Raw genomic sequence first — 285466 nt, forward strand, 5'->3', positions numbered from 1 at the left:
AATTGTGTTGATAAACGTCAGGAGTACACTCGGACTGACATCAAGACAAATCATAGATAATATCCATTTATACCAATCAAAGTTCAGTAATCTGAAGAACACAGAAGGAAGTCAGTAGAGTTGAGTGTACACAGCAGAGAGATCAGCAATATATATAAAATGATAAGTAGCATGCAGCCTTCCAAGTCCCTTAAAGTCCTGACCTGGAGAATGCACGATGGCCAGTAATAAGTCGAAGTGAGCATCTTATCAGGATCCTAAAGGCCCACCCTCAAACTATATATGCATAAATACATTCTGTATGTGGCTAACATGGACGATTTTCCATTTCCATTGCCTCCACCGTGGTCCAAGCTACCATGATCTCTCATATGAACTGCTCAATGGCCTCCTAACCCATTTCTCTACTTCTAATCTTTTCTCCCATAATACATTCTCCATACAGCCACAAGAATGATCCTGTTAAAGTGTAAATTAGATCATTCCACTCCACTACTTAAAACACTTCACTGGCTTCCCAGTGCAACTGCACAAAATATAAACTCCTCATAGTATACTGTATACTGAGAATCTCTTCTAAATATCCTTCTGCACGCAACAGAATTCAAGATAAATTTTATATCACATGGTCTGCGTTAAGGAACAGGTTTTACTGGAGTAAGAGAAAACTTCTATATCCACAACAGAAATGGAAGCATGGTTCCTCCTCACCCTCCTATGACTGCATAGAGGGACCTGGGCACTGTTAGGTTAGCAGTATACATCTGTATGCCAATGGAGATACCTCATCCTCTCTATTGGTCTCACTTCTTGTAACAAAAGCGTGAAAGCAATTTTGTCAGTAGGAAAATAAACAGTCTGCCTAATGCCAGAAAATCTGGATTTGGGAAGCCAGCTATTACAGGAGCTGTCTAGGAAGGCCACCTGACCAACACCTGGGGACCTTAGATGTTCTAGTTCCCAGTGTTAGAAGGAGAAAGTCATCAATTCTGTGGGAATTGAGCTTATGTGAAACACATAAGTGCTTCACAGAAGTGAAAGAAGTGAAGGAAAGATAAACAGGTTATCTTTTCCCAGATAACCTGTTGTCCAGGCAACCTAGATTGAACTCCTAGGGTTATTTTTGGATGACTTTCATCTTTGCAGTATAAATTTCCTATAAGGAGAATGTTCAAATTTCCCAGTTTGTCCGGGACAATTATGGTTAGGTGGCTGTTGCTCCGAGTAATTTGTTAATAATGCACCCTTTTGGTGTTTTACTCACTGAATACCATCTGGCCCTAAGCTCAGTCCTTGGAACACAGTAGAACCTCAATAAATACATATGGAATAAATAAATTTTCCAGAAGTTTTATTTTTGCTTTTATCTCAAGTTTTAGATTCATTTTCTAATATCGTTGGATTTCAGGAAAAATAATGGAAAATAAATGAACTAGAAATTAAATCTTATTTCTGTACTGCCACTCATTCATCTAACATTTCTTGAGCATCTACTATGTGACAGGAAGTGTACCAGGTACAGGAAATCATGGACTAGAAAGCAAGAGAGACATATCTACAAAAAAAATTACATAACGATGTGACCAATGCTTTAAGAGATAGATACAAAATATACATGTTTGCACAGAGAAGGGACCAAATTCTGCCTGGAATAGTCACAGGCTTGAAAGAGGAGATAACATTTGAGATATGTTTTTTAAAATAAATGGGAGTTCACCTGGCAGGCAAGGTAAAGAAATGGGAATTCCATGCACTACCGAAATAGATGATGATTTATCCACCAACATACCCACAGACTATCCAAGCAAGAAAATAATAAACATACATAATACTTAATTACAGGCTATGCACTGTTTTAAGGTAGCTAGAGTAAGTCACTTAATTTTCAACGCATGAGGCGAGTTCTATTATTGTCCCCATTTTTAAGGAGGAGGAAACTAAGGCTCAGAGATTCTCATAGAGCTAGTAATCAGTACAGCGAGGATTCTGACCCAGGCACTCTGGCTTCAGAATCCATTGCCTTAACTAAAGACCTCAAAGATCACCTATTGATGACACCTCAATAAATACAAGAAAAAAATGGGGCCTTGAGCAGTAATGTTATGTCAGAGACAAGATCTTAGATGCCCTCTCTTTTAGATCACACTGCATCATCTGTTCTGGTTCTTCATGATCCCTATAAACTCTCAAACCATGGGCTGCACCGCAAACCAACAGGTGTTTTATTGAGAACCCTCTGGGTCCCATTCTCTTCCTTTAACATTACTCCTCATTTATCTATATAACACATTTTATCAATTAGGGATCTGCTACTATGGTAAAATGGAAAAAATCCCAGAAGATAGTAACCTAGGTTTCTTGCATCCTTCCCATAGAAATGCTTTAAGCTAATTATGTGACATTGGGCAAGTGTCTTGATCCTTCTGATCCTCAGGTTGGAAATAAATAAAGAGGAGGTACCAGATAGTCAATATGAATGAATGCTTTAAGGACCTGGGTTCTGGAATCAGGCCTAGATTTGAATCTGAGTGTCACTGCTCATTAGCTATGTGACCTTAGGCAAGCTAATCTTCCTAAACTTAAATTTGCTCATTTGTGAAATAGGCATAATAATAGTACCTATTTCACAGAATTGTTAGTGATTAAATAAGATAGTGACTATAAAAATGTAAAATGCACAATTATACTCCAATAAAGATGTAAAAAGAAAAATGTAAAATGCAGGAGTGTTTTTTAAACGTTAGCTATTAATAGGGTCACTGCCCTACACATTACCCATACCTAGGATATTTTTATGAAAACTGCTATTCTTTTAATGTAATATTTAATACATATAAAAATACATGTAACATATAGGTAAATTATAAAGCAAACAAAATAAGTACCCATAATCCCACCACCCAACTTAAGTAAAACATCACCAGTGGTACCATGGCACACGTGTGCTTCTTCTCTGTCCTACCCCTTGTTCCGTCCCTCAGCTTCCTATGGTAACTCATCTTGAATTCTGTATTTATCATTCCTTTTTGAATAGTTCTATCATATAGGTATCTACCCATTAAAATACTGTATACTTGATTTTAACCTTTATAAAAATAACATGCTGTAACAAATATCCTCTGCAACCAGAGGAACATTCTGTTTATAAAAGCTATTCCTGTTACAGGATAACTGTAATTCATTCACCCAGCTGTATGATAATCTACTGTGTGAGCATTTATCCATTCTCTGTGGATGAACCTTGGGGTTGTTTGCAGTTTTGTACTATTAGGTACATTATTGCTATGGACACCTTTGGACCTGTTTCTTGGGCCACATGGGTAAGGGTTTCCTATAGAGTGTACCTTAAAAGGTTGAATAACTAGGTGAAATTTCAACAATATCAAAATGATTTCTCAGACAAGGCAAGTTAATCTCCCTCAAAAAGAGGTGCCAATTCACACTCCCCCCACTAGTTTCCATTGGTCGACAACATCCTCCTTCACACTTTGTTCTTTCAAATGTGTTGAAATTCGCTAGCATGGAGGTCTTGAAAGTTCATTGCAGTTTCTGGTTTTCATTTCCTGGATTAATGAGGTTGACCACTTTTTCATATATTAATGGATTATATTTCCTTCTCTGTGAAATGCCTGTGTCTTTGACCATTTTTGCACTAAGCTGTCATTTTCTTATTTCTCCATAGGTTTTCATATATTCTAGATCATATTCTTTTTGCTTTGTAGGTCTTTATATGTTCCAGATTGTATTTCAGTTATATTATTTCAAATATCTTCTCTGCCAGTTTGTGACTTGTCATTTTGCTTTCTTTATGGTGATTTTTGGTTTAAAAAAAGGTTATTTTTAACAGTTAAATTTATCACTCTTTTCTAAATTCAAGTTATTTTAAAAAAAACAAAACTCCACACCCCCAAATTATAAAGCCATTGTCCTATATTTTCTTCCCAAAAAATTGTTTTCTAAAGAAGGGGGAAAGTTCCCCCTTAATTTTTACCTCCTATTGTTTATTTATTTAGGCCACCCCACACGACTTGCAGGATCCTAGTTCCCTGACCAGGGATCAAACCCAGGCCCCCAGCAGTGGAAACACCGAGTCCTAACCACTGGACCGCCAGGGAATTCACCTCTTCCAAAATTTTTGTTTTTCCTTTTACTCTTTAAATAACCAAGAATTGACTTTTGCATAAGGTGTAAGGTAGAGATCCAATTTCACTTTTTTCTATTGACTTATGGATGACAAATTTTCCTAGCATCATTTATTGAATAACTTATACTTTACCCAATTATCTAGAATGCCACTTTTGTCATATATACTTTCCATATATGCATGGTCTGTTTGTGGGTTCTCTATTCTACACCACTGTTCTATTTGTTTATTCCTGCATCCATAGTATACTTATCACTGTAACGTTACTCTCAAAAAAGAAAACTGTCTTGCCAACTGGCAGAGCAAGCCCCCCATCTCACTCTTCCTCTTCAGGAACATGCTGCCTGGTCTTAGATCTCTGCTCAACAATACATCTTTAGAATCAACTTGTCCAGTTGCCCCAAAACACTTCTGGGAATTTTTGATCTGTAAACATCAACTTGGGGAAGGTTGACATCTTTACCTTGTGATGCTTCCAATAAATAAAAATGGTGTACCAATGTGTTTAAGTCTTCTTTTAATGTATTTCAATAAGTTTTATGTCCTCCATAGGAACCACACACCTGGAGACATCTTTCATCTTCTGATGCTCTTGTATACGGCATCTTTTTAAAACTACATTTTCTCTGCTGTTGTTTGCGATTGACTTTGGTATACTGATCTTATTTCCAGCAACACTTAATTACTCATCCATAGATTCTTTTGTATCTTCTATGTAATCACAGCCTTGTAACTTTCTTCCTTTCCTGTCTTAAAACTTTTTCTTTCCCTTCCTAACTGTGCCCTGATACAACAGATTAGTTCCTCCAAAGAGATACCAGAGAGCTCTCATTCTCTCTCTCTGCCAACACTCACAAATAAGAGGTCATGTGAGCACACAGTGAGATGGTGGTCACCTATAAGCCAGGAACACAGGCCTCACAAGAAACCATGCTGGTACCCTGACCTTGGGGCTTCTAGCCTCCAGAATAGTGAGAAAATAAATGCCTCTTGTTTACATCTCCTAGCCTATGGTATTTTGTTATAGCAGCCCCAACTAAGACATCCAATGATGCAAATAAAAACTATGTTATACTTAGGATCCGGTTATTTTCCTGTGGGAAATCTCCTCACTCCAGATTATCTAGTCTGCTATACTGCCAGGAGAAGCATAAGGGCAGTACTTCTGTTCTTAAGTGTTCCTTTATTTAACAGGGGGCTGTTAACTAAGGGTCCTCATTAGGGACTTCAAGCAAAATTAAACAATATTTATTTGATGAGTGTGTGCTCATATTCATGCTTTTTAAGGCTAGTTGCTAAGGTTTTGTGTGTCTTTGTTCCAATCCCCTCCTCAAATTTAGAATGAGACATAAGTTAAAAGCCCGAAGGACTGTGGGAGCAGAGGTGAGATTTTACTTCTACTTACAGTGGAAGTCGTCCAAGAGAAAGGCAAGAGTAATGAGTTGATCACGTATATGGAGATAAAGGTAAGAATGTGTAAATTTGTAAGGATTAGGTTTAACTGCAAAGCACAAATCAGTGGCTTAAACAAGGTAGAGATTTATTTGTGTCTCCAAAAGAAGTCCAGAAGTAGACTGTCCAGGACTGGTATGGTGGTTCCATGGTCATCACAGATCCCAACTTCTTCTGTCTTCCATCCTGAAGATAGTATCATGCTCCAAGACCACTAGTGGAGATTCAGCCACAGAGTCCACATTTCAGACAAGAAAAAGCCAAATGAGGGTTTAGAGAAGCACACAGGATAAGCCTCCCAACAGAGTTAGTTCACTGAAGGAACTTCCCCGGAAACACCATCAAATAACTTCTGCTTATAGCCCCTTAGCAATCCTTAACTGCAACGGAGAATAGAAATACAATATTTTAGCTGTTCACACGTCATCCCCAATAAAATATGGGTCCTGTAAATGTACAAGGAGTAATAGATATTGGGTATCATATTAACGTTTGTTTTTTGTTTTTTAATGACGTTTCTCATTTTCTGTATTTTACGATGCTTTGACATCTTGGGGCCTGGCAGACCCTGGGAGGGACTTTCCCCACTCCACCCCCAAATGATAGCTGATTCCTAGAAATAGTAAAGGACTTGCCCACGAGCATGCCTCTGATATGCACACCAAGCAACCCTGCGTTCATAGCCCTCATTAGCCTTTCATCAGGCTCCTGAAGTCCAGGACACTACTCCTCTGCCTGAAATCACCCCAGGGCAAAAAGGTACCTGACAACTAGGGACCACCCCTATTACCCACTGCCTGCTGAAATGTATTCAAACTGTCCAATCCTAAACTTGCTCAGCGCTCCTATCCTGTCTCACCCATTCTTTCCCCATGAAAACAACAATAAAAGCTCTGACCCATGCTTTTCCCTCGCTCCTTTTGCCTCCTGACCTACCCTGGTACCTCTCCCTGTGGTCCTGGCATGGTGTTTTGCACGCCCTCCTCTTGAGAACTGTTAAATAATCAACTCTTCGTTCAAAGGCAGTTGTCTCTGTGTCTGTCATCATACCATTCCCGATTAGAACAAATCCCATGTACATCGTAAAACAGGTAGGCAACTGGAAATCCTTCCCACAATATGGTTTTCCACAACAGGAAGCTGGAATCCTGGCATCATCCGAAAGTCATCTCACAAAAATCTGCTTACAATGTGTCTGGCAGAAGAAAAATAAAGTCACTCTTGCCTCAGCATCTCTTCTGAGTGCCAGACTCGTTAACCTTCACCCTCCCAAATATAAGCTAGAAAGTCTACAGTTAAACTATTTTCAAAACTAAACTCATTATCTTCGCTCTTCTCAAATCTGCTGCCACATCCATGTTCCTTAGTCTCTAATAAAATGTCATCATCTACACAGCTGCCCAAGCAGAAGTTTCAAAAGTATCTTCTGGAGTCCCACGAAGTGGCCTCTGGGGTGCTTTCAGGTACCCGGGTAGACCCACGCAGTCCACCAGGGGGGTCACTAGAGGCCACAGAGCTCTAAATTGCGGCCGGACAGCGTGACCAGGAGTAAGTGTAACACACACCGGACGCCAAGACTGAGGACGGATGGGAGGGGAGTGTATGATATTCCCTTGATGACTTTTTATATTGACATGTTGGGATATTCTGTATACATTGGGTTAAGTAAAAGTATTAAAATTTAGAAAAAAAAATTATCTTCTGATTGCCTTTTCTCTTACCACCAACACCTGTTCTGTCACCACTAGATGCTGCACAGGAGCTACGCGTCCTCGGTTGTCTCCAACCCAGAGCCTAGCACAGGACCTGGCACGTAGTTGGTACGCGACGAATGAGTCGATGTGAATCCTAAACATCCCTCGTGTCACCTCTCATCCCCACTTTACTAACCTTTCCAGGCTTATTCAGTAGCTTCCTAACTACCGCCAGGCTTTGCTCCTTCTAATCCTTCAACTGTCTTCACAGTTCTTTCTAAAGCACAATTCTGATAAGATGTCGCTGTTTTAAAACCTTCTATGGATCCCCATTGCCAAAGTCCTCTGCAAGCTTTCAACGCCCTTTACAATCTAGCCTCAAATACCTTTCGTGTTTTATCTTCGAATGCTTCGTATACTTTTAAGTTTCTGGACCTTCGTTCGTGCCGTTTCCTCTGCTGAAAACTAACCTAACTATTGTCTTCTGCGCCCCACTGGACTCTGTTTCTACCGTAACTAGAGTGTCTCTCCCATCGTATCACACTTGCCTACACAACTCCTGCTTTTACCTCCCCCATCCAACCCGCACCACCCTACACTGCGAGTCCCTTCAGTGCAGGAGTCCTGTTATATTCACCGCTACATCCACGCTGTACGGCTGCATGGCATATAGCAGGTGCCCACATGGCCTCTGAGTGTAAAAAAGATGCCCAGGTTAATAGTAAACAGCCATAGAAGATTAACAACAAACCAAAGAAAAACAATGACCTAAGTGGAATACGTGCTCAGTAATCCATGGACATTAATAACTCAACAAAAAAAGGTCGAGTACAATAAACTGAAATTAAAATGCTCTCCTAAGTATCTCCTGAGACTTGGTGAGATGGGCGTGGTGACTGAGAGATACACCTTGTTTAAAATAACTGCAACAACAGGGATAATAGCCAGCATGTATTGAGCACTTGATTCAGTTACTATGTGCTAAGTAAGTTACATGTATTACTTACTGTGTTCTTCACAGTAGGCCTATAAAAGTTCGATTACTATTATCCCTGTTTTATTCACAGGAAAACAAAACAACAAAAATCAAAGGCATGGAAAGTTAAGAAACTCACCAGAGTTCACCCAGCTGCTCTGAGTAAAGCAAAAATTCAAATGCAGGCTTTCTGACTGCACAGCCTTAAGTGAACTATTATGACAGACCACCTTTTTCCCAAATGACTGGTACAGCAGGAAAACTAAAAAATGTCAAGATGTACACTTATTTGGACAAATAGGACCCTAAGGTCCAAAGCATGGCAGAGAGCTAATGGATGAAGGGTCAAGAGAGAAAAAGAAAAATTTCAATATTGTGGATGCATGACTCTTGACAGCCGAAAAAGCTACACATCATCCTATCACAGACTGTGGGACTAGCACAGGGGCCAAGTATAGTAGTTTTGAGAGGGGACTTCAATGCTGTTGGTGCCTACCAAAAGTCTCACTCTCTAAAAAGTGAGTCTGACAAATTCTTGAACAATCTTCCTGACAATTTCAATGCTCAGTAGGAAGGAAACCATTGTAGGCAACAATAAAAGGAGCAGACACTCTGAACTTATTTTAACCAGTAAAGAGACACTGCTTGATAAAAAGGAAGCAAGAGGAATATGTAAAGATAACCTGGTAGAGAAATTAAGTGTGACTTATCTTCCTGTGGGATCATCGGACTGAAAATGAGAAAGAATAAAGAGGCAGAGGTATTTCTCCCTCACTCGTAATTCTCCCCCCCAACAAAAACCTAGTATGTACTGAACTCCTGGTGTGATCCAGATGCACCTTGCATAGGGCGCTGGTCACAAGTCAGCAGTGGGGTTCTGGTTATGCAGGGCCAATGTGAGCGGGAAAGCAGCAGGAAGGAGACCGTAAGGCAGAAAGCAAAATGCAAACTTCACGTACCCAAGTTCAAACCCCAGATGTGCCTCTTACAGGCTGTGTGACTTTGACGTCTCTCAACCTCTCCATTTCAAGTTTCCTCACCTGTAAAACGGGGATAATACTACCTTCTTCTCAGGGTAACAGTTAAATGAGACAATGATAAAAAGCACTTAACTCAGGGCCTTGCGTGCAGGTGGTAAGCACACAATAAATGTCAGCCGTTAATATGATTATTGTTACCTTGTAAGATATTTCTCTGTAGCGCATTAACCTTGGGATCATCTCTCATTTTCTACAATGATCTGCTTGCCGTTACTCCCACCAAATCTTCAGGGCACATAATGCAAGCCCTGACAGCAAAATAAGTAAAGTGATCCTGCCCTCATTTTCATGTTGATGTTTCAGGGCAATCCAACTGAACAACACACATTTACAAAGCCCTAAAATGTCACTGTGCTCGGCCGAGCTGGACAAGGGCAAAAGGGTAGTCTGAGTAAAAGACAACACTGCCTTCAAGAATTACACGATATCTTTCGGGAACAATGAGAAACTACCACTAATTTCCCCTAAATGAGCTGCAAAGGTTAGACTGAAACGCAGTTGGCAATGACAAGTAATCCCCAAAACAGCCACAGAACCGTGTCTTTGGTGTTTTCAGATGTCTTTGGACAGATCAATCTGTCCGATTTTCAAGAAATGGATGACTCTCTGAGAACTGCACCTCGCAGCAAATAGTGGATCTTATCTGGGCTGGTCTTTAAAGTCAGCCATTCTGGGTTGTGTACGTTTATTAAGAGAATACAAGAAAAAAAAAAAAAGAAGTGTTTAAGCATGAGATGTTACGATACAGATAATGCGGGAAAAACTGCATGAAAGAATATCTTGTTCACCTCTAGCACATGAAGTGGTACTAGCTTAACATGAATGAGGAGAGCAAGCCTGGCTTGGAAATAATGGAAAGATTTTTTTCCCCAAAAATGTAAAGAGCTTTGGCTTCCCTGGTGGCGCAGTGGTTGAGAGTCCGCCTGCCGATGCAGGGGACACGGGTTCGTGCCCTGGTCCGGGAAGATCCCACATGCCATGGAGCGGCCGGGCCCGTGAGCCATGGCCACTGAACCTGCGTGTCCGGAGCCTGTGCTCCGCCAACGGGAGAGGCCACAACAGTGAGAGGCCCGCGTACCGCAAAAAAAAAAAAACAAACAAAAATGTAAAGAGCTTTATTTACTTCTTCTTCTTATAAAGATAATACATACTCAATGCTTAAAAAAAAAAAAAAAATTACAAAATTGTAAAAAATAAGGAAAATCATAATCTTCTCAGAGATCATCAGAGCATTTTGATTTTTCTCCTTCCAGACTCTTCTAAGTATATATTTATATCAATTACTTTTTTTCAAATACGGGAATAACACCACACATGCTGTTTGATACTTTTGCTCCCACACTTCCATGTATCATACGCATCTTTCTACCTAACCCAGAATCCCAAAATCAAAGTCACAGGGCAGTTTTCTGCAGGTACATTCCCTGACACCGTAAGAACATGAAAAAAGGAAATGCAGGACACAAAACTTGGACTAGAAGACCCCTACGGTCTGTTACTGCTATCAGATTCCACAGGTCTACTCCGAGACTAGGCTCGGAACAGTAGAAAGTTTCTCAGGAGACGGGGCTGCCTGCGGGGGGAGGGCAGAGTTTATGCTCCCACAGCCTGCCTGGTTGTGGACCCCGGGTCTGCAGTATCACACGTACGCTGAGGCCTCTGCACTGAACACCTGACTCTGAAAGCCCTGCTGCCCAGCCTCAGAGCCTCTCAAGCAATCTCCAGTGGGAGTCTGCAGAAGAGCCCCTCGGCTCGCGGGGATCCTGGAGGACACACTCTTCTTCTGCCCCTGCACCCTGGACTCAGAATCGCTTGGGGTTGGTAATTAAGCAGTTTTGTTCACCATGTCACTTTCCCAAAGCACAGAGTCATCACTCAGTTTAAACAGGAATACTAATCCACATTAACTTCTCACAACTTTGAAGGAGCATAAAAGTACCTTTGCTGAGGAAAAAAATTAAAAGTTGCCCAAAAGACAAATCTCACCTACTTTACAATTTTGCTTAAGGAATGTGGCGTAAAGGAGTGAAGACTACATCACCAGTTTTAATGTGGGAACTCAAGAGAGCAGACTTAATGTGCTGACTAATGGTGCCAGCTACAGGAAAAAAAGAAAAAGATGGTTGAAAAAAAATAATTAAAATTTTAAAATAAATAAAGATAGCTGATATGAGGAAACAGTAATTAATTTTCTACTGTTCCTGGGCGAAAGAAAGGATAAAGCTAAGGAACTCCATTTTTCCTTAAACAAGCTGTGAGTACAAAATGCTGCTGATGTGTGCAGAAAATACCTTAAAACAAAAAGTCAAGGGTCCATAAAATAACGTGTGAATTCTGAACCTGTTAAAGTCCAGCAGGGTCTAAGCTACAGTTAGCACCACACTCTCTCAGGCAGAGGGGAGAGGACATGTAGAAGTAAAAGATGCATTAAAAAACTGAGTTTGTTTTATGTAATCTTTACTAGTAAATTACTAGTACTCTGTCAGAATCTTACAATAAAGGTAACTGTGCATACACAATTGTACACAGTATGTACAACAAGAGACCATGTAGAAAAATAAGAGGAAAATGTCATACCTGGGGCGCTAACCTAGAGAGGCAGGGACTCCCCTGAGAGTCTGTATGAGACTAAAAGGACAGAGAATGGGGTTTAGAAAGATAGAAAATAGTGAAACCAGAGCCTATGTCATCACCTGGAGATGGACTACTTCATCCCTAGTTATACTTTAGGACTTTACTGCTAGTAAACTCTGTTTCACAAATGCTACTAGTGAAATTGTCCAAAAACAGAAGACGTGAATAATGTAGGTTCATCTTGAAGCTATTTAGATTAGATATTAACCACTGTTCAGCAAGCCCCTACAATTTAGGCTAAAGCTTAATATCCCATTGGGATCATTCATGTGTCAACATTTATTGCCTATTCTGTGCCAAGCAATGGTTAAGACGCAGGTACATAAAGAAGATACAGTTCTTGCCTTCTAGTCTATAAACCAAACAGATAAGGAAATCAGTATTTACAACCATGGGATAAATGTATGACGTACAGCAATGCTCAATAAACACTGAGTAGCTAAATCAATACTATAATAGAAGTGTGCACAAAAAGGGGGGGGGAGCTTCCGAAAGGACAGTTATCCCTCTGCCATAACACGGATGACCCTAACAGTTCACTATCTTGTATACTTATACACAGAAACTGTCTCTTAAAGAATAAAAAACTAGTGAATGCCATAACATACAGGAGCTACCAAGGTTCATGACACGAAAAGGGGAAGGAGAACAGCAGTCAGGAAAAATATTATCACTCATTTTACATAGAGTATTTTAATTCTTGTCTTCAGAAACTATAAGGACTATCAAGATTTGGAAACGAGACTGTACCAAACAATGGCCAAAGAAGAATCGTCCATTCTATGCCTTCTCTTTCGTCTGGTCACTCAGAAATATAATGTTATCTGTAAAGAAGCCAAAGCATAAATGTTATTTTCAGAATGCTTCCTCCATCTCATTTAATCATTCCCCTCTACCACATACATATTTTAGTGCTATTCACTGAAAAGACTTTAGACAAATTCTCAAAATATTATGTTCTTGCTATATTGCTTGCTATGTCCTTGAGAGGTATATACAATAGGCATAATGGAGCTAAAAGCTGGGCTTCAACCGTTTATCAACAGCTCAGACCTTGTGAGAAAAGGTGGGATACTTCTCATCTTCCCTGAAGATAGCTAAGGTCTTCTCAGTGATAACTTTCTACAGAAGAGCTAGTCACAAATTCTGATGCTTGCAGTGCTCAGACAGATGCCATTAAACCGGGGAGCACATCCTCACAGAGAAAAGGATCCCGGGAACACAGTCCACAGGCTGGAGGGATGGAGGAAGGACAGGGTTCAACAAACGGCCCCATCGCACAGACAGACTTATTTATGTTTTTTAAGCCTGAACACTTATACAGAACACATTTTATTTTTAAATTTTAAAACAGAATGAGTTTTATATATTCACTCTTGAGAAAATTTTTACTATCAGTATTTCACAGAGAACATTTTTATCCAAAAACATCAGACACTGCTCTTAAAATATTGTGCAGAAAGAGTTAGTTTAGGACAAGCAAAGGAAAAGAAGTAGTATCTCCCGTATAACACCGAAAGATCTACATTCTTAAAACTTCAGAATTATTCAAAAACGGTTGTTATATAGTAACTGAATATTTGTTGACGACTGTAGTCTTCTAAAACTAGAATGTTTTGGAACAGAATGGTTAGTATAAGAGATTATCAGAATTGACATCACTGTGTAAAAAAGACAAGCGTGCCACCTGCTGGTGGTTATTTTTAAGCTACATTGATCCAAAGGAGAAAAAAATATGGCCTATAAAACAGATAAGCCAAATTAAAACTCTGTTCTCTTCCATTCTAATGTCACTAAAGACCTGTTCAATTTTACTATTAGCCGTAAACCTATGTTAACTGCTTAATCATTCATGCTAGTGAATACTGGTGACAAGAAAAAAAGAAAAGGCTGATAATTTGAAATGCTTCTGTTTGGCCTGGTTTATAACAATTCACACAATCCAAAATCTGCCCTCACAATAGGTTTACAGTGGAATATGAAAGTGTTGAATGCTTCATAAATACATGATCAATAGATTTTAAACTGTCAATTCTTTTATGAGAAAGCTTGATCTTCCACTGCTGAAATCACAGGGGTAGTTCTATACCATATACAGGTCTAGAAAAAAATTTTTGAATAGGTAGATACATCTGGAGGCTTGACCCAAGGAGGAACAGGGCGGGCAGGAAGTAATTTACTGTCACAACACTCAAGAATTATGAAAGCAAACCAGTCAGAAAAAACCTCATCTAAGTTATCAAGGTCAGTACACTTTCAAAGAAACCGGTAAGAAAATATACGATTATTATTTACAACAAATTATAATTTATCCATATGGCACAGTAGTTAAGACAAACTCTGGAGCAAGTGAAAAGAGAAAGATAAGAGAAAAATCTGTCAGTTAGGAGACTTAAGTTGTCAGACTTTTCGCCTCCAGAATTGTGCGAAAATTCATTTCTGTTGTTTAAAAAAAGAAAATAAGAGACACTTAAGATACATATAAACCATGTAATATGATGTATGGACTGGTATTTATGAAGCAGTCAAAGAAATTTCAATACTACGACATCTGGTAAAAAAAATTTTACAATAATTTCTTAATATTAGGTGTGATAATAGCACTATAGTTATGTTTTAAAAAGGAATCTATCTTTCAGAGATACCTACTGAAATATTTATGGATGATATAATGTCTGAGATTCCCTCAAAATAATCCAGGTGGGGGAAAAGGGGGCTGGGTCATAGATGAAATAATATTGGCCATCTGTTGATAACTGTTAAAGCTGCATGATGGGAGTTTTTGTTTCTTACTATTCTCTCTCCTTTTGTGTATGTTTGACATTTTCCATAATAAAAAAATTAATTTTTAAATGATATCTAATTTGGGCATACCTCAGAAGTTCATAAATATTGAGATACTACTATAATAAAAGTTCTTTTATTCCCATCTACTTATTTATCAAAACAAGGTTTCTCAGTTTTTATATTGATAAAAAACAAGAAAACAGAATGAATGCTTTTTTAGCAATTTATCCAAAAGGCAAAAAATGCATCATCTATCTCATTAAGATACATTTTCAATAAAATTTTAGTTTGTATACATATATACTAAAGTTGTTTTGGTCAATTATGTTCTAAAAACAACTGTAATGATAACCCAATTCAAGGAGAAACCTAACATTTAGAGCTCTACTGTTGCAGAATTTTTTTTAATATTTTTAAATTTCTATTTATGCATGTACTTTTGTTACAGTTAATTGAATGAATGACAAGAGTCTTGACTATACAATATATTAAGGTACACTTCTGAGGAGAAAATGAAATTGAAAAACAAGTTCAGAGAAAAGGGAATAATGTAAAATTTCCAAATGTTGAGGAGTTTGTATCTTTTTTAATGATGATGGATACCAAATAGCTATAATATTTAGATCCATTAATACCTTTAAGAGTAACATAATTTTATATTAAAAAAATTTAATGTCAACTTAAACATGTCCAAAGGGGTATATTATTTTCAAAATTCTTGTAGAATTTTCAGAAAAGTTTGAAAACTCTGCTCTAGAGGATATCTTCTTAACTTCCTGAAGCTTCCATGTGTCCATCTTTTCTATGTTGTTTTGTATTTTGTTTAATGAGAACAAAAGGAATTTAAAACAAAATCATCATGTTAAGTATCAAACAGGTTCTGAACAAATTTGCACAAATGTCTAACGCCACTCACTTTAGTATAACTCTGTCTCGACACATGCTTTTCCCTGTTTAGGCCATGTCCTTCAAAAACACTAAAGGTTTTCTAAGTCCAAATAGTAAGTACTGGCATAGACAGTTCAACTGATAAGTTACTTGTGAACTAAAACTGTGAGTACAGAGATAATTTTCTAAAGGAAGAGATAAATGTAGAAACCTGGAGCAAGCCCACAAACCTCACTTGGAATTCTCCTGGTGAAGTGCCTTACAATCCCATTGGCATCAGTACTAACAGCCTCAGGTAAAGTTACAACATAGCCAAGCTTTCAAAAACGGAAAGGAGAAAAAAAAAAAAAAACAGAATAGCTATTATCACAAGAGCCTTACCAGCTATAATTGTTGTTGCTTGTCGTCTCACATTATTTTTATCCATATATTCACCATAGTCTACTTTCCCTTCCACATAAATTCGAGACCTGATATAAATAAAATTTACAGTTTTTAGTCTGGAGATTCTAATGTACTTTACAGGAGAGAGTCAGGTTAGAGAGGGTAAGTATACATTAAGGATGAAACAGATAATCATACAGAACCTCATTTTTGCTACCTACCACTTCTCAAAATTCAGAATTAAGAGTACTGAAACAGAGAGTTCCCTTGTGGCCTAGTGGATTCCTAAGGAATGCTAGCTCTAGGATTCCAGGCTTTCACTGCCAGGGCCCAGGTTCAATCCCTGGTGAGGGAACTGAGATCCCACAAGCCACGTGGTACAGCCAAAAAGAAAAAGTAGTGAAACAGAATGTGCACAGACTTGCCACACCTAGGGAAAAGGACAATGTTTTCATCCTTGAGCTAACTGTGGTCCTTATGAAAGTTAAAAAAAAAAAAAACAAAAAAAACTGTTCAAAATTTTAAGTCAAAATTAAAAAAAAAAAAAAAAAAAAAAAAAGCAACCTTAAGACCATGAAGAGCAACCTAGTGGCATCCTTTAAATCCCTATGGTTAATTTCCAATGTGTTATTTTCTGTCACCGCTGATTTTGGATTCTCTAACAGATTTGTTGATTTTTTCATTTATTTTTTAGTTAGTTCCTTTCTATATTAAGGTTCATAAACTTACTCTCAAAAGACTTAGATTACTAAAATGCAAAATTTTCAGCTTTAGTATTTCACTCAGAGTTAATTACTAAGACTATGCTGTACTCTCTAGAAAGCTGAACTAGAAGACAACCGTAACTCTGATTTCAAAGAGTAGAAAATGGCCATAATGACACCAATTTTCAGAGTCTAACACCACCAAAAATGTACAATACAGAACATAGACAAGACTGGTAAAATGACTGGGTGCCAAAAGGAACAGTCACACAGATTCACCAATCAGTAGGGGAAATTGCATATAGACATTTTCCTTGAAATTTCCTTGAATTTTCCTGTGTTTATATGCGTATATACGCACATATCATACATACATGACAACGGAGGTATATATGAAGAAAAGGTATGCACTTATTTTAAAAAAATAGAAATTTTAGTTACTGCTGAAATTATTTTACATGAAATGTTTTATTTCTATAAAACAAGTACATTTCTAAACATACTATGACTACAACTGCTGTTAAACACATCCTCTTGTCCTTCTGTGGGTCTGGAAAAGATACTTTTTATACATAATCAATCCAAGCATTCCAAAAGGGAACTACTAAGTTTACATAAAATTATCAAATATGAAATAACTGCTGTGAATATTACCATAATACCTCACTGGGTCAGGCTTCCGACATTCCAGACCCTCTGTTAGGCCATCATGTGATGCCAACAGGCGAGACATCTGCCTTCAGGATCGCTGGCCACGGAGGCACTTGCTCACATGGTACTCGGTACCCATTGCCTTCTCTCTTGCCTCATCAGCTCCATTTAAGTACACATCCTCTTTGCCCTAAATTATAAGTTCTTAAAAGGCTAAACCATGTTAAAACCTTTAAATTAGTCGCATATGGCAATGCGCTATGTTTACAGCATTAAGCATTGCATGAATACCTCTTGGGCTAACACAGAGTAATTAGTGGTACTACATAAATAAAGGAGCTACACAGTCCATAAGAACATGTTACCAGTTTCTTAAACCAGCGGTCCCCAACCTTTCTGGCACCAGGGACCGGTTTCGTGGAGACAATTTTTCCCTGGATGGGGGTGGGGGTGGGGGGGTGGCTCGGGCGGTAACGCGGGCCATGGGCAGCGGCAGGTGAAGCTTCGCTGCTTGCCCACCGCTCACCTCCCGCTGTGCGGCCCAGGGCCTAACAGGCCTTGGACCGGGACCGGTCCGTGGCCCGGAGGTTGGGGACCCCTGTTTTAAACCATTCAATCTGTAAGATCCTTCCTTCCTCAACTTACCCCTTTTTCACATACTGATATGCCACATCTCTCAGGCCTGGTCGGAATACTGAAATTCTGTGCCACGTTGTCTTTTGACTGACATCACCTAAATCACAATAGGGAATGTGGTTACAAATGCAAAAGACAAGTGCCAAAGGACAACATGTCCCAGCAAAACCAATCCACAATTTCCAAAAGAGCAGAAAAGAATTAGAGAAGGTCCTTTCTAAAAGTACCTAATTAGGTAATTCACAATAAATAATGTCTATTTACTGCTGATAAAATTAAGAGCCCGGGCTTTTGTACTCACCCATTTGGTGTGTTTCATTTTCCCCTGATCGCCACATCTCATTTGTTGCTAGAGAAAATATTGTGACTGGGTTTTTTCCTTCCACCTGTCTCATGACAGGGTCCTGACCTACTCGACCAAGTAACTGCACACGATTCAGAGCTGAAAGGCAATGTGTAGATAAAACGAGACTGAGAGAAATGTCCAGGGAGGAACAGCTACAAACACTACTCCAACTTCAGTCTTGGCATTAAGCAAAACCCAAGTTCTAGAAGGTTTGAAAGTAAGTTGAAGGGGAAAATAGACAGAGGTTGGGAGGGAAAAAGAGGATTGGCAAGAAAGGAGAAAATATTCAGAAGAAGTAGCCCCACAAAACAAACGTTAAGCTCTTTATCTAAATTCTTCTTTTAAATACCTGAAGAAACTTCTTTAAACTGTCTGTAGAGTTAAAAGAACAAATCTGAATATCTTTATAAATACAAGGGACTATTTCTGTGAAACAACAGCTTTCACAAACATTCACTTCTTCAGCCAAATAGCACATACCCTTGGAAGACGTAGATAACCAAATAGGACTCAAGGAAATTCTTTGGCAGGAAAGTGACAACAAGAGTGAGTAAAAACTGACTGGTAAAGGAAGAAGGGCCCAATTTACAGGAGCCCTGCAGCCTGGTGGGGCAAGGCCAAGATCTGAGAGGCAAATATGAGTCAAGAGCGTGACGATTAATAGATTATAACCCAACGAATACACCTCTTGTGCAACACTGAGAATATCAGCATACTGCTATAAATAACACGCTTTAAACTTGGGAATCAGCTGCTACTTACATCTTTCGAGAACCAAACTGCCAGCTACTTCAGACTCATGTCTTACAAACTGATGAAGGACCTAAAGCGGCACAAAGAAGTAAAACAGCTTTAATCCGGGGGGAAAGGCAAATACCAACAGAAGACCCATTCACACGTGGTCACCATCTAGTCAGCAGCTCCTATGGCACACATCCACCCAAGACAAGAGGTGTGCCCATCACACAGAGCCAGGAGGACCATGCAAACACTTAAGGGCAGCCTACTGCAGAAGCCCACAGGTACACAGGAGGTACTACACAGTATACCCAAGAGAGTTCATTTACAGTCCTCTCCCGCTTCTTTTGTGGCAATCTTCCTGACTACGGTGCCTCTGTGTTTGTACACAAAAGGTAAATAAATACATGTTGGAAAAAGTCATGCTTTCGACAGACCAAAGAAAAAAGTCTAAGATAAACAAACATGATTCTTTGATAAAGTGCAAAGATATGCCTGCCCAAATCGGTCTGTCAGACAAAGGGAATCACTGCCATGTAACAGCAGCACTCAATAACAACAGCTACCATTGCTGAGTACCCGCTAACTGCTTTACCTCTCATCAATTATTCCTCAGACTAAATCTATAAACTATGTAAAATTACCACCACTTTATAGAAGAGAAAAATGAAGTTCAAAGAGACAGAGTAACTTGCGCAAAATCCTACAGGAAGTAAGTGGCAAGTCACGCCGAGATCCCAGGGCCGTCTGACCCCAAGGCTGCTGCTTTTCCCAGTGCCCTCTGCTGCCTCTTTAAGGACATTCTGTGTAAGGGCTACTGCAAAGATATGAGGACACATCACTGGGAACATCACTGGGTTCAGAGAGCTAAACATTACATCAGAGAAACATGCGTCAAGTGGTGGCACTGTTAATAAGCGACCAATTAAAACAATACCCACTCCAGGGGTGGTACTTCTGGCTATGGAATCCTGGCGCTATGTTTGGGAGCAGAGAGTGGGTAAGAAAATAAAAATGTGAGTTACAACATATTAAAGATCAAACTGCTAACTGCCACCTGTGTCATGATTCCAGAAAGGTGCTAATCTGAGTGCTCAGATGAGGCAGAGCTCCTAAGTTTCATGGAACGACAGTTTGCCTCATTGGGGGCACACAAAAATCAAGACCTACCGGAGGAGCAGAAATGGGGAAAGAATTAATTTAACTGGGATACTTTTTTAAATTAAACATTTAACTCTTTCATACACGGCTTTAAAGATATCGTAACACTGCAGAATCGTGTATTAAGACAGGAATAGCTTTTCCATGCTTCACATTTCAACACATGAAGAAGTATACGTTTCAAAAGTATGTATAAGTTAGTACGGATCCAAGAATATAGGGCCAACTCTACAGCAGGGCGGGGGAAATATGAACAGGTTTCACAGAGGAATTGCTTCTTCCTTATCTTCACAAGATGAGTGCGAGAGGTGTTCTAAAGGAGAATCTATAGCACGTGGTGCCCAGATGAGCTTAAGCGAGCAAAAAGGGGTCTAGGCTGGCTCAAGGCTGGCGAGGCTGACTGAGGAGATCAGGGGAGGAGTCTGACTGGGTGACACGAGAAGCAATCCTGGACCTGGTAAACGTGTGGTGATGCTGAGACCTCACCTGCTCTCCTCAGCACAAGGAGGCAGGGCGGGGTGGGGGGGCAGGCTGACAACACATGAGGCACGTGGTCAGGAAAGAAACCACTTGTCTTATTAAAAATATAGTAATTTTAAAAAGCTGGAACAACGGTTCTCATGGTCTGCAGATCAACGACGACCTTCAATGCTCTCTAACTGATCTACGTGCAAGTAGCACATGTTTTTAAAAGTAATTATTCCCATTATATATGTGAACACACTAGAGAAGTTTCGTTTTGCTTTAGTGAACATTATTTACCCAAGTAAAATCTGTCCCCAGCCCTCGTGTCAAATAAGTACACCAAGGTGTGTGGGCTCAAAGGACTTTTGCCTCTGCAGGCAAAAGCCTAAAGAAATTTGATCACCATGGCTTATAGTAACACACCCCAACACTAATACAAAGAAGTGATTACCTGCACTACAGGTCTTCGAAACATGGCTTCTATTTCCTTTTCTTACAATCTAACCTTTAATCTTTTCCTGAAGAAAAAAGAGATCAATTAAGTCCTACAGCAAGAATATGAATTCACTGAGTCCTAAGTGCCTAACTGCATCCACGACTTTTACGCAACCCACCTTTAGACCGTATCGCATCAACAGTCCTGCACAGGGGACGGGAAAGACTCCCTCCTGCTCCCAGAAAGCTCCTCTCGCACTTTCATGCCTCTTTGATCCCCCTTAACTTCCTCCTCCTCCAACCCACACCAAAAAATCCTGATTCTATCCCCATTTCCGTTCCACTGTCTTCTCAAATTTTATTCAAATGCAAGTTCCCTTCGGGCAGGGACTTCTGTCGGACTTATTCACTGTTACACCCAATACCCCTAAAACAGCTCCTAAGACATACTAAGAGCTCAATAAATATTAAAATGTTAGCACGGGGCTTCAATCTGAAACGTGTGGCCGTAAAAACGACCGCCTCCAGCCCCGTCACCAAAGACCAAGGAGATCCCTGGGCTTCGCCGCCTCACCGCCGAGATGTGCGGGCGCCCCTTCTCCAAGATGACGCTCCCAACCAACAACGTAAAGGAATTGAGAGGGGCGGCGAAACCACGGAGTCCTCTGCGCGAGGGAGAAGACAAGGTCCACACACCGACACAGTACCGCCTCCAAGAACTACGCAAAGCCTTCCGCCCCTTCTCCCTCCCTCACCTGAAGCTCAGGCTCCTACAGCTTCCAGGCAGGAACTCATTTCCGGTTGCTGCTGGGACGCAAGACTCGCGAGAAGAAGGAGGAAACGGAAATCCCGCTGCGTGCGTCGTAGAAATGAGGCCGGCCGGCGCCGCGGGAAACACGCCCCCTTAACGCGGTAGTTCCGAGAGCTTCCTTGTGAGCGGGAGCGAATGAGTCAACGCCGCCAAGTGGTTCAGTTAACCTATTTGCAAGTTTGTAGCGAAATGAAATTACTATCTGAAGAGGTTCCCGGCCTGGGACTCGGCAGGGTGGACCAAACAAAGGCTAGCTGCGCCTCTGGAAAAAACTAGAAAGGTTCAGGCCTCCAAAAGCAAGAAGATAAAAACAAAACAACAACAAAAACAAACAAAAAACGGAAAAAGTAGAGAAAGAGCCGAAAGCGCAAAATTTAAGGGTCACCAAAAAAATGGGAATCAAAATAAATAGTAATGCAATGTTTTCAAAAGTCAGAATTAAGGCAAAAAATTCGTGAATAAAATATGAAAAATGTTATTAAATACAGTATCTGAGCCAGATAGGATCCTAAGGCACCAGGAAAAACGTGTGCCCCTATATACAAGTTTTTATGTATTTAAAAAAAACTTTCCAAGAACATGAAAGTACTTGAAGAAATATTGAACATCTGAAAATTAGGTGTATTAAAACTAACAACGTTGCTTTAAGTTTAAATATTTTGCTTTTACCAAAAACATAATTTTACCTTCCTGGCTTTAATAGAAGTAAACTGACTGATACTATTTTCAAAATCTACTTCTTTGCTTACTTTATTTCCGATTGCAAGAGTTGCCGTGCCTGATCATTCTTCCTGAGGAAGTGGCATTAACTTCAGCTTACTGAACTTGCCTTTATTTAGAATTCTGATATTTTGTTAATTGTGGATTTTTCATTAATTTTAATATCTTAAAATTATTGCATTAAAGTAGCATTAATCTTGAATGCTGGGTTTGTTGGCCCCCCTTAAATTTTGTCTTGTTCCCCCTAATCCTGTCCTTGGTAAGGAAAAGGGGATTAGAGGCCCATAGACTGCAGAATACAGGCCAGAGGGAGCCTCCCCAGGCCTGTTCATCACCTGGTCCTGGCACTGTCCAGCTTCTAGAAAAGGTACCCTCCACATCATTCTAGTAAGCAAATCTCCTCCTCAGGACCCTACTTAAAACCTTTCAATGGCCCATTCTTGCCCCAAAAGGAAAAAACACGAACTACTTCATGTGGTTTCCAACACATACCCTAACTCACTCTTAAGAGTATGACTTACTACTTGGTATATTTATTGACGCTTACCTCTGTTTTACTTCCACCTTCAAGATGTTTAGTCCTGGAAACATACCATGTTATGCTGCCTTCAGGTCTTGCACAGGCATTAATCATCCCACACTCCACTGTGTTACTACTGTAACATACCCTCTGATGCTTTCCTATTTAAAACTCCTATTTCCACTTGAGCTGTTGAGTCAGGTGAAAAACCAAATTCACCCTTTCCTTCAAAGCCAGTTTCCCCCTTCTAAGCTCCTTGTTTGTTTTAATGGTACCAAGATTCTCCCAGACTTGAAGTTTGGAATCATCTTTGACACATCTCACTGATCACCTACATCTGTTCATCCATATCCAATCACTTGGCCCTAAAAGTTCTATCTTCATTAGGCCACAGATCTCTCCCTCTTTCTTTCTGTTCACAAACACTTTGGGGTAAGCAGAAAGCACCATGCAAATTGAAAATAGACACAGCTTTGGCAAACTTTTATAACCTTATGAATAACATCTCAGTGGAGAATCTGGGCTAATCTGAATTCTCTCTCAGACAGGAGTTACCAATACACGTTCTCCTTAGACTGTTGGCTGGAGAAAGTTGCAAGTGCTGTTTTCTTTGACAAAGAAAAACATATTAAGATGTATAATGTCATGGAAGAACAGAGTTAAAACATTTTCTTCTGTCATCAGATAGATCCTCCTTCACAATATGACAAATACTTCAGCATTGCTTTACTCTTCAGCATCAGAAATGTCCTTTCCACATACTTTCAAAATTCTCTACTCAAATCGTCTTTCCTTTGTTCTCCCATTTCACTTTCTTTACACACTCAGTCTATCTTGTATTAGAATTTAAATGCCCATGAAGGTGCCTCCTCTTCCCCATTGATTGTGCGCTCTTAGAGAATAGGGACCTTGTTGTGAATATCCAGTTGGCAATTATGCTTTAAACAAGAACAGGCCACAGGCCAGAACAGAGAAATAGAACCTAGAAGGATACTCAAATAGGCCTGAAATTAGAAAATTAAAAAAAGAAAAAGAATCTAGAAGAGTAGCTGAAATGTATTTTTTAATTAAACATACCACTTTTACAAGAATCTACAATTTGCATTTTGGTGAGGAATTCCTGAAACCTCTTCATGGTGTGCATATACCTGCACACGCTCTAACATAATCATAAGCTTTCTGTAGTTCATCCACAGACCCAGAAAGTACCTTCCCAACGCTGAGAAGTGGTGAAAGCATCATGGCTTTAATCAGTTACAGTTACCCCTGGCAACAGTGGAATAACTCAGGGCTTTCATCCTTTACAAAGCTAGCTGAGAAAGAGACATGTCTATATGCCCAACTCCACAAAGTTATCTTTGGCCTTGCCTTTTTTTTTCCTTATGATAACAGATCAATTTTAATTCTAGGGTGCGCATTATAAACTTCATGGAACTGTTGTACACATTCGATAAAGTGACAACTGTGCGATACCACTTAGTATCTCAAAATCAGGAACATACATTGGAATTGTTTAAACAGAATCCACAGAATTAAAAACAAAATCAGAAGTCGTCCACAGTTATACTCATTGTCAATTAAATGTTTTATCACTTACTACTTGATATAACAGTCAATATCTAGTAGGGGATATTGGAAGTGATTTCAGATTCTCATCCTGTTGTACTCTGTTGGGAAGGTTTCTTGAGTGGCTATGTGACTGGCCAAAGGTGGGTACAACTAGGACCCGAACAGCCTGTAAGGTTCTACCACAGTTTCTGTAGTTTTCACTTTTTTTCCTTTGTCAGTGAAAAGTGAACAGTAAGAATTAAATACTTATCTTTACATATACACACGGTGTGCTGTGAAAGCATATTTGCTAAAAATATGGAACGCTTCACGAATTTGCGTGTCATCCTTGCACAGGGGCCGTGCTAATCTTCTCTGTACCGCTCCAATTTTAGTATATGTGCTGCCAAAGCGAGCACTGGCCTTGCCTTTTTTCCCCCCTAAGTTAAAAAAAGTCTCAGCTATAGGCATCAAGTGGTAGAGACCAGGGTCGGCAATGCTTTCTCACAGATAGGAAGCTTTGGAAAATTTCAGTGCTGTAGAAGAACATTTTTTAGATATTTTAATCAAGTTTTCACTTTGCTTTTAAATCAGTTTTTCCTCAAGCCTCATAACTATTGGAAAATTACAGCACTTATTACTTAAACTGATTACTATCACGTTTTACATTGATTCAAAAGCAATTTTAGCAATACTCCATAGTTACTATGGCTATTTTTTTGTTAAATTTTTTTTGAATTTTATTTTATTTATTTTTTTATACAGCAGGTTCTTATTAGTTATCCATTTTATACACATCAGTGTATACATGTCAATCCCAATCTCCCAATTCATCACACCACCACCACCATCCCCACCATTTTCCCCCTTTGGTGTCCATGTTTGTTCTCTACATCTCTGTCTATTTCTGCCCTGCAAACCAGTTCATCTGTACCATTTTTCTAGGTTCCACATATATGCATTAATATACGATATTTGTTTTTCTCCTTCTGACTTACTTCACTCTGTATGACAGTCTCTAGATCCATCTATGTCTCTACAAATGACCCAATTTCGTTCCTTTTTGGGGCTGAGTAATATTCCATTGTATATATGTACCATACCTTCTTTATCCATTCTTCTGTCAATGGGCATTTAGGTTGCTTCCACGACCTGGCTATTGTAAATAGTGCTGCAATGAACATTGTGGTGCATGTCTCTTTTGGAATTGTGGTTTTCTCAGGGTATATGCCCAGTAGTGGGATTGCTGGGTCATATGGTAGTTCTATTTTTAGTTTTTTAAGGAACCTCCATACTGTTCTCCATAGTGGCTGAATCAGTTTACATTCCCACCAACAGTGCAAGAGAGTTCCCTTTTCTCCACACCCTCTCCAGCATTTGTTGTTTGTAGATTTTCTGATGATACCCATTCTAACTGGTGTGAGGTGATACCTCATTGTAGTTTTGATTTGCATTTTGTTAAATTTTTTAAAAAACTCAACCTGACAGTTTTTATGCAATTCAAGATTGACAGTATGGTTCATACAGAGATTTTTAAGATATCTAACTGTTCAGGCTGAAATGTTGACATTTATCTTTCAGTGTTCATCTTTCTACAGTTTTAGATAAATAGCTTCTATAAATTGGTAGATGTGCTAGAGCTTAGTAAAGCACAGTAGTATTTCTTTATAAGGTTTCTTTAACTCAAGATTGTCTGTTGGCGCCTTAACGTCAGTGTTCATGTTTAAGAAACAGAACTTCATGACTGAGGATGGAGTTTCTCACTGAGGCCAGGGGTCAACTTCCAACTGAAATGGAAAGGAGTAAATTCCGAACCCAGTGAGGATCCAGTCCCTCTCACACTCAGCGTCTGTGCAGCTGCCTGCTCTTTTGGTGACTTCCTGCTACTGTGGAGCCCAGCAGAGAGAAATGGAGAGAAACCAACAGTCTGGCATCGGGTCCATTCAGGTGCTAGAACAATCTTTGAGGAACATGGTAGAGAAGGGGTCGTAGGCCCTAAGAGTAGTTGTCAATGCCTGAGAAGAAAAGTGTAACCACAGAATTGTGGGCTATACATTGCATACTCTTAATAATATACCTGCTTATAAATCGTAAAGTGTGGTTGACCTTGCAGCACTGTCCCGCAAGGGACATGGCTGGTGTCAGGGAGGCAAGAGATAAATTAACTCAGTTTTAAAACCTGAATAATCAACTATACTCCAATATAAAAAATTAAAATTAAAAAAAAATACATAAGAGTACAGGGGAAAAAAAAACCTGAATGAAGACTCATTTTTTAAAATGTCAGTGGGCAATACAGAGCACTATACCCCACTTAATTGCATGGAAGAAATTGCTACTCCAAAACAGAAGAATGATGTGATGATTTGTTCAATGATTTATTCAATTTTATTTTATTTTTTTGCGGTATGCAGGCCTCTCACTGTTGTGGCCTCTCCCGTTGCGGAGCACAGGCTCCAGACGCACAGGCCCAGCGGCCATGGCTCACGGGCCCAGCCGCTCCGCAGCATGTGGGATCCTCCCGGACCAGGGCACGAACCCGTGTCCCCTGCATCGTCAGGCGGACTCCCAGCCACTGCGCCACCAGGGAAGCCCGATTCATTCAATTTTAAAAACTTCTTAATTTGCTTTTAAAAATTAAGGGAAAAGAAGAAAACAAGGCAGCCAAAAAGCCTACAAGCCATGAAGAGGCTAACGTCATCAATATGACACAACTAGGAGTTCTCAAATGCCTTTATGACCAACGTTATTTTGTATCATAGCTTGGCCATTAATAGCTTTTAGGGCCGTGAAGCTGGGCCTTAAAGCCAAGACCTGTTAGTACCAGCCTATTGGATTCTCTCTCCTACTCATGGTTTCCAACATAAATTTCGTATTCTTTGTTAGTTGCATATTTATAAAGACGAGTGCTTTACTCATATTTGGCTTTGGACAAGATAAAAACCTTTATTTACAAACATTCTAGTCCTTTAAAAATATATATACAGAGTAAAGGATTTGGATAAAATAAGTTAAATCACAGGAAGCAAAGCCAACTTCTGTTAAAATCAAGGAGAAATTGGTGACAGCCAAGAATCAAAACCAGTTATAACAGTTACAAGAGGCTCAAAGCAAATAGATTGCGGGACAACAAACCACATCAAATTTCCCCTGAACCCTCTACCCAGTGGCTTTGTTCCACAAGTTCATAGCCAGCTCAGAAATTTGAAGTTATGTAGAGTCTTATTTCTACCCACCTCATATGGTGGTGAAGTCATTAACTTAATAAATACAACATCAGAGAAAGGGGTTGGCTCCATTCAGAGAATGCAGTAGGAAAGCTACTTGCTCAAAGTGGCTGAAAATTCCTTGAGGAATAAATTCATCTAACCTGGGAAATGTTGTTGGAATCCAGGCACACTTTCTTGTAAGCTGTTACCTCAACTCAAAACCAAATTGAATTCCTTTCTGTTTGCCCGGAGAGTCCCTGGGATCCTTGATAGGTAGGTAGGCAGCCTCATAGCCCACAGGCTGCACAAAGGGCTGCTTTCAGTTCAGAGGTCCATGCTTTCCCGTTGCGCACCAACAAATCTGAGAGGTGAATGAACTGTTGACAGGTGGTGTTAGGAATGTAGCAAGAGAGAAGAGAAATGGCTACCAATGATAATACCTATGACCATTGCTGCTAGGAAGTCTTGATAGCTGTAGGATCTTGGCTGAAAATGCTAAATTAGGAGTGGCTTTTGAAATCTTTGGGCACCCAAGGCTGTTAGTTTCTTCCTTTACAAGAGAAAGGTTGACACAGTCGGTATCTATTTGGGGGATAAAAGGTGAGTTGGTGTGAAAGGAGTTCTTACGGGGAAGACTGCCCCCAGGTGAAGCTTGAAGACTTGGCACTCTTTCCTCCCACCAGGCGTTTGGTGCTTCTTGATCCCGTGGGGGTCCCAGAGACCCCAGGGACACTGTGGCATTCCTTGGGGGACTGGGCCTGCTGGGCTTCTTTCAGTTCCCTGGAATTAAAGAGGAAAAATGTACGTTACTTAGTCCTAAATTAGAGATAATATTTATGATCAAAACTGATATAGATATGGCATGGACATATATACACTACCAAACGTAAAATAGATAGCTAGTGGGAAGCAGCCACATAGCACAGGGAGATCAGCTCGGTGCTTTGTGACCACCTAGAGGGGTGGGATAGGGAGGATGGGAGGGAGGGAGACGCAAGAGGGAGGAGATATGGGGATATATGTATGTGTATAGCTGATTCAATTTGTTATAAAGCAGAAACTAACACACCATCGTAAAGCAATTATACTCCAATAAAGATGTTTTTAAAAAAATTAAAATAAAAATTTTCTAAAAAGTGAAAAAAAACTGATAGAGATTTTTCTTTTTATTTCAGTATTTATAGAAACAAGCCTGAATTATACACGGAATAGAAAATTAGCTCCTGTGATTATCTTAAAAAATGGCTACTTCACACATGCCTCGACACACAGCAGGCTTGGCTTACTGAATTCTACTGATTGGGGCATAAATGGTCTTTAAAATTAAAGAAAAATAAGAGAACAACTCTAGAGGCTATATATGAAAGCTCCAGGGGTCCGCGAAGCGCAGCCCATAGGTCAAATCTGGCCTGCCATCTGTTTCTGTAAATAAAGTCTTACTGGAGCTCAGCCAGTCCCATTCATTTGTATATGGTCTATGGCCACTTTCACATCACTCCAGCAGAGTTGAGTCGTTGCAGCTAAGATCATATGGCCCACAAAGGGTGAAATACTATCTTGTTCCTACAGAAAAGTATGCCAACCCCTGGTCTAGACAATTTCAAAAAGCAAAAAATTATTGAGTTGCTTATTAGGAAGGATTACCTGACTAAAGGCTCAGTTAGAGCTTCCACAACTCATTGCCAAGAAATCATTTGGGGGACTTTTCAAACTAATCATTTTAAGATGGGTTGTGCAGCCAAAAGAAACTGGACCTCTAAGTTTATTCTAGACAAGGACCATTTCTCATCTGCTTTTATATTTTCAACAGTTCACAGTATGTAATAATTACTTTAAAATGCCTTCAGAACCGTGCTCAAACATCACTTCCTGACCTTTATAATACCAAGCCCACCCTATCTAATTAATTAATTTGTTAAATGAAGGAATAGGTTAATAAATAAATGCATGCATGAATACAAGTTTACATGCATAAGTAATAGGACTGCTTCCTTTGGCTTGGAAAAATACCTCTTTCTCTAAACATTTGCCAAGACAGAATATCTGCCTGCCCCCAAGATTTAATGGATTTCTAATAGATATCTTCCCACTTTAACTATGGTTATCTTATATCGGGTGATCATCCACCAGTTACTTTAAAACTCCGGTCACTCAGAATCCTGCTAATTTCTTTACCAGTTGTATTTCCTTGTATTCATTTGCATTGACTGGAATTTTCTCTCTCAAGCCGTCTAGTCACGGAGCATCCAGCCCCTTGTTACAAAGGGCCCCATGCTACTAGCCTCCTTGTGGGCAGGGGCCCCTGTGTCATACTGTTGGATTCCACTCGAATCCATAGAGAAGACACATCAGACCAGTCATGTCACTGTGAGTAGTACATCAATAGATTCTTTCTCAACTCCAGCATCCAAAATCTACCTTTCCAGTGTGGCTGTCTTGAACTTTTCCAAGTTCAACTGCTGCTGAAGCTCTTCTGTTTTCCCCAGGGAGGGACAGAGAACTCGACTTTTGGCCAGAGCTGCTGCAGAAGGTCTCTCTGCTGGATCGGGGTGGATCATGTTCTGATGAGGTAGGACCAAAAAGGCGGAAATAGAACCTTCACTGTTGGGAAAAATCTCCCCACCCAAGCCGACTGCAGCCCAGCTTCTGCCGGTGGATTTTGTGAAACTCGCTTCTCCTTTGTGCAAAGGGAAGAAATAAATGAAAACTTAGCTCCACCTGGGACAGGAATATCATCCTTATCTGGTAGCATCAGTCATCCATACCTTTGAGTTGTCCTTAAGTAGCATATTTTAGAGCTGGATGAATGATGAACCAGCTTAACTGCCTTAATTTTAAGCAGGAAGAAACTGAGGTCCTGAGATAGAAAGTGGCTTGTCTAAGTTATTGACAGGCCCAAGACTAAAACTCGGGTTACCCAACTGCTAGTTCAGCTCACTTTCTACCATAATGTGCTCATTTTTCACTTAAAATACTGTCACCATGACAGTATTCCTACAGCATTTATCTTCAGGTAGAGGATGTGTATAGCCTAAAATGACTGGAATACAGTCAAAAATACCTAATATATGGAAATTAGTAGTGTCGAATAATGAAGAAAACACTGACCCTTCCATTTGGGGAGCAACGTTCAGAGCCAGCTCCACCACTTATTATGTAGCCTTGAGCAAATCACGTACCTTTGCTGAAACTCAGTCTCCCTTTCCTATATTTAGGATAGCGATATTCACCTTCTGGGCTATTGTGAGAATTAAATGAATTCACATATGCGTATTACCTAGCACAGGGACAGCGTTGAGGTACTCAGTTAGAATCAACTAAATCTAAGAGCAATTTACACATAGAAATAGGTGATTAGGCTATGAACAGAAGACCACTGTGAGGAAAGGTTTGCCCTCTTTCAGGAAAGCAGAAGTGAGGAAGGACAAGTTTGGAACGAAATTTGAAGTGTTCAGGTAAACTGTGAAACTCAAATTTAATCTCCAAGAGAGTAGATATTTCTAAGGCTCTTTTAGGGATTCTAACCAATCCTGCTCCTTAAGCTATGAAGTAAGTCTTACATATACATTGCTTTTCTAGTATAATTCTAGCTTCTTGACAGTGTAGGTGTTTTTGTACCTCTTTTTGTTTCAACATAATACCTTCCTTTCCTTGTCCCTTCACATACTCAGGTATCATTAAGGACAAGGAACACATAGATTCCTAAATTAACATTACGCCTTTCTTCTGCTCAAATAACTGGTGGGATTGTCAGTTATCCATCAATAAAGTAACTTCTATTTCCTCTATACAAGCAAAATTCAGTTTTTTGAGTAATATCACTGTTACCATTGACTGTAGTTAAAACCCTGATATAGGAGCCTAAGAGCAGATTTGATTTCGGAATTAATCAATTATCGAAAGTGAAATACAAGTCAAGGAACTGCTCTGAGGCTTGGTTTCCTCATCTGCCCACCTCACGGGGTTATTAGGAAGGGTAAATGAAAAATACAATAGGAGTTTTAAACTATAACAAAAGGTTTTCATGATATGCTCTAAGTTTCCTAGAGAACCTTTCAGTCTGTCCTGTTTTTTCTGGGCTTCCTAGTCATGCTTCCTTTCCCTTCTGTCAATGGCACCACCATTTCCCTTTTCCCACCTATTTGCCATTACATTTTTTAAAAAACAGACATTTCTATCCTCTCTTCATTTCATTAGAGACACCACCTTGAGTAGTTGGTGAAATTCTTTGGAGAGCTCCTGAGGAATGTCTGGAAGATTCCCCTCACGGATGTGATGCCACGCAGCCCCATTGGTAGGTAATGACTCTGCTCCCGCAGCCACTGCAATGGTCAATCCCAAGGCAAATATGTCTGCTTTAGGAAGGTGCTGATAATTCTTCAAAACAGAAGACAGGAAGGCCAGTTAGTTCGCCAAGTGAAGGGAGTCTAGACTAAAACACAACTGGTAAGAGAGATTCATTTGAATGCACATGAACTTAAACAGACGCAGTGGGCAAGGTTATATCTGCTGTGGTTAGTGGTCTATCTCTAGGGAAGAGAGGACAGGGCACAAATCCACTTGATTAGCACTGCCCTGCCCCAAAGAGTCTGAGGCAGAACCTCAGTGCCATTTTGCTCTCTCAGGCTCAAAGAGGCTTGAAGCATAGATTGGCTGATCACAGATAGGAAAGACTCCTCTTTTTCTCCCCTGATTATTATCCTGTAGAAACTTATATCCTTCCTCAGCCAGACTCACAGACATCTTAGAAGGTGAGCAATAACTGAAGGTCATTCCAATGACCAAAGCTGGAGGTGCTATCAAAAGGATAGTAGCATGATAAAGATGGGTTCGACCAATAACAGCTTCCTTTCTACTAGGAAATCCGTAAATTTAAGAATTCTAAGAAGTATTAGAAACAGTAAAGGACCTTCACGAAAAACAGTAAAAATTTTGACTAATCCATGTTTGAGCCAGCTTTCCCCACGCTTTTTTTGCAAAAGTTTCTCTCCTATCTTTGGTCTCCATTCTGGATAGAAAAAGGATAATATAAATTTAAATTATAAATATATACTTTTCATTTCCTGCACTGTCAACATTCATTTGAAACTCAAAATGTTCAATGGATTATAAAATACCCTCCATTTCCCTAATCTATACCTCTTGCAAAATCTCATTAGCCAGGAAGCGACTATCTCCCTCTTCCACTTTGGGCTTGCTTATTGATGTCACATGACCCAAGTCACCTAAAAAAAGAAAACAAGAAATCGAGTTCTTTAAAAGCATGTCTTTCTTAAAACTGGAATAAATGGAGTAGTCATCAGCATAAATTTTATAGGATAATATTATACCAATCAGGTTACAAGACAGACTCACCAATTTTATACATCACATTGGCAGAGAGAAACCAATCAGCTTCATTTTCAATCTCTTCTGGGACTACTGGAGAGTCACTTTGCATCTTATGACATATGAAGATGTTACCTGAAAAAATACAGAATTGTCGTTAAGTAATGAATCCTAAACTTTTTCACCCGAGATTCTTTTCTGTAAATAACATTTCAGTCACCCTCCTTTTCTGTGTGCATGTAACAAGACTACCAAGGTTTCTTTTCTTCCATGGAATCTCTCACACTACTTCTGAACAGCTGAGTAATTGATAATACCTATTTCAGTGAAACTTAAACCTCAAACATACTCCATCCTCTGAAGAGGCTGGTGGCCTCAAAACAAAGAAATAATCAAAACCACAAAATAGTAACAACATTTCCTCGCATTTCACATTAATGAGAGCCTAAACCATGCATTTCTGCTCACTTCGATCAGGGCTGAGTTAGAAAGAGTAGAGCACTAGCTGTAAACATTCAGGATGCAGCCAATATGCTGTCACTTATCTATGTGGTAAATTAAACACTTATTTTCATACTTTTGATTCACTATCTGGGAATCTTTACTCTCTGTCCTCTAGGCCCGGGGGGAAATGGTTAAAGCTCTTTAACCGAAATTTGGGCAGGGGAGGCGGAAAGGGAAACTGATGAAAAGGATTCTGCCAGCAAACAGCGTCTTTGACACTTGATAGACACGCAGGCACAGATTCTGACAACAGTGGGAAAAGAACTAAATACGGCCAGGGGAAAGCTGTACTGACTAGGTTTGATGTCCAGGTGCGCCATGCCAGAGTTGTGGATGTACTTAAGCCCAAGGGAAATCTGTAGAAGGATGTCTTTGAGTTTGCACTCTTGGAAATGATTGCCAGACTTTGCGTTTTCAGATATAGCAGCTTGCAAGCTCCCACCTGGGAAAGAAAAACAGAGAGTAGCCCCACAAAATGAGAGAAAAGGTATGAATCTTATAAATGAAAGCATAGTACGTATTCAATAAATTCCTCATGAGTGAACGCAGTCCAGCAAGTATAAACTGCTTCAGTGTCAGTTTGAAACATAAGATCTGATCCCTGTCTATACCATAGACATATTGGAAAGAGGAATTAAGGGCCTTTAAAGAGGAAAAGAAAATGCCATATCCTAGGTATCCAATATGTGGCCCTATTGCTTTGAGTATGCCCCAACTAACATTTTAAAAGTTTTACCTAGTTATTAACCAGAAGGCCAATCAGGCCTAGTCATGTAGCTACTATGGTGTTGATGAATAATTCCATGTTGGTATCAAGGTAGTAATTATAGGCCATTAGTAGTTTTAATGTAATTGGCTTCAAGTTTCATTCCATTAAAATATATATCATGAGGGCTTCCCTCGTGGCGCAGTGGTTGAGAGCCCGCCTGCCGATGCAGGGGACAGGGGTTTGTGACCCGGTCCGGGAAGATCCCACATGCCGCGGAGCAGCTGGGCCCATGAGCCATGGCTGTTGAGCCTGTGCGTCTGGAGCCTGTGCTCCGCAACGGGAGAGGCCACAATGGTGAGAGGCCCACACACCACACACACACACACAATATATATATATATATATATATATATATATATATAATGAAAGAAGAACATGTAATGATTGCTGACCCAAGGAAAATATAAAACCTCCATATACACCTAAACCCTATTTGAGCCACCGTGTTTGTTTATCAACTATTTATCATTGTTATCAATAAAAAGATAAGGCCCCCCAGCTCATCTGACTATCTGATCTTAGATGCTCCTATCCTAAGGTATTAGAATGCTTCTGAACCCTTCGTTTCATTAATTAGCATTTGTTGGCGGCCTCTTCAGTCGAATTAGAGACTCCTGGGACCCCCTGTCAGAAAGCCCACAGCTCCACCCTCCAAGTGTATATGAGAACAGGAGGATCTGAGATGGTAACTGTACTTTTAAGGAAATCGATACTTTAAAGTATCTATGTAAAACTGAATTTAAAGCTTGAGCTGCCATGTTAAAATAAGTTCAGAAAGGAGAATTCAGCCCCTTTCAGAAACACAAAAAGGGCTAAAGTAAAGGTTATTTTTTTCCCCCTGGGAGTCTTCTTAGGAAAGAATTTATGGACTGTCAGAGACATTAATTAGAAAGGAAGAATAAGTAAAGAAAGAGTGCGTTGTGCTTGTTAAAAATGCAGTCACCTCAATACTAAGTTTGCAGATAAGGTTATGAGCTGCGACAAAGCCCCCGGGTCCCCACTAGCCCGGGGGGTTCCTTTAGGACAGGGCCCACAGCTCATTCATCTTCACTGTGCCGAGGTCTGGCATGTAATAAGTATTTTCTGAACTGAATGTCTATTCTGGAAACAGAGGGAAAAGAAAGGCTGAGTCAAGGGCCCTATGAAAGGTATGGAAAGAAAGAAGCATCCTAGGTTACTTAGGATCCACTTAATATGTTCCTTTAGATTATAAGCAGGGGTATTTCTAATCCCCTGAAGAGGTCTGGATATTTAGTAAGGGTAACTAGACCAGTACTAGCAGCACTTTTATTTACTTAGAATCTCTATAGGTCATATTAAAGATAGCCAAGAGGTAATTAGAAGAGTAGAAGTTACTGGAAAGTACTCGTTTATACGACTGTATTAGAATATCCTCATTTTGCTAGAGCTAAAGCTGGTTGTCCACACGCTCTTATAGAAGAGCATAATTAACTGTTCTTTACTAAATAGTATTAACAAGGAAGTATGTGTCTATAGACACAGCAATACTGAATGAACTGTAAACTTAATCCCTCCTAATCTCACCCAGCTGCACTGGAGCCTTAGCTCTGTAACCCAAGGTACCCCCTGGAGTTGGCTCCCGCCAGCATGGTGCCCTAGGAGGAAACAGCCAGTTCCTGGCAGCTCTTTTCAAACCACCTTTGTGAGATGAGTTGCTGAATTCCTTCCTTTAGATAAAATAAAGATACTCACCCTACTTGGCAGGAAAAAAAAAAAAAAACTTAAGAAAAACATATCCATGTTTTCCTGTCTGCTCGTGAGGCCTAACAGATACCGAAACAAATAAATAGCAAATGCCTTCCAACAATGAAATGCAAAAAGCAGGCCAACGACTCAACAGGATATTGTGTTCCTACATTTGTATTCTCACAATCTTGATTTTAAGTTGCCACGAACAACACAAAGCATATTTTTCTGCTGGTAAAGTTGTTCCTTATTTGGTGGAAAAATATAACCAGTATTCATGGTGTTCCACAGAAGACACAGACTTCTGAATGTCACGTCACTTGAGCAAGTATGAGAACCACCATTCTAGGGGAAGATGCCCTGTAAAACTTCCGTGACAGAGACGTCAAAAGAAAATACTGCCTTTAGGGAGAGATTAATCATCCAGTCCTGAATCGGTTAGAATCCTGGTTGTTGCAGAATCAGCCTGCTACCGGAAAACCTTCCGATTTCTGAGGCTGGCCCAGAGGTGGCTTGTAGGGGATCTTGGCTAGGGTGTCAGAGAAGCAGGGAACTTTTGATTAGTTCAGGGTTCAGGAGGGACAGGAGGGGAAATCAGATGACTGTTAGTCTCTAATAGTTAAAATCTAAGTTATCAAAATCATCTAACTTATAATCAGAGTTAACACCATAAGAGTACATGTTCCAGCCGGACTGCTGTGAGAGGCTAGGGGTGAGGGGTAAGGGTGGGCATGGGGAAACAGGGCATAAGGATGAAGAGATGAGAAAGAGGGAGAGGATGCAGTGGGGAGGGAGTGGAAAGAATGAAGCACTGACTACTCTGCTACTTTACATATACTTTGGACTTATTATCCTTTACTTAGAGCCATCAGGCAAAGTCTCAACATGGATTATCCTTAACTACAAACAAGGCATAAGGGCATGCTTTATTTTCCATGATCAGTTCACATATGAAAGGTTCAATGTATGTGAATTACATTTTGCTAAATCACAGTCCCATTTTAATGGGCAAGTGTTGAGTGAAGCTTGTGAACCTCCATGATGAACAAACAATGATTCCCCATAATCTATTCCGTCTAGTCAGACTCACTGCCTGGCTTTCACGGCCCACTGCAGTCTTCCCACCCTTTACCTTGCTGATCTTATTTTCCTCCTGTAGGGTCACCTCAGGCCTGTTAGTCTCCTTACCATCTGCTAGGCCAGACCCTTCCCAGCACGGTGCTCTTAGCCTGCCTGCTGTTCCCCTAACTGGGTGGTCTTCCTTCTCCTTGCCTAAACTCTAGTAATCCTTCTGCAAGGTCTCATTCAAGTCTTACCTCCTTTATGAGATTCTCTCCGGATATGCTAATGACAAGTATTATCAAGTTCTTACTATGTACTGGGACTTGATATTGTGCTAGCATTTGACATATATTGCTGCTAATTTTCAAACTACTCCCTTAGGTAAATATTACTGTCTCTTTACTCATTGAGATTAAATGACAGCCCAGTGATCCTACAACTACTATGTGACAGAGCTGGATTTTGAACCCAGGTCTGCCTGACTTTAAAGCCCAGGCCCATCCCACCACACTGCCTCTTGTTCACATTCCTCCTCTCTGAACGCTTTGTATCCACAGTTGTACCATATGGCTTTGCATCAGATTGTCTCTTTTGTATTCACTTTAACAGAGCAGATGGAACAGAGCTCCTTGAAGATAAGGACTTACTTACCTTATCTCACTCTACAGTATTTCTCACCCTAGAGCTTAATACAGTGTCGAGCCTATAGAAGGTATTGAAATGTTGAAAAGAATTAGAAGATGATTTGTAATAGATCACTTCATCTTATTCTTTTTGAAAATTTGAAACTTTTACATTGCCCCAGTTAAAATTTACATTGCCTGCAGGTTAAAATTAGTTGTGTTTCGCTTTATTAATTTTTTAATTTGATATTCTCTTTGTTAGTAGCTAAATGTCATGGAAATAAAATCAATCTTCTTTATAGAGAGAGGGAAGAGAGAAAAAGAATAGGGAATCTCAGGTTATGATAAGAGGAAATTAAGAAGAGAAGATGATAAGAAAGTCTCAACCTCTCAATCACAAGTATAATGAAAGGGTCCATTTTTTAATCCCAAAGAAACGATCAGAAAAAGGGATCTGGGGTGAGCTTATTAAGGAAAAAAACTCATGAAGTTCACAGGTAAGGCTATGAGAAAATCAGGCTCTAAGGAAACAATAAGGGAAATGCCAAATCATTATTTTATAGGATATGTCTTCTCTACCATTTTCTATGTTTTTAGCAACTCGTAATGTTATTTACTTACCTACTTATAAAATCAATCGTGTATACGGTGATGAAGCTTTATCAGTGATCACTGCCCTCAAAAGCCAGGCTGGACATACATACTCAGGGCTATCCAGTGGTCATCAAACTTACCCAAAGACAGACTGTACTATTAAAGAAGCTCAGGGTGGGTGTACATGTGGTGGGGGGGTTGCCGTTACCCAATATCACTGTGGCTGAAATATGGATTGTAAAATATGGATGCATCCTAAAATGATGGCAAGCTTCTATTCAACTGGTAGCACTTTTCTACTTTACCACGGAACATTTTGATGAAAATGTATTTCCGAGAATAACAATACACAACTACTGTTATGTCACCCCTTAATCATAGATTAGAAATATTAATCATGGATTAGAAATATGTTAATCCAAAGGACCACTCTTTATAATTTAAGTAGCCCAGGAAACAAAAAGGTTTTACTGGTTACGGTGTATATATGGTCCTGAAGGATCTAGGAGAATATATCTGAGGTCACTAAGTTTCAGTCCCAGCACCCCACCCCATGCCCTTCCTCTTCTGAGAATACTTAAAGCTCAAAGGTCAGAAGCAGCAAGAAACATGAACAATCCCCAAACACAGGAATCCACTTCAAAATTAATCAGAAGTTGGCTATATAAGTTTAACACCCTTTCCCCAAAATCGTAGGGACTATGGCTTACATCTTTTAGAATACCTAGTAAATGGTAAAAGGATGATCTACCATTCAAACCACCAGGGTGAAAGTTTTCTCTTTAAGTATTAATTAAAGTGTGAAGGATGTGATAGCTTCTGTGTATTAGCTGTGCCTCAGCTTTGAAAGAAACACATAACAGCATAAGCCTGAAATTCCTTTCCAGCTCAACTCATTTTCTCCAGCTGTCTGTTTCCAAACAAAACAGTAGTACAGACTTTTAGGTATGACTCTAATATACCTGCCATAAACTACAAGAAGGAGGCAGAGATTTTTTTCTGAAGACTTAAAAGTTCATCTCCCTCTCCATAGATATTAGACCACATACTTACCATTGCAGTATTCATTCTGAATGACCATGTGGTCATCTTCTGCCCATGCAGAGTAGTAACGTACCACATGGGGGTGATGCCCAAGCACCGCATGAGCATAAACTTCATGCATAGCCAAATTCCTAAGAGACAGAAAAGCACTGAGAACATTGAATCAAGATAACAGACATACAAAGGCTTTTAAAAGACAAGCTCTGAGGCATTACTAACAACGGCAGAACATTTACTGAGTGTTCACTGCTTGCTTACTATTTTATCACATTTAATGTTTGTAACGCCTCAGTATGATATAGTGGCAAGGATTAAGGCTTTAGCAAATTAAGTGACTGACCCAAAGTCAAGCTGGTGATAGTAGATCTAAGACCAGAACCTTGGTTGTCCTGGACCAAAGTCCATGGTTTTTTGATTGAACATGACATATGTAGAGAGGAATCTTGGGCGGTTATTACCTCAGCAGCAGACCTGCTTTGATTCTTTTTTTAAAAAAATAAATAAATTTATTTATTTATGGCTGTGTTGGGTCTTCATTGTTGTGCACGGGCTTTCTTTAGTTGTGGTGAGCGGGGGCTACTCTTTGTTGCAGTGAGCGGGCTTCTCATTGTCGTGGCTTCTCTTGTTGCGGAGCACGGGCTCTAGGTGCGCGGGCTTCAGTAGTTGTGACACGTGGGCTCATTGGTTATGGTTTGTGGGCTCTAGAGCTCAGGCTCAGTAGTTGTGGTGCACGGGCTTAGTTGCTCCACGGCATGTGGGATCTTCCCAGGCCAGGGCTCGAACATGTGTGCCTGCATTGGCAGGTGGATTCTTAACCACTGCGCCACCAGGGAAGCCCAGAGCTGCTTTGATTCTTATTTTCACTGTTTCACAATCTAAAAACCCTGATGGGCTTAAGAAGAACTGGACTTGATTGTGGATATTGTGATGGGCCCTCTACCTTCCCTATGAAGGCTAAACAATCATTATAGTCAATATTAAACTCAGCCAGTATGACGTAGTCACAGGGACAGTCTTGGGGGCAGATATTCATTATGCAATAGGAAATCCAACACACAAAAAAGCAAAATATAGTACTTGATCAATTTCATTATTCAAATGAAGAATTCCAAAGACTGATGTCAGATTCAGCGTTTTAGTATTATATTCCCCAGAGTTCATAAAAAGCAGTGGTTGAATCTGAAAATATTTGTTTTCCTTGTGGAAAGGAAGAACTTTTGAACATTTAGTTCTGGGAATGAAATTTAAATTTTTGTTACTTTTTCCTTGCTTACAAGGAAGGAGACTTTGAAACTTGACTATTGAATTTATTATTAATGCAAAGTAGAGATAACCAGTGAGTTAATAATAACTTGGTAATATTTCTGATGAACTAAACAGGCACCAGAAGATCATCCATAAATCTATTTGTTAAAAAAAAAAAAACCAGTAAGACCAGTAGTAAAAGCCACAAGAACTACAAAAAACAAAACAAAAACACAACATGATCCCAAATGCTCATGGTATATTTCAGGAAATAACTTATCTCTGATCTTGAAAATTCAGAAAGGTTATGAATGTGAGACAACTTTCAGTGGGTCGGGGGGGGGTGATTAAAAAAAAGTAGCAAATGACATCAGTGCCCTGATTCAAAATGCTTTGGCAAATCCAAGTGTGTATTTCTAGTACATTTTAAAGGTACTCACTCATCTGATGATCCTACCAAAGGTTTCGTGGAACGTTTTATTGCATAAACACATCCATCCAGCCTCTTAATGCACTTGTAGACCGTACCAAATTCCCCAACCCCGATTTTTTCCACCTCCAAGAATTCTTTTTCATAGCGGGAAGCCATGTTGGTTTCTCGTAGAACACATCTCTGAAATATTTCAGTAAAAAAAATAATTCTCCCTAACATATTGTGAGAATAAAATTAAGGCATATTATTCCTAAATTTCTCTAAGTTTTCAAAAAGCCTTTTGAGGCAAATCCATCAATATTCTTGGTAGCAAACGCCTCTGCAACCCTGCCACAATTGCTGACTACCTTCTCTGTGTTCTTTATAACCTGTCATACAACTCTGTACTGACATTTCTCTTTGCTACATTATTACATCTTTTTCTGTATTATTTCCTCTGTCTGGCCATACTCTTCTTCCCTATATGTGCCTAGAGGGGACACCTCACTCACAGCCAGAGCTACTGTCCTTAGCTGAAGGAGCGGGTGGGCTCTTGGAGGAGGATGTTAAACAAAGAGAACACCTCTCTTTGACTCTTGTTTACTTGTCTCACAGTCTGGCTGCTGACGTTTCATCTCAAGTTGAATAAACATACTGTGTTCAGTTTGCTTCCCAAAAAAATCTTAGTCTGGAGAACAAAATTGTCAAATTGATAATTTCAGAATGTGTGCTCAGATAGCAACCACTCCCACTACTGGCCAACTAGCGACATCCCTCATTGCTCTGCTAGTAAATAACTCAAGCAAGTCACTGAACTCCTTTATCGGTTTTCTCATTTGTAAGATGAGGATCATAGCAACTGTGCCTCAGGGTCCTGTCAAACATCACATGAGAATTATATATGTTACAAATATATATATATAAAATTCTCAGTAAATGGTGGCTATGATGACAAAAATATGCAGAGATTTATATGAATCTCAGTCCAAGCTGATTCGTCTCTGTGAACTCATCTTTTCCCAATATCCTCCTTAGCAAGAATTTCTGCCATCCAACTTTAAGTGTTTAAAATATCTTGACTCTTACTAGCTCTTCATTTTCAACATGCAGTCCCAACCAGTCTTCATCAACAAGATCTATAATTTCCCTTGCCCTTAGCCAGTCTCAAGCTCTGTTTCCTCCAAGTCTGGATTTGCTACAGCTACCAGCCCTCTCTCCATCTCCTCTAATAGGAAGATTGCTTTTGCAAAATGATGCTGTAGAATCAGACAAACCTAATTGTTTCCCATGAGGCACCCACACTTTTTTTTTTTAACTATTTTATTTATTTATTTATTTTTAACATCTTTATTGGAGTATAATTGCTTTACAATGGTGTGCTAGTTTCTGCTTTATAACAAAGTGAATCAGTTAGGAACCCACACTTCTGATCAGAGGCCTGAAGGCGCTGGTAGTGCTTACCTGCTACCTTACCAGCCTCATCCCAGACACCAAGTACCACCTTACCATCCATATCACTCCCTCCCCCTCCCCCTTCCCGACCCTCCCCCTCCCACTTACATGCACTGAACATTATAATATCATGAAAACATGCCTATGTTCAAGCATCTTAATGGCAATTTAATATTCCACTGACTTTAAACTACAATTTACTTGGCCATTCTTCTATTATTGGACATTCAGTACTCCCTTTTTTTTTTTTTGCTATTACAGTTAAGGCTGCAACAAACATCTCCGGTGGTAATATTTACAGCATTATTTTCTTAGTTTATATTATCAAATGAGGGATACTAGATCAACATTATAAAAATCAATGGATACTGACACATTTAAGAGCTAAATTTTACGTATAGACCTCTGGCTTTATGCCCTTTTTCTCTGTTTTGTCTTATTCATTTCTGGACCTTAAATATCTTGATTTTTCCCTTCACTTCTTCTGGAGTATATAATTTTTCCCCAGATCAAAGACAGTAGCAGTAGCCTTGAAGAATACTCCAAGGTAATGGTTCAGGAATAGATTTGTTAGACACTGTCTGGTAAGGTAACAACTAGCTAAGAATATAGACCCTGATGAGAGCCCAGATAAATTTAGCTGCAAAACATATTTACTACAAGGTGTGTGGAGGGTTGGAGAGGAGAGAAAGGAGAAAGGAGGGAGTGAGGGAGAAAGAAGGAGACATTAGGATGAAATGACTGTGTTGCGATGGCTGGACCAAAGAACTGTGCTCACCTTGGCAGGCAGCCCTTGTTCTACCTTGCCTTCTCCTGGACCAGCTTCCTCACTTGGGAAAAAAAAAAGTGATATCAGAGTATGATTAGCACTTACTGAGCCTAGTACTATGCTAGGTTTGGGGGCTCTACAAGTAAATAAGACAATTACTTCCCCTCTTCAATCTATATTTGGGCACAGGGATAAACAGAAATTTTCAATACAAGAACTTAGGACAGGATAAAAACAAGATATCAAGGGATACCATAGACAGCACCCAATTCATTATTTGAAGAGTAAAAGCCTTTCCCAAAAAAGAGGACGTGTAAGCTAAGATTCCAAGAATGAGTAGGAACCAGCTAAGACAAAAGAACAGGGTTTTAGGCAAATGGAACAAGGTATGCTGAGATGCGGATCAAGAGAATGCGCAGAACATACCTGAAACTCTAAGGGCTCTTCATCACCAGTATACGTTTCCCCTGCAACACCCGCCTCCCTTAGAACCCGGCCTGTCTTAGGTTCACAAGCCAACTGTAAGTATGGCAGAATGCGCTCTAATCCTGGCTAAGATGTTTTCAATTACTTTTCATTAAGCTGAAGTCTCTGACGGACACCCTCTTTGGCACGAGCAGATGCATCCTGGATCTTTAAGCAAAATTTCAGTTTCTAGATCAGCCAGCTAGGTTCTTCTTCTGGACGAGTACAGGGTAGAAGGGGCAAGTGGAGGACATTACACGCGTGCAAATTAGGTGATGCAGGACACTTGTGAATTACATTTAATACTACATTCTAATACTTTATAAAATAACAACGCCACAGTGAAGAAGAGGGGAAAATACCCTCTCAGCATCACTAAGTTATTGTACTAAAATGTCATCACTTTCAGGGCCAGGAATTCAAATCAGCAGTCTTTTCCTGCTAGCTTCAGTGAGAGGTGAAGCCATTCACTCTGAAGGTTTACAAAGATCCTAAAGAGCTAAAAGCAGTGGCCTAGTAACAAGAATAGACCAGTGTGCTTGTGCTGAAGTTCTGTTTACTTAAGACCCAGGAAATAGTATTGAGAAAAACCTATTCTGGCTACAAGGCTGATTAATATGTAGTCATGGATTCCAAAAGAACACAGCACATTAACTGTTCTACAGGCTTTTAGATTGTTAGCTGTGCGTTTATTTTGCTGAGTACCTCTAAGCATAAATGACCGGCCTGTTTTAGAGGTGCTTCCAGTCTATAAAAAAGCAGCATTCAGGATACGGTAAAGAAATGTCCCTGAGTAATCTGCACTCTCCTTATTTAGGTGATTTCTACCATTCAGTGGCCTTTGTGGAACAGTGCAGCTGGCTTTCCATTTATTAGCACCTCCGAAAGCAGCACTCTCTTTTTCTCTTCAGCCAGCCTTCCATCACCTGCAGAGAAGTTCAAATCCTTGCTCTGTAGCTGTCATCACCAGTCACACCACTAAACTCAAAACAGCAATATACTCTCTGGAACGAGAACTACACCTTCCCCAACTGCTGGACTCGTAGTAACCAGAGGGGAGCCCTTGAGTGCAGTTCCATAGCCCATTCAACTTCCTAATATAAGACAGAGCTATTGCTTACTCTGCCCTGTTCTTTCAAAGAGAAGGCATTTTACGGTACACTTCAGAATGGAAAGGTGTTATGATCTCTGTGACAAAGAAGGTTAAAGCCAGCGCTGACATGTAGAAAGGAGGGAATATATAAACACGATGTCGACTCATTCAGACAGACTTCTTGTTTATTCCTAATGTTTAACACTCCCCCTTCCACTTGGCAATAGTAAGATCAGTTCTCAAAAGTCATAGCAACAGGACACTTACAGGTCGCCTCGGGTTTTCCGCTTGCCATTGGATTTAAGGAATTGTTTCCTATAGGACTCCGGAGTGAAGGGATTAATATTGACCAGAGCCAGTGAGGTCATCGCATCGGTGAAGGGACCAGGTGTGAGCTTCAGATGCTTAGAGCTTCGGGAGGGGAGCTTCCCTGTTGAAGAGATCCCCGGCTGGCTCACCTGGCCCTGAATGAGGATGAGAAGAGGCAAATCAGAATGGAGGTAATTTTTAAAAAATGGTTCTGTATCAGTTAGTTAATTAATATTTGAACCAAAGAAAGCTATTGCTGAAAGATACCCCTTAGAGGGTATCTGGTTCACTGCAAACATTGTAACTGGTCCTCTTATGAAAAATACAGATTCCCAGTCTACCTCTAGATATTTTGATTCCTGGGATCAGCACAGCAATCTGTACTTTTGTTAAGCTCCACCCTCTTCCCCTGGGTGATTCTGATAGTCAGCTCTGAGACCACCAATTCTAGTCCTACCTCCAGCTTTTTAAAGATGACCTTTCAGCTTAGACAAATGAAAATGACTCTAGAAGACCTGGTGCTTATGTTCTCAGACTGTATAGTTAATTTCCCCTCAATTATTCATCCCAATATTTGTTTGGTACCTACTAAGTAGCAGAGGCTGGGTTAGGTGCCGAAGGGACCAGAGGTGAATTCTGGCTCTTAAGGAATGCACAGTCCATTCATCAGCGGTTCATTGATGTTTCAGAAATAATCACTTTCTAAGGGAAAGATTTCATAGGCTATCTAAACATGGAAAAAGAAGTTTCCAAGTCCACTAAAACTGTAGCACAAGTTGAGAAAAGTTCCAGAAAGTGGGGTAAGGAGACTGAAAAGTAATACCCTAAGCCCTTAAGATGCAAGGCTTTGCAGTGGCTACAACTAGCATACCAGTCAATAGGAAAATGTGCAGGGCTTACCACTCCGAGTGGGGTACAGTAAGAGAACATCGGCCTAAAACCTAACCAGAACTAAATCAAACGACAGAGGGGAGAAATCAAAGACAAAGAATTCTGATGAGACGGCAGAATGCTGTAATGACCTAAGTGCCAGGGGCCAGAGGGATAGCTGCGTAATAGATCCTCAAGAGGACAGTAGTAGACACAGGGGCCATGATGTAACCTCATAGTGTAATCATTGTACTGTGAGGCTCTTTGGAAAAGAATTCTGTTTGATATTCTCTGCACATGACTTTCGAGTGTAGAAGCAGAAGCTAGATTACAATATGATTCAGTATATAAAATTGCAATTGAAGAATGTGAGGCTACAAAGAATGGATATTAAACTTACTAATGAATACTCATTATTAGATTAATGATAGAAGCAGAAATAAATACTCATTAAATGATTGATAGAAGCAGAAATGACGGAAGCTATAGAGTACACATAGCAGCCTAACATTTTTTTAAGTGAAGGAAAATTGACACAGTCAAGAGTTTTGCCAAGGGTTTTACATATGTCTTAGAGTTCAGAGGGTCAACAGCCCTGGGGATATTATCAGACAAAGCCATCAATGACAAATAATTTTCCCATAAGTTCATTGTAAGGGTTGAGTATTGGTTCAAAAGAAATAAAACTATACTGTATGATATTTCTCAGTTGTCAATGTGATTCAGGAAATGAATTTAGAATTATAGTAAATATTTATATTATTATATTAAATTAAATTAAATTAAATATAAATAAATATAAATTATTTAATATTATTTAATTATTTAATTTAATATTATTTAATTTATTATATTTAATAAATATTATTAAATATAAATATTTATATTATTATATTAAATTAAATTATAGTAAATCATTTTCTGAAACAGTTTTCTTGTGATGGTGATTATCATATGGAAAATAAAATGCATCTGTCACATATGAAGCAGTGGGGCATCCACACCGGGATCCACACCTGGTATGTTTCACATAGTTCCAGTTGCTACAGTTCAAGGACAACAAAGAGGCCTAGAAACTTTTCAGATAAAAGTAAGGAAAAGTATTCCTATCAAGGAAGACTATCAGAATTCCTAGTCTGGAAATATGAGGGCTGATAGATTTTGGGAATTCCACTTACAATATAGCAAATGATGTTATGTTAATATGGATTTTATTGCCAAAAGGATAGAATTATGAGTAATCCTTTTGAAATCTAAAAGAACACAGCTTGCAACAAGGTTTATGAAAGTGAGTTCTGCCTAGAAGTAAAGTAGACTGAAAATTTCTGGAAAGATGGCCAGGTTGAGGGTATAAGCGTGTTGCAGAGAGCGTAGCTACTTCCATATAACTAACAGCTCTTACTACAGATGGTTAAGAGAAAGGAAATTTGGGGAATAGCTCCTTGACTTCTGAAGATGGTGAGAGGAGAAGGAGGCAACCTCCCACTAAGACACAACATCACAGGGACCGGGAAAGGCTTTAAAGGTCCAGCTGGTACAATTAGTTCCCTGATGCTTGAATCCCTGGTACAGTGTTTTTCTACCAAGTGGTCATCAAAGAGCGTTGAATGCCTTTAGCCACAGGGACCTTACTACCTCCTAAGGAAGCTCTTCTATCTCTAGATAATTGTGCTAGGAAGTCCTTAGGGGGACCTGAAGTCGTTTCCCATGATTTCTGGTCCTATCCCCTGGGCAAGGCTGAACTAAGCCAATCCTCCTTTCCTCTGCATTCCTGTCTTTAGCACAACATTATGAATTATCATCCCCCTGGCCTCTCTCCTCTGACCTTGATCCAAACTATATTTTTTGTAAAGTGTGTACTTTCCCAGTTGCATTTCGAGTTTCCCTCCCAAATGTTGTTTTCTTTCTGTCCCTCAAATCTTGGCACCTCTAGGGTCCCTAACTTGGACCACTCCTCTTCTTACTCTGGCACACAGGCTATGTAAACTTATACACACCCATGGCTTCAACAACTTCCTAAATGCTGATGATCTCCAAATACAGATCTCCAGCTTAGGTGGTTTTCCTGCATTGCAGAACCACTTATCCAACGATTTACACCACATCTCTTTCTCCAAACCTGTACATCCTCTAAGGTCACCTACCTTGATTCAAGGTACCATCTACTCTGTCAAACAAGCAGGAAGCCTCACAACACCCTAGGTCCCTCCTTTTCCCTCAACCCCTACATCAAGTCAGTTAGCCATTCCTAAGCATCTCTCAACTCATCACTGTCTACCACTATCCAAGTTCAGTCCCTTCTTTTTTCTCAGTAGATCTATTATGAATACTGCCCTGCCCGCATGGTCTCTCCCACTCCATTCCATCCCTCACATGAAGGTCACGATTTTTCAAAACTGCCTCTGACCAAAACCATTTAATGGTTCTCTCAACACTTTCAGGATAAAATCTCAGTGTAGCAGCTACCTACCTACTCTGGCCTCACTGCCAGACCCCTGCCACTCTGAATAACAAGCGATTTTCCAGGTGTAGCGTGATCATTCCCCTCCATAGCTTGGTAGATGCTTTTCCCTCAGCCTCGAGCTCTCACTCCCTTCTTTTCCTAGCAAACTGCGAATCATCCTGTAAGACTGCTCTCAAACATTACTTCCTCTGGAAAGGTGGCTTGGATATCTCGAAACTTAATTCCCCACTTTTTCTCATCATGCTCTACAAGTCCTCTAGCACACCTGATCTGAACTTTATTTACCGTTGTTGTTTACCTTTACTCATTCTGTAGGCACTTTTTGAGGTAGTGAAGGGTTTGCCAGCAGAAGGTCTGCTAGCATATCAAGGTGTTCAGTTAAGTTTTCAATGAGTGGATGAAATACACGTACCGTGCCGTGTCTTCTCCTGCTTACTCTGGTTCTGAACTACATGCTCCTAGCCCACTCTCCCCACAATTTCCATGTATGAAAACCATACCAACTTTCATTGCCCTTCACATGCTTCCTTCACCTTCATTTCTTTCCTGACTGCCCACTGAGAAGCGGTCCACCCAGAGAACTCTGACCACTCTTGAATCACCTATCACATAGTATCCGTAGGCACATCTCCCCTGCCAGAGACTGCCTCATGCTCCCAGCCCACAGTGGGTTCTCAGAAAATAAATGGTTAATTGATTGGTTATTGGGACCATTGAAAAACCCACAGGCAGACGCATGAGCGTATTAAAGCAGTTTGTCTACCATTCAAACGAGAAGCTTAGTGTTTGCTGCTAGTTGTGGTGCCCATACTCAGCAGGTACAAAAGAGACCTGCTGAGTGACTGCGCTGCCGTCAGAAGCACAGATGTTATTCTGATGATTTAAGCACCTCAAGCTGAGGCCGCGGGAGCTGATTCCAGGCCTAAGGCTCACACACCACAGCACCGGTCTATTAGAGGAAACCCTGCCCCAGTCCCGGCTTTAATAACATGAATGACATAACAGGAGCTCAATCACAGCAAGGATAAAGGAACATGCTTACTTGGGACCTTTACCTATTTGCCATCCTCAGCTTATAAAGGAGTATCAACCAGTTACCTCTGTGTTCACATATAAGAGCCTGTACCTCACTAGACCAAGGAAGGGAGAGGACTTCTTTCTGGAAAGAGCAGCAGCAAAGAGATAAAAAATATGTTAAATAGTGAATGTGAACATTCTTATATTAGGAAATATTAGTAAATAATCACAGAAGAATAGAGCCAGTTGGCGTAATGGCAGGAACAGTAGACCAGGCCCCAAAGAGCATGTTTCTCAGTCCTTTCTCTGCCGTTGGCTGAGCTACAGGCCACTTTCTCTCCTGAGACCTTGGTTTTCTCATAGGTAGAGTACAGGTCAGGCTGTAGATCTCAATATTTTTTCCAGTTCCAATATTCTTTCACTAGGGACTTTTTCCCCACTGAAGATTTATCTGTGGCCTACACCAATGGTTTTAAGAAGACAGCTGGCAAGACACTTAATTCTGTTTTCTGGTAACTTTAAACTCTTCTTCATTTTCACCAGGAAATACGTAACTGAAGATAGATACAGCCTGTGAAACAGATCTGTCACACATACATAGGACTGGGCCCTCGTTTTCCGTCCGCCGAACTGAAGGAACACAGACCTCAGCGGCCTGGCTCCCTCCTCCCCAGCGATGGACTTACTTTGGGAGTGAAGGGGCTCTCGCAGCGTGGCGGCTTGCCCTTGTCTGGCGGGGCTGGGGTTTCAGGACGTGTGAGAGAGTGTGACACTGGAGTTCTCAGACCCTGACCTGGACTCGCTTGGCCTTTTTCCTGAAATGTGTTGAGGTCACGTACGTCACTAAGGGGAGTTCTGACAGGTGTAAGCTCTGCTGCCTGAACAGATCCTGAATCCTGAGCTCCAGGCTTCTCGGGGGTTTGGCTCTGGGGCTCCTTGCTCTCTTGTGCTTCCTTCTGCCCTTCGTTCTCATGCTCTTCCTCACAAGAGGAAAAGTTTAATTTCTGCTTCAGTTCTTTGTCCTCATCGTTGTCACCCATCTCAGCCAAAGAGCTTTAGAACCTAGGCAAGGAGACCTCTCAGCAGGAAACACTACAGAGCTGCAGAAATAAGGAGGAGAAAAGAAAGTAACCTGGCAAGTTCCCTAACTCTAGCCCGGCTTTCCTTCTGCCAACTAACAGCTACATGGAGACACACCCTTGGTTTACTCACTTAAGTACCACGTATCTGTGTGATCTCAGCTTCTCCTTATTTCCATTCTGATTAAAGAAGGCTCCAGTAACTCTTTGAGCAATTAAATCCAATTATGTATAGAATGCTTCTGGATGTCCCACAGTCTCCCTGAACCCATGTGCAACAAATTACTAGGGAAACAGTTGGATTCTTTAATGTAGCATGGCTTTAAAAATACATATTCGCCCACTGGGAACGAGCTCATTATTGGAAAGAAATTATTTTCACTCTTTTACACCTACCATTTAGAAATATCACCGTCTCCTCTCCCCCAGTTCCCACCTACTCAGTGGCTAGCAGCAGTTCCTTAGAACTCAGTATCACCTGGGTATCATAATGATCCTTAAACAGCCGCTAACATATCTTGGCGGGAGTTCATCTCCCTAATAGAGACACACCTGAGATCTCTGCCAGACACACCTGTCCTAATTCAGGAACCTCCACACCCTCCGCCCACCCCCAGGTATTAGCAGTTAAAGCTTTTAGGGAACCGGACACATTTTCACACTGAAAAAATGAAAGGTAGAAAGATCAGCAAACAGAGAAGCAGATATATGTATCACTTGAAAATAGCAATTACTTGGGCCCCAGACACCTTATTTTGTAAAATATGTTTTCTTACTGTTTAGATATCTTTAACATACATTATTCAATTTCTTTCTCAGAGAGGCCCCTATGGAGAGGGGAAAAAAAAAAAGCTCTCTGAAGAAAAAAAAAGGCCACCAATATCACTTTGTAGGAGAAACCATGTGAAAGGCACTACATGAAAAAGGAAAATGATGTACATGAGCCCCCAGTGCCCTCAGGGGTGACTCTGGAGGGACTGGACATGAGGAATTATTTACATGACAAACGTGGACCCAAAGAGAGGTGCTAAGGATGAGTTTGGTCTTGACTGAAACAAATTCAACGTCCCTTCTCATGATAGTCTTTGGTTACCCATTGCCTGTCACCCATCTTGCACCTTCTCTCTCTTCACCAATCCCTCCGCCCCTTTCTTTTTTCTCCCTCCTTTCCCATTTCCCACCTGAACTCATGAGAAGGTTAATCCAAGTGAAGAGTAACTGGGGTGGGGGTGACTGTGAAAGTGTTTCTGCAGCTAAACGCCTTCTCACGCCCCAGCTTTTTGTAGATGCGCACACCCCCCAATCATTCCTTTGTCCTTCCCCAGTCCCTCTGGCCACGCAAACTTTCCAAATCACTCAACAGGGTAGCTCACTTCTTACCTTTGTCAGACACTTGGCATCCCACAGGGGCCAAGGAAAATAGAGTCATCCACAGGGAGGGGAGGCCGGTAAAGAAATTCCTATTAACTGAGATTCCGGGCTTCGTGGTGAGTTTCTTGTTTACAAACCAGCGGGCCATGTGATATAATTCCTTCACTACAGCCTTGGTGCTGATCAGTTTTCCCCTCTCAAGGCTGTGGCTAGTCACCTCTCCAGGCCAGCTAGAGGCTTGCTCTGCTCTCAGGCAGGATGGGACCAACCTGAAACCCTCTGACTGTATCACGGGCCTGCAGCCAGGGCACAGGGGCTGGTGTATTGGGTGTTATCCAGTAGGCCAGGTTGGTTTTTATCATCACCCCTGCCTTTCCTCTCTGCCTTGCTGGAATTCTCAATTCCCTTTACTTATGACTGCACTGTTTGCCTAGGGAGGCAACTATGCCACCGTGACGACCAATGGTGTATAACTTGCACCATAGTCACCATCCATATATTATCACTCAGCATATGATTGCAGCTAAGGCTCCAGAACAAGAAAGGTATAATAACAAGTACGAAAGAATACTCCCGATTTGGAAAATACAATGAGAATTGGGCAGTTGCCGACCTTGATGGCCCAAGGGAATCCCTGGAGGTGCACATCTGGCCTCTGGCCTGCAGCCCCACTATTTCTGGTGTCATGCTTTACTCTTTTCTCTGTCCTTAGCCTCTTCACATTGTGAAAGATCCCATCTTCCCTCCAGTGCATGTTAATGCCACAGGCATCCATCCCAGGCACAAAGTTTAGCATCACAGTTGAGATGAGGTGTCAAAAGGGGAACCCAAATAGCCTGTGGCAATAAGAGGAAAAGGAGGGAGGATTTTTCCCTTAATGTGGAACACATGTGGGTGTTCCATAAACTATTTTTGAATTTACTTGGGAAAGTAAAACTAATGTATCTCATTTTGTTTAAAATACTCCGTATTTGACTTTTTTGAAGGTGGAATGTTGCTCATATTGTTATAGGGATTTCTGCACAGCAAGAAGGTAATGTTCCCAGGAGTAAGAGGTACAAGGAGGAGGTCAGCTTTGCATCTTAGGGCTGGATTCCCCAAACCGTGTGCTTGGGGGAAACTCTCCTTCTGCAGACGCTGCTGAGTGATGAGAAAGCTCCTAGACTCAGAGCTCCGCTCTGACCAAACTTCAGTTCTGAGGCCTCTGAGACACTGATGGGAAGGACAGAAGCAGGAAAATCCAGCTAATTCAAATCGGATTCGCAAGAGGTAGAAGCTTGTATTCACCTTCGAGGTAGACTGTTCCTTTGCAAAAGTAAAGCTAAGGCCGTGGAAAATGAGATATTTGAGGGTCTGTTGCTCCGAGGAGGGACATGCTAGCCTGATTGTCTCCTCAGTTAGGAGGGAGAAATGTAAAAAATGCTTGAACAAGCCAAAGTGAAGCTCTACCACATTATTTACTGAAGACTGAATTAAGGCTGATTCATTCCAGACTCTGAAAAAATACCGATGCTGGATTATGATGTATTTGATGGGACTGCCCCACTAGGAACCATTGGGAGGTCTGGTTTCCCAGATAAGAACTGGACATTTTTACTGCCAGGCTTAATGGGAAGCTGGCAGATTCCAGGACGGGAAGTGAAGACTTGAAGCAGGCTTAAGCTGAAAGCAACTCTCTGGGCTTTGGACTGTTGGGCCTAGAATCTGAAGACCAGAGACACACTTGAGGGAACTCCAAGGTGGTGGAGGAGAGAAGTTGACTTTTATCCCCAGAACGTGCCCTGTAGAGGCAACAGTGCAGCATCAGTGTTCTCAGACAAGGGCCCATGGACCTCATCAACATATGGAGGAATAATCTCGAGCTCACTGAGGAAAGGGACGAGTAGGCAGTGGTATCTCTCGGGTCCCTCCTACTTCAACCTCATTGTCTTCCTTGCCCTTATCTTGCAATGTTTGCAATACCTTAGTAAAAAGCAGAACATGTTCATCACCGACGTATACTGTTCAGCTCCCTGGACAGATCCATCAGCAGCAGTGACAGTGAGCACGTGCTGGGCCTGGACCCACCCCATCAAGGGTCTCAGGTGCTCCTGACTCCTAGCAGCTCTCTTCCCATGACAAGCGTGGTCAGCAAAGCCAGGAACCGTGAAGCGGACCTTCTCTTGATCTCCTTCCCACACCAGGAGAGAATGCACAGAAGCAGCGGCTGTCAGTCGCAGTCAGTCTAGTGATAATTACGACAATCATTAACGATATTCACTAGCGGTACTTATATTTGGCCACCACATTTCTTCTTTTGAAGTCCTTGTACATCTATGTCTAATGAGTAGCATTCCCAGCAGAACAGAATTCCAAGGAAAGACTGTGGGCCGGGTAAGATAAAGCCTGGAAGTCATCTTAAATCTTATGAGTCTATCATGAATACTTTTCTTCTTGTTGTTTTGCTTTTTCTTGTGGAAATGTTCAAACACACCAAAAGTAGAGGAAATATAGTATAATGAGTCCTGATGTACCAATAACCTAGCTTCAAAAATTGGGGGCAGTTTTACAGTCTTGTTTCGTTTACATCTGCAGCTTCCTTGGGGGTGGGTGCTGGAGTATTTTAGAGCAGATCACTGATAACATGTCCTTTCACCCATGAATACTTTGGTGCCGTTAGTAAAAATCCTTAGATTAATCTATTTATTTGAAATCTACTATATAACTATGTAATAAGTAATCAGATTCTAATGAATTGCTTCTCTTGCCAGAGTTTTCCATTTGCTAGAACTAGAGGATAGTCATCAAAATAGCTGTTATAACAGAGATATACTACTTGTCCACTCACAAGACAGTATTCTTCTTAGAACAGGTACAGAGTTCTAACCTCATATCCCAATAATTTAGAGATGGTTGATGTACGGCCCACACTTTAAGGAGCAAATAGTTTAAAATGATATAGATTCATTAGTCTGATCTTTTCTCTATGGGCCACAGTTAGGAGAATTTAAGTGGCATTTGACCATTCCCAGGTTCTCTAAAATTAGAGCAGGTAGTAGTTGCCTATGTGACTGTGTCCAAAGCCAGCCCTGCAGCCACAGAGGTGAGATCTCTGTCTCCTCTGTCTCTCTCTCTCTCACACACACACACAACATACAAAACACTCGCGTGCATGCACACACACACACACACACACACACACACTCACTGCTTTAATGGGAAGAAATTAGTAGGGATGGAGAAGACACCCTCAGAGCTGGACCTACTGTACCTCAATCTTGACTCATTCTCTCTCTCTGCTCTGAGGGGTGGGACTCAAGAAGTCCCAAGGAATTGGTCAAACATTCTCAGTCATTTCTTCACACTTCTGACCCAATTACAAGATCCCCACACTGAAGTTTTGCCTTCATAAAACTAAGCAAGGCAAGGTTTTAATGATTTTTTTGAAGTGTGATTAGGAATTAAAGCTCTTCCACAGGAGGTGACCAGCAGAAACTCTAAAGACAGAAACTTAAAATATTAGTCTCTCAGAAGAGAGTGTGGGTATAGGGGATTGGAGGAGAAGGAGATTGCTACTCGTTATACGTCCTGCATGCAATTTGATTATTTAATCTTTGCCATGTATATATATGCCAAATATATATTTTATATATATACATATATATATATTTAAACCTGTCCAGAATGTGCTTGAATCACTTTACTCACTCCTCTTCATCTCCTGACCTCTGAACTCTGGAGGTCCCTGAGCTCAGTCCCCCAAACTTTTCTCTGTGTACACTCACTTCCTTGGAACATCATCCAGCCCCATAGCTTTAAACCCCATCTGTAAGCTGGTGACCCTTGAATTGATATCTGCATCACATACCTCTCTGTTGAACTTCAGACTTGCAGCTACCTAATCAAATCTCCCTCTGGTTGTCTAACAGGCATCTCAATCTCAACACGCCCGAAAACACACTCCTGATCTTTCCTACCAAACCTATTCCTCCCGCAAGTTTTTCATTTCCCAGTAAATGGAAACATACCAAAAACCTGCGAGTGATCGTTGACTGCTCTCTTTCTCTGCAACTGTGCATCCAAACCTGTGAGAAATTCTTTCAGTTCTCAGCCTCCTCCTACTGGCATCCCCTGCTTTCCCCCGGCCCCTCTCCACCCAGCAGCCAAAGGGATCCTCCTAAAAGGATCCTGCACTCACATCCTCCAGGGACTCCCATTTCACTCAGAATACGGAGCCAGCCCCTCTACAAGGCCCCCCAGGGCCATAGGATCCACCCAACAACCTGTCTGATTCCTGCTGCCCGCTCTCTGCTCTAGTCTCCTCACTGTTCCTCCAAACGCCAAAACCTTTCCCACGTGTCTCACTCATCCCATCGCTTCCTTCAGTTGTCTGCTCACAGGTCATTTATCAGAGAGGTCTTCCGCATCAACCCCGTCACCCATTCTCTGGTCCCTCACCCTGTTTCACATTTCTTCACAGCACTTACCACTACATCATATATATTCAATGGTTCATTTAAAACATTGTCTCCCTCATCCCACCCCCAACAGAATCTAAATTCCATGAGGATAGGGACTTAACTCTTGCTTGATGCTGTTTTTCCATTACCTGGAGTAAGGTTTGGCACACAGTAGGTGCTGTGAATCAAGGCACACACTATGTGTTCTATGTACCCTTATGATGGACACTACCGCAGAATGGGTACCTTTTACGACGTTTCAGATGTTTAATTTCCAACTCCATCGCAAATTTCAGAGGCCTAAAAGGGAGGGATGTGTGGATTTTAAATAACTTAGTAATTTTGAATATATATTCTATTCTATTAATCCCTACACCATTTATGGCTCAACCGGAGCTCAGCCTCTGTAGTATGTGATTTACTGTGCTTTCAACTTGGATCCTGCCAACAAGTGCCCGAAGCACAGATGATTCAGGGTAGATGGGGCTGACGTTATAGTTGTGTGGCTAATGTATAAAGTAAATGTGTCTCCTCCATTCACATTCTAAATTTCACCCTGTTACACCTCAGCTTGTCCCACAATCTGGACTCCTGTCTGGACCACTGGTATTTGCCCTGGTCCACTAATTATGCAGACTGATCATGGAGGCAGAGCAACCTATTCCTCACATGGATGGAAGACTGCCTGGCCAAATAAAATGGCTTAGTTATATAAAGATGTTGACCCTTCTCCAGTAAATATGTACAGATGACCCTTGAACAGTGCAAGGGCTGGGGCTCAACCTTCAGCATTGTCAAAAATCCGCATGTAACTTACAGTCGGCCCTCTGTATCTGAGACTCCCCTGCATCCGTGGGTCCCCATCTGTGCTTTCAACCAACCACAGATGGTGTAGCACTGTAGTGTCTACTACTGACAACCCACACATAAGTGGACTCGTGCCCTTCAAACCTGTGTTGCTTAGGGGTCAACTGCAATTCTCATGCAATTTCAAATAAACAAAGATCACATTTTTTTGAAACTGGCTAAAATGATTTTAAATTTCACATGGAAAAATCATTGTCAAAGAAATAGCTGAAGATTTTTTAAAAAGAGTAAACAGAGAAGACTACCTCTCCTAGAAATAGAACTTTAAATTGTATGTAGAATAGGCAGGTCAGTGGTGAAGAATATATAGCTTAGTAAATATCAGTAATATTAAATATTTTAGAGTCTCACTTCCTATCACATATCAATATAAACAATGAATAGATGAAGAGATCAAATGTGGAAAATCAATCATAAATAACTAGAAGAAAATAAAAGTGAAGGTCGATCAAATTTCTGGGAGGGGAACAACTTTATAAATGTCAAAGCGACGTGAGAAATCACAAAAAGAATTGATAAGCTTGATGACATAAAATTTAGAACTTCTATATTTCATAAAGCAATTAAGCAGCATTGAAACCATACAGCAAATTGGAAGTAATATTAACAAAAATTATGACAAAAGATTAATATTCTTACTGCATAAAGAACTCATGCAAATTGATAACAATTCTTCAGACCATGTCTTCAGACAGTGCTCTGAAGAGGAAACACAAATCACCAACATATATTTCGAAACCATGATTAGATTCAGTCACAAAACATTAACTAAAACAAAATGCCATGGTCATCTGACAATTGGCCAAAAAAAAAAAGATTTTAAATGGCACTATCTAATTGGGACAAGAGGGAAATGAGACTGATGCCCTTGTTCACTTGGGAATCAACAATTTGGCAGTACAATCAAAACATGGATACACCTTAATCCAGTACGGCCACCTCTGGCAATCTGTCATGTCAGCAGCCTGAAGAGCTGATTGTACTTGCCCTGCCTGTCACCCCCTCATTCTAGATTTCATTTTTTGCCTGATAGCTGCCTCCCCTGCTGGGCTATAAGCTTGATGCAAAGGGATGTCTGTTTTCTTCACAGCTGGACTTGGCATAGAATAGGAACCTAGTGTTAGTTCAGAGTGAAATTTAGGCACAACAAAAAAAGGAAGAGCTTGATTGTCTAACAATGAGAATGGTTAAGTAAATAAATTTTCAAACACACATACAAGAGAAAGAATTAAAATGATGCATATAAAACTTTCTAATAGAACGGCGAACTGTTCACAGTCTGATAGTAAGGGGGAGAAAAGAATACAAAATTGATATACAGTATGATTTCAACATGTAAACACAGAAAAGAAAAACAACTAAATCTATCATTTATTTTAAGATATACCATTATTATACCATTATTTTTATATGCCACTAAGAATAAAAAATGCCCATGATGGGAAGCCTAATATGATACCCCCTACACAACTTTGCCAAGTAAACCTCCCATGCAGAGAGGGCCAGGCAAGGAAGACTTCTTGTCTCAACTTTGTCATTGGGTGCAGAGAAGAAAAAAATCTCACCTAGGAATTAAAAGGCAGGGCTCGCACTAGCTTGTATTTTGAATTCACACTACCAGCGTGGTCCAAGGAACCTCCAGCAGAGAATATAACTCAGAGAAGTCTCTGGTTGGTGGTGCCTCCAGATGGCTGACAAAAGCAAACACAAATCTCCCTGGTGAGACCCGGACCTCAGTGGGGCCAGCAGCAGTTATAAGTCGCCATAGCAATCCTAACAAGTGAGAAATTTTGCATCCTAGAACTGATGAGATAGGATAAGCAAAATCTTCGCAGGGGCCAATTCAGCAGTGAGATGATAGATCAAAAGTACTTTTATATAATGTATTTTATGTACATTGTGTTTTTATTGTAGAGATATTTATATAGAGTAGATGTATTTTATATGTTTTACATAATGTAGATATATTATTTGTAAAAGTGAAATAATTTTATTTTAAAATTTAGACATATGGGATTCTAGGGGAACTCATTAAAAAATTTAACATTACCCGAGGGTCTCTGAATGTGACCGACCTTCATTTCTTATTGCGCTTAACACTAGTTTCCCACCAGATCTATTCTAATAGCTAAGTGCAATTAATTCCCTTCCTATCATCTCATGAAATTCAGTAGACACAGAGATGATGAATCTGATGGTCAGGTACAGGGTCTCTCTCAGTCTGTGAATGTATGTCAAGCAGAGTGTCAACAGCGTCATTAACATTTTTGAACACCCACTATGTGCAAGATACTAGGTTAAGCCTGGCAGGAGGGGGCCGGTTGTGCAGAGGTTTAAGTCTCTACTTTCATTCATTTGCTTAGTTGACAAATATTTGTCGAGCACCCGTTATGCAAGGCACTAGGGTCTGAAGATTGACCTGACTGCTGGTGAGCTAGAACACACACTTAAATGAAGATTGGAGAAGGCGCTAGGTTTAGGGTTTGGACATTTTGGTCTTCTGTTTATACAGAAAATCGATTGGGATGGAGATTATGAGTTTATTTCTTCATATATATATACAGCTTGAGGGTATTAAACTAGGGAATTCGGGGCTGGAGGGAGGCTCACACAAAAGGTCAGGAAAAGAAAGTCCCTTGGAAAATAAAGGAAAGTCAGACTAAAGCTGATGGCTTTGGAAATGGATTAAGGATTTTTTAAGAGTTCCCCGTTTTATATTTAGAAGTAACATTTTGAATGCCTCACCCCTTGGGGTAAATCTGGTGGTTAAGTAATTAGAGGAGGTGGGAAAAAGAAACAGGAATAGCCACTAAAATAGTGAGAAAGAATGAAGTGAGGAGAGAGACTTGTTCAGACACCCAATTCCTCCAAGGTTCAGGAAGGCCTGGGGTTTGCCTGCCCTCAGAAGGACACTAGGCGTTACCCGGGGGGTGTTGATGAAGAGTGATATCTGTGTACCAGACACGCAATGACAAGATGATTTAACCCCCCTTCCCAAGGAGATCATCAATGACTGCCCAAGGCTGCTGCTTCCAGACAAAAATCTATGACACAACAATAAAAGAATCTATGCAGCATTTTACCCTGAAGAATGGAGACTGCTTTCATCTTGGCTATATTTATCAACCTCTCCCCCACGCCCCCCAAGGGCAAGTAAGTGACCGTCGTCCACCCTCTGTAGAGACTAAGTCACTGAAACGGATGGGGAGCCCCAAGCAGGGTCCAGGAAGGCCAGGGTCAGGCACTATCCAGCTCATTCAAGGGCACACCGACGGGGTGCTACATACACTACTCCAGGCCAGACACCAAAGCTTCAGCGGATCAGGCCACGTCCCAAGCGCAAACAACGCGGGCAGCCGGGGCTCCCCGCTTCTGCTTCACTCCCGGCACGGCGGAAGCTCTGAACACACATCCAGGGTTATGTAACACCTATCTGTCACGGTCCATATGGCCAGGGGACTTTCAAAATCATGCTGGCGTAAAACAGTTCACGGTGGTACAGTCATCCCACGGAATCCTAGGTGAGAAGGCGCAGGTAGACAGCTCCAAGTGGCTGCGCGCCCAAGTCACCGCACTTTTCCTATCCCCGGGCGCGCAGATGCATCCGTGAAGTCTCAAACCAGGCACGCAGTTCAGCGAAGCCCGTAGGGAGAACGCGTTCTCGGGCAGGATCGCAACTCCGCCGAGCTGGGTGGGAGGGCGGAGGGCGGAGGGCGCGGCGCGGGGCGGGGCGGCCGGGGCAGGTGAGGGCCTGGGGCTGCGGAGGCGCGGCGTGAGCGCGGAGGCCCGGCCGGCCGGCCGCCCGCCCTCCGGCGAGAGGAGTTCCCGCAGCCCGCCCCTGCGCCCGCCCCTCGCCGCCCGCGGCTCCTCCTCGCCGCCGCGCCGCGCCTCGCCTCGCCTCACCTCGCCATGGTGGAGCGGGGAGACGCGGCGCCGCTGCTGCGTTGGGCCGAGGGCCCCGCCGTCTCCCCGCCGCTGGCCCCGGACCAGCAGGCTGGAGTCCGGGGCTGGGGCGGCGGCGGGGGCGGGCGGGCGGCCACGGAGCCGCCGAGGAGGCGGGAGCCCGAGGAGCTGGGTCCCTCCCAGGTGCTGCTGCAGCCCGGGCGTCTGGAGCTGGGCGACGTGGAGGAGGACCAGGTGGTGGCCGTGTTCGTGGTCACCTTCGACCCCCGCTCCGGTGAGAGCCGCTCCGAGACCGCGACCGGGGAGAGGGTCGCCGCCCACTGGGCTTCGGGGGCGGCGGGGGAGGGGCTCGCTGCGCGCGCACCCGCACACGTGCAACCCGCTCCGCGCCGACCTGGCTGCCTTGGGCGAGCCCGGTGCCCCCGGGAGGTCGGGGTGTGGGGCTTTGTTCCCTGCGCCTCTGACCCCGTCTCCGTTGCGTCCCGCTGCCTCTCAGCGGATCCCCAGCCCGCGCGCCCGTCCCCACAGTCGTGTTTGCGCTTCTCCGGTGACAGAGGATCTCGTTTGTGGCCACAGGCACGCTGGCTTTTGTTTTTGTTTCGGGCTCGGTTAAAAGGTTTCTCCCTTGAAGAGGAGGAACGCCCCCCAGGTGAATTCCGTCCGAAACTGAGCGTCCTCAGCTTCCGTGTTCTCTGCTTCCCGCCCTTGCTCCCCATCCCTCCCTGCACGGTAACTTCGTGAGCGGCCAAGTTCACTCCCTCTGACGGTATTATTTTGAGGAATTGATGCCTGGAGCATTAAGGGGTGGCACTGAGGGATTAAGCTGGAGACCGATGAAAAGAGAAGCCTCCTCAGGTAGGCTTTACCCTGACCATCCAGTAAGGAAGTGTGCATTTTACTGGTGAGAAAATTCATGGGGTTCAAAAGTGGATGAGTAAATACCTCCTTCCGAGAGCCTTAGGTAGTCGGGGAAGGACCCTGCTCTCAGGATTGGAGGGATGAGAGCTGTAGTCTTGGTTCTAGGGTTTAAGAAAGCGCAGGTGTGTCTTTATATCCTAACTCCACTGAGGTTGCTGGAATGTGGAGTGTCTATTAGGGGAAAAAAAAAACAGAACAGTTTCTTTCCGGAGTTCCCTTCCTGGTCTGGCAAGGATGAGGTGTGGAAGCCATTCTGAAAAACTTGATACTGTGCGCTGGAGTGGGAGGAAAAAGGGTGAGGGTCTTGGGATGGCAGAAGATACAATCCAGGGAGGATTATAAACCAGCAAGACCCAGGAAGAAGTAGGAACAGCTGTGGGGAGACTAGGCCTTTCTGACTCCTGCCTATTCCTTGGCCCCATCCCAGTGGGTTTCAAACATTTTTGACTGTGACCCACCATATGAAATTCATTTTACATACCAATCAGTGTGCTCACATACGTAACTGAAACAGAAGTTTCATGAAATGGTATTAACCCCTTTTACATGTAGTGCATACTGGCATTTTCTATTTTTCTTTTTCTTTTTTTTAATGCTCATCACATAGGCTGGTTGACTCATGTATGGTTGGGACTCCCAGACAGAAAACCTGTTCTTTTTTTGACCAGAGTAACCTTTATTGCTAGACAAAAACAGATACTACTTTGTAACTAATAATATTCCTTATGCCCTACCCCATCACCTACATACAGTAAATAGATGTGAGCATGAGATTCATTCTGGAAAGTGTTTAAGAGTAACTAGAAGAAATGGAGAGAAAGCGCTAACAGGGTCTGATTTAGCAGTGGTCGCTCTGGCGGTAGAGCCTAGAGAGGGGAAGAGGAGAAGAAAAAAAAAAAAAAATCCTACACTAACCACAGATGGAGTTAATAACATTGAAAAGCACCACAGAATTGGAACCCTCCCCCTGCCTTGTCAATCACAGCTGGTGAGCATGATTTTGTGGGTATGTGTATATGGAGTATTTGTGTGTACATGTGATGTGCACACATGCACAAGTATGTATTTGTAATGGTTTTCAGATTAAGGTTAGTGTGGAAAGAAGGGATTTAACTGACACTTGGACACTTGCTTTGTGCAGGCGTTTTACTATAATGATTTTTCTTTTCTTTTTTTTTTTTAATTTGTATTATTTATTTTTGGCTGCGTTGGGTTTTCGTTGCTGCACACAGGCTTTCTCCAGTTGCAGCGAGCAGGGGGATACTCTTCGATGCGGTGCGCGGGCTTCTCATTGTGTTGGCCTCTCTTTGTTGCAGAGCACGGGCCCTAGGCACGCGTGGCCTCAGTATTGTGGTATGCGGGCTCAGCAGTTGTAGCTCGCAGGCTCTAGAGCACAGGCTCAGCAGTTGTGGCGCATGGGCCCAGTTGCTCCGTGGCATGTGGGATCTTCCTGGACCAGGGCTCGAACCCGTGTCCCCTGCATTGGCAGGCGGATTCCCAACCACTGCACCACCAGGGAAGTTCCCTATAATGGTTTTTCATCTAATTCTCATCACCATTGTAATTTGATGATCGTTTATAACCAAGGATGATTAAGTAACTTGGAAATATTAACTAGCCAATAAATACTTGACTCCGAGTCTGGTTGTCTTTCTAGAATACAGCACTGCCTGAACCTCTGGCCCCTAACTTTTTATCCTACTGGGTGCAGAGAGGGGAGAGAGTGTGTTTTTAACTTTGGTTGATGGTTTTGTTTTGTTTTTTTTTTTTGGAAAGCTGCTGTTTCCTGCTCATAACTCTCTTGTCATCTTCTCAGTCCCGATTGGCACTTTACTTCCTGTAAAAAATTGTGATAGTACCTATAGCAAGTAAAAATTATATGGTGCAGTATAATTCTAAGAGTAGAAGATGGAATGAATGAATGCTACTGGGGTTCCCAGGGCTGCAAAGGTCTGACGCTAGGACAAGGGCCTCAGAGAGCCCGTGGAGTGTCCCTTGGGTGAAGGTTGAGGAAATCGCGGTCTGGAGAGGGGAGATGGAGGCCCTTGGATGCCCAGTGAGTGGGAGACATCGCTGGGGCCAGACTTACCTCTCCCAGTTTTAATAGTTAAGTGTCTTCCTCATTCTGCTACGGAGGCAGGTCTGCTATGTGTTATTATTTAATCTTGGTCCACCAAGGCTTTTGCCTTCCTTAGCCCGTGATACCCAAAGTAGTAAAGTGAATACTGGCTTCTTTACCCAAATCAGAACATATCACAGAAGTTCTTCCATGGGAGAAACTGTCTAGAGTTTCTGTGCTTACCTGTCTGCTCCCCATGTGTCTCCCAGCTGTGTCCTCAGTGTTCCCCAGGAGCTCCTCCCTTCTCCCCAAACCTCCCCAGTCATCTGCTGCCCAGGCCATGGGTATTTCATTCATCTTCCCACCTGGTATAGGGAACTGTTGGCACATGTGCCTGCTAGAGTACAAGAGGGGATGGGGGAGGAGAGAATCCACAGCCGTGGTTCATCTGTCAGGGTGTGCGTGGTCTGGGTGCTGAGAGAGGTGTGAGAGAGGAGTGGATTCTGGTTACGCACACACTCACACACTCTTGGGCAGGGATGTGCCCAGTGATCCTCAGACCGGTGAATGGGAATAAGAGTAATTCTCCTGTATTTTTGGATACTAATTTTGGGTTGGGCATCTGTAGAAAGAATCAGAGAAGAGGCTGGGGCCATAAAGAATGTTATTTTCATTGGAGTCACGGTTTGAAAATTATGGTTGTTGGATCTACCGATGTTGTGAGGTCTGTAGGAGCTTCAAGGTCAAGTGAGGCAGAGGCTCTCGCTCTCTCACACACACTCTCCTTACCCTGTCTCTCTCTCTCACTCACTCCCTGACACACTCAGTCTTTTTCTGGAGCAGGGAGTCCCTGGGATGGTGGTGGTGCCGGCCATGTGGGCTACAAAGCTACTATTGAAACCAGGCCCAGATGCCGACTATGGGAGCCAAGTGGGAGAGGTTGGCAGCCAGAATCCTGCTTTTTCATTGTGTCCAACCCATTATTTAGAGCTTTGGGTTTTAATTTTGATTCTCTTCTTTGGGTCTCTGGTAAAATTTTCATTCTTTTGTCTGCTTAATTAAGGGAAAAGTCACTGTCACACTTGGAAATCAGCCTGCTTCCCCCATCCCCTCTATGAAGGTGACATAGCTGTCTCACCATGTGACTGAGGGCTTGTGTGTGGGCCTGAGGTAGCTAGAGCTCTGGATCTGCGGTGTATGACGCCTGTGAATCAGCCTCACTGGACTGTTTCTTTATAAGAGATTCACTTTCAACAGCTGCATTTTCCCCAGAGTTATTTTGTGATGGGGGAAATTCCTATGCTGTGCGTGTTTGTGTTGGGATGGCCGAGCAGAGGAAAACCTGCTGCGGTTTGTAAGATGTCTCTTTTTCCTTTGTTCTTCCTGATTAGGGATGAATTACCTGTTCCTCCCTCAACCTCTAGCCAGTGCCTAAATTACAGCTAAGCCCCTATTTAGTGCATCAAAATGCTTCTGTGTTCCCGTTAAATGAGCGTAGTATTTAAAATCACTCACATACGCTAATTTTAACCCCCATACATTCTGCGTATAGTCAGCAGAATACAGGCATTTTCTTTTAAACAATGGCAATGTGGAGGCACAGCGAGACAGGGCCAGGTGTAGCATCTGAGGCATAACTTGGAGGGCTGCCCAGGTCATCTGACTCATGCAATACTAAATGGCTCCAGCCACTGGTGGGAAAGTGACAAAGCAGAATGAGAATGGAAAATTTGGAGCGCCATTTTGAGTCTCAAAGAGCAGTCCTACGAATGACCAGCTCAAAGGGGCCAAGAGAAGGCCGGTTCGAATGATTAAGTCTGCCGCGTCCTTTCTCTGTAGTTTCTATCAGATGTCAGTGGAATACAACTGTGGTGAATTTCAGTAATTCCCACACTGGCAAACTCTTTCTCAGGCTGCTGGTGATTCACCTGCTTGTGGTTTTCAGGGAGAAGTCAATTGATCACCATCTGCAGGGACTTCTGTTTCTCCTCTTGAAAGTGGATGGAAACTAGAGTAGGAGTGGGAATCAAAACAACCACCACTTACTGAGTGCCCACCGTGGACCAGGAGCTAGCTAATCCTTTCAACAGTCTGCTCTGTAATGATGAGAAAAACAGAGGCACGGGGCAGTTAGGTCATATTAAGTCACAGAGCAGAGACGGGCAGAATTCCTGTGCTTCTTCCCACATCACACCACACCACTGCCTGGCGCAAAATGATATGGGGCCCGTGAAATGGAAAGTTTCTTCCATGTAAAATTAATGCATTGGAATTCAGCCATGGGTTGGCATATGGCTGACTTGAAATCACCAGGATTAATTTCTTCCTGCCTCAGGTTTCTTTATACTGACTCTTTCTTCCTTTGGATATACTCTCATCCTAGGTGGTGGTAAGACAATTCAAAACTATTTAAGACCCAGAGTCGTCGACTTTTCTGGCGTTAGAGTCTGAACCATATAAGCTTCTGAGGTTTCTTCCATCTCTGGGATTTGGGGGCCTCCTGCAAAAGTGGGGACCACAAGTACACCTGGATTCTTGCCTTTATTCAGGGCTTGTGTGTATGCCGATGGGCAGAGCTGCTGGAAAGAGTAAAAATCAGCGCACATGTTGGAGAGGGGAGAGCTGGTACAGAGCTCCACTCTTGAGGTCAGAGGAGCTGTAACAGGACCTTGAGCTGAGGCAGCCACTGCTTATGAAATCAAGGGCTCAGGAGGAAATTCTTGATTGGGAACCACCCAACACGGAGGGAGAAAAGGAGGAAGGAAAGCCCCGTATTTCCCACTAGACAGAGATTATTTTGGTTCAAGATCATTGCCTTCTCCATTTAAAATATTCTGAGATTAGCTTTCTTAACAGGCAGCAGCAGTAGCAGCTAATATCTGTTCTCCCTGGAGAGATGGTGGTTGATGAAATCCAAATATGCTTGGGGGTGTGGTCATTTCACATTTCAACAGAAATAGAAGGCAGAGGCAGCCCTGTATGTAGATAGGACAGAGTACATCTCACCTAGCGTTGGGGCTTGTGAAACATCAGCTCTGGGAGGCCCTGGCACACAGGGCCACGAGGTTCAGACCATCTCTGCATCTGCAGCCAGGCTCAGCATTGCCCTGTGGCTTCCCTGGGTACCTGATCCGCCAACTCAGTAATCTGTTAGCCCAAGTTCCTTTGCCTGAGCCCAGAATCTGGCACTGGGCTGCCAAGTTATGTTCCACCAATATTTACTGAATGACTGACTGAATGTACACAAAGCAGATTGCCACGTTTGTTCCTCGTGCGGTCATGTCCATCCCTCCTAGAGGCTAGGCAGGGCCTGTGGGTACCTGTGATGGGCCCAAGGCAAGGGGGGACATGGAGATGGAAGGAGAGCAAGTCAGGAAATAAGGCACTTGTCAGTGTTGACTCCTCTCTTTGATTGCCTACCCCTGGGATGAGCCCTTCTGTTCAGTCTTGCCAGGCCCCAGCTCCCTGGCTGTGTTCCTGAAGTGTGGTGAGGAAATGTGGAAAACCAAATGGCTTTGAGTGTGAAGGCTGAGCCTGAGGTAGGTAGCATTCTGTGTGAGGTTTTTCTGGCCCTAAATGGCTCACGACAAGGATTGTTATTTCTGCCAAATCACTTTCCTTTAAGCCTCTTACAAGTTTCATATATAAACGGGTTTCTAATTTTTGAGACTAGTGTACTATTTCTGTTAAAGGATGACCTTTAGCCATCATGCTGTTTCATCCCCTTAAATATAACACATTGTCTCAATTATTTTTTGCTTTTGCAAAGTGCTTTATGCTTAGCTTATGGTTTTTTGCATCTCTTATTTCAGTTATGTTTCTTAAGTCATATGTTGAAATTTTTTAATTTAATTTTTTTTATATTGGGGTATAGTTGATTTACAGTCTTGTTAGTTTCAGGTGTACAGCAAAGTGATTCTGTTATACATATACCCATTACTTTTCAGATTCTTTTCCCATATAGGTTATTACAGAATATTGAGTAGAGTTCACTGTACTGTACAATAGATCCTTGTTGATTATCTATCTATTTATTTATTTATTTATTTTGCGGTACACAGGCCTCTCACTGCTGTGGCCTCTCCCGTTGCGGAGCACAGGCTCCGGACGCGCAGGCTCAGCGGCCGTGGCTCACGGGCCTAGCCACTCTGCGGCCTGTGGGATCTTCCTGGACTGGGGCACGAACCCATGTCCCCTGCATCGGCAGGCGGACTCTCAACCACTGTGCCACCAGGGAAGCCCGATTGTCTATTTTATATATAGTAGTAATCCCAAACTCCTGATTTACCCACCCCCCCACCTTCCCCCTCTGGTACCATAAATTTGTTTTCAAAGCTTGTGAATCTGTTTCTGTTTTGTAGATAAGTTCATTTGTGTCATATTTTAGATTCTACATATAAGTGATATCATATGGTATGTGTCTTTCCCTTTTTGACTTAATTCACTTAGTATGATAATCTCTAGGTCCATCCATGTTGCTGCAAATGGCATTATTTCATTCTTTTTTATGACTGAATAATATTCCACTGCATATATTGATATGTACCACATCTTTATCCATTCATCTGTCAGTGGACATTTAGGTTGCTTCCATGTCTTGGCTATTGTAAATAGTGCTGCAGTGAACATTGGGGTGCATGTATCTTTTTGAATTATGGTTTCCTCCAGATATATGCCCAGGAGTGGGATTGCTGGATCATATGGTAGTTTTTGAAGGAACCTCCAGGTGGTTCTCCATAGTGGTTGTACCAATTTACCTTCCCACCAACAGTGTAGGAGGGTTGCCTTTTCTACACACTGTGTCCAGCATTTATTGTTTGTAGACTTTTTGATGTTGGCCATTCTGACCGGTGTGAGGTGATATCTCATTGCAGATTTGATTTGCATTTCTCTAATGATTAGCAATGTTGAGCATCTTTGCATGTGCCTATTGCCATCTGTATGTCTTCTTTGGAGAAATGCCTGTTAAGATCTTCTGCCCACTTTTTGATTGGGCTGTTTGCTTTTTTGATATTGAACTGCATGAGCTGTTTGTACATTTTGGAGATTAATCCCTTGTCAGTCACTTTGTTTGCAAATATTTTTTCCCATTCTGTGGGTTGTCTTTTCATTTGGTTTATGGTTTCCTTTGCTGTGAAAAGGTTTTAAGTTTCATTAGGTCCCATTTGTTTATTTTTGTTTTTATTTTCATTAGGTGGATCCAAAAAGATATTGCTGCAGTTTATGTCAAAGAGTATTCTGCCTATGTTTTCCTCTAAGAGTTTTATAGTATCTGGTCTTACATTTAGGTATTTAATCCATTTTGAGTTTATTTTTGTGTATGATGTTAGAGAATGTTCTAATTTCATTCTTTTGCATATAGCTGTCCAGTTTTCCCAGCACCACTTATTGAAGAGACTGTCTTTTCTCCACTGTATATTCTTGCCTCCTTTGTCTTAAATTAATTGGCCATAGGTGCATGGGTTTATTTCTGGGCTTTCTATCCTGTTCCATTGATCTGTATTTCTGTTTTGTGCCAGTACCATACCGTTTTGATTAGTGTAGCTTTGTAGTATAGTTTGAAGTTAGGGTGCCTGATTCCTTCAGCTCTGTTTTTCTTTCTCAAGATTGCTTTGGCTATTTGGGGTCTTTTATATTTCCATACAAATTGAAAATTCTTTTGTTCTAGTTCTGTGAAAAATGCCATTGGTAATTTGATAGGAATTGCATTGAATCTGTAGATTGCCTTGGTTTGTATAGGCATTTTGACAATATTGCGTCTTCCAATCCAAGAACATGGTATATCTTTGCATCTGTTTGTGTCATCTTTGATTTCTTTCATCAGCATCTCATAGTTTTCAGAGTACAGGTCTTTTGCCTCCTTAGAAAGGTTTATTCCTAGGTATTTTATTTTTTTGATGCGATGGTAAGTGGGATTGTTTCCTTAATTTCTCTTTCTGATTTTTCACTGTTAGTTTATAGAAATGCAAGAGATTTCTGTGTATTAATTTTGTATCCTACAACCTTACCAAATTCATTGATGAGCTCTAGTAGTTTTCTGGTAGCATCTTTAGGATTTTCTATGTATAGTATCATATCATCTGCAAACAGTTACAATTTTACTTCTTTTCCAGTTTGGATTCCTTTTATTTCTTCTTCTCTGTTTGCCATGGCTAGGATTTCCAAAACTATGTTGAATAAAAGTGGTGAGAGTGGACATCCTTATCTTGTTCCTGATCTTAGAGGAAATGCTTTCAGCTTTTCACTGTTGAGTATGATGTTAGCTGTGGGTTCGTCATATATGGCCTTATGTTGAGGTAGGTTCTCTCTGTGCCTACTTTCTGTAGCGTTTTTATCATAAATGAGTGTTGAATTTTGTCAAAAGCTTTTCCTGCATCTATTGAGGTGATCATCTAGTTTTTATTCTTCAATTTGTTAACAGGGTGTATCCACTGATTGATTTGCAGATACTGAAAATTCCTTGCATCCCTGGGAAAAATCCCACTTGATCATGGTGTATGATCCTTTTAATGTATTGTTGGATTCGGTTTGCTAGTAGTTTGTTGAGGATTTTTGTGTCTATGTTCATCAGTGATGTTGGCCTGTAATTTTCTTTTTTGTGATATCGTTGTCTTCTTCTGGTACCAGGGTGATGGTGGCCCCATATAATGAGTTTAGGAGTGTTCCTTCCTCTGCAGTTTTTTGGAAGAGTTTCAGAAGGATAGGTGTTAACTCTTCTCTAAATGTCTGATAGAAGAATTCACCTGTGAAGCCATCTGGTCTTGGACTTTTGTTTGTTGGAATTTTTTAAATCACAGTTTCAATTTCAGTACTTGGTGATTGGTCTGTTCATATTTTCTATTTCTTCCTGGTTTGGTCTTGGAAGACTGTACCTTTCTAAGAATTTGTTCATTTCTTCCAGATTGTCCATTTTATTGGCATATAGTTGCTTGTAGTAGTCTCTTATGACTCTCTTTCTGTGGTGTCAATTGTAACTTCTTTTTCATTTCTCATTTTATTGATTTGAGCCCCTTCCCTTTTTTTCTTGATGAGTCTCGCTAAAGGTTTATCAATTTTATCTTTTCAAAGAACCAGCTCTTCAGTTCATTGATCTTTTCTATTGTTTTCTTTGTTTCATTTATTTCTGCTCTGATCTTTTTCCTTCTACTAACTTTGGGTTTTGTTTGTTCTTCTTTCTCTAGTTGCTTTAGGTGCAAGTTTAGGTTGTTTGAGATTTTTCTTGTTTCCTGAGGTAAGATTGCATTGCTGTAAACTTCCCTCTTAGAACTGCTTTTGCTGCCTCCCATAGGTTTTGTATCTTCATGCTTTCATTTTCATTTGTCCCTAGGTATTTTTTAATTTCTTCTTTGATTTCTTCATTGATCCATTGGTTTGTTGTAGCATATTGTTTAGCCTCCATGTGTTTGTGTTTTTGCAATTTTTTCTTGTAGTTGATTTCTAATCTCATAGCATTGTGGTTGGAAAAGATGCTTGGTATGATTTCAGTTTTCTTTAATTTACTGAGGTTTGCTTTGTGGCCCAGCATCTGATCTGTCCTGGAGAATGTTTCATGTGCACTTGAGAAGAATGTGTATTCTGCTGCTTTTGGATGGAATGTCCTATACATATAAATTAAGTCCATCTGGTCTAATGTGTCATTTAAGGCCTGTGTTTCCTTATTGATTTTCTGTCTGGGCGATCTGTCCATTGATGTAAGTGGAGTGTTAAAGTCCCCCACTATTATTGTTTTACTGTCAGTTTCTCCTTGTATGGCTGTTAGCATTCGCCTTAATATATAAGGAGCTCCCATGTTGGGTGCATATATATTTATGATTGTTACGTCTTCTCCTTGGATTGATCCCTTGATCATTATGTAGTGTCCTTCTTTGTCTCTTGTAACAATCTTTATTTTAAAGTCTACTTTGTCTGATAAAAGTATTGCTACTCCAGCTTTCTTTTGATTTCCATTTGCATGGAATACCTTTTTCCATCCCCTCACTTTCAGTCTGTATGTGTCCCTAGATCTGAAGTGGGTCTCTTGTAGACAGCATATATACAGGTCTTGTTTTTGTATCCACTCAGCTAATCAGTGTCTTTTGGTTGGAGCATTTAATCTATTTACATTTAAGGTAATTATCGATATGTATGTTCTTATTGCTGTTTTGTTAATTGTTTATTTGGCTGTGCTGGGTCTTAGTTGCGGCACATGGGATCTTCGTTTTGGCATGTGGGATCTTTTGTTGCAGCATGTGTGTTCTTCGTTGCCCCACGCAGGCTTCTCTCTAGTTGTGGTGCACGGGCTCAGTAGTTGCAGCATGCAGGCTCTCTAGTTGTGGCATGCGGACTCCAGAGTGTGCGGGTCAGTAGTTGTGGCGTGTGGGCTCCAGAGTGCATGGGCTCAGTAGTCGCAACACATGAGCTCTCTAGTTGTGGCACACAGGCTCTAGAGCACATGGGCTTAGTTGCCCTGTGGCATGAGGGATCTTAGTTCCCCTACCAGGGATCGAACCCACATCCCCTGCATTGGAAGGTGGATTCTTAACCACTGGACCACCAGGGAAGTCCTGCCATTTTGTTAATTGTTTAGGATTTGTTTTTGTAGGTCTTTTTTTCTTCCCTTCCTCTTTTGATCTCTTCTCTTGTGATTTGATGACTATCGTTAGAGTTGTTTTTGGATTGATTTTTCTTTTTTTTGTGTGTGTATATATTATGGATTTTTGGTTTGTGGTTACCATGAGGTTTTGATATAGCAGTCTCTCTATATATATATAAATATACATATAAAATATATGTAAATATATATATATATATACACACACATATATATATATCCAAGATTTGTTTTAAGTCTCTGGTCTCTTAATTTCAAATGCATTTCGAATATCCTGCATTTGTACTCACCTCTTTTCACAATTGCTGGTTTTGATACCATATTTGTGGATAATTTCTTATCTTTACTGTATGTTTGCCTTTACCATTTGTAATTTTCTTTTTTCTTATTTCATGAGCTTTCCCATTTGTAATTTTCTTATTTCTAGTTGTGGCTTTTTCTTTTCTGCCTAGAGAAGTTCGTTGAGCATTTTTTGTAAAGCTGATTTGGTGGTGCTGAATTCTCTAAGCTTCTGCTTATCTGTAAAGCTTTTGATTTCTCTGTTGAATCTGAACAAGAGCCTTGCTGGGTAGAGTATACCTGGTTGTAGGTTTTTCCTTTTCACACTTTAAATATATCAGGCCACTCCCTTCCGACCCGCAGTTTCTGCTGAAAAATCAGCTGATAATCGTATGGGGGTTCCCTTTCTCTGAGGTAAGATTGCATGGCTGTAAACTTCCCTCTTAGAACTGCTTTTGCTGCCTCCCATAGGTTTTATATCTTCATGCTTTCATTTTCATTTGTCCCTAGGTATTTTTTAATTTCTTCTTTGATTTCTTCATTGATCCATTGGTTTGTTGTAGCATATTGTTTAGCCTCCACGTGTTTAGCGTCCTCTGCGCTTCCTGGACTGGAGTGTTTCCTTTCCCATGTTAGGGAAATTTTCGGCTATTATCTCCTCAAATATTTTCTCAGACCCTTTCTTTCTGTCTTCTTCTGGGACCCCTATAATGCAAATGTTGGTGTGATGAACATCGTCCTAGAGGTCTCTTAGATTGTCCTCATTTCTTTTCATTCTTTTCTCTTTGTTTTGTTCCATGGCAGTGATTTCCACCATTCTTTCTTCCAGCTCACTTATTCATTCTTCTGCCTCATTTATTCTGCTATTGATTCTGTCTAGTGTATTTCTCATTTCAGTTATTGTATTGTTCATCTCTGTTGGTTTGTTCTTTAAATCTTTTAGCTCTTTGTTAAACATTTCTTGTATCTTCTGAGTCCATGCCTCCATTCTTTTTCCAAGATCTTGGATCATCTTTACTATTATTACTCTGAATTCTTTTTCAGGCAGATTGCCTATCTCCACTTCACTTAGTTGTTCTTCTGGGGTTTTATCTTGTTCCTTCATCTGGAACATATTCCTCTGCCATCTCATTTTGTCTAACTTGCTGTGTTTGTGTTCTCTGTTTCTCAGGCTGCAGGTTTGTAGTTCCTCTTGCTTCTGGTGTCTACTCCCGTTAGGTGAGGTTGGTTCAGAGGCTTGTGCTCCCTGGTGGGAGGCACTGGTGGATGGAGCTGGGTCTTGTCTCTCTGGTGGGCAGGGCCGTGTCAAGGGGTGTGTTTAGAGGTGGCTGTGCACTCAGGATGACTTTAGGCAACCTGTCTGCTGTTGGGTGGGGCCAGGTCTTGGTACCAAAATGGCGACTTCTGGGAGAGCTCATGCCAATGAATATTCCCTGGGGCCTCTTCCACCAGTGTTCTTGCCCCCACAGTGAGCCACAGCCGACCCCTGCATCCCCAGGAGATCCTCCACGACCCCCAGGTGGGTCTTGCCCAGGCTCCTGTGGAGTCACTTGCTTTGTCCTGGGTCCCAGTGCACATGAAACCTTGTGTGCACGCTCCAAGAGTGGAGTCTCTCTTTCCCCTAGTCCTGTTTAGCTCCTGCACTCAAGCCCTGACGGCCTTCAAAGCCAAATGCTCTGGGAGCTCCTCCTCCCAACACCAGACCCCCAGGCTGGGGAACCTGACGTGGAGCTCAGAAGTCTCACTCCTGTGGGAGAACTTCTGTGATACAGTTATTTTCCAATTTGTGGGTCACCCACCTGGTGGGTATGGGTGTTGATTATATCATGAAAACACCCCTCCTACTGTCTCGTTTTGGCTTCTTTGTCTTTGTTTGTAGAATACATTTTTGGTAGTTTCCAGTCTTCTTTGTTGATGGTTGTTCAGCAGTTAGTTGTGATTTTGGTGTTTTCGTGAGAAGGAGGTAAGCTCAAGTCCTTCTATTCTGCCATCTAGTCTCCCTCTCATATGTTGAAATTTTTTAAACCTCAGAAAAGTTGAAAGAATAGTACAGTGAAAATCTGTATATCCCTGACTTAGATATATGTGTCACTCTGCATTTGTTGAGATATATGTGTCACTCTGCATTTGTTGACATTTTGCCATATTTGCTTTATCTAAAGTCAGTTCCACAATAATGTGAAATACGCATTCCTGAAAACCACTGTGCTAAGCAAATCATGCAGTAAAAATCACAGGGCTTGCGGGGAAGGTGGGGTGAGGGGCACAACACTCAAAACCTTTGTCAGTGACACATTGGAGAAAGATAGGAACATAATAAAAGTGGTAGGACGGTTGTACATATGTTAAATAATTAAGAAATGCATCAATACTCAAAATACGGCACTCTACCTTAAAAAAGACCTGCAGTTTGCATATGAAGGTGGGTGTTGGAAGGGTTGAGCTTGTGAATTATAATGAAGCAGAGGAAGAGGGCTTTGTGAAATTGGATGGAAAGTTGTAACACTAGAGGAGATAAGTGTGGCTCAGAACACACACGGTGAACCGAGGTAGCAGGCAGATGTTTGAGTGTTGTGTGGGGATGCGTTTTGTGTAGTGCTACAGCTGGGTGCAGTTTTCTGTGTTCACATTTTGAACCTTGAGATCAAAACCACATATCAGCAAACAAGAAATTCCCTATGAATTGTTAACATATCGATTGCTTTGGAACAAATTCGGCCAGCATTACAGCAGAGCTGAGGATGTATAAATATACTTTTTTTTCTGAACTATTTGAAAGTAACTTTCAGACATCATGACATTGCATTTCTAAATACTTCAGTTTAAATCTCCTAAGAATAAGGCCGTTTTCCTACATAACCACAATATCATTACTACCCCTAGGATAATTAACCTAGGTTAATTAATTTATTACCTTTCTTAATAAATTTTATTTTATTTTTAACAATTTTAGGTTTACAGGAAAACTGAGCAGAAAGTACAGAGTTTCCATGTACCCTCTTCCCCTACCTGCCTGCCCGGCCCCCCCATTACCTCTATTATTGACATCGTGCATTAGCGTGGTATATTTGTTGTAATTGATGAAGCAGTATTTATACACTATTGTTATCTGAAGTTCATAGTTTACATAAGGGTTCACTCTTCGTGTTGTACATTCTCTGGGTTTTGAAAAACGCACGATGTTAGATGTCCACCATAACAGTATCATGCAGAATAGTTTTACTGCCCTAAAAATCCTCTGTGCTCTGCTTGTTCATCCCTGCTTACCGCCTGACCTTTTCTACTATCTATAGTTTTTCCTTTCCAAAATGTCACATTGTTGGGATTTTGCAGAACAGCTTTTTTAGACTGGCTTCTTTCACTTAGCAACATGCATTTAAGTTTCCTCCATGATCTTTTGTGGCTTGGTGGCTCATTTCTTTTTATTGCTGAATGGTATTTTGTTATATGGATATCCCACAGGTTTTTTTTTATCCATTCACCTTTTTGAAGGACATCTTGGTTGCTTCCAGTTTTGGGCAGTTATATTAACAAAGCTGCTATAAACATTAACGTGCAGGCTTTTGTGTGGACCTAAGTTTTCAACTCATTGGATAAATATACAAAGGAGCGTGATTGCTGGATCATGTGGCAGGAATGTGTTTAGTTTCGTAAGCAGCTGCCCAAGTGTCCTGCAAAGCGGCTGCACCGTTTCGCACTCCCGCCAGCAGTGGGTGAGGCTTCCTGTTGCTCCACATCCTTGTCAGCATTTGGTGTTTTCAGCGTTTTGGATTTTGACCATTCTGATAGGTGTGTAGTAGGATCTCGTTGTTTTAATTGACAGTTCCTTGATGATATGTGATATTGAGCATGTTTTCATATGCACGTTTACCGTCTGTATGTCTTCTTTGGTGAGCTATCTGTTCAGATCTTTTGTCCATTTTTTAAATTGAGTTGTTTTTTTTTTTGCGGTACTCGGGCCTCTCACTGCTGTGGCCTCTCCCGTTGCGGAGCACAGGCTCCGGACGCGCAGGCCCAGCGGCCATGGCTCACGGGCCCAGCCGCTCCGTGGCATGTGAGATCTTCCCGGACCGGGACACGAACCCGTTTTCCCCTGCATCGGCAGGCGGACTCTCAACCACTGTGCCAGCAGGGAAGCCCGAGTTGTTTTCTTAATGTTGAGTTTTAAGAGTTCTTATTTTGGATATAAGCCTTTATCGGATATGTTTTTGCAAATATTTTGCCCCATCATTAGCTTGTCTTTTTATTCTCTTAATGGTGTCTTTCACAGGTCAGAAGTTTTTAATTTTAATGAAGTATAACTTACCAAGTTTTTCTTCATGGATGATTCTTTTGGTGTTGTATCTAAAAACTCGTTGCTAAACTCAAAGTCACCTAGATTTTCTCCTGTGTTATCTTCTAGAAGTTTTATAATTTTGCATTTTACATTTAGGTACACTATTCATATTGAGTTAATTTTTGTGCAAAGTGTAAGGCCTGTGTCTAGATTCATTTTTTTCCGTATGGATATCCAGTTGTTCTAACACCACTGTTGAAAAGACTATCTTTTTTCCCATTGTATTACCTTAGCTCCTTTGGCAAAGATCAGTTGACTGTATTTGCGTGGGTCTATTACTGGGCTCTCTAGTCTGTTCCATTGATCTATTTGTCTAATCTTGTGCCAGTACCATACTGTCTTGATTACTTTATAGTGAGTCTTAGAATCAGGCAGTATTAGTTCTCTTCAGTATTGTATTGGCTAACTTCGGCCTTTTGCCTTTCCATGTAAACTTTAGAATTAACTTGTCAATATCCACAAATAGCTTATTGGGATTTTCATTGAGATTGCATTGAATCCATAGCATTAGCAAATGTGAAATTCCCTGGGTGCACACTGTTCTTAATATATCAGTTGTGTTGGCACAAATTCAACAAGCATTGTACTAGAATTGACTGAATACAGATAAAAACATTTTTCCTCAGTCATTTGAAAGTAAATGCAGGGTGCAGTGGTTAAGGACCCGCCTGCCAATGCAGGGGACACGGGTTCGAGCCCTGGTCTGGGAAGAGCCCACATGCCGCGGAGCAACTAAGCCCGTGTGCCACAACTACTGAGCCTGTGCTCTAGAGCCCGCGTGCCACAACTACTGAAGCCTGTGCTCCTAGAGCCCGTGCTCTGCAACAAGAGAAGCCACCACAATGAGAAGCCCGCGCACCACAACAAAGAGTAGCCCCCGCTCACCGCAACTAGAGAAAGCCTGCGCACAGCAACAAAGACCCAATGCAACCGAAAATAAAAAATAGTAAATAAAATAAGTTAATTAAAAAAAAAAGAAAGTAAATGCAGACGTGACTTCACTCCTAAATACTTGAGTATAAACCTCCTAAGAAGAAGGACATTTTTCTACATAACCACAATATCATTACTACTAGCTTTTTAAAAACATGCATATCCTCTATAAAGCTGGGTTTTTGCTTTGTTTTTGTTCTTAATGTCCATCCTGTCTTGTGCTAAGCACTGTGCTATGTTGAGGTGTAAAGATAAACAATCAGAGTTCCTGCCTTTAAGAAGTCCAGTCTCCTGGGGAGACAGACATCTAAGACAATGATTGTATTAGGCTGCGATGAGGGCCATAGTAGCTTTATCTACTTTCCTTTAATTCAACGAGGGTGTCAGCAGAAATGTTCTTCCTGTGGGATAAAGAACTGTTCCCAGAGTGGTGTTCTGGAGTCCATGCTCCATGCTGTGATTCACCAGCCTGACCCTGATGGACCTTTCTTCCCAACCTAGAGGGGCTTGCATCCATCTAGAAGTGAAGGATGTAACTGACAGGGTGTCATTCACTTCGTCTGATTCTTTCAGTTCCTATACAGTGAGGATTGGCCAGGCACAGAGGAATAAGAGAGAAGCTTTGAGGACCAGGCTGAGGAATTGGGGGCTTTATTCTTCAGCTGTGTTAAGTAAGAAGATGTATGTTTGGCCATGAATACCAGAGACCCAAATTAGCAGTGACTTAATCAAGATAAGAGTTTAGTTTTCACTTAACAGTCAGGAGATAGCTGGTCCAGGGCTGGAATGCCGGTTCATACCCATGGGGTCATCCAAGGACCTAGACTCAAGTTGGCTCTCGCTCCATCATCCCCACCTTGATGTGTGGGCTGGTGCCCTCACCTGTATGATTCAAGACGGCTTGTCACCACATCCATATGCCAGGCAGCAGGATGGAAGAAGGGACTACCTACTCCTTCCCTTTAAGGCACATTTTGGAAAGACACACCTCACTTCTGCCTATATCCCACTGGTCAGAATTTACTTGTGTAGCCATACCTATTTGCAAGAAGGTACAGAGAAACATAATCATCATTTGGAAGGCCATATGCCAGGCTAAGAATAGGAGGTCCTATTCCCTATAAGAAAGGAGGAGTGATATGTACTAAGGGTCAACTTGCAGGCCCTAATATACTGGTATTTCTTTTAAAATAAAAAAAAAGCCTTCTATAAAATTTGGCCCTTAAGATGCTCCTTAAAAATAGGTCTATTGGCCAAATAATTTTGGAAACATTTAGCACGGTCTTGATCTCACAGAGATTCGTAATGTAGAGAAACATTAGAGGCTCTGAGAAGTTCTGCAGTAAAGGAACTTGTCTGTCTTTGTTTAACCTAAACAAAGTTTGTTTGGCCAAAATCCCTTTTTACAAATTTTGTGTTTTGCAGAAGCCCTAGTCATCTAAGCTTTGGGAAACACTGCTTTGGGGATTATTAAAGTTTCCTTAGTTTGCAGTGATGCAAACATTTTTACAGCCGTTCCACTCCTAGGGATGTAGTCAACAGAAATGTGTGCATATTGTGTCAGTCAAAGTCAAGGTTTAATCAGAGAAACAGAACCACTGGGAGATAAATAAAGGAATTTATTGCAGGGATTTGATCTTGTGCAATTGTGGGAGCTGGTTAGAAAGTCTGTGTAAAGCTGTTGCCTTGTGTCTGATGGTGGAGCTTGAAGTCTCTTGAGCGGACAGTTAGGAAGGAGAGAGTAAAGTTGAGAAGAAGGAGAACAAGCTGGAACTCATGAGGGTGGGTGGGAACCCAGGTCAGCGTGTCACTGCCTCCTGTTCTAATGCCGTGGTGCCCTGACCTGATGAAGCTGATGCCCTTTATTATGGAACTAAGCACACGCCTGGGGTGGGAGTCCGAGAAGCTGACAGAGGATCCAGGGAAGGTGGATCCATCGGCAGCAGGCCTGGCAGCCACCCCCCAGGTGTGATGAGCCTGCAAGATAAGCAGCAACGCCCATGAGTTACCTGATGCCCTCACACTGGCCTTCCGACATAAACACAACATGGCTACTGCTTCACTTCGCCTCCCCGGTCTCAGACGCAAATGGGGATTCTGAGAAATGTGAATCGGCCCAGCCGGGTCATGCGTTACAAAGCTACCGCACGTGTAGTCACCAGATGACACGTATGGAATTGTTCACAGCAGTGCTCTTTGTGATAGCTTCAAATAAGAAGTAAGCTAAATGTGCACCAACAGTTAAATAGGTAAGTAAGCTGTGTTACATGCATAGGATGGAAGTAGTAAATGAAGAAATTATTGCTACATGCATCAACATGGATGAATCTTGCAAAAAAAAAAAAATTGAGCCAAAGAAGACAGACGCAAACGAATACAAACTATGATTGCATTTCTATAAATTTCAAAAACAGCAAAGCTAATTTATCGTGTTCGGAGTCCGGATAATAGTTAGCCTGGAGAGAGGGGTGATGACTCGGACGGGGCAGGAGAGCGGCTTCTGTTTTGCTATTCATGTCCTGCTGCTTGGTCTGGGCTCTGCTCACCCAGGTATGTTCATGCTGGGAGAACTCATTGTGCTGCAGAGCTATGATCTGTGCGCTTTTCTGAACTTATCCCTCAGCACAAAGTTTAGGTACGTTAAAGTTTTAACAAGTCATTGAGTAGTCATGGACAGGCTGGGTCAGAGGAAAGGAGCTAAGAGCAAGTTGAACCCTGCATGGAGTGGCATGGGGGCGGGGAACAAGGCAGCAGGTACTAGAAGAAGCAGGTAAGCGAGAGGACAGAGTCTGCCAGAGGGTCCGTGGCAGGCTGCCCCTCTCCTACGCTGGCCATCTGTTGCCATCATGAAGGGTTAGGACCGTGTGCACAGGGGGCTCATCAGCGGAAGCACCCGTGCGGCACAGACCATGATGGTGTAGATTTGGGGGGAGGGTCAGCACCTTTGTAAGCTTCCTGGGTGCCCTGTTGCACAACACAGGGTGAGAGCCACTGGACCGAGGAGACCGTAGACAGGGATGCTAGTGGAAAGACAGGAACGTGGGGGAAGTCGGTGTGCGAAACCTTACCTTTCTCCCCACGTTCGCCCCTCTTTCAGCGTGCAGCCTGCTTTTGCTTGTCTTTAACCCTGACAGATACAACATTGTTCTGGCCTCTCTGTTGTGTGAAATCTTAATTCCTTTTTTCATGCTTTCTCTTTTAGCCCATTGATTAGTTATTTGAGTTTATGAGTCCTTTTTTGAAAATAAACTACTTAAAAGTGCCTTAGGCTGCTGAATATAGGATAGGCTGATCCCCTGTGATGCCCACCCCATTCGGAGACTGGGTTGTGTCCAGGTAGACTTGATATGCGGTACCTCTGATGCCCCGAACAATTATCTGAAAGCATTGGTTGTCTGGGATTATTAATGATGTTTCTAATGCTTGGGCAATGAGGGTTTGAGGTGTTGATGAGAAGTTTGTTCTAAAGTGAAATCTTACAAGTATCTTAGTATTTTTATTTGGAAACTTTTTGAATATGCAAGAAAACAGTAGGGCATGTTCTGTAGCATCCTCTCAAGCCTCTAGGAAACACTGCACTTCTGAACTTCTCTGATTCCCTCAGTCTTATGGCTGCTTGTGATTGCTACGTTCTAAAATCCCACGTTGTCCTCTGTCATAGAATTTACCACACACCACCACCCTCAGCCTCCAGAACTGTAATCACTGGTCTCCTTGTTCATCTCCGTATCTGTCCCGGAATCTAGTCCGTTTGAGGTCAGGGACTGTGTCTTATTTGACTTTGTAGCTCCAGCATCTAGCTCAGTAGAAACTCAGTAATTAGGGATAAGTGAATGAGCTCTTAAATTCTTCAGGCAAAGAACTGGTGTCTGGACCTTGGAGAAGAGCCTCATTTTGAGGAGAGAGGAGAAAGAGTTAGGGAAGGAAGCAGAGCTACATTTGATCAGAGAAGAAGGAAAAGAACCGAAATAGTACTTCTGTCACGGGAGTCAAGGGAAAAAGGGGAGACATTTTTGAGGAATTATCAAATGCCACAAAGAGATCAATGAAAATTAAATTAAAAATTAATTTAAAAATTAAAAAGAGTGTGGGGGTTTGCCAGAGTTATTAGTGGCCATAAAAAGGCAAGATGGAAGCAGGATCTCGAGGGGTTAAGGAGAGAGTACGAGATGAGGAAATGGGGGTGGAGGGTCAAAACATGCACTTAGAAGTGAGGCTGCAAAAGGAAGGAGATTTGGAGGTGGCCAAGCAGAATGGGAGAACCAAAGCCAGCAGCCTCGCTAGGAAGAACTGTGTTCATTTGAAGGCAGAGATTGGAGGTGTCTTCAACACCCATCTCCTGGCCCTCGGGATGACTCAGGAACTCTGCTGGCCTGTAGGCGATGGAGGGATGAGCCACCTGAGCATGCTGGTGGTCAAGTCAGTAGTACATTTACTCCGAAGCCGTGTGCACTTAGCCCTGCACTAAACCCTTTGAATGATTTTGTCTCTTTTAAACTTGTATCCTCCCTCCTTCCCCACAGGAAACATGGTGGAATGGTGCTTACCTCAAGATATTGACCTTGAAGGTGTTGAGTTCAAGTCTATGGCCAGTGGGTCCCATAAAATTCAGTCTGATTTCATGTAAGTACTGCTGATTGCAAGTCTTCTCTGTACCATTTCCTCTCACTCAGTGCTTTCCCCCAGAGAATAAGGGCTCTCATTGGGGCATTTTCAGGAAGTGTGTGTAAATATCCTGAAAATATATACTGGTTTGTGTTTTTATATCAGTTTTCTAGCAAGAGGTTCCCAAGCTTTCATGAGGTTCTCGATGAGTTTCATGATCCAAAAATGTTAAGAACTCCTGCCCTAGAGGTTCTCTCTCCTTTCCTAAGAAATGATTGGGCCTTGCTTGAGGTTTGGCTTTAATAAAGGAATAGAGTTTCAGTTGCATTTGGGTTAACTTAAGGCATGTATGTGCTAAAACTTGAAATTCCAGCTTTAAGCAAGGCCAGTTTGTAGTCCTGTGTAATTAAGATTCTTGTGAGGAGCAAATTGAGAGAATGTCAGGGTGATGGAGTAGCTTTCATCTTCTCATTGGGCTGAAACCATGACAGACATAAGTGTGAGAAACGGGAAGGAAACAGAGTGACAGCTGTGGTCAAATGTTCTATTTAAAATATCAGAGACTCGGGAAGCGAGGATAGAATCAACACAGTTTATGCTAATAAAACAGAGGTCCCCCCATCAGGCCAGTTTTTATGCAGGAGGAGAAAGGCTGTATCCATGGTCGTGGGCGACTGAGTAGCAGGCTTTGCAGAGATCAAGTCCTGCCTCCGGCGGGATGACCCTTGGCGGGTTCCACAGTTTCTTTGAGCCTTGGTTGTCCCATCTGTGAGGTTGAGGGGCTTGGGCTGATAGTCCCGCTGAGGTTCTAAAAAAGGTTTTTCTCAGGCTGAGTTTTCTCATGTAGAGCCCTGGACGCAGTTATGTCTTTTGTTCGCGACTGCATCTCAAAGGCAAAACACAGAGTAAAATGAAATTTCTCTCTCTGATTTCGAGCCACGCTACACATTGGGTCTATTTTAGCTATTTCCGAAAGGGGCCCTTCTTTGGCCTGGCCTGCTTCGCCAACATGCCTGTGGAAAGCGAGCTGGAGCGTGGCGCCCGGATGAAATCCGTGGGCATCCTCTCTCCATCCTACACCCTGCTGTACCGGTACATGCACTTCCTGGAGAACCAAGTTCGGTATGTGGCTTACATACGGGGTGGGGTGCAGGGAGGGCAGAGGCAGCAGGGCTCTGCCAGGTGATGTGCTGTGATGAGCCCTCAGCAGTAAAGGCCGTCCATCAGAACAGCAGATTCCTCACCAAGAGCATCCATGGCTGTGTCTCACACCTCGGGTGGTGGTCTTCGTGTTTCAACCAGCGTCCTGCATAAATGATTCTTCATCCTTGAATGAAAGTTGGGGTAGATTTTGCTTTCAGCTTATATTAATATTGTCATCAATTTTTTTTTTTTTTTGCGGTACACGGGCCTCTCACTGTTGTGGCCTCTCCCGTTGCGGAGCACAGGCTCCGGACGCGCAGGCTCAGCGGCCATGGCTCACGGGCCCAGCCGCTCCGCGGCATGTGGGATCCTCCCGGACCGGGGCACGAACCCGTGTCCCCTGCATCGGCAGGCAGACTCTCAACCACTGCGCCACCAGGGAAGCCCTGTCATCAATTTTGTTGAATTAATTTGTTGACACTGACGTGATCTTTGCTTACCTTAAACCACAATAATTATCTCCTTGCCCCAGGCAAGTAGACTCTCAACTTTTTTTTTTTTAAGCCTAATCATTTATTATTGGAGGTAATTATTATCATTGGGGGTAATAGGAAGGGAATTTTTAACAGAAGCTGCAAAACTATTAATTACTTCATATTTTTTTCATCCTGTGAGTAACCTAACTTTATTTCATATTTTGAAGGGAAAATCTACCCCTAAGCCCTGAAGCACTGTTAAAATTTTAGCACATTTGCCTCTCTTCTGGTATGCATGTGTGTGTACTTTATTTATTTATTTTAAAATATTTATTTATTTATTTGGTTGTGTCAGGTCTTAGTTGTGGCAGGCGGGCTCCTTAGTTGTGGCATGTGAACTCTTAGTTGCGGCATGCATGTGGGATCTAGTTCCCTGGCCTGGGATCGAACCCGGGCCCCCTGCATTGGGAGTGTGGAATCTTAACCACTGTGCCACCAGGGAAGTCCCATGTGTGTGTACTTTAATATATACATACTTGGCACCATACGACATACATACTTTTATATCATATGCGTTTAAAAGTTATTGTTATTTTAATTTTTGATATAATCTATCTTGATCATCATCTTTGAAAGAATATGAAATTGTGGGAAAAAAATGTTTATTATTGAAAAATTCATGTGAACGTACAAATGAATTTTAACAATTCTTCCAAATCTTAACACCCAGTGAGATATCCATTGTCAGTATTCAGCGAATGCCATTCTAAAATAGACATAATTTTACAAAAATAGGATTAATATTTTATGAAGATTTAATTTTATCAAATAGGCTAGTTTGAAATATATTTATTTGTAAATATCAGAAAAAGAGTAAGTGAAACTGAAGGAATTGTCAAACTTTAATATTTTTTTCACAGTAAGATATGTTATTTCTTAGAATGTTCTTGCAGAGTTAAGAAAAACTGCAAAACATGAAGATACAGTGTCATTCTTATTGAGAAATAATGTATATATAATAAAGTGCACAAATCTTTGTATAGGTATCATTGGTGCTTTTAGGTTGTGTTTTTTTTAGTTGTAGACAGTCAGGTATCTTATACTTCTTCCCAGAACCCCTCCCCGACTTTACTTCTCAACTTTCATATACTGTGAGATTTATTACATTTAGTTCTGTAATCACAATTCCCATGATTCTTAAGTCTCAGTTATATGTTTACGACCACATCCAAGGCTTAACTGTGGCTTGCTACGTTCCAGAGCTCCTGATTTATTTCTTGGTTGGTTAGATTTTGCCATCAGGCATCTTTTGTTTCTTTTTTTTTTCATGAAAGGATCGTGGGTGCTGCCTTCTCTGAAATCTCGCATGCTTGATCGTATGGGTCTTTTACCTTTACTCTTGGCTGGGTAGAAGATCCTAGAATCTTTTCTTTCTTCCTCTCAGGATGCTGTAAATGTTGTGCAGCAGTATTCTGATATTGGTTGTCTCAGAGAAGTCTCTTTTGTCTAGATCCCTATAGATTCTTTATCTGTGACGTTTCTGAACAGCTTTTCTCTGGGGTAGTTTGTCCCTTTTTATCTATAGATATGACATTTATTTTTAATTTCAGGAACCTTTTTTTCTACAATAAAATACTAAACTTTTCCTCTGCATTTTCCCTTCTTCAGGAACACGAGTTATGTGTATGTTTTCTCCCCATTGTCCTCCATATTTTTCATTTTGATGATTTTTTTTTTCTTCTTTTGTGATACGTGGGCCTCTCACTGTTGTGGCCTCTCCCGTTGCGGAGCACAGGCTCCGGACGCGCAGGCTCAGCGGCCATGGCTCACGGGCCCAGCCGCTCCGCGGCATGTGGGATCCTCCCGGACCGGGGCATGAACCCGTGTCCCCTGCATCGGCAGGCGGACTCTCAACCACTGCGCCACCAGGGAAACCCTTGATGATTATTTTAATAGCTCTATAGTGCTAGAGCTGTCTCATTAGTTTACTCGATTATTCCCTGTGGTTAAGCAGTTAGCATGCTTCTAATTGTTTTAACTGCTCCTCTACATTTTGGAGCTGTGATACATATTTTTCTGTATTTGAAACATTTCCTCAGTTTTGTGTCTCAGAAGTAACATTGAATTTAAAATAAAAAACATTTTTATTGGGATCTTGACACTTTAAAAAAATTATTACTGCTTTTGAAAAATTAATTTCCCAAGGAGGCAATACATACTCGTCGTTCAAAAGCCAAAAGTTATAAGGAGGTATTATATTAGAGTCCTGGCTAAATGGTGATAACGGAGGCCCCAAAATACACTGGCTCAAATAAGACAGAAGATTCTGCCCCATGTAATGTTCTAGAAGTAGGAGGGTGGTCAGGGTGAGCAGCCTCCTGTCCCCACCATTCAGGGCCCACGCTGCTTCTCTTATTATTCTGCCATATCCTAAGAGTGATTTTGTGTTCTAAGGTGTTCTTCTCACCTGTTTGAAGCTGCTCACCACTATTATGTCTGCATTCCAGCCCGTAGGGAGGAATGAAGGGCCCGGAAGTTGCATACATCACTTCTCATATCCCATTGTCAAGTCCTCAATCACAAAGACACACCTGACAGCACAGGGCACTGGGAAAGGTAGTCTCTAGTTGGGTGACCTTGTGACCGGTTAAAATTCGGGGACTCCTGTTGCAAACAGCAAGAAGAGAAGAATGGATTTGGAGGAAATTTTAGCAGCCTCTGCTTCAGTTTGCCCCCCCTGGCGACCTAGGTATCCGTGTGTACTCTTCTTCCCAGACACAGAGGACATTCCTCCCACCCCGAGACATCATAGAGCCTCATGTGGTTAATGTTTCTAGTCTAAAATCCAGGGTTTCTGTGTGATTTGAGGCAATCAGGACATGGTTCTCTTATCCTGGAAAGCTATGAAAGAACAGTCACGTCCTCCATTCCCACTTCCCAAATGCAATATAGAAGTAGAGAAGGAACCACAATACAAGCTCCCACTTGAAAAAGAAGAATCAGAAATAATATGAGGGGTCGTTAGTCCATAATAATAATGAAATTTGCTGAGTAGGGTTGGCAGAGACCCCTTGTCCTCACAGAGCAGTATGCTCCTGGCTACACCTTGGTTCTGCTGACTAGAATCTCCTTGTCCATTTTCCTCCATGGCTCCTGGCTTTGCCTTCTGAGGGTTCTTTATCCATTTTGTGCCATAACCACTTTTGAAACAGGCATTGGTGAACATTGGAGAAAGCTGCATGGCTTTGGAACATGTTTCCTGCTGGTGTGGATTTGGGGGTCTAGTGATTTCTTTAAGGGTTGAGAAGCCAGCTGCTTATATAGGCCAAGAACATGACAATACGGATGAGATCCGGCAATTTCAGGGTGGTATGGCCGTAGACAAGAATATGAAAATACAGATCCCTCAAAAACTGAATAGGCTTCTTGGTCTGTTTGCTTCCACTCAATTCCATGTAAAAATATCCACTGCCAAAGATCTCCTCTGGGTCTTAGTTTTTAAGTCAGTAGATGGTGGCCTAGTTACTGATCACTGTTCTTGGCCTATCTATCTTTCCCTGGTTTTAATGGCAACTACCTTGAGACTGTAGCCTAAATCTGGGCTTTATAAATGGGCAGACTCCCACGTCTGGGAGAGTTTCTTAGAGACTTTGAGAGAAATTCTTATCTCCTGCATTGTTTTTTTTAACATCTTTATTGGAGTATAATTGCTTTACAATGGTGTGTTAGTTTCTGCTGTATAACAAAGTGAATCAGCGATACGTATACATATATCCCCATATCCCCTCCCTCTTGTGTCTCCCTCCCACCCTCCCTATCCCACCCCTCTAGGTGGTCACAAAGCACTAAGCTGATCTCCCTGTGCTATGTGGCTGCTTCCCACTAGCTATCTATTTTCCATTTGGTAGTATGTATAAGTCAGTGCCACTCTCTCACTTCATACCAGCTTACCCTTCCGCCTCCCTGTGTCCTCAAGTCCATTCTGTACATCTGCGTCTTTATTCCTGTCCTGCCGCTAGGTTCTTCAGAACCTGTTTTTTTTTTTTTTAGATTCCATACATATGTCTTAGCATACGGTATTTGTTTTTCTCTTTCTGACTTACTTCACTCTGTATGACAGACTCTGGGTCCATCCACCTCACTACAAATAACTCTATTTCGTTTCTTTTTATGGCTGAGTAATATTCCATTGTATGTATGTGCCACATCTTCTTTATCCATTCATCTGTCCATGGACACTTAGGTTGCTTCCATGTCCTGGCTATTGTAAATAGAGCTGCAGTGAACATTGTGGTACTTGACTCTTTTTGAATTACGGTTTTCTCAGGGCATATGCCCAGTAGTGGGATTGCTGGGTCTTTTAAGGAACCTCCATACTGTTCTCCATAGTGGCTGTATCAATTTACATTCCCACCAACAGTGCAAGAGTGTTCCCTTTTCTCCACACCCTCTCCAGCATTTATTGTTTGTATATTTTTTGATGATGGCCATTCTGACTGGTGTGAGGTGATACCTCATTGTGGATTTGATTTGTATTTCTCTAGTAATTAGTGATGTTGAGCATCTTTTCATGTGTTTGTTGGTAATCTGTATATCTTCTTTGGAGAAATGTCTATTTAGGTCTTCTGCCCATTTTTGGATTGGGGTGTTTGTTTTTTTGATATTGAGTTACATGAGCTGCTTGTATATTTTGGAGATTAATCCTTTGTCAGTTGATTCATTAGCAAATATTTTATCCCATTCTGAGGGTTGTCTTTTTGTCTTGTTTATAGTTTCTTTTGCTGTGCAAAAGCTTTTAAGTTTCATTAGGTCCCATTTGTCTATTTTTGTTTTTATTTCCATTTCTCTAGGTTATCTCCTGCTTTTTGGGTACAGAGGAATTGGTTTTTTCAGTCCCATGGGGTTGCAAATATTTCAAGCCTCAATTAATTTATATTGCAGAACTCAGAATGTACACCCTTACGCTGTATATCCCACCATTTCTGCTTGCAAACTGACCAAGTCTTGCTTATTTTCCTCTTGCTGTTGTAGTAGTAAGATGAAAACTACTAAAAACTAAAAACATCAAGGAGCTATCAGTGCTCTGTTTCTCACTGCTTCCCTTAAAGTTACAAGTTCAGATGATACAAGGCCTGTCTTCCAAGTTATTGAAGTTCTAGCAAAGTTTTGTTTGTTTGTTTGTTTTTTAGCGATCTTCCCTTTCTAGCTACTAAGCCAATGCTACAGTGTGGTTTTTGATACTATGGTAAATCATTCCTAATATCATTTTCTGCTTTAGCTCAAATCCAGGCTAAGTTGCTATAACAAAGAAACCCAAAACACAGTGACTCAAACAAGGTAGAAGTACAGCTTTCTAGCATGACCACCCCAGAGGAAGGGAAGTAGTCCAGTGTGGTAGATGGCTTTGTTCCACTGGGTCATTTCTGGGACCCAAGTCTTTCTGTTTTGTGTCCTGCCATCTGCTAGAGTATTGTCCTCACCCACATGGTAAAAGTTGATTCACCATTACTAGGTCTTGCAGGAACGGGAAACCCGCAGGAATCCCAGAAATTGGACACATCGCTCCGGCCCACGTTTCATTGACTTATTCTTAGTGTCTAGCCACACCTAGCAGCAAGACAGTCTAGGAAGTGGGGTCCTTAACTGGGTGGCCATGTGACCAGCTAAATTTTGGAAGGTTCTGTTACTAAGGGAAGAAGAGAGTGGCAGTCTCAACCACTGGCATAAAATGAAGTCTTCACCCAGTTCCCATATCCATCCAATAATCCCAGTAATCACTGTTGATTTCCCATGTATCTTTCCAAAGTTTGTCTATATACAAATACAAATGTATGTTCTTATTTTCCCTCTTTTCATACAAAAGGTGGCATGTTATACATGTTGTTTGCACCTTGCCTTTTTCATTCAACAATATATCTAGGAGATCTTCTCATATTAGTACATGGAGAGCTTCTTCATTGTTTCTCACAGTTGTGTTACGTGCCCTGTGTAAAAGAACCATGCTTGCTTTATCAAGTTGCTTACTGATAGACATTTGGTTGTTTCCAGTCTTTTGCTGTTATGAGGCTGCACTGAATACCTATGAGCAAGTATAATTTCACACATGAGTAGTATATGTGTACATTAAATTTCTAGAAATGAAATTGGTGATTCAAAGAGCATATGTGTTTGTAATTTTAATAGATATTGTCAAATTGCTTTACATAGAGATTGTACCATTTTACATGCCCAGCAGTAATGCAAGAGAATGCTGTTTCCTCACAGCATTGTCCACACAAAAATACAACTTGTGGATTTTTGGCATTCTGATTGGTAAAACATGGTACGTGAGTATAATTTTAATTCGCAGTTTTCTTAGGAGTGAGGATGAGCACCTTCATACATGCTTGAGTCATATATATTTACTCTTCTGTGAACTGTTCCGAGCCTTTGCTACATTTTTTTTTTTTTTGCGGTACGCGGGCCTCTCACTGATGCGGCCCCTCCCGCTGCGGAGCACAGGCTCCGGACGCGCAGGCTCAGCGGCCATGGCTCACGGGCCCAGCCGCTCCGCGGCATGTGGGATCTTCCCGGACCGGGGCACGAACCCGTGTCCCCTGCATCGGCAGGCGGACTCTCAACCACTGCGCCACCAGGGAAGCCCCTGCTACATTATTATTTTTTTTTTTGCTATATTATTTTTTGATCGTTGTTTTTTTCTTATTAATTTCTAGGAGTTCTTTGTGTAATATGGAGATTTGTTCTTTGTGATATTTTTTCCACTTTGTCGTTTGTCTTTTAACATTACTTTTTGTCATGCAGATGTTTTTCTTCCTTGAGTTCGATGATATTCCTATGGCTTCTAGATTCTGAGTCATAGCTAGAATGGTTTTGGTGATTAAAGAGGGCTCAGGATAACATGAGAGAAGGACTTGCATGAGAAGGTATGAGGAAAAGAAACAAGTGTAGTGATGTAAGCCCAGGTCTAGGCAGGGGTGATACTTGACTGCAGCAATGACTTTTATATAAATTAGCTAGACTTGATTTTTGAAAACACTGAATCCATGTTTTATATTTATTCTTACTTATGATTTCCTAACGTTATTTGTTAGTATTTCATCCATAACTCTTGGCTTCGATATCTCCCTAGTTAGAGAGTCTTTTCTGTGACTATTTCTTATTAATCAGAAGGTATTGGAGAACTACTATATAATTTTAAAGGATTAATTTTAAACCACATTTTTGACCTTGTTTAGATCATGTTCAAACAACCTACTGTAAAATAACATTTCAGAGACAGTTGGTATAATTTGAAAGTGGACTGGGTATTAGTTTGGATTAAGGCACATTATTTTGTTAGGCAAGATAATGCCGTGGTGGTTATGTTATTTTTTAAATAGACTTTGTTAGAGATGTATGCTGACATATTTATGGGTAAAACGTTATAAGGGATTTGCTTTACAACATTTCAGGCAAAAGAGTGGTGGGTGGGCGGGCGGATAGGGTATAGATGTAACCATATTGATAAAATATTGTTGAAACTAAGTGATGGATAATGGGGTCTATTATTCTCTTCTTTCTACTTTATGTTTGAAATTTTCCATATTGAAAAGTTTAAAAAGACTAAATATAAAATTAACATAGAGTTATTGCAGAAAACTGAAAAATGGACAAAGGCTAACGGGAAGAAAAGAACGTTGGGCTTCCCTGGTGGCGCAGTGGTTGAGAGTCCGCCTGCCAATGCAGGGGACGCGGGTTCGTGCCCCAGTCTGGGAAGATCCTACACGCCGCGGAGCGGCTGGGCCCGTGAGCCATGGCCGCTGAGCCTGCGTGTCTGGAGCCTGTGCTCCTCAACGGGAGAGGCCACAACAGTGAGAGGCCCACGTACTGCAAAAAAAAAGAACGTAATCCCACTAGCCAGACATATCTGCTGTTAACATTTATATCCTTCTGGTCTTTTTACCATGTATAAATGTGTACATACACATTAATTAAAAAAAAAAAAAGAATGTTGAGGTCGTTTAGTATCTAAATTTTCTAACCGAAAGGCATGTTAACGTTTCACTGATCATGAATAATGATACTCCTTGTCGTCATTTTGCTGGTTCCATAGCGTCTCAGTATACAGACGGATTACAGGTTATTCAGTTGTTTCACTGTTATTGGGCTTTTAGGCGGTTTCTTATTTTTCACCACCGTGAACATGAGTATCCTTACGGGTAAAATGATTGTTCATATCCATATACAGATCTTTAGGCCTCGTTCCTAGAAATGGAATCATTGGGTTTCAGGGTATATACAGGGTACAATTGGATACAGATTTCAAGTGACCCTTCAGAAAGGTGGTACCATGTTGTACCTGCACCAGCAACAAGTGGGAATGCCTGTTCTTCTGTACTTGCAAGGCCAGAAGACAGACTGGTGCAGAGCAGTAACGAGTACACAGGAGTGATGAAGTGTAATTGCTGTACAGAGGCATCTCTGATACTTACATTGGGTGCATTATTGCCTGGTGTGGTGGGGAAGGGAGGGTTAGTTGCGGTGGGCATCAGCATGGACGCATAGCTTATGTTGTATCAGTGAAGGGGCTGCGGGCTTACGTAGCACCCCAGTGTCTCTGGTCCTTCAGGGGAATCCTTGATCTGGCCCAGAGCCTGTGGCTTCAGGTCAGTAGCACACATTGTGCTGGTTACTCTCTCATTTTTACATTGTCATGTCTCTTGGGCACTTTCCATAGATACTTGGGCTGTGTTCCTTAATCCATGTATCTGTGTAGGTAAGATCACAATGAGAAGCCCGCGCAACGCAAGGAAGAGTAGCCCCTGCTCAACGCAACTAGAGAAAGCTCGTGCGTAGCAACGAAGACCCAACGCAGCCAAAAATAATTAATTTTTTAAAAAAATGTAAATTTGCCCTAAGTTCTCTTCCAGGGCTTGGCCTGAATCTTCCCCATTTACCCACTGTTTCCGAACCCTCCCTGTGCACCTAGCTAGACTCTGCCCCATGTGCTAGGGAGGAAGGAACCTAGTGTTCTGTGAGGGGCTGAGATATGTGAGGCCCATTTTCTGCTTAACTCCATTTACACCTCAAAATGATATCGTGGTGTTACTAGTATCTGTGTTTTTAAGGAGGGGAAAAAAAGCAGATTTTGAAAAGTTCAGTAGCTTGACCAAGATCTCACAGGGAAGAAGTGGCAGCCGTAGCCTTGACACGAGGAGCTGTACGTCCCTCTGGAGCAGAGATGTTTGGGGAGCAGCTGGGTACCGGTTGGACTGTGCAAATCTTGAATCTGAGTTTGTGTCAGTGTTTGGAGGAAGCCGGCAGTGACAGGTTGGGGGCATCATTGCCTTTCAGCCATCATTGTACCAGGGCCAACCGTAATTGGTGATGCCTCCCCTTGCTCAGTAAAGCTATATTTTTATTCTTTTTCAGTGTAAGAGAATAGAAATTATAGGGTTCTAAAGAAATTTAAATGGACTAAAAAGGTTTTAGTGCCTTTTATTTCTCCCTGTATTCGTTTTCTAACGCTGCTCTAACAAAGCACCAAAAACTCGGTGACCGAGAACAACAGAAATGTATTATCTTACAGTTCTGGAGGCTAGAAGTCTAAAATCAAGGTGTCAGCAGGCTTGGTTTCTCCCCAGGGCTCCGAGAGAGAATCTGTTCATTGCCTCTCTCCTGTCTTCTGCAGTCTTTGCTCTACCTTGGCTTGTAGATGCATCACTTTGATCTCTGCCTTCATTTTCACATGGTGTTCTTGTGTGTGTGTGTGTTTGTGTGTGTGTGCGTGCGTCCAAATTTCCCCTTTTCATAAAGACACCAGTGATACTGGATTATGGCCTCATTTAAAATTCAACCCATTGTGCTGTCAGTAATCATAGTGCCAATATGGTACCCACGGTCCTCCTGTGCTTGACCTGAAGACAGGACTGGATTCTCCATTGTCCAGATGCTCCAAGGCCTCAATGTTGCTTTCTTGATTTGGGGGTTAGTTGACAGAACTACCCACAGCCGAGTCTCTGCCACCCGAGCAGCCTAGGTTGGGGAATAAAAGAGATTCTGAGCTTTTTATTACTTGGTGCAAAAATTATAAGCCCTTCGTGACATCCAGTAATTGTTTTCCGTTATTTGAGACGTTGAGGGGTACTCTTCCGTCTTATTCTTTTGTATCGGCAAAGCAAGAACACGAGCATGCTTTCTAAACAAAGAGCAGCTTTCAAGCAGGGAATTTGTGGTCTTCCAAGTTACCCCTTCTCTGGGAAGCATCCTTTGCTCGAGAACAATAGACATTAGTTACAGTCTGTTAATTCCTCCTCTTTCCCAGGAGGAGGAGATTGCGTCCACAGCACTGTTGGGGAGTTTCAGAGCCTACGTTAGAGTTTTTCATAAGGAAGCTTCTGTAACACCAAAGGAGGCGTTCTAGGCGACCTCAAGAAGGGGGTCTTTTAGTTTATCCAGGCCTTTGCCCTCCCCACCCCCCACCAAAGTAGTACTTCCCTTGGGGCCAGGGAGTGAGTGGCAGGTCTGTGGGAAGAGCCATTCTCACTGTGCGTGTGTGTCGTGCAGACACCAGCTGGAGACACCGGGACATTACTCTCGTCTGGCTGCATTCTACGAGGACAAGAAGGGGGTGCTCCGTGCCAGTCCGGGGAGAGGTGGCAGCCTGCCCCCTGTCTACTGGCTGCCTTCCATCCACCGGTACATGTACCCTGAGATGAAGGTAGGTCAGCCCCGGACTTAGGTCAGGGGACAGCAGTTGTTGATTATTGTTTTCATGAATAAGGAAATTGTGTCTTGGGCTGATGCCCAAAGTCTGCTTTTGATAGAATAGGATTGTAACCTAGCATTTGATGCTTTTAAAACATAAGGCAAGTTATCTTAAACTAACATGCTTTCTAATACTTCTGTAATCATGGTGCAGAGCCGTGCCGGCGGTGGTGGACTCCTGGTTCTAGCGATTGCCTCAGGCAGTTTAAAGGCAGACATTTGAACTAAAGATGAAGCGTTTGCGCAGTTAAGATGTTTCTTAGTTACAGTAGTTTCGGTATTCCTTTATTGTGTATTTTTTTCTTTGTAAATACTAGAGTATGTTTATTTACCATTAACGACACACCCAGCCAAGTGTTAGGCGTTGGGAGGGTACAAAGATCACCCCTCCTCCTCCTTTTTCCCCCATGCCCCCTCCTCCATCCTGCACTTCCCCCTTCCCATCTCCCGCCACCTACAGGTGGTCATAAGATACTTCAGTGGAAATTTCAGGCTCCCTGGTAGAGAAATTATGCCATGAGTTCTAGAGAACTCTGGGAAGGCATCTTGCAAGAGGAGTTGGTCCTTGAAGTATTTGTCTGGAGGAAAGTGAGGGGAGCTAATTTCAGACTGCGGGAAGGCATGAGCGACAGTGGGGACCACGATCCATCACTTTGTCAGCACCTTCTGTGAGTTAGACATTCTGCTAGCTATTTATCAGTGACTGGGATTGAATTTCAATGTCAGCTGGCCAGGACAGAAAGGATTGGAAAAATAGGTTGGAATCAGATTGTAGAGATTCTTCAATACTAGGCCATGGAATTTGAACCTGAATAAGTACCAGTTAGGGTCTTGTTAGGAAAACACAAACTATGTCAGATATTTCGAACTAATTCAGTACAGGGAATTGGTAATACAGGAATTGGAAAACCAGAGGCACGGAAAGGTAAGAAGATAACCTAAACACCAGAAATACAGACAGCGGCACCACCCTATATTAGTTACCTGTTGCTGCACCACGGATTGCCCCCACATTAATGGTTTAAAACAGTACATATTTGTTTCTGTGAGTCAGGGATCCAGGCGTGGCTTAGCTGGGTCCCCTCTTCATGGTCTCTCATGAGATTGCAGTCAAGGTTGGGGTCTTATCTGAAGGCTTGACTGGGGAAATAGCCACTTCTGAGCTCACGTGGTTGTTGGGAGGATTGAGTTCCTTGAGGGCTGTTGGACTGAGCGCCTTGCGGACTGTTTGTTGCCCCCAGTGGGTCTCTCCGCGACATGATGGCTTGCTTCATCACAGCCAACAAGTGAAGAAGACTGTTGGCAAGATGGAAGTCATGATCCTTTGTACCTAACCGTGGAAAGTCACAGCCCTGCAATGTTGCCGTATTCTCGTGGTTAAAAGCAAGTTCCTCAAGAGGAAGAGGGGGTTGCATAAGGCCATAAACACCAATAGGTGGGGACGTCCCTGGGGGTTTGGAGGCTGCCTGCCACGTGCTCCCGGGGCTGGAGTAACAAAGAGGGAAAGGTGACGTTATCAAAACCGCAGGAGCTGGAGGAGGGGCGCTGCACAGCTGGCGCTCAGGCCGCTGGCACTGTGCACCTGCGACGTGTTAAGACATTTTAAGTATATAGTTTGGTGAATTTTTTACAAAGTGAACACATACATAAAGAAAAATTTTAAATAAGCTTATAAAGTAGAGGTCAGATTTAAGACTGTTACAGACGGGAAAAAAAAAAACCCTGGAAAGTGAGAGGAAGGCAGGATCGCAGTCTCTCTGAGGCCCAGCGGTGGCTGGTCAGTGTTCCCCCAGGGAAATGGGAAAGTGGGAGAGAGACAGAAATGGGGGGAGTGAGCCGCAGGAGCAGATGCATTTCCTAGGGGGCTGCAGGTGAAAGGTGAGGGACGAAGCGTGAACCCCGAGGGACTTGCCAGCAATGGTGAAAGAACAGGAAGAGGAGAGCGTAGCTGGCATGAAAGGGCAGAGGGAAGACAGGTGGGAACTGGGCAAGTCGAGAGAAGCAGCTGCAAGGCCACGAGGAGGGAAACGGCTTGGAGCAAAAGCAGGAGAAATGTGGGTGGCGCCGTGCAGCTGGGCCTGAGACGGGTCGAGGCGCGGTCTGTGGGGCCGCCTCTCTCCGAAGTGAGGAGGGCCCCTCGCCGGGCCCAGGAGGGGCAGCCTCCGCATGCCCTCCTGCAGTCCCCTGCCCTCCCATCGCGGCTCGCATCAGCCTGGCCTTTAAGGGCTCGTGCGCCCACCTCTGCCGCCAGCCTGTACCCTGTGCCAGGGCAGGGCCTGGCCTCCTGTTCATTGTGGAGCCAGACTGCTTAGCTCAGGGCACAAAGCGAGCACGTGGGAAGTGCTTCCTGCCCGAAGGCACACGTGTCCATGAATGAATGAATAAATAAGTACAGGCAGAATTGAGGGCTGCTGGTTTACTCTAGGATTCTAGGGCCCAGGACACAATTGGGCAAAACCCTGCCAGGCCTGCGTGCAGGAGAGGCACACGTTTAGGGCGTGAAGATAAGCAGAGTGGGCGCTGAGAAGAACCTGAGGGGCTTTGGCTCTGTTGTGTCTGGTTGGCGGGCGGAAGCCGGCGGGGGCTGAGCGGAAGAGTCAGGAGAAGGGAGGGAAGCAGAGGACGCGCGGATTTCACGAGACAGTGCGACTGGACGCGGTGAGCAGCCGTGGTCGCGCGCTGCCCCTCCTCCCGGAGAGCTGGGACGTGGTGGCAAAGGAGTGGCAGAGGGCAGGCGGGGCCCCTCGGGGAACAGCCCTTCCGCAGGCACGGGGCGGGGGGTGGCTGTGGTGCGGGGCGATGCCTTGGATAGGGAAGCCCTCTCCCGGGTGGTCCGGAGGAGGGGGCCTGGTGGAGCGCTGCGGCCACCCCGGGGCTCGGGTGGCGGGTGCCCCAGGGGGCTGCCAGGTGTCACACCCAGCGCACGGCCTTGGTGCCGGTGGCACCTGCCTCCAGAAGTGCTCTCACCTGCGTCCCGAACGGGTGAAGAGCAGTGTCCCTTCTGACGCTTTAGCATGAAAGTGACCTTCCAGAAGGCTCACAGAGCACCTGGCTTGAAGCCTCACGTCTCGTCGGCGACAGTTGTGGCTGCTGCATGTGGCTTTTCCCACGTGCTAAGGGTTCCACACGGTTTTTCTCAAATGGTCCTTCTAGCCAGATGAAGGATGTGACAGTGGTCTCCCGATTTTACAGATGAGGAAAGAGAGCCCGAAATGTTGGCTGGCTTTCCCGAGGCTTCCCTGTGAGTAGAGGGCAGAGCAGGACAGGCCCCCAGCTTTCCCTGGGTCAGAGCTCGAGCTCCTGACCCCGGGATATGCCTTGGCGGCAGGGGTCCGGGAGGCGACCCTCAGGGTTGAGGGTCCTCGCATCCAGCACTGAGAGGAGGTGGAGGTGGGCTTAGGTGCGGGGGCTTGTGTCAGGGAGCCCCGTGGGGTAACCTGTCATCTGTGCCCACACGTCACCTCGCACGGGAGCCGGGTCCCTGTACGCTTGGGGTCTCACCTGGGACTGTCAGCGCATCCTTTTCTTCCTTCCGGTGCTCAGTCGTGTTGGGAGCTGAACGTTCTCACTGAGGTGTCCGTCACCTCGGAGAGACTCTCAGAAGTTACGTCCAGCTTCGCTTTCTCTGTACCGCTTCCCCCGGTTGAAGTAGTTTATAAGATCCCTAAACTCACACGTCGGTGTATCAGGGGAGCTGTTGAATGATGGACCTCTAGTTTAAAGATAAGACTTTGAAAGTGAAAAATACCATTTTACGTGGAAGTAACCATCCCTTATTGAATCTGTTTGGTGGTACCTTGTTTTTTTTGTTGTCGTTGTTGGCAGTGGAAGGGGTGGTTAGCATACACCTGTATTGAATATTTTTTGCAATATTTCTAACAAGCTATTCCCCTCCCACCCCCTTTTAATCTTTTCAGATCACACACCCAGCTGGCTGCATGTCTCAGTTTATTAAGTTCTTTGGGGAACAGATACTCATCCTTTGGAAGTTTGCCTTACTTCGAAAGCGCATTTTGATATTTTCTCCCCCTCCAGTGGGCGTCGTGTGCTATAGAGGTAACTAGAAGCCAAAGTCAGGGACTCTTCCCAAGTTCTCTGCAACAGAAACTGCCCCAGTCTTTCCAGTGTTGACCAAGGCCAGAAGGGATTGAGCCATATCAGGGCTTCAGGGGTTTTAAGCCTGGGAGTGACACGGTTGGATTAGTATTGTAGAATATGGACTCTGGCGGTATGGAAGATGGATCGGGTAACACGTCAGTGGTCTGGTGAGGGAGAAGGGTCTGGGTTAAAGCAGAGAGGATGGATGCTTGATATGTTTAAGAGAGAAACCTGGCAAAGCCTGGCGTCTGGGTCGTAAGGTTCTGATGTGTGTGAGGTAACGGGGGCAGAATCTAGGGTGCTGAGGACGGTGAGGCCACCGGGGGGGGACCAGGGAGGAGCAGGTGGGGGGCAGGACGGTGAGGCCACCGGGGGGGGGGGACCAGGGAGGAGCAGGTGGGGGGCAGGACGGTGAGGCCACCGGGGGGGGACCAGGGAGGAGCAGGTGGGGGGCAGGACGGTGAGGCCACCGGGGGGGGACCAAGGAGGAGCAGGTGGGGGGCAGGACGGTGAGGCCACCGGGGGGGGACCAGGGAGGAGCAGGTGGGGGGCAGGACGGTGAGGCCACCGGGGGGGGACCAGGGAGGAGCAGGTGGGGGGCAGGACGGTGAGGCCACCGGGGGGGGACCAGGGAGGAGCAGGTGGGGGGCAGGACGGTGAGGCCACCGGGGGGGGACCAAGGAGGAGCAGGTGGGGGGCAGGACGGTGAGGCCACCGGGGGGGACCAAGGAGGAGCAGGTGGGGGGCAGGACGGTGAGGCCACCGGGGGGGACCAAGGAGGAGCAGGTGGGGGGCAGGACGGTGAGGCCACCGGGGGGGGACCAAGGAGGAGCAGGTGGGGGGCAGGACGGTGAGGCCACCGGGGGGGGGACCAAGGAGGAGCAGGTGGGGGGCAGGACGGTGAGGCCACCGGGGGGGGACCAAGGAGGAGCAGGTGGGGGGCAGGACGGTGAGGCCACCGGGGGGGGGGGACCAGGGAGGAGCAGGTGGGGGGCAGGACGGTGAGGCCACCGGGGGGGGACCAGGGAGGAGCAGGTGGGGGGCAGGACGGTGAGGCCACCGGGGGGGGACCAAGGAGGAGCAGGTGGGGGGCAGGACGGTGAGGCCACCGGGGGGGGACCAGGGAGGAGCAGGTGGGGGGCAGGACGGTGAGGCCACCGGGGGGGGACCAGGGAGGAGCAGGTGGGGGGCAGGACGGTGAGGCCACCGGGGGGGGACCAGGGAGGAGCAGGTGGGGGGCAGTGTGACAGAGTTACCTTGGACGTGACGAGTGTGTGCTGCTCTGAGGCCTTCTCGAGCGGTACTCTAGGCACTGCTACAGTTGGGTCAGGACCTTGGGGGACAGGCTGGGCCACAGAGACAGACCTGGGGGTGGCACAGAGGCCGAGCTGATAGCCGGGGGGCGGGTGCCGTCATTTGGGGAGAATGTGAGTGAGGAGGGACGTGCCAGCGTGTAAGGTGCAGGCCTGGGAGGTGAGCCAGCGAAGGCGGAAGGCAGAGGGGGTGTTGGCGTGCAGTCAGAAGAGGGGAGGGGACCAGGAGATGTGGGGGTCGCGGTGGGTAAGAGTTCTGAGAAGGGAGAGGGTCACCAGCGCCAAATGCTAATAAGCAGGGCCTCGTGAGACGCAGACTGAAACATGTCCGTTGGGTTTGAGCGCCTTGGTGGAGCTGACAGCTCCGAGAAGGTGGCCGCAGGCTGGGAGGGAGGGGCCGGAGGGGCCCGGGCGGCCTCACCTCCGCCGTCCCCGCAGTGTACTGCTGCTGCTGCCTGGCCAACGTCTCCCTGCCCGGCATCGGGGGCACCGTTCCCGAGTCCAAGCCTTTCTTCTATGTGAACGTGGCCGACATCGAGAGCCTGGAGGTAGAGGTGTCCTACGTGGCCTGTGAGTACGGGGCCCGCCCCATCCTGCCCGCACATCCCTGGCGGGGTCGCCCGGGGCCCTCCTTGTCCCGGCAGCGTCGGGCTGGTTCCCTGTAGGGCCGCCCTCCGGGGTCCTGCCGCCTGAAGCCCAGCTCCCGCAGGCACCACCGAGAAGATTTTTGAGGAGAAGCGGGAGCTGTATGACGTCTACGTGGACAACCAGAACGTGAAGACGCACCACGAGCACCTGCAGCCGCTGCTGAAGGTCAACAGTGCTGACCGGGAGAAGTACCGGCGGCTCAGCGAGCAGAGGTAGATCAGAGCCCGGGGCCGCGGTGCTGCCTTGTCGGGACAGCGGGGGGTGGGGCTCCCGTCAAGCCCGTCTGCCGCTCCTTCCCTCTGGGCACATTTCTGCCCCTCTGCCGCGCGCTGGGGTTGAGGAAGCTCCCAGCACATACCGATGGGCAGCAGGCATGTGTGGGGAGACTCCTTTCTGGCGGCCTCTGGAACCTGTGAGGCCCGAGGGAGCGTGTTGGTATCAGTGGCGAAATAAATGGTCTCATTTTATGAGTTAGGAAAGATGGTCACTTGAGTGGGATTACACACGGGCAGAACCAGCCCTGGACTCCAAGCCCCGTTTATCTTTGCTGCTCTCCCTGCCTTTGGACGGGGGCCAGGGTGCGTGTGTCGCTCTGGATCAGCCTCCTTCCTGAGAGGCGGTGGCCCGTGCAGATGCCTGGCCAGTGACCTAGCCCATCACTGGGGTCCTCGTAGCTGCGCCAGAGGCTGACGGGCGTCTCCTCCCCGACAGGCAGATGCTGTTGTATTCCCAGGAGGTAGAAGAAGATTATAACCCCTGTGAAGAGGACCTCTTTGTGCTGTAAGTCGGCCCAGGCGGCGGTCGTGGGCCTCCCCGTGGGTCCCTTAGCACTAACGGCTTTAGCCTGGATCCCTCCCGTGTTACCTGCTGCAGCCCAAGGATGCCCTTTATTGCCACCAAGGGCACTTAGAGCTGGGCTCCACACAGAGTCAACCTGAGCCCCAAAATGCTGTTGGGGGACCCAGAAAAGTTAAAGCAGCAGGGGAAGGTTTTAAGAGAAAATGGGAGTCCCCGCAGCTGTCTTCCTGTTGGGCATCTACATCCAGATGTCTGCTGCGTAGGAGCTCTGTGTGTCCCTCGGGATGCAGGGACTTCTCATCCCGTTGCTTCCTTTGAATGGAGCAGTTCCTTGTACTGAGTATTATGGGCTAATCAGAAACTTAACTCTTGAATCGAAGGACATTTCTTTCCTTCAGAGCTGTTGGTGGTCAGGGTGGGAGCCGTGGCCTTTATACCTCGTAGCACTGATCCCATTCATAAGCAGCTGTGTGAGATAGCGCTCAGTGATAAGAACAGAATTGTAATTGAACCAGAAACAATTTTCCCAGCTTCCGGCTTGGTCTTCCTACCCCGCCTCCCGGGATGGGGGTGGGGAATAGCACTTGCAGTTAGAACTGTTTCTGGCTTTGATATTGGCTTTGATAATTCAACAAAGGTGCAGTACTTTGATTCTAATAAAGTGTACTTTCTAATGCATACATGCTGTTTAGCTGTAAAAGTATCTGGGAACTGAGCAGGGAACCAGCAGACTCATCAAGGCTTGACACAGTCTATTGAATCTGACATTCCAGAGCGCCCGGAGCTGCTTTGGGCACTAGGCACCTTGCTCTGTGGAACACAGCTGAAAAGTCTAGACAGTTAATGCCTTTTCTGACTACAGTTCATATATTCATACAGTACTGTAAGTTCGTGACATTCAAATCATGCTCTGTGCATAATTAAAACAAAAAAAGCAATCGAAAGCACACAGCTGCGTACAGATGGTGGTGAGCTGTGGCGATACCGGTACCTCCAGGCTGACTCCCCTTCCGCCTTCACTGCCCGCTCCAGCAGGGCTGGCTTCAGGTTGCCCCGTGCCCACCGCAGCTCCCCTGAGCTCCACCTTTTCTGTGTGGTGCCTCAGGGCCTGGAGAGCCAATTCAGAGCCCTTCTCTGCCTCTAGGAAGGCTCACCTCCTGCTGCGGGCTCTACTTACCCAGCCAGGGCTTTGAAGGTGAATTCCACTTTCTCACATTAAGTCTTGACCTCAGAACTGCGTTATCAGTCTTTTTGGTTTTGTTTTCTGTCCTTCTCTTCCCTTTACGACTAAGCAGAAAGAGAGGAACCAAGTTTACGGGGGCCTCTCCCTACAGCTGTGTTTAAACCCCTAGTGACCTCCCTCTCAACAGGAAAATAAATTGTTGGCAGTCAGACCATCAGTTGCTTAGAGATTTTGCTCGTCGTACCACGGTTATCGCCAGTTCTTTGCTGACCTTAGCGGCACTTGAATAACCGTTTAACTTCTAACCCGTTTTCTTCTTTTAAAAGATATGTCTGAGATTTGAAACCATTTAAAAGTATATCAAGCAAAGCAGTGCAGTTTTGGTTCCCCACGTGCGGCTTACTTGGTGAGCTTTCGTGTCTTTTCTGCCCTCCCTTTCCCACGTCTTGTCTTGTGAATGCAGGTTTTTCCTCGAGCAAAACAATCGGATATTTCAGACTTTACTGGAGGTGTCCGCCAGTCAAGACAAAACTCTGACGGCTGAGCATGCCCGGGGCATGGGTCTAGACCCCCAAGGAGACCGGAGCTTTCTCATGGACCTGCTGGAGGCCTACGGCATCGATGTCATGTTGGTCATTGACAACCCCTGTTGCCCATAGGAAGGATGAGTTCACCCAGGCCCCAGATGGCCTGATTTTTAATTAAGTTGACACAAAGGAATACTGTTTATACTTCCAACAAATGTAACTTTTGCATCGCCTTCCCTCCCTTCCTCCCCACCAAGAGGTAAGATGAGAGAGCACCTTGGTTTTGTAGGTCGTTGAAAGCTACCGCCTTCAGAGCTGCCGCCGGTTTGGTCTTAGGAGTTATCAAAGCAGATTCTCTCATTGCCTTGTTGAGGGACTTGAGGAGATGGGGCGAAGGCCGCGTATCACCAGGCGAGGGCTGAGCTCTGGAAACGTGGGGCTGGACTGTTGAGAAAGTCTGTCTGGTCCTTGTCGCGTGACATATCAAGAATAAGACAGCTGTCCATCCAGTGTGGCGTTGGATGTCCACCTGCCTGAAGCAGAAGCTAGACCAGGTGGCCTTTCAAGGTTATTTTAATCAGTTCTGGGAGTCTAGTCTTGGGATCAAATCCCTTTTCCTGTTTATTAGAGTAAATCTGTGTTTTCTCTGTTCACGTAGGTAAGAGACTTCAAAGAGGGACAAAGGATATTTCTGTCACCAAGTGTGAGCTTCTCTAAGGACAGATGACAGGGAGAGGTTGCTTCTCAGTCACCTGAGAGCTAAAATTGTAGAATGAAGCCTTGAAACCTTCCTCTGAGTAAGTTAATGGTGGCCACTCCACGTAATAGTCCTTTTTCTCTGAATCCCCTCCTCTTGGGGACGGGCTGGCAGATTCCTTCGGGCCGATGTTAACAAGAGTGTGTACCAGTTTGGAGCCCTCGTAAACAAACTTCTCTTTAGCAGAGACGACATTTGTCGAGCTGAGTAATTGGGACCAGAGAGGTACAGGTTTGTTAGAGAGCAAACGTGGCAGTCCCTCCACCCAGGAAAGTAGTTGGGAACCCTGAGAGTGAGCTCCTCTGCTTTGCTCCGGAGTGTTCTGACCTGGGACAGCTCCTGTCGGCCCTGCCTGTTCTCTTTGGCTGGGGCGTTCGGTGGATGCCAGCTTAGGTGAGACAGCCACAGTCTGTTAGCCAGAGAAGCTAGCTCCTGGAGTAGAGTTTAGGTCTTTGGGGTCTGTTTAGGATTTTGACTTGGGATCCTGGGTTGTTGGTGACAAATAACTTCTTGCCCTTCACCATTCCTGCCTGGCTCTGTTATTGGAATAGCCATCTGTATACCCATGTCTGGGACCAAGTTCCAGCCAGGCAAATGTACACAGCAGAGAGAAATAACTTCCAAATAGATGGGTCACATGTCTTATCTCAAGACTAGCTTTATAGGGCTTATTGCTTTATTTAAAAATATTTTCACTGTAGCCCCTTGACATGGAATTGAAGACTAAAGAAATTCGCATGTGGAAATGCACAGACATTGATTAATCAAGGTAGCATCTTTTATGTAAGTATATAAATCAGTTTGGGCATTGAATTGTAAACTGTACATTTTTCTCCCCTGTGGGTTTAGCCTTCATTTCAGTAATACATATGTTTACAAAAGAAAAAAAGAATCTGTGTTTAGAAGCTGAAGCTTCACTGCCTTTTTCCTGGAAGAGTGACTGTCCCCTCTCGCCCCTGGAGAAGAAGTGGCCTTTCTAACTTGGGTCAAGTTATGGTTACTTTTATATACTTTTAGTGGTATCCAAAGGCTCAGGGCTTTCTATGTTGGGGGTGGGTGGTCAGAAGTAGGGGCGGGATTCCAGATTCTCGTGGAGGACACAGACAGACCCTCTTTCTGTGCAGCTGGGGAATTTGTTCGGAGAATACTCTTTTTAAGCACTTCTGCTCCAGAGGCCTTCTGCGTGTGAACGCTTTTGTTTTCGTGGTATTGTAACTCCAAGCTCAGACGTGCTGATGTAAAGGTAGTAGGATGAAGATGAGATTCCTGTATTTCCCTTTGAATGGTGGGCCCAGGCTTCTGTGCTCCTTTTAGCTCCCTGCGGTCCTAGGCAGCTGTCCATCTGGCATCTCTGTGTGTCCCGCCGATGCTCACGCAGAGGTCTGGGCTGGGGGTGGCCCTGGGAGGGGTGCACCCATGAGGCAGTGCCACTCTGAGGTCATACGCACCCTGGGCTCGGCCGACCTTGAAGAGGAAACCCAAGAATTGGTTCTTCCCTGCATTGCCAGCTTCCTGCGTGTGTGTGTGTGTGTGTGTGTGTGTGTGTGTGTGTGTGTGTGTGTGTGTGTGTGTGTGTGTGTGTGTGTGTGTGTGTGTGGCGGGGGTGGGGGGTGGGGGGGGTGGCAGGAGTCTAGTGCAGCGCCCTCTGCTGGGCTGGCCGGCGCGCTGTTGCCCTGTGGTTACCCTCGTCACTGCCTGTCGTCCCCCAAGAATGCGGATGTGGAGCCTCTTGCTTCCGAGGTCAGAGGTCACCGTTTGAAGGCTCTCTCAGGTGGGCAGCACCCACAGCGTCACTTGCTGCCAGGTCCGTGAAAGGGGAGTTCGTAGGTGGGGTACCAGGCAAGACTCCCTGCACAGGGACGGCAGAAGCTAGAAGCCACACAGACCTGCTTTTGTGTCACTGTGGAAATATTTTCTGAGAAACTCCCTGCTTTTGTTTGGAAGCTTTGGAGAATTGTCCTCCGAAGGGACAGGGCTTACTGTTGCTACTGTGGCCTTCTGGAGCAGGTCGGGAGCCTCGGGTCCACTGACTGATGGTGGCCTCCTGTCCCTCTAGACCCTTGGACCACCTCTCTCCCTCCCCACGGCCCACTGTGCCAGCTGGCGCGGTCCTGCTGGGGGACTTTAAGCCTGATCTAACGCCCAGCTGCGAGCCACGTCCTAACTTAGAAATACTGCTGACCTGAGACACGGGGGCTGCCAGGTCACCCCTGAGTCAAGTTAGAAGAAACTCTCGGTGGCGAGAGTCCTTGTGGGACCTAGAACCCAGGCTTGGGGTTTGTTGATGTCTGTAAGGTACGACAGAGTTCTGGTGAAGTGGATTTTTCACTTGTGCAGGCTGGGCAGACGGTACCATTCAGCCTTTGGGACAATGTCCAGTTGTCCTCTGGATTAGGACTCTTCAGGAGTCAGAAATGGTAGGACTTATCTTTCACCAGACCAAAAAGTATGGGCCAAATAATAGTTTAGAATTAGCTTTGGCTTTTGCTAGGCATGAAGCACTCCTTAGGCCTGGTGTCGATCCCTTCTAGTGTAAGTGCCTGTACAGCCCTTGGTGAGTTAGGAATCCTGTGGATCAGCAGGCATCTGCCCCCTGGAGCCATCCTTCACCCTGGCATCATGTCTTCCATTTGGCTGAAGAAGGGACGCTGAATTCATTGATATAGCGATAGAAATAATTTAGCATAGGAATTTGCATTTATAACTTACCTTGTTTTGTCCCACGTGAAAATCAAGATGGGAAATTTAACTATAGCACAGGGTGCAGACAATTCTCAGCACCACGTGTGCAGATTCATTTATCAGTGTAACCACCTATATTTTAGCTAGAAGATAAAGATAAGTGAAATCATAGCTGAATCACTGTTTTTCATTCTGGTGGTTATGAGGACGAACTTGCTATTTGTCTTGATACACTGAAAGCCCTTCAAACGCAATACAAAGGTAAGATTATTCACCTTTAAACCGAGGCCTTTGGGGAACCTTTTGTAAAGGGCAGTGAAGAGTTAACCTTTTAACGGCAGTACAGCAACCCTCCAGGAAGAGGCGGGGACCTCAGGGACTGTTTGTTTTGTTTTGTTTTAAATGAAACTTTAGAGCCCAGGGAATGAGCTGAGGTGCTTCCTCCACTCCCAGGACGGATCGTACTTGCAGAGGTAGAGGAGGGGGAGGGCGCTGCTGAATAAAATAAGACAGTGAACTTGCTTTGGCGTGATGACAGTTCTCAAACAGGCAAGGTTAGTATGGGGACTGGCGTGTCTCACACGGGCTTTCATCTCCCCGTTAGGTTCCTGGCTGGTGGGCTCAGACTCTGTGAAAGGGCCAGTCCTCGGGTCTTTTCCCTGCGTTCCTGCTGTACTTAGTGCCCTGCAGTGAGGATCCTGCAGACCTGGGGCTCACTCCAGCAGGCCAGTCCGTCCCCTCTCATTTCAGGAAAGCCCTTTTGTGATTCAGGTAGGGGAAGAGGAGTTCAGGGCTCCTTTTACTCCCAAGTCATGGCTTTTTAATATTCCATTTGTATGACCAGTATACCTCTGTTCCCCGGAGCTACTGGGGTGGAGTGCTGTGGAAAAAGGCTAACTGTGAATTTAGTTCATGTTTTTCTTATAAGAAATGGAAGTTTATTTTTATATCGATATTACTATGTGATGAATTGAGTATGCAGGTGTTGGAAGGAAATTTCAAAACTATAATCCTAGAAGAAACGGGCAGTATTGCAATTTGGAAGCAGCTGAGACCCCATAAGCGTTTTGTTACTTAAATGTTCGGGTGAGTGAATAAGGACTGTCCTGTGAAATCTAACACACAGCCTCTTGAGGAGATAAAGTTGACAGTCCGATGGAGGATGACACACATTCACCAACCTTAAGATTCTTGTATGAAAGGGGGTGAATGTGAGCATGCTGATTTCTAGGCCTCTTAGCTGGAGGCAGATGAGAGGCAGGGGTAGTTTTATAACTGGCACTTTGACTCATTTGTGGAGCTGGAACACAGGGGCCATTTGGTGAAACTGCACATGTAGAAAGGAAGTAAGAATTTTCCAGAGCTAGATAGAGAAATGATGACGGAGAAGTAAAGCCCTGCTTTCATCTCTTTAGCATTTATTCTAGAAGCTCAGCGTAGTGGGCTTTTAGAGGTAGGTAACAGGCTCTAAATTCAGAAAATTTATTTAACTACCACGGAAGGATAGGTATGAATTACCTGTTTGCTGTGGAATGCCTCTTTAGACTAATGTACATCTACTTTGCTTTCTAAGGACAGCTGGGGGATGCAGGGGTGGGGTGTAGGGTATTAGGAACTAGCTGGAGATGATCCACAGAATGAAAAATCCACACACGGGTCACCGAGTTCACTGGTTGTTAACATATGCCATTGACATTGGAGTGAAAACTCCTTCCTTTGGCCAAATCAAGCAAAGATAAAAAGTCTCAAAACATTTTGAAGGCAGCATCAGGAAATGAGTTTCGGTCTAGCCCTCCACGACCAGTGAGGAAAGCTGTAGATTCTGTGCTTTTGAACAGACTGAGTAGGAGACTTTAGGGGTACAGAGTAGAGGAAAAACAAAACTAACCTCCTTTGTTTATCCCAAGCTTGTTGGCTAAATTTTTTTATAGGTCTGAGAGAGAAACCTTTTTTGAAAAAGAAATAGTTGTAAGCCTTGGGAAAAGTTCTGTTTTTGCCAAGTTAGGATCAGCATAGTCTCCCTGTCGCCTTAAATGTCAAACCCCTACTTTGATTAATACCCCAGTGTAAGAGTTACAGCAATAAGAGCAATGGAATCTGTTTTTGTTTCAAGTGTTTACCTCATAGTATGAAATTAGTAAGACAGTTCATAGATCTCACCCTGAATATACTGCATCTGGGTGTGTTGTTCTCTCTCTTCAATGGTGATCATTTTAAAGGCCTAAAGGAAGCTGGGGTTCATCCCGAAGAGTAAGTGTTTCTTGAATTGATTTTGTTCTGTGGTACAAATAACGTCTGTGTATATCATATGTGTATATATCTGAACCAAGTTGTATGCAGAGAGGCTGATATAACTATATTTACAGAAGACAGTTTTTACAATTAAAATTCACATTTTAACATGAACATGTGTGCTGCAGTCCTTCACTTGGTCCAAGAAATGCGGCTTGTGGTAGGAAGCAGCAACAGCCCAGGGCACGAGCAGAATCCATGGCGCTCAGCACTGACCTCGCTTACGGTGATGATGGAAGAAACCAGAGCTGGTGCCTGTCCTCCTTGATTGAGGCCACGGTCTGGATACACATTCTCCAGGTAATGGAAACCGAAGTTGGAAATAACCGTCCCCATTCCATCAGAAAAGCCAGGACTGTGCACCCTCCATCATATCAGACAACTTCTGCAGAAGGACCCCACAGAGACCAAAGCTTTTTTGTTTCACATCTTCCTCCTACTTAAGTTTACTTTAAAACAAACATTATATACTGACACACACACACACACACAAACACATTTTATTTTTAGCCTTCTGGGGCGTGAGTTATTTTAAGGCAGTAGAGACTCAATCCCTAACATTGCTAGCTCTGTGTTCCAAGCCAGGTTCCCACCTTCCAAGTGACGTGACCACGTATTACCTACTCCCCAGGGTTGTGAGGACACAGCTCGTCAGTCGCACATGTAAAGCACTGGCACATGGTAATTACAGCCGTGCACACACATTGGCCATGGGGGTAAGCAAACGGCTTTATACTGAACTACATTTAATATAAAATATCTGCTCTGTTTTTAATAGAAATACTCTTGGTTTTTGAGTGAAATTAGTCTGACAAAAGGTTTGTACTAAACAAGAAGGGGGGACTCGGCTTCTCCTCGGACCCCTCAGCATTCCAGGTCTAGCTGACGAGGGTCTCTCATAGCTGCGGAAACATCCTTTACGTGGCCCTTATACGGAAGGACAACAGAGAGAAGGCAATAGATGATAAGGCAACCATGTTCTCAGTAAAATGTTCTCAGTAAATAGTCTGAATCAAGAAAACAAAGTTTGAACTAGGACATATTTACATTTAAAAATGAATAAAAACTCATCTGAATTAAATATCCTTCCCCAATCATATGTTCCATTATTTCTATGGAAAAATTAGAATCACTAAAACACATACATGCTGGTAGCCAAGATCCTGTGCTGGTCCGTTGCGCTCTCTTATAGAACCAATATATGCCAGACTCTCTCGGCTCACGTAGAGCGTATCTTCTTACACCACAGCACTCCCTCTCCCCTCCATGGGCAGTATGGAGTGGCTGCTCCTTAGACTGCATGTTTGGACCTGCCTGCTTTTTGTTGTTTTTTGCAAAAGCACAGCTTTTAACACCACTCTGAAGAACACAGAGGTAAACAGGTAAGCATTATCTTATGGGCTTTTCAGTCATGGTCTTTTCATAGCTGCTTTATAATCCTTTAAGCATTGGTCTTCACTCTCCGAGGGGTTCGTGGGTGCCGGCACATGCACTGTCCTAAAACTGATCTACCCGAGGGTGAGCCAGCCAGTTCTCCTTTCCCTCTTCCCCCTTGTGCAATCTTGCTTCCTCTTTACAAAAAGAAAACCTTACGTCTCATCCAGCTTACTGTGGTGCACTGCCCTCTGGAATATAAAAACCTCAGGGGCACCAAGGTGATTATCATGCCTAGCTACCGAATCCTTAGCAAGGTAGGTAAGTTTCTAGTTCTCTGTCTTCAACAAACTAAAGGGGGATCTAATCAAGCTGTTGATAGGTCACTGTGATTTTCGATATGCGGCTCAAGAGAACTGCATGGCGTTGTTATAACAGAATTTTTTCTATCCCATCTGCTTACTTATGTATTTACATCTATAAGGTTAAGCCTTGTTTCACCTTAGCTGTAAATAACATGTGCTTTGGGGAGGAGACAGAATGGTGGAATAGAATGACGTGAGCTCACCTCGTCTTACGGAAACAGAATCACAACTAACTGCTGAACAACCGTCAACCAAAAAAAACCGCTGGAACCTACCAGAAAAGATACCCTATATCCAAAAGAAGCAGCCACAATGAGATTGTAGGAGGGGTGCAATCATGATAAAATCAAACTCCGTACATGCCAGGCGGGCAACCCACAAACTGGAAGATAATTATACCACAGAAGTTCTCCCACAGGAGTGAAAGTTCTAAGCCCCATGTCAGGCTCCCCAGCCTGGGGGTCTGGCAACAGGAGGAGGAGCGCCCAGAGAAGCTGGCTTTGGAGGCCAGCGAGGTTCGATTGCAGGAATTCCACAGGACTGGAGCAAACAGAAACTCCACTCTTGGAAGGGCGCACACAGGGTCTTGTGTGCACCACAATCCAGGGAAAAAGCAGAGACCTCGTAACTTACCTGCTAGTGTTGGAGGGTCTCCTGCAGAGGCGGGAGGCGGCTGTGGCTCACTGTGGGGACAAGGACACTGGCGGCAGTAGTTCTGGAGAGTATTCATTGGCATGAGCCCTTTTGGAGGCCACCATTTTCTCACCAAGACCTCGCCCCACCCAACAGCCAGTGCTAGGATGCCTCAGGCCAAACAACCAACAGGGTGGGAACGCAGCCCCACGCATCAACAGGTAGGTTACTTAAAGTCCTGCTGAGAACACAGCTGCCCAATAAACACAACCCCTGACACGGCCTTGCCCACCAGAGGGACAAGACCCAGGTCCACCCACGAGTGGGCAGGCACCAGCCCCCTCCCACCAGGAAGCCTGCACAAGCCTCTTAGACAGCCTCAGCCACCAGGGGGCAGACCACACAAGCAAGAAGAACTACAACTCTGCAGCCTGCAGAATGGAAACCGCAGTCACAAAGGCAAAATGAGATGGCAGAGAAGTATGTCCCAGATGAAGGAACAAGATAAAACCCCAGAAAAAAAACTAAGAGATAGGCAATCCACCTGAAGAATTCAGAGTAATGATAGTAAAGATGACCCAAGATCTCAAGAAAAGAATGGAGGCACAGATCAAGAAGGTACAAGAGATGTTTAACAAAGAGCTAAAAGATTAAAAGAATAGAGATGAACAATACAAAAGAATAGAGATGAACAATACAATAACCGAAATGAAAAATACACTAGAAGGAATCAATAGCAGAATAAATGAGGCAGAAGAACAAATAAGTGAACTGGAAGACAGAATGGTGGAAATCACTGCCATGGAACAAAACAAAGAGAAAAGAATGAAAAGAAATGAGGAAAATCCAGGAGACCTCTAGGACAACATTACACACACCAACATTTGCATTATAAGGATCCCAGAAGGAGCAGAGAGAGAGAACCTGAGAAAATATTTGAAGAGAGAATAGCTGAAAACTTCCCTAGCATGGGAAAGGAAACAGTCACCCAAGTCCAGGAAGCACAGAGTCCCAGGCAGGATAAACCCAAGGAGGAATATGCTGAGACACATAGCAATCAAATTGGCAAAAATTGAAGACAAAGAAAAAGTAGTATTAAAAGCAACAAGGGAAAAGCAACATATAATGTACAAGGGAATCCCCGTAAGGTTATCAGCTGGTTTCTCAGCAGAAACTCTGTAGGCCAGAAGGGAGTGGCATGATATATTTAAAGTGATGAAAGGGAAGAACCTACAACCGAGAATACTCTACCCCACAAGGCTCTCATTCAGATTCGATGGAGAAATCAAAAGCTTTACAGACGAGCAAAAGCTAAGAGAATTCAGCACCACCAAATCAGCTCTGCAACAAATGCTAAAGGAACTCCTCTAGGCAGAAAAGAAAAGGCCAAAACTAGAAACAAGACAATTATGAATGGAAAAGCTCACCAGTAAAGGCAAACATACAGAAAAGGGGGGAAATCAGCTGCACGCAAATATATCAAACCAGCAACTCTAAGAAGACAGCACAAATGCAGGATATTGGAAATGCACTTGAAATAAGAAGACCAGCAACTTGTAGCAGTCAGATTTATCAAAACCTCATGGTAAGGGCAAACCAAAAATCTACAATAGATACACACACAGAAAGGAAAAAGGAATCCAAACAACACTAAAAGTCATGAAATCACAAGAGAAGAGAACAAAAGAGGAAGGAAAGACATAAACAAAATGAAAAGACAGCCCACAGAATGGGAGAAAATCTCTGCAAACGATGTGACTGATAAGGGATTAATCTCCAAACAGCTCATGTGACTCAATATGAAAAAAAACAACCCAATCAAAAAATGGGCAGAAGACCTAAATAGACATTTCTCCAAAGAAGACATACAGACACATGAAAAGATGCTTAACATCACTAATCATTAGAGGAATGCAAATCAAAACTACAATGAGGTATCACCTCACACCGGTCAGAACGGCCAACATCAAAAAGTCTACAAACAATAAATGCTGGAGAGGGTGTGGAGAAAAGGGTGCCCTCTTGCACTGTTGGTGGGAATGTAAATTGGTACAGCCACTATGGAGAACAGTATGGAGATTCCTTAAGAAACTAAAAATAGAGCTACCACATGATCCAGCAATCCCACTCCTGGGCATATATCTGGAGAAAAACATGGTTTGAAAGGATACATGCACCCCAGTATTCACTGCAGTGCTGTTTACAATAGCCAAGACACGGAAGCAACCTAAATGTCCATCGACAGAGGAATGGATAAAGAAGATGTGGTGCATATGTACAATGGAATGAATGAAATAATGCCACTTGCAGAAACATGGGTGGACCTGGAGATTATCATACTAAATGATATAAGTCAGAGAAAGACATATCATGTGATAGCGCTTATATGCAGAATCCAAAAAAAAAATGATACAAATGAACTTATTTACAAAACAGAGACAGACTTAGAGAAGGAACTTATGGTTACTAGGGGGAAAGACGGGGAAAGATTGGGAGTTTGGGATTGACATGTACACACTGCTATATTTAAAATAGATAACCAACAAGGACCTGCTTGTATAGCACAGGGAGCTCTACTCAGTACTCTGTAATAAACTAATGGGAAAAGAATCTGAAAAAACATAGATACATGTATACGTATAACTGAATCACTTTGCTGTACACCTGAAACTAACCTCCAATACGAAAATTTTAAAAAAAACTTGAATAAACAACACAGAAAAACTGCTTTTTGATAAATGAACTCTAGGATAAAGAGCATTCTAATAAAATGTTGATTTTTTAATTATCACAAATTTATAATATTCATCAATTGTATTTCAATAATTTATAACATTTATTCTGTACTGAGTTAACACTTGAAGAACTAAAAGAAAGTTACTTCCACTTACATTTTTTGGTGGCAAGAAGATAGGTCCGATGGAAAGAAAATTTCAAGCATAAAAACATTACATTATGATAGCATTTGCTGAAAGTGGTTTGGAGATAACCATACAAGGATAATCGACATTTTCAATGACAAAAAACTTATTTTTGTAAATGGAGGATGACTGTTAAATTGTTATGTATTTCAATTACACTGAATATGTTGAAGACAGTGATGTAACAGTTTTATTTTAAAATATCAATATTTACATGACACCAGAAAGTACATACTTTGGCAACTAACTTCCATGAAAAATTTTAGCTGTCAACTTAAAACTGAGGGGATATGTGATTTTTCAAAATACTTTTAGGAAGTACCTCAGCAGGGTAGTGTGTGGACCGCTGCTTTACAAGACTGTGTCCTGTTCAGTTTGGGGGACACCTCTTGTAGTAGAACCACCTGGGGAAGGTGGACACCTTTTTAAAAATGCAGATTCCTGGGCTCCAGCCCCAGACTGAGTTACTAGATTTGGGTTGGGCCCCAAGTGAGTCAGTTTTCAACATGCACCCCAGGTGGTTCTCATGCAAACCAACATTTAAGAAGCACGACTTCGGGGGAAAAAACGTACTTTACAGTATTTCAGCCATGGCTGAAGAGGGAAACACCTCAGGTATGTTTTTGATTAAGGAGAGAACCGAAAGACGCTAAGAATTGGAGCTCGCAAAGTAGCAGCACCCATGGAGGAGCCTGGGGAACGGGACGAGGCCGCAGCGGGCAGGCGCTTCCCTAGACTTCCCAGGGCAGCCACAGAGCCCACCAGGAGAGGACAAGCCACTCAGCCCAGGACCCTGCTTCCCACCGGGGAGCTAACAAGCTCTAGCCCTTCTCCATCCATTGAGGGTGGGGATTTCCTGGAACTAGCCTGAGGAAAAGCAGTATGTAGAAGGGACGGGCTGTCACAGCAGAGTCAAAGCATGCGCTGCTGGGAAGCCGGCTGCAAAGCTGGGAAGCACTAGAGAGGAGGGTGGAGGGTACTTGCCATGAACAGGCCCTTGGGATCCTCTGACAGCGCTGCAGGGACGGGGAGGCCTTGGTCCCCTTTTGGTCCCCGGGTAGCCTGAAGCGCAGTCTCGGGCGCCCCCTTGCAGCCCACTCACTGGGCCGTGCTTTGCAGCAGCTGCTCCCTCTTCCGAGGGTCACAGAAGAACTGTAGTTTCCTGGGGAGCAGTTTCACCTGCACGGGCATCGCCTCGTATTCCTCGCTGTCGATGCTGAAGGAGCCCCCTGTTCCCTGTGGAGAAGAGAATATTCACAGCAGCTCACGCCCACGCTGGCTGGAATTCGTCATCACTAGAGCACCGGAGCAGGTTGCTAGGGAAAAGGTCCTCCTCTCTGAGGCTCTGGTCTAATGTTCTTTGAAAAGAGTATTTCGGTGCCTGTGTCAGGCACGGGGCTGGTTCTGGAAATAGCCCTATTCTACCACCATGAAAAAGGCTTCAGTGGCCTCTATCTCCTCCCAGAGTATGCTGGGATTTGTGAAACAAGGGTATCATTTTCAAATGCTTACTGTAAGACAGGGTCCTGTCACGTCTTTAAGGAAGTCATAGAACATACGTGTATGTCCTCAGCCCTAATCTTTCTCAAATGAAAAGCGAGAAACAGCCAATCTCTGAGGAAAGGCATTACAGCCACTTGATGATTCTCATGGTTCTTTAGGACTCGCTTAGCTTTATACCTAAGGTATAGCAACATTAATATTACAGATTCTATAAAACCCTTCTGTAACTCATGCATTTAATTCAACATTTGCTGTGTTGAAACTATGGTGCCAGCCACTGTGGGGACACCTGCCTTTTTGAACACCTTAGTTTAATAGCCACAAGTCTTCAGAGGCCGCCTGTAGTAAGTTTTTTTCCACTTACAGGTTATTCTACTAGGCTTGGCATTTCCCAGTACAGAAAAATCTACTGCCATCCTGAAAACTGCTTCCAGATCCTTTTTTAAAAATGTGAAACTAGGACTTCCGTGGTGGCGCAGTGGTTAAGAATCTGCCTGCCAATGCAGGGGACGGGTTCAAGCCCTGGTCTGGGAAGATCCCACATGCCACAGAGCAACTAAGACCGTGTGCCACCGCTACTGAGCCTGCGCTCTAGAACCCACGAGCCACAACTACTGAGCCCACGTGCCACAACTACTGAAGCCCCTGCGCCTAGAGCCCATGCTCCACAACAAGAGAAGCCACTGCACCACAACGAAGAGTAGCCCCCGCTCACAGCAACTAGAGAAAGCCCGCGCACAGCAACAAAGACCCAACGCAGCCAAAAATAAATTAAATAAAAAAAAAAAAAGTGAAGCCATAATCCACTATTAACATTTGCTAACTGGAGAACCTTGTGGGTATAGTAGCTATCTGCATAATTTACATTCAGAAAAATGAAAGCTTGGGAGACCTAAGGATCACTGTACAGAACCTTGGCTTGACAACACCGGAAGTCTTCAGGAGTCAACTCTAAACCCGTGACTCAGAAGGGGCTTCCGTCATCTTTTCAGGTCTCCCTTAATGGAGCCCAGAGCCTGGCACAGTGCTCAGCACGTATAAGGTACCTAAAAAAGGGCCTGTTTATAGGAAGGAGGGGGAAGAAAACAGGAGGGAAGACAGACCGGGAAAGAACCACAAGCTCTGGGACAGCTCACCCCCGCTCACCTCAGGAAGAAGCAAAGTGCAGCGGCTGGCCTGAAGACACTCGGTGCCGTCAGCACGCACCTTGGGGTCTCTCACCTTTTTACTTCTGTTGGTACAGGAAAAAGCAAGCTTGGAAACCAGTGCTGGCAGCTGCGTTCAACTGCAAGAACATAGCAGGTTCTGCCTGTCTTTTGATGATATGAAATAGATGGACTCATAATCTCTTGAACCATGGGGTTCTGTGAATAATTTTTCCCCCAGCGATTCTTGCTGAGTGCTGAGATACGTTCTAGTTTGAGGTTTATTTACTGCAGAGAACTGTGCTTGAAGTTAAGACTGATTTTTCTCTGAATTCTTTTTTATTTTTAAATAGATCCATGTACACCTAATTCCTGGGCTATTTAAAAAACTCAAATTTAAAAATTGGAATGAAATGAAATTCTTTAGAAAAAAGTACTAAACTTTTGATACTTGGTACTTGTGAGTCTATTACTTAAAGGAGAAAATTTTTTATTCTAATTTAAACTGGTTATTTATATGAACAACCAGACTGAGTAGTTCTTGAATGATTCTCCATATTGATATAAACAGTCTACTTAGCATAGCGCATCTTTACTTTGACTACATGGCTTTAGAGTAGAATTATCAGCCTGTCCACACGTGCACGCACACGCACGCAGGCACACACACACACTCCCCCTCGTGTATGTACCGCCAGTTAGGGTCAGTGGAAAAGGGGTAAAAGCTAATCTCAGTCCATTCTTTATCATTAACAAGAGTAATTCTTTCATCTATGAAACTTCATCCATTTTCTAAAGCAGCTTTACAGTGTTCTTGTCAGATACCCAGAGGAAACGGACATTACTTGATTTCACTTCCTGTAGAGACTGAAAGGAAACCATGTTATTTCTGCTGCTGCAGGTGACGACAGCAACAACGCAGAACATAATGACTTCGTCTAATTTAAGCAGTATCACCGGTTTTTCTTCCTATTTTTGGATGTCAGTATTATGAAGGAGATTCAAATATAGCTGGTCCCACTGGCCAGACTTTCAATTAAGACACTGTGTGGCTTGTGGACCCTTCCTAGGAGAAGAAAGACTTTTCCCTTCTTCCTTATACTACAGTTAAGTAAATCAAAGGCTGCAGAAGCAGCTATTCAGCAACTGAAGAATTGGTACCAAAGGCAAGAATAACACACTGATGAAAGACATTGTACTGCCGGTGCTGGTGCAGAGAATGAAGTAGCCATGGAGACGCGGCTGCTGCAGCAGAAATGTCTAATCCTTAGATGGGCACCAGAGGGAGCTCTGAGACAGAGCTCATAAAAAGCTGAGACGATTCCCAGTTGGCATGGTAACACACAGCCTCCTCGGATGCTTTGAAGGCTGGCCGAGGGTTGAGAGCATCCTTAACCAATAAAATACTGGCAGAGGTAGGGCTTAATAAATCAGACAGGACCTGGAAGGGTATTTTGTAGTGGAAAAGGGAAACAAGCCTGGAAAATGTCCAAGGTACTCAACACCTTTCCATCAATGCCCTGGGAAGAGGGCAAGGTGGGCTGACATGAATGGTAACGGATGCTGTGAAGTGCTTCACACTGAAAAAGAGTTTTCCCACACAGTCCCTTGTATGAGACTCAAAAACAATCCTGATAGAGGTGATTATACCACACCATTCTATACACAGGGAAAAGGATTCAGAGAAGGTAAAGGATTTGTCCAAGTCATAAGGCCAGTGAGTGGCAAAATCAAGATTTGTACCCAGTAGTTCTGACCCTGAAGCCAAAATTCTGGGCATGATACCACACTACACTGAATCCTGTCATTTCAGTCGAAAGACAAAGACGGCTCCCATACTCTGATCTTCCCGAAATGAATGGGGGAGGCCAAAGTAGGAGAGGTACACTACACATGCCAACTCAAATGAACAAAGGATGCTCTGGTTCCCAAACCAGACAAGTCCTCGGTTGGATCTCTGTCTTGGAGTGCATGGGCACTCAGATTGGTAAAGTCTGAGGACACAAAGTACTTAAAGCCTCACAGCCTACAGACCCCAGTCCACTTACCCTATAGTTATGAAGTCTCCTTTGCTGACCGTGTTGGGCTCCATGCAGATGTTCATAAAGTCTTCTTTGCTCTAAAAAGGTTAGGAAAACGAAAATTAATGCTCTAAATTTTGGCTCATGCAGCCTGTTGCCCTCCTTTAGCCTTAGAGGGTCGCGGTTGGAGCTGTGTATTACAGAGGGGACTTTACTTTCAATGACTTTATCCTGAATATATCCTCAGTCCTTTTTCTTTTTACATTAAGACCTTTATTGAAGTGGTATTTACATACCATAAAATTCATCTCTATTGCTTGCTTGTTTTTTTACTACATACATAAGCTAGGTAAACACTCAGGCTTGGAGGGTTGTCAAGTTCTGTCACTCACTAATAATCATAGCTGTTATAGTCTCTAGGATCCCCTCCCTGGCAGGCCAAGCTTTCAGCCCCTCTCTCCCAGCAAGTCTCCACCCTCACTGTACGTCATCATCATGCCGCACTGGCTGGATCAGCTTCTTGATGTGGAGAGCCCCCAAGTATCTGTGTTTTTTTTAAAATGCTCTACATGCAAACTTGGTATGTGACCAGAGTTGAAGAGCAGCAATCCTTTTATGCCATGGCAATGTTTTTAAAACTCTACATTCCCAACCACAGAATGTTCTGGAAGAATTGAGCTACAAGGAAGTGGCTATAAAAACAGACTTGGTTCCTGTGCCACTGCCCACAATTTACCACCAGTTGGTGGCTAGCAGTACAAACCTGGCCCTCTGTAAATCAATCCCAACACTTCTGTGTCTGCTTCAAATAGAGGTTTGTTTATTTTTGGACAGCTTCAAAATCTGTAGCCCCAGGATCACCCCCAGGCCTCTGAGAGCTGACAGCCTGTGCCTAAGATTAAAGGGCACTATCAAAGCACAACTTTACATCTCAACTAGGAATTACAAAACATAGAGGGATAACTCTGCTCCAGGGTCACCTTTTGTTAAGTGACTTATTGTCACCTATGTACCATGAACTCTTCTAAGTGCTAGGGTTGTGTCAATGAATGAAAAAAACAATTTCTGCCTACAAAGAACTTACATTCTACCAGAGAGAGTGGAAGGGATAAACAAAACACAGCCATAATAAAATAATAAACTTCATGTATATTAGAAGTATGTTAGAGTATATCTGTATAAAAATAGTAAATTGTGGACTGTGTATGTATATTAGCATAAACGGCAAATTATAGAGTATATTAGAAGTATTACGGTATATTATAAAAATGAGACAAAAGGTGGTATTGGTGGCATTTTCAGTATATGTGCTACCGAAGCAAGCACGATCGGTGGCGTTTTTAAAAAGGGGTCCAGGTAGGCCTCACTGACAAGGTAACCTCTAAGCAGACACCTGAAGGAGGTGAGGGCATTGTGGAAATCCAGGGCAAACTCTAGCAAACGTCACCTGGAGGGCCTGTTAAAACACAGGTCAGAGCTTATGGTTCAGTAGATCTAGAGTGAGCCCCAAGAATCTTCATTTCTAACAAGGTCCCAAGCGATGCTACTGCTGCTGACCCAAGGCCCACACTTTGAGAACCACCGGTCTAGGGAAGCGCAGGCCCCACAAAGGGCACTGCCAGGGCAGGGGCCTTAGGTGGGAGCAGGCCTGACGTGGGAAAGAACAGCGAGGAGGCCAGTATGGCTGGAGCAGAGTGAGAAAAGGGGATGAGAGGAGATGGAATCAGAGGGTTCAGGCACTGCAGCAGTTGGGCCTTGTGCACCCCCACGAGGAAGTTGGCCGTTAGGCTGAGTGAAGTGTGGAGCCACTGGAAGGTTCTAAGCAGAGAAATATGATTTGGCTTTTTTTAAATTAGGGTCTCTCTGGCTACTGTGTTTAAAGGAGAAGAAAAGGGGAAAGGGCGGGGAGACCCCTTAGGAACATATTGTAATAATCGGGCTGAAGGATGATGGTGCCTTGGATCAGCTGGCAGCGGACACTGTGAGACGCGCTGGCAATATTTAGAAGGTGAAGCCGCCAGGACTTCCTCTGAGATTTGATGCTACGAGAAGGAGGAGCCAGATGTTTGGCCTGAACAATGAAAAGGGTGGAATTACAACCGACTGCGCTGCAGGAAGACGGAGGAGAAGGCAGGTTTCGGGGGTGGAAGGGAAGACCAGTAGCTCAGTTTTGGACATGCCAAGACTGAAATGTATCTTAGACATGGAAGGGGATAAGTAGATACACATGCAAGTCAAGGATTTGACTTTTGTTAAGAGTGCAAGTGCGAAAATCAATGTGTTATGCTACAATGACAGGTTCAGCGAGAAAAAGCCTTATCTCAGTAGTGGCTGGAAAGGTACTTGATAAAATTAAAGATCCACTCATGATAAAAACTCTGAGCAAACTAGGATAGGAGTGGAAGGGGACTTCCTTAATCTGATAAAGGGTATCTACAAAAAACCCCATCAAACTCAAGAATGAAGCAGTGAAGCCTTTCTCTCTCAATCAGGAATGAGACAGGGACGCCTGCCATCACTGCTTCTGTTCAACACTGTACTGAGGCCCTAGCCTATGCGATAAGACAAAAGATAAGAAGAAGGTTAAGTATTTGAAAGGAAAAAATCATATCAACTGCACTGTTTGTAGTTGATATGACTGAATCTATAGGAAACCTAAAGGAATCCGTAAACTTAACATAATAATTGTTAGGTTGCTGCTGCGCATCAATATAAAAAATCATTACATGTCCATCAACAAAATCAGATAGTTAAAAAAATAACAACTTAAGAGATCCTGTTTACAACAGCATCAAAAATTACGATAACTAGGAATCTACCCAGCAAGACAAAACCTTATAGAGAAAACTATAAAACTTCATTGAAAGACATTAAAAACCTAAATAAATGAAGATACGCCATATGCATACGATAGAAGAGTCAATATTGTAGAAATGTCATTTCTCCACAAATTGATCTACAGGTTCAATGTAATGCTGAGCAATATTATAACAGATTTTTATGTGGAACTTAATAAACATTCTAAAGGATTTATAGAAGTCGGAGAGCCAAGAACAGCCAAGAGACTCTTTAAGAAGAAAAACATAGGACTTACTATAAAACTATAATAATTAAGAGAAACATAGTATTAGTACAAATATAGAAAAATAGAGCAAAAGAATAGACTAGAAACATCTCCATGTATACAGATACTTGACGTATGACAGAGGTTTACCGCAGATCAGTGGGGTGGGGGGGAAGGACATTTCAATAAATGGTGCTTGGACAACTGGCTTTCTATATAGAAAGAATATAAAACTGGAGCCTTACCTCCATCATTCACAAAACTCAATTATAGGTGGGAGTACCTCTTTTTTAAGTAAATATGAACTCATTTGCTGCAAATCACGTTAACCTGGTTTTTCATTTAACAAGATACAATGAACATCTTCCCATGTCAATAAATAGAGAACATTTTAAATACATGTACCAAAATGTATTTCTCATCAGTGGCCTGATTAGTTTGTTTCACATATTTTGCTATTATAAATACAGTGAACATAGCTCTACAAGAGATCCTAATTTTCAAGCATTCCACACCCCTCAGGCCTCTTTCAGACTCTGAATGGACTTTTTTTTAATGATAAATGAACGTTTTGAGCTATTACACGGCAGCTTCACTGTCTTTGAATATTTTATTGCATTTGCTTTTAGTTTTACAAAGAGGATAGAAAAACAAATGAATGTGCTGCTGCTGCTGGTGATAAGCAGCACAGGATCATATATTTTTATAACTGTCACAAAGATAAAAAGCTCTCGGCACTCTGAATGAGGCTAATCTCGAGCCACAATCACATACATACTCACTGAACTCAATCCATTCATTGGCATTCAGTCATCAGCGCGAAGAACAAGGTTAAAGAACATGAACAAAACACTGGAAGTACATATCATCAGAGACTGAGTATAAAGGAAATGTATAATTAGAAATCTTATCTTTCTTTTTAAGATTCCTCTTTTTAACAGAGTATTTTTTTAACCTTAATACATTCACTTTCACCAACATTTTCAGACTCTCTACATCATGTATCATCTGATTATTTCTGAAGGATAAATTTCTAGAAATATGCTTAATAGGGCCACGGGTACGCTTACATTTCAGTTGCTTCATATATACTGCCAAAATGCCTTGGAGAAAAAGTGTTCCGATTTCTCTTTCCCTCAGGAAGACCTGACAGCCCGTTTCCCTGTCCACACCGACAGTGAACACTAGCAGGCTTTTTAATCTATGGCAATTCAATATTTTAATTTGTATTTCTTTGATACTGAGCACTTTTTCTGTTTCTTTACCTATGAAATTCAGAGAGAAGTTACATCTACCTGATAGAGAAGTTATGAGGATGACATGAGCTGACACTGTGTAAAATCCTTAGGACAGTGCTTATCATGTAGTAAATATAAGCGATTTTTTTCATGTTTATTTATTTCCTTTGTGAATTTCTAATTATGCCGCCTGCCTGTTGTTTATATTAGTCCTTTGCCCACTTCTTATTGATTATCCTAACAGTTAAGTATAAAGGAAAGCTATTAACTCCTGGTATATCACATCCTAATATTTTTCCCAATTTGTCATTAAAACAAATTTTTTTAAAGGTTGATAAACTTTAAAGGAAATCTAAAAATGAGTGTCATTAAAATTTTTGTTTATAGTTTCTTTTTTATTAGAAGTAAATGCATCAATATGATTTTTGGTTAGATGCCAGTCTTGGAAAGGCCTTGTCCTCCCAAGTTTATATTGATAATCACTTAAGATTTCACTCTAGTGTTTTTTGTTTTGTTTTTTAATGCGGTACGCGGGCCTCTCACTGTTGTGGCCTCTCCCGTTGCGGAGCACAGGCTCCAGACGCACAGGCTCAGCGGCCATGGCTCACGGGCCCAGCCGTTCCGCGGCATGTGGGATCTTCCTGGACGGGGGCACGAACCCGTGTCCCCTGCATCGGCAGGCGGGCTCTCAACCACTGCACCACCAGGGAAGCCCTCTAGTGTTTTTAATAGTTTTATTTTCTTACATTTAACCTTTTAATCCAACCAGAATCAATCCAGAAGGTGAAAAGAGCTATGTGATCCAAATGTTATACAATGGACATGCATTACCTTTATAATTAAAAAGCAATCCAATACTCTGAATATTAATATTGGAATCAAACTTCTCACTACACTTGTCCCCCTCATTCATCTTACTACATTCATATGTTCAACTCCATGTGCCAGTTTTCAGACTGACCGGGTTAGTTGTGAACATACTACTTTGATTCACATAAAAGCTGAACATAATATTAGTCCATGGTTAAGGATAGCTTTCCTACTGGCATTCTCATTAACATAAACTACTAAAGTTTTCTCTAGACCAGGGGTCAGTAAACCCTTACTGTGAATGGCCAGACAGTAAATGTTTTAAGCTTTGGGGCCATTCAGTCTCTGTCACAACAACTCAGCTCTGCCACTGCCCCATAAGAGTGGCCACAGACAACACGGACATGGATGAATATGGCTGTGTTCCAATAAAACTTTACTTGTGGATGTTGAAACTTGAATTTCGTATACTTTTACCTATCACAAAATATAATCCTTCTTTTGACTTTTCTAACCATTTAAAAACGTAAAATCAATTCTCAGCTTGCAGTCTATAGTAAAACAGGTGGCAGACCAGTTTGCTAACCTCTGCTTTATTTCAAAAAATTTTTAGCACATTATCTGTATCAGTACTCTCCAGGAGAGCTTTTTGCACTATGGAAATGTTTTATATTTGCGCCTTTCAATATGGTAGCTACTAGCCACGTATGGCTATTGAGCGCTCGTCATGTGGCACAAGTAATGAGTTTTAAATTTTATTTGTATTAATTTAAATTTAAGCAGCTACCTGTGACTAGTGGCTACCATACTGGTCAGTGCATGTCAACAGATTGGACTCAATATGTAAAATAGAGATGTTTGTGTGTATACATATATACACCTATATGAATGTAGATGTATATATGGTTTTCTCTCCTAGAGGCCTAAATCTACATATTTAATATAGTCACAAAAATAATGGATATTTACTCAAGTAAAAGTTCCACAAATTTTTATTCCTGTGACGAATGGGATTAGGCTAACTCCATCTCTAAAGGCCTTTTGCCCTCAGTTCTCTCAGGCAGAAGGCTTGGCGACAGATACTCGATCAGAGCCCCTTAAGCTTTTAGGCACTTCACTCGCTGTTTCTTCTCATTGTTTATTCCTTAAAGGCACCCCACATCCTCCTGTCCTGATCCTTCCCTCTCTATCCCCACAGGGTAAAAATAAAAACACCAAGTTAGTGGAAGAGCATGTAGCCTTTGTCACTTTTTCCCAAATGCTTTTCTACTTTAAAAAAAAAAAAAAAGGCACACTTACTGCCAGGTCAAGCTGACTGTTCCGGGTCGAGATGGACAGTTCAAGGGTGGACAGCTGCACTTCTTTCCAGACCTCTGGGCTCACCTCTTGGGGGGCTGTGTGAATGCATTCGATACAGGTCAGTGTCTCCCATGAACATCTCAGCACCACCACCACAGCCAGCTACCAGTGGCTCAGATGGCCTCCTGAGCCCATCTGCTGACCGCCCCCCCCCACCCTGCTTAGTCTTCTTTATTTCATACTTTTGATACACAGGTTAAAGGGCCAGGCTCAAAATGGAATCTCTATGCCTGAGACATCCCTATAAAAGTAGCCACAATAACATAAAGGTTGGTGACAGAAAGAGGGAGTCACTGGGAGTCACAACTGACACAGGCTGTTCCCATTCATGGGAAACTGCTGCTGCCGTTTGGGGCCTGCACTGTGCACACAGAGGGCTGAGTTCAGCGATGCTGGAAAGGCTTCCCCTGCTCTAGGAGAGTCAAACACTGAGGTGGGGTCTGCTTCAGGCAGGCCTGAGCTGACCAGGGCTTTCCAATCGTCAGTCCCCACACTGCTCACCGTCCTGCGGCTGTACCCAGTAGGATGCGAGCCTTCGTAATATTCTCCTGTACAAAGAGGGCCGTGGAGGGGTCTCTTCTGCTCCACTGGGAGGTCGCTCTGCAGGTCCCGTGTATGAGAGAGAGGCTTGATGAGTCTGAGGCCACTCCTTTCAATGTAAAGAGACAAAAACCTTTATCGTGCAGCACGATTCCAAACTCTTGGGGTTTCTCTCTACAAAGGATAGTATTCCACCCATATCTGCTTGAAAGCTAACTAGTAATCTCTCATGGGATGAAATTATCTCTAACTTGGAGTGTGGAATCCTCAAGCTTTCTTTTCCTACTGAAGGCCTATAGGAACCCAGTGACTGCGGCCTCCATTGCTCTCCTAACACAGAGCAGAGAGGAGATCAAAGTGGACCAGTAACCAACCATTGCTTACACTTGTCCAAGAAAACCTCAGTATGAACAAGCACAGAGTCATCCATACTTTGACTTAGAGATGGTGACACAAACATGAAATCCAGTTGTATCACATACCTTCTTCGCTTCTGTCATCATATTCCACTCAGAGACCAGACTGGTTCAGTCCAGCCTCGAAATCCAGCCCAAGTCCTCTCATTCCTGCTTCAAAGGCCATCACTCTCAACTCTAGATTTGTCTTCTTCCTGGCACCGAGTCCAGTGCCATCCTGGGTCCCATCAGTGTCCCCAGGGATGATGAAAACAACACCCTAGCCTCTCAGCCCTTGACGTCACCTCTAACCCACCACAGCCACCGATTTCCATGGCCACGTCCCGGTCCTTAGCGGTACCTGGAGCCACTCCATCTTAGAAATCTAAAGCCCTGATATCCTACCATCTAATCACTTCCCATATTCTTTTGTGCCCAGTGGCTCTTAGGGTGAACTGCTCCCTTGTTCTCCAGTTTCCATGGGGTGAATTACAAAAGAGTAACAGTTCCAACTCCTCTCACTCCACCTCTTACTCCTTCCCAAGTCCAGAAAGACCCAACCCCTTCTCTTCTCACTCTGGAAGTGGCCGTCCTGCGGACTCAGGCATCCACTGCTTCCTCACGCAGTGAGCTTACTTAGCAGTCTCTGCCCCGAAGGAGATGTTTTAAGTGGATAACAATCTGGAGTGTTAGGAAATCAGATTGTGACCGCGTATCCAAGCTGTGTCCTTCACTCCTGCTGACATTTATAAAGCTGGCATGTTGATTTCCATATGCTTTGTTCCTGCATTTGGTTGGTCAGAGGAGGAAGAGAGGGGTGTGATTTGGGGGCCCGTGGAGACCCTAACCACACCAAGCTCTCAGTCGCACTGAGAATCCCAGACCCTGACCACGCCATTTGTCCTCAGGCCAACCAGATGAACAGTGGGTTACTTTACAGCACACTCTTTTCCCATTGCTTTTGGCCCTCGTGTCTTCTTTCTTCCATAATGTTTGCCCTGAAAAGCCCCTATTCTTAACCAATCTGTCACTAGGTGTCTGTACTTCTACATCGTGGCTCAATATTATTAGAAGGGGAAATAAAACACTCCTGCTGAGTACTGACACAGGGAAAACAATCACCCAAACGAGCATATCCATGTCAACAAATTCTTGGTCTAAGGTTGTCCATGCCACTTGATAATCCTTCTAAACCTATTTTCATCTTGCTTCAAAACTCCCCGTACTACCATCACCATCACCACAACCACCATCACCACCACCATCACCACCTCACTTTCAAAAGATCACTTGCTTCCTGCACTTCAGTGAGAATATCAAGACATCAGTGAGAACCGCCTTACCTCTTTATAAATATGTTTTCATCTGTACCTCTTCTTTATTTCTCTCCTGTCTCAAGGAAAAAGGCATCCCTCCCCCATCCAAGGCTAGTCCAGGACTCTGGATCCCACTCCCTTCCATGTGCTCATGGAACTAGCTGAGTCAGTCATGCTTTTTGTGTCCTTTCTCTCTTCTCCTCCCATTCTTTTTCACTTCTGCTTCAGGAAATAAAGACACAGATATCTCTCCAATTAAAAAAAACAGAACACTCCAGTGGCCCCATATTTCTCACTAGCTTTTGTCTTTTTATGTCCTTCTTTTCAGAGTCGAGATCCTTGAGGGAGTGGCTCTACTGCCTCTACTTTTTGCTCCCATTTACCCCTGAACTTTCTTCAGTGTGGCTTCAGCTCTTCCACCCACAGGCTACCGAACCTTCAGAGGGCACTCACTTTCCTGCCTCTATTTAGACTCTGCCGTTGCTTCTTGAAATCTCACTCTATTCTTGAAATTCTCTCTTCCATCGGCTTCTATGTCAGTACTTCCTCCTGGAGTCTCTCTTGGCGGTTCCCAGGCACCGTCTCTGCCTCTTTAAATGAAGGCTATTCCTGGCCATCTATTCTCGACAGTAACTTTATCAAATCCATAGCTCAGTGCCACTCATACACTTATGACATTTACATCTATTTCTTTAGCCCAGATCTCTCTGAATTCCAGACCGAAGTCACGACTGTATCGCCACCTGTCTGCACCACCAGTATGTTAAACTCAGTATGTGCCAAACTGAAAATTTCATCTTTCTTCACAAACTTCATTCTACTCTAATATTATCAGCATTAAGGGAAAACTCTAGTTACCAAACTCCAGTCCCTCAAACCAGAAATCTGGGAATACTACACGCTCCTTCCAGCTTTTGAGGGCTGTACCTCTTTAATCCATCCTCTGTGGTCAATATTCACTGTTACCACCTTATCACCTCTCAACTGGATTATGTTAAAAATCTTCTACCTGATGCCTTTGCCTTTAACTACCCAGGTCCAATCTCCTGTCCACACTGTTGCCAAACAATTTTTCTAGAGGGAAAATCTACTCTTGCCACTCCCCTGCTTAAGACTCAATAACCCTCTAGTGGGCTTCCCTGGTGGCGCAGGGGTTGAGAGTCCGCCTGCCGATTCAGGGGACACGGGTTCGTGCCCCGATCCGGGAAGATCCCACATGCCGCGGAGCGGCTGGGCGCGCGAGCCGTGGCCGCTGGGCCCGCGCGTCCGGAGCCTGTGCTCTGCAACGGGAAAGGCCACAACAGTGAGAGAGGCCCGCGTACCGCAAAAAAAAAGAAAAGAAAAAGAAAAAAAATAACCCTCTAGTGCTTTAGTGATAAATGTCAGATCCCACATCAAAACCTGCCATCAGCGGTCCTGACCTGACCCTCAAAGTCCCCTTCCCGCCATGCTACTGCATTGGCCATAATTAAAGACCGTGTTACACCACTGTGACTTCACACATCCTCACTGCTCCACTTGGAATGCCATTTATCTAGTCCTGTATGTATTTCAAAATCTGGCAAAAGTGTCACCTTCCCTGGGCTGACTTTACCAACCTTCAGTCAGGGGTAAATGCCCCTCCTCTCTGCTTCCATCTTATTCTCTCCATATTTCTCTCTTAGCACTTGCCAAACTGCTGATTTACCTGGACCTCACCCCCAGCACTTGAATACTTCTTGAGGGCATGAAGCCTGTCTTATTTGACTTTGCATTCCAAATATATAGCAGGGCTTGCCACACAACAGGTATGCAGTAATTGTTTGCTGAAGAAATGATGGAAACAGTTTACATGCTCCCAGATTCTACAACTTAAATAAGTAGTTACTCTATTTCTTCCTGAATGCAATCCCTACTCCACCAATGTAATTATCCCCTCAAGCAACAACAGTAATGCATTTTACTCACACAATTTGCCTTAGGTATAGAAAGTCCCTGGCGCCCCCCAAGTTCATTTTAATAATCATGTAGATTGGCTACCCCTAGTACTTTAATGGTTTTGTTATCCATCTGGAATTTATTTAGAAGGTAAAGGGAGCTATGTTTTCCAAACATTTTGCAATGGACATATATTACTTTTGTAATTCAAAAAACACTCGATACTCTGAATGTTAACATTAAAACCAAACTTTTCACACATTCAAACTTCATCTGCCAATTTTCAGATTGGTCGAATTGTAAATATACTACCTTGATTTGCGTAAAAGCTGAACACAGTATATAGTACACAGATTAAGTATGACTTTTCTATTAGCATTTTCTTTAATATACATTGTTGAGCTTTTCTCTACGCCAGTATTTTTCATTGTATAGTCTACAGCAGCATGGCCTGATAGAACTTTCTCTGATGATGGCAACTGTCTCTATACCTGTGCTGTCCAATACAGCAACCACTACCCACATCTGGCTAGTTTGAAAAAGCACAGTTTGAAGCACAAGCCTGTATGATTAGATACACAACTTCAGTTCATTTCCAGATGCTAATATATAGACACACTTGCAAATAGTTAACGAGATACAGGTCATTGTGTTCAAGGTTTGTCTGGTAAGAGTGAGTGCATGAATAGACAAAGGGAAGTAAAATACTAAAACGAAATGAAATCTGGGCTTGGTAATGGAGAGGGTAAGTTGGTAGATGAGAGGAATCACAACAGGAATGCTTTCTGCATTTGTATATAAGTAAATATGCCCCATTTCAGTGCTGGAGCACACTATATACATCTGTAGCAAGAAATTGTTAAGGGTTCCAAATACACACATCACAGAGGAACAACAAAATACCAGAAGTCAAGCTTCTACACTGTAAACTGTATTTACCTTAAGAGTGCTGAAAAAGTGGGCTACTTTGGTCTTTAGAGGCCCAAGATACCAGTACCTGAGAAAGACCAAGATAAAAATGTAATTAGAATGTTAAAAGAACTGTCAATGTGCTAGATACCATTCATGACGGATAATGCATTAGAATTACACCTTTACCATGAGTGTCTGCTCTGGAGGCTTGGAGACTGTGGTTTAGTATTAAAAAAAAGTATTGCAGTTAAGTTTTTAATCTGCATTTGAATACCATGTCAAACTGTACATAATTAGTTATACAGCAGCTAGATCCTTGCAATCTACAAGGGATGTATAATCAGAGTCTCCTTGAATCTCTAAATTCACAGGTATCACCGTAATATATACTTTCCACCATGGAATACAGTTGAGTATACATTCCAAATGAGTGGAGAGGGATAAAGCCACAATGAGACGCAGTTGCTGGGTGCTGATGTATTACTCATGAGCTAAATGGCTGCATTCTGTACACCGTGTTCTCTCTCACACACAAACATACAATTAAAATCTGTAAATCAGCATAATTTCGCATTACTTATGTTATGCAGCTTGAAAATGGCAAATGTGAAATCTGGGAATGAAGAGGGTCTGCTTCATATTGCTAAATACCTAAAAGCTACTGAAGAGAAAAAGATGCCTAGTTGGAATTAGAAAAGTGGCATAAAGTAGATTTCTCTCTTAAAACTCATCTCTGTCACCTACCAGCCCATCTTAACAGCTCCCCATTTGTTTTGGATCAATATGTATTTATTTAGCACTTACTATGTATATGGAGGAAACGAAGCAATATAAAGAATATAAAATTCTTGCCTTTGAGGGCTCCTAATTTGAGAAAATAAGGCCCCCCAAAGTAATAGAAAACAACAAATAAATAAACATTTACATGACATGGTATAAACTGATCACGATTCATTGGTAAGGAGAGTCAAGAAGGCACAAGAAATCACTAAGGGCCTAAAATCACTGAAGCAGCCACACTTGCATAATGAATGACACAAGAACAAAGTAAGGGCATGAGACCTAGAAACATGGGTTGGATTTAGATACATAGAAGAGGGAAGGAGATCATTCTAGGCAGAAGGAGTAGTAAAAGTACGGGAAACACTGAGAGTAATAGCCAGGGCAAAAGCTTTATTTAAAGCAAAGATACACAACTCTGTAGTTAGGGGTGCTGACGGATTAAGTTGGGCCTTGAATGCCCAAATAAGGAGTTTAGCTATCCAACGAGCAATGCGGAACCACTCTATTACCCAGGTAAGTACCGTGATGCTATTCATGAGGGCTTGGACCAACTAATTTTTTTGTTTTTGTTCTTTTGTTTCAAAGGTTACTCAATGATTTGCTTCTTTTCCCAGTTAGCCGGACAGAAACACATCCCATCCAAGGCAGTTTATTTCTAAACTGCCTGCAGTTCCCTCCATCTGTATCGATAGCAAGTTCTGACACTGCGCTTGCAGTCTTCCCGAGGCCAGCTAGGAATTGGTTTCTCGCATCCCGATTGTTTCTCTCATGACACACAGAGCGACTCAGTGCACGGTCCTAGTCCAGGTATAACAACAACCAGAATTTTAAAATTCACTGCTCAGAAATCAAACAGAATGTGGGCCCGCGTGTGATATTCCTAAAGGGCTGACCTATGCTTGTGCTCAATATAGTTAGAAAGCAATTTGCTCTCATCAGACTTTCTCAGGGGAAACCAAGCAATTCCTCTTGGTAAATTGCTGGCATTTGAGATTACAGATCAGACACAAAGATAACTTGTGGAATCAAGATAACCACGGCATACTTGCAAATAAAAGCTGTGAAATATTAAAGAACACAGTGTGTGATATAACGTAGTGATATCTCTCTTTTGACAGCCCACTGTCAGGAACTTCATTAGCAGGAATAACCAGTGAAACAAATGAGAGACATTTCTGTAGGCACCTCCCTGGCAGTCCAATGGTTAAAAGACTTCACCTTCCAATGCAGGGGGTGCAGGTTCGATCCCTGCTCGGGGAGCTAAGATCCCACAGGCCACACGGCCAAAAAAAACAAAACATAAAACAGGAGCAATATTATAACAAAAATTCAATAAAGTTAAAAATGGTCCACATCAAAAAAAAAAAAAAAACTTAGAAATTTCTGTAAAGAAAATGAGCAGGAATGCCTACAGTGTGAAAGAGGGGTTTCTTGATAAAAGCTGTGTGTGAGATCAATCCTAATTCATTTAAACCATACTAAAATTGTAAGCCCGTTTTCAAGAAGAGGTAAAGAAAAACTAAAACGCCCACCAGCGAGGAGGGAACCTCACGCCGCGTCTGCTCAGCCCCACCACAGGAAGCCCTGCCCAAGCAGCCTCTCCATGCAACAGAACAGGACACACCCTCTTTCCGAGCCAGGAGCCTATTCTACACGATGAATTCTCCAAAAATAAGCCCGTTCGCATGAAAAACCAGCGGCGGCCCTCTAATCACCTCCTCCACAGGCCTGTTTCTTTCATCTCCCAACACAGCCAGGCATCTGCCTTTCTTCCTCCTCTGAAAGAGGTGGCCTGGGCTCTGTGGATCTGCTAGGCTTTCAGAAAAAACACCTCTCGTCGGGGGGTCTTCCAACCAGGGTTGTGAAAGCTCCACGAGGCTGTGGCCCCAGCGGTGCCTCTGACTTCGTACCCAGCTAAGGAGGCCGCGGGAGGAGAGGCCATCCAGTGCCCCTCCGGGCTAGCTCAAATACGACGTCTAGAAAGGGAGATGCACGCTGCTCCTCTTGATCTTCCGCCAAGCTAGCGTGGAGGAAACCGGAACTGTCCGCAGCCTCTCTGCACGTAAGAACTTAAACCTCTACCTCTGTTATTCACACATAATTCAACCGCACTAACTCCTAGATCACTACATATTGAAACCGCAAAGACAGGGACAGAATAAGAAGGTGTCTTAAAATCACCACACGTTAATACAGTGCCCCCCTTTACTTGCTAACTGAGACGCCAGCATCTCGGAAGGATCCCCATCGGAGGCCGGTCAGTGCAAACACTGGCTGTTCCTTTTCACCCTGGAAGTTAAACACATTTAATTTAAATTAATGACGACAGTAACTTGGAACTCTCTACAGGTAAGTAACCAGCAAACGTTCATGGCCTACGTTTCATCAAACCAAAATTCTAAAAGGAATGTTCCAAATTTAAGAAATTAATTCTGTGAGTGCTCAGTCAAAGTACTTAAATAAACTGTCCTGTAAAATGAAGCTAACTTTTATGTATTAGGCCTCATGAATCCGCTGGCAAGAACACACAGTATCATACTTCAGACTGTAATCATTAGGCTGATTCTTGGACCAATTAGTCGGGTCAGCCAGAATTTCTTCTCTCTCTTATACTTGTCCAAGGCTAGGATAATTTAAGCCTGCGTTGTCTTTGGAGGGCCAAGAGCTAGCAAGGAAGATCAGCATCCTGGTATGTACTCCAGAATGTTTCACTTGGATATCTGAAAATACAGCCAGATATTTGTCATGACAAATCAGGATGAAAAGTGACCTGGATTTAGTCCAGTGCTTTATGGCCAAATACTGCATATTATAATCAGCAAGCTTCTAATAAATCAGTGAGTTTACTTAGCAATATATAGAAAACACACAATTGAGCCACTGCCTTCAAGAGTTTACACTTCATGATGGGCTTTCCTATATGAAAATATACACACCAGGATTCTGAAAGGGACTTGCCCGGTAGCTCAGAATTGCAGCTAAAGCCCAAGGGTACCCACATTCTAAAGAGAGCTGCCAAATGCCAGACACAACTCCACAGAATTTGCTGAACAGGCACAGAACCAGCTCGGTTTCCACCAGGCCATCATTAGAACCAGTGTAAGCAGAAAATTAGGAACTGGAGGAGAATCCTTGGCACTGTGAGTTGTTGGCCTAGAGAAAGCGTCTAAGTCTTCTTAGGAGAGGCAGTCCTTCCCCGCTCAGTCCCACTTTCACTCCTGTTCCCGCTACCCTGAAACAAGTGAGGGTTTTCTAGGCAAATCACACATGAATAGGGCCAGCCTACCAGTAAAAGACACTGGCCTCTCATTCCTTGGTTGTGTATCTGTTGAAGCAGATTTCCTTTTCTGCTCTCTCCACCTGCTTAAGCAAGAGAAGAAGGAGCTAGAGGGAAATGGCAGAGCAAAGAGGTGATGGTAAGGTAACCCACTACTGGCACAGCAAGGATGTATTAGTCTCCTGGGTGCCTAGTGCATACTGTGGGAGACAGCAGGGCTTGAGCCATCCTGACTATACTAAGCTAATCATTCATTCATTCTTTTTTTTTATGAATCATCATTAACGGATATATATTATATATTAGGAACTAGTGATAAAAAATGTCCTCAAAGAGCTCAAGGTATAATAGGGGGTAGAAAGACACAGACAATAACAACACAATGCAGTAGGTTCAAAGAACAGAGATGTGTATCAAGTATTATGCAAGTACAGAGCAGGTGCAACTGTACAGTGAGTGAGGGAGCCAAGGAGATGGATGGTCAGGGAAAACACAATGTAAGTTTTAAGACAAACCATACATTTTAAAGAATAAGGTAAAATCTGAACAGACTGATTACTAGTAAGGAGACTGAATCAGTAGAAACCTCTCAACAAACAAAAGTCCAGGACCAGACAGTTTTACTGGTAGATTTTACCAAACATTCAAAGGAGAATTAATACCAATCCTTTTCATACTCTTCCAAAAAACAGAAGAGGAAGGAATTCTTCCAAACTGATTTTTTGAGGCCAGCATTACCCTGATACCAAAACCAGACAAGGACAATACAAGAAAACAAAATTAAAGGCCAATATTCCTGATGAACATAGATGCAAAAACCCTCAACAAAATATTAGCAAACCAAACTCAACCATACATTAAAAGGATGAGACACCATAAATCAAGTAAGATTTATTCCACGGATGCAAGGATGGTTCAATATCTTCAAATCAGTCAGTGTGATATGCTACATCAACAAAATGAAGGATGAAAATCATATGATCATTTCACTAGATGCAGAAAAAGTATGTGATAAACTTCAACACTGATTTATTATAAAAACTCTCAACAAAGTGGGTATAGAGGGAACATACCTCAACATAATAAAAGGCCATATATGACAAGACCATAGCTTACTTCCTACTCAACAGTAAAAAGGCTTTCCTCTAAGATCTTGAACAAGAAAGATGCCTACCCTTACCACTTTTATTCAACATAGTATTGGAAGTGTTAGAGCAATTAGGTAAGAAAAAGAAGGGCATCCAGATTGGAAAAGAAGAAGTAAAACTATGATGATTTACAGATGACATGACAGAACTAATGAATTCAGTAAAGTTGCAGGATACAAAATCAATGCACAATAATCTGTGGCATTTCTATACACTAATAACAAACTATCAGAAAGAGAAATAAAGAAAATAATCCCATTTACAATTGCATCAAAAAGAATAAAATATCTAGGAATAAATTTAACCAAGGAGGTGAACTTGAAAACTACAAGACATTAATGAAAGAAATTGAAAATGAGAAGATATTCTATGCTCCTGGATTGGAAAAATTAATGATGTTCAAATGTCCATACTACCAAAAGCAATCTACAGATTCACTGCAATCCCTACCAAAATTCCAAAGACATTTTTCAAAGACATAGAACATATAATCCTAATATTTGTATGGACCCACAGAGAAACCCCAAACAGCCAAAGCAATCCTGAGAAAGAAGAACAAAGCTGGAGGTATCACACGCCCTGATTTCAAACTATATTACAAAGCTATAGTGATTAAAACTGCATGGTATTGTCATAAAAACAGACACATAAATCAACAGAAGAGCCCAGAAATAAATCTACACATATATGGTAAATTAATTTATAACAAAGGAGCCAAGAATATACAATGGGGAAAGGACAGTCTCTTCAATAAATGATGCTAGGAAAACTGGACAGTAACATGCAAAAGAATGAAACTGGACCACTATCTTACACCACATAAAAAGATTAATTCAAAATGGATTAAAGACTTCAATATTAGACCTAAAACAATAAAGCTCCTAGAAGAAAACATAGGGGGTAAGCTTCCTGAAATAAGTCTTGGCAATGATTTTTAAATCTGACACCAAAAGCAAAAGCAGCTAAAGCAAAATTAAATAAGTGGGGCTACATCATACTAAAAACCTTCTGTTCAGCAAAGGAAACCATCAACAAAATAAAAAGGCAACCTACTGAATAGGAGAAAATGTTTGCAAATCATATATCTGATAAGAGGTTAATATCCAAAATATATAAAGAACTCATATAACTCAATAGAAAAAACAAAAAAAAAAGCAATCCACTTGAAAAATGGGCAAAGTATAGAAACAGACATACTGATGCCCAGCATCATTAATCATCAGAGAAAGGCAAATGAAAACCACAATGAGATACCACCTCACACCTATTAGAATGGCTATCATCTAAAAGACAAGAAAAAGCAAGCATTGTTGAGAATGTGGAGAAAAGGGAAACTTTGTGCATGCTGGTGGGAATGCAAATTGGTGCAGCCACTATGGAAAACAGGATGGAAGTTCCTCAAAGAATTAAAAATAGAGCTACCATGTGATACAGCAATTCCACTTCTAGGTATTTATCCAAAGAAAACACAAACGTTAACTCAAAATATATATGCAACAGACACCGCAGAAATACAAAGTATCGTAAGAGACTACTACAAGCAACTCTATGCCAATAAAATGGACAACCTGGAAGAAATAGACAAATTCTTAGAAAGGTACAACCTTCCAAGACTTAACCAGGAAGAAATAGAAAATATGAACAGACCATTCACAAGCACTGAAATTGAAACTGTGATTAAAAATCTTCCAACAAACAAAAGTCCAGGACCAGATGGCTTCACAGGTGAATTCTGTCAAACATTTAGAGAAGAGCTAACACCCATCCTTCTCAAACTCTTCTAAAAAACTGCAGAGGAAGGAACACTCCCAAACTCATTCTATGAGGCCACCATCACCCTGATACCAAAACTAGACAAACATACTACAAAACAAGAAAATTACAGACCAATATCACTGATGAATATAGATACAAAAATCCTCAACAAACTACTAGAAAACAGAATCCAACAACACATTAAAAGGATCATACACCATGATCAAGTGGGATTTATCCCAGGGATGCAAGGATTCTTCAATATACGCAAATCAAGCAATGTGATACACCTTATTAACAAACTGAAGAATAAAAACCATATGATCATCTCAATAGATGGAGAAAAAGCTTTTGACAAAATTCAACACCCATTTATGATTAAAAACTCTCCAGAAAGTGGGCATAGAGGGAACCTACCTCAACATAATAAAGGCCATATATAACAAACCCACAGCCAACATCATTCTCAATGGTGAAAAGCTGAAAGCATTCCCTCTAAGATCAGAAACAAGCCACTATTATTCATCATAGTTTTGGAAGTCCTAGCTACGGCAATCAGAGAAGAAAAAGAATACAAATTGGAAAAGAAGTAAAACTTTCACTGTTTGCAGATGACATGATACTATACATACAGAACCCTAAAGATGCCACCAGAAAACTACTAGAGCTAATCAATGAATCTGGTAAAGTTGCAGGATACAAAATTAATGCACAGAAATCTCTTGCATTCCTATACACTAACAACGAAAGATCAGAAAGAGAAATTAAGGAAACAGTCCCATTCACCATTGCAACCAAAAGAATAAAACACCTAGGAATAAACCTGCCTAAGGAGGTAAAAGACCTGTACTCAAAAAACTATAAGACACTGATGAAAGAAATCAAAGATGACACAAACAGATGGAGAGATATACCACGTTCTTGGATTGGAAGAATCAATATTGTGAAAATGACTATACTACCCAAAGCAATCTACAGATTCAGTGCAATCCCTATCAAATTACCAGTGGCATTTTTTACAGAACTAGAATAAAAAATCTTAAAATTTGTATGGAGACACAAAAGACCCCGAATAGCCAAAGCAGTCTTAAGGGAAAAAAACGGAACTGGAGGAATCAGACTCCCTAACTTCAGACTATACTACAAAGCTACAGTAATCAAGACAATATGGTACTGGCACAAAAACAGAAATATAGATCAATGGAACAGGATAGTAAGGCCAGAGATAAACCCACACACCTACGGTCAACTAATCTATGACAAAGGAGGCAAGGATATACAATGGAGAAAAGACAGTCTCTTCAATAAGTGGTGCTGGGAAAATTGGACAGCTACATGTAAAAGAATGAAATTAGAACACTCGCTAACACCATACACAAAAATAAACTCAAAATGGATTAGAGATCTAAATGTAAGACCGGACACTATAAAACTCTTAGAGGAAAACATAGGAAGAACACTCTTTGACATAAATCACAGCAAGGTCTTTTTTGATCCACCTCCTAGAGTAATGGAAATAAAAATAAACAAATGGGACCTAATGAAAGTTAAAAGCTTTTGCACAGCAAAGGAAACTACAAACAAGACAAAAAGACAACCCTCAGAATGGGAGAAAATATTTGCAAACGAATCAACGGACAAAGGATTAATCTACAAAATATATAAACAGCTCATGCAGCTCAATATTAAAAAAACAAGCAACCCAATCCAAAGATGGGCAGAAGAGCTAAATAGACATTTCTCCAAAGAAGACATACAGATGGCCAAGAAGCACATGAAAAGCTGCTCAGCACCACTAATTATTAGAGAAATGCAAATCAAAACTACAATGAGGGGCTTCCCTGTTGGCACAGTGGTTGAGAGTCCGCCTGCCGATGCAGGGGACATGGGTTCGTGCCCCGGTCTGGGAGGATCTTACACGCTGCAGAGCGGCTGGGCCCATGAGCCATGGCCGCTGAGCCTGTGCGTCCAGAGCCTGTGCTCCACAACAGGAGAGGCCACAACAGTTGGAGGCCTGCGTACCACAAAAAAAAAAAAAAAAAAAAAAGAAACTACAATGAGGTATCACCTCACACCAGTTAGAATGGGCATCATCAGAAAATCTACACACAAAAAATGCTGGAGAGGGTGTGGAGAAGAGGGAACCCTCTTGCACTGTTGGTGGGAATGTAAATGGATACAGCCACTATGGAGAACAGTATGGAGGTTCTTTAAAAAACTAAAAATAGAAGTACCATATGACCCAGCAATCCCACTACTGGGCATATAATCTGAGAAAACCATAATTCCAAAAGACACATGCACCCCAATGTTCACTGCAGCACTATTTACAATATCCAAGTCATGGAAGCAACCTAAATGTCCATCGACAGACGAATGGGTAAAGATGTGGTACATATATACAATGGAATATTATTCAGCCACAAAAAGGAAGGAAATTGGGTCATTTGTAGAGACATGGATGGACCTAGAGACTGTCATACAGAGTGAAGTAAGTGAGAAAGAGAAAAACAAATATCATATACTAACGCATATATGTGGAACCTAAAAAAATGGTACAGGTGAACTGGTTTGCAGGGCAGAAATAGAGACTCAGATGTAGAGAACAACCTATAGACACCAAGGGGGGAAAGTGGTGGCGGGGGGGTGGTGGTGGGATGATTTGGGAGATTGGGATTGACATATATACACTAATATGTATAAAATGGATAACTAATAAGAACATGCTGTATAAAAATTTTTTTAAATAAAAAGATACATGCACTCCCATGTTCACTGCAGCATTAATTATAATAGCCAAGATATGGAAACAACTTAAGTGTCCATTGACAGATGAATGGATAAAGAAACTGTGGCATGCACACACACACACACACACACAGACTCAGAAATATTATTTAGCCATAAAACAGAATGAAAACTTGCCATTTGGGACAACATGGATGGCCCTTGCGGGCACTGTGCTAAGTGAAGTAAGTCAGAGGAAGACAAATACTGTATGATCTCTCTTACATGTGAAATCTAAAAAAAACAAAAAATAACAACAACAAAGAAAACAAGCTTATAGATGATACAGAAAACAGATTGGTGGTTGACAGAGGCAGGGAATAGGGGGTGGGAGGAATTTTTTAATGCAATCTATGTTTTTTGATCCAGCATTTATATGTATGTGTATCTGTATCTATATCTATATCTGTATAATTCCTGGATTCATTCTTTTATCTATTCATTATCATTTTTTCAGATCTACCTAGGAGGTTCCCAAGGGTGAGCTAAGCACTATATAGTATTGAAAGAGAAGGAACAAGGCTGAATCATACAGTACTGGACTAGGGAAGATGCACGCTAATGAGAAAAAAAGAGAGAGAGAAATCAGGTCCCTTGAGGAAGGACACTATATTACAGTAATAAGTGCATACTACAGTGATTTCCCCAGTCCTTCCCCAAAAAGGAAAACTAAATAAAGCACCCAGATTGGGGAGGGTGGGAAGAAAGTAGAGAGAAAGAAAAGAAACGAGGAGAAAGGGCGCTCTAGCCTAAGGGAGAGAATTAACACCATGTGAACAGTTTGCTGTATCAATGGGAACATCTCCCAAGTGTTTCTTAAGATGTTAAGGTTACAGCCGCTGATGATGATGACCGAAGACTCCATGTTGAAATAAGCTGGGAAATATCAAAGTTATTTGGTTTGAAAGAGGTTATATTTACTGCAATTCTTTTTAGAGTCTTTAACATGTTAATGTACATTATAAATGTCCAAAAGAAGAAATACAATATACAGCTTTCCTGAGTTGTTAACTGTTCAGCCCTTCTCTGGGAAGACATCTTGCATAAGTAATATTCCTCAGGGAAATGCTGTTCTAAAGCATGTAGTGGAAGCAAGAAGTGCTGAGCTAAGTACTCAAGATTTCCTGACTGGTGCTCTAAAACCATTTTCCCTTTCTTCATGTAGGGGGAAGAATTTTGGGACTCTTCTGTTAAGATTAACCGAAAAGCCTCGCAACCTTAAGGTTCCACGGAATTGAGTTGCTATGTTCCAGCAAGGGGTAGGAAAGGAGTGTGAAGAATGTGAAGAGTCTAGGAAAGCAGATGGGCACGGAGCCCTCAGGATTCAGCAGAGGCCAGTAGTGGAGACACTGGTCCCAGCTGGAGGACACACAAGCACAGGAAAAATTAGCAAGGTCAGCTGAACAGAGTGGAAGCCAACAGACAAAGCACCACTGTATCTTAGGCCAGTGAAGTTCTGGGCAATAGTCAGATTATGAGATGGAGAGATGAGAAAACAAGAACAGATACTGTACAGAAAGACAGGCATGCAGCCAGACCTTAGCAGCAAAGGAGATAAGCTGCTCCAAGTCAGAGGCTCCCCTGGACAGAGTAAATCCCTGCGGGGAAATGACCTCATGCTCTGCAGAGGAAAACAACTGGGAGAGCTGGTTGGAACAGAATTTAAGGAACAGTGACAAGAAAACGATCCTGGTCAACTAGACAACTGCCCGACCTATGGATTTTAGGGATTCTAGATGAAGAAAAAGAATCAAGGCAGAAGGAGCTCAGGAGCAGCTCTAAGCATCGTCGTATGAGAATGATCAGAGCTGCGGCTTTAACAGAAGGAAGCCAGGAATGAAAGACAGGGGAAAGGGGGAGAGTCTCACTCTCACCACCTCCCCTATCTTCCTCATTTGGTTCTGGGTTGGCAGGGTCTGAGTCGAACTGAGAGACCAAAAAGAAAGAACTAGGAAGAATTCCATAAATCTTTACAGTAGTTACTTTAAAGTCAACTTCCAGGCATTGTAGATGTCCACATGAGAAAACTGCCCTTTAAAAATCATGTGACAGGCCAAGAGTGATCCCACCTAGACAAAGCAGTGAAGGAAAAAGCAATGGACTGTAAGACAGAAAATCCTTATTCTACTTCTGTCTACAGCACAACTAGTCATATGATCAGACAACCCTTTTAAAAAAATCTGTCCAATGAAGATACTAATACACATCTTGCCTCCCTCACTGAGTTAGAAGTCCTAGGAGATGTGAACTCACACTATACAATGAAAACATAAAGCACTATTATAGCTTCCAAGGACTATTTCTTTTATTTTTGGAGAATCTTCCATTATACGTTTAATTGTGTTTCAGTTTGTTTTTTAAAAGAAGAGGAATCTGGTATCAGGCTTCATCTGCAATGCTTTTCACCACATTCTGAAAGCAATTTCCAGAAATAAAGAAAAAAGAGAAGACAAATTCAGCCTAGCTGGGTGCCTCAGAAACTACAGTAGAGGCTACTGTACTATGTTTTCTAGGAATTGATTTTAAAAGTTTTCTGCTTCCTGGGGTGTGTTACCAATATACAGAGCCTGTGTTAAATTTGACACTGGTTTCATCAATTCACAGAATCAGTATATTTGAAAGAAAAAGATAAAGGAGACAAGAGACATTTAAATGCAAGCACAGTCAAGAATGTTCAGTTAAATCCTAATTACTCTAGAATGTATTACTTCTCACACATAAATAAGAAGCAGTAAATCACTCAGTTATTAAGAGATCTACCCTGATTCACTCCTTTGACAGCAACAATAAAATAATGGATGCTGATCTGTAGTCTCTTTTCCAGGTTAACATTCCTTTCAGCACATTTTGTGAAAACGATTAAGCTTTATTAGATGCTAAAGAATCAACTGCAACTTAAATCGCTTTTACCCTGACCAACAAGGTCATGGTGGAGAGTCCAGATATCACTGCATAAAGCACAAAGGAAAATAAAAGGGAAATGGGTTGCAAGCTCACGGGTTCATCAACCGTAAACGTGCATATAGCAAATGCCATATAACTAGGAACGACATTTTAGGATTGAAGTTTGGAATCATGACACAGTACGGAGGCTTCTTCCACAGATACTAGGAAACTTGCATGCATATAAAATGTGCGTAGCCTTTGGAGGACAACCTGAATGTAGCTGGTACATTCTGAGGCTAAACCTGAGTAAAGTATGCAGGATTCGCTGTTTATAGGATTATTTGGCTTTATGGCTCAGCCTTCTTAGGAACCTGCCTTTTCCAGGGGGAAAAAGAAGAAATTTAGATGAAGAAGGAATAGATACTTAACTACCATCAAGCGAGAATATCTTTTCCCTAGGAATTAAACCCTTTTTAGAGAGAAGATTCTGATCAGGAATCAGGAATGGCTATTGGGTCTTCTTCCCTCCAAAATTTTAATATTGGTAAGATGTCAAACCAAAACACCTTGTATACGTGCAATGAACACCATATTTACCTCTCACTCAGCTTCACCAGGCCAACATTTCCCCACATTAGCTTTATTTCTGTGTGTATAGTTCGTAGTACTGTTAAATCATTTGCAAATAAATTGCAGGCTTCATGACCTTTCACTCCTAACTATTTCAGCATGTATCTCCCAAGAACAAGGACATACACGGACATAACCATAACACCATTGTCACTCTCAAGAAATCTCACACTGGCACATAACATCTAATATATCATCCATATTAAAATATCTCTGATGTCTTTTACGGCTGACACTGTTTTTCATTTTTCCAGTCCAGGATCTCGTACTGGACTTCATTATGATATTTCTTTAGCTTCCCTTAATCTTGAACAGACTATCTTCTTTTAGATTTCATGACACTGACATTTTTGAAGAAGCCAAATCAATGGCTGTTTTTAGAATGTCCTACAATTTGGATTTGATTGTTTTCTCATTATTAGAGTCAGTTAGATTAAGACTAATGTTTTGGGCAGAAAACCACGTAGGTGATGTTGTACCCTTCTCAATGTATCACATCCGGAGGCAGATAATGTCCATCTGTCCCATGATTGGTGATGCTGTTTGATCACCTGGTTAAGGTGGTATATGCTAGATCTCTCTACTATAAAGGCACTTTTTCCCTTTGTAATTATTAAGTAACTTGCGATCATTTGAGACTGTGTGGATATTTGTTTCTCAACGACCTTTTATCCAATGTGTGTAGCATCCATTGATGACCCCTGTTTGAATTAGTGATTTCATTAGTGATTGCCCAATGGTAATTCTCTAACTCTGTTGTATCTTATACATTTACAATTTGGCAATTCTTCTGTAACATAACTATAGATTCATCATTTTTATTTAATGTATTATAATCCACTAGCATTATTCTTTTTGATGTTCAAACCAGCCCAAAATTGGCCAATAGGGTACCATCAGGCTGCCTCCTATTTTGCGTTGTCTTCATCAGTTTTTGAGTAGTTCTTTGCCCTTATTCTTGCCCTGCCTCTGAAAGACATCTTTTCACAGAATCCTGTTAAGTTTTATTAGGGAATGGTACTTAGAAACCAAAATCTGGATGCCAGATATGCTCGTTGTTGTTGGGTGTCACTGCCTTTAGGCCCCTTCAGTGGGCAAAGAGAGCAAATGTCTTTCTAGAGTAATTCATGAGCTCATCTACAAATCAGTAAGAAAATGTTAGACAACCCAATAGAAAAATGGGAAGTTCTGCTCCTCTCTAGGATGTAGGAAGCAACAAAGAACATTGTTCCCACCCTAAAAATGAGAAAAAGCCTGATAATCTACAGAATCATAATTATTCTTAAGCCCAATAGAGAGCTGACAATGCAAGACAACCAAGTAACCTGAATTCCAAAGAGAAGGCCCTCCAAAAGACAGATGGGTCACGAGAAAGGTTTCGCCTTTGGCAGAGCATGAGATAGAGAGGTGGCCACCATACAAACAGGTGAGATGAAATCAGGTGCTGTCCTAAGTGCGTTATATTTATTAGCTCTTTTAATACTCAAAACAACCATATAAAACAGAAAAATTACTTGTGGGCCAAAGGTAATCAGAGGAACTAAAAATCATGATACCACTATACTGAGAGGTGATACAGAGGACTTCTGATAAGAGGCCAAGAGATAAGGTCTAAAACTGATAAACCAAAAAGTAGTATTATATACTTAAACTGAATTATACACCTAAAAATGGTTCTGATCGTAAATTTCATGTTTTGTGGGGTTGTTTTTTTTTTTTTTTTTACCACAATTTTTAAAAGTAGCATCACGAGCATACTAATTAGTGATAACTAGAACAAACAGGTAAAATTATCTTCTCTGGGGGGTTATACTTCACATAGGAAAGGGTAAGAAGAAGAACAGTTGTTTTCTTTACAATCTTATTTGAACTACTACATTTTTTTTTAAGTGTGTATTACTTTGTTAATTTTTTCAAACTCTGATGAAAAGATCTTACCTTGATCTGCAAGACATCAAGTGGAACTGTCTCTCCTTTCACAATGGCAAGTGTAGCATCTGTAATATGTCTAAAAGATAACAAGAAGGAAATGATCATGTTGTGAAAAATAAGCAACATCTCCCCCAACACACACACACACAACCACACTCCTACCCAGAGTACTAATAGCTGGGTCAAGAAAAAGACAAATTCTTTCAAAATACTCCAAGAAAGCAGAACAAAGGTGTATAAAAGAATTACTGATACAAATCTAGTGGAAGGCTCTGATACAGGCTCAAAGAGAAGGCTTTGGCAAAGAGAAGTTTATACAAGGCACCAATCATTTATTTACCTCACATTTATTGAGTCTCTACATGGTGTCTGACTTTTATCACTGGAAAATATGATAAATAAATAATAATACATCTTTCATTCACTGTAAGAGAATGAAAGTCAAGCACTTCAAAAACCATATTCCTTTTTACTCTAATAATCTGAAGGATAGCTAAAGGACAGGATTTGCTGGAGTTATATTAGCAAAATATAATAAATCCCCAAAATATACACATTAACTCCAATGCTTGGATTACATTCTGGGTTCCCTAGGAAGCAAGTTGAAACTTAAGACACAGCCTACTTTACTTTCTCATATTTCTCTATCAACATATCTTTATCCCATTTTCCCTCCAATACAGTTGCTATCTGGGAAGTAGGTAGCAGTTTAGAAAATGAGATTCAATTTGGGAGAAAGCAAAACACATGATCACCAGTTTAGATTAATTTGATATGAATACATTAATTTCAAAGGAAGTTATTAGAAAGAATCCTAAAGCTTTGTGCTCGCTCTGAGCAGTACCTAGCACATTAAGAGGTTTAAGAAGTGCTTTTGAGAGGGTGACCTTTAAAAAATGTTCCAACTGAAAAATGCCTTTTTCTATTAATTTTTTTTCAAAATTCCTTGGCAGAAGATGGTTAAAATGCAACCTTAAATTTATCATTCTCCAGCAATAATTGAAAGTTCTAAATAAAGCAGCACTGTAGCACGAAACAGCTATTTTTTAGGATTATTTATCTGCAACATTCCAAATTCAAAATTCCTTTTTCTTCTGTAGTAATTATGGTACAACAAATCTCGACAGCAATGCAAAAAGCAAAGCCTTTTTCTTTTAAGTAGCCTCAGGCATCTGCCATGTTAAGAGGTCTACAAAATTATGAACCCAGGGCAGACTGACTTAATTATCTAAGAGCCCTGGGGCATGCTTATAAATTAAGTTTTATAAATCTTTAAATTATAAATAGAAGCAGCAACAACATTAGTTTAACTACAGGGAAAATCAGCTCCTAAAAAACTGAAGGCTATTTAAGACCTTGAGGGCAGCCACACTGCACAGACACTGGCTTTTGGATAGGTGAGGTGTTCTCTAAGGGACATGTCCTACCTCCGCATCACTGGCATATCTGGTAATGCTGGCAAGCAGTTCTAATAATCTATACTGACAGGGGGAAAGACTAGCTATCTAAAGTAACCAAGACCCAAACCAGATAGGATTTGTCTCAGATAAGAAAAAATGTTTAATTCATTGTTTGTCATATTTATAGCCCCTTAGAAATTCTAAACTGGGAAAAAAATATGGCAAACTGAAATGCCACATTAGGCTGCAGGATGATTGGTAAAGAGCTGACCCTCCCCATCAGACTAAGGCTTGAAGCATGAGAGACGTTTTAATAAAGGTCTGCTATATGTCTACGCTTATGCCTGGTGTTTGATATATGGAGCAAGGTTTTTATCTAAAAAAAAAAAAAGTTAAAAGATAAAAGATGACTCCTAAAACTACAACAGCAAAAACAAATCCACAAAACCAGCCTATTCAAAATCCCAAAGCAGACCTGGACAGCCACATGCAAAAGAATGAAACTAGACCATTAGCTTACACCATACACAAAGATTAGCTCAAAATGGATTAAAGAATTGAATGTAATAAGACCTGAAACCATAAAACTTCTAGAGGAAAACATAGAGGGTAAGCTTCTTGACATAAGACTTGGCAATGATTTTTTTTTTTTTTTTTTTTTTTTTTTTGCGGTATGCGGGCCTCTCACTGCTGCGGCCTCCGGACGCGCAGGCCCAGCAGCCATGGCTCACGGGCCCAGCTGCTCCTCGGCATGTGGGATCCTCCCAGACCGGGGCACGAACCCGTGTCCCCCGCATCAGCAGAAGGACTCTCAACCACTGCGCCACCAGGGAAGCCCGGCAATGATTTTTGAATCTAACACCAAAAGCAAAAGCAATAAAGGTAAAAATAAGTAAGTGGGGCTACATGATACTAAAAACCTTCTGTGCAGCAAAGAAAATCATCAATAAAATGAAAAGGCAAAACCTATTGAATGGGAGAAAATATCTGCAAGTCATATATCTGGTAAGTGGTTAATATACAAAATACATAAAGATCTCACACAACTCAACAGAAAAAAAAATCCACTTGAAAACTGGGTAGATAATTGGAATCGACATTTTTCCAGAGAAGACATACAGATGTCCAACAGGTACATGAAAAGATGCCCAGCATCATTAACAACCATGGAAATGCAAATCCAAACACAATGAGACATCACCTCACACCTGTTAGAATGGCTATTATCAAAAAGATAAGAAATAACAAGTATTGTAGAGGATGTGGAGAAAAGGGAACCCTCCTGCACTGTTGCTGGGAATGTAAATTGGTGCAGCCACTATGGAAAACAGTATGGAGGTTCCTCAAAGAATTAAAAATGGAACTACCATATGATCCAGCAATTCCACTTCTGGGTATTTATCCAAAGAAAGCGAAAACACTAACTCAAAAGATATATGCACTCATGTTTGTTGTTCAGCATTATTTACAGTAGCTAAGATATGGAAACAAGCTAAGTGTCCGTTGACAGGTGAATGAATAAAGAAGATGTGATATATATGTGAGATACATATATATATATATATATATATATACACATTTGTGTGCACACACACATACACTGGAATACTATTCAGCAATAAAAAAGAATGAAATTTTGCCATCTGCAACAACACTGATGGACTTGGAGGGTATTATACTAAGTGAAGTTAAGTCAGACAGAGAAAGACAAATACTGTATGATATCTTATATGTGGTGGCATCTTTAAAAAAACAAAACAAAACAAGGGACTTCCCTTGTGGCGCAGTGGTTGAGAATCCACCTGCCAATGCAGGGGACACGGGTTCGAGCCCTGGTCCGAGAAGATCCCATATGCCACGGAGCGACTAAGCCCGTGCGCCACAACTGCTGAGCCTGCGCTCTAGAGCCTGCGAGCCACAACTACTGAAGCCAGTGCACCACAACTACTGAAGCCTGCACTCTAGAGCTCCCGAGCCACAACTACTGAAGCCCACACGCCACAAATACTGAAGCCTGTGCGCTAGAGCCTGTGCTCCACAACAAAAAGCCACTGTAACGAGAAGCCCGTGCACCGCGAGGAAAAGTAGCCCCCCCGTCGCAGCAACTAGAGAAAGCCTGCATGCAGCAACGAAGACCCAATGCAGCCAAAAAATAAATTAAATTAAAATTTTAAAAAATCAAGTTCATAGATGATACAGAGAACAGATTGGTGGTTGTCAGAGGTGGGGGGTGGGAGGTTGGTAAAAAGGGCGAAGGGAGTCAAGTTATAAAATAAGTCAGTCATCGAAACAAAGACCCAACACAGCTAAAAATAAATAAATAAATAAATAAATTTATTTAAAAGAATAAGTCAGTCATGGGGATGGAACGTATAGCATGGCAACTAACGTTAATAATACTGCATTACATGTCCGAAAGTTTTTAAGAGAGTATATCCTAAAAGTTCTCATCACAAGGAAAAACAATTCTGTAACTATTGAATGGTGACAGATGTTAACTATACTTATTGTGGTGGCATATAAATATCAAATCATCATGTTATACACCTGAAACTAATATGTTTTATGTCAACTATACCTCAATCTAAAATAAAAATCCCAAAGCAGAAAAAAAAATCCAAAACAGAAAATCACCTGAGTATTATTATTGTTATTGATTCTAGAAGGTTATAACAAGAAATGTCTTGAGAAGATTTCAATTCATTCATTCACAAATATTTTTTATTGACTTCCCCCAATGTATCGCAGAGCTTACATTAAAGATCAGGCAACTGACAATGAGAACCTGCCTGAAAATGATTTGTCCAAGATTATATTTTTAAGCATTGTCAAAGCCATGACTCAAATTCAAGATTCCCATCTTCCTGAAAGACTAAATCTTTGTTTACATAATGCTTTTGAAAGAAAAGAGCAATAATAGCAACTTGCCTGACTCCTGAGGACACTGTTAGACCCACAACAATTTAATTTCATGTCAGGGTTGCACTACTTCCCCTGTCTACTTTATCCACACTGCCTTCCACTTTTGGCATTCCCTAAAGGACGTAACTATATTTGGTTGTTTTAGCTACTTATATTATCAAGGTAATGGAGCCAAGGCTGCTGCTGGCCCAGTCTCCGCAGGGAACTTGCTATTTGTCATCATACATACTTAAAGCAAACAAATGATCACTGCGAATATGTCTTCAGCAGAGGATCTTACAACACAAAAGCACACAAACAGTATGCTTGGACCAGCGAAGCTACCTTCATAAGTGTCAGAAGGACATCAGTATTCGTCTCCATACCTGCCCTGAGGACTTAACATTAGATCACCAGGGTCCCACAACCCAACAGAGAAACTTCCCAATCAACCCAACGCTTGAACTCTGATCTCTTCCTCTTAATGATCTGAAGTTTCAGGCTATCAAAACTCAAAAAGAAAATTATATCACACGTGTGAATTTTCCATTCCCAGGCTCGCTTACCCACAAATGCTACCATCCCACATTGACAACCTACTGGACTTTGTTTCCACTTTCGGCAAAGAGTGTCTGACTCAAACTACTGGTCTGGCCCAGTGGGATAAATCCAATGGGAATCTTACTGAAGGTAGCCTGGCGAGGAAGAAAACAAGAGCAAAGTTTTATTGTTATGGTCAGAAAATGAGGTTGAACAGAGAGGCACAGGTGTGTCCACTATGACAAAGTAACTGACCCTGGGCCTGCCTCCCAGCCTTCCTTCCCACACCCCTAGACCAGCAACCAGGTAATACTGAGGAAGCAGGTTCTAGAACAAGGCAGTTCATGAAAACAACATACCTTCACATTTGGAAGGAATATTTGGGTGCTAATGGCAGCTGGTTGAAAGAAATTTGGTTAAGAAAATGAGGGTCTTAGATATTAGATAAATGCATGATTGTGACAGACTGTATTATGTTGCCACACTATTTGACAAAGTTGCAGATAGGATTCAACTAAAAATGTCTAACATTTGTACAGTGACTGAGGACAGGTGAAAGGGCTTTATAAACTACCTCAAGTATAAACAAGGCTAAGAGAATAAGCAAGGTCAAGTAGCAGAAGAATGGCACAGTAGAGGACTTAATTAAAGGCCACAAATAAACAGATACCGTAAGGTTCCTAAAGATTATTTTGAGCTCAGTCTACTATTACCAAAGGGACTGGGAAGGATCTTCTTTCTTGTTATTACTTATAAAATATTTTATCACACTTTTCTACAATAATTTAAAGTAATCTCACGAATACCCATGTACCCAAGACCCAGATTTAACAAATATTACATTTTGCCATATTTGCTTCAGAGTTTTAAGAAATAAAGTGATGCAGATACAACTCAAGTCCCTTCTCATCCTACTCCCCTTTCCCCTCCCAGAGGAAGCCTTCATCGTGAGGTGGGTGTGATTCCTTTCCATTCACATTGTTATCCTTTTACTACATAGTTTAGGCATCTGTTAAGAGTATCTTTGTTTTCTGAATTTTAAAACTTTGTAGAAATGCATAAAATACTTTGGCAACCTGCCTTTATTGAATATTTTTTAGATTTACCACGTAGATATTTATAAACCTAGTTCATTCATTTTAACTGTTGTATGGCTTCTAATATATGAATATACCACAATTTATTAATGAAGGAATCCTTTGAAGAAAAGATTCTATAGGGAAATTTTATATTTTAAACAACTCTTGGTAAAAGCCATTGGATACCCTGGATCCCCAAAGCAGAAAAGTCCACCATGAGTTAATAAAAGTGTTCTATGACATAGGCAGAAGTACTTTATTTTCTAAAATCCGAGGAAGCACAACTTGTGCCCATCTTAAAATATAAAAAGGGGAGAAAGGGTAAAAGAAAGAAATAAAGAGAGATTAAAACAGGAAAGTAAAAGTCAAAATGCAATTATTCTTATTTTAAAGCTCACCTCATCTGCTCTTCGAAGAACTCCAGTTATAACCTACAAATGTTTTAAAAAAATTATTATGAACAACTTGTATTTCCTTTATCATAAAAGAATTGGATTCAATTTTCATGGACCACAAACTTGTTCCTGTTTTCTTCCTAGAAACTATGTCAAAAGATGTATTGGCTCTTAAAGCACAAACTATTCTCCAATAAGATCAGAGCTAGATTAGATTTTATTCTCCACCTAGGATCAATAGTACTATAAAGGCTAAGATAAAATAATTATAAAACTTCCACATTATATTAGTAAAATTACGTTTTAAGTTCTATAAGATGGGTATAAATGTGATGTACACATCAATTATACTAAAGATCCTAGTTTCCTACTATGAAGTACACATATCGGGAAAAAAACAGCACTTTGCTACACTCAGAGAGAAGCCTGCTCTCAATAAATGTTTCTTACTGATGAATATGAAGACAAGGGAGACTGTATTCCCTCTATAAAAAGAATTTTTAATTTGAATTTTTACTTAATTTATTTTTTACTTTTAAACTATAATACACATGGTCTTGTAAAAACTGTGGAAAATACCTGAAGAAAAAATACTTTCTCATAAACCCACCAGGCATCATTAGTCAGTTGTTTATATTTTGCTATATTTCCCTCCAATTCTTTTTTTTAACCAGGGCATATTTTGATGACTAGATTATACCAGATACACAATTTGGTTTCTTTCTTAAAAACATTTTGTGAAGTCAAGGCAAAAGCCAATCTTCTCCCGCATCTCCCGCCTCACTGAGTTTCGGGATTAAATGGAGCTGTCGTGAGTTCCACTTCATTACTTTGTTGGTATGCTATCCGTATTCTTCACACTTCATTAAAAATCCATAAACACAATTACAAGATCATTAGCACAGTCTTTTTAAAAGAAGCTTACTAAGGCTTACATGATTGCTAACTCAAACACAGGACAGTGCCCTGTCCGCTATTATAGCTCCTGGTCCCTGAACACCAATGAAACCACCAAAATAGAGGCAAAAGACAATGAGAAACGAGGTATGGATGTGACTTATGGTACACAGGATGGGGTGACTGAGCGGGAGGGGCACCTGCACTGGGCCCTTTAGGGGTTTCCAATACATAATGTAGGTTCTAGTCTATTGCCCTGGAAAAGAAGAGCATTTCCAGGGCAATATACTTACTGTCCTTATTGGACCAAAGCAAGCATTAAGGAAATGGAATTGCAGAACAAAAGCAACGCATACATCAGAACATGTAGACCTCTGCCTCTAAATGTACCATTAGGAGATAACATTACATGGGATGGAAATGATGTGAGAATGGACAGATGCATTTTTTTAAAAGGCAATTGTTATTTAAGTTTATTTTATAAGAAACCTTCCCATAATTGAAACAGTGATTCCCTAACAAACAGGGCTACTTCATAAGAGTCTTCAAAATATAAAAAGCGTTTCACACCCAGCACCATTTTGTACCCTGTTTTATTCCATTTTATCCGACTTAAATCTGATAAAACAAAAACCCTTCCATGTGCTGGGTATAGAATTTATACGAAGCAATGAAATAAAAGTGCATGAGAAAAATGTAATGCTATACTTGTTTCAGAGAGAAACAATCCTAAAAAGAATGGATTACAAAGAAATAATTTCCTTGAATTATAACCACTTTACGCCACTGCTCCAAGACCTAATTTCTATTTTCCTCCCTTTCAAAATGGTTTCAAACAGAAGAGCGGCCACACCTCCTGCAAAGTCCCATCTCCTCCAGCAACAATGATCACATCTGTGTTTTCCAGCAGTTCCAGGAGCTTCTTGGCTTGGCCCTCATAATCTGTCTGCAATACAAAGGAAGCCTTTGGTAAATTTATCATCCTAGAGCCACAGGCCCAAAGGTCTAAAAATATGGGATATTTTCTTTAAAGTTTTACACTGAACCTTTTCTTAAATTCTACATAATTGATATACATGAGAAACTAAACAGCTATCAAAGCAACTATGTATGGTTTTTATAGTTTTATATTTTTAGAGCTGGAAGGGACCTCAGAAACCATCTAGGCGGCTCCTTACTTTAAAAATAAAACTCAAACCTAGTGATTTGTCTCGGTTATACAGTCAGCTAGTCAGAGGAATCATTTCTAGTCCAGTGCAGGTTCTATTATTACATCATTTACCCAGTGACTTTCATTTGCAAGCAGAAAGTCAAGTGTATGTGCAAATAAGGAGAAACAGATGTAATAAAAAGAGCACAGATTTGAGAGCCCAGGAGACCCAGATTAAATCCCAACTCTGCTACTTTTTAGCTGAGTGGCCTTAAACTCTCAGAATCTTAATTTCCTTATCAATGAAATCACGTGTACTGGAGGAAGGGAAAAGCGCTTCTTCCTAATACTGTTGGAAAGCAGTATGAAAAACGACTAGCAAGGTAACTGTTCTTAACTGGCACTGTACTACATAAACGGTTACTGTGGTTTTGCTATGATTGTACATAAAGAAATATAGGTATGGCTCAAAGCAGTCACAAAATGGTGACTAAATGGTATGTAAGCCTCACCATTTGTATTGAGGATACCTCATTTCAGATACATACGTAGACTTAAATGAATGATCTAAGCCACCACCTCTAAAACCAAACACTGAATTTTAACAAATGTAATGCAACTAGTACTGAAATAAGGAAACACTCTCTCCTGTTGACACTTTACTAGACCCACTAATAGGCAAAAATTAAAGATTTGGATGTCAGATGGGCTAAAGCACCTGGGCCACTAAGTCACAGTCAACACACGAAAAACAAAGTCCTACACTAACACCATCTAATCTTATGATGAATGGTTCTACTTTTATCCTGAAAAATGAAATGACTGGCTTTGCAGTTATACATTTGTAAATATTTCTTTTTTTTTTTGTCTCACAGTTATCAGTTTATTAGAAAGGATTCAGATGAACAGACAAATGAAGAGGTACATGGGGCAAGATGTGTGGGGAGCGGTGTGGAGTCTCCAGGCCCTCTCTGGGCGTACCACCTCTCCTCAGATCTCCACAGGTTTATCAGCCCAGAAGCTCTCCAAACCCTGTCCTTCTGAGTTTTTGTGTCGGTTTCATTACATACCCATGGTTGATTAAATCACTGTCCTCTGGTGACTGAGCTCACTCAATCCAAATATTTCACTTTTTTAAAAAAGAATATAGGGACTTCCCTGGTGGCACAGTGGTTAGGAATCTGCCTGCCAATGCGGGGGACACGGGTTCGAGCCCTGGTCCAGGAAGATCCCACAGGCCGCGGAGCATCTAAGCCCGTGCGCCACAACTACTGAGCCCACATGCCACAACTACTGAAGCCTGCACGCCTAGAGTCCGTGCTCCGCAGCAAGAGAAGCCCGTGCACCGCAACGAAGAGTAGCCCCCACTCGCCTCAACTAGAGAAAGCCCGCACACAGCAATGAAGACCCAACGCAGCCAAAAATAAATAAATATTTTTTTAAAAAGAGAGAATATATGTTGATCCTGATTAAAAGGATGCTTTGTGAACACCCCGAAATAGGTGATCACTGGGAATCTGCATGGGTTCACCGAGAACAAGGCATTTCAGAGTATCCTCATCTTTGACAGATTACTAGATCAGAAGATCAGGAAATCCAGACAGACATTCTATTGGGTCTTCAGCAAGGCACCTGGCAAGTTATTTGATAACATCCTTGGGGACAAGGCGGAGATAGGTGGGAACAATACACTAGAATACAACTGGGTGAACTGATTACCAATTGAATGTCTACGTTCAAAGCAAGATGCTCAGTGGAGGGACATCAAATTTTAGGTAGATTCCTGGTGACATTTCTTTAGGGCTCTCCATTCAGCCTTTTCCTACACAACACTTTATCAACAACAGAGAGGAAAGGTAATTGACTGAATGCGTAAATGATACAAACCTGACAATCTTGCCCCTCCTGACTTCTTCAACCTCATCCTCTCTCCTGCCTCCCCTTGCTCATTCTCCTCCAACTACATTTGCCTCTCACTCTTCCTCAAGCCCCAAGTACACTCCTCCACAGAGCCTCCGAACGTGCAGTACGTTCGGCCCGGAAGCTTTCCCCAACCTACCAGCATGACTCACTCATTTCCCCCACGTCTCTTCCAAAGGTCATCTTACCAGACTGGCCTTCCTTGGCCTCCTGAACTAAACTAACACCGCCATTACTCTTGGTCTCCTTACCCTGCTTGATTTTTCTTCTTGGCTCTCATCACCATCTGACAAATCATATGTTTATTTGTATATGTGTTTTATCTGCATCCCTCCTTTTCACACTTTGAGTGGAAGCTCTTTGAGGACAGAGAGGGAGAACTTGTTTAGTTCAGACTGTATCCTCAACAGGTAGAACAGAGCTTACTTTGTAGTAGGTACTCAAATATTTGCAAGACAAATTGATAAATATGAATAAGTACATGAATGAAAGAACCAAAATTCAAAAAGATATTGACAGATTTAACAGACCATAATTTAAAAGATTACATTAATAGGGATGACACATTTGAGGCTCTGATCTTAAGAGGAAAATTCCAAGTGCAACAAAGAGAAAGGATAAAGAGTGGCCGATGCAGAAAACGAGAACCTTATACCTTTCACAAAAATTAACTCAAAATGGATCATAGACCTAAATGTCAAATAAAAAACTATAAAGCTTCTAGAAAATCACACAGTAGAGGATGTAGGTGATCCTGGGTTTGTTGATGAGTTTTTAGATAAATCACCAAAAGCAAGAGCCACAAAAGAAAAAAACTGATAAGTTGGACTTCCTTAAAATTAAAAACTTCTGCTCCGTGAAAATACGGTTAAGAGAATGAAAACACAGCTTTAAAAGACAGTATAAGAGAAAATATTTTTGAAACACATATCTGATAAAGAACTTGTGTTCAAAGAACTCTAAAACTCAACAATAAGAGAACAAACAAGAAACAACTCAATTAAAATAGCAAAGATTTGAACAGACACCTCGCTGAAGAAGATATACAGATGGAAAATAAACCAGTGAAAAAATGCTCAATGTTATGTCATTAGGGAACTGCAAATTGAGACAATGAGAAACTACTGTATACCTATCAGAACAGCTATAACCCCGAACACTGAGAACACCAAATACTGATGAGGATGTGGAGCAACAGAAAATCTCCTTAATTGCTAGTGGGAATGCAAAACGGTACAGCCACTTGTGGAAAGCAGTCTGCCAGTTTCTTACAAAGCTAAGCATGCCATGTAATACAGCCAGTGAACTCCTAGGTATTTACCCAAATGAGCTGAAAAATTATGTCCACACAAAAACATGCGCACAAATGTTTACGGCAGCTTTATTCATAACTGCAAAACTGGAAGCAATCAAGATGTCCTTCAATAGGTAAATGGATAAACACACTGTTGTACATCTACATGATGGAATATTATTCAGTGAGAAAAGGAAATAAATAAGCTATCAAGTCATGAAAAGACAAGCCACTGAGGAGCCCAGGCGAGACCAACACAAGAACAGCTCTGAACACGGATTGTTGACCAACAGGATTGTAAGCAGAAAAACTGTTGTCAAGGTGGTTTGTTATGTAGCAATAGATAACTGGTATAGAAATAAATCTAAATACATTAACAATTACAATAAATGTTAATCGATTATATGGTCCAGTCAAAAGGCACACACACAAAAAGCCTTGGGACTTTAAAAGATCCTGTTTTCATGCCTTTACCAATGATGCATTAAAATATAAGGATACAAAATGGCTTAAGTAAAGATAAGTAAAAATTATACCAGGTAAAAACTAATCAAAGCAAGCTAGTATGGCTACTAACAATACTAAATAAAATAGACCACAGTAAAAGACAGCATTAGTGCTAAAGAGAGTATCTATGACAGTGTCAACATGCAAGAAAAATGAAAGAATTTGAAATGTGAATGCATCTACTGACAGTCTCAAAATATAAAAAAGCAAAAGTGGATAAAACTACATCGAGAAACAGACAAATCTATCTAGTGCGATATTTCTAACACCTCTTTCTGAATAATCTATAGTTCAAACAGAAGAAAAAAATCAGTAAGGACGTGTAAGATTTGAGCCACACAACTAACAGACTTGACTGAATGGACATATATAGAACATGGTACCCAATAACTGATATATATTCTTTTTAGGCCTACATAAAACATTTATGAAAACAAACCACATGCTAGGCCATAAAACAAATCTCAATAAACTTAAAATACTGGAATTATATAGACTACATTCTTTGACCATAACACAATTAAATCAGAAACCATTAACAAAAAGATGTAGGAAAACTTTAGATTTGAAAATTTTAAAACATGCTAAATAACTCATAGGTCAAACAAAAATCATGATGAAAATTAGAAAACATTTAGAAATGAATAATAATGAAAATATTACATATCAAAACTCCTAGGACGCAGCTGAAGCAGTAAAGTTTATAGCTTTCTAAGAAAACACCAGGAGAGAAGGGTGAAAATTAATGAAATAAGCATCCAAGTTAAAATGTCAAAAAGAACAGCAAAAAAAAAATGCCAAAGAAAGTAGAATGAAGGAAACAATAAAGACAGACCAGAAGTTAATGAAAGAAACATAAATGAAAGGATCAACAAGCCAAGAAACGGTTCTCGGCAAAAAGGATTAATTAAATTGACGCACCTCTCACATGACTGGCAGGCAAAAAAAAAAAAAAAAAAAAGCACAAATAAACAATAAAACAATACTGAGCAAGAAAATGATGTATTTCAGATGTCACAGAAATTTAAAAGTTAAAAAGAAGATATTATGAACAGCTTGATGCCTATTAATTTGAAAACTTAGATGAAATTCACAAATTCCTTTAAAAAATGTACCTTACTAAAATTAATTCAAGAAGAAACAGAACTTCCTGATGTACTTCTACAGCCATTAAAGAAAGTTAATATACAAAAAAATTTCCCTTCAAAGAAAGCTCCAGGCCCAGATGGTTCTCCTTGTGAGTTCAACCAAACACTCCAGGAACAAACAAATATCGGTCTTAAATAACCATTCTCAGATCTCTCATACGTAGAGTCTGCAATATGCATTACAGGTCCTGAAATAAATGTCAGTTTTCTTCCCCACTCTCCCATCCCTGGAGGCAGACAACCAGAAGACCACACCTCGGACAAGCTGGAGAGGAGAGTTCAACATCAACATTGCATGGTCAACTGGACTAAACGACCGTTCAATCTCTATGAGTTAATGAAAGTGTGTAATATTAAAAATTGGTATAACATAGATTTACAAACATGGTAACAGTGATTTTCACCAAATACACACACCTATGTACATACCACACACACAGCACTTAAAGTCAAGAAAGTGGAGTCTTGAGGCATCTTCTGAAATAGCACAATTCCCTCTCATTTATTTTTGTCCCCACTTCTTCTTACCCAAATCTCGAAAATTCTAAAGGTTTACCACTTAAAATTCCTCACCTGAAATAATTCGTCACCAGAAAGAAAATGTTTACCTGTCTGCGGAACTACGAAGAAATTAAATTAATTACTCAAACTTGAAATTTCTTTTTAATAGTCAGAAAAAGAATTCTTACAGCTGTAACAACTTTCACCTTCCAAGAGACAATAGTTCCACGTCCTATCTGTCAGATGGAAGGAGCCAAGTTCATGGCTCCATTCAATCCTGTTCTGAAAGTGAAAAGCTGACCGTGGTTGGAAAAAACAATATTATCTTATTAATTATCAGAAGAAGAACACAACTTTGACTTCTCTGTTCTTATCTTCTAAGTGATAAGTGATTTCTGCTAAGAAGTCAAGAGAAGAGGATATGTTATAAGGAGGGGTAGCTTGGATAAAATCAACATTCTAGAGCAGTTCTCACCTTAACGATAGTCACATCCATGCCAGATAAGTGTAAAATCGGGGCAGCATTTTTTTCAAATAGAGTCCTGGCTTTGCTGTAGACAAAGGAAGAAAACACAAATATTTTAACGTGAGTTCTCAACAGGAAATATAAAAAGCCCAACCACCTTCTCTAGAAGAGAACAAGAAATAGCGTAGAGAACACGTTTCCTCTATTTGTTCAAGGACAGGAAGGCTAGTGAAGAGTAATGAGTTTCTCTGGATATAAACGTGGACTCTTTCACTCTGGGGCCTCCAAGATTTTGCCCCTTGTCTAATACAATAAGCTCTTACCCATGTGGCACGCTTAGAATGCACAATCTAGTTCCTCTAGAGGAAGTGTGTGCACTGGATATGGCTCCACTCAGGCAACAATGTCTGATTCACTCAACAAGCATTTACTGAGCCTCTACTGTGTGCTAGACACATCTAGGAACTGGGCAAACAACAGGACAAGGCAGACAAAAATACTTGTAACTGAGGTATAATGTAATAAGCCCTCATGGAACTTATTTACATTCCAGTGGTTGACTGAGAATGTACTAGAAATCAAGGGATACAGAAGCTGCAAAAAAGTCCCCAATTGCAGAGTCTCAGAGTTGAATAAACGTTAAAACATGCCGATCAGCTGACTTGTCTTTTACCCAAATATTTTCAACTATCACATCACAAGACAAAAACAAAAACTAGTACTTTCAAAACAATCAACACCAAACATCTAACTTTTACATCCACATTTACTCAGTCCTCTTTCAAAAAGGTTATTATTTTTTATCAGTGATGCATGCTTCAACTTTCTTAAGAATATTTTATACTAGAAACAGACACAAAGGTAGTGAATGAGGAACATGTAGAGTTATGCACAAACCAACTTCAACATTCTTTAAACTAAAAAGAAATAGCTATCAAATGGAACACAGAACATAAAAGATTTCTGATTATGAATTAAAATAGAAACTGAGAAGCTTGAGCAAATTTTTACAAGAACCAAAAAAATACCTTGAACCAAGGGCACACCTGAGCACTTAATAAGCAAATTAAACAAACATATCCTCCCTCTTCTACAGCTCTGAATGCTTGTAAGAGTGAACATGAAAGGCTAAATGGAAATTTCTCCTTTCCAGATCACCATTTCTGGGGCTTAACCCAACAATAAAAGGCGAGCTAGTGATACTGTAAACATTTCTCCTTGCAGGGTTGCTTTCATTTCTAGGTTGATAAGAAAGGGTCAGGTGGAAGTGGATTAGATCTATCTCTGAGAAGCAAAACTCTGGAGAAGTCTCAATCGGCTGTATTAGTCACTTACAACACATCTATAAGCTCCTCTGAGTTAGTTTAAGAAATAAGATTTGGGCTTCCCTGGTGGCGCAGTGGTTACGAATCCGCCTGCCAATGTAGGGGACATGGGTTCGAGCCCTGGTCTGGGAAGGTCCCACATGCCGCGGAGCAACTAAGCCCGTGCGCCACAACTACTGAGCCTGTGCTCTAGAGCCCGCAAGCCACAACTACTGAAGCCCGCACGCCTAAAGCCCGTGCTCCACAACACGAGAAGCCACTGCAATGAGAAGCCCACGCACTGAAACGAAGAGTAGCCCCCGCTTGCCGCAACTAGAGAAATCCCACACGCAGCAACGAAGACCCAACTCAGCCATAAATAATAAGTTAATTAATTAATTTTAAAAAAACAAATAAGATTTGTAGAAGTAAAATGAGGTATCACCTCACACCAGTCAGAATGGCCATCCTCAAAAAGTCTACAAAGAATAAATGCTAGAGAGGGTGTGGAGAAAAAGGAACCCTCCTACACTGTTGGTAGGAATGTAAATTGGTACAGCCACTATGGAGAACAGTATGGAGGTTCCTTAAAAAACTAAAACTAGAAGTACCATATGATCCAGCAATCCCACTCCTGGGCACATATCCAGAAAATATGAAAACTCTAATTCGAAAAGATACATGCACCCCAGTGTTCATAGCAGCACTATTTACAATAGCCAAGACATGGAAGCAACCTAAGTGTCCATCAACAGATGAATGGATAAAGTGTGCGTGTGTGTGTGTGTGTGTGTGTGTGTGTGTGTGTTTCTGTGTGTAGAATATATTATATACATTATATATAAAGGAATATTACTCAGCCATAAAAAGAATGAAATATTGTCATTTGCAGCAATATGGATGGACCTAGAGATTATCATACTAAGTGAAGTAAGACAGAAAGAGAAAGACAAATATTATATGATATTACTTATATGTGGAATCTAAAAAATAATACAAATGAATTTAGTTAAAAATAGAAACAGACTCACAGACATAGAAAACAGTTATGGCTACCAAAGGGGGAAGGGATAAAGTAGGAGTATGGGATTAACAGATACACACTACTATATATAAAATAAACAATAAGAATTTACTGTATAGCATAGGGAACTATATTCAATAACTTATAATAACCTACAATGGAAAAGGATCTGAAAAAAATATATGTATGTATATACAACAATCATTTTGCTGTACACCTCAAACTAACACAAGACTGTAAATCAACTATACTTCAATTAAAAAAAAGAAAGAAAGAAAAAAGATTTGAACATTTGGGCCTTTATTCACATCTTTGTGATGCCACAGGTACAGAAAATCTCTAAAGTGGAAGTGAAGGCATTTTTTTTCCTTCTAATATTCCATATAAAAGATTGAAAAGCAAGTGTTACCAGTAATAAATGTATTATTTATTACATAATTAAGGGTGAGATAGCACCAGAGTTAAATAAAACTTTCTATACCTCTAGCAATTTGCAGGTTCACACGCACACACAAAATAATTACTCCTTAATGTATCATTTATTAATGCAAAACAGTTATTTCCTAAAGCTCTAATGTAGTTTTAAACCAGTACTACATAATGAAATAGCTACATGATAAATTATAAATTATGTGTCAGGTCAGAGTCAAGATGACAAAAATAGTACAGTTAAACAGTGAAAGCTTTAAAAAAAGATGCTGGAGAGATTCAAAGTGGCTGCTTCCTAGAAGCTTGCAGGGATTCACCTTGTTAAAGGGGACCATGACTTTAGAAAAGAAACACTTTCTTTACCCTAGCCTGCAGGTAAAGGTATTACACTTTTCAACAAGAACCTACCTTTAAAAACGCAAATACACTTACGTGTAAAAGTGTAAACGGAACCTAAAACTTCTCTAAAAGAAAAGTTTATTCATTTTTTAAAAATGCAAATATCTCAAGTAGGAACTCAAAATGACTGATTATAGCTTAAACAAACTACCATATATTTCAAGAGAATTAGCAAGTTACTAACTTACTAGATCTCTAGAGGAACAGGACCTGGAGCAGTTACAACAACGGAGGCAAAAGGAGAGATCCCAGGGTGGGAGAGCCAAGTAGAGAACCTTCTGACCCAGCCTACAGGTCAGTAACACCAAGAACAGCAGCTTATATTTATTTTATCAGGTGCTAACTATGAAATGGAAAGAATGCTGAATACCTTATAGGCATTACCTCATTTAATCCTAAAGAATTACATGGTAATTTTTATAAGGCATGTGCTATTAGCTTTCACACTTTACAGATGAGTAAATTGAGGATTTAAGAAGTTAAGCAACACCGACAGTATCACAGAGCAGAGAAGAGTATACAGAGGATACACCCAGTTCCCTGCTAGCTTCTCCCACAGGCCACCAGTGACTATTTAGTTATCTTGGGTATTTTGATTGTGTTGTGTTAGAACCTTTGTTGATATTTTTGTTCAGCGCTGGTTTTAAACAAGAATGAACAAGAGGTCTTATGACTGGTATGTTTATGGGGGCGGGAAGTGGCTCCAACGAAGGTGGGCAAATATGATTCAATTAGGTAGAGTAATGGAGCCGATTTAGACAACCTGTAGGTAAATATCTTAAACTGCTGAATTAAAAAGAAATAAGGCGTGACTAGCCCTCACATCTGTGAAGCCACACACACTACCTCCCAAGAAATGACTAGGGAAACTTATTTCAGAGCCCCTGCGTTTCTCTCCAATGTTAACCTCACCACTTAGAAGCTACTCCCAACTATGCTTTTTGCTGTTGTTCTTATTATCTTAATGTCATTTGACTTCGAACTTAGAGAATCCAATCTAATACATACTTATTAATTTTTCCTCAGTCAGGACAAAAAGAATTGTTCTGGCCGTTAGACAGAATAAAAGGTATCACTTTTTTCTCCCCCTCAACCCTTTAATTCTTACTATTTTTAAAACATAATTTTAAATTTTAAATGATTTCTTCTATAAGCCACCAAAAGTCTTATTCACCTTTCCAGCTGAATGAGAGTTGTACCTAACTAGCAATGTAAAAAAAAAAAAAAGGTTTTATTTTGCTTATGGTACTTTTAAAAATTAATAGGCTATTTTTTAGAGCAGTTGTTAGGTTCACAGTAAAAATGAGTGGACAATACAGAGAGTTCTCACATACCCCCTGCTCCCCTACACACATGCACACACACACACACGCACACACACACAAAAAACCTCCCTCACTTTCAATATCCTGCACCAGTGTGGTACATTTGTTACAATAAATGAACATGGACACATGACTGTCAACCAAGGTCCCAACTATTCTTCACATCTTAATTCTCAGAGTTGCCTCACATGACCCCTCGAGGCCAACCAGACCAGTTTACAGACTTTCCCGTGACACAGCAAAGGACATTAGTCGGCACTCCTGTCTGTAGGCCCCCGCCCCATGGGCCATTTCGTCAGTCGGGAACACTGAGTGTTCTCCCTTGACTGACCTCCAAGACGTAACTCTACATTCACCACTTTGGGAAAGAATGTTTCTGACCTCACAAGGCCACAGTGCTTTCGGCAATCTCTGAACATCCTGTAACAGAGAAGGACTCATAATTTACATCACAGCAGCAGAAGTTGTTCCCAAGGGGGCTACCACCAAGCAGATAAGACTGATTTGAGAGTGTTAATTCTGGAATAATTATTAAACTTCAATTAGACCAGTTAGCTAGGCATCAGTTAGCTTTACAGTTATATCTGATTAACCGTGATTTCTACATTACAATTGAATCTTATTGCTACAAGGGTACTGAACCTAGTAGCTCCAATTCCACACAATCCAATCAGCTGCCTAGTATTCTGTGACTCTTTTCCCCTTAGAAAAACCAAATCTATAACAAGTCACAAACTGAACTACCCTTTGCAAGCGGCAGGATTGAGAAAGACGGTTGCCTTCTTCACTTGTGCATTGGGAGGAATAAGTTGACTGCCAAACACCTAAAAAGGAACAAAGAAAAGTTTTCAGTAAATGTCCTTCTATTCAGTTAGTGAGCACAGATATTCTTTCATTCCAAAAGAATTTACTACTGGCAGATACAGTGTCTACCCTGGGGAAACAAATGTTCTTTCCGGATTTCATGTTGACAACCCCACCATAAACAACAACAATAAAAGTGCACCTTTATTTAATGAAAATAAGCTGAATTTTATATTGTAATAAAATGCCCTGCTTCATTCACCTACTAAAGGTAAGTAACTTTTCTTTTCTCTGTAAGATATGACTAGGTTTATTACAACCAGTAAGTCCGTAGTCTGTCACAAGGGAAGTTTAATTTGTCTTCAGTTTTCAGAATATAACCTTTTTCTCTTTTAACTTATTACTAAAGCTTATTCATGAAGAATCTTCATGTTACCAGTTAATCTTCGTATCTTTATACACATAAAAAATAAATCTAATACTCTATTTGCCTCCTTTCTTTGCAACCTTGATAAGTGGCATCAACTGGTACAGGAAAAGAAATGTAATTAATATTTACTAAGCACCTAGTATTTGCCACTTCCACACATATTAATTCTTAGTTCTTAGAAACCAAGGAGGTATTAAATATTCTCATGTTTATAGATGAGAAAGCCAAGATTCAGAAAGATTAAGTCAGTCAAAGTCAAAGTGTTAATAAATTACAAGCCTAGAATTTATATGAATCTAACTCCAAACTTCTACTCTATCAGCTCTAAAGAGCTAATAAATGATGAGGCAGAGTTAAGACACCCAGAGGACTAGATGCGAGGAGTGAAAATGGGAAGTAACGGGAGGAGAAGGTGGTCAATAAAAGGAATGAGAATAGGAAAACCCCAAAGAGGGCAAAATTGCGAGTCTTAGATCGTGGGAAGTAGGTCTGGGCCAAGGAGGTAGAATTAAGTACAGAAGCACAAAGTAAATATAGAAGAAAAATGGAAGTTACACCAAGATTTTTATTAAGTAACTGACCCCAACTCTACCACCTCCCTGACAGCCCACTGGAGATCCTTTGTCACCATTGTCTATTTCTTGCTTTAAAAAAAATAAACTTCTATTTCTGAATACTTCAGAAAGACATACTATTTCTTTGTAAAAAGTTTCTGTGTACGTTATAATTACTACTCTGTTTTCACTCTTATTGAGTTAGATCTTAACGTTTTGCTGCCAACTCTCTAAATATTGTAATTTGTTCTTTTTCTATCCATATTATTTCTGGAATTTGGCCAGAAATGATTTAATTAACCTGCCAGATTCCAGATCTACAGTTCTAGATTATTCCTCCTGGTCCTGGGTTTTTAGCCTCTAGAAGTCTTATCTACCTGCAACTCATGTCTCAGGTTTACATGAGACTACAATGAGGTGAGTTTATGTGAGATTAAAAAAAAAAATCGGGCTTCCCTGGCGGCGCAGTGGTTGAGAGTCCGCCTGCCGATGCAGGGGACACGGGTTCGTGTCCCGGTCCGGGAAGATCCCACATGCCGCGGAGCGGCTGGGCTCGTGAGCCATGGCCGCTGAGCCTGCGCTCCGCGATGGGAGAGGCCACAACAGTGAGAGGTCCACGTACCACGCACAAAAAAAATCATATTCTTTCAAGAATTTAGACTGAAAAGGGAAGGACACAGACAGGAAAAGTAACTAGAGGGAGGGGGCTATAAGGATGAATTCGCTTCCTTTTTTCAGATGGAAGGAGCTAAATGGGTGTCGGGAAGTGGAGAATTAGAACAGCGGGAAAAGTAAGAGGAGACGGAGTTCAGAACAGAGGTGGAGGTATTTACTTTGCACAAGAAAGGGAGTACCCCATGACCACTCTTCCTTCAAGGGGGAAAGCCTTCCCCTCCCAAGACGATTTTCCAGTTGCTAGTGGAAAATTAGCTTGGGGTAAAGATCACCTCAAATTTAATATTAAAGTTTATTTGAATTGATTTCCAAAACAACTTAGAGCCGTAAGAGATAAAAACAACAAAGCAATCGAATTCTTGAAACACGGATTTAGAACAGTTAGGGAATCACTAAAAAGAGGAATTTATTAATAGTATCTATTGTCATTGTCATCCACGGAAACATTTCAAAAACAAACATGAGGTCTGCCACCCACCTCTCCTACTGAATGCATCATGTCTTTTGTCATTTTTTAGTTTCATGGTTCTTTTTTGGTATTTCTGACATCGTATGCCTGAATGACGTAACAAAAAGGCAACTCAGTCGTGCAAGTTAATCTGCAATGTATAACGCACACATTTGGAGGGGAGGGAAGAACAAAATTGTGGCCTTAAACCTGAAAGGATTAACAATTCAGCTACAACTAGATAGATGAATATTTAAGTGCAATATCATGGGAGAGGGTCTGAATCAGTTGTGCTAAAGAGACAGGCTTTAAAAATATGAATCAACAGTTTTAAGAAGATTTGACTTTGAGAGGTAACACCTGTTCTGAACTGATATCCTTGGGGGTTATTCGGATTAGGGATGATTCGGGCTTTAGCCAGATCTTCAAGGACACCTGCAGACATGAACAAATTCCCAGAGTGCCAACCAGTCCAGTTCTGTGTTCTCTGGACTAATCCAGAAGTAAACAAGCCTAAAGGGGTGGGCATTGGAACTGCTCCTCACCAGATTGTTAACTTCCTCCAGTTCTATTCAGAGTTGGCTGGCAGCCTGATTCACCCCGATAGTGGGGAAAAAACAGCCAAGCTGCGCTGATGCAAGGCACTGTGCAAGTCCCCCTGGAACAGCCTGAGATTTCTGCACAGTGGAGATAAGGCGGGTTTTAACTGTTTCATATTAAATGGCATTACCTGAGCTTCTTGACAGGCTGCTCTCCTTAGTAGGTTATCACTATCAAAGTAAACAAAACAGAATGAACGTTAGCTTTAATAAGTAGGTTCAGATCCAAGCAAATCATTGTCATTTTTAGAAATATGTATAACTCTTCCCTGTAAAATACCCAAGTCAAAGTTTCTTAAGACCTGTAACAAATCATGGGCACATTTGAAAAATACTTTCTCTGAATGAAACCCGGTGTTAGGTTTCCGTACTATGGGAGGCATGATAATCCCTCCTCCCTCTCAGATGTCCACATCTGAGAATTCCCTGGCAGTCCAGTGGTTAAGACTCAGCGCTTACACTGCCGTGGGCCTGAGTTCAATCCCTGGCTGGGGAACTAAGATCCTGCAAGCTGCATGGCTCGGCCAAAGAAAAAAAAAAAAAAGGATGTCCACATCCCAGAACCTGAAAATGTTATCTTATGTGGCAAAAGGGATTTTGCAGATGTGACTAAGTTAGGATCTGGAGATAGGGAGAGAATCCTGGATTACGCAGGTGGGCCCAATCAAACCACAAGGGTCCTTAAAAACAGAGAAACTTCAGCAGCAAATATGACCATGGAAGGATGGTCAGAAAGATGCAACCTCACTGGCTTTGAAGATGGAAGGCGGCCGTAAGTCAAGGAGTGTGGGTACCCTCCAGAAGCTGTGACGGCAAGGAAATGGGTTCACCCCAGAGCCTCCAGAGGAACGCTGTCCTTGCCAACACCGTCATTTTAGCCCAGTGAGACTTGTGTTGGACCTCTAATCCACAAAACCATAACATAATAAATTTGTGCTGTGTTAGATCACTAAGCTTGTGGTAATTTGTTAGGGCAGCAGTAGAAAATGAATGCACATACCCTGCATTTTTCTTATCCAGTAGAAATTATTCAGGTCATTTGCCAGAAATAAATTTAATATGTAGTTGCTTCTGCTAGTGCTTTACCTAAATCAGGGGTCCCCAACCCCCGGGCCACAGGCCGGTACCAGTCTGTGGCCTGCTAGGAACCAGGCCACACAGCAGGAGGTGAGCAGTGCGTGAGCGAGCAGAGCTTCATCTGTATTTACAGCCACTCCCCATCGCTCGCATTACCACCTGAGCTCCGCCTCCTGTCAGATCAGCGGCAGCCTTGGATTCTCATAGGAGCTCGAACCCTACTGTGAACTGCACATGTGAGGGATCTAGGTTGCTCACCCCCTGTGAGAATCTAATGCCTGATGATCTGAGGTGGAGCTGAGGCGGTGATGCTAGCGCTGGGAGCGGCTGCAAATACAGATTATCATTAGCAGAGAGGTTTGACTGCACAGAGACCATAATAAATCAACTGCTTGCAGACTCATATCAAAACCCTATCAGTGAGTGGCAAGTGACAATTAAGCTGCATCTTACGGAGTAGACTGGACATAAGCAACACACTTCGGGTGTCACTGTCTGCCATCACCCCCAGATGGGACCATCTAGTTGCAGGAAAACAAGCTCAGGGCTCCCACTGATTCTGCATTATGGTGAGTTGTATAATTATTTCATTATATATTACAATGTAATAATAAATAAAGTGCACAGTAAATGTAATGCGCTTGAATCGCCCCAAAACAATCCCCTACACACACCCGGTCCCTGGAAAAACTGTCTTCCACGAAACTGGTCCCTGGTGCCAAAAAGGTTGGGGACCGCTGATCTAAATCTCTTATTTTTTATATCACAGTCAGATACTCAATTATATCATAAACAGAAAATTTGGACATGAGGCAAAGTTTTGCCTTGCAAAAATGAAAACATTCTATCAGAACATGTTCATCTATTTAGCATAAAGCTTTCTAAAATGTTTGTGCCACTTATACCTTAAGAGCACTTTAAATGGCTGACTGCCTACTGGGTTCCAGAATCTTCTCCTTGTAAGAGTCAATTCTAATGCATGTTGCTGGCACTGCTAAGATAATACCTTCAACCTGGTTAACAACAGTTAAGAAAACTAATACCCAGAAAACATGACCAATAAACAATTTATAGGAAAGAATTAAAAGGAGAAAAGTGTTATTTCACTTAAATTTTCTGTCTAGACCTTTTTCATAACATCAAAGACCTTGAATTTTGCATTTTTATAGTAATTCAAATCTAATTTTGACATTTAAGTTTGAACTAAAAAAATTAAACAATCTTTTGCTTTCTGCCATGGTTGCAGTCAAAGGCTATGGAGTTTTCTTCCATAGCCAGGCTGGAGGAGAACTCCTAGATTTCACAGAGCAGTCAGCTTCTATGAGAAAGTGGAAGTATCTCTTCCCTAAGGGGAAGTATCTCTGCTGCCCACCTGAAACCTAAGGGCAATGACAATGTCCCATTACAATTATAATGACACCAGTACCTCAAAAGCACATACGGTTTTACAACGAAGATTTGAGGGGGACGGATCCCTTGTGAGGTCTACCCCACAAGGCGCCTTTACAGCCTGCTTGAGTGACACTGCTCCCTACTACCCTGTGGCGAAGGGAGTCCTACAAGCTCCCCTCCCCTCCCCCACCCAAGAGTCACAAATATTCACGTTCTGCTCTTCTCTTCACATGCCCCTCCATCAACTGCTCCCGGTGAATTATTCTAACATCAACAAAATATATACACACATGCAAGATGAGGTATATTCAGGGTACAAACTAGTAAAATATTTAAAAATAATTAACATGTCAGTCACCCTTTATAGTTGACTTGATCCCTCACGCTCATGCCCTTCTGCACAATGACGAGGTGAAATACTGAGCCCTCAGTAACGGCCAGATCATAAAATAAAACTGGGCTCCTTGTAGTCAGCTGAGCATTGTCACCAGATTCCCCCGGGCTCGGCTAACCCTCAGTCTAGCTTCCATACTGCCTGGGGTACCACTTCCAGCCTCACAGGACTGTCTTCCTGCAACCACCTGCCTCAAAGTGTTTTTCCTAGTAGACAGAATGACCTGTGCCTCCACTCTCTTTTCCTACAAAGACATCCTGTGGATTATTCTGTACAAGTATATGCTGCTATAAAAGCTGAGTGCCTATCTCTACACCCCTGTCCATTTCCCCCAGCCAGCTTCCTCCTCTTCCTACTAGGGACAGGCCTCCGAGGGCGCCAGGCTCCTCTGGGTCATTAGTAGATACCATCTTCCTTACTGAATCAGCCACACTGATGCTTGTGGACCCAGCTGAAAACACAAGACTCCCAAACATATACAAGAATATGGGTAGCACCTTGGATCATTTTTTTCCTCAATTCTTTTTTGCTAGGAGTAAAATTTTGATGGTTAAACTTGTGATGAAGTATATTATTAAAGATCTCAGCTCTCTCGAGCTTACTAATACTGCTTGATGTATCAGCCTGCTATTCAATATCAATAGATCTTTTGATCGTTAATTCCCTGGATTTTACGGTGTCTAATGGAACGTGCATGCTGCCAATGCCACCTGTGAGAAAGCCAGAATATGTACCAATTTAGACACTACAAAAGAAATCCTCATTATAATCACATTTAATTTTTTAAATATCAAAAGTGGTATTAACTATGTTGATCACACTCTCTGAACCAAACTGTATCTAAAAATCAAACGTATCCTCAAAGGAAAAAATATTTCTCCTATTGACATATTCTGACATATTTTTAGACAGAAAGCTCTAAAAACTATTTCAAAAAAGAAATTTCAAAAACATTTTCTGTAACGGCTGCATTGGTGGAATAGAAAATAACTTAAAATTCACAGGACTACTGCGTGCCAGACACTATGGCAGTTCTTTTCATAAACGTTTAATCTCTGCAACAACCTTGCCAAGGCAGGCATTATATTCTCATCTTACTGATGAGGAAGTCCAGGCTCAGAGAAGCGGGAGAGCTGGGTTTCAAACCCATGCCAACCTAACCCTACAGTAAGTGCCTTAAGGCTCCTTCTTCTTAATTTCAGACAATACTGAATGGGCAGTACTCCTTTGGATGTATACATTATAGCACATTTATTAAATTTATCACATTACTTCCTAGTTTCGTCTAATATAACTCTTAAGATTTACAACCATATAATTTTTTAAATAAGTTCAGGTGGAATAAAGCTCCCAAAAGTGATTGGTGAAACAAACTTATTTAACACAAGGTGCCAGGTACAGCACCATGAACAAGATTCGGTCCTGACCTGAAGAAGCTTAGGACCCACTGGCAAAGAATAGCTCTTGGTAAATATCAATGATATAGTAAAAGACATGTTTCTTGATAGATAACATGCCAGGCACTGTGCTAGATGTCTGGGATATACCAGTGAATAAGCCCAACATTCCCCATCCTCATGAAGTTTACACTTCAGAAGGGAAGAAGGACAATTCGATGGGCAATCATCAAATGATGTGACTTTTATGTGCACCATGAAAGAGGCATATAATAGGGGTATCTAACCTAGCCTTGAAGGAATTAGAGAAGACTTTTTACAGGGACAGCGAAGTTGAGATCTGGGAGACAAATAAAAAGTAGCCAGGCAAAAATAGGGAGGAGAATGCAGGCAGAGGAAAGAGAATGTGAAAAGCCTGCAAGCGCTAGATCACGACCAAGGTAGGAAACTGAAAGCAGTTCGGGACAGCTGCAGGCAGGAAGCCACGGAGGAGCCAGGTACAGGCCAGACCACCAAGAGCCTTTCTTAACCTATTTAAGGAATGGGGATTTCATCCTAAGGGCCATAAGAAGCCATTAAAGGGTTTTAAGAAGAGAACTGATATGGTCAGGTTTACATTGTAGAAGGATCATTCTGGCTGCAGTGTCAAGAGGGCAAGGGTCAAAGGTAAGATTGAATCCAGGGAGCCAGGGAGGATTCTTCAGGAACGCAGGTCAGCAAGGAGGTCTAGAGCCAGGATGGAGGTAGTGGAGACAGAGAGAAGACAGACTCAGCAGACATTTGGAGGTAAACTTAAGGGCTGGCTCGTGAGAACCAATGAGAATGGAGGGGTCAAAGATGGGGCCCACATTTCTTCCAGTGGAAGGCAGTGGAAGGTGGTACCAGTCACAGAGATGGAAGGCAGGAGGAGGGACAGGTAGAGGAGGGAGGAAGCTGAGTTTAGTTTTGAACTGGTCGATCTGAGGCAGTGATGAGAGAGCAGGTGGAAGGTTCCAGGGGACAACTGGAACATCTGGAATTCCAGACAGAGCTCTTGACTAAAGATACACATGGTAATAAGAGGGGTGAGAGGGGATAAGATCATCTCCATGAGGAGGTGGAAGCAGAAGCAGGAAGACATACCCTGCACGTTGGGACCCTCCACAGAGAACACCAAATGACTCTCAAGTAAATGGAGACTGCACCTCATCTCAAAGCCAAAGGAAAGATGTGGTGGACAAGCAAGGAAAAAGGCTAAGCATCCTTTCCCTTATCTCCCATCATGCTCTCGATGTTGCCTCTACTCTTGGCAAACTGCATGCCTTGCTGTTCCTAAAAGACAGAGTGGACTGCACTTTTCCCCTCCAAGGATGTGGTCATTTTATCCCCTCTCCCTTTAAAAAAAATCGAAGGCCAAACAATACCACCCACACCCTTACCTCACCACACACAAAGCTGCTTGTTGTATCTTTCCTCCTTGATTATAACTGTCTTGAAGTCATGGATAATTCACCCTTTTCTCTTCCACAGCACAGAGCACAGACTCTTGTAGGTAATCTAAGATACTCAATAAATAATAAATTTATGTTTGTTTAATAAATAAATTTATGTTTAATAAATAAGTGGCAAGTGTTTGAACACAAGAGACTGACTCACTGTGCCCAGACAGACAGACTCTGTTCTGGAGGATAAACTGAAGGTTATTCTTTGTAGGAGTATCTGGCATTCTTGAACCAAGAGATCAGCTGGGATGGTTCTTCAGTGTCATGACTACCAAAGGGCAAGAGGAGGGCTCATTGTGGGGCAGGACAGGAGAGGAGGGGAAACTTCAAACAGTCACAGGAACTTTACTAGATCAAAAAGACCCAGGGAGGTGTGTGTGTGTGAGCGCACACGCACGTGTGTATATTTGCCAGAGAGGGTAATGGAACTAGAACCCTCTAGAAAGGCTAAGTCAAGAACACCTTTTGGTACACCAGGAAGCACCATAAGAACTGTCCCAGTGGCTGAGTTTGGTGTCAGAAATTCCAGATTGCTAATGAGTCAAGAATCTGATTGTGAAACGAAGACCCTGTGACCAGGAAAAAAAAAAAGTACTGTATATAAATTCCAAGCCCATGCTGTTTCCACTACAGCATGCTGCCTCCTGAGAGAACTGAAGTTTAACACAATTTAAAAGAGGTGCTACAAAATGTAGTCATATCAAAAAGGGTGCCTGAAGGTCTGCTCAGTACTAAAATGCGGGTTCTCTGACAGAAAGAAATTACAAGCTTCTGGATTAGAAAATGAAAAAATCTGCTGATGTCACCCTGCCTGAGGCTTTAAAAGAATATGAACAATGCCTGCTACCACAGGAAGTGGGATGCTCTCAATTTATTCTGAGCCATAAATGTTTTATTTATTACTTTAGTACTGCAAAATAAGATAAGTTGTTATTTCAATAACAACTCTACATGGAGAGAAAAATCACATGGATCCATCCTATTTCCCAAAAAAGACTTCCCGCTATAGTCTAGAGGCAAACTGTACAGCAATTTCCACCACCAGCTTTTCCCTTCATGCATGCAAACACAGCTTTTGCTTTACACAAAACAGATTTCAAGTGTAGATGTTTGTAACAACTACTTCTACTAATCAAAGTGTACTAGAATAATTAATCATTATATTGCAGTGGTGGTACCCACTGGTTGTCAGCAGGGATAGAGTGGAAACAGAAGCAAAGATGAAAATGAACCTTTGAGAAGCGACTGTCTTGTGTGCAAGACGGCAAAGCTTTCAAACTACAGATTCCTCCTCAAGCCCATGCCACCTCCAATTCCCCACCCAAGGGCTGCTGCAGTGAGCCTCTGTCATTCACGGGAAAATGCTGACTGTCCCTGCCTAAGAGAAAGGCATGTGACAAAGCCGGAAGAAATGCAGCCCCTTAAACAAGAATGCTTGATCTTTGAGGCCTGAAGAATGTTCATCTGGATAGAAGAAAATGGATAGTATGCTGATTAGAAACTCCAAGAGAACAATGAAAACAGTAATGATTTTTTTAAGGTTTTTTTTTTTGAATGATTCTTTAAATTCTACAGTGCTTTACAATTTTCAAAAGTTTCACACACATGATTTCATATAATCCCATAACCCTTTTTTCCCCCATCCCTATATTGTCCCTCCCCCCTTCCCTCTCTCCACTGGTAACCACTAGTTCGTTCTCTATATCTGTGAGTCTGCTTCTTTTTTGTTTTACTCACTAGTTTGTTGTATTTTTTAGATTCCACATATAAGTGATATCATACGGTATCTGTCTTTCTCTATCTGATTTATTTCACTTAGCATAATGCCCTCCAAGTCCATCCATGTGGCTACAAATGGCAAAATTTCATTCTTTGTTATGGCTGAGCAGTATTCCACTGTATGTATGTAAGTATATACACACACACACATACCGCATCTTCTTTATCCATTCCTCTGTTGATGGACACTTAGGTTGCTTCCATACCTTAGCAGTTGTAAATAATACTGCTATGAACACTGGGGTGCATTGTACCTTTTCAAATTAGTGTTTCTGTTTTTTTGGATGTATATCCAGGAGTGGAATATCCTTCCAAATAGATTTCTGTACTTAGGTATATTTAACAATGCAAAGATAAACATTTTTAAAAATAATATAAAGCAAGTCAAGAACATTTCCCCAAGACTGTTATTTGCCAAAACAGGAAAGAAGGAAAGAAGGGAAGGAGGGAAGGAGGGAGGGAGGGAGGGAGGGAGGGAAGAAGGGAGGGAGTCAGTCAAATCCATGGTTAGCAAGAATGAATAAGTCAGCATTGAAATTAAAAATCTAGAGAAAGTAGCTTCTCTGAGGAATGAGCTGATACAGCAACCCCTTTCGTATCTTGTCTCAATAAAGTCAGTCCTCCCAGCAGGCCTTTGCCAAAATATGTTTCACCCCATTTAATACATAAGATGTGTGATTTACCCCAAAGATATCAATTTACCCACTATTTAACCATGGCTTCCTGAACATTTACACTAATTTTCAGGTCTACAATCCCTGTTTTGACTATCTTTATTTATTTCTTTGTCAAAGTGTTAAAGTTCTACAGCTTTAAAGGTATTTTATTTAAAGCTAAATAAAATGCCTTTATCAAAGGCATCCAAACCCAAGTTCCATTTCCTGACGATGAACATTTTTAAGGCTGGGCAAGTCCTCAGAAATTATCTAGTCCAGTGCTTTTCAACCTCCCCCAACACAGGCTGATCCCCACCAATCAAATGACACGACATTCCACTGGCAAGAGATACACACATACCACACCACACCACACCACACCACCCACACACACACACCCCTCTTATGTGATGCCAATCCCTAAACCCCATGTGATTCTGGTACGTTCACTTAATGAGGGAATCCTTCAACAGTGCCATCTCCTTTGAGCTCCTAAAAAATACCCAATTGATCTACTCTGAGAAACTTCTGGCCTGGGGATTTGCCCATCGTTAGACAGAAGTTACTCAAAGACTGAGCAGTAGAACTTAAGCCTTCTCATTCTCAACAATGGCCTTTTTTCTCGCAACACTCTGCTTCTACTCTGTTCTCTACGGGCATCCCCAAATGGCACAAAAAGCAGTCAATAAATCTCCATCCACTCTTTAATCACACATGCAGGCATATGCCTCTGCTATGGTCACCTCAATTCACGACTGATAACTATAATGATTACCTTATCTCCTGCAAGTAGGCTTAGGAAAAAGCCCAACTAAATCTGACCCCACTCTTTATGCATTAATTCAAAAACACTTGTTAGCCAGACAAAGATTCAACCTCTGTCCTCAGCGGGAAGGCCCCGTCTATAATAATGGCTAGCAGCTGCACAAAGCTCTAGTTGAACTAGTGCTTATTCTTTCTCTCTGAAATATAGAGATCCAAACGCTATCTTCCTCCAGTCTCACCTGTTCCCAGCCATTTTAGTCTATACATGTGTGCTTAAGTGGAACACACCACTACTTCTAAATACTTCAAGTACCTTCTAATTCCTCGGGTTCTCTCCACAAAACTTTTCCTCTCCAGTTCAGGATAGGAAGTGACTTAATGAAAAATGGCATCCCCTGAGGGCTCCTCTCACATAATAAACGAATCATTTGGGTCTGTTCTGTAGAACTTTCCATCAGCCAGAGAGATGGAAATGGGTTCTGCCGGTTATTCCCTCATTCCATTGACCAAGAGAAATGGACATATAGGAAGCCTAAATTGTCTCTCTTTCTCCTCTTAGAACATGAATTTTTTCTATTTTCACCCTCTTATTCGAGCCTCAGCTTTCCCTAAAATACCAATTTCTCTTCCGACTCCACTTCCGTATTAATATCCGCAGGAGCTGAGGTCTGAGGACCGTCTCCAGCTAGCTGCTAGGTTACGCTCAAGTGCGGGCTTTGGCTGCCTTTAAAGGGCATCGTTCTTTGAGATGCTACCACTAGCCACTTTTTCAATGACTCCTACCCCTACCTAATTCTCACAAGTATTCTGACATTGTCTTATGGTTCATTTACTTCTTCCACTTTCTGCTCTTTTTTTCATCCATTCATTTTTAGCCTACATGCCAACTCAAACATTCTATGCCACATACTTTTCTTCACATACTGTATTAACATTAACGTTAACTTTACTAGGCAACCCAAATACTAGTTCTTTCTGTTCTGTCAACCATTATACATTTGCATATACAATTACAAACAAAGTAACAATTAAGTAACAATTATATACAAGGTCCTTGCACCTATTTGCATAGAAAAAGAAAAGACAGGGCTTCCCTGGTGGCGCAGTGGTTGAGAGTCCGCCTGCCAATGCAGGGGACATGGGTTCGTGCCCCGGTCCGGGAGGATCCTACATGCCACAGAGAGGCTGGGCCCGAGAGCCCCGTGTACCGCAAAAAAAAAAAAAAAAAAGAAAAAAAGAAAAGACAGAAAACAAACAACACAGAGATTATGACAGGTATTCAGGAAGAAAGCACAGGAAGAGAGAGTCCCTTCCGATCTTCCACCCGACAATGTGCTCTGTATAAATCACATGCAGAAAGAGATTATTTACTTTGAGCCCCAAGATTCAGGACAGATCTGGATAACTTCTGACCTATAAACACATAAACTAGTAGCTACTATTGTCAGTATTTCTGCAGTTCCAGCACATGCAATATTTGAGATGTCAGTTACTACCTGCGGAAGGGTTAATTTTAGCATCAGCTATGATTATTCTCTCTGCAGTGCTTGGAGCAGCTAAAACCACAGATATAAATACCCCTAAAAATTATGTAAAATCTACAAAACAAAATATAACTTAAATATACCTCTGCCATTCCATCTCAGTCCAACCCCATCCCGCTCTACCTCCCACTAGTAAACATATGGAAAACACAGAAAGGAAGCAAAATAAACAACATAGTTTTTTTAAAAGAAGAAATCTCTTTTCTAAATAATATGACAAAGAGTTAAAAGGAAAGGGAAAATAAACTTCACTGCACTTAGAAAAAAAGGGAAAAAAAAAAGCTTCCCCTATTCCCTATCAAATCTGGGCTGACAGGCATGTTATTTAATTGCCCATAAATGAACTTCTTTAAATAGCACCTATTAATACTCCAAATTTCAGCATCAGCTTGTGCTCAGAAAAAGAGACAGAGAGAGAAGAAACCTGAAACCGCTAAAACGCAAAACAAACTGCTTTCTTCATATTGCAACAATATCTGGAATGAGGAAAAGCCATGAGGGGGAAGAGCCTTGCTACCTTCTGCAAAGTCAGAGGCTAATGTGAATGGATGTCCAAGTAAAAATAAAACATCTGCTTGGTCAGAAACCACAGAGATCCTGAGAAATAAAGCACAAGGCATTATTGGAACCATAATCTGTACCAAAAGAAACAGCACAGGTCTAGTCAAGTGTGGCTCCTGCATAATTTCCCCCTGAAATCTGACACACTTACCCCTGGACATCCTGTCAGGGTCTCAAACTCAACACATCTAAAAGGGAATGTAATACCGCCTCCTTAAACCAATTCTCCCTGGCAACCTTCCTCTTTCTGTATCACCAATTATCCTAGACTTGAAGCTAAAAAATGATTTCTCCTACCCTCCTCTCCTTCAGCCAGACACCCAATCATCTAGTAATAATTACGGCCAGCATTTATCTAGTGGCAGCTCTAAGCCAGGCACGTGACATGCACCATCTCATTGAATCCTTACAGGTAACCTGCTAAACAAGACGTCACTGTCTCCATTCACCAATAAGGAAAATGAGGCTCTGAGGTTAAGGGAATTAAGTAACTTGACGTGGCCAGTAAGCAGCGAAACCCAGACCAAACAGAAGTCTGTCTGCCCACAGCGCCCACGCTCAGGCATTGCTCACACTGCCACAGCTTCATAACCGCCCTTTTATTTTCCCCCCCTAATGCCACCACTCTGGCTCTGGCCTTTCCTACCTTCTACATGAACCACTGAAACGCCCTCCCAGTCTTCGAACTTTTCTCCCTCCCGTGTCTCTTGCGCAGGGAGACGGATTCAATGTCCTAAACTCCACTTCACAACATTCTCCCCTCCTTGAGCATCTTCACTGAGTCTTCACTGCTCACCAAATACTACAAACTTCCTAGAGTCAAAGCCTTCCCCAATCTGGCTTTCCCCACACTCTACTGAAAAAAACAACTCCAGTGAAGTCAAATTCTTCACCAATCTCCAAAAATACACTGTGCACTTCTGAATGTCACCTAGAAGTGACATTCAAATCATGAATGTCACCTAGAACACTGTCCCACCCAGTCTGCAAGGCCCCACTCAAGACATTTTTGTTAAGATGCTTTCTCTAATGAGGAAGGAAAAGTAGAAAGGCAGCACCGTCTCTGATGGAGAGCTTGCTTTGTGCCAGGTCCAGTTCTAAGAAAATCTGCATGACAGCCCAATGAGATGCATCCACCATGATGCCCATTTTACAGACAGAGAACTGAAGCACCTTGTCCAGGGTCGCAGACTGGTAAGTGTAAGTCGACATTCAAATCCATCTAGCTGCCCTCCTCTTCACCATGTTGCCCCAGGGAGCTCTCGGAATCGACTTCTCAACTTTCTAACAGGTGGGTCAGGCTGATCACATCTGAACCCACTGATCAAGCCTAACATCCTCAAAAGCAAGACAACCAGACACCACGTACTTCCTGATGTGATACAGTAAGAAATCTTGCCAAACAAACTAACCCTGATTGGAATCACACCTCCAGAGCAGCGCTCCTCAAACTTTACTGTGCACGCAGACCCCCTGGGGATCCAGTTAAAATGCAGATTCTGACTCAGCAGGTCTGGGTTGGGGTCTAGGATTCTGCATTTGTAATAAGCTCCCAGGAGTGAGCTGTGCTGCTGGACCACGGCTCACGCTTTGAATAGCAAAGCTTCAGAAGCCAGACATAATCACCGGTGGACGAGACAAAGGCGAGACAGAGAAACAAGTTAACTCATGGCCCGGACTAGAACGAAGGGAGTGAGGAACCACTTGCCTCACGTCCAAAATTTAAGGGCGTACCGGAAGACATAGGAATGGAGAGAAACATTTTAATACAGTATTTTAAAACATCAAAATGAACGTAAAAGACCCATGATGAACACAATATCAGAGTTTTAAATAAAGGCAGACTCGGTATTACTGATTTTTCTTTTTGCTCAGATTCCGATATGGCTCTGCCCAGCACTGAACTGTATAAGTTAACCGCCAAATCTGGAGGATGAAAAATTCTAAAGGGCAAATGCAGACATGCCTGGTTGCTAAAACAAGTAAATACTATGAAAGGAGGAGGGGGTTAGAGTTTACGAGGCTAAAGAATAGACATCAAACGCAATGTGTGAAACTCGTGTTGACATTGACTTGAGCAAAACCATAAAAGAGAATTTTGGGTCGACAGGCAAAATATAAACACATACTGAATATTAGATGATGTAAAGGATTTTTAATTTTGTTGGGTCATGTTAATGGTATTGTGATTTTTAAAAATTCGTTAATTATTAAAGATAAGATACTAAAGTATTTATGGGTAAAATGACATGAGATATATCTGGGATTTGCTTTAAAATATTCCAGAAAAAAAAAAAAAAGTAGAGGAGAGAGATGGGATGAGATTAGCAAAATGCTGGTATCTGTTGAAGCTGGGGGACAATACAGGGGGATTCGTTGCACTACTCGAATTTTTATGTTTTAAATTTCCATGAAAAAACAATGTTTAAGTAGCCCTCTTTGCCTTAGGCGCCCTAACACTGACTTTGTGCCACTCAAACAGGACACAGCACGGAGTGCCTTATTCATCCATAATAAAAGGAGCTGCTCTTTCTAATGTGTGCCAGGAACTGTGGTGATCTCATTTAAACGCCACAACAATGTTGTGAGATACTGTGTGGATGAAGAAGAGTGAAGTTTAGCAAGCTTGAAGAACCTGCCCAAAGTCACACATCAGCAAGTGACAAAGGCAAGGCTTGAACCCAGACCCAACTGACTCAGAAGGAAGCCCGATTAGAAGCACGACATTCTATCATCCGTCTTACGCCCTATGGGGCTGGAGGCCTAAGACAACCTCAGTTTATAGTTCATCTCTCATGCTACCTAATACACAGGAGCCATTCTGAGAGGTGACGAGGAGGCCCTGGTTTTGAATCGGGGCCCTGACACTGACCAGCCATGTGACCCTGGGCAAATTACTCAACCTTGCTGTCCCTCAATTTCTTCATCTTTGTAGGGCTATTAATCTCACACTAGTATGAGATTAACAACCATCTCACAAAGTTGTTAGGAAGATAAAATGAGCTAATAAATGTAAAGTGCTTAGAACTGTCTGACACATGGCAAGCACTGATTAAGTGTTAGTGATTATCATCATTATTGCCACTAAGTTCTCAATAAAATTGAATGACACTGAACACACCCCTCAGGCCAACTCATAACCATTTAGTTTTCCTTCTAAGCAACTGTCTGACCACAGAACTTGAAAGGTGGGCTCCCACCAATGCTTACAGTATAGTAATCAAGATTAATGTTCCTCTGTTCAGAGGGAAAAAAAAAAACTCCAGTATTAATAAAAACCTAGAGACCCATGGCCCAGGACCATTGCTAAACAGTAAGTCCCGTACATACGAATGAGTTCCGTTCCGAGAGCACGTTCCTAAGTCCAATTTGTTCGTGAGTCCAACAAAGTTAGCCTAGGTACCCAACTAATACAATCCGCTCTATACCACTGCTTTTACACTTCCTTCCGGACATCCTGGGCTTGAAATAAAGATCCTATACTACTGTACTCTATACAGTACCGTACAGTACACAAAAACACAGCCACTTGTAGAGGATGCACGCATGTGACGATGTACGCCAGACTCCTGAACTCACTTACATGATGGAACGTGCGAATGCTTGTTTGCATCTTTGAAAGTTCGCAACTTGAAGGTTCATATGTAGGGGACTTACTACAGTATCACAATTGCTTTGCATGTTTCACGTTAAGGGAGGTATAGTGTTTGTGGGATTTAAAATTCTCCGAGAAGGAACCAGGGGTTCTGGCTGAGAGGCTAGACGCTCCACAGAAATAAACAGGAGGGAGTCCTGGGGCACAGGCCAAGGTGGGTGGCAGAAGTGGTGCCAGAAGCACTGAGCCAAAGGCTGAAGCTGAGAAACAGGAGCCAGAACTAAGCAGGAGCAGAGCTACGGCCAACTGCTGAGCCACGAGGATGAGCTGAGAAGCTGCAGAAGGGCTCACCGGCCAAAATCACAAGGAGAGAGGCCAGAGCCAGGACACGCAAGGACAAGGCCCCCAGTGATGAAAGGAACACTCTGAGCGCAAATGAGGCAGACAAGGGTACCGACACAGCTCGCGGCTTTTAACTACTTAGGCCCCGCCTCTTCTGTGGTTACGTTCTGTCACGCTTGAAATTACACTTTTCCAAGCTGTCTTGTTACCCATGGAAGGTGAAATAAATAAAAGGCTGAGATCTCATTACACCATCTGGCAGATCCTCGTCTTCCTTCCCCATTGGCTGTCTCTCGAATCACTCATTGCCCAGTTACCAGCAGTAATTCGTTTTAACTCCCAAAGTAACTGAGTATACATTATATCAAATTAATTCACAATTACTAGCATGTATTGAGCCCTGGTATCAATCAAGCACCATGCTAAGAGCTTCCCAGTTATCTTAATCCTTCAATGGTCCAGTGAGGAACTGTTATTATCCCCACTTTACAGATGAACCTGAGGCTTAGAGCGCCCAAGGTCATACTGTTAGAAGTGCCTCCTTTCTTATGTTACTCTCTATTAGCAGGCTCCTTGCTACTGAAAGGGCTCCAAATGAGAGAAAGACCATTGCAGGTAACTGCTGACATGATGAACTGAACAGCCTGAAACTCGATCTCCCCCAGGGAACCCCGAAAGCTTGGGAAGAGCATTTGAAGAGGAATGAGCAATACTTAAATTCTCTTTACTTTCAGCAAAGAGGGTCATTTCCTCCTCTTCAGTTGCTCTTACCAGAGTCCTGAGACCAGCCTCTGCTGTTCTTGTCAACTGCTGCGACCTGCTGTGGGGGAGATGATGCAGAGAAAAATCTCACAGGTTCTCTTCCTTGAAACTGAGGGGAAGGGAGAAAAAAAGGAGAGGAATTCCCACAGGAGAAGAAAACTTATAAATACAGCAACATGAAATGATGCCTGCAGATAAAGAATACCTGTGCCAAAAGACAAGTTAAAGACAGCAGCCAAAAATGGGGCGGATACAATAACATATGCAATTTCTTCCAAAGCTGTTGCAGAAAAAGCCTTGTTTCCTTAAAAGCAAACTAAAATTTACTCTATCAAACCATGGTCGTTATTAAAATCAACATTGAAATACAGCCAATTATTATTACTGGCATGTGAATCCTGTATCAGGAGACACTATTTTCCTTTCAAAGGAAAGAAAAAGTCAAATACATATAATACAATAATTTGCTTGCTTTTTAAAATTAGAAATATAAAATATTATGTTCACTATTATATTCTTGTTAGAAATCAAGAACAAGGAACTTAAAATTCTATAAGTGTAAAATTATAATTATTTTTATGCTTATCTTCTAGAATACTACCCAGCAAAAAAAAAAAAAGGAATGAACTACAGATAAATAAAACAATATGGATGAATCTCAAAGCCATTATGCTAAGAGAAAGAAGGCTTACAAAAAACAATACAGGTTACATTATATGATTCCATTTATATAAAGTTCTAGAAGTGAAAAAAAAAAGAATCTATGGTGGGGAAAAAAACAGAATAATGGTTGCCTCAGGGTGTGGGGGACAGGGATTGACTATGAAGGGACATGAGGAAAACGTCTGGAGGGGTGGCAGCGCTCTCTATCTTACTAGGAGTCTGGGTTACACAGATGTATGCATCTGACAAAACACAGTGAAAGCAGGCTTAAGGTTTGTATATTTCATTGCATGTAAATTTCATAGTAAGGGAAAAAACACTATAAGCAAATACTGAGCTCTAATTACTGATATACATGGTCAAGTATTCAGGTGGAAGTACACTGATGTCGACAAATGATTAATACTTGGAAATGCATCAAAAAGTAAGACTGAGAGGAGGATGGACGGATGATAAGTGATGAAGTAAAATCTAGAATCCAAGTAGTAGGTAGGCAGGTGTTTACTGTAAAATTCTTTCGAGTTTGCTGTATGTTTGAAGACTTTTGTAGAATAGATGAAAAATAAAAGTACTTATCTATAAATTACAAACAGGTAAGGAAGCTAAGAAAAGGGCGGGGGGGGGGGTAGAAAAGTGAAAGGCAGAGTGAAAGGGAAAGAACAGTGAGTAAAAGGGAGAAAAGGAGAAGGGGAGTCAGACCAGTATATGAAAGGCCCACAGAGAACAGCTGAGAGCACTAAAGAACAACCAAGAGCACCGGGGAGGTTCTGAAATGAGGGCTCTGGTCCCTGGGCAGATGTGTCCAGTTTTCACCTTGTCTCTACTAAATGCGAATAAATGTGTTCTATTTAATAAAGGAGCTTTAGTCTATCCAGTGAAAAATGAAATGAGAACATAATAGAAGAGTCCTAATAAAGTTATATGAAAGGCATTTAAAAGTTAATGTCATTTAATAATTACAGCAGGATTTATATATTAAAGTGAGCTTTATTTTTCAAAGTTGTCAGCAGCAAAGAAAGTACATGGGATTTAGAACATGATTAACCTGGGTCCAAATCCCAGTTTCACCAGTAAGCAGAAATATGACTTTAGACAAGTTACTAATTTTTCTGAGCCTCAGTTTCCTCATTTATATATGGGAATAACATTACCTCTCTCACAGGGCTATTTTAAGGATTAAATGAGACCATGTATGCACACGGAAACAACTAGCCCAGCACCAGGTACAGCGTAATTATTTAACACAGGTTGTTTTCCTTTCCTCTTATTCTAATAATGCCACCATTAACACAGCTTTGTGACATTTTTGAGCTGTTGGCCAGGTGAAGAAGAGCAAGTGTTCCAGGTTGGGGGAAGAACACAAGCAAAGGGAGAGAGAGGGACAACAGGAAACAGGTCTTTTTCTAAAGACTTCTGGAACATAGAGGTTGAGTGTAAGGGTGATGGAGGGAGGATGAAAAGGAATCAGAAAAAAGCTGAGAGGAAGACAAGGCAGGATCATGAAGGGCCTTTTATGCCATGCTAAGCAGTTGGGTCTTTTTCTTCCAGGCAATGGAGAGTCATTTACAGGTTGTCAGTAGAACAGTGACATGATCAGAGTTCTCTTTTAGAAAGAATATTCTGCTGGCTGGCTGCATGGTACAACTCCAGGGACATGACTCACATAGGATGTCAAGAGAAGCAAGACATGGGCTAAAAAGCATTATGACTCTGAAATCTTAAGTACCACACCTGAAAACCCTAGTGTAGTTATGATCACCTAAGAAGTCTACAGAATGAGGATAGGACCTGGGACACCAAACTTTAAGGGACAAGCAGAACAAAAAGACACCCTAAAGGTAACTGAAGAGGAGATGGTCAAAGAGAATCAAATGTGGCAGATATGGACTGAAAGTATCCACTTCATTTAACAACTAAGAGGCTATTAATGACTTCATCAAGAACAGGGTCAATCAAATGATGGGAACAAAACCAGATTTTACTAAGCTTACTCTAAAGTGGAGGTAGAGGCTGCAGGTGTGAGGCAAGATCTCAAGAATGGTATAAATGGAAGAGAGAGAGCAGTAAATAAATGGGGACCCACAGCTGAGATGACACGTTAAGCTAGGAAGAGTTTGACAAATAGGGGGAAAGAAGTAGGAAGGATGAGATTCAAGATACAAGCGAGGAAAAGGATAACCAATGAAGGAGGAAGAATGGGATGCAGATCAGGGTTGGAGGGGTTGGCCTTGGGCAGGAGGATAGCAACCTCATCCAATGAGACAAAAAGAACAGGAATGTGTGTGCAGGGGTAACTGCCCAGTGTTCTTTATTTTGTCTTTGAAGTAGGACTTAAGGTTGTCCAAGAATGAATATGGAGAAGGTGAAGCAGGAAACTGAGGAAATTCATGATTATTTCAAAATAAGTTTGTGAAAATGGAAGAGTCACCTGACTATGGGTTTAGTGTATCATTTTCTTCAGGATGATTCAACAGCCTGGTTTGTGAATTCACAAGTGGCCGGTCAACAGGGTTGAGATTTTGCCCTCTGAGACTTTCATTCTCTTGTTTGTTCCTTCCTCCATAAATACAATATGTCTCAAGTACCTTCTATGTGCTGGGTCTTGGGGACAACACTAAGAAAGACAAACAGGGCCCCTGCCTTTAGAGTCTTATAATATAAGAGAAAAAACACACAGAACAAAAAACTATAATAGTAATAAGTATTATGTAGAAGTTCACAATACCATGGAGAAAATGTAGGAAGTCTGCCTAACCAAGACTGGAGGGGACAGGGAAGAAGTAACATTTGAGACCTGGAGAAATGGTAGTTGGCTGGGGAAGAAGAGAAGGGAAGAGAGTTTCAGGAGGGAACATGTATGAAGGCCCTCTAAGGAACCCTGAAACAGAAAGGACATGCCACTTTGGAAGGCCTGAGAGTTCTATATGCCAAAGTGTAGAGTGTGGCAGGGCTAGCTAGAGCTGTCTACAGATGGGGCCAAGTCATGTAGAGTTGGTAAGAATTTGGGATTTGAGTCTAAAAGCAATAGCAATTTGCATTTTTAAAAGACTGCTCTGGCAGTGCTGTGCAAAACAGATTAGAAACAGGCAAGAGTAGATACAAGGAGAACAGTCAGAAAGCATTCAGTAAGAATCCAGGCCAGAGATGATGGTAGTGAGCACAAAGGCAGCAACAGTGAGGAAGGACAACAGAAATCGAACAAAGTAAGTGATACAAAAGAAGTAAAATCACTTAGAACGTATAACCTGAATATGGGAAATAAGGATGAAGGACGAATGGAGGACCATGTTCAAATTTTTAGTTTGGGAAACTGGATGGTGAGTGGTACTAATCACTGAGAAGGAACCGGTGTGACAGGAAAGCTTTTGATTTTATTTTTAGTCTGTTGAGTTTGAGGCACCTAGGAAGCAACCATGGAGACAAGTTAAGTAAGCAGCCGAATGCACATATAGGTCTGGAGCTCAGAAGAGGTCTCTATGGAAATACAAACCTGTGGTCTGTCTACCTACGGCTGACAACAAAGCCACTGTGAGCAGATGAGATCATACAGGGAGAGGGTATAAAGTGAGCAGAGGGCCTAGGGCAGAGTCTTAGAGAACTAACTCTGTAACCCCTGAGTAGAAGGGAGAAGTAAAAGGTGAGAAGGAATGGCCAGAGGAGTAGGAGGGAAAACAGATACCTGGCAGTCAGAAGCCAAGAAAAAAAAAAGTGTCTCAAGGAGAGTCAACTGTGTCTAAAGCTGAGCAGTCAAAAAGGATGAGTAATAAAACTGGTGCGACTAACTCAAAAGAAGACCACACAGGATGTAGAATGGGTAGGAGGTAGGGAAGCAGAGAGAACCTATTCAAAAAGTTTAACTTAAAATAGGAGGAGGAAATGAGAGAGCGAAAAGGCCAGGGAGGACATACGAAAAACTGTGATGAATTGTGTGATGTGTTGAATCAAGGAATCTAGGACAGGAAGAAAGTGAAGAAGGCAGGGGTGAGTGATAGATTGGGAAGAAAATGGAGGGCCCAAGGGACAAGAAGTCTTGATAACACTGAAAAAGAGGAGTAAAGGAAGAAAACTGGAATAATAGAAGGCCGAAATGAGAGATTCAGATGCTTAAGTTCCATTTTCAAAAGTGGAACAAGGACAAGTGATGACAAGGTTTAGCATTCAACCAGTGAGAATGGGGAGAGTTGAAAGAGGGAAAGGATTAAAGTCCCAGGAATAGATTAAGTCAGAGAAAGGAAAGACAAGGTGTTGTTAGGTGGGATGTTCACATAAACACTCAGGGCATTCAGAAAGATAACAAGATAACAATGCCCTTTTCTCTTAAAGAGAAAAGGACATTGATAAGCCAGGCACCAAAGCCTAAGTCTAATGTAGATGAGATCCCAGAAAGCTGGGTGGTTTATGGTTTTATAATATAGCCAGATATTATGAGCCTCAAAGGAGAAAAGATTTTTATAAGAAGATGAAAGAGTAATGGTTTGGAATAGGTCCCGAGGAGCTAGGAGAATGGCAACCCCACCTCACAACCCATTTGAAGAGGAGGGCAGCTTCTATTCAAGACAGCTGCAGGGTAAGATTTTTGCAGGGAAAAAACTAAAATAGTATTATAAAAAATAATGTGAGGACTGTTATGTGAAAAGTTTGGGATTTTTTTTTTGTAAAGACAATAGAAGGAAACTACCTCAACATAACAAAGGACATATATGAAAAGCCCACAGCTGACATCATATTCAACAGAGAAGACTGAAAGCTTTTCCTTAAAGATCAGGAACAGGGCTTCCCTGGTGGCGCAGTGGTTGAGAGTCTGCCTGCCAATGCAGGGCACACGGGTTCGTGCCCCGGTCTGGGAAGATCCCACATGCCGTGGAACGGCTAGGCCCGTGAGCCATGGCCGCTGAGCCTGCGCGTCCGGAGCCTGTGCTCCACAACGGGAGAGGCCACAACAGTGAGAGGTCCGCGTACCGCAAAAAAAAAAAAAAAAAAAAAGATCAGGAACAAGGGAAGGATGCCCACTCTTGCCACTTCTATTAAACATAGTACTGGGAATCTTAGCCAGAGCAATTAGGCAAGAAAAAGAAATAAAAAGCATCCAAATTGGAAAGGAAGAAGTAAAACTGTTTGCAGATGATGTGATCTTACATGTAGGAAACACTAAAGAGTCCACACAAATAAGCTATTAGAATAAACAAATTCAGCAAAGTTGCAAAAGTTTGCAAAGTTTACAAAATCAAACACAAAAATCAGTTGTGTTTTTATACACTAACAGTGAACAATTCAAAAAGGAAGTTAAAAAAAAATCCCATGTACGGAACAGGATTAAAAAGCCCAGAGATAAACCCACACACCTATGGTCAACTGATCTATGACAAAGGAGGCAAGGATATACAATGGAGAAAAGACAGTCTCTTCAATAAATGGTGCTGGGACAACTGGACAGCTACATGTAGAAGAATGAAATTAGAACACTCCCTAACACCATACACAAAAATAAACTCAAAGTGGATTAAAGAGCGAAACATAAGACTGGACACTATAACACTCTTAGATGAAAACATAGGAAGAACACTCTTTGACATAAATCACAGCAAGATCTTTTTTGATCCACCTCCTAGAGTAATGGAAATAAAAACAAAAATAAACAAATGGGACTTAATGAAACTTAAAAGTTTTGGACAGCAAAGGAAACTATAAACAAGACGAAAAGACAACCCTCAGAATGGGAGAAAATATTTGGAAACGAATCAACGGACAAAGGATTAATCTCCAATATATACAAACAGTTCATGCAGCTCTATGTCAAGAAAAAACAACCCAATCAAAAAATGGACAGAAGATCTAAATAGACATTTCTCCAAAGAAGACAGACAGATGGCCAAGAAGCACATGAAAAGCTGCTCAACATCACTAATTATTAGAGAAATGCAAATCAAAAGTACAATGAGGTAACTAACACCTCACACCGGTTAGAATGTGCATCATCAGAAAATCTACAAACAACAAATGCTGGAGAGGGTGTGGAGAAAAGAGAACTCTCTTGCACTGTTGGTGAGAATGTAAATTGATACAGCCACTATGGAGAACAGAATGGAGGTTCCTTAAAAAACTAAAAATAGAATTACCATATGACCCAGCAATCCCACTACTGGGCATATACCCAGAGACAAACATAATTCAAAAGGACACATGCACCCCAATGTTCACTGCAGCACTATTTACAATAGCCAGATCCTGGAAGCAACCTAAATGCCCGTCGACAGGCGAATGGATAAAGAAGATGTGGTACATATATAAAATGGAATATTACTCAGCCATAAAAAGGAACAAAATTGGGTCATTTGTAGAGATGTGGATGGACCTAGAGACTTCATACAGAGTGAAGTAAGTCAGAATGAGAAAAACAAGTATCGTATATTAATGCATATATGTGGAATTTAGAAAAACGGTACAGATGAACTGGTTTGCAAGGCAGAAATAGAGACACAGATGTATAGAACAAACGTATGGACACCAAGGGGGGAAAGCAGGGGCAGGGGTACTGGTGGTGGGATGAATTGAGAGATTGGGATTGACATGTATACACTGATGTGTATGAAATAAATAATAAGAACCTGCTGTATAAAAAATAAAATAATTCAAGAAAAAGGGGAAAAATTTTTTTAAATTCCATTTACAATAGCACTGAAAAGAATAAAATATTTAGGAATAAATATTTTAACCAAGGAGGTGAAAGACTTGTATACTAAAAATGATAAAACACTGCTGAAAGAAATTAAAGAAGACACAAATGAATGGAAAGACATCCCATGCTCATGGATTGGAAGGCTTAATATTGTTAAAATGTCCATACTGGGCTTCCCTGGTGGCGCAGTGGTTGGGAGCCCACCTGCCGATGAGGGGGACACGGGTTCATGCCCCAGTTCGGGAGGATCCCACATGCCACGGAGCGGCTGGGCCTGTGAGCCATGGCCGCTGAGTCTGCGCGTCCGGAGTCTGTGCTCCGCGGTGGGAAAGGCCACAACAGTGAGAGACCCGCGTACCGCAAAAAAAAAAAAAAAAAAAAAAAGTCCATACTACGCAAAATGAGCTACATATTCAATATAATCCCTATCAAAATTCTAGTGGCATTTTGGAAAAAATAGGAAAAACCATCCTAAAATGCATATGGAATCTCAAAGGGCCCTGAATAGCCAAAAGAATACTAAAAAAGAACAAAGTTAGAGGCCTATCACTAATTTCAAAACATATTACAAAGCTACAGTAATTAAAACAGTATGATACTGGCATAAAGACAAACATATAGATCAGTGGAACAGAACAGAGAGCCCAGAAATAAATTCTCACATATATGATCAAATGATGTTTGACAAGGGCACCTAGGAGACACACTGGGGAAAGAACTCGAAATGGATTAAAGACCTAAACCTAAGACCTAAAACTATAAAACTCCTAGGAAAAAAACATAGCAGGGGAGCTTTTTGACACTGGATTTGGCAATGATTTCTTAGATGTGACACCAAAAGCAAAAACAGACAAATGGAATTACATCAAGCTTAAAAACTTCTGTGTAGGGGCTTCCCTGGTGGCACAGTGGTTGAGAGTCTGCCTGCCGATGCAGGGGACACGGGTTCGTGCCCCAGTCCAGGAAGATCTCACATGCCGCGGAGCGGCTGGGCCCGTGAGCCATGGCTGCTGAGCCTGCGCGTCCGGAGCCTGTGCTCCGCAACGGGAGAGGCCACAACAGTGAGAGGCCCGCATACCACAAAAAAAAAAAAAACTTCTGTGCATCAAAGGACAATCAACAGAGAGAAAAAGGTCAATCTATGGAATAGAAGAAAATATTTGCGAATCATGTATCTCATAAAAGGTTAAAGAACTCCTACAACTCAACAAATAACCGGATTTTTTTTAATGGGCAAAAAACTTGAACAGACATTTCTCCAAATAAGATAAACAAATGGCCAGCAAACATATGAAAAAATGCTCAGTATCACTAATCATTAAGAGAAACGCAAACGAAAACCACAGAACGCCATATCGCACCCATTAGGATGGCCAATATCAAAAAAAAAAAACAACCAGAAAATAACAAGTGTTGATAAGGATGTGGAGAAATTGGGATTGCAAAATGGTGCAGCCACTATGGAAAACAGTATGGAGTCTCCTCAAAAATTTTAAAACAGAAATACCATCTGATCTAGCAATCCCACTTCTGGGTATATACCCAAAAGAATTAAAAACAGGATGTTACAGCCATATCTGCACACCCAAGTTCAACGTAGCATTATTCTCAATATCCAAGAGGTGGTAGCAACCCAAATGTCCATCAACATATAAACAAAGAAATGTGGTATATACATACAATGGAATATTATTCAGCCTTAAAAATAGAAGGAAATCCTGCCATATGCTACAACATCAATGAACCATAAGGACATTATGCTAAGTGAAATAAGCCAGTTACAAAAGACAAGTACTACATGATTCCACTCATACGAAGTATCTAAAGCAGTCAAACTTACGGAAACAGAAAATAGAATGGTGGTTGCCAGGAGCTGGAAGGAGGAGGAAATGGGGAGTTGTATTCAGTGGGGGTAAAGTTTCCATTTTGCAAGATGAAAAAGTTCTAGAGATCTGCTGTACAGCAATATGAATATATTTAACACTACTGAGTGTACACTTAAAAATGGTCAAGGTGGTAAATTTCCTTTTAGTGTTTTTTTTACCACAATTTTTTAAAAGGGGGAGGGAGGGGTGCTAAATAGCACCAGAGCATGCGGAGAGAAGTCTGAGAAAAGGAAGCTATGCAGGACAATGGGGGGTTGCATTCTGAGCAGTAACCCTGAATGTCAAGGGTAGAGACAGAGCAAATGATGCCTCCAGCCTCCTGCTACACTTCTAGTTCAAGCTGTTTCAGATCCAACTGAGAATGAGGCCTCTGACGTGTCACAGACTTAATGGGCCTTTTTTAAAGTCTCAAGACTACGCTGGCGAGAAATTATTATGGTACCTTAAAGACATCCTGAACAGGGGACACGGTTATTTCCTCACATCTTCACCCAGCAGTAGCAATGGCAATAATCCGCAGCAGGTGGGAGGTTCTCCCGCCTTAAGCCAGCTGTGGCCTGGACTGGGTGCTCCTAAATAGGAAATCCTAGTTCCTACCCTGGCAGGAGGTATAAGGAACCTTTCCTCGAGGGCTTAAATGTTACGGCTCAAATTTGCCGAAAAATGTTACGGAAAGACCCGAACGAACTTATTGGCCAGCCCAATAGTTTGAAAAGGGAGGAAAAGCCAAACATTATATGCTCCATACACAATTTGTTAAAACATTTCCTCTGCCCTTCTCTTTTTTATATATTAAAATTTTAAGATTCTTAGGTCTGTTCTTTATACGCTAGCTAATGGAATTCAAGTGCTTAGCCTTGAGAAGACTTAGAAAGAAAAGGGGGGAATGTTCCATCTTTTCCACACCTGCAAAAAGTAGACACCATGAGCATCATAAATTATCTCTGATAGTGGTGAATTGAGAACGTTCACAGAAGTACCAGTACCTTTCCAACGTGGAGACTTCCATTATAAAGCCTGTTCCGTTTTCTGTTTAACAAAGCAGTTATTCAGGACACTCGGATGTCAGAGAATGTTGCTATATATTTAAGACGTAGCCCTGAATCCCCAAAAGACTGCAATTTGATCGGCTCTCTTAGTAATCCGTATAATTTTTATATAAAAGCTGTTCATTTAAATCTTATCACCATGTGAATCCAGAAGAGGAGCTCTGGCACCTTCTTCTCCCCACAGACCTGAAAAGCTAATAAAACCCATGAGTGCCTGGAATTCCTTATTCAAACAAAAGGTCTGAACGTCTAAGTTTCATTCAAATGAACTAATGGGTTCATTAGTTTTGCTGTTGCTAATGGGTTAGATGAGGAAAATCACAGGGGTTGCAGGTAGCAGACTCAGTGTCTAGCAATGGGCACTATTAGAGATCAAGAGACCATAGCGAGAAACAGAAGGACCACCCAAGGACACGTGTGAGTTCCAACCCTCTACTATTACTAGGGAAGTCCCTTGTCTCTCTCTAGGCGACCCTCAATTTCTCCCCGTTCTGATCTCGCTGCAGTAATCTGTGTCCACTGAAGTACGAGTGTTAATAGCTCTATACAGTTTCCATCTTTCAGAACTGGGTACAACAAGAAGCCTTTGTCTTTGAGGTTTTAACATTTGCTTTCCTTTTACAACACACTGTTTTACAGAGACAAGCACAGCTAAACAGGATTTTAACCGTAGGCCCTTTTGAACTGTTTTGTTGTTGCATGTGAAGGTGGGGGGTATGGGGGCTGTCAGATATTTACCAGTGTTTTCCATAGAGCCAGTGGCCTCCCCATGTCATCAGGCAGATCCCAGCTGTAGTTTTTTTCCAATGATTTCGAAGTGTTTTAAAGAACACAGTCATCTTCTCTTAGGGATTTGCTAGATTAGTAGAGGCAGAAAAGAAAAAAATATAATTGTCCAAGGGAATCGTGCAGAATCCCTATGACTGTCTTCAGTTCTTTCATCCTCTCCATGTTTTCCTTCCTCCCTCCTTTTCCTTCCTAGTTACATCATCTTCATCTCCTCACCCACCCACCTACCCTTTCTTTCTTTTTCTTTCTTTCCTTCCTTCCTTCCTTCCTTCTTTCTTTCTTTCTTTCTTCACTTCTTTCCACCTAAACTATACTTTTTTCTTCTCTCATCACTTTTTCTTAGAAGGAAGGGGGAGAGAAGCAGGAAGAGAAGAAGGGAATTCTAGGTGTCCTGTCTTTGCTTTCTCCTTACAGTCATTATACCGCTATTTAAGAGTATCTGCTTATCTGGGAATTCCCTGGCCATCCAGTGGTAGGACTCGGCACTCTCACTGCCAGGGCCTGGGTTCGATCCCCGGTCGGGGAACTAAGATCCCGCAAGCCGTGCGGCACGGCCAGAAAAAATAAGGAAAAATAAAAAAAAGAGTGTCTGCTTATCCATTATATATAAAGTGTATATCATCAAATTAGTAATCAAACTAGTAATGTAAAGGGATTATTCAAAATAGGAGAAAACACTAGGCCCTCAATAGAACATTCACAGAAAACTCAATGAAGAGGAAATGCACATAGCTCTGTAAAAATGCTCAACTTCCTGAGTAATCAAAGACATGCAAATTACAAAGAACTATCACTATTCACCTATAAAATTACCAAAATTTTTAAATGATTATACTCACTGATGACAAAATGAGATAGACACACACTCCTATACGGAAGGCAAACTAGCATAACTTTACTCAAAAACAAAGTAACCATATAAACCTATTCTGTTTCTTTTCGTCACAGCACTTATCCTGTGATGATCCTTATGTGCTAGTTTGTTTATTAACTTACCCCCCTGGAATGTAAACTCCGTGAGAGTAAAGATTTTGACTGTTCTGGTCACTGCAGTATCCCTGTGTCTAAAATAAAACCTGGCACATAACAGCCATTCAGTAAATAACTGTTGAATGTGATGGGGTTCAAGACATGCTACCCCAAAATACAGCACCTTGCAGAGTGGATATTTTAAGCGGAAGGAGTTCGGGAAAATGGCAGAAGCAGGAAGGTCACCCTGCCCACCTGCCCACCTTGCCCTTCTTCCCTGAAACAGATCATAAAATCCTCCAGTGAGAGGTGCCTGCCCTATACCCAGCAGGAAGGATCCATTTGTCTCCAAAGAAAAAGGGATGCCAAGAAGAATCCTAACACACAGGCCTTGCTGTTTCCCATTTGCTATAATTACCTCATACCCTTCACCCTATCACGCTCCTCCACGACTGTCTAAAATAAAATACTTGGGCCTGTTTCCTTGGGTCTTCATTTCTTTATGAAGGCTCTCATATCAAGTAAAACATATTGAGTAAATGTGTATGCTTTCCTCCTGTTGATCAGTCTTTGTCAGTCTAATTTCCAGACCTAGCTAGGGACCCTATGAAGGTTAAGGAACACTTTTCCCCCCACTACATTAAATTTTTTTTCACTAAGAATTTTTGTTGATGTGGAAAAAACTAAAAATATAATGTTAAGTAAAATTAGCAGGATTAAAAAGCCTTATGGAATTGGTATTTACCAATTATGTCCAAACATGAATATAAATGAAAAAAAATACCAGTAGAAATAAACACACAGAAACTTTAAGTAATTCCCTCTTGATTGTGAGAAAATGGGTGACATTTATTTTACATCTTAAATTGCAATGTATTTTCTAAATTTTCTAAAAATAAATATAAATTATTTTCTAAACAGATACAGAAAATTTTTATGACTTTGTGTGCATGAGGTAAACAGACCAAGAAAAAAAAATCTTCAGCTTTTGGTGAAGATTCTAGTTCTTTTATTACTCCCTTTAACCACGAAGACTCTCTTCTTGACCTAACTTTAATCGGGCTCCTCTGAGCTCTGCTGGACAAGGCCCTAGCTTGGGCTTCCCTCTCCACCCTTGTAGAATCCAGTTTGAGCAAGAATCCTACTTAGTTTAGTGAAAATCCCCCACCTCCACCGTTGGTATCTGACCACCCTGGATATCTTACCACTCTGGTCTGCCTTCAGCAAGAACTCTACTGAGTCAGCCTAGCAAGAATTCTCCTTAACCCTGATGTTCCCTCTTAGTAATTTTCCATCCACTGATGCCCACCCTGCCCCTTGGCTATAAACCCCCATTTGTCCTCGGTGGAGTCAGAGTTGAGTCCAACCTCCTTCCCCCACTCTAAGGCCACCACTGCAGTGGTCTCTACATCCACCCAGATGCCTCTCCCTACCCTTGAGTAAAGTCTGCCTGACCGTTCTTTAACAAGAGTCACTACATACTTTTTTCTTTAACACTACCATTGCTTAAAATTCCTCTCAAGGCCAGACACATCCTTATCACCAGCAACAATGAAGCCAGTGCCAGGAAGCCCACCTGCCTGTGAATCAGAGCCACAGTCCAGGATGGTACACAAAGGAACCCAAAGGCACACGTGATAATTAGATGCCTCTCCATCGCACCTTAAAGCACTCGTTCATTCAGCATGCTAGACTCTGTGCTGGGTGCTAGGAAGAGAAGCACAAGCCTCTATTCTCAAGTGCTGGCAACTGTTAAACCCACAAATGCAAAACAATTACACAATTTATGATTGTAATACAGTGGGAAGGATGCTGAGGGGTAAGTCATGGCTCTGTCAGAAGCCACAAGAATGACCCAATGTAGACTGGAGGTGACACGGTGGTCCACGGTTGGGGGAAGTCTTCCCAGAGGCGTGACATTTACCCTGGGTCTTGGAGAATGAGGAGTACCAAATGAGAAGCTAAAGAGATTAATGTGCATAAAGGCATAAATGATAGCAAGGTATGTTCAGGGAAACACAGGTGGGTAGTCAGGTATAAAGAGCAGGGTAAATATGGAAGGTGAGAACAAGGCCTCTCAAACTCTAGTGTAAAACTTGTTAAAATGCAGATTCTTGGGCATTACCCCCTGAGATTCTGACTTGTTCTGGTTGGGCTGTTAGTGAAACCGAGCAGGACCCTGTGGGGCTCCTGGGTACGAAAGCCTTTCTGTGTCTCCCATTTCTAGACCTTCCGAGTTCCAAAGGGCAGGTTCAAACAGTTGCTAATCAGGGAAGGGAAGGGATACAGAGACAAGGGAGGAACAGTCAAAAAACATTAGTGCAGCCTTGGGGCAGGGTCCTGGTTCCACCTCAAGGGATACACATAACAGTATCTTCGAGCTCTTCCACAGAACTAAAACCCCCAACAAATGGAAGATGGTAACTACTTGAAGAAGCAACCTTCATTTCAGAGAGGCCACAGCTTAACCTCGAGAATCACAGAAGCTCATCAGAAGACCACCTGAGGCCAGATTAAAGGAACGCAGGCCCTGCGCACACCCTGAGCCTTATAAGCAACCCCGCCCTTGAACCACTGTTATAAAACTCCTCACCAAATCCCCCTGGGTTGGGACACACAGTTTTTGAGGGCATGAGCCTGCTGTGTCCCCCTCTGCCTGGCAAAGCAATAAAGCTATTCTTTTCTACTTCACCCAAAACTCTGTCTCCAAGATTCAATTCGGCACCAGTGCACAGAGGCCGAGTTTTTGGCATCATCGTCTTCATTATTAATGAGTATGCTTCTAGTGGAGGTCAGCACCACATTTTGAGAAATAGTAGTCTGGAGATAAAGGATGGGGAAGGTCGGGAAGGTTCAGAAAAGATCAGGAAGGACCTTGACTCCACGCTAAAGACTTTGGATGTTACATTGAAAATGATGAAAAACCTTGAAGGGATTTAAGCAAGTGAGTGATAGGATCACATTTGGACTGTAGAAAGATCACTTTGTAGCAGAATGGAAAATGGGCTCGAAGAAGTTGAGCTAAAAGCTACAGAGAGCCGGTAGCAAGTTCTACCACAATCTCTAGGCACATAACGAAGGAAGAAGCAAAGGAGACAGAGAGAGGATAGATGTGGCAGATTTTTAGAAAATAGAATCTAGCAGCCATTGGTGATCAACTGATTGTAGGAGGTGAGAGAAGAGGAACCAAGCCAGTTTTGTACTTGGGCAACTTACTGAATAGTGATTTCAATCATGAGAGTTGGATTGTAGGTTCATGAAGAAAAGTGTCGGAGATATTGAGTTTGAGATGCCTGTGGCGCATCCAATGGAAATGATCAATGGATGTCTGGACTTAGCAGTCTGAAGCCAGGAGAAATTGTCTGGATGGAAGATATAGATTTGGGACTCATCAGTGTGAAGGAGATAAAGTTGGAGTACAGGTAAAATATACAAGGCAAGGACAGAAGTTAGAGAACAATCTAACAGTCGTTAAGAGTCTGTTTTAAGGCCACCCATGACCCACTGGAACTCCCTTTGTGTCAATGGGTCTGCGTATTACAAAACTACTGTGGAAACATGCAGGCAACCTAGTATAGTGGAAAGAGCGCTGGTCCAAGGGTCTTGAGGCCTAGATTCTAGTCCTACTTTTGTTACTTACTGGCAGTGAGAGCCTGGGTAAATCATTTAACCTGTCTCTATGTTCTCATTAGTAAAATGAGGATACACCTACTCTGATTAACTCATTTGGCTGCGAAGATCACATCTGATGGGGCTGTGAATGCACTTTCCTCCTTAGTAAAATGAGGATACACCTGCTCTGCTTAACTCATTTGGCTGTAAAGTTCACATCTGTGAGGGGTATGGATGCACCTTGTAAATTTTTCCAGATTTAAGTCATCATCAAATATGTAATATATTAGCTAGCAGTGTATATGCCTTCTAAGTACCCAACAGAACTCTTATTCCCCAATCTCAGTAAAAACTTAAATTTTTACTGAAAAAATAAAATTTGGCACATAATAGCCATCCGATAAATAACTGTTGCATGTCTCGTCCGAAATGCATGGGTTTCGTTTTTTTTTCCCAAGAACTCCCCAATTCTGATTGTATTCGACCCTCCTCACCATGAGGCGGGGCTTTTCTCACGAGACTTGGGACCCCACAATGGGCAGGTTCTGTCTGTGCATCTCTAGCAAACAGAACCTAGTAAACCACCTGGAATGAACGAACCAATCAACCAATCCATCAAGCAATCAGAAACCATTCGCCCCATTTTGCAAATGAGTTAGCTGAATCGCTCCCCCCGGCCCCGAGAGAAGTGGGTACGGGTCACGCAAGTTCAAGGCAGCTCTGGGGCTAAACCCCAGGCCACCAGCCTCCCGCAGCGGCAACAGGAACCCCGCCGTCCGCAGGGAGCCCTCCCCGCGCGGTTCCGTCCGGCCCTCGCTCCCACCCTCCGCCCGCACCCGGGTCGCGACGCCCACCCCACGCCCCGGGGCCCTCCCCGCCCGCCCGGGCGGGGTCCCCGAGCCCCGCTCCCGGCTCCCCGCCCCGGCACTGCAGCACTCACCAAGACGGGTCCAGCGCGCAAGCTGCCTTTCCTGTGTGCTCGCTCAAGATTCCCCGGCTCTTTGAAGGGAAACCGCTGCCGCCGCCCTTGGGTTCCGCAGCGGGTTCCTGGCGCGCAAGGAGGGTGCGGTTTGCAGCGGCCGCCCGAGGCGCGCCGGTGTGTATGTTTGTGGGGGGGGGGGGGGGCGGGGGGGGCGGTGCCTTCAGTTTTCGATCGCTCATTTATTCATCCATTCAGCCTTATCATCCATCCCTCTGTCGCTCAACAATATTTTATGGAAAGCCTACCAAGACAAACACTGCTTTAGGACCTGGCACTAAATCGGAGAATAACTAAATGAACAGGGCAATTTCAGGTAGTGCTATGTACCACGAAGAAAACGAAAACAGGTGATAGAAAAGGAGTGGGGTGGGGGGAGAACTATTTTAAGTTAGGCCGTCTAAGTTAGGCCTCTCCGAGTAAGGGGCAATTAACCTGAGACCTGAAGGCGAGAAGCCGCAGGTCAAGCAAAGATCCAGAGGAAAACAGAACCTGAAGGAGGGCACGGCCAGTGCAAAATCTGTAAAGCCTGAGGCAGCTTACCAAGTCGGGGGCCAGTGCGAGTGAAGCAGAGACAACTAAGCAATAAGAGGTAGCGATGAAGCCGGAGGGGTGGGCAAGACGGGCCATGGTGGTGAGGAGTTCCGACATTATATGGAATGGGCTGGGAAGACCCTGAGAGGATTCAGTCAGGGGAATGACCTGATCTGGTTTGCATTTTAAACACCTCTGGCCACAGTGTAGTGAATAGATTCTAGAGAGCCAGAGAGCTGCAGAGAAGCCAGGGCCCATGCTGACCACCAGAGAGCAGTTCTAGTTCTCTGTCCGCCTCCCACCAGTTCCCCCACCCGCACGTGTGCTGTGGGCACCATACCAGTCAGTCAAGGTTTCTTTTCTTCTCCCATCCATCACTGGATCAACCAACATTTGCTGAGTGCTGCGCATGCGCTAGGCACAGGGGATGCACTCCTGTGCAGCACCCACCCCCGCCCATTGTCCCTGCCCTCATAGAGCTTGCAGTCTAGTTTCCCCATTTACTGCATAAAGACACGCATCCTTACTATCGCCCCCCAGATGAATGTTTTAAGAGAAATGAGAACCACCGACGAGATTATGGTGCAGTAAAGCATACTCGGCCGGGTTCTAATCCTCAGGACCCCACACTACCAGTAGGGTGAACTTCCTAGCCCTTCCACCTGTCAATTAGGAGACTGGATCACCGTAAAAAATCTCTTCTAGCTATACGATGTTGTGATATTCTAGGTATGAGAGACAGTTATTTTCAACTCTCCTTTTCCAACCATCTAAAACATTTGCATTTGATAATGAGTTGCTGAACTCCTTGCCTGCAGGCTAGAAAAATCTGGAACTTGATGCTGCATGGTCCAATGGGCAGACTAAGCTTTAGGGTTTCAGCAAAAAAGTGAGAAAAGTTTGGCTTAAATGAATTTTCCATAATTTTCCAATCAGAAAATGAAGAAATATAGAAAGAAGCTTTTTCTTAAAATATATATCTATACTTCATATATAGATGTATATTTTGTGTATGTATCCTTTTTATATATGTATACCTTTTCTTGTTGTTTTAGGGCTGATTTTATTTTTGTTTTGGATTACACAGTGACAGGGAGCTCTGCACTCATTTCTGTCTTTAGGGTCAACGAAGAACAGAATCCAGTCTCGCTGGGACACCTGCATCACGTGTGGATGTGATCTGACCACGCTGAGTGTGCTCACGTGCATGCTGGCCTGTGAGCGCCCCTGTGAGGACAGCTGTGCAAGCATGGCCGTGTATCTGTGCACACGGTGCGGATAGTTTTATGGCAGTGAAAAGAGGCCTCCCTCTGTGGTCTGTGACTTATTGGCACAATTGGATGAGAGCATAGCACTGCCCAGGCTGCAGATGGGCATTTAGTGTGGTCTTTACGCTGCACTTAGCCAGTGCGGGAAGGCAGCACTGTCCAGTAGGTAAACGTATTTGCACCTTTGGAACCAGGTGCCTGGACTGGAATTCCAGCTCTGCCACATACTAGCTGAGGGAGTTGAACAATACCTTTAATTTCTTTGTACCTAAGTTTCTATAATGATGATGATAATAACTGTATCTACTTCAATGGATTGTCATGAGGAGTAAATGAGTCCATAGACGTAAATCCTTTAGAAAAGTACATAGAACAGAGTTAACAATAAATATTTGTGGTGTTTTTGTTTTTGTTTTTTTCCTGTAGCCACTGCCTAAACCTCAAGCAACTACCAGTTAACCAGAAAATCCCTGGGATCCACCAGGTACCCTGGGAGGAGGAATATGTATTTGGCAAAACTGGGATGAGCTGAGAGTTTCAAGCCCACCGGGAGCAGGCCATCTGTGCACATGGATGGAGTGCTAGTCGGCCAGGGCGAGAATTCTGAGTACCGACCCCTCCCCAATCCACCCCCCCAGGGTCACTGAAGACAGGAGACAGGAACGTTAACTCACAGAGGGCTGATGCCAAAGAACCAGGGCTGGGATGAGATTTCAGATCCCCTGTTCAAAACGGAGGTCACAGCTTTGACTCTCCCAAAGCTCCGGGGAGAGGGCGTGAGGGTCTCACCGGAAGGTAACATCTGGATGGGGTTGAGCTGTGGGAAAAGACAACTCTGGTTTTATTTGAGTTAGAGCCACACACTGTTGAAAAGCTCAGGCATCACAAGGCAGATGCCCAGAATGCCTGTCAAGAAGGGTGACAGGCCTCTGCCACCAGGGAGAAAAGAGCACCCCACGGGGGAGGCAGTCCCTCCAGGGAAGGGAGAACAAGGGCATGTGGAGGGTCGTGTGTCTCACAGCCCACCTCACTCAGGACTAGTCGAGTCGTGTTCGTGAGACCATTAGGGAATATTTGTTCGTTTTCTTTATTTCTTTAATATGAAGGCTTTAATTAATTGTGGCCAGTGTGGCAGTAATTGGGAATGTTGGTGTCAGGCTGTTGAGTTCCCAGCAGAGAAGTCTCCCAGGTTTTTATCTGGATTCTCAGACTAGAGAAAATAAGACATCTCCGCAAAATAAAGCCTCAGAATTACATCTGCAAAAGAGAGGAGTGTAGCCATGGTGTGGGGCATGTCTCTGAGAGAGACCTTTGTGTTCCCTCCTTAAATTGCACGTTTGTATAAACAGGAACAATAGGTCATATGGCTCAGATAGGTCACCTGCAAATGGGAAAATACCTGCATCAAAATGGGAGTAAGCCATAAATTCATCTCTGAGGAATTAACTGTACCCATCGCACGACATATGTATTTCCTGACACTGTGAAGCATTCTTGAAGCAGCCCATTTATTTCTGAAATGATATAATTTATACTATTAATATTTTTGCTGTAGAAACTGCCCTGTTTTGGCCACATTGTTTAAGCCAATGATTGCCCCTTCGTATCCTTTCTAGAGGCACACAGTTGTAAATAAATAAGTGAAGGATTATCCCTGTTTCAGATGTAGAAAACGGATGGACGGATGCCGGAGGGGGGGGGGGAAGAGGGAGGTGGGATGAATTGGGAGATTGGGATTGACATATATACACTACTATGCATAAAAAAGATAACTGATGAGAACCTACTGTAGAGCACAGGGAACTCTACTCAATGCTCTGTGGTGACCTAAATGGGAAGGAAATCCAAAAAAGAGGGGATATATGTATACGTATAGCTAATTCACTTTGCTATACAGCAGAAACTAACACAACATTGTAAAGCAACTATACTCCCCCCCTCAAAAAAAAGTGAAGAAAAAAAAAAAAAGATCAGAAATTGAAAAAAAAAACAAAACATTATCCGTGTTTACATAAGTTAACCCCACCCACATTCTGTGGGGGGATAGAGTGGAAGCCACATCCTACACATGTAGTCTGTAAGGCCACAAATGACACTAAAACATGGAAACCTCTCAGAGGCTCTTTTCAGGCATCATGACCAGGGCTGAGCAGTGGACATGGAGATGCGCCACCTGGATCCCCCTTCAAGGAAAGACCTGCTGTCCCAGCTGCCAGGACCACTGTGATAGACAGCCCCTGCAGGGGCAGCCTCCATGCAGCGAGCCATCTTAACCGGTGTCACGCCCTTCTGGAAGTGACCCACATCTAATGACCTGACCCAGAAGAAAGTACAACAGCTTTGTCACTTTAGACCCAAATAAGACACCTCTGACCAGTTATCCTAGCCCCAGAGCTCCTCATGGGGTCAGCTGCGGCTGTCAGGCTGCATCATAGCTCGGCTTCTCCCTCTACTCCATCCTGCTTCCTTCTCTCCCTTTTTGCAGGTGTTGATTCTGAACGCTAAACACTGTATGCAAGGCAGCATAATAACCCCCCCAAAATGTCCGTGTCCATCCCCAGAACCTATGAATACTCTGTAGATGTGTTTAAGTTAAGGATCTTGAGATAGGAAGAGTATCCTGCATTATCCAGGTGGACCCAGTATAATCCCAAGGATCTTTATAAGAAGGAGACCAGAGATCAGAGAGAGAGAAGATGTCGCTCTGCTGGCTTTGAAGGTGGAAGAAGGGGTCACAAGCCAAGGAACATAGGCAGTCTCCAGAACCTGGAAAAAGTAAGAAAATAAGTTCTCCTTTAGAGCCAGAGAGCACACAGCCCTACAGACCCATTTTAGGTTTCTGACCTTCAGAACTGTAGGATAAGAAATGTGTGTTGTTTTAAGCTACTGAGTTTGTGGTAATTTGTTACAGCAGCCAATAGGAAATTAATATACACTGTCACAGAATATACTTCCTGGAGAATCCAATCTAGACAGGTTGATATTTCAATACTTTCAGTGAATCAAAATTAAAACGAAATTATTTTTCTGTCTGCCATTTTGTTTGTTTAGGGCCATTTGTGCAATCCCTCACCCATCCCCAGAGCAAACCTGTAGTGCCCCCTTTCCTTCTCTCTGCTCATCCAAATCACATCCTTCCTGCAGCCTTTCCTGAGAGCTACCCTTGTTGATCTACCCCTTTCTCGAATAAGGGTAATGGTTTTAGTCTGTATCATTCACTTCAGCCATTAATCATGTATTTCTATAGGACAAATGGGGGACATCAGAGACAATGAGGGAATCCCTGTACGCATTCCTCTAGGTAGATGTAGAGGTTGGAGTTTTTGGAGACCTACACCAACTCTACTCTCTTCCAAACTCTTATTTTACTAGGATGTACACAGATCCCAAAATAATCAGGCTCCATTGCTAGCCAGCCTTGAATGGTTTCCTGCAGCCCAGCAGAAATCTGACACTCTGGCTTAGGCAGCCCCAAGACCTTCTGTTAGTCAAGGACTGGAGCCTGGTGCTCTCTCATAGTTAGGGAGAGTCCTGGAAATTTTCCTCTGCTGGTCCATGATGAGCATCTCTCGTTCCAGAGAAGAAGACTCAGGTCTGACACCACAGGACTTAGATGCCTGCAGCAGCTCCTTGGGCAGCATCCCTGAGGTTCACTGGCACATTCATGTCTTAGATGAGGCCAAAGATCTATCCAGGTGTGCACAGCCAGAGACAAGGGCATGGCTCATGCTCTCCCTTTCTCATGTTCTTTGTTCAGTATTGCTGACAGTTAAGTGAGGTTCCTAAACAGCAGAAAATTAATTCCCAGTAGTCATTTGGAATTTTCCTTGGTCTCCAACTCTTGCCTGGGATCTTTGGAGAACATTCTGCACCGTCAAAGATAGGGATTTGTGTCTCTTTCACACAACACGTTGCCACACATGGTACTGGCTACATGTTGAAATAAGCTACATATTGAAACTGTGAACTCAGTTGCCTATAAAATGAAGTCATGTTTCCCTGAGGGCATTAGAAGAATGTGCTGACAGATAGCCAATATCCCCTAGTACTGGAAGAGTCTTACTTACGTCTCAGTATCTGTAATATTTAAGAAACTAAAAATAGAGCTACCACATGATCCAGCAATCTCACTCCTGGGCATATATCCAGAGAAAAACATGGTTCGAAAGGATACATGCACCCCAATGTTCACTGCAGCACTGTTTACAACAGCCAAGACATGGAAGCAACCTAAATGTCCATCAACGGATGAATGGATAAAGAAGATATGGTACATACAATATATACAATGGAATATTACTCAGCCATAAAAAAGAATGAAATAATGCCATCTGCAGAAACATGGATGGACCTAGAGATTATCACACTAAGTGAAGTAAGTCAGACAGAGAAAGACAAATATCATATGGTATCACTTACATGTGGAATCCAAAAAAAATGATACAAATGAACTTATTTACAAAACAGAAACAGACTCACAGACTTAGAGAATGAACTTATGGTTACGGGGGGGGAGGGTGCAGGGGGAGGGATAGTTAGGGAGTTTGGGATTGGCATGCACCCACTGCTATATTTAAAGCAGATAACCAACAAGGACCTACTGTATAGCAGAGGAAACTCTGCTCAGTACTCTGTAATAACCTAAATGGGAAAAGAATTTGAAAAAGAATAGGTACAAGTATATGTATAACTGAGTCACTTTGCTGTACACCTGAAACTAACAACACTGTTAATCAACTATACCCCAATATAAAATTTTTTAAAATCTGTAGTATTTTCCTAACACGATGACAGACCATCCGGAAACCCAGTAGCTTCCCATTAGTCCAGAACCAATCCTGAGGTGACTTTCTCTTGGCTCAAAATCTGTTATTAAGAATGTTGAAGGGGGGCTTCCCTGGTGGCACAGTGGTTAAGAATCCGCCTGCCAATGCAGGGGACACGGGTTCAAGCCCAGATCTGGGAAGATCACACATGCCGCGGAGCAGCAAAGCCCGTGCGCCACAACTACTGAGCCTATGCTCTAGAGCCCGTGAGCCACAACTACTGAAGCCTGCACACCTAGAGCCCGTGCTCCACAACAAGAGAAGCCACTGCAATGAGAAGCCTGTACACCGCAAGAAGAGTAGCCCCTGCTTGCTGCAACTAGAGAAAGCCTGCACGCAGCAACGAAGACCCAACACAGCCAAAAATTAATTAATTAATTTTAAAAAACAAAAAGAATTTTGAACGGAAACAACCTCTGTTTAGAAGTAGGGTAAGAGGAAACAGGAAGATAGGAGTGCCATGATCACTCACAGATCACTGGGGATTTAAGAAGTACTTAAGTTACCAGTCAGATTGCTCCTTAATGTGGAAGAGTGAGAGAATGTGAGACTAAACCAAGGGAGAGAGACTCAAGGTTTAAGGTAGCCCCACATTTTAATTTTATGCTCACTGACAAGATATACATATATACATGCATATTCTAATACTCTCATACTTGCAACCTCCTTCCCAGTTATATACATCAACCTAGAACAGCAAAGGTGGCTGTTGATTACCCTAGAGAGGGTGCTGTGTGGCTCTCACTTCTCACTTACTTCTCCCTGCTTTTGCCGCTTCCCTGAAGCTCCAGAACTTGATCAGCTTAGCTAAGCCTGATGGTAGGATCTACTGCAGGGGTGGTATATGGAGTGACTTGAGGCAGTGACCATGGTAAACCTACAGCAAAAGAACCTTCATAGTGTCCTAGAGTCGGAAACTTACAGATGCAGAACAAAAAGCCAGAAAGAAAGGAAGACCAATAGAATAAATAAACCCAAGATAAGTGTAGCCTCTTTCACCACTGATTCTTGGCTCCACTTGTAATTATGTTGTACTAAGTGTAGTACACACTTTCTTTCTTTATCCATCATCCATTTCCCCCATTCTTCTTTCCTAAAAGGAACCAAATTTTGCTCAGGTATACACTTCTCACCTTCACAGTCCCTGCCTGCCTGTGACAACTTTGCAGGTGACTAGATAAACCCATCCTTGTTGGTAGGAGTTAGTTCACATCAGTTTAAGGTCCTCATAGTAATTCCTCTTCCACTGCCAGTGCCTGGGTTAGGAAGTGATCATGTAACTCATTTTAGGCCAGTGAGTCTTAGGGGGAGTCTGCTGAGAGATCTCAGGAAAGATTTCATTCTCCTTAAAAGGGGACATTCAAGAAAGATATGGTGATGACCCTTAAACATATTATGTTAGATGAAATAACCAGTCACAAAAGACCACATATTGTATGATTCCACTTATATGAAACATTCAGAATTGCCAAATACATAGAGATGGAAAGTGGATTAGAGTTTGCCTGAGGCTGGGGTTGGGGATGGTTGGGGGAAAAATAGGAAATGACTGCTAATGGGTATGAGATTTCTTTTTGGGGGGATGAAACGTTCTAAAGTTGGTTGTGGTGAGAGTTGCACAATTCTATGAATATACTAAAAACTACTGAATTATAAACTTTAGATGAAAGAGTTGTAAGGTATGTGAATTAAACCTCAATAATGCTGTTGAAAAAAATGAAAGGGATGGTCCCACTTCTTCCCATAGATAGGGTCATACGTATACATAATACCTGAAACTGCTACAACTATTGTTCAACCATGAAGGGAGCCAGCCCCTGGGCAAAGCCAGCTCACAGGGGATGAGCAGGAAGAGATGGAAGGAACTTGGTCCTTGGTGACATCGTTGAGGCAAATGGTTGGACTACGCCTGGAGTTTGCTCAAACTTGGACATCCGGGCTTCCCTGGTGGCGCAGTGGTTGAGAGTCTGCCTGCCGATGCAGGGGACACGGGTTCGTGCCCCAGTCCGGGAGGATCCCACATGCCGCGGAGCGGCTGGGCCCGTGAGCCATGGCCGCTGAGCCTGCGCGTCCGGAGGCTGTGCTCCGCAACGGGAGAGGCCACAACAGTGAGAGGCCCGCATACCGCAAAAAAAAAAAAAAAAAAAGGACATCCCGTAATGTGAAATAATAAATTCCATTATTGTCTAAGCCAGTTAGAGCCAGGGTTTTCTGCTTCTTGAAGCCAAGAGCACTGACTTGATAAAGCACAAGCCATAGGCTCTTGGTGGGTAGGAGACACAGTGAGGACAATGTTTTTAAAAAGATGATGTTGAAATTTTAAGGGAAAACCAGATGAAAACAGAAGGCAGAAAGGAGCTAGTTGACATCAATTGGTATGTCTAACCTTAAATTGTTCTTAAAATCATTCTCCAACCATTCCCCTGGACCCTGGACCCGGGCCATGCTCATTTGCTATAGATTCATTAACATTAAAATAAAGTTAAGTGTTCAGAAAACTCGGTATAACATTCATATCACAGCAAATAGCCTTACATGAGGCATCTCAGATGGAATCTGCTTCTTATGGGAATAGATGCTCCTCCACCGGAACTTTCACCCTCGAAAATTATGTACAAATTCCCTTAACATTCATTTTGGCTTGTTTACATATTTTATGCACACAGGTTCTTCTTTAGACTACTTTGTTTCCACTAAGAAAAGTATGAAGTGGAGATCTTGTGGTATTTAGGCTTAAAATCTCTTCTTTGTTTTGACCTTTAATATCCACGGTTAGTAGTAACTAACAGATTGGAAACATGTAAATGAGGCCTTTCAAGAAACCAGCAGGTTGCTAGGAGAGAGAATATCTTCCACATTTAACATGGGATTTTATAAGAACCCTCTGCAAAGCCCATTCTCACCCATGATCGATAGGGGCCCTACCCTTTCCCGAAAGTGACTTCTTTTGTTAATGTGTCTCCTTGTCTTTTGCCACCTCCTCCTCCTGACGACATCTGGGCCCTAGCTAGCACTTTCCAGGTGGCTGTTTAACACAGGCATGAAAAGGGACAAAGATAGGGTTCACATTGATTGTATCAAGCAAGTTCTCCAATATTGTTTTGCAAAACCCAGTCTCCCAGAGTAACCCAGTTTCTAAGTATTCTGAAACAAGAAGGAGGAAATTATATCCATAATGAATTTTAAGGAGGTGTTCTTTTAAAGATTCTATTTTTTAGAGCAGTTTTAGGTTTATCACAAAATTGAGAGGAAGGTACAGAGATTTCCCATAGATCCCCCTGCCCCTACACTTGCCTAGCCTACCCCCAGTATCCCATCACTCACCAGAATGGTGCCTTTTTTCTTTTATCTAAAGATGAGCCTACATGGACACATCATAATCACCCAAAGTCCATAGTTTACCTTAGGGTTTACTCTTGGTCTTAAATGTTCTATGGGTTCAGACAAAAGTATAATGACATATATCCATTATTATCATATTATACAGAGTAATTTCAATGCCCTGAAAAAACCACTGCGCTCACTGTGCTTTCTATCTCTCTGTCTCACAATCCCCGCCCCAGCAAGCACTGATCTTTTTACTGTCTCCATAGTTTTGCTTTTAGAGATTGTCACATAATTAGAATCGTATAGTATGCAGCCTTTTCAGATTGGCTTCTTTCACTTTGGAATACGCATTTAAGTTTCCTCCATGTCTTTTCATTGCTTGATAGCGCATTTCTTTTTAGCCCTGAATAATATTCTATTGTCTGGATGGACCACAGTTTATCTACCCATTCACCGACTAAAGGTCATTTGGTTGCTTCCAAGCTGTGGCAGTTATGAATAAAGCTGCTATACACATCCATGTGTACGTTTCTTTTTTTTTTTTTTTTTTTTTTGCGGTACGCGGGCCTCTCACTGTTGTGGCCTCCCCCGTTGCGAAGCACAGGCTCCGGACGCGCAGGCTCAGCGGCCACGGTTCACAGGCCCAGCCACTCCCCGGCATGTGGGATCTTCCCGGACCGGGGCACGAACCCGTGTCCCCTGCATCGGCAGGGAGACTCTCAACCACTGCGCCACCAGGGAAGCCCCATGTGTACGTTTCTGTGTGGACATAAGTTTTCAACTCCTTTGGGTAAATACCAAGAAGTGTGATTGCTGGATCATATGATAAGAGTATGTTTCGTTTTGTTAGAAACCACCAAACTGTCGTCCACAGTGGACGTACCATTCTGCCTTCCCATCAGCAATGAATGAGAGTTCCTACTGTTCCACGTCCTCACTAGCATTTCATGTTGTCAGTGTTCCAGATTTTGGCCATTCTAACAGGCTTGTAGTGGTATCACCTTGTTGTTTGAATTTGCATTTCCCTGATAATATTATGTGGAGTAGATTTTCATATGTTTTTTTATTTGCCAACTGTATATCACTTTTGGTGAAGTGTCTGTTAAAGTTTTTGGTCCATTTTAAAATCAGGTTTTTTGTTTCCTTATTGTTGAGTTTTAAGAGTTCTTTATATATTTTGGAGAGCAGTCCCTTACCAGATGTGTCTTTTGCAAGTATTTTCTCCCAGTTTATGGCTTGTCTTCTAACTCTCTTGATATTATCTTTTGCAAAGCAGAAGTTTTTCATTTTAATGAAGCCCAGTTTATCATTTTTTTCTTTCATGGATCATGTCTGGCGTGGTGTCTAAGAAGGCATCGCCACACCCAAGGTCATCTAGGTTTCCTTCTTATGCTATCTTCCAGAAATTTTATAGAGTTTTATTTTACATTTAGGTCTATGATCCATTTTGAGTTAATTTTTGTGATGAGTGTAAGGTGTCTAAATTAATTTTTTTTATAAGTGGATTTCCAGTTTTTCCAGCACTATTTGTCGAAGAGACTATCTTTGTTTCATTGTACTGTCTTTGTTCCTTTGTCCAAGATCAGTTCACTCTAATTATGAGGGTCTATTTCTGGGCCCTCTATCTTGTTCCATTGATCTACTTGTCTGTTCTTTTGCCAATACCATACTGTCTTGAGAAGTGATGCTCATGGCCCTCTACCTAACTTGGGTTCCTTGGTATGAAGCAATGCTGTGCAAGATACCGCAATCATTCATAAGGCCCCTGGTGAGTCCCCAGTTGGTGGCTCTGGCAAGGCATGACAGGCAGGGAAAATAAAACCAAATCTGTGAATCCACAGGGTCTTGCTATACGTCCATTCCACATCCTGATCTGCCCCAGACACCAGGAACATGGTTAGATCTGTTAGATCTTAAGGGCTGAAGGACAAAATCAATTGTAGCCCTCAGCAGAGGAAACTTCTCCTGCTCCAAGCCCACTCAGACCTGACAGCTTTTTGCCCACCTGTGAAATGGGTCACTGTAGCACACGTGCATCTCACAGTTGTTGCCTCAAAAATGGGTGCCTTCTTTTGGTGGAGGATGCAGTGCATGGTGCGCTTCCTTCGCTGTAGTAGCGTTAAGGTAGTGGACCAGCCAATATGATATTTTCTAGGGTAGTGTGGCAGTAAAAGTCTCTTGCCTTCGGTGGCCACATGGTTGCAGGTGACCACAGATCATAATATATATATATTTTAATTTATTTATTCATTTATTTTTGGCTGCGTTGGGTCTTTGTTGCTGCGCGCAGGCTTTCTCTAGTTGCGGTGAGCGGGGGCTACTCTTTGTTGTGGTGTGTGGGCTTCTTATTAATGTGGCTTCTCTCGTTGCAGAGCACGGGCACTAGGCATGTGGGCTTCAGTAGTTGTGGCACACAGGCTCAGTAGTTGTGGCTCGCGGGCTCTAGAGCACAGGCTCAGTAGTTGTGGCACCTGGGCTTAGTTGCTCTGTGGCATGTGGGATCTTCCCAGACCAGGGCTCGAACCCATGTCCCCTGTATCGGCAGGCGGATTCTTAACCACTGAACCACCAGGGATGCCCACATAATATTTTTTAAATTCTTTTAAATTAATACATAATATTTCAACATTTGGATACATCATTCTTTATCCCTTCATTGTTGAAAGATTGGGCTTTAAGATTTTAACTAAAAAAAAAAAAATTGAAGATCTTTGAAGTCGTTTAGGATTATATCCTTAGGGTTAATTTTAAAAACTGGAATCAGGGGAAAAAAGTATCTAAGGTTTCAGATGCATATTCCCAAACTGTTTTATTAAAAGCTTATAACCAATTTAATATTCTCACCATCTGTATAGGATAGCCTTCTCACCAGCAGTAAGTAACTTTTTTCCCTCCCATTTCTACTTATTTAATTGCTGGGAAGATGGTATTTCATTTTTCAACTTCCATTTGATTATGAGTAAAAATGCTTTTTCATCTATTTAGCCATTTTAATTTTCTCTTCCATAAAATACTTGCTTGTTTTTTACTTGTATTTTTATCATATTTTCTCAACTTGCTTTTTATGTTTATTTTTGCCTCTAAAATTCTATGACCTTATCTAAATGATGAGAGTATTAAATCATTTTAGAAGGATGATATTATAGTAACTGGATTCTGTGAATATTTTAGCGGTTTTCTCATCAGTTTGGTACATGCTGTTTGTAGATTAAGAGTCGTAATCCTTTGATTTATTTGTTCCAAATACCTTCATGGTTTATTTGCCTTTGTACTTGGTTTATGATATGTTTTACATTTAAAAAAACAAACAAACAACAAAAAACCTATTCTATGGTATGCAGTTGAATTTTAGTCATACTACTGGAGAGCCTTCTATCAAATCATCAGAAATTCACCTGTATTTATTTCCTAGGAATTTTCTGTGGTTTCATTTTTTATATTAATGTTTTAAAATTCACCCATAATTATTTTTCCATATCAAAATATACCAAAATCTTTCCAATGTCAAGGTCTTCACCAAGCCTGGTCCATTCACTCATCACCTAACCCACTCCCATTCATCTTCCTCCTCTCAGCTCAATGGTCACTTCACCCCAGAGACCTTCCCTGGGTCATTCATCTAAATTAGGTTCCTCCTGTTACACTCACCCAGAGCTCCCTTAGCCTTCGTGGAATTCATTAATAATCTGAATGTTTCGCAATTGTATCTGTAATATAATACAAGTTTGTAATTGTATTAGTGCCTGACCCCTCCCCCAACTATGATGTTCTAAATTCCATAAGGACAGTGATAATGTTATTCTTTTTCCTATAGAATACTCTCATCCTTATATAGATAGTGCCTGTCATAAAATAAACACTATTTTAGGGTTGAATGAACCCTGAACTTCCTCAATTTTCTGCCCTCCCACGCACAAAATTACTCACATAACATGACTCAAAGGTGAAAATGCACCCTCCTCGACTGCAGGCTGTGGGACACAGTGTTCCCTCCTCCCCTTCAAGGCTCATGCATCCACCTGCACTTTGCCAGGCACCCCCTTCTCCCTCTCTTTGAGAAAACTGCCTTAACAGTCAAACCCTCCCTCCAGTGTTTTCTCCCTCCATCTCCACTGTCTTTCCCTCTTTAGCATATAAACCTACTCAAAATGTGTCCACCTCAACACAGAGATATACCCAAACCTACTCCTTCCTGATCTTGCATTCCCCACTACAATTTTTAAAATCAATTTTATTGACATATAATTTACATACAATAAAATGCACCCAGATTGGTGACTTTTGATAAATATATACATTCCTGTCATGGCCACAATGAAGACATACATAGATCAATTTGAGGAGACAACTTTTTTACAATATTGAGTCTTCCAATCCATGAACGTGGCATTTCTATCCATTTATTTAGGTGTTCTTTATCTCAGTAATGTTTCTTAAGTTTTAATTGTACATGTCTTGGACATGTTTTGTTAAATATATCCCTATGTTTTGCAGGGTTTTAGTACTCTTGTAAATGGTACTATTTAAATTTCAATATAGAACTATTTGTTTCTAGAATATAGAATATACAGAAATATATCTTTTAAATATTCAGCTTGGATCCGTCAACTGTTTTCTCCAAATCTCTCCAAGGCTAATTGAAATTTTTCACTTACAGAATTATTTATTCCAATTACCAACGCTTCTGAAGCACTAAGAACTGATTATATAATGAATATTAATTTGATCAGATTGTTTTGCTAACATCAAACTGATAGGCACTGAGGAAACCAAAGTAGGTGTGAGTGGTAACTTTGAAACCTGCTGTATGCTGAGACGGAGAGGTTAAAAGGGGCCGCTAGACTATGAGTCATTTATGTCTCAATGAAGCTGGAAACTAAATAAGTAAATAAAAGGTTAAAAAACAAAAAAGAGAGAGAGAGAGATGAAAAAGATGGGGAGCTAGAGTGAGTAGCAATCCAAGAAAAAGATGAAAGATGTCGAAGAAAGGAAGGGAGAAGATGCCATACCATAGGTACATTTTACATTTTCATGGAGACCCCCGGAGACAATCACTGTACCATTGAAATCCTGCTCCCCCATATTAATTCTTTCTTGAACAAGGAAGGTTACAAGTAAGAATTTTGAAGCAAACTTATGCTCTGAGCTGTTTTTCCATTTTTGTTTTATGCCCAAGGACTATTTGCAAAGATTGAATCCTCATTCAATTCAAAATCATCTCTCAAGTCCAGGTCTCTTCAATCAGACTGTCCAGCATATTATCTTCCAGACCAGCATTTCTCATGGTGTGTTTTATAGCATGTTATGTCAGAGGAAAGTTAACAGTTATACACACATACCAAACAACAACAACAAAACAATGATTCCATGAGCTTGGGAATCACTAGGCTAAACATGTGTATTTATATTAGATTCAGTAGAACCTTTGATATACAAATGAGCATACAAATTTCCAAAAGGGTGATATAGTATATAGTGTTTTATGTATTATTAAGTTGGGAATAAAAAAGACTTCTTGACTTCAGGTATGGTGCAGTCGGGTCATGTGGCAGAAATACTCCTAGACGTTGAGATAGGAAACCCAGCTCCTTTGTTTACTTATGTCATTGGGGGTGGTTACTTTAAATCTATGAATGACATGCTCTTAAAGAAAATGCAGATTTAAAAAATCCACTGTGATCTGCATTAATTAGGTTAAAAATATTACATACAGAGATGGACCTAAATTTTATAATAGACAAAGGAGAGAGGAGTTGACATTATAGTTAAGATATTTAATGTATATAACAAATGCAATAACCTGCCATCTGCATTATAAAAATTCTCAGGTTGAGGATATGGGGAGGGGGAAGGGTGAGCTGTGACAGGGCGAGAGAGAGTCATGGACATATACACACTAACAAACGTAGTAAAGTAGATAGCTAGTGGGCAGCAGCCGCATGGCACAGGGATATTGGCTCGGTGCTTTTTGGCAGCCTGGAGGGGTGGGATAGGGAGGGTGGGAGGGAGGGAGACGCAAGAGGGAAGAGATATGGGAACATATGTATATGTATAACTGATTCACTTTGTTATGGGGCAGAAACTAACACACCATTGTAAAGCAATTATACCCCAATAAAGATGTTAAAAAAAAAAAATTCTCAGGAACTGTAGTTCTTGCATTAGGGACAGCGTGATCCAAGCCTTTAGGAGTAGAGTTTGTTGCAATAGGATAGAACAAAGCTGACTTGCCCATTGGTAGGAGAATATCAATGCAATTGTGGCAAAACTAGGTGAATATCAAAAGAAAGGGGGGCACTAAGAAGCAGCACAGCAAGAGGAAAAGATCATTCCACCCAATCCCGGTCCTTGCTTCCTTTGTTGGCCACTTGGCCTTGGGCATTTAATGGAGCCTTACCTGCTCTAATTGAGAAATGGATAACACTTGCTGTGCCTGGGGGAAGGGGCTGGGTCGGGTTCTCTCTTCTACTTCTCAGTTCTGCACTTCTTTGCACAGCTTTAACTTTTGATCTTGGCCTCATTGACCAGAATTGCTCAGTATCCCAAGCTGCAGAGAGAGAAGCACAAATACAAAACCCTGCCCCTAACTGTATGCATGTAATTGCTGAGATTAAGTTCTGTGACTTAAAATTCTCTGACGTTAATTCTAAAGCTCTCCATTTATTCATTATTTCCACATAGTCTCTTATCCTGAACCTTAAGAGGAAGGCTTTAATCCTTCCAGCTTTAAGCCAGGGCCTGAAGCCCTCCCTGGTCGGTTGCTTTGGTAGCACAGCCAGCCTGAAGGGCACACCACTAGGTGGCGCTGAAGATCTGGCTGGAGAAGGAGAATTGGGGCTAAACGGGTCCACAAGCGACCAATTTTCCTCCGGGTCTACTGGCTGGCCCCAGGTTGCCTTTTTCTTTATTGTCAGAGACCTTGGGGATGTCCTGGCTTGAATCTGATACAAACAGTCCCTCTGCAGTGCTTAGCAGTCTGTAAAGGGGACCTTGGTCTCGGCAGTAGTATCTCCCGGGCCTTATCACAAGATCATTAATGACTGGATCTTCCTGCCTCCTCCTGGCATCTTCCCTGAGTCCCCAAGTCTGGGGGCCTATCCTGTGTTTCCTCACCCATTCATTCAAGCATTTATTGCATGCTCTTACGTGTCAGGTTTGAGATACAAGACTTGAGCATTTTTTTTCTTAGTCGGCCATCAGCACCAGGCCCAGGTACTGTGCAACAGGCCCTGCGCTTAGGGGACCAAGTTGCTGGCAGTTGAGCTGCGTTTCCAGGAGGGAGAAGAAGAGCAATATCCAGGTTCTCATATTTACAACCAGCCCATAATCCCTGCCCCCTCTGAGACACACCGCCTGCATCAGTGCTACCAGAGGGGAAATGCAACCTCTCTGCCCACACACCTCCACATCAAGCTGCCCTGTGCACCTTCCTTTTCTCTTTCATGGAACTCTTGATATTTAATTAACTCTAATACAATGCAGTCTTTGGTCTTTCTTTTTAAATAAAATGTCTGCTGGGAATACGTTGGTAACGGAATATTTTTCAACAATGAAAAAGAGCTCTCAAGGAAAAGACCTGGAGCAACTTGAAAGACATATTACTAAGTGACAGAAGCCAATGTGAAAGGCCACACACTGGATGAGTCCAACTCTATGACATCTGGAAAGGCAAAGCTACGGAGACAGTGAAAAGATCGCCGGTTGCCAGGGTTCTGGGGAGACAGGAGATGAACAGGGGGAGCACAGGGGATTTGTAGGGCAGGGAAACCATTCTGTACAACACTGGATATATGTCATTAGACATCTGTCAAAGCCCATGGAATGTGCAACACAAAGAATGAACCCTAATATAAACTATGGGTTTAGTTCATAATAATGTACCAGTATTGGCTCATCGATTGTAACAAATGGATGCAAGAATTTAATATTAGTGGAAACTGTAGGCGGAGTGGGAGGCCTATGGGAACTCTGTACTTTCTGCTCAATTTTTCTGTACACCTAAAACTGCTCAAAAAATAAAATCTATTATTTTCTTAAAACATCTGCTGGGAAAGACCTTATATTTATATAGTGCTTTACAGTTTCCGAATCAATCCATTTGATTCTCAGAAGAGCACCATAAGATGAAAAGGACTGGCATTGTCTTGAGTTTACAGATCTGGGCGTCAAGGTCAAAGAAACTGAGTGACTTTTCAAATTCATGTAGCTAAAATACTGCAGAACAAGGACTGGACCTCAGGTCTTCTTATCCCACATCCGGAGCTCGTTTCTCTATTCTAGACTCTTGCAAACAGGGAAGTCGGTAATAGTCCTCTATGCTCTCTAATGATTATTCTTTTTTCTCCCAAGGTTCTGGGTGAGCCCAATTTGATAGAGATATACACCATAAATTATAACTCAAGACTTCACTCTATGGCTATTTGACACAATTTAATGCAAAAGTTTCATGAATAAAAGAGCATCTGTAACGTACTTTTTTCACCCAACTCTACCACCAATTCTTTCCTCCAGAGTCTTGGAAACTTTGTTTCCTCTCCACTTTTAGGATAATTCATTAGAGCAAGAATGAAAGCAGAGAGACCAGCTAGAAGAGGCTGGGGACACTTTTATAGAATACAGCACTGAGGACGTGGGATTGTTCTCTATAAGAACCCACAGCAGGTGGTGATGGGGTCTGAGCCTTCTAGGAGGATTGGTCCAGAGCAAACCAGCATCTGTGGTCAGATGGCTCAGAACAAGTCCTCAACAGCGACACCTTGTGGTCACGAGGCTCAACTGCAGTAGAAATCAGATGAAATAACTTTTGTCTCCTCTTGACACTGTATAAACCTCCAGAATCCCTGGGAGGGGAGTGAAAATTCCTAAGAGAGTCACCTGCTTTCAGCTAAGTCGTCCTTTAGACACTTGAGCAATGAATTAGAGAAAAGAGGTGTGACCATCTTGCACCCCGAGGTTGTGGAGCGGTTCACAACAACTGCACTAAGGAATGTAATCTGGAAAGAGACCTTTTCAAAAGGACGAAAGCGTATTGGGAATGTCCGTAAAATGACCAGGGAAAAGAGGGTAAAATGGAGGCATCATGTTTGTGATTCTTACATGGTGACCGTCCCTGGTACACTAAGTACTCTCCTGCCTCAGGAATGCCAGTGGAACCTGAATAAATATAGATGCGGTCAGAAAGGAGAAGCCCAACTTGGAAAGTTATGAGATCGTTGGTGAAATGTCTCTGGAAATTTTTAATTTTCCTATAAGAAATGAAGACTGTGGTTTAGGAAGTCACGATAAAAATAACATTTTCGACCCACAGGGACCGTGGTGAGTATGAGAGGGGCAGCCCCTGTCTTTATGGGTCTCACATTCTGAAGGGAAAGACAGACATGTTAACAGGAGCACAGACCCAGTGGAAAAGACAGGTATTGTGCTGCTAATTTTTTCACGCTTGTCCAGCCCTCCTGACCTCTGATGTTGCTGTTCCTCAGCACTTGTCCCAGGGCCCTTATTATGGGTTCAGTTGTGTCCCCAAAAGGTGTGTTCAAGTCCTAACCTCCAGCACCTCAGAATGTAAGCTTGGTTGGAAGCAGGGGTTTTGTAGATATAACTAGTTAGGATGAGGTCATACTGGAATAGCAATGGCCCTTAATCTAGTATGGCTGGTGTCCTTCAAAGAAGAGGAGAGAAAGATACACAGGAAATGGAGGGCCCCATGGAGACACAGACATGTGAGTGGAGGGTGCCTTGGTTTTTTTTGTTTATTTTTTTAAATTTATTTTTGGCTGCGTTGTGTCTTTGTTGCTGTGCACGGGCTTTCTCTAGTTGCGGTGAGAGGGGGCTACTCTTTGTTGCGGTGCACGTGCTTCTCATTGCGGTGGCTTCTCTTGTTGCAGAGCACGGGCTCTAGGGCCACGGGCTTCAGTAGTTGTGGCGCACGGGCTCAGTAGTTGCAGCTTGCAGGCTCTAGAGCGCAGGCTTGGTGTTTGTGGCGCACGGGCTTAGTTGCTCCATGGCATGTGGGATCTTCCCAGACCAGGGCTCCAACCTGTGTCCCCTGCATTGGCAGGCAGATTCTTAACCACTGTGCCACCAGGGAAGTCCCTGGAGGTTGCCTTGTGATGACAGAGGCAGATATAAGAGGGATGCATCTCCAAGCCAAGGAATGTCGGGGACTGCCAGCGAACACCAGAAGCTAGAAGAGGTGAAGAAGGATTCTGCCCTGCAGGTTTCAGAGGGGGCACAGCCCTGATAACACCCTGATCTCCGACTTCTAGTCTCCAGAACTATGAAAGAATAAATTTCTCTTGTTTTAAGGCTCCCAGTTTGTGGTACTTGGTGACACCAGCCCTAGGAAACGAATACAGCCCCCATTCTGCTTCACCCTCACCCTGAGTGACCTTGTTCATTTCCGTATTTTTAAAAACCATCCGGTTGCTGATGATTCCCAAGTTTATACACTAAAGCCGTATTACACGCACAGTGATTTCAACTTTACCCGCGTGGCAAAGAAAAAAGTCTTCCTTCCTCCATTTTTCCCATTTCCGCAAACCAGACTTTGCTTTCCAGTAACCCAGAGAAGATGTTGCTGGGGGTGAGGGAGATGCGAATAGGGGCCACAGTGCAAAGAGCAAAAGAAGTGGACCCCAGCTTCTGGCTTCCAAAGGCTCAGGTTCAAGAGACAGTAGGGTTTTCCAAAGGCAGTTTCTAATTGTTTGCACTTTGGCTTTACATGCTGACTTTACACCTTAACCCTGAGGTCAGAGGAGACTCCATATATCCCCATCCTACGTGTCATCTTTCAACTCCCAGCCTGTATAACTGACCACTAGACACATCTGCTTGAATGTCTCACAAACATCTCAAACAAGCATCTTCAAAACTGAACTCTGGATTTTCCTCTCTAACCAGTTTCTCCCTGTCTCTGGTGCCACCACGCTAATCTAAGCTATTACAGTCCCATCGTGGGATTCACTGAAAGTAGCCTGATTGCAAACCCTGCTTTCACAGTTGCCTCCACAGGGTCCATTCTCACATAGTGACAGTTGTGTCATAGCTCTTCTGGTTAAAATCTTTAAAAATCTTCCTAATATCCTTACTGTAATCTAAATCCTTATGAGGGCCACGTGGCCCTGTGAAATCTTTCCCCTGTCTACTTTTTCCAACTTCACCTAGGTTCCTCTCTGCGTCACTCACTGCATTTCAATCATCCTGGCCTCTTTCATTCTTCTCAAATACGCTAAACTCTTTCCCACCTGATTGCCTGCCCCTGGTGGAGCAGGTGGAGGGAACAGCATACGTGAAGACGCTGACATGGCTAGCTGCTTCTCAGCCTTTAGGTCTTAACTTCAAAGCATCTTCTCAAAGAGGCCCTTCCTAGCTCCTGAGTCTACAATAGGTGCTCACACTTCTCTCTCAACATACCCTGCTTTTTCCTTTGAGTAGTTCTTATAATTTGTTATTAGATATTCATTTAGTTTTCTTATTTATTGTCTGTTCCACCTGTTCACCTCCTGACCAGACTATGGGCTCCTTGAGGACAGGGACCTCTGTGCCTTGTGTATCAGAATATATTCAGTATTGGGCACTGTTACGGACTGAATTGTGTTTTCCCAAGATTCATATGTTGAAACCCTGACCCCCAGAGCGACTGAATTTGGAGATAGGGCCTTGTCTTGGCTCAGGCTGCTATAATAAAATGCCATAGACAGGATGGCTTATAAACAACCAGAAATTTATTTCTCACAGTTCTGGAGGCTGGAAGTCTGAGATCAGGATGCCAGCACAGTTGGGTTCTGATGAGAGCCCTCTTCCAAGCTGCAGACTGGCGACTTCTCATTGTATCCTCACACAGCAAAAAGAGAAATAGCTAGCTCTCTGGTCTCTTCTTATAAGAGCACTAATGCCATTCATGAGGGTTCTACCATCATGACCTAATAACTTCCCAAAGGCCTCAGCTCCAAATACCATCACAATGAGAATTAGATTCAACATATGAATTTTGAGGGAACACTAACATTTAGTCCATAACAGGTCTTTAAAGAAGTAATTAAAGCTCTAAATGAGGCCATAAGGATGGGGTCCTAATCCAATATGATTAGCATCCTTGTAAGAAGAGGAGACCAAGACAGGGGAACCTGAGGACTGGTGGCCATTAGCCAGGCAGAAGGAAATAGTGTATGCAAAGGCCCTGAGGTTGAGAGGAGCACAGTGTATTTTAGGATCTGAAAAGTGGAGCTCAGAGAACAAGGAGAGAGGTTCTAGAAGAGGCTGGTGAGGCAGGCCAGAGCCAGACCAGGCAGGGCTTCTCAGGCCACATGCAAGAGTTTGGAGTAAGGGCAATCCATGTTAAGGACAGAAATGACAGGATCAGGTTTGTGTAGCAACAAGATCCATCTGGCTGCTCTGTGGAGAGTTTGTAAGATGGGGCTGCGGTGGGGTGGGGTGGTGGGGAGGTGAGGATAGATGTAGAGAGACCAGGAGTCCACAGGAGGCAAAGTGCGAAACCGTGGCTTGAACTAGGGTGATGGAAGCAGAGATGAGCGGGTAATTCCAAAAGGTATTTAGAAAGAAAAAGACCAGGTCCTTGCCCTCAAAAACCTTACTTTTTCTGAGGATGGAAAGCCATGCCGAAGGTAGGAATGGTAGTAGATAAGGAATAAATAGGAAGAGGAAGGAATAGAACCTGGTCTAATAGAATCCTGAAAGTATTAAAAATGGAATTCTGAGGGGTGACATTGTAAGAAGAGGAAAGTCAAGATTCTTGTGCCTAATCTGTTTGTCTGATTACCTTACAAAATCCCCTTTGTAACGCAGAAGCCCCAACATGTGTCAGTTCACTACTGGAAATAATATTTTGCATTAAGAGTTTTCTCTTTCAGCCCACCTTCATTCAGTTTTAGATCTGATTTTTTGCTACTCAACAGATCATACTCTTGGTTGCCTTTTTTTTTTTTTTCTTCTTTTGCGGTACGCGGGCCTCTCACTGTTGTGGCCTCTCCCGTTGCGGAGCACAGGCTCCGGACGCGCAGGCTCAGCGGCCATGGCTCACGGGCCCAGCCGCTCCGCGGCATGTGGGATCTTCCCGGACCGGGGCACGAACCCGTGTCCCCTGCATCGGCAGGCAGACTCTCAACCACTGCGCCACCAGGGAAGCCCTTGGTTGCCTTTTAATTATTGGATTGCTGTTCTTTATCTGCAGTCTCTAGCAACCTTATTATAACAATTGCCCAAGACTCAGAACTGCACAGGGCACAATAAAAATCTGGAATAATGAAAATGCTTAAATTAAATAAAAATCTCCTAACAAGTAGCAGAACGCGTTGGAATGGATTATATGAGTCACCGACTGTATGAATGGTTTATTTTGGAAGTTACATCAGCTGAGGAAGGTCATATTTTGATCTCAACGTTCAATACTGAGGCTTGTCCTAATACCCTCATCACAGAGCCTCTGAGTGAAATAGCCTCATGCAGAGATTATTCATCTATAAATAAAACCCTGATGGTCTATTGGGATTTACAACTACTGTTTTTAAAAATATTTGCTAGTGGCTTTAATGGTTGCTGCATATTTCTTTTCAGTGTCCGTAATCTGTTTGTAACTGTGAGTGTGCGTGTTGTGTTGTAAACTTGCTAAACTAGCCATATTGTGATATACAGGCTAGAATCTGCTTCTCGTTCTTATTTTTTTTAGTACACTATTAGATTCCATTGATCTTTTGTTTTAGTAAGTTTATTTATTTTATTTATTTTTGGCTGCATTGGGTCTTCGTTGCTGTGCACGGGCTTTCTGTAGTTGCAGTGAGTGGGGGTTATTCTTTGTTGCTGTGCGCGGGTTTTTCATTGCGGTGGCTTCTCTTGTTGCAGAGCAGGGGTTCTAGGCACACAGGCTTCAGTAGTTGTGGCACTCGGGCTCAGTAGTTGTGGCTCGTGGGTTCTAGAGCGCAGGCTCAGTAATTGTGGCGCACAGGCTTAGCTGCTCTGCGGCACGTGGGATCTTCCCGGACCAGGGCTCAAACCCACGTCCCCTGCATTGGCAGGCGGATTCTTAACCACTGTGCCACCAGGGAAGCCCATCTTTCTTATTTTTAAAGAAGAATAAGAAAAGAAGAAAGCCTTATAAAACATTAAAGAAAATCCCAATTTTGTGACTTGAGAATGCGAATGATTTTATGAATGGAAAACTAGAGAGCTATGTTCTAAATTCTATTCCTCCTTTACTAGAGCAGCACAAAGGAATCGCATGGCAAGAGATCTCATCAGACACTTCCCAAAAGAGGAGATCCGAATGGCCAGTAATGACACGAAAGGGTACTCGACCTCCTCAGTAATCAGAGAAATGCAAATGGAAATGAAAATGAGCTGCCTTAACAGAATGGCTAGAGTTAAAAGGACTGGCTGATGAAGCATTGACAAAGACGTGGAACAGTGGGAACACTCATACATTCCTGGTGGGAGTAAAGTTGGCATAACCATATTGGAAAACTGACAGTGTCTAGAAAAGATGAACATGGACATACACAATGATTCTACTTACAAGAACATCATTGTATTAGTTTTCTATTGCTGCTGTAACAAATTGCCTCAGACTTAGTGGAATAAAACAACATATCTTTTTATCTTATGGTTCTGTAGTTCAGAAGTTCAAAATGGGTCTCCTGGGTTAAAATCAAGGTGTCAGCAAGGCTATGTTCTTTCTGGAGATTCTAGGGAAGAATCCTTTTCCTTGATCATTTCAGCTTCTAGAGGCCACCCATAGTCCTCGGCTGATGGTCCCAGAGCCAGCAACAGTGGGTGGGTCTCAGAATGCATCACTCTGACGTCCTTTTCTGCCCCCTCTCCGACTTGCACATTTAAGGACACTTGTGATTATACTGGGCCCAGCCAGATCATCCAGGATAATCTTCCTATCGTGAAGCCAGCTGATTATCAAATGCACTTCCATTTGCTACCCTAATTCCACTTTGCCATGAAATGTAACATATTCATAGGTTCTGGGGATTAGGATGTAGATATCTCTGTGGACCTGCCTACCACAACGGCTAACAGAAATGCATGCACGTGTGTATCAAAAGACATGTACAAGGAGGTTTACAGCCTAGCGTAGGTAGTGTCTTTATTGGCCCCAAAGTGGAAATAACCCAAATGTATATCAGTGGTAGAATAGATTGTTATATAATGTATATTGTAGTATATTCATATAACAGAATTCTTTATGGTAATGAAATACATTGAGTTACAGCTTCATGCTACAGCTTAAATGGACCTCACACATACGTTAAGCAAGAAGCCAGACGCAGAACACGTACCGCAGGATTGTATTTATATATAAGTTTAAGAACAGGCAAATGTGTCAATTATACTTCCGTAAAGCTGGAAAAAAAAAAAAAAAAAAACCCAGGCAGATGTGGTGCCAGAGTCTAGGTAGCGGCTACACTTACGGAGGGAGAAGAAAGGTGATGCCTGGGAGAACTAGGGCTTCTGGATGATTCTGGATGATTCTAGGTCATGTTCTATTTCTTGACCTGAGTGGTTACATGGGTGTGTTCATTTTACGAAAATTCACTGAGCTGTACGCTTTAGATCTGTACACTTTTCATATCCGTGTTACGCTTTGATAAAAAAAAGGTTTCTAAAATGACCCACCTACGTTACTTTTTCTTATTAAATGTCTTTAACTATTGGTCTCACGTCACTGGGCAGCCCCGTGGAGAGGCCCACACGATTGAGTTTGGAAGCACATCTTCCGAGGCCTGTGAACAGCCACACAGGTGAGCTTCGAAGTGGCCCTTGGAGTCTTGGGATGAGGCTGCAGCCCAGACCGACACTTGACTGCAGCCTGTGAGACCCTGAGCCAGACACCAGCTCAACTACTCCCAGAGGCCTGACCCACAGGAATTGTGAGACAACGGACGTTTGCTGTTTCAAATCGCTAAGTATTGGGGGTAATTTGTTACTCAGCAATAGATCGCTAATATGGGAACCACCTAGGGCTGCTTCGCATGTGCAGAGATTTTGGGGAGAGGCCTGGCCTGTGCGGTCCACATATCCACGTGAAAGCGTAAGTGCAGCTCTGATCAGAAAGTCAGCCCCATAAGTCAGTGCCCCGTCAGGGAGCACAAGGAAGAGGTGTAGTGTGCAGCCCACATTAGCTGGGCAAAGGGCAACACCTGCATTACAGAAGACAGAAAACAGCGACGGTGTGTCCCAACGCTTGGGCCTAGACATCCCGGAACCAACACCAGGTAGAGAGATAAAGGTCCCATTGGCTGATACTCCGACACACTCCAGATATGGCGTCCAGGGCATGGATTCCTTTCCTGCAAGACTTCAGATGAGCCTTTCTTTTCCTCCAAGTACAGCAACCAGTGGTCCCCAGAGCCTTTTCAACCCCTATGATGGTTGCTCAAGCCTTCCCCGGAGCAGCTGTGCTGAGGGCTTCCAAACAATGGAAACGAGGAAGTCCTGTGACGTCACACCTCCCCTGAGCTGCTCCAGGCCTGGCCACCCAGCCAAGTGACTGAGCTCTGCCACTGGCTGCATGACTTCTCAGCTGCGCCCTCCACAGCCCAGCGCGCAGGAGCGGTCCTCCGACTCCAGGGAAATCTGTTGACAGATTCGTGGTTATTTACCACGAAATCTGGCTGCACACTTTCCCACAGATGTCTCCAAACTCCATAATACGTATCGCAGCACCCTAGCTAGATCGCGGGCTTTTGGAGACACAGAATTTGTCTCACGCACCCTCTGTAGCGTCACACGCGCCCTTGAACTCGGGGGAAGGAGCTACGTGTGCAGAGATATGCTTATTTCTACATTCACACAGATGTGCCAAGAAAAGGCAGATTTTTTATTTCCTATAACTGATCTGCTCTTCACCGTCAGCCCCCATCCCATTGGGTAACTCTGAAGAGAAACAAAATTAAAATTTGAGCAGTGTATAGTTTCATAGTTTATTTTGCCTAAAATGGTCTGGGTTGTTTGTTTCTTTGTTTTAATCACTCATCCTCTTTGTGGTGTGAAGCTCAGTAGTTCAGATTTCCTCCACACCTAGTTCCTTTCAAGGATGCTGTGTGGAAAGGTAGAGAGTATTCAGGGCCTTATGGTAGCAGAGATCGGGGGGCAGCCTTCACCGAATCATTTCACTCAAATAATATTGATCGAGCTCCTACTGTGTCCCAGTACTATGTTCCAGGGGCTGGATAGACAGCAGTGGACAAAGTCCCTACCCTCTGGCCTCGTGGACCTTATATTCTGCGGGATGTACAACAGATGATATATAGACTCCCAATAGGTAATACGTCAGGGGGAGATAGATGATTATGCGGGCGGGAGAGGCAGGTTAAGGGAGACAGAGCACAGGGCGGGGCTGTTCTTTCACATGGGGTGGCCACGGAAGAGCCTACTAATAAGAAGACATTTGAAGCTGAGTCCTGAAGAAAGTGCAGGACCGATTCTGGGGGCAGGGCCTTCTGGGCAGGCAGAAGAGCCAAGGCACAGGCCTGGAGGCCAGAGCGGGCACGACGTGGAGCAGGGAGGGCAGGGACTCCTGACGGCTGGGCTGGAGGGGGCGAGGGTGAGAGGCAGCCAGAGTGTGGCAGAACTGGTGTGCCGAGGGAAGGAGTTTTGCTTTCACAGTGAGATGAGAAGCCTTTGGGGAATTCGAGCAGAGAAGTGACATACATTTTAAAAGTCCCAGTACAGCTGCTGGTGGGGAACAGGCTACAGGGGAGCAGGCGTGGGCAAAGAGAGGTGAGTTGGAAGGCGACTGCAAAACTCCTGGTGAACGATGACAGCGCATGGCCCAGGGTCGTAGCACGAATGGTATGAGAGATAAAGAAGTCGAGGATACTCCATGGTTTTTGGTTGAGCAATTGGCATTTCCCTGTAGAAGAAGAGAAGGCTGAGGGGGAGGCTTTCTGAGGGGAGAAGAGGGCATGGACTTCAGTTCTGTGCAAGCAGAAGTGTTAAGGAAGGAACTGCCTTTAAGGGTCTGAGTTCAAGGAAGAGCAAAGAGTGGAGACATACGATTGAGATTTGTTGTGTATGGGAAGTGTTGAAAGCCGTGCCAATGGAGGATATCACTAAAGGAGTTAAGTATAGATAGGAATTCCAGAGCTTAGAGATAAAGAGGAATCTGCAAAGGGGACTGAGAAAGAGGACAGGTCCCAGCCATTTGCCCTGGTCTCAATATCTCCGCCCAGGGCAGTGTCTTCTGCCGATCCCAAGCTTCCACCTGCCCCCAGCACTCTCTGAATCCCCTCTTGGCCAGGGAAGAACTTCCGGATGCTCTGCTCTGCCTGAGCCGGCCAAGGGGACCCAGAAGTGCCGCCTCAGGGTCCTTCATGCAGCCACTTCCTCACTCAATGCCTTATGACCTCTCTTTTGTCACCTTGGACAGGTGGGTCTTCGACTGGGAACAGGTAGCCTCCTCTAAGGTGTGTCCGGGTACATGTGTCACAAGGCCACCCTTCACTTTAACCTTCTCAGCTCCCCCATAACTACCTGTTTCTCTCCCCGGTCCTCCACCTACACACACACAAACACACACACACACTGAAGGCTTTCCACTCCTCGAAACGGGCAACGAGAACCCACCTGATCCCTCATCCTAGCTCAGTCTCCCCTCAACCTGGATAGGTCTTCTCTCTGATGTGGACCTCCCTTTTCTAAAACTCACCCATCTATCCAACCAGGCATGGCTCTTCATATGTTAGAAGACCTATCCAGGTTTCTAGAATCTAGAAAATCCTCTTCTGGTTCCATAAATCCTAGCTTTCAAGATCAAACTCTTGACTAAGAGGTCAAAGTAGTGAGGATTCGATACCCAAGGGTAATCAAGTTGCCTCTCAGTTCTACCCACCTTCTCCTTCCCTGGTGAAGTAAACTCTGTGACTCAGACTTGAAGGGAGATTGTTGCAAGTAATACGATTTAAAGGAGAAATGAAAATACGCCATTTTTAATATTTTCCAAATAGGATTCTCTTCTCGACACATCTACCTGCAGATAACAATTCTCCCTTTCCCTTTCCCTCCCTACTCACCAAAAAGAGGGGGATCTAGAAGTGAGTTGTGAATGGAAAACCTTATAGTGAGGGCTGAGAGGGAAGGAAGTAGAGCGCAGACTGCACGAGAGGGCAGGTGAGAACCAGCAGACAGAGACTCAGAGCTGGGAAGGCGGGGCAGTCCTGAGGCTCACCTCCCGGTCTTCTCCAGGCTGGGAATGGGTTGGGAGGGGGCATATTTTTAATGTGCAAGGTCCCCGCCCTGGGAGTCAAGTCCGAGCCCTGGAGAGCTTAGTTCTGTGGCCAGCGAGGGAAGCTGCAGAAGGAGCTGCTATTGAGCCCAAGGAAGATTCAGCACATTGATTTTTTCCCCTTTATTTTTTTCTAGTCACTGTGGTTTGTGATTGAGTGGGGAGGTTGGGGAGGACAGCTAAGGCTTTTAAAGGTGCCAATACTCCAGCCAGAAATAAGGAAGAGTGGCTGCTAAAAGAGCCTGGATTCTCCATTCCACCGTCCTGTGCCTCATTTTTCTTCTCCTCTTTCTGCTTTCTTAGATGACCCTGCCTGTCGGCAGTGTGATTAAAAGCTTTGCTGAAGTGCAGAGCAGGACTCGGACGAGGGCTCAGAGCGGGAGTCAGAAGGCCTGGGCCCTGAGCCCGGCTGATGATCTGACCTTGAGCACATCGCCACCCGGCTCCCTGGTTCCTGCCTCCCTTCCTTCACGTGCGCTTTCACTCTGGCATCGATCAAATAATAACGGAGTGTCTATTGTGTGCTAGGCACTCTTCATGCAGTCGTGACAAAACAGACACGGTCCTGCCCTCAGGGGGCTTATACTCTAGGAAGGTAGAGGACATTCAAGAAAGGGCAAGAAATAAATATGTGCCTACAGGTAATGCTAAATGCCACCGAGCAAAACAACCGCACACCATGGAAGAGAATCACCACGCAGTTGGCGGTCAGGGCAGGTTTCTCTCTGGGACATTTAAGCGAGGGCCACAAGGGTGACATAAAATGGAGGTGGGACCCAGGTCAGGCCCACGGGGACAGAGTGCCAAGGAGACCAACACATGATGAGGAAAAGAGCTCCAGTTGAGCCCGCATCTGGTAGGACAGATTCAGGAGCTACTCTCCACATTTTTTAAGCTTACTCACTTCTTCGTTAGCACCAGCCTGTAAGGTGGCACCTAGAAATCCAGTGTCTGAATGTCTCCTGCCCTTGACAGAACCATGTTAAGTGCATAGTGGTACAAGTCTGCTATTTTCTACTTTTAAAATAGGACTTTCTAAATTGAAAGAATTTGTGAACGATGCTATAATAAGGATCTAAAATACTTCTTATATCAAAAGTCAGGAAGCAGAGATACTTGTGAAATCAACTCTCTACATTTTCATTTGGGAAAGCCTCAAATTCTTTTATAGAAAATTGGAAATTGAGTATGTCCCAAGATCTTTCTTATACAGTCGTAACATTCCCATCTGGTAGACTCTGAGCAATTACCAACAAAGATCAATAAAGCCAAGTTGTACGCTGGTGGCTATGGTTACAAATATTCTTTCCATTCTTTTCTCCCTATTATCCATCTCTATGACCATTTACTCAGTAAACATTTCCTAGACACCTACTGTGTGCCAGGGACCATTCTTCACACTGGCTGGGAATATAGCAATGAACAAAACAGAACAGACTAAGTCCCTCTTCTCGTGAAGCTTACCTTTTGCTGGAAGGAGACAGTCAATAAATAAACAAATTAACATGCAATGAGTCTGTTAGCCATTGATGACAAAAAGAGAAAGAAAGCAGAGAAAGGAGATAGAGAGTGACTCATAAGGGTCAGAGTTCCTACTTTGCACAGAAGTCAGAGAAGATGGTATTTGAGCAGAGACTGCAAAGACTCGAGGGAGAGAGTATTCCAGGCAGAGGAAACAGAATATGCAAAGGCTCTGGGTGGTGGGGTGTTCGATGTGTTCTAGAAACAGGAAGCTGGTGTGGCTGGAGTGGAGTGAGAGGTGTCTTTGTTTTCATACTTCCTGAGACAAGGATTTGGGTACAAGGGGTTTCTGGAGGTGATCTTAGGAAGCACTAAGAGACAGTGGGGAAGAGAGAGAGGGAAGGAAGGAAAGCTAACAATGGGACATTAATGAGTGGGTGTCTCAGTGTGGGCCACTGAGGCTCAGTCCTGCTGGGGACCTCTGAGAATACATGGGACATGCCTCAGGACTGCCCCAGTGACCAGTCAGGAAGCTGGGTATTTTCCCACTCCTGCCTCACTGCTGAAGATGGCTTCTGGAAGCTGCCCCTGAGGCCACAGAAGACCTCCAGGCAGATGCACAAAGACCACTGGAGCCCAGGGCAGTGTTAGCAGGTGGCATCTGGGGCAAGCCAGGGGTGTGGGCAGGGCACTGACCCCATCTGCTGGAGGAGGCAACAGGAAGAGATGAGATCCAGAGGCGGTGCTGCCCAGATCAGGCGGGCCTCCTTGGCCTCGATAAGAACTGCAGACTTTATCTTCAGCATGGTGGCAAGCATTTGGAGACTTTAAGCAACATGATCTGATTTCCACTTTTAAATAAAAATATTATGGGGGCCGGGGGGGAGAGATAGACTGGGAGGTTGAGGTTGACATGTACACACACTGCTATATTTAAAGCAGATAACCAACAAGGACCTACTGTACAGCACAGGGAACTCTGCTCAATACTCTGTAATGACCTAAATGGGATAAGAATTTGAAAAAAAAATAGATGCATTTCTATGTATAACTGAATCACTTTGCTGTACACCTGAAACTAACACAACATTGTCAATCAACTGTACTCCAATATAAAATTTTAAAAGAATGTTTTTAAAGATGTGGTATATATACACAATGGAGTATTACTCAGCCATTAAAAAAGAATGAGGAGAACCGACTCCCTCTTGTGACAGCACCGGGATCACAAATAACTGCTGAACAATCATCAGAAGGAAGACACTGGAACTCACCAAAAAAGATACCCCACATTCAAAGACAAAGGAGCAGCCACAATGAGATGGTAGGAGGGGCGCAATCACAGTAAAGTCAAATCCCATAACTGCTGGGTGGGTGACTCACAAACTAGAGAACACTTATACCACAGAAGTCCACCCGCTGGAATGAATGTTCTGAGCCCCACATCAGGCTTCCCAACCTGGGGGTCCGGCAATGGGAGGAGGGATTCCTAGAGAATCAGACTTTGAAGGCTAGTGGGATTTGATTGCAGGACGTTGACAGGATTGGGGAAAACAGAGACTCCACTCTTGGAGGGCACACACAAAATAGTGTGTGCATCGGGACCCAGGGGAAGGAGCAGTGACCCCAGGGGAGACTGAACCAGACCTACCTGCAAGTGCTGGAGGGTCTCCTGCAGAGGTAGGGGGTGGCTGTGTCTCACCGTGAGGGCAAGGACACTGGCAGGAGAAGTTCTGGGAAGTGCTCCTTGGCATGAGCCCTCCCAGAGTCTGCCATTAGCTCCACCAAAGAGCCCCGGTAGGCTCCAGTATAGGGTCGCCTCAGGCCAAACAACCAACAGGGACAGATCCCAGCCCCACCCATCAGCAGACAAGCAGATTAAAGTTTTACTGAGCTCTGCCCACCAGAGCAACAGCCAGCTCTACCCACCACCAGTCCTTCCCATCAGGAAACTTGCGCAAGCCTCTTAAATAGCCTCATCCACCAGAGGGCAGACAGCAGAAGCAAAAAGAACTACAATCCTGCAGGCTGTGGAACAAAAGCCACATTCACAGAAAGGCAGACAAGATGAAAAGGCAGAGGGCTATGTACCAGATGAAGGAACAAAATAAAACCCCCAAAAAACAACTAAATGAAGGGGAGATAGGCAACCTTCCAGAAAAAGAATTCAGAATAATGATAGTGAAGATGATCCAGGACCTCGGAAAAAGAATGGAGGCAAAGATCGAGAGGATGCAAGAAATGTTTAACAAAGATCTAGAAGAATTAAAGAACAAACAAAGAGAGACGAACATCACAATAACTGAAATGAAAACTACACTGGAAGGAATCAATAGCAGAATAACTGAGGCAGAAGAACAGATAAGTAACCTGGAAGACAGAATGGTGGAATTCACTGCTGCAGAACAGAATAAAGAAAAAAGAATGAAAAGGAATGAAGACAGCCCAGGAGACATCTGGAACAGCATTAAACACAACAATATTCGCATTATAGGGGTCCCAGAAGGAGAAGAGAGAGAAAAAGGACCCAAGAAAATATTTGAAGAGATTATAGCCAAAAGCTTCCCTAACATGTAAAAGGAAATAGACACCCAAGTCCAGGAAACACAGAGGGTCCCAGGCAGGATAAACCCAAGGAGAAACACGCCGAGCCACATAGTAATCAAATTGGCAAAAATTAAAGACAAAGAAAAATTATTGAGAGCTAAAGGGAAAAACGACAAATAATATACAAGGGAACTCCCATAAGGTTAACAGCTGATTTCTCAGCAGAAACGCTACAAGCCAGAAGGCAGTGGCATGACATATTTAAAGTGATGAAAGGGAAGAAACTACAACAAAGGTTACTCTACCGGGCAAGGGTCTCATTCAGATTCAATGGAGAAATCAAAAGCTTTACAGACAGTCAAAAGCTAAGAGAATTCAGCACCACCAAACCAGCTCTACAACAAATACTAAAGGAACTTCTCTAAGTGGGAAACACAACAGAAGAAAAGGACCTACAAAAACAAACCCAAAACAATTAAGAAAATGGTAATAAGAACAAACATATCGATAATTACCTTAAACGAAAATGGATTAAATGCTCCAACCAAAAGACACAGGCTTGCTGAAAGGATACAAAAAAAAGACCCATATATATGCTGTCTACAAAAGACCCACTTTAGACCTAGGGACACATACAGACAGAAAGTGAGGGGATGGAAAAAGATATTCCATGCAAATGGAAATTTAAAAAAAGCTGGAGTAGCAATACTCACATCAGATAAAATAGACTTTAAAATAAAGAATGTTATAGGAGACAAGGAAGGACACTACATAATGATCAAGGGATCAATCCAAGAAGACGATATAACAATTATATATGCATCCAACATAGGAGCACCTCAATACATAAGGCAACTGCTAACTGCTAACTGCTATAAAAGGGGAAATCGACAGTAACACAATAATAGTGGGAAACTTTAACATCTCACTTACACTGATGGACAGATCATCCAAACAAAATTAATAAGGAAACACAAGCTTTAAATGATGCAATAGACCAGATAGATTTGATATTTATAGGATATTCCATCCTAAAACAGCAGATTTCACTTTCATCTCAAGTGTGCACTGAACATTCTCCAGGAGAGATCACATCTTGGGTCACACAAGTCAAGCCTCAGTAAATTTAAGAAAATTGAAATCATATCAAGCATCTTTTCTGACCATAACACTATGAGATTAGAAATGAATTACATAAAAAACACAAACACATGGAGGCTAAACAATACGTTATTAAATAACCAAGAGATCACTGAAGATATCAAAGAGAAAATCAAAAAATACCTAGGGGGCTTCCCTGGTGGTGCAGTGGTTGAGAGTCTGCCTGCCGGTGCAGGGGACACAGGTTCGTGCCCCGGTCCGGGAAGATCCCACACGCCGTGGAGCGGCTGGGACCGTGAGCCATGGCCACTGGGCCTGCGTGTCCGGAGCCTGTGCTTCACAACAGGAGAGGTCACAACAGTGAGAGGCCCGCGTACCGGAAAAAAAAAAAAAAAAAACCTAGGGACAAATGACAATGAAAACACGACGATCCGAAACCTATGGGATGCAGCAAAAGCAGTTCTAAGCGGGAAGTTTATAGCAATACAATCCTACCTCAAGAAACAACAAACGTCTCAAATAAACAACCTAACCTTACACCTAAAAGGAACTAGAGAAAGAAGAACAAACAAAACCCAAAGTTAGCAGAACGAAAGAAATCATAAAGATCAGAGCAGAAATAAATGAAATAGAAACAAAAAAAACAATAGCAAAGACCAATAAAACTAAAAGATGGTTCTTTGAGAAGATAAACAAAATTGATAAACCATTAGCAAGACTCATCAAGAAAAAAAGGGAGAGGACTCAAGTCAATAAAATTAGAAATGAAAAAGAAGTTACACAGACACCACAGAAATACAAAGCATCCTAAGAGACTACTACAAGCAACTCTATGCCAATAAAATGGACGACCTGGAAGAAGTGGACAAATTCTTAGAAAGGTATAACCTTCCAAGACTGAACCAGGAAGAAATAGAAAATATGAACAGACCAATCACAAGTAATGAAATTGAAACTGTGATTAAAAATCTTCCAACTAACAAAAGTCCAGGGCTAGATGGCTTCACAGGTGAATTCTATCAAACATTTAGAGAAGAGCTAACACCCATCCTTCTCAAACTCTTCCCAAAAATTGCAGAGGAAGGAACACTCCCAAATTCATTCTGTGAGGCCACCATCACCCTGATACCAAAACCAGACAGAGATACTCCAAAAAAAGAAAATGACAGACCAATAACACTGATGAATATAGATACAAAAATCCTCAACAAAATACTAGCAAACAGAATCCAACAACACATTAAAAGGATCATACACCATGATCAAGTGGGATTTATCCTATACATGCAAGGATTCTTCAATATATGCAAATCAATCAATGTGATACACCATATTAACATACTGAAGAATAAAAACCATATGATCTCAATAGATGCAGAAACAGCTTTTGACAAAATCCAACACCTGTTTATAATAAAAACTCTCCAGAAAGTGGGCATAGAGGGAACCTACCTCAACATAATAAAGGCCATATACGACAAATCCACAGCAAACATCATTCTCAATGGTGAAAAACTGAAAGCATTTCCTCTAAGATCAGGAACAAGACAAGGATGTCCACTCTCACCCCTATTATTCAACATAGTTCTGGAAGTCCTAACCACAGCAATGAGAGAATAAAAATAAATAAAAGGAATACAAATTGGAAAAGAAGAGGTAAAACTGTCACTGTTTGCACATGACATGCTACTATACATAGAGAATCCTTAAGATGCCACCAGAAAACTACTAGAGTTAATCAATGAATTTGGTTAAGTTGCAGGATACAAAATTAATGCACAGAAATCTCTTGCATTCCTATACACCAATGATGAAAAATCTGAAAGAGAAATTAAGGAAACACTCCCATTTACCATTGCAACAAAAAGAATAAAATACCTAGGAATAAAGTTACCTAGGGAGACAAAAGACCTGTATGCAGAAAACTATAAGACACTGATGAAAGAAATTACAGATGATACCAACAGATGGAGAGATATACCATGTTCTTGTATTGGAAGAATCAATATTGTGAAAATGACTATATTACCCAAAGCAGTCTACAGATTCAATGCAACCCTTATCAAATTACCAATGGCATTTTTTACAGAACTAGAACAAAAAATCTTAAAATTTGTATGGGGACACAAAAGCCCCTGAATAGCCAAAGTCGTCTTGAGGGAAAAAAACAGAGCTGGAGGAATCAGACTCCCTGACTTCAGAGTATACTACAAAGCTACAGTAATCAAGACAATATGGCACTGGCACAAAAACAGAAATATAGATCAATGGAACAGGATACAAAGCCCAGAGATAAACCGACACACCTATGGTCAACTAATCTATGACAAAGAAGGCAAGGATACACAATGGAGAAAAGACAGTCTCTTCAACAAGTGGTGCTGGGACAACAGGACAGCTACATGTAAGAGAATGAAATTAGAACACTCCCTAACACCATACACAAAAATAAACTCAAAATGGTTTAGAGACCTAAATGTAAGACTGAACACTATAAAGGTCTTAGAGGAAAACATAGGAAGAACACTCTTTGACATAAATCACAGCAAGATCTTTTTTGATCCACCTCCTAGAATAATGGAAATAAAAACAAAATATAAGCAAATGGGACCGAATGAAACTTAAAAGCTTTTACAAAGCAAAGGAAACTACAAACAAGACGAAAAGACAACCCTCAGAATGGGAGAAAATATTTTCAAATGAAGCTACTGACAAAGGATTAATCTCCAAAATATACAAGCATCTCATGCAGCTCAATATTAAAAAAACAATCAACCCAATCCAAAGATGGGCAGAAGACCTAAATAGACATTTCTCCAAAAAAGACATACAGATGGCCAAGAGGCACATGAAAAGCTGCTCAGCATCACTAATTATTAGAGAAATGCAAATCAAAACTACAATGAGGTATCACCTCGCACCAGTATGAATGGGCATCATCAGAAAATCTACAAACAACAAATGCTGGAGAGGGTGTGGAGAAAAGGGAACCCTCTTGCACTGTTGGTGGGAATGTAAATTGATACAGCCACTATGGAGAACAGTATGGAGGTTCTTTAAACAACTAAAAATAGAACTAGCATATGACCCAGCAATCCCACTACTGGGCATAGACCCAGAGAAAACCATAATTCAAAAAGACACATGCACCCCAATGTTGATTGCAGCACTATTTACAATAGCCAGGACATGGAAGCAACCTAAATGCCCATCGACAGATGAATGGATAAAGAAGATGTGGTGCATATATACAATGGAATATTACTCAGCCATAAAAAGGAACGAAATTGGGTCATTTGTTGAGACATGGATGGACTTAGAGACTGCCATACAGAGTGAAGTAAGTCAGAAAGAGAAAAACAAGTATCGTATATTAACGCATATATGTGGAACCTAGAAAAATGGTACAGATGAACCGGTTTGCAGGGCAGAAATAGAGACACAGATGTAGAGTAGAAACGTATGGACACCAAGGGGGGAAAGTGGCAGGGGGTGGGGAAGGTGGTGTGATGAATTGGGCGATTGGGATTGACACGTATACACTGATGTGTATAAAACTGATGACTAATAAGGACCTGCTGTATAAAAAAATAAAATAAAATTTTTAAAAATTAAAAAAAGAAAATTCTAGAGAACCTAAAAAAAAGAAAGGAATGAAATTCTACCATTTACAACAATGTTGTTGGACCTAGAGTGTATTATGCTTAGTGAAATAAGTCAGAGAAAGACAGAAACTCCATCACTTACACATAGGATCTACAAAAATAAAATGAATGTATATAACAAAACAGAAACAGATTCACAGATAAAGAGAACAGACGAGCGGTTACCAGTGGGGAGAGGGAGGGGGCAAGATAGAAGTATGGAATTAAGAGATACAAACTGCTATGTATAAAATAAGTAACCAGGATATATTGTACAGCACAGGGAAGTACGGCCATTGTTTTGTGATTACGTTAAATGGAGTATAATCTATAAAAATATTGAATCACCGTGTTGTACACCTGAAACTAATATAATATTGTAAGTCAACTATACTTTAATAAACAATTTAAATCTAAAAAAATATTATGAGTGCTGTGGGGAGAATATACAGTAGCAGAGCAAGGATGGAAGCCGGGAGACCAGTGAGGAAGGCTTTGCAATGACGTAGGCAAGAAATGATGGCAGTTTGGCCCAGGGTGGTAGCAGCTGGATGGCAAGAGGTAGCTGATTTCTTGGTATATTTAGAAGGAAGAGCATACAGAATTTGCCAAAGGGTTAGATGTGGGGCAGGAGAGGAAGAGAGGAGTTAAGACTAACTCTAAAATGGGAGAATAGAAGAGACGTTTATTGAGATGGGGTGGGCTTAGGGAGGAACGGTTTGGGACCTGTTCTACTTGGAATGTCTCCAAGTGGAAGACACTCACGTGGAGATGGGCATCAGGCAGCGGGATATGTACACCTGGAACTTAACTCATGCTGACCTGACCCCCAGCTTTGTCCTTTCCCTCCTAGCCAGCCCAGCGTCTTCTCTGTCTTGGCATGACACTGCATGATGTCTTTAAATCTGAGCACTTCCAGCCTCATCCCACACTTCCGACTAGGTTCAATGTCTCCCTGGTTCTCATACTACTCCACTCCCTACTCCTAAATCAAAAGGTGAACAGGCGATCAGGACATGTCCTATGCTTGGAGAGCAACCATTTGAATGCCTTCCCCATCTTACTTCCATCAATTCCTTTCCAGCACCTCCTAAGCAAAGGCAGAAATGCTTAAGTTGCACTGCAGCCTCAACAAACTACCTCTGAAGCCTTTGTTCCATGTCCTCACCAAGGAAGCCTCTGAGGACGAGGTTTCTCATGTGCCCTGGGATGAGGGAGAGAGTTTTTGGAACAGTGGGAACAAGTTACTTTTCCCCTAGAAAGATATACTAATGCTACCTTATGAAGTAAGCTATCTCTAAAGCTCAGTATCTGAACACACTAAAAGTTAATTTCTCACCCACATCACAGTTTGGTGTGAGTCAGGCATCTCTCCTGGTGGCACTCTTCCACGTGGTGACTCAGGATCCCAGACCCTTCCATTGTGTGTCTCCTCCATTGTAGTCCCTCACTTCCAGCACTTGGCACATTGTATGACCAGGTCTGGAAGTGGCATATGTCACTTCTGCCCACATTCCGTTGTCTGGAACTCAATCCCATGGTTCCACCTAACAGCAGGTGAGGCTGGGGAATCTAGTCTCCCCACCTTCCCAGGAAGAAGCAACAGGACTGGCGAGCATCTCTCCAGTCTCTGACACCAAAAGGTTTACCCCCACTCCTAGTGATGAATACATTGGTACTTCGGTTTTGCCCTTATTCTCTCGTGAATGTTACAGCGTGATTCTACTTTGCCGTGCATGATTCCTCCCAGTGAACCCAAAAGATCGAGCTTCTGAATCAGCAGAGTTGAGGACCAAACCGCACTGACCCAAAGCGCACTCAAGCCGCAAAGTTCCCTCAGGCACATCTTAGCTGGAACAACACTGCCCACTGGAGTCATCAGAAAGGGCCAAGCGCATTACCTGTGCTCTGTGCTCTGTTTAATATGTCAATGAAGTGTGTCCTAAATTTACTTATTTCTAGGATCTCTTCCTCATTCCCCAGCAGGCCCGGTTTTACTGCCCTCACATGCTTCCCATGGCGAGGGAGGGAGCTGAGGAAAGTGACTCGAAAAGGAACAAGGCAGAGGAAGGGAGGGAAAGGACAGGGTAAGGGAGGAAGTAAGCTAAACGGTGAAGACAAAAACCTGTGGGCTTCCCTGGTGGCGCAGTGGTTGAGCGTTCGCCTGCCGATTCACCGTACACGGGTTCGTGCCCCGGTCGGGGAAGATCCCACATGCCGCGGAGCGGCTGGGCCCGTGAGCCATGGCCGCTGAACCTGCGCGTCCGGAGCCTGTGCTCCGCAACATGAGAGGCCACAACAGTGAGAGGCCCGCGTACCGCCAAAAAAAAAAAAAAAAAAGAAGAAAAAAAAAAACAACCTATACCTGAGAGGGAGGAAGGGAAGTCAAAGGTGAACATCAGCTCGGGAGAAAGGGTTGGAGGACCACCCAGCAAGAGGGCGAGAGCTGCAGGAGCCCGAGGAGAGGGAAAGGCAGGCGGACGCAGGGAAGGGCGCCCTTAAGAGACCCTGGGGCGGCAGCCTGGGAACAGAGTGCAGCTGTTACTACGGCAGCGGCGTACTTTGGGCTCCAAGGAACACGAGCATCCCCTTTGGGAGCAGAACCTGCTCCCACCCGGGAATGGGGGAGCGGGAAGCAGGAAAGAGGGGGAGGTGCAGGGGCGGGTAAGGATGGACCTGAGCGGAGGCAGAGACATACCAGAGGGAGGGGGAAAGCTGCCCCTGCTGGAAAGAACAAGTAAGTGCCCTGTGCTTGGCAGCCTAGCTTTTTACCTCCTGCAGACACTCAAAGCTCCCGCTTCTCAGTCTCAGTTTGAAATAAACACACTTGTCCACCTAGACGAAGGGACTGAGGCTGGTGCCTCCCACCCATCCGAGCTGCCCGTGCCTGGGCCTTACCTGGCACACCTGGCCGCACTTGGATGCTTCTCACCGGGAGTGCAGGCTGCCTCCGGGACTTTCTACTGCTCTGCAGGAAAATCTCAGGGCTGGGGCCTGAGTTCAAGAAGTGCGACGTGGGTCCGGGTGCGTGGGCTGCAATTACGATACTCGAGGGGGCGGCCGGCCCGAGGCGCAGAAACAGCCACAGAATCAGCCGTAAAGGATCGAACTGGCCCCGCTTCCTCTCTGAACGTTGGCCTCCGCGTCCTTCGCTCGGCAATACTTTTCAGACTGCCGGCTATTAGCAGACAGAGCATGCGCAGAAAAGGTCCCGCTCAACTCCAGGCGCAGGTGGGCAGGGCAGGTCGCGCCCCTCGGGGCAATTTCCCACAGCTGGGCAACCTGCGCCTTCCCTCATTTGTTTCACTCCATCAGATCTGCTTGGATTTTGTTTTTCTCTCTCTCCTTTTGTTTTCTCCGTTGCGTTTCCTCTCTCTTCCTTTCCTTCGTTGTGGGCCACACCTGAGACTTCTCGTGGACGTTACTGAGTCTACAGGGCACTTAATAAGAGGGCAACCCAAGGCCACCCCCATATGAAGGTTTTTTTTCTCCAGGCACCTTGGGGAGCTTGCTTGCATTTTCATCAAGCCACCTCGCTGCCAAACTCCACCCAAGCCTGTCAGTTAAAGTACACGATTTACTTTATGGATGTTTAAGTAACAGAAAGGAACTGCTCATACACACTGTGCGGTTTGAAAGTAATAACGTTGAGGCTACAGGCCACATAGGAATCCCACGTCATCACTTCAGTTACATCTGAACTGTGGTGGTAACGGTGCCATCTTGCTTCACTCAGTTATCTCCACGTGGGTTAACGCCCTTCCCAGGAATCCCTTATCACCCCTCTCTTGGGTCCTTTTGGCGAGATTCACTGGATCTGGGGGAAGGTGATGGCTGGCTGCTGTTTCTACTGCCTGCCTCTCCAAGGCTTCAAAACCAAGGCTTGTAGGTTCTCCGAGCTGCCTGGGACTACCATGCACGTTTGTGTTCCATTCTTACAGATCTGTTCTTTTTAGCTCTCCCTCTGTTTCCTTGTGTCCTTGCTCCCAGGGTTCCCTGGCCCTCCCTGCGCTCGGATTCGGCTTATGTTAGTGACTCTTTAGCCTGCGTCTGGAGCAACTACACTAGAAAGTTCCCTTAGCTTGCCACAGCTCCAGACCCGGCCTTGGCAATCCCGGCCTACCCAGATGTTCCGCTTTACCTTGACTGATACGGATCAGCAGGCCGCAGAGTTCACAAGTCCCAGCTGCGTTCTGCCTCGCAAATAAACATTCTTAAGAAGTTGCATCTGTTTGCTTTCCCAGAGACACGGCCCCATTTCTCTCCTCCATCTCAGATTCCACTCAGGACAGAGCCACTGTGGAAGAAGGCTAGGCAGCTGGGATGCCTTTAAATAATAAAGCGCCTTTTAGACCCTCAGAGCTGGACTGGGCCTTAGACATCACCTAGTCCGGTGATTCCCAGAGGAGCTGGGAAGGATGAAGAGAGCTGAAACTTGCCAGTGGCAGGAAACACTGCACCCAAGCAGCTGTGACATCCGGGCAGCTCCACTGGGAAATGGGCTCCAAGCCTGGCTGACCACGAGGATCACAGAGGCGCTGAGCTGGCCCCTTTCTGCTGGGCACAGGCTTCCTTCTCCCCTGGGTTTCTTTAAAATGTTAATTTCTTGAAACAGTTTGTCCACCTGTTCTTGTGAAATTTTCCATCCACCCTACTACACCTTTGGTGGTTTTCTCCTTCCTCTTCAATGTATTTCCTAAGATCCTCTGTTTCTCCACCCACCAACTTGAGTCCCACACAAACACCACAGAAGAGTGTGGACATTCTTATCACTTTATATTTACCACCTGCCTTCATACCTATTCCTGTTCATTTCTCCTAAAGAAAACACCATCCTGATCAGTTCTCCTTCGATCCTGTGCCCAGTTGGCAAACACAGACCCATCTGTACAAACACACACATAACAACGGGATGTTTAATCCTGCTCTTCCTGAGGCCTCTGTGTTCAAAGGGAATCCCCAAAGGTGGAGAACAGTATAACAGGTGTCATGCCTCTTACATCCTAATGGGTGTCAGACCACTTGCAGGACACCTTGTAAGGCTGAGAAACCAGTGTCGTCAGAGTTAGTCCACTACCCGCCTGCGTCCTATGACAGAGAACCAAGGAGAGACCATTCCTTTGGAGAAATTTCTGATGCTTTGCCCTCCTCTCAAATCATCATGGACTGCTGGGGTTCCTCGGAGAGGCTGGCATGTCTCTGGGGGCATACTGGGAATTAGTACGTAATATGAGCCTAAAAAATACAAGGGGAAAAGGCTTGAGGTGATGGGAGAGAGAGAAAGAGAAGTGCCTTAGAAGCAATGTGCATTTGCACAAGTAACAGTAGAGCAGTGATGTTTCCTGTCCTGGCCAACCAAATGGGTCACGTGCTGGAAGGAAATGACCTGGTGCCATTTCCCAGGAACCTCGCCCGTGAGCACTGCCTGGGAGGATGAACTGACCCAGCAGAAGGGTGGATCCCTGGAGTTGAGAGCCTGAGTGTTGGAGGTTTAAGCGGCCGTGGGGGGAGCTATTGCCTGATTCATTGGAACAGCACTGGGAGGTTCTAGTGGGGAATGTCAGAGAAACCAGAGAAGGAAACCTCGAGTAAAAAGTCAGCTTTGAAATTCTGCCAGAGCCAGAGACCACCAACATTACAGCAGCCAGAAACTGTTCCTTTTTCCTAACCCTCCCCAGGACCAGACATAGCAGCTTGCAAGGAGCCAGTGGAGAAAAGAGAAAAGCAGCCATCCTGACCCCTCCTGTACTGCAGGCAGCAGACCTGCGGGAGGGGCAAAGCCCTAGATGGTGTAAATTATTATGTGGGACTGGACATATTCACTACGAAAAGAAATCTGTTCTTGTGATTACAAGGACCAGGGAAATCTTCAGACCTGCCCAGGACTTCCCCCAAGGCAAAAGCTAGTCCACAGAGCAAAGGGGCGCAAGAGGAATTGAGTCCCTCTCGTTCAGCGTAATGAGCACACATCCTGGCACCCAGACAAGGATGACAGTTGAACAGATAAGGATATATCAAACCATTACTTGACCTACAGTAAGAATACTCAGGAAGGATGTGGACCTTGTATATATTTTGACTTGGTCATTCCCACTGTGACGCTTCTCATGGATGGAGGTTGGGCTCACACCCCCAGCAGTGATAATGCTTCTCTTATTTTCTTCCAGGTACGTGTCTTCCATTAGGTACCCTGCCACCCGATGAAGCAGGATGGGAGGAGATGACTTGATCATGGGTTTATAATCCAAACCACTAGGCTTTCCATAGAGTCATGAATAACATGCTTTTCTACTCAGTTATACTTTTTACATAAAAATAGAAATCTTTAATAAAACCAGATCAGCATAAGCTAGTATTAGTAGAACATCATCGTTTCAACAGATGAATCATCTATTTCTATAAAGAAATAGGAATATCTAGATATTTTCTTTCTAATCCAGAGACTCACGTGTGCATACGAACCATTTTAGGACCTTGTTAAAATGCAGACTCCCAGGCCCTGTCATACCTGGGCAGGACCAGAGAATATGCATTTTAATAAGCCTTCCTAGCGACTCTGAAGCCTATCGCAACTTAAGACATTGTTTTAATTAGTAGCGATCTATTGCCACTAGTTACTTAACCTAACCTTTTGTTTTTCCCTAGACGTGAGTGGAACTATTAGTTTACCCAGAATCTTTTAATGTAAAGTTTTAACATTTTGGAGGCCGTAGGCGTTAGCTACTTTGCCAAATGTCAAACCTACTAGTATTTCTCTTGTATGGAAAACTAGTAAATTGATTCTAATTACCTGCCTCCTAGTTTACCTCCTGGAATATATATTTGCCCTTTTGGCCGCCCTTCTCTTTGGGTGACGGAAACAAACAAAATGGCCAGTTAGACCGTAGATTCGCAGTCAATCACAAACACCTCTGAAGTTTATTCACTAAACACTTTCCAAGCCAAGATCACACACTCAGGATTAGAGACAAGTCAGCTTAAGAGCTTGGGGTTTAAAAATCTAAGCTAGCCCAGTCCATTTAATTGGAATTTAACAAGACTTTTAAATAGATACGGTAATTTCTTCACACATCCAGAGCTAATCAGATAGAAACAGGTGTGACTAGAATAGTAAAAACCAGGAGGGAGGGAATCTAGCCTGCCAAGGATTTAATCCGAGGCTGCGGTCAGTGACCTTTCAGATCCTTTTCCTCTGAGATTCTGCCATTTGTTTTTCTCTATTAAATTTATTCTTCGCTTTGGCTCACTATTTCAGCCTGCTGAGAACATTTAGGGGCTTGGTTTTATCTTCTAGCATCTTAGTGATTCCCCCAATTTTGATTCCCCCTCCAGTTTGATTCACGTACCTGTGAAGAGGTTCTTTTAAGCTGGTGAGAAAAGCCTGGACCGGGACAGACCCGTAACTTGGCTGCATCACCATCAGACTTATTTCACGGGCGACGGGTACACTGCCCCAGATTACAATGGACACCTGTAATTGCACCAAAAAAGAGGGCAGAAAGGGAGCAAATACATTTGTTACACACTGTCAGAGACACGTAGCGGGTGTGAGTTAGGGTCAACGTGGGATGGGGCAGTAGGAGGGTGGCAGGGTGGGACTGAAAGCGGGCTCCCGACATACTCATCACAGTCATGAACAGTAAGATCAGCTGCCTTTAGTGAGCATTGACCCAGCATCAGTAACGAGCTAGAAGTGTGTACGCATCACCTCATTTAATTCCCACAAGCCTTCATAGGAAAGCACTGGTGCTGCCAGCATGGGTTCTGGGGCTGAATGGCTTAAGTTTGAACCCTGATGCCAGCACCTACCACTTGTGGCCTTGGGAGAGTTACTTATTTGTTTGAAGATCCTCATTTGAAAATAATGATAGCAATAGCACTAGTCATGGGCTTGCGGAATTAGGTAGGGAACTCTAGCTGCTATTAGAACAGATAAGCCCTCAAATCTTAGTGGCTTAACATAATAAAGGTTTCCTTCACAATTGTAATAGTCCAAGTGCGTGTTTGATGGGCAGCCTTCCACGTGGAAATGTAGGGGCTCATGTTTCTTCTATTTTGTGACCGTGCAAACTGCTAGGAAGACAGGTATGAGTTGGGGATGGGCTGGGTGGGAGAAGAGACGGGTTATGGACCAGACCTAGAAGCAACATACATTCTACTGAAATACCCAGAAACCAGTCACGTGGCTACTCCAATTGTAAGGCAGGCAAGAAATAGGGTCTGTGTGTCCAGGAGGAAAAAAATAAAAGAATCTGGTCTCTTCCATAGTTGAGAGGCTTAAACGTAAATTCCTCAGTTTGGTAGCTGGTACATAGTAAGTGCTCAGTAAACGGTAGTGATTATTAGCATTGCTATTGCACTAGCTCTGGCTACATTCCCTTCCGTGTCTTCTTGATGCCTCTGGTCCAGCTCTCTTAACCTCTCCCTTCGGAATTCCCTCAGATGTAGCCTGACCTTGGATTTGTGATGCCTTGGGGAGTCTCTCTGTAACTCTTGGGAACCTTCAAGCATTAAGTCTGACTCTGTTCTGTGGACACCAACCCCAGCATCTTCTCTGAACCCACTGGCCACTGTAAAAACAGTGGGATGCGAGGGTGTAGGTAGGATAGAGTGGTTCAGTGTGTATTAGCAGCTCAGGAGAGAGCTCCAGACAGAGATGGCACAGTCAACATCGTGTCAGCGGTGACTGAATCTATGTGACTAGTGAGAAATGGCACGAAGAATGCGTAACGTGAGAGGAGTGAGGACTGAGGTCAGTCCTGAGAAACACCAACGTGGAAGACAGTGTTTCCCAAACCGCAGGCATCTGTGTACCCCAGGCTTGTGTCACCCGGACTGTGACTTTTCTTAGACTTTTTCTCACTTTAACTCAACTTTAATTTTTCGAGATTATTTAGAAAGGAAACATATTGGTACTGTAATAAATGAGAAAGTAGTATCACTTGTCACCAGTAGCAAGTCCTCCTAAAAATAAGTAAGAATGGAGATAAACAAAAACCTGTTTAGCTGGTGACGATCGGCCAGAAAAGGCTATACGCCTGAGAGGGCTTTCCTTTTATTTTTATAGAAGAGGAAAATTAGCTATCATTAGAGAGGTGTTAAAGACGTACTGATTCCAAACTGAGACTCTCTGTTTAACTCAGAAGAATTGAAAGAGAATTAAGAGAGAATCTACTTTCTCACTACACAAGTCACATTTGAGGCAGGGCTCAAATCCAGAGGGGGCCATCTTACATGGTGTAGAAAGCCCTGGTTGTGACCTTGTACCACCTAAAATTATCCCTCTGCCATCAGTGATATGAATCCCTCCCTTTGGGAAAACCGGGAGAGGTGGAGTCATGGCCTCCAGGGGTGGAAAGGTCCAGGGAGTGGTTAGTTTTCAGAGGCTGCAAAAGGATCAGCAAAGTCAGGACTGAAAAGCTCCCTCTGAACTTGGCAACCAGGGCTCACTGGTGTCTTTGGTGGAGTGGATTTAATGGCACAGTGAGGGCCGAGAGGCAGAATGCAGCACTTGAACCGTGAATGGGAGATGACACTGTGGAAACAGCGTTGAGGAGCTTGGCTGTAAAGGAGAGAGTTAAGATTCAGGGAGATTTGTTTTGCATTCTTTTGTAAAACGTGGGAGACATTAGAACATATTTTTAGACACTGGGGAAGGAGCTGGATGCTGGTAAGTACTGCAGGGGGGTGACAGTAGATGGATCAAGGTCCCAGTTTGGGGAAGATGAAGAGTGTGCCGGTGAAGAGCACAGGTGGGAGATCTAACCCAGAAGAGGAAAAGGGTCAACTTTTCTTAGTTTGAGGGTAGAAGGTGAGGGCATATCCAAGCCCAGGAACTTTCTTGGGTAGAAGAGTGGAAAGTGGAAGGATTTCATGTCTGAAGCCTGATTTTCCTTTGATAAGTAAGGGGTGCGGTTATATCTGTGGCCAAGAGAAAAAGTGAGTGCAGGCTTGAACTACTGGTTCGCCAGTTCAAAGAGTATATTAGCGTTCTCCAGAGAACCAGAACCAATAAGATGTATATATACCTATTGAGAGAGAGAAAGAGAGAGCGAGAAGGAGATAGAGACTTTAAGGAATTGACTCACATAATTACAGAGGCTGGCAAGTCCAAAATCTGCAGGGTAGGCTGGCACGCTGAAGACCCAGGAAAGGGTTGATGTGACAGCTCAAGTCCAAAGGTGGTATAAGGCAGAATTCCCACTTCCTTCTGGGGACCTCATTCTCTTTTCTCTTAAAGCCTTCAACTGATTGGATGAGGCCCACCTATATTACAGAGGGTAATTTGCTGCACTCACAGTCTACTGATTTCAATGTTAATATCATCTAAAAAAATACATTCAGAGCAACATCCAGACTGATGTTTGACCAAATATCTGGGTTCGGTGGCCGAGCCAAGTTGACACATAAAATTAACCATTGCAGGTAGTATTAATGATCTCATTTATATCCATAGCAAAACCATGAGGTGATGTAGATAAAGAGAAGACTGTAGAATGTGGAGAGAATCCTCCGGATTCTGGGAGGTTCTTATTTTTAGTAGGTGCTCTGCAGACCCCAGGGTTTCTGATGGAGCCAGAGCTGAAAATGACAACACAGAAGAGTCATGGGGGACAATCCACCCACCCCACCTTCGAGGAGAGGCGCCATCTCAGCATAGAAGGATAGGCCCTATGAAAGCAAACTTTCTATATGCAAATTCTGATCTTGAAGTCCCAGTCAGTAACTGCTGAGGACTCCTCTCCTGTCACACTAGCCCCAGGACACAGGTGCTTTCAAGATAACAAAATATAGGAGTTACCTTTTCGTTCATTCTCCTTCTTCTATTTTCACCATGGGTCAAAGGTATATATATTTATTTCATTGAGATCAGTGTGATTATTTATTTTCAAGGCTGCCTTTTCTCAATAGAATTTCTAGTTGAGCTTATTCTTTCCCTCATTCATAAGCCTGAGGTCTTTTCATATCCACCCTGTCCTTGGCAAGAATCCTTGGAGAGTAGCCTTGGAGACATACCTAGTGGTAAGCCACCTGCCCTGGACTGAGCGAGGATCTATTCTGGTCATAGGCTTTGTGATCTGGACAAAGGAATTGAGTATGTGCCTGTCAAATTGTCAGGCGATACTAAATTTGGTGGGCCAGCTGAATTCTAGCAGAAAATCATGCAAAACAATGTCTAGCAATTGGGGGAAAATTGGCCCACAGGGAAGACAACTGGATGAAATTCAGTAGGACTACACGGGCCTAGAATTCTAACTCTGGAACTGCAACCAGCTATATTATAACCTTGTAGTTCAGAGACCAAGTCTCAGATACGAGTTGTGCCACACCAAAGAGTTTTGGAGCCAAAGGGACCTTTGAGAAGTCATCCATCCCCTCCCCCATTTGATATGCATCAGACAAAAAGGTTTCTTCCAACTTTGAAAGGTTATGGTTCTCTAAGTTCATGTCTTCTGAGCTCCCCTGATCCAGTTTCCCATCCTCTCCATCAGAATCCCTTGCCCCTGCTCCTCCAGTTCCACAGGGCCATGCTCAGCACCCTATAGTACCTCCTTCAGATGCCTCAGGTTGTTTACCTTCCTGATTCCCAGGCTAGATTATCAGCATCTTGACAATGTGATCATGTGTCGTGTATCTCTGCATTTCCAAGGTCTATTATGGTGCCTGGCACATAATTAATGATCAATAAATTTTGGCTGAATAATAATCAAAAGAAACGGCACATTTGCTCATGTATTACGGTTATCATATTTTCTCACCTCTGATGCTCTCCTTTATACACAGCCTAACTCAGTGACTCTCTTAATATTGTAAAGGTCAAAAATTGAACACAACTCACCACATTTTTGACCAGCACAAAATACAGGGAGAAAAACATACGTTGTATACCTGGACATTTTACTTCTGATAAGAGGAACTGAAGACTGCATTGGCTTATTTTTAAAGCTACATCACATTAAGCCTGTGGTCAGCTGAAATCCCACGATGTTTTCCCATGGATTTCTGCCACGCTGCAGCGCTCACATTCTGCACATGCGCAATTGATCTTGAACCCCCAATGTAGGACTTGACATTTTTTGGTTTTGGCTCAAGGTTAAATCCAATCAAAATCACTTTGGATTTGATGCGATCGGTGACTACATTAGCAATCCTTCCTGCATTCGGGTCACTGGCAAATCCGACATGCAGATCTTTTCTGCCTTTATCCCACTGTGTGACAACAATGTTGAAAGGATTGAGGCTAGGACAAGAGCCCCAGTAGTAACCACCCCCTTCCACGTTGATCCAGAATCACTGAAACTTATGAGTAATCAACCATAAACTGATAAATGCACTCCAAAACACTGCCAGACATACCTGATTTCTCCATCTTTTTTTTTTGCGGTATGCGAGCCTCTCACTGTTGTGGCCTCTCCCGTTGCGGAGCACAGGCTCCGGACGCTCAGGCTCAACGGCCATGGCTCACGGGCCCAGCCGCTCTGCGGCATGTGGGATCTTCCCAGACCGGGGCACGAACCTGTGTCCCCTGCATCGGCAGGCGGACTCTCAACCACTGCGCCACCAGGGAAGCCCTGGTCTTTTTTTTTTTAATTTAACTATAGCTGATTTACAATACCGTGTTAGTTTCAGGCTTCTGATCTTGTAATGCTGAACACATGAAAGCCATGAATGGTACCCACAGTATCAAGAGGCCAAGCTGATTGGCACAAGATACCAGGAACTTAGAAGATCTTCTAGGAAAAAAGATGTCAGAATTTGAGATGGAGGTCACAGGGCAGGCTCACTCCTTCCCTGATAAGACCTCAGGTTGCTCTCATGGGTAGAAGATGACAGAACCAAGAGGTAACAGGAAACCATCCTGATGGGAGCAGGAGTTTTCTCTCACTCCTACTCTCCTTGTTCAGATTATAAGCTTTGAAATGAGGTGGGGGATATCCATGTTCTTGCTTCCATAATATGTCAAACAATGAGATCAATAAAATATCCTAAGGTTTAGGATACGCCAGGTTTTGTCTTTTCCACCTGACTCTGGAACTCCAAAAAGCCATAAGCTTTCAAAAAGTGACCCAGTGACAAACTCATTTTATGGAAGAGTATTAAAGTTTAGGTTTTTAAAAGGTAGCTTAGAAATAAAGCAGTCAAACTGTCTCCTTTTATAGGTAAGGACACTGAAGTCCAGAGAGGTTCAATGACTTGCCGAAGGTCACAAAGTTACAAAAGATGGAGCTGGCCCTTGAACCCAGAGCTTTGCAGCTCAGGGCTCCCTTTAGGGCAACTTGCTGACGCCCTTTTGCACACGAGTTGTAGTTTCTCTGTACCCTTTATTTCTGCTCTTTCCAATTCGAAAATGTTTTTTCTTCCTAGACAAGAGCTAAAGAGGGCAGAGTTTGGATAGTTCTGGCTTCTGCTAATATCATGCGGCATTTTCTGAGAGTGGGAATGTGGAAGGTGGTAAATGTAGAGACAGATAAGCCAGTAATGGAAAAACAGGGTTGGTAGGGAATGAGGAGGCACAGGTGTAACACAAAGAGACCAGGGAGGTCATGGTTGACCACAGATGGAGGCAGGCAGCAATGGAGCGCTACTGCTGAAAAGCCAAAGTGATACTGGGATGTATTTATAGAAGGATGACATGCAAAGCCCAGGAAGCAATCATTAGGCTACAATCTACATTAGTCAGATCTCTATTGAATATGATGCCCATTTTCTCACACTTTGGAATGTGAGAGCCCGGTGTAGTGGGGGGATAAAAAGGGACAGGAAATCATCACTTAGAGTAAAAGTGAAGGAATCTGGATTGCTGAAAGCAACCCCTGCTCCCATCCCACCCATTACCTGATTGCTCAAGCAGGTAGGGGGACAGAGAGGGAAGGGGAAGGAGAGTCAGCCAGAAATTTCCCTCTAAACTGCTGGTCTCTCAGCATAGAATTTTAGAGGCTGATTCTGTCTCCTTTCCTTCCAGTCAAGGTTAAGATCCCCTGCCTGAGGTCTCTCTCTGCAAAGAGTTGAAGGCCTAGCATCATTAGCTCTTATTGATTAAAGGTGGCTTCTTTACCAGCACAGAGCCCTTACCGAGTAAGTTACCACTTCCACATGCTGGTTACAGGAACTTCAAGAGCAAAGTGGTTGAGGAGACTCAGGCTCATCACTGGAACCCCACGCTGACCACAGCAGCCTCGTGGCCTCCACCTGATTTCGGACTTGTTCTCAGCCTGTATGTGAAAGATTTTCTCTTTCAAAAAGAAGTTTTTAAAAATAGAAGTATAGTTGATTTACAATGTTGTGTTAGTTTCTGGTGTACAGCAAAGTGATTCAGTTATACATATACATTCTTTTTCAGATACTTTTCCATTATAGTTACTAAAAGGTATTGAGTATAGTTCCCTGTGTCCCTATATAGTAGGTCCTTGTTGTTTATCCATTTTATATACAGTAGTGTGTATTCTCACTCAGTCTTAAGCAAATCTGAAGCTGTGGGCATCTACATCACTACTGCCTTTCCTCTGTACAAGAAGTGCTTTATGTAACAGCACGTTGAGTGTGATGGCATAGACAGGTCAACCTCTGAGCCTCAACTTGACTTCCTGAAGTTAAAAACATAGGATTCTTCTGGTTTCAGACATATCTTATGCAGTAATTCCATATTTTGGAGAAAGGTGGTGATGTCTTTAAAACAATCCTCTGTCAGGTCTCCTTTGCCCTTCTACAGAGATTTTAAGCTTCATTTAATCTCTCCTAAAAAAAAAAAAGATAAAGAAAGGCACACAATGGAGAAAGACCCTTGTAGATATCACATGCTAGGTTCTTGCAGGCCAAAGAATACAAGTAGAAAAGTCCTTGTGCTGGCTTTCCCCATCACTTCCCAAAAGAAATTTCCATTAAAAATAAAAAATAAAAAGGACACTGCTTCCCACCTGCAGTGGGAGAACTCGAGAAGCCAAGTCCCCTATGGCTGATGCTGTGGGCCAGATGGTCCTTGCTTCTCCATAGGAACGTGGGCCCTGCTTGCTCTTTCTGGTCCCAAGGCTCAGGGGTCCTCTCTCTTTTAGTGAGAGGGGCCAAGGAAGTGGGGAGTGTAACAGAAAGTGGCCTAGTCCTCAAGTACATGTTACCTGACTCGCAGAAGACCAAGTGTGCCAACATACAGAGGCCATGAAAGGTTGGGGACATGGGCTTTGTGGTCAGACAGACCTGGGATTGAATATCAATCCCTTCTCCCAGCACAGGGTGAGTCTCAACTGTGTCCAAGGACAAAGCCACACACCTTCCAGAAACTGCTGGTCTCCTATAGGATTAAACCACATGTCTGGTGTTTTTCATTTAATGCTTTATCTTGTACATCTTTCTATACCAACCCACCAAGACTGACCTTGATCGCTTTCTTGGCTGTATGGCATTCCACTCTATGGCCATGTTCACTTTTGCCATTTCCCAAGAATTAAAGTCAATGTGTTTCTGATTTTTGCTACAGCAAACAATACTGCAATGAATATCCTTCTACAAATATATGTACACGAATACAGCTGGAGGAAAATTCCCAGAAAGAGAATTGCTGCAAATGTCTTTACAATTTTGATATTGTCAAATTGTCCTCTACAGTGCCTCCACTGATGCTGCCCAAGAAGTCTTCTTTCTGAAGGTGGGACAATGGGCATGAGGGTGAATGAACTAACAATGTCTTTTGTTATTCTTCTACTCTCCAACAAAGCGTTGTTGCTACTATTTGGGGGGTCCTTGGCCGTTGACTCCACGGAAGATGAGAACCCAGTTGTGCTTTTCCCAGAGGGGACATCTGCCAGAACCCAGGCTTATTTTTGGCAACTGGGTGACACGCTCCCTGCATTTCCAGGGGATTCTTGGCTTCCCTCAACAATGACCTATTTGTGGCTGAATATTTAGCTGTTCTCTCAATCCTGATGTCTGGTCTACAGCCTATTTTGAGATTTGATAGGTTGTTTTCCAGCAAAAACTGTGGATGCAAACCCCAAAATAGAGTCTTACACTCCGTTATTTGTCTGGGAAGGGTTCATGGGTAAAACCTGTTTTTATTTTTATTATTTAATTTTCAAACTTTTATTATGGGAAATTGCAGACATATACAAAAGTAGAGAAAATAGTGTGATGAACCCCTGTATACCTACCACTCGGCTTCAGTGATCAATTCATGACCCATGTTGTTTATGTATACCCCAACCAATTCCCCACCTCCTGTATCATTTTCAAGCAAATCCAAGACATTTTATCATTTCATTCATAACTGTTTCAGTGTCCACCCTTGAAATGTAAGAACTTAAAAAAAACATATTACTGTTACACCTAAAATGACTAACAATATATTAAAATATATACAAATAACCCAGTCAGTGTTCAGATTTCCAAATGCCTCATAAAATGATTTAAACAGGATTTTTAAATGTTAGAAAAGCAAATACTGAGGACCAGGAGATCTGAGTTCAAGTCTTAGATCTGTCCCTCTCTCCTTGGGTGACTTTAGATAATTCTCCTGACTGCCACTGCCTCTGTTTCTTGGACTTTGGGGGCTGGAAAAGACAAATCTCACCACTTTCAGGTGATGCTAATGATTTGAGGAAAGGAACCAGAAAAAATGGTAAAAATTGAAACTAGAGTCAAGTTTGAATTTCTATATAATAGTGACCAGATCAATAAATGTCTGCTAAATTCAATAAAATTGACAAAATCTGTCTACTCTTATCCCCATGAAAGAGATGTTAGGGTCAGGAGGGCCTTATCTTTTCCTCTTGGCAGCTAAGTGCTTTTCAAAATGAAGTAGATATAGGAGCTGCTTTCATTTTAAAGCACATAATCTTAATATAGTATTTGTTTAAACCCACAGATATTCCTCTAAACTATCCCCCTGCTTTTAGGAGTCTGGAAATAGGGCAAGGGGAGAGGAAGAAAGAAGATAGATTTGTCAGTGGTTCTGGACGTCAAGCAATGCCACTGGGAACTCTCTTATCCAGTCAGATAATGTATGCATATATAAATTAGAAAGTGCCATAAATCTGTGATTAGAAAAATGAGGGTCTCCAGATGGTCCTGAATCACTCCTAGCATTTTCCCCTTTGAATTTCTATTAGCAGCAATCAGTTTTCTCGTCCAGAGAAAAATTCTCTATAAAATCTAGGAAAGGGAAGTAGCCAAATAAAGACACAGATTGACAGGACACTGAAAATATTGCTAAAAACTCTTGAAGGTCTTTTTTTCTTTTTTAAGACCATTGCACGTACCTTCTCCTCGCTCTGTGTATGTGCCGGGGCACGGGAGGTGATGGAGCCTGTGGTGTAAAGGGAGGGAAAGAGAAACGAACAAAAGAAGAATCTGCATTTCTCATCACGGTTTGGTGAAGGCAGAACGGAGAACTCCTTCCCGAGCTGGTGGATTGTGGCTGCCAGGAAAGCTGTGTGTCTCTATCTTCTCAACGAGAGGGATCCTTTAGCAGCAAAACGGCTTGGCAAGGATGAGGGGCGGATACCTTTTCTCTCTTTCAAAGACAACAGTGGTTAGGGTTTGAAGAGGCTGGATTTCTGCTGTTTGAACGTCTGTGGGGCACAATCTCTGTCCTTCACCTGAACACACACGCCCACACATGTAGTTGTGATACCTGCTTCCCCTAAACATACAGGGGACCCTGACCAGCCACCCTTCTGTTGAAAGGTGAAGAGTGTGCCCCTTACTGTCGGGTCAGGGAGGGAGAGAGAGATTGCATACGGGGGAGCTGGGGCGGGGGGTCATCACAGAGGCGAGCCTGGGAGAAGCCAGGTGGCTTCTGCGGCTAGGTGCAGGGCCACTATCCTCGGCTGCCCAGAACTGACCCAAGCGACCCGAGGAAGATTCACAATTACCTAGGCAACCAGATCACAGGCCAAGCTGTTACCTGGCAATCCCCCTAGACCCCTCCTCCCCTGCCCGCTACACTCTCTGTTTCTCCCAATGCAGCTCACACACTCTTTCTCCACTTTGCTACGCCTCAAAGATCACAAGATTCTTTGTACGCGAGGAAACGAGGGGACAAGAGGAAAACAGAGATCCAAGACGTCGGGAAAGAGAAAACATTTTCTAAGTGCAGGTGGGAGGATGCAGTTTGAGTGACCTCCTCCCACGGGTGACTGGAGAGAGAGGGATGGGACCGGGGTCAGGGAGAAGAGGGACAGGGGTGGCGAACAGCAAAGCTGGAATATCAGGCAGTTTATTTGCTCATTGATTCCAGAAACCATGAAAACTGAGCAAAATTAGAGGGGAGAGTTTATTCCCATTCCCATTTCCCTTTCTGCCCCTCCCCGTCTCCTTTCGGAGGTCTTATCATAGAAACTTGCCTTTAAGCCCGTCGGGTTCCTATCCGGTGGGCACTGGCCTCCTTTCTTTCATTCATTCATTCCACACACATCATTTTGTGCCTAGCTATGGGTCAGGCATCGTGCTGGGCTCTGAGGCTGCAAAATTAAAGACAGACATTATCTCTGTTCTCTTGGAACTTAAAGTGTTTAGCAGAGGGGACTGACAAAAACAAGCAGACTCACAAAATAATTGAAAATTAGAATAAAAATGCAGTGATGGGAAACAAGAGCAAACGCAAAACAAGGGCTTGCGGTTAAGCCTAAGAGGAAGGGACTTACTTTTTGTTCGTTTGTTTTTTATTTTTTGAAATTTTTATTTTGAAATATTTTTAGGCAGAAGAGTTGAGTTCTTATATATACCAAGCTTCCCCTAGTGTTCTTTATAATAGTTTTATGGAAGTATAATTGATCTATAAAGAGGTGCACACATTTAATGATTTGAGGGTCTGGACATCTGCAAACACCTGTGATATCATCACCCCAGTTAAGATAACAGATATACCCACCACCTTCCAGAATTTCCCTGTGTCCCTTTTGTGTGTGTGGTAAGAACACTTACCGTGAGATCTACCCTCTTAACAAATTTATTTTGAAGTGCACAATCCTGGATTGCTAACTACGGGCACTTTGTCCTAGAGCAGATCTCTAGAATTTATTCATCTAGCAAAACTGAAACTTTGTACCCATTGAATAATAACTCCTCATTTCCCTCACCCTCCAGGCCCTGGCAACCACTATGGTATCACCTGCTTCTATGAGTTTGATTATTTTCAATAAGTGGAATCATGCAGCATTGGTCCTGTGACTGGCGTATTCATTTACCAAAATATCTTCCAGGCCCATCCATATTATTGCAAGTGGCAGGATTTCTTTCTTTTTTAAGACTGAATAATATTCCTTAGTATATACATATCACATTTTCTTTATCCATTCATCCATCGATGGACATTTGAGTTGTTTCTACATCGTGTCTATTGTGAATAGTGCTGCAATGTACATAGCAGTGTAGATACTAAAACTTAGGGGATGCAGCAAAAAACAGTATTAAGATTACTTTTAATTAGATGGTCAGGGAAGGCCTTTATGAAGAGGTGTCATGTAAACCAAGACCTGAAGGGTGATTGGGAGTAAGGGAAAGAGGTGGAGATTGTCCTCAGCAGGGGAACCTCAGGGGATGCTGTAAAGACAGGGACACCTGGGCATTGCTGGAGGAACTGGAATTAGACCAGCATGGCTTCAGATTTGTGCGTAGGTTAGGCAGATGGGGATCAATAGAGAAGTCAGACGAACTAGGGCTTCGGAGGCCATGGAAGGTGTTTGGATATTATTCTTAGTTCTACAGCAGGCCACTGAATGGGTTTAAGCTTGAGAGTGGCATGATCAGATGTACATTTTCATTTCAGTAGGCCTGCCCGGTACAGACCAGATGGGAGGGCACCAGAGAGGAGGGACATGGACCCCTAGATAGATTACTGAGCTGATCCAGGTGAGAGATGATGGGGGCCAGGTGAAAGAATACAGGATGTATTCCTAAAACAGGACCCAGGTTTTAAGTTCTTTTGCGCTTTGTTTATCCCTTTAGGAGGAAAAACACAATATATAATAAAACAAAGTAGTGAAGAGGCAGGCTCTGTAATCATGTCCTGACACCTACCTCCTGCGTGACCTTGGCAAGTTGCCCAAACTCACGTATGGAAGATGCGAGTTCTTATAAAGACTGAATAAGATAATTAATGTAAAGTGATAAGTATGACGCCAGGTACACAAAATGCTCAAAAACTGGAAGCTAATGTTAGTGGTCATTGAAAACTCCAAACCAAGCAGCCTAATTTCTGGTCAAGTAAAATTATCATGGGGGCGAGAATAGGGAGTGCTTTCCTTCAACTCCAACTATGAACCTGTAACAAAATAGGAAGAAGATGTGCACTTATGGCAAGAGGGGACTGATAATGCAGGATGTTTAAGGGTTTGGAGATACAAGCTACATGGCAGAAAGAAAGTACATAACGGTCATTAAGGATATGAGTTTTGGCCGAGTAATATTCCAATGCATGTGTATATGACATCTTCTTTATTTCTGAGCCATAAAAAAGGACGGAATAATGCCATTTGCAGCAACATGGGTGGACCTAGAGATTATCATATTAAGTGAAGTAAGTCAAACAGAGAAAGACAAATTATCATACGTATCATATGATATCACTTGTATGTGGAATCTAAAAACAATGATATAAATGAACTTATTTACAAAACAGAAATAGACTCACAGACATAGAAAACAAATTTATGGTTACCAAAGGGGATAGTGGGGGGGGGCAGGGATAAATTAGGAGTTTGGGATTAACAGATATATACTACTATATATAAAATAGATAACCAACAACAGCCTACTGTATAGCACAGGGAACTATATTCAATGTCTTGTAATAACCTATAATGGAAAAGAATCTGAAAGTTTACATATATATAAAACTAAATCACTTTGCTGTACACCTAAAACTAACACAGCATTGTAAATTAACTATACTTCAATTACAAAAAAGTAAAAAAAAGAATTTAGATAGGGAGCCTGCACCAGCAAGAGAGCCATCACCCAAGATAACTTTGTTTTATATAAGGAAGACTTCTCAGATTGGCAAGACAAATGTTCGTTTACCAAATGTTTGCTCTTCCCATCTCCCTGTGAATTGTCTTTCTCCCCTTTGAAGTCCCAGACCACTACCACCTTCTCCTTAGCTCAGAAAAGCATTAAAAAAAAAAAAAAGAATATGAGTTTTGGATCTAGATTTTGAACCCTAGCTGTATGAACCTCGGGGATGTCACCTAACCTCTCTGAGCCCATTTCTAATACAAAGGTGGCGAATGGCCATGCTGTCTGTCTAGGGTCATGGTGAGGAATACATTAAAAGTGAATACATTAAAAGGCTTGCTTGGCATGACGCCTAGGACCTAGCAAGGACTTGATCAATGGAAGCTGCTGCAGAAAGGGATGAAGTTATGCTAATGTGTTGGGGGTCAGAAGATCCATCTCCAAAGAAGGTAATGCTCCTTTGCAATGACAAGGACGTCACTGGAAAATGAGAGTCTATTTCCACTGTGCTTCTCTGACCCTCAGTAGGACTATTACTGTGCTGATTCCACAAATGAGGTGCTTTAAAGAACAGAAATGTATCTTCCCACAGTTCTTGAGGCTAGACGTCTGAGATCAAGGTGTTGGCAGGGCTGCTTCCTTCTGAGTCTGAGGGAGAATCTGTTCCCGCCTCTCCCCTAGCTCTGGTGACTTGCTGCCAATCTTTGTTGCTCCTTGGCTTGCACATGAGTGATCTTCCTTGGCTTGTGTCTTCATCTTCACGTGTTCGTGTCTCTGCATCCAAATTTCCTCTTTTTATAAGGACACCCGTCAAACTGGATTAGGGGACCATCCTAATGACCTCATCTTAACTTGATTATCTGCAAAGACTGTTTCCAAATAAGGTTCCATTCACAGGCACTGGGGTTTAGGACTTCAATATCCTTTTGGTGGGGACAAAATTCAACTCACAACAGTCAGTATACCAACACCATACCAGAGTAAGAGACTAGTCTAAGCCTCCACAGCTAGTATGAAGATTGCGAGGGTGGGAGGGGAGCTGATTCTTCAGAGACAGGCTCTGCCAATCATACTACCTGGGAGGCCCCTTCTCACTAAGTCAAATGCTCCCAGATAGGCAGCAGCAGTTTGCTTACAGGTAACCCAACAATCAAACCCATATCTCCTCTATAATATTTGTAGCAGCCCCTATACAAATAAGCAAGCATCCACCCTGCTTTCTACGTGCTATGTCTCAACTTTTGTCATGAGTCAGCCTTGATATTGCACCACTGGGCCGCTGTGAATATTGTCCAGGTGTGCACTGCACCAATCTAGAGGATGCCATTTACATTATAGTCTATTTTGTACAAAAATATGCAGAAACCCTGAGACCACATCCAATTCCTACACTCTAGTTGTTCTTCTCAACTGTTTTTCACCATCTCCAGCTATGTATTCGGGCTTAGGGGTGGGACTCAACAATGTGTGTGTATGTGTGTGTGCGCACGCATGCACATGTGTGTATGTGTTTAGAGAAGGGGAGAAGAAAGGAGAGAAGGAGAGGAAGAGAGAGAGAAGGGGAGAGACAGAAAGACAGACTGGAGGGAGGAAGGGAAGAGAAATGAGGGATGCAACAGACCACAATAAAATATTCTGTGTATAATCCTTCAAAAGGCTACTAACAAGAAAAATAATACTCTAAGTTCTGATAGTTTTATAAGAAAATCCATTAAATTATGGAGAACAATTCAACCAGTAGCTTAGCAATTGGCAGAACCATTGTGCTAATCATTAAGGGATAAAAGAGGGGCAAAATGAAAAGCAGAGCTTCACTGTCGTGTACTTGAAGGCCATGTGGAAGACTTAAAACTGAGACAGATTTTCAGATCAAGTCTGGAGCTGGTGCTTGAAGTCTGGCCTCATTTCAACAGCATTTTGATGTTGAAGCAGGAGATGATGAAGGACTGAAGAATGAAGCTTCAGTGCAAGGGAGAAAATGTTCCTGATTTTTATAAGCTGTTATGTCACTTGTGCTGCATAACGAGCAGGCTTACCATGATTTTAGCAAATAACAGCTAGAAAGTAAGTATGTCAGGTGTTACTGGTGATTGTCTTCTTTGGGTGGTGGGATGTAGTAGATCTCCTCCTACTTCTTGTTGTTTGTTCGTTTTGTTTTCCTTATTTGCATTTTTCTCAATGAAAATAATTTCTTAAAGGTAAGAATCCCCTTTTTAAACTTTAAGTTCTTGGTGCAGACAAGGTGGCGATTCAAAAATTTTTCCTCTACAATGGCTAAAAGCCATTGCGTATTTTAGTTCCAGAAAAGTGTTCAGTATCGGAGGAACTGGGTTATTCTAGAAGAAAATATATATGCCTGGATATGCAACATTCAGTAAGATGAATCCACACTTGGCCTTCAAAATAGCTAAGGACAGATTTTATTTTTACTTAGTCCTAATTTTACTGTAGATGAAGCTCAATCCTTCAACACTTGAAAGTTATATTAAAAGGCAGAGCTCTAGGGGCTAGAACCCAAATCCTCAAGCTTGGATAGCTGGAGTCCTTTCTGAAGGCCAATTTGTTTTTATGACCATTTGGTTCAGAATTAATGAGAACTACTTTGCATAGATATCATTTTATATTCTAAACAGTACCTTTTGGGGATTCTTCCACTCACCTTGTAGATATAGATTATCAAAGTAGATTTTTTTTTCTGTTCCCAAACCATTACTGTGCTAGTCTATGAACCTCAGAGATAATTATCTTTTAAGGCCCACAATTTTAGAACATTTATCAAGTTATTAAAGCCACCAATTATGGTATTAAATACCCAAGGAATTTAGAGACTGTTGGAGGAGTTAAGAAAACCAACTTCAAATATTCCACTGGGGGGAAGGGGCACATGGGACAAGAAAAGCTCTGTGTCTTGGTTGAATCCTCGTATTTTCACATCTTTTGGAATGTTTCTTTTTTCTTCTAAAAGAAGAGATAATTCTTCCTGTGAAAAGATGCTCAGAAGGTAACTGATGACTCTATAAAATTTTAGAGAGGTCTCGATGTCCCCGAGTCTATTAAACCACTAAAATGATTTTCGACCCCCTCAAAGGACACAACAGTGGAAATATATTGCCATAGATGGAGAACCTTATGTTATAATATGGACGGTGAAGATCTTTGTTGGTCTGGGGTCCACAGTGCCAGATATGTTAACTCCATTCAAAAATATCTTTGAATATCCATCTTGGGGCTGGAAAATATCTTTGAATGTCCACTTCCATTTCATTTGGTAGGTTCAACCCATACTAAGAAGCTGGGCTATGGGGAGATGAAGTGTGAATAATGATTCATCAATATCACGGCATGATGAAAATCTTATTTTGAGTCCCACAGTTGTGTAAACAGCACGGTGGAATCACACTGCACCGAATATTCAACTTACAACAGATCCTGTTTCTGCTCCATTCTTCCTCCCTCTATCTGTGTTTCCCAAAATCTGATCCAGGGACTATTACACCTGTATCCCTGGAATGCAAATTGCTTTCACATCCTTGTCTTCTCACCCTATTGAAAACCACACCCTCTGGCACTTCCTCCCCATTCTCTGATTTATTTTTCTCCGAATAACTCATCACCGTGTTGACTACTACTTATTTTATTGTCTCTCCCTGCCCACACTACAGCACAAGCTCCTTGAAGGCAGAGATGTCCATCTGTTTTGTTCACCGCTCTATCCCTGTGACCCAACACTGTGCCTGATACAAAATATGCACTCAGAAAAAAAACCCCTCGTCAGTCAGGTTGGCACACGCTCAGAGAGCAGTGCAGGTGCATTGTCTCTGCACATGGCCTTCCACCACCATCTTGAGTTGCAGTGTCAGGGGCAGTGCTTCCGCACACAGCCCGCCCTCCTAGCTGAGGTGTCAACGCAGCCATTTCTCACCAGGCACTCTGATCTGAAGTGCCGGGTGTGAGGCCTCGGCAAGAAGGACACCGTGAACAAGCGAATCTCGACAAGCACAAAGGAAAAGAAAAAAAAAAAGCAAGCTGCCAACCCTCTGAAACAAATGCCTCTGCTCCTTTAGCTCTTGGCGTCTTGGTGGTTGACGTCTTCAGTGGAGTCTCCTACTGCAGGGGAACCTTCAAGATGGCGGAGGAGTTAGACGTGGAGATCGCCTGCCTCCCCACAGATACATCAGATATACATCTACATGTGGAACAACTCCTACAGAACACCTACTGAGCGCTGGCAGAAGACCTTATACCCCCCAAAAGGCAAAAAGCTCCCCACGTACCTGGGTAGGGCAAAAGAAAAAAGAATAAACAGAGACAAAAGAATAGGGACGGCACCTGCACCAGTGGGAGGGAGCAGTTTAGGAGGAAAGGTTTGCACACACTAAGAAGCCCCTTCACGGGCGGAGACTGCGGGTGGCGGAGGGGAAGCTTCGGAGCCGCGGAGGGGAGCGCAGCGACAGTGGTGCGGAGGCCAAAGCGGAGAGATTCCCGCACAGAGCATCAGGGCCGACCGGCACTCACCAGCTCGAGAGGCTTGTCTGCTCCCCCGCCGGGGCGGGCGGGGCTGGGAGCTGAGGCTTGGGCTTCGGTCGGAGCGCTGGGAGAGGACTGGAATTGGCGGCGTGAACACAGTCTGCAGGGGTTAGTGTGCCACGGCTGGCCGGGAGGGAGTCCGGGAAAAGGTCTGGAGCTGCCGAAGAGGCAAGAGACTTTTTCTTCCCTCTTTGTTTCCTGGTGCGCGAGGAGAGGGGATTCAGAGCGCTGCTTAAAGGAGCTCCAGAGACGGGCGCGAGCCGCGGCTAACAGCGCGGACCCCAGAGACGGGCATGAGACGCTAAGGCCGCTACTGCCGCCACCAAGAAGCCTGTGTGCGAGCACAGGTCACTAGCCACACCCCCCTTCCGGGGAGCCTGTGCAGCCCGCCACTGCCAGGGTCCCGGGATCCAGGGACAACTTACCCGGGAGAACGCACGGCGTGCCTCAGGCTGGTGCAACGTCACGCCGGCCTCTGCCGCCGCAGGCTCGCCCCGCATCCGTGCCCCTCCCTACCCCCGGCCTGAGTGAGCCAGAGCCCCCGAATCAGCTGCTCCTTTAACCCCGTCCTGTCTGAGCGAAGAACAGACACCCACCGGCGACCTACACGCAGAGGCGGGGCCAAATCCAAAGCTGAACCCCGGGAGCTGTGCGAACAAAGAAGAGAAAGGGAAATTTCTCCCAGTAGCCTCAGGAGCAGCGGATTAAATCTCCACAGTTAACGTGATGTACCCTGCATCTATGGAATACATGAATAGACAACAAATCATCCCAAATTGAGGAGGTGGACTTTGGGAGCAACTGTAGACTTGGGGTTTGCTTTCTGCATCTAACTTGTCTCTGGTTTTATGTTTATCTTAGTTCAGTATTTAGAGTTTATTATCATTGGTAGATTTATTGATTTGGTTGCTCTCTTCTTTTTTTTTCATGTATAGATATATATGTCTTTTTCCTTTTTCTCCTTTTGTTACTGTGTATGTGTATGCTTCTTTGTGTGATTTTGTCTGTATAGCTTTGCTTTTACCATTTGTCCTAGGGTTCTGTCAGTTTTTTGTTTTTAAGTACAGTTTTTAACACTTGTTATCATTGGTGGATTTGCTTATTTTGGTTTGGTTGCTCTCTTCTTTCTTTCTTTTTTTATTACCTTTTAATTTTTTTTATTTCTAATTATTTTTTATTTTAATAACTTTATTTTATTTTGCTTTCTTTCTTTTCTTTCCTTTCTTTCTTCCTTTCTTTCTTTCTTTCTCTCTCTCTCTCTCACTTTCTCTCTCTCTCTTTCTTTCTTTCTTTTTTTCTCCCTTTTCTTCTGAGCCATGTGGCTGACAGGGTCTTGGTGCTCCAGCTGGGTGTCAGGCCTGTGCCTCTGAGGTGGGAGAGTCAAGTTCAGAACACTGGACCACCAGAGGCCTCCTGACTCCACGTAATATCAAATGGCAAAAGCTCTCCCAGAGATCTCCATCTCAACGCTAAGACCCAGCTCCACCCAACGGCCAGCAAACTACAGTGCTGGACACCCTATACCAAACAACTAGCAAGACAGGAACACAACCCCACCCATTAGTGGAGAGGCTGCCTAAAATCATAATAAGGTCACAGACACCCCAAAACACACCCCCAGATGCGGTCCTGCCCACCAGAAAGACAAGATCCAGCCTCATCCACCAGAACACAGGCACTAGTCCACTCCACCAGGAAACCTACACAACCGACTGAACCAACATTAGCCACTGGGGGCAGACACCAAAAACAACAGGAACTACAAACCTGCAGCCTGCAAAAAGGAGACCCCAAACACAGTAAGTTAAGCAAAATGAGAAGACAGAGAAGCACACAGCACATGAAGGAGCAAGGTAAAAACCCACCAGACCAAACAAATGAAGAGGAAATAAGTCTACCTGAAAAAGAATTCAGAGTAATGATAATAAAGATGATCCAAAATCTTGGAAGAATGGAGAAAATACAAGAAAGGTTCAACAAGGATCTAGAGGAACTAAAGAGCAAACAATGATGAACAACACAATAAATGAAATTAAATATTCTCTAGAAGGAATCAATAGCAGAATAACTGAGGCAGAAGAACAGATAAGTGACCTGTAAGATAAAATAGTGGAAATAACTACTGCAGAGCAGAATAAAGAAAAAAGAATGAAAAGAATGGAGGACAGTCTCAGAGACCTCTGAGTCAACATTAAATGCACCAACATTCGAATTATAGGGGTCCCAGAAGAAGAAGAGAAAAACAAAGGGTCTGAGAAAATAATTGAAGAGATTATAGTTGAAAACTTCCCTAATAATGAGAAAGGAAATAGTCAATCAAGTCCAGGAAGGGCTGAGAGTCCCATACAGGATAAATCAAAGGAGAAACATGCTGACACATATTAATCAAACTATCAAAAATTAAATACAAAGAAAAAATATTAAAAGCAGCAAGGGAAAAGCAACAAGTAATATACAAGACAATCCCCATAAGGCTAACAGCAGAAACTCTGCAAGCCAGAAGGGAGTGGCAGGACATATTTAAAGTGGTGAAAGGGAAAAACCTACAACCAAGATTACCCGACCCAGTAAGGATCTCATTCAGATTCGACAGAGAAATTAAAACCTTTACAGACAAGCAAAAGCTAAGAGAATTCAGCACCACCAAACCAGCTTTACAACAAATGCTAAAGGAACTTCTCTAGGCAGGAAACACAAGAGAAGGAAAAGACCTACAATAATAAATCCAAAACAATTAAGAAAATGGTAATAGGAACATACATATCAATAAGTACCTTAAATGTAAATGGATTAAATGCTCCAACCAAAAGACACAGACTGGCTGAATGGATACAAAAACAAGACCTGTATATATGCTGTCTACAGGAGACCCACTTCAGACCTACGGACACACACAGACTGAAAGTGAGGGGATGGAAAAAGATATTCCATGCAAATGGAAGTCAAAAGAAAGCTGGAGCACCAATTCTCATATCAGACGAAATAGCCTTTAAAATAAAGACTATTACAAGAGACAAAGAAGGACACTACATAATGAGCAAGGGATCAATCCAAGAAGAAGATAGAACAATTGTAAATATTTATGCACCCAACATAGGAGCACCTCAATACATAAGGCAAATGTTAACAGCCATATAAGGGGATATCGACGGTAACACAACAATAGTAGGGGACTTTAACACCCCACTTTCACCAACAGACAGATCATCCAAAATGAAAATAAATAAGGAAACACAAGCTTTAAATGACACATTAGACAAGATGGACTTAATTGATATTTATATGACATTCCAGTCACAAACAACAGAATACACTTTCTTCTCAAGTGCTCCTGGAACATTCTCCAGGATAGATAATATCTTGGGTCACAAATCAAGCCTCGGTAAATTTAAGACAATTGAACTCGTATCAAGTATCTTTTCCGACCATAACGCTATGAGACTACATATCAATTACAGGAAAAAAATCTGTAAAATATACAAACACATGGAGGCTAAACAGTACACTACTAAATAACCAAGAGATCAGTGAAGAAATCAAAGAGGAAATCAAGAAATACCTAGAAACAAATGACAACGAAAACACGGCGACCCAAAACTTATGGGATGCAGCAAAAGCAGTTCTAAGAGGGAATTTTATAGCAATACAATCCTACCTCAAGAAACAAGAAACATCTCAAATAAACAACCTAACCTACACCTAAAGCAATCAGAGAAAGAAGAACAAAAAACCCTCAAAGTTGGCAGAAGGAAAGATATCATAAAGAACAGATCAGAAATAAATGAAAAAGTAATGAAGGAAACAGTAGCAAAGATCAATAAAACTAAAAACTGGTTCTTTGAGAAGACAAATAAAATTGATAAACCATTATCCAGACTCATCAAGAAAAAAAGGGAGAAGAGTCAAATCAACAGAATTAGAAATGAAAAAGGAGAGGTAACAACTGACAGTGCAGAAATACAAAGGATCATGAGAGATTACTACAAGCAACTCGATGCCAATAAAATGGACAAATTCTTAGAAAAGCACAACCTTCCATGAATGAACCAGGAAGAAATAGAAAATATAAACAGACCAATCACAAGCACTGAAATTGAAACTGTGATTGAAAATCTTCCAACAAACAAAAGCCCAGGACCAGATGTCTTCACAGGTGAATTCTATCAAACATTTAGAGAAGAGCTAACACCTCTCCTTCTGAAACTCTTCCAAAATATAGCAGAGGGAGGAATACTACCAAACTCATTCTATGAGGCCACCATCACCCTGATAGCAAAACAGGACAAGGATGTCACAAAGAAAGAAAACTACAGGCCAATATCACTGATGAACATAGATGCAAAAATCCTCCACAAAATACTAGCAAACAGAATCCAACAACCCATTAAAAGGATCACACACCATGATCAAGTGGGGTTTATCCCAGGAATGCAAGGATTCTTCAATATACACAGATCAATCAATGTGATACACCATATTAACAAATTGAAGGCTAAAAACCATATGATCATCTCAATAGATGCAGAAAAAGCTTCTGACAAAATTCAACACCCATTTATTATAAAAACTCTCCAGAAAGTAGGCATAGAGGGAACCTACCTCACCATAATAAAGGCCATATACGACAAACCCACCCCAACATTGTTCTCAGTGGTGAGAAACTGAAAACATTTCCTCTAAGATCAGGAACAAGACAAGGTTGCTCACTCTCACCACTATTATTCAACATAGTTGTGGAAGTTTTAGCCACGGCAATCAGAGAAGAAAGAGAAATAAAAGGAATACAAATTGGAAAAGAGGAAGTAAAACTGTCACTGTTTGCATATGACATGATACTATACATAGAGAATCCTAAAGATGCTACCAGAAAACTACTAGAGGTAATTAATGAATTTGGCGAAGTAGCAGGATACAAAATTAATGCACAGAAATCTCTTGTATTCCTATACACTGATGACAAATCTGAAAGAGAAATTAAGGAAACACTCCCATTTACCACTGCAACAAAAAGAATAAAATACCTAGGAATAAACCTACCTAGGGAGACAAAAGACCTGTATGCAGAAAACTATAAGACACTGTTGAAAGAAATTAAAGACAATACAAACAGATGGAGAGATATACCATGTTCTTGGATTGGAAGATCCAACACTGTGAAAATGACTATACTAACCAAAGCAATCTACAGATTCATCGCAGTCCCTATCAAACTACCAATGGCTATCTTCACAGAACTAGAACAAAAAATTTCACTATTTGTATGGAAACACAAAAAGACCCCAAATAGCCAAAGCAATCTTGAGAAAAAAAACGGAGCTGGAGGAATCAGGCTCCCTGACTTCAGACTATATATACTACAAAGTTACAGTAATCAAGACAGTATGGTACTGGCACAAAAACAGAAATACAGATCAGTGGAACAGGATAGAAAGCCCAGAGTTAAACCCACGCACATATGGTCACCTTATCTTTGATAAAGGAGGCAAGAATATACAATGGAGAAAAGACAGTCTCTTCAATAAGTGGTGCTGGGAATACTGGATGGCTACATGTAAAAGAATGAAATTAGAACACTCCCTAACACCACAGACAAAAATAAACTCAAAATGGATTAAAGACCTTAATGTAAGGCCAGAGAGTATAAAACTCTTAGAGGAAAACATAGGCAGGGCTTCCCTGGTGGTGCAGTGGTTGAGCGTCCACCTGCCGATGCAGGGGACACGGGTTCGTGCCCCGGTCTGGGAAGATCCCACATGCCGCGGAGTGGCTGGGCCCGTGAGCCATGGCCACTGAGCCTGTGCGTCCGGAGCCTGTGCTCCACAACGGGAGAGGCCACAACCGTGAGAGGCCCGCATATTGCAAACAAAACAAAACAAAACATAGGCAGAACACTCCATGACATAAACCACCACAGCAAAATCCTTTTTGAACCACCTCCTAGAGGAATGGAAATAAAACCAAAAATAAACAAAGGGGACCTAATGAAACTTAAAAGCTTTTGCACAGCAAAGGAAACCATAAACAAGATGAAAATACAACCCTCAGAATGGGACAAAATATTTTCAAATGAAGCAACTGACAAAGGATTAATCTCCAAAATATACAAGCAGCTCATTCAGCTCAGTATCAAAAAAACAAACAACCCAATCCAAAAATGGGCAAAGACCTAAATAGACATTTCTACAAAGAAGATATACAGATTGCCAACAAACACATGAAAGGATGCTCAACATCACTAATCATTAGAGAAATGCAAATCAAAACTACAATGAGGTATCACTTCACACCAGTCAGAATGGCCATCATCAAAAAATCTACAAACAATAAATGCTGGAGAGGGTGTGGAGAAAAGGGAATCCTCTTGCACTGTAGGTGGGAATGTAAATTGATACAGCCACTATGGAGAACAGTATGGAGGTTCCTTAAAAAACTAAAAATAGAGCTACCATATGATCCAGCAATCCCACTACTGGGCATATACCCTAAGAAAAGCAAAATTCAAAAAGAGACATGTACCACAATGTTCATTGCAGCTCTATTTACAATAGCCAGGACATGGAAGCAATCAAAGTGTCCATCAACAGATGAATGAATAAACAAGATGTGGAACATATATACAATGGAATATAACTCAGCCATAAAAAGAAATGAAATTGAACTATTTGTAGTGAGGTGGACGGACCTAGAGTCTGTCATACAGAGTGAAGTAAGTCACAACAAGAAAAACAAATATTGTATGCTAACATATATATATGGAATCTAAAAAAAAAAAGGTTCTGATGAACCTAGGGGCAGGACAGGAATAAAGAGGCAGACGTAGAGAATGGACTTGTGGACACAGGGAGGGAGAAGGGTAAGCTGGGACGAAGTGAGAGAGTAGCACTGACATATATACACAACCAAATGTAAAATAGAGAGCTAGTGGGAAGCAGCCGCATAGCACAGGGAGATCAGCTCGGTGCTTTGTGACCACCTAGAGCAGTGGGATAGAGAGGGTGGGAGAGAGATGCTCGAGGGAGGGGGAATGGGAATATACGTATACATATAGCTGATTCACTTTGTTATAAAGCAGAAACTAACCCAACTCTATAAAGCAATTATACTTCAGTAAAGAAGTTAAAAAAAAAAAAAACCCTCCAAATGATTGTGGTGCACTCTAAAATTTGAGAAAAATGGTTACCACCTCTGTTGGAGCTGATCCAAAGTAATTTTTAATGTTTATTTACTGTATTTACTGAAGCGGTTTCAAGTGTTTACTTTTTAAAGTTAGGTGTGTCGTATACTGAGAACAGTAAAATTAATTGGTTTTAGTTATTAGTATTGTATTGTTTGTTTGTTTGTTTTTCCTGTAGATCAGAGGCCCGGGGAAAAATTAGTTCTTCAGGGAAGGGGCCCATAATTCCCCACTAAAGTGTGAGCTACATATAGTGACTTATTTTCAGAGAGTACAGTATGGAAAGGAGGACAGAGAGTCAACTTCAGAGAAGAGAAATCTGACAAACATGACCTCAGCCAGGCGACCAAGGTCAACATCAAGAAGCGATAAATCAAGGTGATAGTATGTACCCTTGATATGATATGAAGAAAATGGCAATTCTCCTCTGTGGTCTTCCTCCTAAAAACCAGTCCAATCATGAGAAAAACATGAGACAAATCCCAGTGCAGTGGAGAAACAGTCTACAAAATACCTGACTTGTATGCCTCAAAATTGTCAAGGTCATCAAAAACAAAGAAAGTTGAAGAAACTGTCCTAGCCAAGAGGAGCCTAAAGAGATGTGACAACTAAATGTGATGTGGCATCCTGGATAAGATGAGATCCTGGAACACAAAAAGGACATCAGGTAAAAGCAAAGGAAAGCTGAATCCAGAATGGACTTTTATTAATAATAATGTGTCAATCTTGGTTCATTAATTGTACCAAATATACCACACTTATGTAACATGTTAACAATGGAGGAAACTGAGAGATACATGGGAATTCTCTGGAGTATATTTGCAATTTTCCTGTAAATCTAAACATGTTCTAAAAATACAGTGTGTATATATATATATATATATATATAATTTTTTTTTTTTTTTTTTTGCTGCGTTGGGTCTTCGCTGCTGCGCGTGGGCTTTTGTCTAGTTGCGGCGAGTGGGGGTTACTCTTTGTTGTGGTGCACGGGCTTCTCATTGCAGTGGCTTCTCTTGTTGTGGAGCATGGGATCTAGGCACACAGGCTTCAGTGGTTGTGGCACATGGGCTCAGTAGTTGTGGTGCATGGGCTTAGCTGCTCCTCAGCATGTGGGATCTTCCTGGACCAGGGATCAAACCCGTGTCCCCTGCATTGGCAGGCGGATTCTTAAGCACTGTGCCACCAGGGAAGTCCCCAGTTTATATTTTAAAAAGAAAAAAAAAAAAAAAAACGGTCTTCAATCTTATATGGCACACTGCCAAAATTTAAAGAGTAGTTTAGGGACATAAGGGAGGAAAAGCTAAGGATGACCCTCCACTCCCAAGGTAAACCCCCTTGTCACAAAGCTCAGTGATAAGAAGGGTGCTGAAGACATATGGAAGACTCTTTTCACATCATTTCCATCTCATCGGTGGGAGGAAGGGGGTTCCCGAGGCAGGGCTCTGTACCCTCCCCGACAAATAGTAGAGAGATGGCGACCCAGAGAAAATACAGAGGGGCCGCTGTAGTCCCTGCCACCGAGCAGGAGGTAGAACTGTGGACATCACTGCTGTAGGGGCACAGCCCAATCGGTGTCGCAACACCCGGACATGGAAAGGGTCAGGCTGCAACCAGTGATGCCAACAGATGCTCATGGAGACAGGCCTTCTGTTGTCTCCAGACAGCTGGAATCACCATCACCTTCAAAGTGACGCCCTGCAGAAAATCCTTTTCCATTACCGTTCTTTACAAAGGCTCCGTGCCACGATTTAGTACCAGTCACACCTTCTGATCATGTCTCATTAGTCAGTGGAACTTCGCATAGGCCATTTAAAGTTTGAATTATTTAATGATAAATATGTATATAACAGCTAGTATATGCCAGGTGCTCTTTTAAGTACATGGTCAATATGAACCCATTTTATCCTCACAACAGCCCTAGAAGGTAGATATTATTGGTACCATCCTCATTCACTGAGGGGGAAAGTGAAGCATGGAAAGGGTAAGTATCTTGCCCAAGGTCACACCGCTAGTAGAAGGGGCCAAATTTGAACGCAGGCCATCTGACCCTAGAGTCCTTGCTTATAACCAGTAAGTTATACTGTCATGAACTAAAGCTTTGCATCTAGCTCACAAGAAACACAAAAGAAGGGATATCAGGGTGAAGGGCCTCCAAGTCCCCTCACTTCAGATCTACTCTGTCTTGTGGTCTAGACTTTTTCAGGAAGAGGCAAAAGTGAACTCTTCCCCCTAGAGCCACCCCACGTCTACTTTCCCACGGTGGCTGAAACCTTGTGGTCTCTCACGCACCTGCTCCGGGCAGCTGGTGCAGAGTTCAAACCTGCTCACTGGGAGAAACAAAACCTAATTACTTGGCCTTGTTCTCCCAGTGGTGACCCTAAAAACCAGGGTTACACCCAGCAGAAGGGATCTTTCTTGGCATGTTAGTTAAAAACGATACCTGTTCCGACTCACAGACATAGAGAACAGACTTGTGGTTGCTAAGGGGGAAGGGGGTGAGGAAGGGGTAGATTGAGGGTTTGGGGTTAGCAGATGCAAACTATTACATACAGAATGGATAAGCAAGTCCTACCGTATAGCACAGGGAACTCTATTCAGTATCCTGTAATAAAGCATAATGGAAAAGAATATGAAAAAGAATATATAATTGAATCACTTTGCTGTACAGCAGAAATTAACACAACATTGTAAATCAACTATACTTCAATAAAATAAATTTTTTAAAAATGATACCTGTTCCAATTGGCTTTGAGACCTCAGACGGGGACAACTGTTTTCATCGTCCTGTGAAATCCTCCTGTGATCATGATCCTAGATAAAAGATATTAGCAGAAGCATTGAAAACAAACGCTCAAACCACACAGCTAGTAAGTGACCCTTCCAGATCAGTGCATACAAATCACCTGGAGCTCATGTTAAAATGCAGACTCTGATTCAGTGGCTCTGGGGTTGGACCAAAGACTCTGCATGTCTAGCAAGATCCCAGGTGATGTGGACACTGCTTGACCCTGGACCACACAGTGAGTAGCAAGGTTCTAGAGCATGTCTCTCTCTCTCCTAGAAAAGGAAGAGTTCTGCAAAGGGAAAGAGTATTTTCATTCCCAGGTTTTCCCCTCTCCTGAAATAAAAGTATTTCAAAGCATGATTTTATTACACACACACACACACACACACACACACACACACACATATATACCTGAGTTTGCATTTAAATTGTCAATGCGTCCACGGAGCTTTGGGTGTGGTGAGTGAGCAGGGTGCCTGTGGGACTCTAACACCTGGGTGGGCTTCAGCTCAGACACCCGTGTTAGAGGGTAAGAGGTAGAGCCTGCTTACTAATGGAAGAGGACAAACTGTGCAGAGCAGGGAAGGGAGCCTGATGAGCACTGATCACAGTTCTGGGCAGGCCCTCTCGTGGGGGGCAACTCTCTCATCTTCCACAGCAGCCTGGAAGGCAGATGGTGGAAACCCACTTCATAACACACAGGCACACAGGTTGAGGGGGCCAAGTGACACAAACTGTACATAGAAAGATATGAATACAGATCTGCTTAAAGACGCAGGCACCTGTGCTCCTTCCACCCCACACCCACACCCATCTCTCATGAAGGGCATGCGAGCTGCTTGAGAAGAAGCATGTATGGAAAGGAGTCCACTAGACAGTGAACTTTAGCCAATGACCTGAGAAGAAGGCCAGGGATGGGCTTGTCTGTAGCGGATCAGGGGAAGGGGAGGGAAGCTAGGATACCTGGGGGGAGCTTCAACGTGGAGAGGAACTATGTCTTGTTTGATCTAACTTAAGATGTAGCACAGTGCACAGTAAATGGTTCACTCGGCAGGGCTGGGGTGCCCAAACTCTGCACATTCCAAAGAAAGATGTGGCCTTTGCATGGCTCCTGGGAGATAACCTTCAAGCCCTTGGTATATCTGTCTGATCGGTGTCTTTGTTTACCTGGTTTTCCTTGGGCCATTTTGGATAATTTATGCTAACAATGTGATGTATGGTGGAGATCTTGTTTGACCTTTGGAGGTTGGGTAACGAAGGTCAGCTATATGGGTGTTCCGTGCCCACCCTACTACTGACCTCCCCCAAGTCCCTGGGCACTAAGGCTCAGGGGAGCTCCCCTGGTTAGCAATACTCCTGTTGTCACACAGCTTTGCTGGGAGAATTAAGGACTGTCTGTACAAATCCACGGCGGGAGGACATCTGGAAGCTGTCTCATCTCTCCTGAACTCTGTCCTACCTGCCTTTTACCTTTGTTGATTTTAATCTATATCCTTTCAGTGTAATAAACCATAATCCTGAGTATAACAGCTTTTCTGAGTTCTGTCCGTCCTTCTAGCAAATCACTGAATCTGAGGGTGGTCTTGAGGACCCCCAACAACACTTACCTAAACAAGAATTTAACACCAGCATTAAGGACCAACTTGAGTGAGTGGATGGGGGAAGACTTTAGATGGATTCAGATCAGTAAGTGTTTACTGAGCACTTACTACACACCAGCCACTACTAGTCATTGGAATACGAAGATGACTAAGTCAGAAGCCCTGCTCCTCAAGACAACCCAGTTCCTGAGGGGGTCCAAAGGAAAACACTCATTTCATCTGGAAGTGTAAGTGCCATGAGAGAGACACAACACAATGCCATGGGGCTGAAGAAGGGCACTTAGCAGCATGGGCACTCAGGAAAGGAAGGCTTCCTAGAGGAGTGCACCCCTCTGTGGACATCCCAGCTACTGGGGGGATCCGGTCACAGTTTCTGGTGCTGCTTTTCCTTATTTAACAGCTCTCGCTGTGCGGATTTTTGTGCCTGGAGGCACAGGTGCTGAGATGAAGTAAGTGTGTTTCCAGTGGACTGCATAATTCATCACAGACACAGAGATCAAAGTTGTGCTTCTTCCTTGGAAAAAGGAGAAACAGGCTGTTTACCTCTTTGCGGTTCAGCCCAGGCTGTCTCCAGGGTGTCTGTATTATGCCTCAGATAGTTGCTGGTGACCCTGCCCACCCTTCAGGTCGGAACACTGCAGCACAAACTCATAGGAACTTCTGGGAGCCTCCTCCCAGAAGCCTCCTCCCAATACTCCTCACCTGACCCTGAAGGTACCTGGGCTGAAAGGCCTTGCTCATTTCTTAGGATCAGTGGTGCTTCCACTTTCTCTCTTCCAAGGGACATTACCAACAAGGAGGGCAGGGGACCCTTAGGATTCTGGTCCCCCACTTCTTCAAGTTAAACTTCCCCTTGCCCATTCTGTAAGGCACTTACCTTTGGCCTGTACTTACTTTTGAAGTATTTTATTGTTTATTTCCATTACTTCCAGGATTCCTCTTTAAAAAAAAATTTTCCGCTTGTGATACTGTTATTTATAATAAGAGATATACATTAGGTCTTCATCCCTGTTGCTGGCACAGAGCTCCTAAAGCCATTGGGATTTCCTAAGCAAAAAGAACAAGGGGAGCATCTTTTGTTCTAATATTTGTTCTTTTGTCCTAAGTGTCTGAAATCCTGAAAGACCTCCAGTTCCCTAAAGGTGGAAGGAGTGTCTTGTAATTCAAAACAAGCCCTTTTCAACCACCCCGGAGTTTATGTTAATGAGGTCGTTTTGGAAAGTCACTAAGGATGGGGGGGCTGGTTGTCAAGGGAATCAACCAGGTGATTGGATGGTTGGAACTTTCAGTCCCATCCCCCAGCCTCCCGGGGAGGGGGGAGGGGCTGGAGATCAAGTTCAATCACCAATGGCCAACGATTTAATCAAACGTACTTATGTAATGAAGCTTTCATAAAAAACCAAAAGGATGTGGTTTGGAGAGCTTCAGGGTTGGTGAACATGCAGAGATTCAGGGAAAGCGGTACCTGGAGCGGGCACGGAAGCTCCACGCCTCTCTCCCCATACCGTGCCCTATGCATCTCTCCCAAGTGTCTCTTCCTGATTTATATCCTTTTATAATAAACTCTTCATCTAGTAAGTAAATTGTTTTCCTGAGTCCTATGAGCTGCTCTAGCAAATTAACTGAACCCTAGGAGGGGTCGTGGAAACCTCCAATTTGTATCCAGTCGATCAGAAGCACAGGTGATAACCTGGACTTCTGACTGTGTCCAAAATGGGGACAGCCTTGTGGGACTGAGTCCTTAACCTATGAGATCTGACACTATCTCCAGGCTGATAGTGTCAGAACTGAGTTGAACTGTAGGACATCCGGTCAGTATCCTCTGAGACTTGGAGAATTGCTTGGTGGTGTTGGATAACACTCACCAGGCACTGGTTATATTAGTGCCCTTTTCTCCAACTAAATCTAGGCAGGTCTTCTTGTACAATGCCTAACACTTGTGCATATCTTGGAACAGAGGCTGCCAGCCACGGTGCTAATCACTGTCATGAAGATCCTACACAGACCCACTGGACACTATTCAGATGCACCATAAAGAGATGCAGCAACGTGCCTCTCATTCAGGGATCCTTCCTCTCGCTCAGATATCCCACCTCTAATGAACATTTCCCCCTTTTTTGCCTGCCCAGCACCTATGCCTCTTCCAGTGCTTGGGGAATTGCCTACTCTATGAATCTTGGCGGGAGACAGGGTTCACCATTCAAGAGAGAAGCTAAGGGCTCTAGACCTGTTTGCCTGTCCCCCTCAGATGGTGCACACCCCTGGGATTCTGGGGATACCGACTGAAAGAAGCGGGTACCTGGAGATTCATCCTGTTGACGGTGGCAGCGCAGCAACATATGGTCTCCACGGTGACAGTGGCAACCAGGCAACTGTGATGGAGAGTCCAGACTGGACTGGGTGTGATTCTGTACCTAGCTGCTCATTTCTTCCTGCCTGCGCTGCGGCCTTCCAGCTGCCCACGTCTTTTCAGTAAATGACTTTCCCACTTAGACCAGACAGAGCCAGTTTCTTTGGCTTAAAACTCAAGATGCTGACTGACACTATCCTTGAAAAGCACCTACCTGGGCTTCCCTGGTGGCGCAGTGGTTGAGAATCTGCCTGCCAATTCAGGGGACACGGGTTCGAGCCCTGGTCTGGGAAGATCCCACATGCCGCGGAGCGACTAGGCCCATGAGCCACAAGTACTGAGCCTGCGCGACTGGAGCTTGTGCTCCGCAACGAGAGGCCGCAACAGTGAGAGGCCCACGCACCGCCGTGAAGAGTGGCCCCCGCTCGCCGCAACTAGAGAAAGCCCATGCACAGAAACGAAGACCCAACACAGCCATAAATAAATAAATAAAATTAAAAAAAAAAAAAAAAAAAGCACCTACCTCCTGTCATCTTCACTTCTTCCCTAGATGTCCTACCCAGGCATGAGCCAGAAATGTTTAAAAGGCACATGGGTGGAAAGGAACTGGGATTCTAAGGTAGGGATAGAGATGATGAAGACTGTGAGAGAAGTGTCTCTCCTTACTGATAGCTAAGAAATAGGGTGGGAGGTTAGAATGTAACCAGTAATTTCAGCCTCTTATAAAGCATTTTAAAAAATGTTATGAATGCCAACACTAGGAGAAAAAGAACAATAGTTTCCTTGTTTTTCTCTTCGGAGTCCCTCTCCAGCCCCACCCCACCTGGCCCTGCAACTTTAAAAACATTTACCTTCGGCTTACACATGCTTGAAATGTTTACTGTCTATTTCCCTCAGGATTAGAGTTTTCAGTCTGTTATCTACATAAAAGTTGTTCAGTTTTTCTTCTGTACAAAGCCTGAGGGAAAACTATTGTTCTCCATCAAATACTGCAGGGTCTACCCCTCTTCCCCAAGTAGATACAATTACTTAAAACACACAACATGATCTTCTTTATTTAATTTTTAATCAGTTTACATTCCACAACTGACAGATTATTTATTTTTATTTTTTCCATGAACAAGTCATTTAATTACCAGACACTTTATTTCTTCAATCGATGGAAATACAATATTTCTGCCAATTTGAAAAAGAAAATTGCAAGATGCAGTCAGTGTCAGTGAAGTCCCCAAATGCTCTCTGCTTCCTCAGTCCTTGCAAAGTCACAGGAACCTGGCAATTTCCCTTTTCATCCCCCCCTCCCACTTCCCTGTTAAATTCACCTCTCAGAATAGCACAATAGTTTCAAGATCTGGTTTGGATCACCTTTCCTGTAATTAACTATGAGAAGGAACAGACAGTACAATAGATCTGATAAGATGTAGCATTCTTGTTAAGATTCAACAACACATTTATTCACATCGTATCAGAACAAATTAACAGAACATTTAATCTTATTTTAGCACCAATAACCACAGGAATTGCTACCTCTCAGGGCAGAGGCGGTGTTGGAACCCTGCAGTACACATCACTCCTTGTCTAACCAATCAGAAAGCACTATGCAAATTAAAGGTAAATCAATTTATATTGACTGAGCAATAATAATCTGGTGGACCATAAACTGAGTTTTTACGGCTACAGTCCCTGTCTAATGACCATATATAAAATGTACTCACCAAATCAGCTCATTCTCTTTTGCTCCGTAACACAGGGCTCAGAATGCAATATTTTAAATGAATCCAACCTTGTCATATTGGCTCTTTGAAATGCTTTGAGAATGCCCAGGGGTTGTTTGCTTGCATTTTATTCTGTTCTCTGCACTAAGACCTCACTTCTCGTCTCCACCCTGCTTCTGTCCCTGCCCTGCCGCCCGCCCCTCCGAAAGAGGTTTCTTCAAATCTAAGGAAAGCCTTGGGGCAGGAAGGAGTGGTGGGCAATAGTGGACTGAGTCCTAGTGTAAGGGACAGAGCTTGTCACTGCCACCTCCTAGGAGACCCAGTCTGCCTGTGGCCACTGCTCTTTACAGCACAGCCCCTTTTAGCATTTAAGGAAAGTAAGGGATTGAGAAAACAGCTCCAAATATTGGTGAGATGCTATTAGCAGGTGACTGGACCAGGGGACAAGAAGTTGTGTAGATCTTTATTCTTGACGAAGAGAAGGTCCGTCTGCCCCTTTCCATCCTAAGATAAAGGACGTCTGGATAAGGGATAAGCTGGTGTTCCTACAGCTGAAGAAAGTGACTTGCTTTGGCCTCTAGAACTTTGACAGGTCATCGGGGCCATGCCCAGGGGCAGCAGTGACCCTCTGGGGCAGATGTGATATGTATTTGACAAGCAGTGGTCCTCTCCTCTAAGCAGGTGAGCAACTTCCAGAGGCCAGGATGGCAGCCTGGACATTACTCCTGTGTTTTCTACTCGGGGCCAACACCGACCTCCAGCATCTGCCTGCCGTGAGATCTGTGTGACTCACAGGTAAGGGTGATTCCATTCCATCGCCTAATGAAGAGTCTAAATCTTTGCTGTCCTACACGTCAGCCAGTGGCCACATGTGGTTACTGAACACTGGAAATGTGATTGGTCCAAACTGAGATGTTTTCTAAGAGTAAAATTCACGTTGGATTTCGAAGATTTCATTTGGAAAAAAAAAAAAAAGAACGTAAGTAGCTCAGTAATTTTTATACTGGTTCCATGTTGAAATGATAATATTTTTGATATGTTGGGTTAAAATAGGTATTAAAATTAATTTCACCTATTTCTTTGGACTTTTAAAAATGGGGCTACTAGGATATTTAAACTTGCATATGTGGCTTGCATTGTATCTACTGGACAGCACTGTTCTAAATTGCCTTCCTGAAGCTGACCCTGGAGATGATCACTGTGGACCATCAGAGAGGAGAAAGGTTTGGATTGAAGGTGCCATGAAGGAGGAGGGCTTAGGTCACTGGCCAAGCTTGGTGTGAATCTGCCCCTGGAGCAGCTAGTCTTCTCTATCCTGTGGGGAGGCAGCTCCTTGTGCTATAGGATTACCTGCCCCCGTTTCTCTTTTCTACTTCCTCTTCTGGGTGCCCTGCCTTTTGGGGCTCCTTCTCTGCTGCCATGCTGAGGATGCCCTGTGATTCTGCCACTTCCCCTTCCGAAAGCTTTCTTTACCTTACCTCGACTGCATCTACCCCCACACCCCACCAAGGCTTTCTTCATTCTGATTCGGTCGCATCCCTTGGCCAGACTCCCTGCTTCTGATAGTACAAGCTGGGGTGGCAGAGTAAGTCACAGATTCCAAAGCAATTCACATACATCATCTCCTTTGAAACTCTACCTCCTACCCCAGCACAGCAAAGCTCTGTCCGTAACCACAGTAAAATGACATCATCAAAGTGGGTGGAAAGGCATTCGAGAATGAAAAGGTAGATAAAAGGCTTTGGACTCGGAGCACAAACTAGCTGTTAGCTCGAGGTTACTTTCCGAGGAGTGAAAGCGAGGGGCGAGAGCAGCCAGGAGGGACCCTCCGAACGCACCTCCTGCAGTAAACGCGTACCAGCACGGGCTTGAAGCCTCTCCGAAAATAGCAGCAGAATGGCCAAGGAGACTGGGAGCCCCAGGAGCCCCCAGCCCCGTCTGGCTGAGAGGACGCAGAGACCTGGTGAGGTAACCACATTCGCCCAAGGCCCCGAGTGAGCCGGTGACAAAGCTATTACTACCACCCCCAGATCGGGGTCTCTGTGTTGACCTTCACGATGACCTTCACCCTTCACACTTGGATCACTTGCTTTTACTTTTTGGAAAATATACTTTAAAGGCCCAAACCTTTAGAAAAGAGAGTTCCAAGCAGACACTTGTTGACTGTCAGAGAAACAACCAGAAAGAAAAAACCAACAAAATTCCTGTGCCAATGGCTTCCCTCCCTTCAAATCCCACCCACAGTTGGGATTTTAGGGCAGTCCACGTAAGTCCTCAGAAAACCGAGGGCTACAGCAATGCATTTGTTTAGTCTCAATTCCCTCCCCCTTATTTTCAGTTTCCACTTTTATTTGTACATTTTTACAGATAGTCTTGACTGGCAAAACAGTCACACCATGGGTGGAAAGGGGAAAGGAGGAGATGGAGTTGGTGAAAGCTCTTCATGTGAAAGACATCATTACAGTCACAGCGACACAGACACGCACATACGTTCAGCCTAGAAAGGGTCTACGGGCGACCCGGAAAGGAAGGGAAATGCGTAGCCAGGAGAGGACAGCGGGACACAGAGTTCCTCCAGGAACAAACACCCGGTCCTTGGAAGTGAAGAGAGAGAGCTGCAGTGGCTGAGGTTGGTGGCTGTCAAAGCGAGGCCAGGTTTGAGTTACTGCTGTGTGACTTACACCGAGTTTTCTGTTTTTCAATAGTGAACCACCATCCTCTGCGGTTGGGTGGTTGCCCCATCCCTGGCTGGGCTCCAACCATACCGGGAGTAGTGACCTGGATTTCCCTTAGAGAAGGTCTCGCCATACCACTTAAGCTGATCCACTGCAAAGTGGAAAGCGTGCAGACCCTTTGGGAAGTGCTTTCTTTTCTTGTTTAGAACCTAGAATTCAGCTTTTCCCGAACAGGATCATGCCCAGAACAACTCCTAGTGAATGCACCCTCCAAAGGCCTTCCTATAAGAACCCATGTACTTTTGACGAAGCCATCCGCTTCACCAAAGGCCAAGGGAAAGAAGATCCCAGTTCCTTGAAGCTCGTTCCCATCGTAAACTTAAAAGACCATTAAAATGCTTCAGAATCTGACTTGCCCCACCACTTGGGCACGGACAGCTAGAAACGACATTAGGAGGATGGTAAAACAGTAAATAACTGAGGCCTCGACTGTGTGCCTTAACAGTTAACTGTTTTAGCTCACTTATGCCATTTGCCACATATGGTTTACTTATTCCATCACCTCTGGGAATAATAAAGACGATTAAGAGTGCTCTTGCAAAACTGGCCTTGGACACAAGGAAGGCAGGCTGGGAATGGGTAAATTAAGGAGCCGACTTCTCTGAGGAACCTGGATGATCAAATAAAATCTACGTGCTTAAGTTGGAGAGTACAGTCCTGTTCAGTGGCCAAGATGACCCCTTGTTTCTAGATTATCCTTTCCGCGGTGAGACTCAGAAATCACGTGGAAAAATTCCATTCGGTGGGGGCTTGGCCGCTGCAGGAGAATTTGAACAGTGCATAATTCATATGACGCTTCATGTTTGCAAATCACTTTGCAATTTCTTTGTCACCCTTAATATACCATGAGGTAAAGTGTTATCTCTATCCTCATTTTGTGGATGAGGAAGTTCAAGTCTGGAGAATACACAGTGCCCAGAGTCACAAATCATTTTAGTGCAGAGCTGAAATGAAATGTACAGTAATTGCATTATACAGGTGTAGCTGAATTAGTGAGTTACTCTGGCTTCAGTGCTCTCACACCTATCATTAGACTGAGATGGCACTCAAAAAAAAAAAAGAGAGGAAGGAGGGAAGGAGAAACAGAAAAAGGAAAGAAATCCCGAAGTTGGAATCTTTTAGCTCTGTCCCACCCCGCCCCTAAGCTCTGGCCTCTTCAAAGGGGTTTGCCACCTCTGGGGGCCCAGGGCTCTGTGCTGTCACTGCCATGAACATGGGGTCAACTCCACGCAGACCAATGTAGTTCTGTGGTCATGGGCTGCACCCCTGGCCCCAACTGCCACCCCAGAGACAACCACTGATGAAGCGTTGGGGCTATGATCATTGTGATGCCCAGAGCCATGGGATTATGAACCATCGTCTAAGGTTTTTTTTTCTTTTGTATTTTATTTTTTCTAACTTTCTACAATGAACATGTATTATTCAGGAAAAAAAATCAAATAGCCAATAATAATGTAGTCTGAGAACTAACCATAATGTTTAAGAAATATTTTGCACCATGGAGACATTGATGAAAAGAGGGAAAACCCAGCCCACCAAGGTGACCACGTTGAGGGAAACCAGAAACGTTTATGACCATCAGCTCAGGTGGTCTTGTTTAAAAATCTGTCCCCTTACCCTACTGTATAACAGCTGGGAGACAGCACAGAAGCCAACCCGGCTGTTAATGCACCAACTATTCCTATCTGTGGTGAAGTCACTCCATGACTCATCGCCTTTCCCTGGAAAGGGCTGATATGCCCGCGGGAAAGGTTCGCCCCCAGAGCAGAGGGGACCTTTCCAGAAGAGCAGCTTCCCTTTAGCTACAAGAGTCAAGCAAACATCCCACACGCATCACACCAAAGATGACCAGAGCGTATTTCTTCCCACTCCTTCCCCCACGATACTTGAAAATCAGTTCGTTAATGCTCTCAGAATAAGCCAGGTGAAGACAGAGTCAACTCTAAACGCCCCTGGGTGATGTACCTGATTTCATTATCCTGAATCTGACTCAGGTGGGCAGCTTTGCAGATGTAAGCAGCACATCCTCCCATTGAACCAGGACAACTACACGTGGTTCTTTCATTTTAGACCTCTCGTGGTGACAGCGGATGAACACTAAGACGTGGGGCACCGACCGAAGAGTCTCAGGACATCTTCTTCCCTTAGCGGAAGAAAGGCAAGCATTGCTAGGTGAAACCACTCACTCCCAACAAGAGAACATCCCCAAATGGCACCAGGGCCCAGGGTGCTGCACATGGACGTGTGACTGAGGAAGGCTTTGTCTTGATTTGGTGGAGTTGTCCAGTGTTTGTGACCTTGTGATCCCTGAAGTCGAAAGGGTGTTATCGTTGAAAGGCTGGGACTTGGAGGAGGATTGAAGCCGGAACAGGCACGTCTGAAATTGGTTTACACTTTGAAGCCAGGGAGTCACAGAACTGCTCATGAAACCTACAGCCACAACAAACAAGGAAGGGGGCTGCTTGGAGTGGATGAGCCTCTCTAAAGACAGATTCCTTAACTATTTTAATGGGTCGTAGTTGATGCAGGGAGAAAGTGGAAGTGAGTGGACAGAAAGGAACAGAAAGCAGAAGAAGAAACCAAAACTCTCCAAATGGGGGAAGAAATAGGACCTCTTTCTAAGGCAGACACCCCACTTTCCTGAATCCCCAGGGTCCTAGGGCAGGGAAGGAAATAAAAGGGCCCGTGCTCAAGGTCGA

The 285466-nt window shown here is 42.7% G+C and overlaps 4 protein-coding genes and 1 non-coding gene across 17 annotated transcripts; 1 reads left to right on the forward strand and 4 right to left on the reverse strand.

The window, feature by feature from the left end:
* Positions 1–10406: 10406 nt before the first annotated feature.
* Positions 10407–21989, reverse strand: SSBP1 (single stranded DNA binding protein 1). Of its 2 annotated transcripts, none has more exons than XM_022579415.3 (7): positions 21891–21989; positions 21152–21218; positions 19099–19159; positions 18292–18432; positions 18000–18087; positions 15997–16085; positions 10407–12764 (listed from the first exon to the last, which is right to left on the reverse strand). In XM_022579415.3, the coding sequence occupies exons 2-7, from the start codon at positions 21173–21175 to the stop codon at positions 12721–12723; spliced, it is 447 nt and encodes a 148-aa protein (XP_022435123.1). In that variant the 5' UTR covers positions 21176–21218; positions 21891–21989; the 3' UTR covers positions 10407–12720. The 2 variants fall into 2 exon arrangements, with proteins under 2 accessions (XP_022435123.1, XP_022435108.2); XM_022579400.3 differs by lacking the exon at positions 21891–21989 and adding an exon at positions 21710–21866.
* Positions 21990–25046: 3057 nt separating this feature from the next.
* LOC115801749 (U6 spliceosomal RNA) lies at positions 25047–25153 on the reverse strand. Its single transcript, XR_004022089.1, has one exon. It is a non-coding gene; the product is annotated as a U6 spliceosomal RNA (small nuclear RNA).
* Positions 25154–27665: 2512 nt separating this feature from the next.
* On the reverse strand, positions 27666–51568 carry WEE2 (WEE2 oocyte meiosis inhibiting kinase). Its single transcript, XM_089917305.1, has 11 exons — positions 50357–51568; positions 45278–45474; positions 43462–43513; positions 41260–41432; positions 39584–39705; positions 34071–34217; positions 33299–33406; positions 33083–33168; positions 32150–32320; positions 30362–30504; positions 27666–28723 (listed from the first exon to the last, which is right to left on the reverse strand). The coding sequence occupies exons 1-11, from the start codon at positions 50708–50710 to the stop codon at positions 28567–28569; spliced, it is 1710 nt and encodes a 569-aa protein (XP_089773431.1). The 5' UTR covers positions 50711–51568; the 3' UTR covers positions 27666–28566.
* Positions 51569–61287: 9719 nt separating this feature from the next.
* DENND11 (DENN domain containing 11) lies at positions 61288–106306 on the forward strand. Of its 2 annotated transcripts, XM_022579450.3 has the most exons (9): positions 61289–61603; positions 82968–83067; positions 84013–84171; positions 95214–95367; positions 99332–99470; positions 101264–101395; positions 101535–101685; positions 102185–102253; positions 103918–106306. In XM_022579450.3, exons 1-9 carry the CDS (start codon positions 61336–61338, stop codon positions 104111–104113), a joined length of 1368 nt encoding a protein of 455 aa, XP_022435158.1. In that variant the 5' UTR covers positions 61289–61335; the 3' UTR covers positions 104114–106306. The 2 variants fall into 2 exon arrangements, with proteins under 2 accessions (XP_022435161.1, XP_022435158.1); XM_022579453.3 differs by lacking the exon at positions 84013–84171 and having other exon boundaries at positions 61288–61603.
* A 1437-nt stretch (positions 106307–107743) lies between these two features.
* On the reverse strand, positions 107744–201014 carry AGK (acylglycerol kinase). Of its 11 annotated transcripts, none has more exons than XR_016394268.1 (18): positions 199606–200477; positions 195370–195487; positions 168744–168783; positions 165847–165926; positions 160631–160706; positions 154489–154581; positions 152742–152774; positions 151325–151419; positions 146764–146805; positions 146430–146499; positions 134218–134297; positions 131253–131310; positions 126647–126794; positions 126086–126180; positions 119702–119772; positions 117655–117739; positions 112085–116241; positions 107744–110097 (listed from the first exon to the last, which is right to left on the reverse strand). XR_016394268.1 is itself a non-coding variant. In XM_022579465.2 (18 exons), exons 3-18 carry the CDS (start codon positions 195468–195470, stop codon positions 116104–116106), a joined length of 1305 nt encoding a protein of 434 aa, XP_022435173.2. In that variant the 5' UTR covers positions 195471–195487; positions 199606–199751; positions 200496–200809; the 3' UTR covers positions 107744–116103. The 11 variants fall into 11 exon arrangements, 9 of the variants coding, with proteins under 9 accessions (XP_022435173.2, XP_089773422.1, XP_022435179.2 ...); XR_016394267.1 differs by having other exon boundaries at positions 110858–116241; XM_022579465.2 differs by adding an exon at positions 200496–200809 and having other exon boundaries at positions 107744–116241; positions 199606–199751.
* Between the last annotated feature and the right edge of the window lie 84452 nt (positions 201015–285466).

Source organism: Delphinapterus leucas, chromosome 9 (assembly GCF_059928025.1).
Source record: "Delphinapterus leucas isolate spDelLeu-1000000601 "Yukka" chromosome 9, BTC_Dleu_Yukka2, whole genome shotgun sequence".
NCBI lineage: Eukaryota > Metazoa > Chordata > Mammalia > Artiodactyla > Monodontidae > Delphinapterus > Delphinapterus leucas.

Bases quoted from the DNA above. Each gene is read 5' to 3' on its own strand.
- SSBP1 (XM_022579415.3), bottom strand. From the start codon at position 21,175: ATGTTTCGAAGACCTGTAGTGCAG. The intron at 19,160-21,151 runs GTAATCACTTCT...GTGCCGCTTTAG, and splicing joins TTCGAAGACCTGTAGTGCAG to GTCCTTCATCAGTTTGTAAG. The intron at 18,088-18,291 runs GTGAGTACAAAA...ATTGTGATTTAG, and splicing joins AAATGAAACACACCAAATGG to GTGATGTCAGTCAAAAGACA.
- WEE2 (XM_089917305.1), bottom strand. From the start codon at position 50,710: ATGGGTGACAACGATGAGGACAAAGAACTGAAGCAGAAATTAAACTTT. The intron at 41,433-43,461 runs GTGAGCACAGTT...GAAATATTTCAG, and splicing joins AACAAGGGCTGCCTGCCAAG to AGATGTGTTCTACGAGAAAC. The intron at 28,724-30,361 runs GTAGATTTTGGA...CTTTAATTCCAG, and splicing joins AAGACAGCCACACTGGAAAG to GGAACTGAAAGAAGCCCAGC.
- DENND11 (XM_022579450.3), top strand. From the start codon at position 61,336: ATGGTGGAGCGGGGAGACGCGGCGCCGCTGCTGCGTTGGGCCGAGGGC. The intron at 95,368-99,331 runs GTAGGTCAGCCC...TAATCTTTTCAG, and splicing joins ACATGTACCCTGAGATGAAG to ATCACACACCCAGCTGGCTG. The intron at 102,254-103,917 runs GTAAGTCGGCCC...TTGTGAATGCAG, and splicing joins GAAGAGGACCTCTTTGTGCT to GTTTTTCCTCGAGCAAAACA.
- AGK (XM_089917296.1), bottom strand. From the start codon at position 195,470: ATGACTGTGTTCTTTAAAACACTTCGAAATCATTGGAAAAAAACTACA. The intron at 131,311-134,217 runs GTAAAGGGGGGC...GGTCTTTCTCAG, and splicing joins GCTGGCGTCTCAGTTAGCAA to GTACTGGTATCTTGGGCCTC. The intron at 126,795-131,252 runs GTAAATACAGTT...TTACATTGAAAG, and splicing joins ACTTTTTCAGCACTCTTAAG to GAGTGGCCTCAGACTCATCA.